The sequence below is a fragment of the Phocoena sinus genome, chromosome 11 (genome assembly GCF_008692025.1).
Source record: "Phocoena sinus isolate mPhoSin1 chromosome 11, mPhoSin1.pri, whole genome shotgun sequence".
In the NCBI taxonomy this organism is placed as follows: domain Eukaryota; kingdom Metazoa; phylum Chordata; class Mammalia; order Artiodactyla; family Phocoenidae; genus Phocoena; species Phocoena sinus.
Genome location: NC_045773.1, coordinates 126,850 through 404,894, shown reverse-complemented (window position 1 = coordinate 404,894; position 278,045 = coordinate 126,850). Strand labels below are relative to the sequence as shown.

Sequence of the window (278,045 nt, the reverse complement as noted above, 5' to 3'; positions counted from 1 at the left end):
TCCTTTGGTGTCATATGCAAAATACCACCAAATCCAATGCCATAGAGCTTTTGTCCTATGTTTTCTTCTAGGAGTTTTATAGTTTTAGCTCTTACATTTAAGTCTTTAATCCATTTTTAGTCGACTTTTATATATGGTGTTAGGTAAGGGTCCAGCTTCATTCTTTTGCATATGGATATCCAGTTTTCTCAGCTCCATTTATTGAAAAGATTGTATTTCCCCATTGAATGGTCTTGACACCATTGCCAAAAGTTATTTGACCTTATATGTGAGGCTTTATTTCTTGGCTGTGTATTTTCTTCTGCTGCTCTTCATGTCTGTCTTTATGCCAGTACCACACTGTTTTGGTTACTGTAGCTTTGCAGCAATTTTTGAAATCAGGTAGCATGAGACCTCCAACTTTGTTCTTCTTTATCAAGAATTTTTCAGCTATTCAGGGCTCTTTTGAGATTCTATATGAATTTTAGGATGGATTTTTCTATTTCTGCAAAAATCACTGTTGGGATTTTGATAGAGTTAGATCACTTTGGGTGGGTAGTATTGAAATCTTAACAATATTAAGTCTTCTAATCTGTGAACATAGGATTTCTTTCCAGTTATTGGTGTCTTCTTTAATTGTTTCAGCAGTGTGTTGTAGTTTTTAGTGCACAAGTCTTTGCCTCCTAGTTAAGTTATTCCTAAATGTTCTTCTTCATGATATTGTAAGTGGAATTATTTTTTAAATTTCTTTTTTTGGATTATTCATTATTAGTATATAGAAAAACAGCTGATTTTTGTGTGTTGATTTTATATCCTAAACTTTCCTAATTTTTTTTTATTAGTTATAACAGTATTTTGTACAATCTTTAGGAATTTATACATATAAGATCATTTTGTCAGTGAACAGAGATAATTTTACTTTTTTTTTCCAGTTTGGTTGCCCTTTATTACTTTTACTTTTTGCCTTATTTTTCTAGCTAGGACTTCCAGTACTATATTGAGTAGAAATGGCGGAAGTGGGCATCCTTGTCTTGTTTCTGATCTTAGTGGAAATGCTTTCAGTCTTTTTCCATCAAGTCTGACGTTAGCTGTAGTCTTTTTTATATGGCCTTTATTATGCTGAGGTAATTTCTTTCTATTCTTAGTCTTTTGAGTGTTTTTATCATGAAAGGGTGTTGAATTTTCTTAAATGCTTTTTCTGCATCCATTGAAATGATCATGTGGGGTTTTTTCTCTTCACTCTGTTAACGTGGTGTGTACTACATTAACCTGTGTTTGTATGTTGAACCATCCTTGCATTCTAGGAATAAATCCCACTTGATCATAGTGTATAATAGTTTTAATACTCTGTTGAATTCCTATTGCTAGTATTTATTTTGTCGAGGATTTTTCAGTCAATATTTATGAGGGATATTGGTCCATTGTTTTCTTGAGATGTTTTTGGCTTTGGTATCAGGGCAATGGCAGTCTCATAGAGTGAATTTGGAAGTGTTCCCTCTTCAAATCTTTGGGAGAGTTTGAGGAGGATTGGTGTTCACTCTTCTTTATATGTCAGTAGCACTCACCAGTGAAGCCGTCTGGTCCTGGGCTTTTCTTCATCGGGAGGCTTTTGATTACTGATTGAGTCTCCTTACTAGTTACAAGTGTATTCACCTTTTCTACTTATTCATGATTCAGTCTTAGTAGCTTCCGTGTTTCTAGGAATTTATCAGTTTTATCTAGGTTATCCAATTTGTTAGTGTTAGAGTGTTCAGAGTACTGTCTTGTAATATTTCTGTAGAAACAGTAGTAATGTTGCCTCTTTCGTTTCTGATCTTAGTTATTTGAGTCTTCTCTATTTTTTTCTTAGTCAATCTAGCTAAAGGTATGTCGATTTTGTAGATCTTTTCAAAGAACCAACTCCTGGTTTTGTTAGTTTTCTATATTGTTTTTCTATCCTCTGTTTTGTTTATCTCTGCTCTTATTTCCTCTCTTTTGCTAGCTTTGAGTTTAGTTTGTTCTTTTTCTAGTTAAGGTGTAAAGTTAGGTTGTTGATTTAAGGTCTTTCTTCTCTTTTAATGTAAACATCTATAGCTGTAAGTTTTTCTCTTATCACTACTTTCACTGCATCCCATAAGGTTTGGTATGTTGTGTTCTCATTTTCACTTGTCAAGATATTCTGTGATTTCCCTTGTGACTTCTTCTTTGACTTATTGTTTAAGAGTGTGACGTTTAATTTCCACATATTTGTGAATTTTCTAGTTTTCCTTGTGCTCTGATTTCTAGTTTCATTCTACTGTGATAAGAAAAGGTACTTTATATATTTTAATCTTTTTATTAAGACTTCTTTTGTGACCTTGGCTATGATGTATCATGGAGAATGTTCCATGTGTACTTGAGAAGAATGTGTATTCTCCGTTTTTTGGGTGGAGTGTTATGTAATGTGTCTGTTAGGTCCAATTGGTCTATTGTGTTCTTTCAGCCCTCTGTTTCCTAACTGGTCTTCTGTCTGGTTGTTCTATCCATTTTTGGAAGTGGAACATTAAAGTCTTCTACTATAATTTCGTTCTATCAGTTTCTTTCTTCAGTTTGGTTAGTGTTTGCTTCATATATTTAGAAGCTCTGAGGTTTGGTGGATATATTTTTATGATTGTTATGTCTTCTTGGTAAATTGACATACAATGTCCTTTTAACATATAATGTGCTTTTTGGACTTCCCTGGTGGTGCAGTGGTTAAGAATCTGCCTGCCAATGCAGGGGACATGGGTTTGATCCGTGGGCTGGGTAGATCCCACATGCTGTGGAGCAACTAAGCCCCTCTGCCACAACTCTCAAGCCTGTGCTCTAGAGCCCATGAGCCACAACTACTGAGCCCACGTGCCACGACTACTGAAGCCTGTGCAAGCTAGAGTTCGCATGCCTCAGCTACTCAGCCTTCATGCTCTAGGGCCCGTGTGCTACAACTACTGAGCCTGTGTGCTGCAGCTACTGAGGTCCATGTGCCTAGAGCCCATGCTCTGCAACAAGAGAAGCCACCACGATGAGAAGCCCACACACCACAATGAAGAGTAGCCCCTACTCGCCGCAACTAGAGAAAGCCTGTGCACAGCAACAAAGACCCAATGCAGCCCCCCCAAAAAATATATATATATATAATAATAATAATAATAAACTATATAATGTCCTTTTTAGTCTCTTATACCAGTTTTGGCATAAGGTCTATTTTGTTTTATATTAGTATAAACATTCCAGCTCTCTTTTGGTTACTATCTGCTTGGCAAGTGTTTTCCATCCTTTCAGTTTCAGCCTATGTGTGTCCTTAGCTCTAAAGTGAGTCTCTTCTAGACAGCATAATGTTGGATCCTGTCTTTTTGTCCATTCTGTCAGTCTATGTCTGTTGTTTGGGGAGTTTAATCCATTTACATTTAAAGTAATTATTGTTAGGGAAGGACTTGCTTTTGCCATTTTGGTATTTGTTTTCTGCATGGCTTGTAGTTTTGGGCCCTCATTTCCTCTCTTGCTGTCTTCGTTTATGTTCAGTTGATTTTTTGTAATGATACTTTTTGACTCTCTTCTTGTTTCCCTTGTGTATATTTTGTAAATATTTTTGTGGTTACCATTGGAATTACATATACCATCCTAAATATATAATCTATTTTAAACTGATAGCAGTTTAACTTCCATCACATACAAAAACTCTACTCCTTTACAGTTCTGACCCCTCCCCCTTCATCCCTTCATGTTATGTCACAGATTACATCTTTATGTATTGTGTATCCATAGACTTACAGTTGTTTTCTGACTTACGTCTTTTAAATCCAATAGAAGAGTAAAAAATGTAATTATAAGCTAAAATTACAGTAATACTGGTCTGTATGTTTGTATGTTTACCTTTATGTGAGAACTTTGTATTTTCATATGGCTTTGCATTCCTGTCTAGCATGCTTTCATTTCAACTTGAAGGGCTGCCTATAGCATTTCTTGTAAGACAGGTCTAGTATTAATGTACTCCCTCAACGTTTGTTTATCTGAGAAAATCTTAGCTTCTCCCTCATTTTTGAAGGAATCTTTTGTTTTTGTTTTTTGGCCGGATATAGAATTCTTGGTTGATAGTTGTTTTTTTTGTTTTTGGTTTTTTTCTTTCAGAACTTTAAATATATTATCCAGCTCTCTCTGGCCTATGAGGTTTCTACTGAGAAATCCACTTATAACCTTAATGAGGATCACTTGTAGGTGACGAGCTGCTGCTCTCTTGCTACTTTCAAGATTCTCTCTTTGTCTTTGGTTTTTGACGTTTTGATTGTAATGTGTCTTGGTGTGAGTCTTTTTGTGTTTATCCTTCTTGGGGCTTCTTAAAATTTATTTTATTTATTTATTTATTTTTGGCTGTGTTGGGTCTTTGTTTCTGCGCGCGGGCTTTCTCTAGTTGCGGCGAGCGGGGGCTACTCTTGTTGCGGTGCGCAGGCTTCTCATTGTGGTGGCTTCTCTTGTTGTGGAGCACGGGCTCTAGGCACTCGGGCTTCAGTAGTTGTGGGACGTGGGCTCAGTAGTTGTGGTTTGCAGGCTCAGTAGTTGTGACACGTGGGCTTAGTTGCTCCACGGCATGTGGGATCTTCCTGGACCAGGGATCAAACCTGCGTCCCTTGCATTGGCAGGTGGATTCTTAACCACGATGCCGCCAGGGAAGTCCCCTTCTTGGGTTTTTTTGAGCTTCTTGTATGTGTATATTCATGTCTTTCCTCAAATTTGGAGAGTTTTGGAGCATTATTTCTTCAAATAAGCTCTCTGCCCCATTTCTTCTTCTGTGGCTTCCATAACGTGTATATTGTGTAATGGTGTCCCTCAAGTCACTTCCTCCATGTTCATTTTTCTTCTTTCCTTTTCCTCCTCAGACCTAATCTTTTCAAATGGCCTGTCTTGAAGTTTGGTGATTCTTTCTTCTCTCTGGTTGAGCCTGCTCTTGAATTCATCTAGTGAATTTTATAATTCATTGATTGCCTTTTTCACCTTCAGAGTTTCTGTTTGGTTATTTTTATCTCTTTGCTGATATTTTCATTTTATTCATATATCATTTTCCTGATTTCCTTTAGCTCTTTGTGTTTTCCTCTTTGAGCATATTTAAGACAGTTGTTTTCAAGTCTTTGTCTAGTAAGAATGAAGTCTGTATGTGTTCAGGGACATTTTTGGAGATTCATTTTTTCCTTTGAGTGGGCCATTTTTTCCGTTTCTTTGTATGCATGTGATCTTTTCTTGAAAATTTGGCATTATAAATACGGCCACCTCTCCCAGTCTTCACAGACTGGCTCCAAGTTAGGGAAGACTTGCCCTAACCAGTGCAGCGTGGAGGCCTAAGCTCTTCGGAGGCCTTTTCTGGACATCTTCCCTGGGTCTGTATGGGTGCTTTTCACTCAGTCTCAGTTAGGCTTCACCGAGACCAGTCCTTCAGGCAGCCCTCTCATGGGGGCGAGGGCCTCTCTGCTCTCTGCACATTGTGAAAGAGACCGGGGGCCCAGGCTGCTGCTCCCCTCTTACTGTGCTGTGCAGCACTGGGGAGATGGAAAGCGCCACAGAATTCCCTGCCATTTAAATGTGGCTCTTTCTTCACTGAGCATTCCCTTGGTTGCTGTAGATCTCTGCCCAGTTCCCAGAGCTTCACTGAGTTATCTTACTTTGACATCGTTTAGCTCCTTGGATTTAGATTGCAATTTTCCGTCAAATTTGGGATATTTTTGTGTGTCTCTTCAAATGTTTCTTCTGCCCTTTTCTTTCTGTCTCTTACTGGTTTTCACACCACGCATACATTGTGCTTAATGCGGTCCCATATTTCTCTAAGGTTCTGTCCTTTTTCTGTATCTCTTCTCTCTGTGGCTTGAGGCTGCATAATCTCCACTGACCTGTCCTCAGCTTTGCTAATTCTGCCAGTTCAAGTCTGGTGTTGAGATACTATAGTGGAATTTTGATTTTAGTTACTGTACTTTCCCATAACTTCCAGTTGGTTCCTTTATATAATTTCTGTCTCCTTATTGATATTTTCTACTGGCTGAGACATTAGCATCATGCCTTCCTTCATGTCTCCTGAAGCGTGCTTTTCTCTCGGTCCCTGAACGTAGGTACAGTGGCCGCTCTGCTGGTTCATCACGCAATCTGGGACCTCTCAGGCAGGTTCTCTCGCCTGCTTTTCTTCCTGTGTACGGATCCACTTTCCTGTTTCTTTGTATGTGTGGTAATTTTTTTTGTTGAAACCAGGACCTTTTAGGTAATGCATGATAGCAGCTCCAGATACCGGACCCCTCCTTCTCTGTGGCTTGTTTTTGCTTGCTTGTTTATTTCTTTGTAGTGCGGTGGCTGGATTATTTGGGGGAAGTTTGTTTCCACCTGGAGGTGGAGCCGCCCGTGCTCCTCAGAGGCGCAGCCTTGGGTCTACGCAGCCACCCTGGGATAACGGGTTTAGCAGGGCTCTCGCTGGGCGTCTGTGTCATATTTTCTGACCCTGTCAGTGTCATGCCAGGTGTTAGGCTCCACTAATTGCAGGCTAGTTGCTCTGCTGTTTTTTGACAATGCCCTGGTGTGTAAATTGTTCCCTTTGCTGATCTAATTAAATCTGGGCCCCTTTGCAGCTGTAGTTTTTGAGACAAGTTTGCAGTTTGTTCTGACCCTAGGAGGGTTGTTGTTCGATATGTCCTTCCCTGGCTCTCTGGTAAACCAGCTGGCTACAGAGGATGGAGCTACCAGCCTACCCTTAACTGCTCACCACTGAAATCTCCATTTTTTCAGTTGCACCCTTAGACGTGAACTTCCCCACAGTGTGTTTCAAATGAAGTCCGTTCCTTTGGGTAGAGTTTCGGAGCTCCCTGATCGTGTGGTCTACCTCTTGCCCTGAGCAGAGTCTCTGAGACCTTGCTCCAGAGCTGGGGTGGGGACAGCGACCCCTTGTCTTGGAGGGAAAACCTGCTTTATGAGCAGCTCTGGTGAGGCGGTGGCCTCTCCCAGCCTGGAATCTTGCCCCACCAGTGGGCTGGGGCCAGGCGGATCAGGGCCCCGGCGTTTTTCCCTGGGATAGAAACTTGGATTTACTAGTGGGGGTGGTTGAAGGAAGGGAGCTTTTCCCGTGCTGCTGGCCATGCTCCCCGGGAATATAGCCTCTGCCACTCACAGCTGTGGGGAGATTGGGAAATGGTGGTGGCCCGACCCTTCTGGTGGCTGGGATCTCAGGGAACAGGCAGCCCCGTTCCCTTGGCCACGTTCACCTGAAGTGGAGCTTCCATCACACTGACGGGGGCAGAGGAGGGAAGGCGCAGGTCATGGCTCCGGTGCCTCAGACTCTCCCGTTCTTACTGACATCTAGTAGATTTTCTTCAATAAATGTTTCCTTGTTTGCTGTGTGCCCTCATTTTCGAGAGACTTAAAATGGCTCTTTTTAAACAAGTTCCACCAGTTGTGGACGTTTGCCAGGGAGCAGGTCTGCCAGGTTCCTCACGCCTCCATCCTGGAATTGGAGCCCCTGGGCTTTACCTTGAGGGCTGAGGGTGTTGAAGGGTTGGAGCCCTGCTGAAAGCTGACCTCATCAGCTGCAACTTAGAGAACCCCTAGGAGGGAGCTGAGAAGTCCCCGTGGTAGGTATCACTGGCTGAGGACAGCCACTGTGGGGAACTGGAAAGGTGACCTAGCTCCATGTAGAGGACTGTCGAGACTTAGTAATTAACTGGTGGATGAGGAGTTAGTGAGGGGAGGGAGGCACTGCAGGACAGGGAAGCACTGCAGGACAGGGAAGCACTGCAGTGACTCACAGTCCGCGCTCTGCAGAGTTCTCAGAACGCAGATCAGCAGCCAGGGCCTGCGTCTGCATGTCTGACGACTCCTAGCGATGCCCGCACTGCTGGTGCCCCGTTTGGGTAGCAAGGACCTAGGGTTTTGTGCTCAAGCAACTGGCGAATGGTGACAGGGTGGAATTGTCCATTTCCTTGTCTGTTTCCCCTGCTGGAGGGCAGGAATGGTGTCTTTCTCTTTGTTGTATCTTGAGTATGTAGAACAATGGGTGACCTCTATAGTAGGTGTGTGATGGTTGAGTATTTGTTGAATGGCTTAATGACCGTCGACAGAAAACGCAAAGAGGAACAGTGATGTGGGAACAGATGAATTTTATTTGGGGCGTGCTGCACGTGAGGTGCCTGTGGTCAGCCAGGTGCAGAAATATTTCTTGTCCTGAGTTCTGAAAGGGGATTTGGGCAAAAGTTAGTGATTTGGAAATTGAGAATGCAGATTGTAAAGGAAGGAAAGAGGTGGGGCAAGGTTTTCCTGGGAAGATGCATAGAGGAGAGGGGAGAACATAGACCAGAGCTTGTGTTGCTGAAGAACATCTGTGTGAACACCCCTTGTCACTGTGCCCATATTTCATAGCTCTGTTTAATCTTCGTGAGAGTAAACCTTAGGTGCATTTTTGTTGCAGGTTAAAGAACTCTTTTCTTCCCTGGGAGTTGACTGTAATATCTTGGAACTTGATCAAGTTGGTAAGTAGAATGATTAGTACACGTTGTTTGTAATAAAGGTCAAGGAGGTTGACTTCTTTCCGTTTGCCTCATTCAACTCCGTTTACTCCTGTCTCTTTCGGTTAGATGAGCTGATTTCATCTACCTTCAACCCCGCAGAGAATGAACCTGTATATGAAAATAATTTGTGTAGATTTTTTTTGTCTATGTTTTCTGCATTTGAGGGGAGGGACTAGAAGGAAGATGTATAAGCCGGTAAGCTGGAAGTCCTTCAGGCATCTCAGATGTGTCTGCCAACTTTCTAGCACAGTACATTAAGCTGTGATAAATGAAGTGAATCTGCCACTGCTTCCTGAGTGTATCACCCCTGAGGGGCAACACGTCAGCTTTATGCTTTTGAATTCCTGTCATCTGTGCACTTTACACGTGCATGTGTTTTGCAGGAGTGGGAGACGTCATGGTGAACAGAAACCTGATCTGAGCCCTCATGGACTTCACCCTCCTTTTAGCCAGGTCACTTTAATAAGTGAAGTGTTCTAGAGTCTGTGAAACTTTTCTAAAGCGTATCCCGAGTGGGGCGCCTGAAGTACTTATGGCCCAGTTCTGCTTTCAGGGACCATGATCATAAAGAGTTTTCAAAAGTAATTGCAGGAGATGTTTTCTGAGTTACCACTGTTAAGGCGGATTGTGTTTTACGTTTGCTCTTTAAAGTGGATTCTTATCTGTCTCTGCCTACTCATTGGATCATAAATCAAATTCTAATCTAGAAGTGTTTATTTTAAAAGGAGTCAGTAGACTGGTCTTTATTCTTTAAGGCTCCTTTTGGACACCTGAGTGTTTTCCCCTGTCGAGTCATCATTTATAAAGTTGTATGACGTGCTGACCTCTGTGGGTGTGCAAACGTGGGTGTCTGAGTACCCTAACACTGCAGCTCAGCTCACAAAGGCTTAGAACCTTTGCAGTGTTTTACATATTTAATCTTTTATTCCTTAGACGATGGGGCCAGTGTTCAAGAGGTGCTGTCGGAGATCACTAATCAGAGGACCGTGCCCAGTATCTTTGTGAATAAAGTGCACGTGGGCGGATGTGACCGAACTTTCCAGGTAATGATGGTGTCGTGTGTTCTGGAATGCTGTTTGTTCAAATTTTGTCTTAAAAAAATTGTTAAAAGGGGGAGGAGATGGTTTTTAGAAGTCTATTCATTTGTGTCTTTTGGAGCTTGTAAAATCAAAAGCCTGTAGGATGGTTATCAGAGAATCTTGATTGCTCTAATGGAAATTAGCTTTTCTACGAATTCAAACTTCAGAAGCTGAGGAGGAGGTTTTGAGTGAGGCTGCAGGACAGACAGGTCAGCGGCGCTGCTCTCTTCCTCCTGATGGGGCAGAAACAAGGCCCCTTCCCTCCTCAAGGTTTAGTGAAATGAGATCAGCACTAACGTTCTGGTCCAGGGTGCACAGGACTCCTACCAAGGCTGCTGACCCCGCGAGCTTCGCAAAGCTTTGCTTGTTTGATTCCTAGAACGCAGAAATGAACAGGAATCATTCAGTTAAGTAGAGATAGATCAAAATTGTTATTTATTAAATAAGGTCTGTATTTTAACTAGGTGTTTGCTTTTATTAAAATTCTGCTCTTGTATCCTTTATGTATTATGCAAATGGTAATAATCCGTGATTGATTAAATACTTATATTTAGATTTCAATTAAGAATTATATTTTTGTCGGGAGAAAAGATTGTCTACGTTGTATGTTAACCTGGGATTGGCATTGTTCTCTAGTAACAGCCTGCTCTGTGTGTCCTAGAAGCTATAACCCAACTCATGTGGTGGTAAGTACCATAGTTTACAGCCTCTAAACACCTTTGAAGTTGCTGATCTTGCCAGTCCTAGCTGGGAAGATGCTGTCAGAGCATGGTCTGGGGCTGTAGAGATGTCAGTTCTACTTCGAGACTGCAAGACTCTCCCTTGGACAGCAGCTGTTTAGGAGGGGGATTTCCCTACGGGCCCCTAGGAATCAGGAGGCCACCGGCTTTGGGACCATGCACGAGACATCTGCTGGGTCTGTGGTCGTGTGGCACTTCCGCTGCGCTCCCAGGATGAGCCCGTTCGAAAGCCAGTTTGTTGGGACTGAGCAGCCGACTTCGCGCAGACAGAACTATTGTTTAGTCACGTATGGAGCCTCTGACCTCATCTAAGCTTCTTCTGACCACCAGGAGGGCCAGGTGGACAAGAGAATGTGCTGCAGGGTCAGCCTCCTGACCAGAAAAAGCAAGTTGTTTGTGTTGTATAGGAAGTGGCGAGATTTAGGTCAGTTTACGAGAAACCAGGAAAAGCTTCGAAGTGCATGTCCTGCTGCCCACGCGTGAGCATTGTTCTCAAGGTGAAGACTAGCACAGGTGGACAAAACATAGAGGGTCTTGAACAATGGCGCTTGGCTATTTAACTGCACCTAGTTATTCTGTAACTCAGCTTTACCTGCTCGCCACTCGAAAGCCAATACCGAGAAGCAAGCGTTAGTAGAAAGGAAAGTTGCTTTAATCAGAAAAGCCAGCCATCTGGGGAGAAGGCGGACCCATGTCCCAAAACCAACTTGGAAGATTCTGCTTGGCCACGATCGTTTTTAAAGGGAAAAAGGGGAAATAATCTCAGTTAATCATTGAGACAGGAGGTCAGATTCTTCGTCATCTCTCCATCGTGTGCAGACCTGCCGGCTTCTCCTGAGCTTCCCTTGGGTGCCGTCTTGCCCACGTGGTCCGCCTGCAGATTTACTAAGGGGGACGATGGGCATAGAGAGTCAGTCATTCTTTACCTACTTAATCCTTCATTCTTACTCCTTTTAATCCAGGAAAGGAGTCGACAGGTCAGGCGAGGTATTGCGTGCATTCAGTAGAGAGAAATCAGGGGCTAGTTTAAATGTTACCTTTCAGTTTTACAACTAAGGTCTGAGGAAAGCAGAGACGAGCAAACGGAAAAGGGCAGAAGAGCTACTTACAAAATGACCTAGTCTGACATGGATGTAAGGCCATGACCTCCCCATCATTGGACACATGCCTCACTATCGGGTGATAACCAACAAAACATATGTGCTTTGGCATCCGTTCTAACTAGTTGGACCCAACTGAATGCCATCCAGGTAAACTGACAGTTCCAACTTACAAAGATCGTAGGTCAACTGTTTCCAAGATTTTTATAAAAGAAATGTATGCCGATTAAGCATAGGGTACAAAGAAAAAGTTTGAAAACAAGTCACACTGTGTCCTCTCCTTTGGTTACCCCTCAGGCACATCAGAGTGGTGTATTACAGAAGCTCCTGCAGGAAGATCCAACATATGATTACGACCTCATTGTCATTGGTGGTGGCTCTGGCGGCCTCTCGTGTGCTCAGGTATGAAGAAAGTGACCCCCGAAGATGAGTTTCCTGGTGATCGCCGTGAGCATTTCTTCTGCTGCTTAAAAAAAAGCCATTTATGATGTTCCAGTCTCCTCTGTGGTTGTAACAGCTGGTTTAATGAAGAGGAAAAACTGGGTTTCATCACAGACACAGTCATCGTTTAGGGGAGAGAGAAATCGGGGGAGTGTCAGGAAAATGACAAGGTCTCTATCTGTGGCTTTTTTCGTAGGAAGCTGCCGCTTTGGGGAGGAGAGTCATGGTGCTGGACCTCGTGGTCCCGTCGCCCCAGGGCACATCATGGGGTGAGCTGCTCTTCCCACCATCGTGCGGTGGTTGTTCTCTGTAGGCTCAGCCTCCCTCAGTCCTCACAACAGTCTCGAGTATAACCCAGCTGCTTCAGGGGTGAGGAAACTAAATCTCCAATCACACTGTTAACAAGAGGAGACACTGGAAGAATAATAGGAAAATAATTAGGAAGACTGTGGGAAAGGGGAAAATTCCGTGACCCCAGTATTCCAGAACTTCTGCCAGAATAATTTTTGTACACACGCATGGGTGTTTTCACACCATTGTGGTCACGCAGTGGTATGTGCACCCCGTGTGCTCGCCTGAGTTGGCCGTGATGCTTTTCTGTGTTTCTGCATTGATTTTATCATGGACCCCAGTGGCTGCAGGATGGTCAGTTGACTTAGCGTGTGTGGTCATCCCAGGTCCGTTTAATGCAACGCACAGCAAGCTCCCAGCCTGGGACTTTGTTGTAGACAAGAGTGCTCGCCTGTCCACGCTCTTTTCACTGTAGCGTAGAAGGCATAACTTTTGTGCTGGGTGTTTTCTGCCTATGCTTCGGTCCATCCCCGTTGTCTGTACCCTGCGCTCCCCACAAACTGGTGGATTGGCCGCATGCCCTCTGGCTTCTGCTGGGGCGTGGCCATCGGGGTAACGGGAAGAGCAGAGGAGGAAGCGTAGGGCGGGGTCTCCAGGCCCGCTGGGCACTGCAGGCTGGTTCTCCCCCGTGGTCCAGCTTTGGGTGGTGGCACTGGCCCCGTCGCTTACCCCTTCACGGGGCTGGTGGTGGCCCCCTTGCACCCACTGCTCTTCCTGCCACACCCTGTAATGATTTCTACCCTCTCCTCAGTTCCCCAGCTGGAGTGTCACCTGTTTCCTGCCGGAACCCTGACAAAATGGGAAAGTTGGTTTTTGTTTTTTGTAATAAATTCATTTACTTTATTGATTTTATTGATTTTATTTTTGGCTGTGTTGGGTCTTGATCGCCGCACGCGGGCTTTCTCTAGTTGCGGCGAGCGGGGGCTACTCTTCGTTGTGGTGTGCAGGCTTCTCATTGCAGTGGCTTCTCTTGTTGCGGAGCACGGGCTCTAGGCGCGCGGGCTTCAGTAGTTGTGGTGCGTGGGCTCAGTAGTTGTGGCTCGCGGGCTCTGGAGCGCAGGCTCAGTAGTTGTGGAGCACGGGCTGCGTTGCTCCGCGGCATGTGGGATCTTCCCAGACCAGGGCTTGAAGCCGTGTCTCCTGCGTTGGCAGGCGGATTCTTAACCACTGCACCACCAGGGAAGCCCCGGGAAAGTTGGTTTTTAAAGTTCAAGTTTACTCAAAAAAATTTAGCCTAGAATTTCATATATTAAAGGTAGTTCACCTCAACTTTGCTCGTATGGTTGGAACTCTTGTCTTTCTTCTTCCTTCCTCTGGCCCTGTCCCCTCCCCTGTCCAGAAAGAGCCCGCTTAACCTGGACACCAGGAGAGATGTGCTCTCAGAGGGCTCTTCTGTTTCTAGCCCCGTGTTGTTGAAGGATCCAGAGTAGATGTTACCTGGCAGCTGGCAGTGGACCTGTGCTGGCTCCGAGGAGGACTCAGGTTCGCAGAAGCAAAGGCTGGAGGCTGCAGTGTTGGCCTCAGTGCAGCGTGGGCCTAATTAACCTGACGCGGTTCTGACCACGTCAGACTCAAGTGGAAGTTTTAGACTCTGTCCCCAGAAAACCGTTCACGTGCACGTCCATGTTTTGCGCATCCCTGGGCCTCCTTCATGGACCCTCGGTCAACAGGTTTGGTGAATCATTTCGTGTCGTTGTGGGGTGTGATGGTGACCCCATGACCGTCAAGTTTGTCATTTCTACATTTTAATACCACCCACTCTGCACGTGCGCAAAACCACACGCACGCACACACACGCACACGCACGCACACACGCACGCGCACACGCACGCACACACACACACACACAACGTTACAACTGTGACTTTCTCTCTCAGGTGTCGCTGGCACTTGTGTGAATGTCGGCTGCGTCCCGAAGAAGTTGATGCACCAAGCCGCCCTTTTGGGCCAGGCGCTGACTGACTCCAGGAAGTTCGGCTGGGAGTGCAGTCAACAAGGTGGGTGATAGCGTGTAAAGAGAGACGTTGGGAGAAAAGAAGAAAGAGCGAGTTCCTTGGAAATCCGTGCTATTTACATTGCTGTAGTTTAGTTTTATGGGCTTTTTTGGCTGTGCCGTGCAGCTTGTGGGATCTTAGCTCCCCGACCAGGGATCGAACGTGGGCCCTCGGCAGTGAGAGCGTGGAGTCCTAACCCCTGGACCGCCAGGGAAGCCCCTGTAGTTCAGTTTTAAATTAGTTTAATAAACACTTGTGAAGAGCCCACCGTGTGCCAGCGAGGCCCAGAGAACTCAAAGGTGGTCAGTTGAAACCTGCTTTCGTGGGCCTTAGTGCTTAGGGAGGGAGTTGTTGCAGCCTCGGCCATTCCAAACCCTTAGCAGAGTGTGAGAGGGAATAGTTACTATTTTCAGATTTCTTTCAAGTATAAAGAAAACAGAATAGCAAGGGTCATTGTGTGGATTTTATCCATTACTGTGAGGACATTTTCTTTTATATCAGTGTTTATGTATGTCTTTGGTTAATGGATGTCTTTGGTTAATGGAAAACAAATTCACCAATAAAAATCTATTGGTGGCCGGAGATGGAAAGAACCTAAGCGCCCATCATCGGACGAATGGATAAAGAAGATGTGGCACATATACACAATGGAATATTACTCAGCCTTAAAAAGAAATGAAATTGAGATATTTGTAATGAGATGGATAGACCTAGAGTCTGTCATACAGAGTGAAGTAAGTCAGAAAGACAAAGACAAATACCGTATGCTAACACATATATATGGAATTTAAGGGGAAAAAATGTCATGAAGAACCTAGGGATAAGACAGGAATAGAGGCGCAGACCTACTGGAGAACGGACTTAAGGATATGGGGAGGGGGAAGGGTGAGTTTTGACAGGGCGAGAGAGAGTCATGAACATATACACACTAACAAACGTAGTAAGGTAGATAGCTAGGGGGAAGCAGCCGCAAGGCACAGGGATATTAGCTCGGGGCTTTGGGACAGCCTGGAGGGGTGGGAGGGGGAGAGTGGGAGGGAGGGAGACGCAAGGGGGAAGACACATGGGAGCACATGTATATGTATAGCTGATTCACTTTGTTATAAATCAGAAACTAACACATCATTGTAAAGCAATTATACCCCAATAAAGATGTTAAAAAAAAAAAAAAAAATCTATTGGTGGGACTTCCCTGGTGGTCCAGTGGTTAGGACGCTGCACTTCCACTGCAGGGGATGCGGGTTCGATCCCTGGTTGGGGAACTAGATTCCGCATGCCGTGCGGTGTGGCCAAGAAAAAAAAATCTGCAAAGCACCTATTGGTGAGGCTCTGAGGATGCAGAGATGAGGAAACTGTCACTCCTGCCCTTGGTGAGGCTCTGGGGATGCAGAGATGAGATGAGGAAGCTGTCACTCCTGCCCTTGGTGAGGCTCTGGGGATGCAGAGATGAGATGAGGAAACTGTCACTCCTGCCCTGGAGCAGCACAGCCTGCTGGGGGAGGGAGAGCGGAGGGGGAGGGGAGCGGCTTAGTGCCCGTAATTGGTGCTGAGGTTTCCAGCATCAACCTGAAGGGCACTTAGGAGCCTTGAGCCGTGGAGGTGGCGAAGGTGGCCCTTGAGGTAGGACACAGGGCAGGAAGCAGCTTGCCCCACACCATGTGAGCTGTGTAGACATGGTCATCATTGCTGGTCGAAACCCCCTGGGGCCGTGGGCATGGGGTCTGGGAACGCAGTAACCAGAATGGCCATCGGGACTGCAAAATCTCAGGAGACTTGTCCACGGAGGTCCTAGGAAGGGTGACATGATGTCTGGGCATCATAAAGGTTTCAGTTGCTGGTTATCTTCTGTTCACTTCTTGACTCTTGAAGCGATAGATAGGGTGGCTCGTGTGTACCTGTGACTTACCCGTGACAGTGCAGCCCCTTCACACCCCCTGGTGATTTCTCCTCAGTGAAGCACAACTGGGAGACCATGACCGAAGCCATTCAGAAGCACGTCGGCTCTCTGAACCGGAGCTACCAGCGGGCTCTGAGGGAGAAGGCGGTGGCCTACGTCAACTCCTACGGGGAATTTGTTGAACACCATAAAATCAAGGTCTGTTGGGGCGTTTTGTCCCGTTCGTTGCTTTCCTTGCTTCTGCCATGCCTGCCGTGAACCCATACTCCGTGTTGCGTGTTGAGGGCTGCAGCTGGTGTGCGTGTACACAGCCGTGCACGCGTGTGCTTTCCCCAGTGTTCGTTGACTCCACGTCTGGCTAAAGTGGAGACATTGCCTTTTAAAGAATTCTCAGTTTTAACTTATTTGCCTTTCGGTTTCATTGCCATCTTAAAAGAGAAAATGTTTAAACAGTTCAGAGTTCAAAATTCTAAAAAGATCAAAATTTTAGGAGTGCAATTCTTTTTTAAAATGAAACCTCAACTAGAACTCCGGTACGTATTATTCATAAAAGCACTAGTAGGGCTTCCCTGGTGGCGCAGTGGTTGAGAGTCCGCCTGCCGATGCAGGGGACGCGGGTTCGTGCCCCGGTCCGGGAAGATCCCACGTGCCGCGGAGCGGCTGGGCCCGTGAGCCATGGCCGCTGAGCCTGCGCGTCCGGAGCCTGTGCTCCGCAACGGGAGAGGCCACAACGGTGAGAGGCCCGCGTATCGCAAAAAAAAAAAAAGCACTAGTAAAAGTAGTATCAGAATTAGTGTATTTTATACATTTATATTTGTAATATTTGTGTGTTGTAAGATCAGTACTTACGGAGAATGAGACTGTCGGTGATCACAAACATTTAACTGGAGTGTGAGAGACGTTCCGATACCATCCTCAACACCTGCTCCACCTCTGTCCTCTGCTTTGGTGGCAGAGTACTCGATGGCCTGGACAGGACTTGAGGGCCTTTTGTGGTCACCTGTTGTCTCTAGAAAGGTGTCAGTGGTGTGTTGAGAGCTGAGAACCTCACATGGCCACAGGAGGCCGGGGCGGGAGCTCCAGTCGGGGGGCTTGTTTCTCAGGCCGTCACCTGCCTGCCTTCTCCCCGCTGCAGCCTGGCTGTTCTGTTCAGGACCCTCCTCCAGGCTGCCCTCCCTCCATCCCACTGTTTTTTAGTTTTCTAATGAAAATGGATTTATGATTTACTTGTGTAATTGAAAATAAACAAACAATGAACAGCTTTGTGGATTCCGCAGAGCCTGGATTTCGGGATGGCGCACAAGGGTCTTCAGAGTGGGCGCCCTCTTTCCCTGTTCCTTCCCGGCACTGGCTGCTCCCCAGATGCCAGCTGCTCTTCGGCCTGCGCACTTGGCCACGCTCTGTCCTCTCTCCAGTCACCCACGCGGCCGCCCTGACTGGCCTTCCAGTCCCCCACTGCCCCGCACCGCGGCCGTAGTGCCCGGGCTGTGAACACGCCTGTTTTCTGTGCAGGAGGTTATCACAGTGCGTTACTATCTTTGCATGTGTGTTCCCGCTGACAGGAAGATCTGTGGTAACTACTGCGTCCCGGGTGTCTGATATTCTGTGGTGTTTGATGAAAAGTGAAGTTTGCTTTGCTCTTTTCAAGGCAACCAATGGAAAAGGACAGGAAACGTATTATACTGCAGCAAAATTTGTCATAGCAACAGGCGAAAGGCCGCGCTATTTGGGAATCCAAGGAGATAAAGAATACTGTATTACCAGGTAAGATTAACTAGGCCATCTAACTGTAAGTTGTAAATAGTACGTTTCTGTGTCTCCAGTTTATTTACTCCCTGTCTTATTTCACAAAAGATTTGAACTAATGACAAATCAAAGTACATACAATGCAAAGCTAGGTAGTTAACATAATGGAGCACAGAGACCGTAGGCTCAGTAAATAATAAGGTCACAGATGCACACAGGTGTGCTGCAGGTCTCCTGGTAGGTGCTCTGGGAACGGGTCTGGGATTTGGCTCTACAATTTCTAGAGCTCACGGGGAAGCAGTGACTACTTCACTGCTTTAGGGTTTCGTGTCTGTATGGCAGTAATGAACCAGGTGACCAGGAGAAGCACAGCTGTCCTAATACTGGCACGTAATAGGAATTCTCATTGGACGGTTGCAGCAGGACATACGACCTCGACATATAAAGCTGGACAATGCATTTCAAACCTTTTTGAGCGGGCGCACTTTAACAAATACGTTTTTCACTGTGTGGTCGCTCAGGTGAACACACGCCAGACAAAGCCGTGTTTCTTCTTGTTACATAGAATGTGGTCTAATACCCTCTATTCCATTTTATTATTTACAAAATCTTGGCCTGTGACCCACTAGTTTGATTTTGAGACACTGGGCTGGACATCTCCCTCCACAGTGGACACGCATGCCACGGGCTGTCTGTCCCCTTCAGCGCCTGTTCGTTCCGGCCCCGCATGGCACCATCCCGCCCGGAAACCCCTTCTCTCTTTGCAGCGATGACCTCTTCTCTCTGCCCTACTGCCCGGGCGCGACCCTGGTGGTGGGCGCATCCTCCGTGGCACTGGAGTGCGCAGGCTTCCTGGCCGGCCTGGGCCTGGAGGTCACGGTCATGGTGAGCTCGCAGCTTCTGCGGGGCTTCGACCAGGAGATGGCCGAGAAGGTGGCTTCCTCCATGCAGCAGCTGGGCGTCCGATTCCTGCGCAAGTTCGTGCCCGTGGAGGTGAGTTCCCAGCACCTGCCAGCCTTCGCTGTCGCCTCGCCCTCCCCGCTCCTGCGCTTTCCTGTTGCCCTCGTTAACTCTGCTCGCCAGGGACCCTGAAGATGGGGCTCCCACCCCGGTCTCGGCGCCCGGCCGCCCCCTCCCCCTCCTCCCCTTCCCCCTCACCGTCCCTCCCCCGGCCGCACGTCCCGTCTCAGTGCTGAGGCCTCTGCTCAGGCATCCTCCCCAACTCCGCACCCATTTATGCAGCCGCCTGCTGGGCATCTCCACGTGAATTCCTCTCAAGCATTTTAAATTTAACAAGATGAAATAAAGCTCTTGATTTCCCCACCGAATGTACTCCCTGCTGTGTTTCCGGCCTGTCTCAGTGCTCGGGAAGTGGTCCCCTGGAACACGCCATCTGTTAAGTCAGTGCCTGGAAAGCATCCCTCTGTGGCTCCCCTTCTGTTGTCCCCAACTAACCCAGCAACTTATCTCTCTTCCACATTGTCCCTTGGGACGGCCCTCTTTTCTCTGTCCAAACACCTAAACATACACACACCCTGTGGTCCACCTATTTTCTGTCACCTGTAGAGATAATCCTTGCACTGTTCCTCCTCACCAGCTTCAGCAGTTGGAGAAGGGGTCACCCGGGAAGCTGAAGGTAGTGGCTAAATCTACGGAAGGAACAGAGATGATTGAGGGCCTTTACAACACGGTGAGTTTCTGTCGTGTGAGCAGTGGGTGGATGAACACGCTCATAAGTTAGTGCAGATGAAACTCAGGGGAAAATTATACCAGCATTGACTCTTTTCTTGATTCTTCGTGAGAGTCTGATACATATGGAAGCTGGTTGTGCTGTTGACATTTGATAGTTTTTAGTGGCACAGGAAGCATACGATGGTAATATACGTGTGTGTGTGACTATGCAGAGAACAAAATCTGGAAGCAGGTATACCTGCATTTAGTGCTTACTTCTGGGGAATTAGATGTCTTATACATTCCTGCATTTGAATATTTTGCAATAAACATTGAATATACTTTATAATCAAAACAACAGTAAAGATATTTTCAAAAACAATGTAAAATCTCCAGTGTGACTAGTCCCTGGACTTTTGGGTGGCAACAATTCTAATTTAAACTGATGCTATTTAGAGACCATTTCTTTTGTAAACTGTAGTTTATACCTTTAACATAAACTGTACACTTATGTTTTACACACTCTTATAACATGATTCTTTTCAATTAAAAGTAGATAACGTGGAGAGGCTCACCAACGCCAAAAATATGTAAAACAAAAACAAAAATAAAAATCAGCCTCTGTTCAGATTTCGATTAGGATTGCGGTGGATGCGTAACCAGTTGGAAACACTGGACTTCTTTGCAGTGTCCATTCTCCCAGTCCATGAACATGGTATATCTGTCCTTTGACTTAAGACGTCTGTCATAGTTCCCAGCAAATTTAGTACATTTCTCTGTAGACATCAAGAAGGTCTTCCGTTAGATTTATTGCTAGGTACTTACATATTTCTGTATAGTTACAAACGATGTTTTATGAAAACAATGTCATTGTCTTTCACTGTTTGTTGCTGATATATAGAAATGCAGCTGATTTGTGTGATTTGACGTAGTATTCAGTAAGCTTGCTAAAGTCATATTTGGTTATGTATCCTTAGACTTTGTGGGGTCTTCTTTGTACATGTTCATATCGAGGGTTTTGCTTCCTCCTTTCGACTGTTTCCCTTTCCTCCTTTTTCTTGCACAAGGGCACCAGCCACGGCCTCCAGTGCAGTGTTAACAAGAAATGCAGAGCCAGGTGCTCCTGTCTGTTCTCAGGGTCGGAAGGAAGGCTTTCACTGTTTCATGGTTATAGAGTAAGGTGTTCCATAGGGTTTGGGTAGATACTCTTAATCACGCTAAAGAAATCATTTTCTATTTCTCGTTTGCTAAGTGGTTTCATTTGTTATTTGGGTTTTGTTTGTTTGTTTGTTTTAAAAGATTGTTTCTTTTGTAGCTGTTAATGATTTTTTTTCTTTAACCTGTTAGTGTGTTGAATTACATTGGTTTTCTAATGTTCAGTCAACTTTGTATTCCTGATAAACCCAACTTGGTAATGGTCCTTTTTATATATTGTTGGATTTGGTTATTTAGAATTTTTGCATCTCTATTCAAGAATTGTATTGGCTTATAATTTTCCTTTCACGTACTGAACTTTTCAGATTTGGGTATCAAAGTTATTCTAGCTCATGAAAGATGTTTGGAATATGTTCCTTCTTTTTCTGTTCTCTGGAAGCATTTAGTAATACTAGAATTAGTTCTTTGTATGTTTGATAGAATTCACTGATGCAACCACCAGGGCCTAGAATGTTCAGTGAAGATATATTCAATTTTCTTTAACAGTCAATGGACCTTTTAAAGCTTTCTACTTTTTTCTATATCAACTTTTGATTTGTTATATTTTCTCAGAATTAGTCTGTTTCATCTAAGTTATCAAATGTATTGGTATAAAGTGCAAAATATTTAAAATTGTGAATTGTTTATTTTTGTAATGATGTATCATTTACATGTAGTGATATACACAGTTCAATTGGCTTTGACAAGTGTACATGTTTCTGTAATGCACACTCCTTTGAGAGTAACAGAGCATTTCTGTGGAGTCGGAAAGCTGTCTCGCACCCCTTCCCAGTACCTTACCCCAAGCAACCCTGATCTGGTCTGTCACCAGAGACCAGCTGTTCCTATTTAGATGTCACGATGTGGAGCCACGTGGTACGTGCTCCTCGGGGTCTGACTCGGGATCCATCCATGTGGCGTGTATCAGTGGCTGGCTCTTTTCACCATATGAATTGTCTGAATGTACCACAGGTCACTTTCCTGTGGAGGGATGCCAGGCTGTTTGCCCCTGGGTTCTTGTGACGAAAACTCTGTGAAGGTTCTTGCGTGAGGCCTTCTGTGGACACACGCTTTCCTTTCTTGTGGGTAAATACCTAGCAGTGAAATTGCTTGGTCATTGGGGACTTCCTGTGTTTAACTTTTGGGGAAGCTGCCAGACAGCTTCCAAATGATTGTCTCAATCTATATTCCCACCAAGGATGCATGAGTTGTGGTTGTCCTGTAGCCTCACCAACATTTGGGGTTGTCGACTTTTTTGTTTAAGCCGCTCCAGTGCATGTGTAGTGGAATCTTGTTATAGGTTTAGCTTGCATCTTCCTAGTGACTACAGTGATGTTTGGCAACTTCTCATGTGTTTTTTGGCCGTTTAAATATTTTCCCTTATCAAGTGTCTGTTTGAGTCTTTGGCGCATTTTTGGTTGGGTTATTGAATTTTATTTGGAATTGCAGGAGTTCTGTGTGTGTTGTGGGTACATTCCTTTTTCAGATGTGTGTGTGTGAATATTTCTTCCCACCTAGTTGCCCATTTAGTTTTTTATGGCATCTTTTGATGAGCAATAGTTTTAAATTTTTGCTGAAGTTCAATTCATCAGATTTTTGTTTTATGATTAAAGTTCTCTGCGTGCTCTACCCAGAGGTTGTGAAGATATTCTACATTTTCTTCCTGAAGCTTTATAGCTTTATCTTTTATGTTTAAGCCTGTAATTCATCTTGAACCAATTTTTGTTTACAGTGTGAGGTAGGAATTGAGGTTCTTTTTCTTCCGTGTTGATACCCAGAGCCATCTGTGAAGAGACTTCTCTTTGTCCATTGAGTTGCTTTGGTGCCTTTGTGATCATGTGATGTTTAACTGTGGGTCTGTTTCTGTCCTCTCTGACCTGTTTTGGTCATTGAAGCTTTATAGTAAGTACTAGACCAGGGAGGGTAGGCTCTCTAACTTTGCATAAGGCCTTTCCATATGAAATTTTTTTATTGAAGTATAACTGATTTACTTTACAACTAATGTTGTGTTAGTTTCAGGTGTACAGCAAAGTGATTCAGATATATGTGTGTGTGTGTTCTTTTTCAGATGTTTTTCCAATTATAGGTAATACAATATACTGAATACAGCTCCCTGTGCTCTACAGCAGGTCCTTGTTGATCATCTACTTTATACATAGTAGTGTGTGCCTGTTAATCCCAAGCCCCTAGTTTATCCTCCCCACCTTTTCCCCTTTGGTAACCATAAGTTTGTTTTCTACGTCTGTGAGTCTGCTTCTGTTTTGTGAATAAGTTCATTTGTATCATTTTTTTAGATTCCACATATAAGTGATATCATATACTTGTCTTTGACTTACTTCGCTTAGTATGAAAAGCTCTAGGTCCATCCATGTTTCCAATTCGTTAAAAAAAAAAAAAAGTCCTGCTGGGATTTTGATTGAGATGGTATTGCTTATGTAGATGAATTTGCGAGAACTGACATCTTAACAACATTGATTTTTCCAGTACACGAACCTCATACATGTTTCCATTTATTTGCGAGTTCTTTAGTTTCTCTCAGCAGCTTTTTGTCATTTTGCTCTAGAGGTCTTTCATGTATTTTGTCAAATTTATCTCTAAGTATCTCATATTTTTAAGCTACCGTAAATGGTATTTTAAACTTTAAATTTTCAGTGGTTAGTAGGTAGTACATAGAAATACAAATGATTTTTGTATATTGACCTCCTTAGGATTTGTCCTGCGTAAAACACCAGTTTTGTTTCTTCTTTCCAGTCTGTGTGCTTTTATTTCTTTTTCTTGCCTTGTTACACTGATTAAGACATCCACAACAGTGTTGAATGGAAATTGTGGGGGTTCCCCATCTCAGCGGTGAGGCCATCTTTCATCACAGCTGGGATGTGAGCTCTCGGGTTTTGCAGGTGCCTTTTATCAGGCTGGGGAAGTGCTCTTTTATTCTGCGTGTGCTGAGGACTTTATTAAAATCCTCAACGGGTGTTCAGTTTTGTCAAATGCTGTCCCCACATCTATTGGGATGACTAAGTTGTTTTCTCCTTTATTCTGTTAATGTGGTGAATTACACTGATTGATTTTTGTATGTTAAACCAGATTTGTATTTTGGGGACAAAGCCCACTTTTTTCACGTTGCTCTATTTTACTTGCTGACATCTGTTAAGGGTTTTGCATCTGTGTTCCCGAAGAGTGCTGGCTTCTCATTTTCTTTTCTTTTCCTGCCCTTGTTTGATGCTGTGTCAGGTGATTGTGCCGGCCTTCTACAAAGGACTTGGGACGTGGTCCCTCTTCTGTGTCCCGGAGAGTTTGTGTATCATTAATGTTATTTCTTTTTTTAAAAAAATTATTGATTTATTTTATTTATTTTTGGCTGCACTGGGTCTTCGTTGCGCACAGGTTTTCTCTAAGTTGTGGCGAGCGGGGGCTACTCTTCATTGCGGTGTGCGGGCTTCTCATTGTGGTGGCTTCTCTCGTTGCGGAGCACGGGCTCTAGACGCGCGGGCTTCAGTAGTTGTGTCACGTGGGCTCAGTATTTGTGGCTCATGGACTCTAGAGCTCAGGTTCAATAGTTGTGGCGCACGGGCTCAGTTGCTCTTGGGCATGTGGGATCTTCCTGAAGCAGGGCTCGAACCCGTGTCCCCTGCATTGGCAGGCGGCTTCTCAACCACTGCGCCACCAGGGAAGTCCTTAGTGTTATTTCTTAAGTGTTGCATAGACTCTACCAGTGAAGTCACCTGGGTCTGGAGTTAACTTATGGGAAGTTTATACATCGTGGATTCAGTTTCTGTAGTGAGTATAGAGTTCCTTAGTCTGCTAGGGCTGCCATAACAAAGTGCCACTAGGTGGGGTTTCTCTCGCCTCTGGAGACCAGACCCCTGAGATAGAAGTGTGAGTAGATTGCTCTCCTCTGAGGCCTGTCTCCTGGGCGTGTAGACGGCCGACTTCTCCGTGTGTCCTCATGTGATCACCACTCAGTTTTTGTTGTGTGTGTCCCAAAAACCTCTTCTTATATAAGGACACACGTCAGACTGGGTTTAGGCCACCCTAATGGCCTTGTTTTATCTTAATCACCTCTGCAGAGGCCCCATCTCCAAATACAGTCACATTCTGAGGTTCTGGGGGTTAGGGCTACAACATGAATTTGGGGAAGGGGCACAGTGCAGCTCATGACGTAGGGTTACTCAGACTTGTATGGGTGCAAGTTCGGTACATTCTGTCCTTCAAGGAATCTATTTTGTCGAAACTGTCAAATGTATTGGCATAGGGTGTTCATGATATTCTGTTACTGTCCTTTAATGTCTGAAGGGTCCACGGTGAGGTTCCCTCTGTCCTTCCTGTTACTGATCGTTTGTTTTTGCTCTCTCTCTAAATGTAGGTTTTGTTAGCAATTGGTCGTGACTCCTGTACGAAGAAAATCGGGCTGGAGAAGATTGGTGTCAAAGTCAATGAGAAGTGAGTCCCGGGCGTCACCACCCAGCGCTGCACGGGGCAAGACCCAACGCTGCACGGGGCAAGACCCAACGCTACACTGGGCAAGTCCCAGCGCTGCACGGGGAAAGCCCCAGCGCTGCACGGGGAAAGCCCCAGCGCTGCACGGGGCAAGCCCCAGCGCTGCACGGGGCAAGCCCCAGCGCTGCACGGGGAAAGCCCCAGCGCTGCACGGGGCAAGACCCAACGCTGCACGGGGCAAGACCCAACGCTGCACTGGGCAAGCCCCAGCGCTGCACGGGGAAAGCCCCAGCGCTGCACGGGGCAAGCCCCAGCGCTGCACGGGGCAAGCCCCAGCGCTGCACGGGGCAAGCCCCAGCGCTGCACGGGGAAAGTCCCAGCGCTGCACGGGAAAGTCCCAGCGCTGCACGGGGCAAGACCCAGCGCTGCACGGGTCACGACCCAGCACTGCACGGGGCAAGTCCTGCACTGCACGGGGAAAGTCCCAGCGCTGCACGGGTCATGACCCAGCGCTGCACGGGGCACGGTGTTTCTACACATCAGCTCATGGAGACTCTTATCTAATTACTAACATGCAAAGTTTCGATGCTTTAAATTTACTTTGTAAGTACTGTGGCAGCTCTGTATTATCAATTTTTTCATTAATTAATTGATAACTCTTCATGTTTTTCTTAAATATCTCATACATTAAACAGTTATTTAAAAAAAATTGTGGGAATGTATTCACCTACTTTCTGTGACTTAGAATGAATTTGTATGTCCTTGATCAGGCACAGAGAAAAATTTCAAAGCTATGGGTTTGAGTCTGGGGGACTCTAGAGATACTTCGGCACCCAGAAAGTGGGCCCGGGTTTTCAGACAGAAGGGTGTTTCTTCAGGAGCCGGAGGTGCCCCGGTTGTCTGAGCCTGCAGACGCTTCACGACACAGTTGCCTGAGCGCTTAGTGGGGTCTTTCTCTCTGAATCAGCCTTTCCCTGGACAGGCGTTCGTGTCCAGCAGTGCAGCGTCGTCGTAATGTCTTTTTTCTTTCCAAACGTAACAGGACTGGCAAAATCCCAGTGAACGACGTGGAGCAGAGCAGCGTGCCCTATGTGTACGCCGTCGGGGACGTCGTGGAGGGTCAGACTGAGCTCACGCCCGTCGCCGTGCAGGCGGGCAGGCTGCTGGCTCGAAGGCTTTTTGGGGGCCGTTTAGAAAAGGTAAGTTTCTTACTGCTGTTTCTGAGATAATGTCTAAAGCAAAATCATGATTTGAGGGCAATCAGTACAGCTGGCACCGTGCGCCTGTTTTGCCGGGGAAGCTTCCCCCTAAACCGTTTGCAGTTCTGTACCATTTACTGGTGGTTTAAATAAGTATCTTATGCGTATCTTAACGTGCAAGCCATTGTACTGGGTGACGTACGGGGGGCGCCCAGGTAGGGACATCCTGTCTCCTGACTGGAGGGGTCTGGAAACGCATCCTGGGCGGATGCTGCTCTGTCACCGGGTGGCAGGGCCCTGCGGCCCGGGGCGGACGGGGCCGGCCTCTGCGCCTGCCCAGCCCGTGGACCTGGCCTAGCCACCCTGCTCCTCCGGACTCCGGGCTCTGTTTCAGCCGACGCACGGCTGACGGTGCATGTGGCGCCCCCTGCAGTCTCCCCACCTCCCGCAGTCTCTGGTCACAGACGAGCCTCTTGCTCTGCGGGCTCTGTCTGCCGGGGCCGACGGCGGTCTCGGGAGCCCCCAGCCCTACGCGTCAGGAGAGCAGGGACCCGTGCCCTGCTGGCAGATGAGGGGCAGCGGGGGAGGTGGCCGGGCTGCGTGGTGGGGGGGGCTCAGGGGGCTTGCTGTGCTGCCCCAGCCTCAGTGCAGAGAGAGGCCTGGCATGTACTGGCAGAGCGAGGGGTCCCACAGCTGGGAGGGAGGAGTCTGGGAGCCAATCTGGTGTCAGATCATCAAGAATCTGGGAGGCTGCAGTGAGGAGCTTTTACGTCCCCCAGCGTTTCATTCAGAAAGGCGTCAGACTGCAGAAGGTCTAGTGACAGTCACCCTACGGGCCTCCCACCCGACTGTGCAGGTGTTAATGCCTCCCGCCTGCATTGCCCAGTATGTGGATGTTCAGCACAAAGACCGTTTTGCTGCGCTTCTGGAAGTGAGTGGCAGGCGCTTTGCCCCCAGAAAACGCCTTCAGCAAGCGTCTCCTAAGAGCAAGGGTGCTCGCCTCCATAACCACAGCTGCATCTCCGCACTGAGGAAGTGAGCAAAGTGCGTCACCCGCGGGCACACGTGCGCATCGCCCGGCACATCTGGCTTTTCAAGCTCTTAGGTCTCTTTTAATCTGCTAGAGCCCCTGCCTCTATTTACCTGTTTCTTTGCTTTATTTCTCAAGATGGGTTTTTTTTTTTTTTTGGCGGTACGCGGGCCTCTCACTGTTGTGGCCTCTCCCGCTGCAGAGTACAGGCTCCGGACGCGAAGGCTCAGCAGCCATGGCTCACGGGCCCAGCCGCTCCGCGGCACGTGGGATCTTCCCGGACCGGGGCACGAACCCGTGTCCCCTGCGTCGGCAGGCGGCCTCTCAACCACTGCGCCACCAGGGAAGCCCTCATGACGGGTTTTTTGACGGATCCAGGCTACTCTTCTTGCAGAGTGTCTCACGTCCTGGGTTTCTCTGATGCTTTGCCTGAGCGGGTTCAGGTGGGATGTTTGGGGCCCGGCTTCTTCATAAGGAGCTCCGTGTGCTGTGTTTCACCACCAGGTGCCCAGCGAGGTCGTGTGTGGAGACCTCGTGGGCACACGGAGGTGTGGGTGGGGCCGTGGCCCCGCTGGCCTCGGCGGGGGCAGGGTGTGAACGGATGGGGGCGGATGGGGAGCTGCCCCTCCCCGGGGCGTGAGCACCGGGCTCTAGGAAGCACAGCAGTTGCCTGAGGTCCTGAGAAGCGGATCCCAGGGGCGGTGGGCGGAGACGTGAGAAGACAGGGCAGCGTGTGTGCAGAGAGAAGTCAGAGGACCAGGGCGGGAGGAAGGCTGCAGGTGGGGTGAGGCGCGGGCCCGCTCAGGTGGAGGTCGGAGTTCAAGGTGTGGGACGTGCTTTAGGTGAAAGGGGAAGCTGGGGAGTTTCCTGTTGATTTCCCTCAATTGATGTGAAGCACGAGAAAAGCACCTGCTGAGAATGAGGCGTCCCCTGTAAGCCACGGGATGCGGGGTTGACGGCCAGAGTGATGAGCAGCCGAGGACCTAGGAGGGGTCAGGAGCTGCTGCGTGCAGCCGTCTGCGCTTCTGTGGCTTCCTGTAGCCGTGCTGGGAAAAGAACAAACGCTTGGCTGGTCCGCGATTTGCAGGTCGTGGAACACGACGTGTCGGGGCCGAAGGTGAGGGTCAGGCTGGCACGCGGTGTCCACATTGTCCACCGGGTGCAGGGACGCCCGGTGGTGCGTGATTGGCTTTCCTCTTGGGCCGCAAAGCAGCGCCTTGCTCAGGCCGTCACGTCGACGGGGTTTCTCGTGAGGATCCCACAGTAACCTGGAGGGAGAACCAGGCTGGGGTGGGGCTGGGCTCGAGGCTGCTCTGGGCCCCGAAAGGGTGGGGTTCCTGGTTGGCTCCCACTCTGGCTCAGCATTTCTTCCTGTCCAACCACCACCCAGGGGCTTCACCACTGGGGGCCTCTCCCTTCGCCTCTAGTTCATATCCTACAGAGGGAAGAATTTGATGGACGTGCAGTGCTGGGCCTTGCCCCTTGCCCCTTTTCCTCTTGCAACCTGGGCAGCCGGTCGGTCCCTTTGGGTTGGAGTCTCCCCTGAGCTAGTCACCTGTGAGCTGTTGGCGGGGTGGGGGAAGTTGTGCGGTGGGCACCGCTGCCCTTGTGGAGCTGTGGGCGGGAAGCACAGTGACCTTCCTCTCTGGCTCTGCCCGCCCCCTTTCTCGGCCCCGCACACGCTTTCTCTCCGTGCAGTCACAGTCTCCAGACAGGCGTGCGCCTGTGCTCACACTCGCGCCCCGGGATGCAGGGCTGCTGGGGACGGCGTGTGGGGCTCAGGGTCTGCAGCCTTCCCGTGATGTCCTCCTGTGCTCTGTCCCAGGCTGATAAGGGCCCTGAAGGGTCCCGTCTCCGGGCCCCGCGGTGTGGCGGCCCTCCATGCGCGTGGCCGTCTCCCCGGGGCGGGCTGGGCCGCTCGCCCTGCCCTGCGCAGTGAGCGGCTTCTCCGCTCATCCCTGCAGGGGCACGGTCATGTGCACGGCTGCGGTGGCCCAGGTCCCGGTGCAATGGCAGCGCGTGGTCCCTGCCCCGGAGTCGGGGCGCGCCCGTCTGCTCAGTGACTCAGTTGCCTGAAGCGCTGGCAGTGAGGGTCACCTGCACGGGGCCGTGCTTGTTGATCTTCCTTTTACAAACGTGCGTCGTATGGATTTTCCCTGTAAAAAGGACCACAAAATGAAAGACCGTGACTGGTTTGTCTTGCAGTGTGACTATATCAATGCCCCCACCGTGGTGTTCACGCCCCTGGAGTACGGCTGCTGCGGGTACGCGGAGGAGAAAGCCGTGGAAGTGTACCGGAAGGAGAATCTGGAAGTAAGGTGGTGTGACTGTGGCATGTTCAGACCTTCTCTTTTAATCCACGGTTTTTGTCTTCAGCCACGTTTTATTTTGTCGTTTTGCGAGTTGCTGTGCTGGTTGTGTTGTAGGAAATTGTATCCCTACTTCAGGAAAACTGGAAATTGGATAACGCGAGCCCTGTCTGTAGCGGACTGTAATAGTCACACAGCCGGGGAAAGAAGGGCGCTGCGCGCGGAGGCTGACGGGAGGCTCCGAGCTGCGCGCGGAGGCTGACGGGAGGGTCGCCGTGCGACCTTCGGGAGCGCCCGAGGCCTTGCGCAGGGGTGGGAGCCAGGAGCTGGGAGACGCGTCGGCTCCTCTCCCTGGTCGGGGTTCATGTGTGTGTGCGGGCAGTGCTGTCCCTGCAGGAACAGAAATGCACGGAGCGGCAGAACGTTGCCCTTCCCTGCTCCGAGTTCACCCGTAGTTCTGGCCTTTGGAGGAGCTGACTGACTCACTGTTGTTCGTCTCAGTTACAAATTATGAGGGACGTTCGCTGGTCCGGGCTGGGTCTGCCGTCCACCCCCGCCCGCTTGGCGTGACAGGAGCCAGACACAGGCAGGACCTGGTCCGGGACCCTCCGCCACCCGCGGGCTCAGGGGAGGGGCAGGTCCGGGGCTGTCGGCCTGCTGGGGGCTCCTCAGGCGCCCCGAAGGTGCTCTCGCCTCGCCTCCACCCCTGCCTGTCTGGTCCTAACTGCCTCGTAAGCAGGAGGGGCGGGGAGGTGAAAAGGGTCAGGGGTTTAGGACTACTCGAAGTTTGAAGCCGCAGGCCGTCCCCTGGCTGCGGGAATCCTCTGAAGCACGGCGCCGAGGCTCCCGCGCTAAATGGCCGAGTGACTTCCTGAGACTCTCCTTTACGTTTCCGGGCTGGGGGACCAGGATGATGACAGACGGTGCTATTTTAGGTGGTGTTTTCGATGGGAAATTTCCATTGTAGAGGACTTTATTTGATAAGTGTTTATAATTCACTTCTGGTAATAATGAAGCACCCATTTGCAGTGGTGAACTTTTACTTGGGTCTTGGAAAAGTGATGGTAACAATTATGGATTTAACACTTAGTTCTAAAACTTTCCGAAATCAATGAGCAATTAAGCTCGGCAGGCACGTGAGAGGAAGGATGCAGGAGGCTGTACCCCAGATAAAGGGATGTCTCTGTAGGAAGGGTTCCCAGGTTTGTGCGGTTACTTTAAGGTCTCTTTCCTAAGGCTCACTGCAGATCAACCCACCTAGTCTGTACATTTATTTATTGCATTTTACAGGACTGAAAATTTGATCTATTAGTATTTTTTTAATATTCCAACTATAAAGAGGAATGAGGAAGCCTCTCATAAATACACATATAATTCCTTTTAAATGAGGAAATTAAGGTGAAAAGAAGATGAGGGTAGAAACAATAAGACAGTGTAAGAAGAAAGATTAATTTGTTCACAAAATTCATGCCGTAACATCCGGTGGACTTTCATCTCTCTGATAATGCACTTGTATGCAGAGTATCTAAAGAACTCTTACAACTCAACAATAAAAACCCCAAATGACCCAGTTTTTTAAAGGGCAAAGAATCTGAATAGATGTTTCTCCAAAGAACATACACAAATGGCCAATAAGCACATGAAAAAGTTCTCAGTATCATTAATCGTCAGGGAAACGTACATCCAGACCTTAGTGAGATACCACAGGGATGATTTGTAAAAATGTTCACCATTTCTGTGGGTTGTCTTTTCACCTTCTTGATGGTGCCCTTTGAAGCACGAGAATCTTTCATTCTGATGAAGTCCAGTATGTCTTTTTTGTTTTCTGTTGCCAGCCACATGGACTTTTGATGTCACTTCTGATAAGTCAGTGCCTAATCCAAAGTCGTGAAGATTGATGCCTATGTTTTTTCTTCTAAGAGTTTTACAGTTTTCAGCTCTTCCATGTGGGTCTGTGGTCCATTCGGAGTTGTTTTCTGCACACGTGTGAGGTAGGGGTCCGACTTCCTTCTTCTGCATGTGGATGCCCATTTCTCTGGGAACAGCTCCTTCCTAGTAGAGGAAACACCGCCAGTGATCCAGCTGCAAATCTGAGCATAATTGGGAGGGTGGGGAAGAGGGTGCAGGGGCCGGGGAAGAACGGGTGAAATCCTCCTCAACAGGGCGAGTCAGTAAGTGAAGCCGAGTACGGAGTCGCGTGAGAGCAGCGCGAGCGTGTTGTGTAGAAGCCCGGGGGCGACCGGCCGCGCAGGACGTGCAGGCGGCTGTGCCGACTGGTTAAAGGGGCACCGGGGCGGCCCGGGCGGCTGTGCCGACTGGTTAAAGGGGCACCAGGGCGGCCCGGGCGGCTGTGCCGACTGGTTAAAGGGGGCACCGGGGCGGCCCGGGCGGCTGTGCCGACTGGTTAAAGGGGCACCGGGGCGGCCCGGGCGGCTGTGCCGACTGGTTAAAGGGGGCACCGGGGCGGCCCGGGCGGCTGTGCCGACTGGTTAAAGGGGCACCGGGGCGGCCCGGGCGGCTGGGTTCATCACAGAGCTTTGAAAATCCGCACATAGTGAGCATAATTTGATTAAGAGATTAAAACTTTTAAAAAAGACAATCATGGGAGATTCTTTGTTTGTTTTGGCCTCTTGCCACGTGGCGTGGGGGATCTCAGTTCCCCGACCACGATCGAATCTGCTCTCTCAGCAGTGAAAGCACCTGGTCCTAAGCACTGCACCGCCAGGGAATTCCCAGGGGTGATTCTGAATAAGGAGAGTACTGGGGGGAGACCAGTCCTGTCAGAGACTGAAATGTATCCTCTAACTACACTAATTAGACTTGCGCCGGAGTGGCACGCAGGTGGGCAGGAAGATTAGTGGGACAGAATCTGGAGCCCAGATTGATTCAAGCGCTTAGAAGAGTTAACGTGTGGTAAAGGTGGTATTTTAAATCTGTGGGAAAGGATATTCTAAGGGTGCTGGAGTCTAAGGGGACAGCCTTCAGGGAAAATATGAAGTTGGGTCCACGCTTCACACCCACTTTGAACCAGAAGGATCAGAAACTTAAAGTAAAATCTTCCAAGTACTAGGAGGAAAAACACAGCTCACACACACGAGGAAAGGAGTGGGAGGGTGTGGGAAGAGGTGTGGGTGCAGGGGCTCAGGGCACATCAAAGCCAGGAGCCTGCAGTTTCAGAAATCCTGTTTAAAACCTTGGAGTTTGCACCATTTCTTTTCTTAACCCTAGGGGTGTATTTTAGGAGTACTGCCTTGAGATGAAGAAGCATTTATCTTCTGTTCCTAATAGCCACAGAGATTGACAAGTTTGTATTAAAATATGAGGAAGAGTTTATTTCTCTTCTGTTAAATACACATTAAACCTAATGTTTTTTGTTAGAAGTAGCTGTGAACTATGATGTGTTTTAAATAAAATGTCATTTCAATTACGTATGCATTAACCACTGATGCTTCCTTAACTTTTAAAATGGTTATTTCTGGACAGTGGGATTTTTTTCCCCACTTTCTTTGTAATTCTCTGCACTGTGTTATTCTTTTAATAACTTTGTATCATTGTTATAAAAACAATGAAGACAGTATTCCAGCTGTAAAATACACAATCCTATTAAAGAACAAAGAGCCAGTACTTCAGTCCCTCCACTGCAGGGGAGAGCTGAGAACACATTCTCATCCTGGCAGCGCACACAGATCCACCGCCTTCTGCGTGGAGTGGTTAGACGGAGGGCCACCGGGACGTGTAGCTGCCCCGAGGGGATGAGGGGACGGACGCTGTGTGGTCTGTCCCTGAGGCCTGAGCAAGTTGGGAGCCTTCGAGGTACCCTGGGCTCTGGCAGAGGGGGGCCTTCAGGTGGCGGGGGCAGTGTTCCTCATACCGTGGGTGGCTGGACTGTCTTGTGGCTTCTGCTTCTCCTACATTTGGTTTGAATGTGAACCTCACAGGAGGCGTGTGAACCGATGGAGGGCAGGACCCAAGGCTTTCTTTACTGTCTCAGCCCCACAGGGCCTGGAGCGTTGGCTGCTTGGAGAGTAGCCCTCTAGGTGCTTGGGAAGCGAAGTTAGTTAATGGGAGATGTTTCGGGACGAACGGCAGAGCAAAGCAAAGGTCACACACTCTGCAGATGGCAGTTAGGAGCTCGCCCAGATGCTCCCGTCAGATTCATAAGCTGGGATCATGCAAGTTTAAACTTCTGAGAGCTGGTACAGAAATTGTCGTCTTTGTATAAGGAGGAGCCTGTCAAGCGGCGGTCTCCGTGGACACCAACCTTGGCCTCTCTCTTGCAGGTCTACCACACTTTGTTCTGGCCTCTCGAGTGGACAGTGGCCTGCAGAGACAGCAACACCTGTTACGCAAAGATTATCTGCAGTAAATTGGACAATGTACGTCATACGGTTGGAAGCAGGAATGTTCTAATTGTAAAACAAATCTTTTATTCTAGTATTTGGGTTTTTATAATCTCTTTAACGATAGCTCTAAGGGCCAGGTGGAAATCCTTGAAACTGTTACCCGGGCACTGTGTCTGAAGAGTGACAGCTGGGCACTGACTTACCTTTTCAGAGTCATCGGAATGTGTCAGTCCAGAGCTGTCTACCTTGGCAGTTTAGAACCACAGGATCTGTGAAAATTTGGGTCATCAGTGATGAAATTTAAGGAGTGTGTTTGTGTACATTTGGAAATACAGGCATACCTCGAAGGTATTGTGGTTAGGTTCCAGACCACTGCAATAAATCGAGTTTTGCAGTAACATGAGCCACAAAATTCTTTGGTTTCCCAGTGCTTATGAAGGTTATGTTTACACTATACGGCAGTCTGTTATGTGTGCAATCGCGTTACGTCTAAAAAGACAATGTACGACCTTAATTTAAAAATATGCTAAAAAACGCTGACCATCACCTGAGCGCCAGCCAGTTGTAGCCCTTCTGCTGGCACAGGGTCTCGCCTCCGGTGCTGGCGGCCGCTGACTGATCAGGATGGAGGCTGCTGAGGCTGGGATGGCTGCGGCCATTTCTGAGAACAAAGCCACCATGAAGTTCGCTGCACTGATGGCCTCTTCGTTTCATGAATGATTTCCCTGGAGCAGCAATGCTGTTTGGCAGCATTCTACCCACAGAACTTCCTTCAAAACTGGAGTCGATCCTCTCAAGCCCCGCAGCTCCTTTATCAATGAAGTCTGTGTCACATCCTAAGGCCTTTGCTGTCGTTTCAGCTATCTGCGCAGCCTCTTCACCAGGAGTAGCTCCGTGTTAAGAAAGCGCTCTCTTTGCTCATCCACGAGAAGCGGCCCCTCATCCGTTCCCAGGTTTCATCGCAAGATGGCAGCCATTCAGTCCCATCTTCAGGCTCCACTTCTAGTTCTGGCTCCCCTGCCGTTCCCACCACGTCTGCAGTCCTTCCTCCATGAAGTCTCGAACCCCTCAAAGTCATCCAGGAGGGCTGGAATCAGCTTCTTCCAAATTCCTCTTCATTTGGATATTCTGACCTCTTCCCATGAATCACAAGTGTTCTTTTTTTTTTTCTCTTAATTTTTATTGGCCACGCCATGCGCATGAGGCACGTGGGATCTTAGTCCCCCGACCAGGGATCGAACCCGCGCCCCCTGCACTGGAAGCACGCAGTCCTGACCACCGGACCGCCAGGGAAGTCCCACAAACGTTCTTAATGGCATCTAGAACGGTGAATCCTTTCCAGAAGGTTTTCAGTTTACTTTGCCCAAATCCATCAGAGGAATCACCGTCTATGGCAGCTACAACCTAACAAAGTGTATTTCTTTCATAATAAGACTTGAAAGTCCACATTACTTCTTGATCTACGGGCTGCAGAAAGGATGTTGTGTTGTCAGGCATGAAAACAACGTTAATCCCGTCGTCCATCTCCATCAGAGCTCTCGGGTGACCAGGTGCGTTGCCAGTGAGCAGTGACCTACTGCCCCTTTCTTGTACTTTTGTCCAAATTTCCATTTCTGGAGTGTCACGCCACCACTCACTGTCTTCCTGGAGCTATGCTGAAAACCACGGACAGGCTTCCATCTCTCAGAAGCTCCTCACTTTCATCAATAAGTGGCTTCCCCCTCTCTGGGCCACGCCTTCTCCCACTTTGCTGCACGTGCACCCCTCAGAGGTTCCCGTCCACGGCCCCCTGGGAGCGCAGCTCACGGGGTATCCGTTTGCCCACCTGCCGCGGGAGCCCGGAGAGTGGGGGGCACAGACTCCTGCCGCCTCTCATGCCCTCTCTCTTCACCTTGTGCACTTTAACCCTGAAGCTCTGGATGAAGAAAAGTGATGCGAAAACATGGAGAGAGGAAGCCTGAGTCCCGGGAGTGCACAGGGACGAACCCGCGTCCCTCGGGGCTGCATGCGCGCAGGGACGAGAGCCGTGCGTCCTTACGGCTCGCGGTCCCTGGGGTGGGGTGTCTGCTGAGCCGACTCGGAGCCGGGCAGCCTGCGTCCTGGGCTGGGAGTAGCGCCTGCTGCCTCCGAACTTAGCCTTATTCCAGCACCGGCTGTTAGTCGGGTTTTGTCGTGTTGTCATTTAGCGCTCTCTCAGTGTAATGCAGAAACGTCCATCGTACTGACAGACTCCTTCGCGCAGCAGGTAAATTGCCCGTTCCGGTAAAGCTGAGTGCATGTTCACACAGGATGTGCATCTACTGGCTCACCCAACAGATTCTCACAGGGCACGGTTTCGTGGTGCTGTTCTCTGCTCAGTTCAGCATTAGAGGTGCTTTTCTCTGGGAGTTGCTGTCAGTTTCAACGGTGAACTTGGGATGACAAGATCCCTCTTCAGATCCTTAACCTACTGGCTTCCCTTTGGAAGGATCGGGTGATAGGATTTCACGTCCTTGGACCGAAGGCCGGCGAGATCACCCAAGGATTTGCAGCCGCCATGAAATGTGGGCTCACGAAGCAGCTGCTGGACGACACCATTGGGATCCACCCCACGTGTGCACAGGTACGGACACGGGAGCTTGTAGATGTGGACTCGGTGTGGTTTGGAAAACTGTGATGAAGCATGTTGTCAATAGACAAATTTTATATTCATAACTGCTCTGTATGCCTTAAAGGATGATGTTGATGTCACGTTCAGGACGTGGTTTCTTAGAGCAGAGCTCCAGTACCGACAGCTAAGTGTGAATTCGTGTTGTTTCCTTCCCGTGGGCAGGTGTTCACCACCCTGGAGACCACGAAGTCATCGGGGCTGGACATCACGCAGAAGGGCTGCTGAGGCTAAGCCGCTGCTGTCGCTTTCCTTGTCCCGCTCCCGTTTCTGTGAAGACGGCATGCTCTCGGGTAAGCCCGGGGACAGCGTCGGGGCAAGGAGGCGGGACAGCAGCAGTGCCGTCCACCCGCCTGGCTGACGGGGAGGGGCAGCCACGCTGCGTCCTTGACGTCTTAGCTCGGAGCCGCCAGGTGAGCCAAGACTGACGTCTTCCCCATCAGCTCCCCCGACAGAGCTTTTAATCACACAACTCATCTAAGTCCATGTTCCCGGTTGCTACTGTTTTTATCCCCTTGCTTTCCTGAGTCCACGAGATATTTTCTTTTACGAAACTGACTATAAAGTGGGCATCTTCAGTGCATGGGCGTCTGGGACGCCCCCGTAGCTGCCGCAGAGCACTAGTGTGCCACCTTCTCCCGTGGGCGCGTGTGCAGCCGCCGGCAGGCCGCCTCGTCCTCTCCTGGTTCCCCACAGTGACCACCTGGCCGCTTTCCTCTTCGTGTCACTGGACTGAGCAGAATATCTCACGTCAGAGAGAGATGCTTGGACTTCGCATGTTGATCTTAAGAATAATATTAAAAAGTTCTCAATACTGTATTACGTGAAACGTAATTTAAAACTTTTTTATTTTTTTGAGGTACGCGGGCCTCTCACTGTCGTGGCCTCTCCCATTGCGGACCACAGGCTCCGGACGCGCAGGCTCAGCGGCCATGGCTCATGGGCCCAGCCGCTCCGCGGCATGTGGGATCTTCCCAGAGCGGGGCACGAACCCGTGTCCCCTGCATTGGCAGCAGACTCTCAACCACTGAGCCACCAGGGAAGCCCTAACTTTAAACTATTTAAGTGGTTGTTCTCAGTCTGTTTCCTTACAGTCGGGTTCAGTAAGTGAACAGGTCATGTTACGAGATTCCTTTTGAGTTTGCACCCCTGTCAGCATTTAAAAGGCCCTTGAGGTGGGAGGCCCACCTGGGGCCCTTTGGGAACCTTGTTTTCTTGGGAGCAGACCCCTCCAGCACCAGGTTGAGGGTTCCAGGCGGCAATGCCCTCCTGGGCCGTAAGCTGGCTGCCTGCTTCTGTGGTTAGAACATCTGGGCCTACGTTTTAAAAGACGCTCTAAGCCAGGAACCAATTGGGGCGCATCATCTGTGGGCGGGGCCGGGGCGGGGGTTGGGCACCCAGAGTAACGCACACAGGGTCCACTTACAGACCCATCTTTCCACTGGGGAGGCAGAAGCAAGAGAGGCGGTTGGAGTGATCGGGTCGTGTGTGCCCAGGGTGGCACGGTGAGTGGGGCAGGGGCCGGGCTCTCACCTGGCACGCCCACGGCCAGCCCAGCCCTTCACAGCCCCAACCCCCGTGTGAGCTCAGAGGGGCCGACGGGGCCCTGGGAGCGTGCCGACGCTCCCCCGCTGCTCCTTCTAAGCCGTGGTCCAAGACGCCGTGGCCCAGAGAAGAGTCAAGGGAACCTAAGTCAGGCTTAAGGCTGTGGACAGCCTGCTGGGAAGTCCAGCTCCTGCACAGCCCTGGAGGCCCGTGTGGACCCGTCCACCTCCCTCCCAGGCTCCTGGGAGTCTCCTGACAGCACAGCCGTCTCTGCAAACCTCCTCCTCCGTCTCACTCTCCCTTTCTTCTGTGACCGCGAGGTTGGGCCTGCGCGGACCTCTGGACCAGGCTGGCGTCCCCAGCACTGCTCGCCCGGGGACGGGACACCACAGGCCCCAGGTCAGGCGTGACCGCCTGGGCCCGAAAGGCTGCCCCCACCTCAGGGCACGAACAGCTCCGGGGAGGTCCCTGCAGGGCTCCCCTGGGACCAGTCGGCAGCTCAGACCTGCCCTGTCCTGCGTCCCTCCCTCGGCAGGTCCCTCGACTAGAACCCGCATCTCGGGGCTGCTCCGGGGACCCCAGCTGACACGCTCCCCACGTGTTCGCTCGCAGATAAAGGCCTAGGACATCAGGGCAGGAGGAGGCCTTGCTTTTTATACCATTTGCCTCTCCTCTTCTCCAGTCCCCACTTGGGACACAAGTGCCCTGGCCACGCTCGCTGTTGCTAGGCCGGTGGCGACCCTGACGGTTCTGAGCCTGGCGGGGCCTCCATGGGGAAGCAGGCCCCGGAGGTGCGCCCTAACCAACCGTACTCCCCTGCGTTGGCCCAGCCCGACGGTTCCGGGGCTGCAGCTAGGGCTCAGTCAAGGTCAGCCAGAAAAGGAGCTCTAACGCCACCAGGGCGAGTTGTTCGCTATTTCTTGGCCTTCTCTTGCACTTAGTCTGAAGGAGGGCTAGGGGGCTCTGCCACCAAACGTGTAGGTGTGGGTGCTCCCGTCCGGGGTCCTCGAAGCTGGAACGTCGCCAGCCCAGCCCTCACGCAGCTGCCCTCACGGCCATGCCCCGGCCAGCAGGGCTTCAGGCTGGATTCCAACCCACGTGGCTTAGTGGCTGCAGTGTCACTGATTGTGACCTCAGGGGCTTCTGATGCTGCAATGAGCCTGTGGGCCTGGCCCCTGGGGCCCTGGGGCCGGTGCTCCAGGTGCTCACCTGGTGCATGGCAGCCAGGACCGTAGCCAGCGTCTCCCCCCCCACCCCGCTCTGGCGTCATTCAGGTGGCCCGGTGAGTAGCTGGCCCCTTGGGGGGTTCGCTCACTCACTCCTTTCTGGCTGCAGGCTCCCTGCTGGGGGGGCTGGCTTGGGGGCGTGGGCAGTGGCCCTCACATCGGCATCTTCCTGGGCAGGGTCAGTGCCAGGCCCTGCGATCCATACCCTGACTGGGTCCCTGCTGGGAGCGGGGAGGCAGCCTGTGTGGCTGGGAAGGGCAGCCCCAAGTCGGCTTGGGGAGCAGCAGTGGGACGGAGGCCTGCCCCGGACCCGGCAGGGCCCTCCTGCCCCGCGGGAAGCAGGCTTGGCACAGTTTGCAGGGCCAGGCCCAGGGCTTGGAGGGTCTGCAGGTGGGGCCCAGTGGGCGTGGGGTGCTGTCGCCCAGCCCCTCCAGGACTGCGCCACGTGGCCCAGACACAGCCTGGACCCCACCTCTTCCCTACGTGCTGGGGGAGGGGGGATGCAGGCAGAGCAGTTAACATTTTTTTTTTTTTTTTTTTGTGGTACGCGGGCCTCTCACTGCTGTGGCCTCTCCCGTTGCGGAGCACAGGCTCCGGACGCGCAGGCTCAGCAGCCATGGCTCACGGGCCCAGCCGCTCCGCGGCATGTGGGATCCTCCCGGACCGGGGCACGAACCCGTGTCCCCTGCATCGGCAGGCGGACTCTCAACCACCGCGCCACCAGGAAAGCCCAGCAGTTCACCTTTTAGAGCCTCAGTTTCCTTACCTGAAAATGGGATGATGGTAATATGTCCTCCATCAGATGGAAACATTAAACAAGGTCCTGCACGGAGCTTAACAGGCACTTCATCTCCTGTGCGGACCCAGCCCCGTCCTGTACCAGGGCCCTCTCCTGGCTCCTCGGGGGAGGGGGACTGAAAGCTTTACCTGATAGCAAAGGGCTGGGGGCCAGGGCCACTGACAGGTCCCTGGTGTCCTCGTAACAACCCTGGTCCCACGTCAGAGGCCACAAAGGCCCCTAGCCTGCGCTGGTGTGGAGCTGCCCCGTCCACACGGCCCTTTGCCGGCGGCAAGTCAGGGTCAGGAGGACTCCTTGGTGGGGCCCGGCCTCCAGGACGCTCGGGGCTCACAGGCCAGGGCTTCCTGCGTGGCCTTGTCCAGGTGCTCTGTGCCCAGTGGGGCCATCCAGCCTCACGGCCAGCACGCTCTGTCACAATGCCGGGGCACCTGCCCCAGGCAGCCCTCGAAGCCCTCCGGGGGAGCAGCCTGGCCCATCTCTCCTCCTCTCCCCCAGGAGAGAAAACCCAATCCCCACTGGGACAGCGGCCTCCTGGGAACCCAGACCCCAGGCCTGGGAAGGGGCGCCTTGTTTTCTGGCGGCTTTGCTTCAGATTTCAGGAGATCCATTATCATGCAAAGTGTTGTCATGGAAACCCAGCTGCTGGGACTCCAGAGGGTTGGGTGGGCAGCCCCAGCCTGGGATGGGGGGTGGGCTTCAGGTCTGGCAGGGAAAGAGGAGCCAGCAGCCAGTGGCTGCCCCGCTCCAAAGGGGTGTGGCGGGGGGAGTGATGCCGGGGCCAGACGGCCTGTGTGTGTGTGCTCGCGCTTGTCTGTGGTCAGACGCAGTGCTGGGGGGACCTGACCAGCCTTCGCCTTCTCCGCCTGGTTCCTGGCGGCTCAGCCAGTCCCACGGCGGGGGACAGGTGCGTGCTGCTGTGAGATGCCTTACTTGGGAGCAGCTCCCGCGGCTCGGTAGGGGTGGGAGGTGAGAAGGGGGGAAAGAGGCACTCCATGTAGTGTCCCCACGGTGGGCAACTCCGCCCAGTCCTGCCAGGTCCTCCGCGGGCCGTGCTGTGGGGAGCGCGCCCCGGAGCTGTCCTGGTCAAGGGGCCGGGCAGCCCGGCTTTCCTTCCCCACCCTGTCCCTGCGTCGCCAGCGGGGCTGCTTCCAGGGCACTGGCTCCCGGGAACCTGTCTGGCCCGGGAACCTGTCTGGCCCGGCGCAGTCAGACCCGCCCGTCAGGCGTGTCCGTGGGTGGCTGACAGCATGCACCCGATCCCCACCTGGAACCAGGGCCTCGGCCGGCGCTTCGGGACCTCCCACGCTGGGAGCCTCCGCGCCTGTGGAGCACGGGGTGCCGGCAGGTGGCCGGCATCGGCCCACGAAGTTCACGCACGTGCGGAGGAGCTGGCTGTGGGGACCACGGTGTAGCCACATTAGGACAGCCGCTGGGGTCAAGGGGCACATGAAGCCCCAGTGGTCAGGGCTTAACCCCAGCCCTTCTCAGCCCTGACTTGGGTTACCCTTACTCTTGGGTGCCTTAAAAGAGAACCACTCGTAACTGCTGGGCAGGGAAAATGACCCAGCGACTCGAAAACCACGAGGCAGTTCCCTTTAAAACTAAAAATGGGCCTCCGTCAGCCTGGTGACTGCACTCCTAGGCGCCCACAACAGAGAAACAAAGTCTTGTCTTCGTGCAGAAACTTGTACGTGAACATCTGCAGCAGCTTTATTCGTAACACCTCCAGCCTGGGAACTGCCCCGGGGTCCCGTGGGTGACAGTGGGTCCAGCTCAGCCCTGGGCGGGAGCCCCCGCAAACCCAGCCCTGCGACGGCAGGAGGACGCCAGTCTCCAAAGGGCGCCGGCCGCGCGATCCCACCCGTACAACCCCGTGCACGTCCTCACACAGAGGGGGCAGATCCGTGGTGGCCGCGGCTGGGGTGCGGTGGAGGAGGATGTGGCTGCCGGCAGGGGAGCAGCTGGGAGCCTCCTGGGGCCGGTCAGCCGAGCGTCCCCTCGACCGTGGGGCGACACGGAGCCGCACACGGCATAGAACCGCATCGAGCTGCACGCTCACACACACACATACAAACATACATACACCCTAACACACACACACACACACACACACACACACACACACACACACACAGCAGAGCAAGCATCCTGGAGCGGGGTGCTGAGGCGGGGCCCCGGCTCACCGGCAGTTCACAGCCCTCCCCTCGGCCCCATCTCCCGGGCAGACAAGGGCGGGCGGTCAGTCAAAGGGAAGCCATGCCATCCAGGTCCCGACTGGCTCCTCCCGCCTGTCTTCCAGCTGTGGCTGAAGGGCGAACCCCAGCTTAGCCCCCTTCTGCGATGGACGTGAAGGCCCCCAAGGGGTCCCACCAGGGTAAGAAGAGTAAGAACAGGACCGAGGAGAAGTTTGCCAGGAAGTTTCCGTACAGGTACCAGACCCTGAGCGTGGACTCTGACCCCTGACCCCAGACCCTAACCCTGGACCCTGAGCCCAAGCCCTAACCCCGAGCCCTGAGCCCAGGCCCTGAGCGTGGACCCTGACCCCTGACCCCAGGCCAAGCCCTGCCTCCCCGCAGGCACCCCAGGAACGCACTCTGGGGCGCAGAGCTGGAGCGGGGCAGTCCTCTGTCCACAGGGAGCTCCCTGACCAGCTCTGCGCTCTGTGACGGGGTCCACCTTCGCCCCCATCCCACCCTGAGCCAAGGGCCTCCAGAGAGGGGCCCAGGGCCCCTGGTCCACCCCAGAGCCATAGCCAACCGCTTCCTTTGGGCCAGTGGCCCTGTCACCCGTTCACAGCACCTGCTCCTGTGAGGGTGTGATGGGATCCGGCTGCGGGAGGCTGGGGGGGGGAGGGGGGGCGGGGCGCCGGGGGAGGAGTTTGCAAAGCCCCAGGGCACTCAGGAGCCAGCAGAGACAGCTGTGTGCTGAGCAGGCAGGCGGGGCCTGGGAGGGAGTGGGAGGGCTGCCAGCTGCCCAGAGCGGAACCTTTGGGGCACACGGCTTCCTCTCCAGCGCCCGCAGCAGGCGGGGCTGGACACCTCACCTCCACCCTTGTTCTGTCGCCAGGCCCCAGACTCTGTCCTGTGAGGCCCAGTGTGGCAGACGCACGTGGCAGAGTGGCCCTTACGTGAAGCAAGGGGAGGCTTACACCTGGGGCCTGGGGCTCTCGGGGCCAGGCCGCTGCTGCGGGGCCGAGACACAACTCTGGGCCTGCTGCTGGCCCAGATCTCAGCTCCACTGCTTCCTAGCCGTGTGACCTTGGGCAAGTCACTTAACCTCTCTGTGCCTCAGTTTCCCCATCCATAAAGGGCAGAGCAATACCTACCTCCCGGCATGGTTATCAAGCACTCAGAGCAGCGCCTGGAACGTGGAAAGTTCCAGGCGAGCGAGAGCTATTCCACATGGCTGGGCTGTAGCCCCCAAAGATGCCAAGTGCTCCTGTAGGTTTTCCTGGCTGACGGAGACCAACGCGGAGCCCCTGCAGCCCTGGGAGGTCACGAAGACGAGCAGCTCGCTGCGGGAGCAGCTGCCCCTGCAGAAGACGTTGGTGCCCACGAGGTCCGTCCCGGTCAGAGGGTGAGTCTCAGGCCGGATGTCACCGGCGCTGCCTGCGGACCGTGCCGCCCGGCCTTCCACCTGGTCCACACACGAACACACTACGTCCAGGCTGAGGAAACTGGAGCCCCGGGGAGACACTAGAGCCCGCAGTCCCTCCCGCAGCCGGCAGGGCAGCTCGGGCGGGCCTGGCCTCACCTGGGGCCTCGTCCACGGGTGGGGAATCAGGGCTGAGCATAGAGTGGAGGAGAGCCAGCTCTGGGGGTTGGAGGGGTCGGCAGGGGACCCGCACTGGGCAGCGCGCACACACACACACACACACCGGGGATGGGGGGGACGACACGTAACGAAACACCTAGACACCTTGATAAGGACCCCGCACATGCAAACCTAAAGGCGCACAGACACATCCACCCGCCCTGAACCGGGACTGGCACTCAGGTGTTAGACACAGAAGGGCCTCCCCGCTGCCCCCCAGGACCCCAGCCCCAGGCCCACGGCCTGCGACTCCTCCAGCAAAGAGACGTGAGTGGGCACGCGGGTCCTCAGAGCTGAGGCCCCTGGCTCCACACTCCGTGTATAGCCCTGGCGAGTCACAAAGATGCACACCATACCCTGAACGGACACCCCGAGAGGCAGCGCACACGTGCACACCCGCACACGCACCCCTCCAGAAGCGCAGATGGTGCCCACCCCCACCCACGCTGGCCCAGGCTGCAGTCCTGCGTCTCAGCACCCCTCCCTCACTGACAGGCTGGGGGCTGGGGGCACAGGTGTCGCTGGGTCTCAGCTTCTCCCGTGAAGGGGTCAGGCAAGTCACGGTCCTGAGCTGGCAGTGAGGTTGTGCGTGGCCAGCTCCTTTGTGCTGGACGGAGTCTGAGGCCTGCCCCCCTGGACTGCCCTCCCTCACACCCTGAGCCCCTTGCAGTGGGTAGACCACCAGGTGCTAAAGGCCAGCGCTTATCTGAGAGGTAATGGGAGCCACTGAAGTCTGGGAAACAGGAGTGGGAGGGTGGTCTCACGTGGAGCTGGGGAGGGTGGTCCAATGGCGGAGTGGGGAGCCTGGTCCACGGGGAGCAGGGAGCTTGGTCCAATGGGGAGCTGGGGAGGGTGCTCCACTGGAGGAGGTGGGGTGCTTGGTCCAAGGGGAGGTGGGGGGTGTGGTCCAATGGGGAGCTGGGGAGGGTGGGCCAATGCAGGAGGTGGGGAGTTAGGTCCAATGGGGGAGGTGGGGAAGGAGGCCTAGAGGGGGAGGGGAGGGGGGAGGGGAGGGGAGGGTTGTCTCGGAAGGTGGCTGGGGGAGGTGGTCCCCGGAGGTAGGAGTCCGCACGATGTCGGTCCCTCCCAAGATGGGCAGGCATGGGGCAGAGCGCGGGAGGCGTCAGGCTGCTGGATGTCTAGGCGGGTGGCTGTTGGGAGGCGGCGTGTCCGCGCTGGGAGCAGAATCTTGGTTGCGCCCCGGCTGACTTCTCTGAGGGGGGTTGGGGAGGCTCCCGAGGGTCAGCGCGGCGCTCTGTGTGGCTTCTCTAGGCTGGGGGCCCCGGATTTCCCTCCACTGTCCAGCCTCCGGCCGCCACCGTCACCACCAAGCAACGTCTGGGAGCTGGTGCTGCTGAGCCGCCGCTTCCCCGGGTCCGCGCTTCCCCTCACCGGCCGATGCCGCCCGCCCCCGCGGGGGCCCCTCCTGAAGCCCAGCTCTGCGCCGCCTCTCTCTCGGCCACCCGCTCCCCGGGCGCTCAGGGCAGCGGCTCCGGGAGCTCTCTTCAGGCTAAGGTGACCTGTGGGGAGGCGGGCAGCCCTGAGGAGCCCAGGAAAGGTCGCCCCGCGAATACACGCTGCAGGTTCCCACCCCCTTGGAAGGTCGTCTGCATGTCCGGCTGTGTGTTCTCATCCATAAAATGGGGTGACGGTCAATTCTGCAGCGTGTGAATATCATTTCCAAGAATCTACCCCAAAGCTGTGCTCACACATGTAAGTAAAGATGTTTGGACAATGATATTCATTCCAGCGCCGCAGGAAATCGCAAGTGATTGGAGGCCACCTAAATATCTGTTAATGGCGGCTTTACATCGTGCCACAGCTGCACCGCGAAGCATTAGACAGGCATTAGAAAGAAGCAGCAGCCCTTTACATGCTGATCTGGAACAATCTACAGAGGACGTTCAGGTGTTTTTTTAGAGCACAGCAGGGAGTGTCTAAAATGCTGCCATCTGTGTATATTAGAAAGCGGTGTGTGTGTGTGTGTGTGTGTGCATGTATGAGCGTGCACGTGTGCGTGGGCATGTACACGTGGGTGCGAGTGTGGAGCAGGTAACTTTTGGGTAGAAAAGCTGGGGACTTGGAGACGGGCATACCGTTTTCTAAATGTTTACTGCGTGAACCTAACAACCTCGTTGTGGGTGTTTCACAACTCTAAAGAGAAGACTTGGGGAATGGAAGAGGGGCTCCCGGCGCGCTGCAATCCAGCCTGCGGAATCCCCTGGCATTCGTAGGAGCAGCATATGTGGGAGGGTGGCGGCTGAGGATGTAAAGGTTCCCCTCTGTTCTACTAAGACAGGGGCTAGGACGTCATCTTGGAGCCTTGGGAAAGCACTCAGACTGGGACCCTCACTGTAGCCCTCCCCCTGGGAGAGAGAAGGGGGTGGGGACCCTGGGGAGGCCCAGGGTGGCCGCCCTTAGCAATGTGGACAAGTGTCCATCTCTTCCCAATAGATGTTTGGTTGTTTCCACTCTGCTGTGGTGGGTGAGGCTGCTCTGAGCCTTCCTGTCCGGTCCTGTCCCCTGGCACGTTGTCTCCAGAGAAGACTTGCTGGCCAGAGTGCCCCTGAGCACCCACCCTCACCTGCAGGCACCACACTGTTTCCCGAGGGTCCCTCTGCACGTGGCCATGAGCAGCTGACAGACAGAGGCTCCTTCAGCCCCACCTCCAGGCTGCACTGGCTGTGGCTCCTGAGCGTTTAGGAAACGGAGCTGGAGGGCGCGTGGGGCAAAGCCGGTGGTTCTGTCGTAGAAAAAGCTCAGCCAGTCCCCTGAATCCAGTCCTAAAATGTGCTGCTCGTCAGGGGCTCCTCCTCTGCGAGTTCTCGCTAAAGAGAGAACGTTTAGGGAGTAAGGAACTCTCTGTTGGTCTCGATGTGTGCTGAGCGTTCGTACACGAGGTCCTCAGAGAAGAAAACGAGTTTTGGGAAGCACCTCACAGACAACGCGCGACACGCTGCATGTCTGACAGTAGGAGAGGCTGAGCAGGGTTCTCGGTGCAAAGTCACCCCACGGACCAGAGAAATGACCACGGTGGCCCGTGTGGCGCGTGGGGCGTGTTGCCAGAGTGCAGGGGCAGCCGCCCAGACCTCGATTGTCCTGGTGCCCTGAGTGCCAGCAGAGCCAAACGCACAGCACAGGGCTGAGGACTACTCCTAAGGAGGAGGTCGCGGGTGCCGGCCCGCCTTCTAGGAGTTTCTCCTACAGTCACATGCGTGCGTAGGACCGGGTGTGTGCAAGGACGCAGATGTGCCTAAATGCCTATCGCTGAGGGACCAGTGAAATAAAAGCAAGTCTGCAGTGGGCAGTGGCTCCTCCCCAGAGCGGGTCTGGAGACAGGGATGTGGATGCAACTGGTTCAGTTGGGGGGAGGTTCCAGGAAGCGCCACCGAACAGCAGGGAGAGCCTCACCGCAGGCACCTGGGGCTGAGTCCCGGGAGACCTCTGCAGTTTCCCACCTGAGGGGCAAAAGCTGCAGGGCCGGCCCCCTTGTTCCACCAGACGGGGCTGACGGCTTTTCCCTGGAAGCAGGCACTTCGAAGGGCGCTCCCTCTGCCTCCGCTGCGGCTGGAGAAGCTTCAAGGCGTGGTCCGGCGGGTGAGGGGTGGGGGTGGGGTGGGAAGTGGGGCTCTTCCTGGAGACGGAAAGTGCACCATCCCTCCAGGCCCAAAGAACCTGGGGGTTATTTTAGCAAACTTTTCAACCATGGAAATAGGCCTCCCAGGAAGCTGCTTGAATGACAAAAGCCACAAAATAAAACCGAAAACAAAACAAAAACAGAAACCAGCACCACAACTACGAAAATCTGGGAAACATTTTCCTGACAATGAAAGCCCTAAAAGGCGAAAGAACGCTGAAACTTCTTTTAAACAAGTCTTTGTAAACCAATCCGCCTACTTCCCTTCCATCCCTGGGAAGGTGCTGATCGGCACCACCCAGTTCTGGAGACTGAGGAACTGGGAAAACGAGACAGTGGTGAGCAAGGTAGACGCTTGGGACCTTCAGCTGGTGATCTCAATCCCTTTAGGAACTTACGTCTGGTTTTAGTAGAATCCCTGAGGGGGCTGCCTGATTGAGAGCCCCTGGGCGCCCTCACGACTTGTCCAGCTCTGCCCATGAGACCCTGCCTCTCTCGGATCGTCCAGTGACCCAGCCGGGACCCCAGCTCTGGGAGGCTGGCTGACAGCCTGTGCTCTGGGAGGACAGGTGTTCTGGCACCAGCGAGAGAGCTCCGGAGCAGGCAGATACCCCAGGCGAGGGCAGCGCACAGGGGAGGGCCGTGTGGCGGGCTGTGGAGAGTGTGACACGGAGACACGGGGCGCGCGCACTGCTGCCCCACCTGAGGGAGTGACAGCACGCAGTGTCACGGCAGATCAGGAGGGTGACTTGTAATTGTGATGCCCCTGGGGTGTGGCTTCTGGATGGAGGTAGCTCAGCAAACAGGTCACATCACAGGCTGCGTGGGTGCTGAGTGAGCTTGGAACAAAGCTGTGTGTCATCGGGGCATCGACGGCAAGATGTAACACAGTGTGTGTGTAGCTTCTGAGGGGGATCCTCGTTGCCAAGCAGCCCAACACACACTACACACACACACACCCCACAAACCCCAGGGCAGGAGGCAGCCCGAAGCGCAGGGCTCGGCTGAGCTGGTTTGGCTTTAAGCCTCGACCCAGGCAGAGTAAAAGGATAGGTTTCCCCCAAGTGTCATTGTCGCCCCTTGAGCCAGAATGTAGCACGCTCCCCATGGTGTACCCCCTCCCTATCCCGCTCCCCACATAACCTCTGGTACCTGTGGGCTGCTGTGAAGGTGACCCAGGCTCAAGGTCAGACAGCCTCATGCCCCCAGAACAAATGGCAAAATGAGACACAGAAACTCTAAAATGTCAGAAAGTAACAAAACACATTTACTTCAAAAACGTGAGCTCCCCAGCTCACCAAGGCCGTGTAAAGTCTGCCACGACGTTGCAACCTGGGCTCAGGAAGACCGAGTGGGACAGAGACCAACGGTGGGGCCGGAACAGGGCCCTCGGGGAGCTCCCGGCTCGGGACGCCCAGGTGGCCGGCAGCTCAAGATCGCCGCCTGGGCGGAGCTGGCGACAAGGCTGGTCTTGGCCTGGGTCCGGCCCGGGATGGGGGGTGGCCTTCTCTCCTTGTCCAGGGCCGTCCTCACCAGGGCAGGTGAGGTGGGGAGGGCCCCGGGATGGGCCACAGGCTGCGCCGAGCCAGCGTTCTAATCTTGCTTCACGGATAGGTTCCGGGACAGAGTGGACAAAAAACAGGCGCTCGTGGGCTTCCCTGGTGGCGCAGCGGTTGGGAGTCCGCCTGCCGATGCAGGGGACGCGGGTTCGTGCCCCGGTCCGGGAAGATCCCACATGCCGCGGAGCGGCTGGGCCCGTGAGCCATGGCCGCTGAGCCTGCGCGTCCGGAGCCTGTGCTCCGCAACGGGAGAGGCCACAACAGGGAGAGGCCGGCGTACCGCAAAAAAAAAAACAAAAACAAAAAACAGGCGGTCGCAACCTAAAAACCTATTAACCCATCCTCAGCCACTCAGGGGTCCTGGGGAAGCACCCGCCGGCTGGGGCGCTTCGAGGAAGCAGGCGGCAGGCACCCAGGGGTCCAGCCACCCCCCGCGGGGAGGTGGGCTGCACGTGGGCTGCACCAGGGCTGCACAGGGGATGCGGTTGGGCGGGGTGGGCGGGCCGAGGGTGAGAGAGCGCGGGGGCGGCGGCTCTCCGGGCGGAGTCAGGGCCCAGCAGCCTGCGCAGTCTCCGCGCCCCATCCCCCCGCCCGCAGGGCTAGCGCAGCCGCAGGTAGGAGGGAGCGGAGTAGTTGAAGAGCAGGAAGTCCATCCTGTAGAGGCCGTAGAGGCGCTGCTGGTAGAAAGGGCTGATGTCGTGGAAGAGGCGCGCGGCACGGTCGCGCGCGGCGGCCTGGGCCCAGGACGGCGGCTCGGGGAAGCGCAGGCCGGGCGCGCCCACCAGGCTCAGCACAAAGGCCGCGTCCTCCGCCAGCGTCTCGAACTTGCCCACGACGTCGTAGCGCAGGCGGCACGGGTGGCAGAGCGCGTGGGCGCGCTCCCAGTGCTCGTTGAAGGGCCCGTCGCGGCGCGTGCGCGGGTCCAGCAGGTAGGCCAGGAACTCGGCGAAGCGCACGTCGTGGCCGCGGACCAGCGCGTCGGGGCCCGGGCGCGGCCGCAGACGGCGCACGATGCCGGTGCCGAAGCGGCGCTGGAAGGTGGCGCCCCAGGGCCGCTGCAGCTTGTTGCGGTAGGCCGAGGCCAGGCGCTCGAAGGGCTCGCGCACAAACAGGAAGGCCAGGTAGGCGCGCAGGCGCCGGTTCACCTCGGCCGGACTGAAGTCGGCCAGCGAGGGCAGGCGGCCGGGCGCGTGCGCCTCGTGCGCGGGGATGGCGCGCGGGTCTCCTGGGCCGCGGCCGCTCAGCGCCAGCAGCACGCGCTTCCAGTTGGTGCAGGCCACCTTGGGCACGTAGCAGTAGAGCAGGCCGTGCGCGTCGTCCACCAGCACGTGCCGCAGGTCCTCCGGCCGCAGCAGGCGCTGCCGGCGCGTGTGGTGGCTGCAGGCGCGGCGCAGCAGGTCGCGCCGCTGCCGGTGCACCTCGGCCAGCGCGGAGCGCGGGCCCTGCGGGGACAGGACGGGGGTGGGTCAGGGCCGCGTGGGAGACAGGGGGCCTGGATGGGGGGAAATGAATCTACCCGGCCTGAGGCACGTGCAGGATGTGACTGATCGCGTGCACGGCACTCTGGACCCCGAGAGCCGGAGAACGGACGTGCGACGTCAGAGTCAGCCTGGTAAAGAAGTCTGACGTCAGAGCGCCAAGCGCCGGGGCAAACTGAGTATCTGCTCACCGTTCCCTAAAACCGGGGTGGGGTGTAAGACCAGTAGCTTACACAGTAGTAACGTCTGGAGGATGGTGATGAGACCTGTGCCGTACCAGGGGCTGCTGGTCTCAGAGCATCTTGAGACGTAAGCAGTGCGTGTCGCGATGGCTTAAATTGGCCTCAGCTAGCTTTTCTGTTGCTTGCAGCCCCATGAATACCAAGACAGGCACTGCTTTCTCCATTTTACAGAAGAGAAAACAGCTTCAGAGGAAGTGGGTTGCCTGCAGCTGTCAAGGAGAGAAGCTGGGACTCCACCTCGGGTCCCTCAGGATTCAGAAGCCGGGGCTGTGCCCACCGGTTCAGGACGGAGTCCTACAGCCACAGCCCTCATCCCTGCCAGCCTAGCTGACCCTCAGCCAGGGTCTAGTCCTTACGAGCTCTGTGCCCTTCTCAGGGTCCTTGGCCTTCCTGTGTCAAGGCACAGTGCCATAGGTAAACGGGGATAATGACGCCCCATCGTACAGGATTGCCGCGAGGCCTGCGTGGGCTCCCAGAACTCGAGTGCCCGGTGCACGGTCAGCACTTGTCGATCAGACCGTTTCTCTGCTGTTGTTTGTCCAGCTGCAGGATGCCTTGACATGTAACAGCCACTGGGCCCTCAGGCTGCGAGGGGGCCGAGCCAGCCCCACCAAGGCTTCATGTTCCCTCAGAAGCCTGCTGAGAGGCTGGCCTGCCCTCCGCTCGCCGTGTGGCCCGGGGCAAGCCTGTCACCCTCGCTGAACCAAGGCCTCCCATCTGCCCCCACCAAGGGCGTGGGTGCCGTGGGCTCAGCCCTCAGGGCTTCGTTGAGCAGCCGCCTTCCCCAGCCCAGTGTGGTCCTTGCCCCGCTATGGCCCTCGGCCACCGCCACGTACTTGGTGCCCCCATCTGCATCTGCAGTGTCCCTCTGCAGGCCCCGTGTCCTTGCTCAGAGAGGGTCGGTCTCCATCTACACTGCGGCCTCCCGCCAGAGCTCAGGGCAGGCCGGTGCGGGAAGCCATCAGATGCCATCCTCCCCCCGCGGGACCGTCAGCGCCTCAAGGGCAGGGACCCGGGTGACCCGCGGGCGCTCGGTAGTGCTGAGTGTGCCTGCTGGGGTGTGTGTGAGCCGGACGTGTGCTCCCAGTGGGCACAGTGTGTGGTCCCTGCAGGTCCCCCCGTTGGTGAGGGGGCGCCCGCCTGTCTCCCTCTGTCACAGCAGGACTGAGATCGGGGGTCCCTTGGCTGCCGCCTGTTGCCGCGGGTGGCACACAGCCCGCTGGTCGTTCTGTCCACCACGTGGAGCAGTGCTGCAGAGAGCGTGGCCTCAGTCCACGGCTGGAGACCCCCGGTCTCGGCCTGCCCCACGATTTGCCCTGCCGCAGCCCAGCATTCCCTCCCGGACAGAGGCTAGCTGTGGCTGCAGCCCCACGGCAGCAGGTCCACGTGGGAGCTCAGGGTTTCCTGTGGCTGGAGGCAGAGAGAGGGACGGGGCGTCCGTCCACCTACCTGGTCCAGGTCGTAGAGCATCTGCAGGGGACTCCTCCTCTTGCCACCAAGCCAGCTGGAGCCCACGGCCCTGTTTTCAAACGCTGGGGGTGTAAGGAGAGGGGCGTTCACTGCTGCACCAGACAGACTGGCCGTGTTCCTGGGGGCTTGGCCAACTCACCTCGGCACGTTGGATCCACCTCTGGGACTCAGTTTCCCGCCTGTGTCCCGCCTGCCTCTGGGGGCACTGACAGGGCCCGTCGTCCACCAGGGCGGGGTGCTTGGTGTCACTCCTGCCCCCACGTCCTGCCCTCCGGGAATGCCCTGAACCCCCAGGCTCTGCCACCTCCATCTGCCTTCATCTCACGCCCCACCTCTGCCAGCCACCTGCATGGAGCCCAGAGGGTTAGGGCTCAGCAGGCTGGCTGGGTCCAGCCTCCCCTGGCCCCGGGCACAGGCAGACAGAAATGGCTAGGCAGCAGCGGACACGGCACAGCCAAGCTGCCGGCTCTCTGGTGGTGAGCAGGTGACCAGCTCAGGTGACCCGCAGGGGACACCTGCAATGGCCTGTACGTTCCCTGCTGGTGTGTGTGTCGCCTCACGGTAAATGCAGGTTTTGCTCTCGCCCAGACTGGCAGCCTCCGAGGGCAGGGATGCTCTCTGTCTCATCGCTGCATTCCTCAATCTTCCCGAAACTACCAAACACTCATGTTTTTATTAAATGTGATTATAGTTATTAATAAACTAATAAATTATAATGCAGTCTTTAAAGAATCACCCAAATTGGCAAGTCTCTGGCTAGACTGACCAAGAAAAAATGAAGACGCAAATTACTAACAATGGGAATGAAAGAGGAGACATTTGTAGTGGACCTTACAGAAATAAAGGGTTGAAGAATACAATATAAGCACCTGTACAACGGCAGATTTAACCTATGAAACTGACAATCTAGAAAGACACAACTTTTGAAACTCAAGGAGAAATAGAAAACCTCAACAGACATATAACAAGTAAAGAGATGGAATTAGTAATTTTTAAAAATTTCCACAAAAGCCCAGGATCAGATTGCTTCACTGGTGAATTTTACCAAATATTTAAAGAAAAAGTAACACTAATCTCTACCAAACTCTTCAACAAACAAACAAGCAAACAAAACAGAAGAGGAGAGAACACTTCTCAATTCGTTATATGAACCTAGTTTTACCGATACCAAAACCAAACGTCACAAAAAAAAGAAAACTATATACCAGTATCTCTTATGAATATAGATGCAAAATCTTCAAGGAAGTACTAGCGAACTAGATCCATGAACATGTGAAAAGGGTTATACACCATGACCGATTGAGATTTACTCCAGAAATGCGAGGTTGGTTCAACATAAAAATATCAATCAAGGTAATACACCATGTTAATAGAATAAAGAAAAAACCCCACATGGTCATAAAGAGATGCAGAAAAAACACTGCACAAAATTCAGTACCGTTTCACGATGAAACCACTAAACAAACTAGGAATCGAAGGGAACTTCGTCAAACTGATAAAGGCCATCTGGGAAAACCCCACAGCTAACACACTTAATGGCCATAAAAAGGAGTGAAGCGCTGACACCTGCTACCTTGTGGATGCACCTTGTAACCTGACACTGAGCGAAACAAGCCTCACGGAAGGCGCCAGCCACATTGTTTGACTCCCTCTGTACAAAACGCCCAGGACAGGCAAATGCATAGAGGCAGGAAGTAGATGAGTGGTTTCCAGGGGCTCTGGGTGGGATGGGGGGAGGGGCAGGCAGGCAGGCACTGGGAACATGGGGCGCAGGGCTAGTGGCTAACGTTCTGGGTTTGTACAGCTGTGAGAGTGCACCGCTTTTGAATATGCTAAAAACCACTGTACACTTTAAAAAAGTGAATTTTATGGAATGAGAGTATTATCTCAATAAAAATAAATAGTATTGACCATAAAAAGTAATATATACAACGACGTGTAAGTCTGGTTTACAAATTTAAATACATTCAATGGATACTGAGAAATTAGTGAATTCATAATAATGTGGGGTATTCATAAGAGGAATATCTTTAAGAATTCAGGATCATATGAGAAGATAATATATTCATAAAAAGAACGAACGGTTCCAAGATCCTTGGCTTTCAACCAAATGAAGAGTCTTAAAATGCTGCCCGGATTCAAGGCTTTTCCTTAAGATAAGTCTTTGGCAAACAAGCAAACCTGGAAAATCTGATGCACTGATCTGTTGGCCAACTGACCACAAGCAGTGGTTCTCCAGCTTAAGCGTGCACGGGGCCTGTTGAAACACAGGTGGCCTGGGCCCGTACTCAGAGCTTGTGGCCCTCGCAGGTGTGGAGCGGGGCCCGTGAGTCTGTGTTTCTGGCAGTGCAGGTGTGCTGTTGCTGCTGGCACGGCAGTGCACGTTGAGAACCGCTGAGCCAGAGCAGTGTCTGGTGGAGGTGGTTGAATGAACCAGTAAATGACAGGCGGACAGGCCGTGCCCCGGCCTCCAGAGCCCTCTGTGTGTACCTGCAGCCCGCTGTCCAGGCCACCTGCCAGGCCTCTGGCCGCCTCAGGGCCCTTCCCCACTCCAGTGTCCCCAGAACAAGGACTGCGCTCTCCTGTAACCAGGGCACGTGGAGGGGTGAGGCCCTCAGGGTCTGCCCGGGTGTTGGGGGTCGTCGGTGGTCCCAAGACTTGAACCTCCGTTTCCTGGCTGCCGGCTGGCAGGGAGGCCCCAGGAGCTGCGGGCACCACACTAGCCCAGCACCACGCACAGCCCCGGGAGGCGGGGGTCCGCCTCACCACTTTGCCCGTGGGAAAGTGGAGCCTCTGAGGGGAGGAGCTTCCCTCAGGGTCACGGCTGGGGGTGGAGAAAAGGCTGGTGCCCATCGGGGGGCATGCAGAGGAGCAGACCTAGGCCACCTCCACCCCCAGAGCCCCACGACTCGGAAGCACGCAGCCTTCCGGAAACACCAAGCATTGTGTTGGAGCCTCTCGTGTCCTGGCCAGACCACAGCCTGCAGGAAAGTAGGTCCCATCCCAGACCCCCGGAGCCGGTGGGTGGAGGGCGAGAGGCCCAGAATAGCCGAGGCCAGTGATTACAGGGCTGGGCCGCCCCGCCCACCTCCGCCCCTGCCACTGCACAGAGCAGGAGAGCCAGCGGGCAGGCTGGCCGTAGAGGCGGGTGGAAGGGGAATGCGCCGGCGATCCCTGGCTCCAGCCCCGCCTCCGTGAAGCTGGAGGCCTGGGCTCCGAGGGTAGGGGCCGTCCCCAGAGGGCCGCACAGGGGCATCCTGCTACCCCCACTCCCGCCCCTCCACCAGCCTCCAGGTCTCAGGCCTCCCTGCCAAGGGCGCTGTGGAGCAGACGGCCCAGAGGGTTAGATGGGCAGGCCCAGCCTCGTGGCCGGGGAGTGGCCTGGGCCAGCCCAGAGCAGCCACAGGCAAAACCGCAGGCGGGTTCTCCTTTGGAAAAGGAAACAAAAATAGGTTATAGAGAGAGAAGGAGAGAGAAGGGGGAGAGGGTGGCGGAAGGGGGAGAGGGTGGCGGAAGGAGGGTGGGAGGGACTGAGAGGTGATAGAGACAGAGGCGGCTACACAGGAGGACAGGGACGGAGGCTGGGAGGAGGTGAAACAGACAACAGCAGGATGTCGGAAAGAGCTCAAAGCAAACTAGCTGGGTGTGAAGGGGCGGGAAGCAGAGGGGGTGAGCTGCCCGCAATCTGGGGGCGCCCAGGGCCCACGCCCACGGGGTCCAGGCCCGGGAGCCGTGCAGCCCCAGACTCACGAGCAGGCCTGGGTCCCGGCCCAGTGGGCCAGCGTGAGGCCCAGCCTGACAGCCCAGTGCCCGCTGCACGTGGGCTGGAGTGTCCTGGGCGGTACAGGAGCCTGCAGGGAGGCCGGGGAGCCGGGCAGGAGGTGCTGGGTGGGCGAGAGCCTGGCACCGTGCCCTTGCTTTGCTCACTGACACACGTACTCCTGGGGGTAGGAACTATTGTTATCCCCACTTGACAGATGGGGAAACTGAGGCTCAAAGACGTAAAGAAAACTGCTGAGGCCTCACAGCAAGTAAGGGCCTTAAGCAGGCCTGACCCCAGGCCACGGCGTGAGTCCCGTTCTTTACTGCCCTGCCCTCGAGGCCCACCCTGCCCTGCACACTACCCGCCCATCCTCACAGCACCGCAGGCCAGGGGGTGGCATGCCGCACAGGGAAGCCAACAAACGGTCCTTGACCCGCCCACCCTAAGGACAGGCCCTGCGCAGCCGTACCCGGGCCACTGAGGCTGCACCCGTGGGGGAAGCTGTGCTTGGTGACCCCCTGCCCAGGGAGTAGAGGTTATGACACAGCTTCTGGTTAATAAGTTCTAGCTGGGCCAGTGTTGCAAGAACAGATGGGTGGGAGTAGCTCTGTCTGGCCCATTCGGTCCCCTCCTGACCTGCAGGCCCGGGGCAGGGATATTCCCTCCAGAGATCAAGCCCTTCACAAGAAAAAAGCAATCCTGCCGCTTTTTTTTTTTTTTTTTTTTTAAGTAGCCGCCTCTCCACTTGTATTTAAGATTCAGACTCAACACTGAGCTCCACAGCGCCCAGAACGGAACCCTGCTTGGTCAGATCACTCCCAGTACAGTTGCGTCCCCTCTGCCCGGGACAATCACAGGGTTTATTCCCACCTCCGTGTGATGGTAAAGCCCACGTGGCTTCTCGCTGGCTGATGGCAAGTCCCAGTTCCTTCCAGGGCCTCTCCAGGTGCAGCCCCACCCTTCCCTGCTCACACACTCACTTAGCTCCAGCCACACTGCCCTCCTGCTGGTCAGTGGACACATTAGGTGCGTCCCCACCTCAGGAGAAACCTCTACACTTTAGGGTCAATCCTTCTCATTCAGATCTCAGCTCAAATGTCCCACCAGAAAGAGGGCCTCTCCAATGAACAGCCTCCCGTTAATTTATTCACAGCACTCATTACTGCTGAGATCGTCTGATTTGTGTGGGCTGATGTCTGGCTGCCCCTCTGGAAGGTCAGCTCTGCAAGGAGGGCACTGTCTTGTTTTCTTATAATCCCTGTACCTCAGCTAGTGTCTGCGAGTATTTATTTAAAGACTGATGGCCCCCTTCCTGGCCATGGGGCAGTCACCCCAATTCCTAGCCTGTCATTAAAGGCCACTCACCAACCTACAGTACCTTCCTGGCCTCCACTTCACTGCTCCCTCTCCTGAATCCTTGAGGGAACAGCGCATCAGGCCATTTCATTCCTCCATGCTTGTCTGTGCCACTCCCTCTGCCTGCAATTCTCTTTCGTTGTTTCCCACCTGGTAAACTCCTATGCAGCCTTCAAAGCCCAACCCAAATACCTCTGCCCTGTACAGTAGAAAGTGTAAGGATTGGGATTTAGACATGGATTTAAATCCTGGCACCCATACTTCCTAGTTGGGTGGCCTTGAGCAAGTCACTTCGTTTCTACTGATCTGAGCGTCTTCCTCTGCAAAAGGGGACGACCAGTCCCTACTCTGGAGCCTTCTGTTTTGCCAGCTTTTACTCTCTGGAGGCCTGGAAGGTGCCTTAGAGCTCTGAACCCTTCGGCAGTTCGGGAGAGTGGGCAGCAGTGTGGTGAGCGTCTACTGATTGGGCTCCCAGCAGCCACACCCCCTCCTTTTGGTCGCCCACCTGATTCCCCTCCAGACACAAACCTGCTTGTTCCCTCCATGTGGTTCTGATAGGCTCCCCACTCCCGTAGCTGCTGGGTTGGGCATGTGACCAGGTCTGGCCAATCAGAGCATTCCATCCCTTTCTGCCACAGCGATTGGCTCAGAGGTGGGCACCATGTGATCCAATCTAGGCCAATGAGATGCCTCCTTGGGACCCTGGCTGAAACCACGGGTGAAGGCGCTGCCCGCTGGCTGGGGAGCGGGGAGTGAGGCCACCACAGAGAAAAGCCAGACCTGGAGATGCAGACGTGGTTCGAGCCGCTGACGGCAGAGCATCTGGCCCAGTGAGTCTGAGACACGGCCCTCTGGGGGCGCCCCGTCTCTGACCCGTCACCTGCTGTGATTCCAGGGCCAGGACAGAAAGGAGTCGGGGGTCCAGTCGGGCACTGGGGCGCCACGGAGCAGGCGTTGAGAGACCTGGCGGGCTGGGGCCTGCGGGGCTCCGGGGGAGGCGGCGGATACAGGGCAGCCGGGGGCAAGCTCGGCCGCCTGCCCTGAGGAGCTGTTGCTGAGGCCTCAGGGACCCTGTCCTCACTGACCCCCCAGCCCTGGCACGTTGGCTCACCAGGAGTCACTGGGCATTTCTGCATTTATTCTGCATGGGACCAAATCCTGGTGTCTCATTAGAAACGGTGGCTGCCTACGGGGCCCCACACTGCACGACCGCAGGGGCTCCGAGACCGTCGTGGACCGTTGTCCCCTCGGCCTGGGTCCCCAGGTACTGCTGTGCCCGAGAAGGCAGTGGAGGGACAGCGGGGACAGAGCCGCCGTCCCCACCCGAGCCTCCTGGGTCCTTCCCCCTGGAGCCCCTCCAGGAAGGCTGTTGGGGGAGAAGGTCCCTGTTACCCCACATCACGCTCGGACCTCGGCCAGGAAGCGGGGCCCTAAGGGACGGGATATGCCCCAGAGGACAAGGAGGGCAGCAGTCCAGCCCAGAAGGGGGGAGCAGGCCCCCTGGGAACAAGCCCCCACACACACACCCAGGGTCCCCTGGAAGTGGGCAGAGCCCCAGCCTGACTCTGAGAGAAACACCCCTGATTGCCAACCTCAGGAAAGGTGCTCAACCCTGTGAACCCGGAAGGGGATGGAGGTCAGGACGGGGTGGGGTAGGGCGGGCTGCAGCACCTCCCAGCAAGGCCCCTGTGGACCAGCAGGGGTGGGGAGCTAAAGCAGCAGCATCACGGCTCCCCCTGGGTGTGCCTCTGGGGAGAGGGGACAGACTGCAGATCTGGGTTTTTGATGTTAAAACAAACCCTGGGAGGGCAGGTTGTCAGCAAGTTCTGTCCCCAGCCCAGATTGACGCCGGCACAAGCAAATACGTGGTCAAGGGCATCACACAGAAGCAGTCACCCCACCAGGTAAGCCACAGGGGAAGCCAAGGGTGGGCGGGCAGGGGGCACAGTGGGCCTGTCAGTGGGGCCGGGGCGAGGGTAGGGCGCTGAGGGCAGCAGTGCCCCAGGCAGCTGCCCCACCTCCTCTGGCATCTTGCTCATCCCCAGGACCCTGGCCACTAGGTCAGCATTGGCCTGACGGGCACCAGTTGGGCTGCTCCAGACCTCCCCACTAGAAAAGGGGCAGCGGAGCCCGCTTCGGGGGTCTCCGGCCCACCTTGCGGCAACTTCTGCCGCTTTGGAGACTCACCCGCCTGGAGGAGGGGGCTGCAGTCCCTCCTGGGCCCTGGAGCCCTATCCCCCTGCCACAGGCCACGTGTTCCAGCCCCTTCCAACTCGGGCTACGCTGCTGGGACACACTCGGAGATGCCGCAGGCCCACCTGGCTCCTGGGCTCAGGGGCTTCAGCTCAGGGCTTGGGGGCAGAAGAGCCAGCAGGGTAGGCTGGCTTGATTAGACCTTGCTTGTCCGGGCCACCCTCACAGCTCTGATGGCTGGCAGCAGGCCACGGGGAAAAGTCTGAGAGTGCAGACGGAACGGAGAGGGGCTCTGGGAAGGCCGCTCCCCGCCTGGGGGCGCTGGAAGCAGGGCTGCAGAAGGGTCTGCCAGGCCAGACACAGTGAGGCCCCCCTGCTGGGGGGAGGGTCATGGCCAAGGGTATTCATGAGGCAGGTTCGGCTGAGGTGGGGAACGGCCTGAGCAAAGGCTAGGAAGGGGCCACGGGAGGCACCCTCCTACCCTGCAGGAGAGGGAGGAGGTCAGAAGGAACAAAGTGCAGGCCCTCTCTCCCCCCACACCCGAGCCTGAGCCCTGGGGGCCAGGAGCCACTGTGCCCTGCCCGGCCCTAGGTCCTGGTAAACATTTGTCCAAGAAAGAGTGAGTGGCCAGTGTCATGACCGCAGACACTAGGACTACAGCCCACGCGGTGCAGGGGGACGCTCGGCTCAGCTAGGGCATGGGAACCCCCTCCCCAGGAGGCAGGAGCACCACCCCCATGGCCCCCCAGCTCTCAGAACTGGTCAGGGGACGGAAAGACTGACTGCAGCTCCCTCCCGCGGGCCTGGGGAGGCGGCCGGGTCTGGGCAGCTGTGTCCAGACATGGAGGGGACGGTGTGAAGAGCAGGGTGACTGGGCAGAGCCCTGGGGAGCACCGAGGAGGCCTCCCAAGCCCAGCTCTCCTGGACCCCAGCCCAGAGGCAGTCACAGAGGTTTGAGGTGAGCAGGAGAAGGGAGCCCCTCACCCCAGGATGCAGGGGGCACCAGGCCACCCATGTGACCTCTGGCTTGATGAAGAGGCTGGGAGCCACTTCGCTCCCATTTAACTGCACTTCCCCAGAGACCCTGTAAGGAGGAACTCGAGCAGCCCATTTTATAGATGGGAGTACTGAGGCCCTGGGCAGGGGGGTGGGGATAGGTCACCCAGACCCAGCCAGGTGGGTACATGCTGCCCCCAAAGTCTCCTGAGCCACCTTGACCCCACACTCCCATGGTCCCCTCCCACCCGGGGACACGGTTACTTCCTCCCTGGACCCCTCTGCAAGGCTCCAAAGGCGTGATTCCAAGGATTCTTGCAGAGCCCCCGGGGGATGGGGGAGGAGATACAGACTCCCCCAACACACACTCTCACAGTCACTCACACTCACACCAGGAAAAGGCAAACAGAGCAGAGGTCAGAACGGGCCTCTGACTGGGCACCTCCAGCCCCAGGCCGCCCACGGGCCCTTCGGCCTCTCCCGTGAGTGAAGGCTCAGCACATGCCCGGCTCGGAGCTGGAAATCCGCACGGCGGTCATGATTGGCTGCCTGTTTCCCCCACCGGACCGTGAGGTCGGTGCTCAGGACCTAGTCCTTCCCGGTGCGAACTTAAGGCGGAGCAGGCGCGCCAGCGCGCAGCGCGGTGCGCGGAGGGGCCACCTCCGGACCCGGCGTGTCAAACCCGCCGCCCTTGCGCGGCCGCGGACCCGGAGGGGTTTCCGGGCGCTAAGCGGAGTGAGCGCGAGGCAAAGGAGGCAAACTTCCCGGGTGGGCCTAATGCCCTCGGCCGCCCACCACTCACCCGGTCCCTGGGCCCCGGCTGGGAGGCCCGACTGTCACCTCTCACCTCTCCGGGCCTTGGGAGACCCACTCCCGAGGGGACAAGACCCTTGCGGGGAGCCGGGACAAGGGCGGGCGTTTAGAGCCTTTCTGAGCCCGCCCGCCCCAGTGCCCCCGCCCGGTGGGGCGGCCCTGGGGCCGGCGGGCACTCACCCGGGCACAGGAGCAGGAGCGCGGCGCCCAGACACGCGGCCACCAGCGCGCGCCGCCACCACAAGCGCCTCCCCATGCTTGCCCGGCGCGCGCTGCTGTCCGCGGGGTCCGGCCCGGCCCGCACCCGAAGCCGGCCTCCCGCCCCGCCCCGCCCCTGGACCCGCCCACGGACGAGTCCTCGGACCAGGACCCGAAGCCCGCCCCCGGGCAACTCGCCCCAGGCCCTCCCGCTGACCCGCCGACGGACGAGCCCTCGGACCGGACCCGAAACCCGACCCCCAACCCACCCCAGGGCCGCCCAGGGACTGGTCCTCGCTCCTGGATCCGGACCAGGGGCCGCTTCGGGACCCTCCCGACGGCGCGCACCACTGCTCTCGGCGCGGGGGCGGGGGCGAGGGCTCTGCTCGCCAGGGGCGGGGTGGGGGGGACGAGGCGGCGACTGCTGGGGACCAGGCAGGTGGGCGAGGCGGATCGGTGGGCCAGTCTGCCCGGCCCCCACCCAGTTCAGCGGGGCAGCCGAGCAGTGGTCCAGGGCGCGAAGGGTGGAGACTGGGTGGAGGGAGCCCTGTCGCCGGCGCGGCTCCGTCCTCTTCCGCTCGTCTGGGGGCGCCATCCTCTACCTGAGGACGAGAAGCCTTGTCACATTGGCGGATGAGCGGGCCGGGGGAGCACGGTGTCCCGTTGCCTTTTTGCTGCGTTACGTACCAGGGGTCCAGGGGCTGGCTTGGGGCACTAGCCGCCTATACGTGACTCCCCCGGAACCCCCCTTCCCGGAATCAGGCCCAAGGGTGTCTCTTTCTCCTCCCAAGCCCACCCTGTAGCCTTGTTTTTACACGGTGGTGTGTGTGCTTGAGCCAACACTGAGCAGTGTGAGCGTGTGGGAAAGGCTGCGTTTCTGAACTGCTTTTGAAGAATCTGGTGATTCCAACCCTGGTGGTGCCACTTACGTGCTGTGTGAGATCAAGAAAGTGGCCTAACCTCCCTGTGCCCCAGTTCCCTTTGCAGTGGGATAGTACTAGGACACACCTCATCATGTTGTGGGAACTAAATGAGACACAGGAGATGTTTGGCACGGCGTCTGGCACTCAATGAGTGCCATCTAAGTACTTGACGTTGATGATTATTTTATTTTTACAGTTAACTGTCTGTTTCTGGCAGGTGACTCTGGTTTCTGTTAAGGTGCTGATATAAAAATTCGTTCCCGTCATGTGTAAGTTTTAAAGGTCTATTTAAAGGAGAATATTAAATAAATAATAGTTCTGCTGTCTTAAAGATATGGCTCCGAATGCTATGATAGGTCTCAAATGGCAGAGAGTCAGAGCACGCCTCGCCAGAGGCCCAGGGCCTTGGCAGCTCCCCTGAGAAGACGCCAGCTGCGGCCTCTGCCCTCTCACGGGAGTTCGCATGCATTCAATCCCTCGTTCAACAGGCACTGGGTACCCACTGGGTGCTGAGGCCCTAGGGGAGAACAGGACAGGGCGCTCTCTGCTCTCGTGGGCTACAGTATGGATGGGGGAGGGCATAGGAAAAGGGGCGAACATGTGCGATCACGGCAGGTGGTAAACGTGCTATGAAGAAAATAAGGGTGGGGCAGAGGGAGGTGTGCGGGGCCAGCCTCGGGGGTGCTAGCAGCAGAGGTGAGTAGGTGGCAAGCTGCAGAAGGAACAGCCCTTGCGGAGGCCCTGAGGCGCCCAGCTAGTAGCTGTTGCCCTCAAACTTAGGCGTTAAACATTTCAATTTCGCTCACAATTTAGTGGGTGAGGAATTGGGGAAGGGGCTCCGGTGGGTGCTGTTCACTGGGGATCTCACGCTACCGCGTCAGACGGCAGCTGGGACTGGTCGTCCGGAGGCCGGCCCAGGCTGGCCAACCCGACAGCTCCAGCACAGCTGGGCGGACACCGCAGCACTCGCACTCCTCACGCCCCAAGTGGGGTCTGGCTCCGGGGGTTGCTTCCACAGAGCCTCAGGCTGCCTCCTGTTGCTTCCCCGGGAACCGCTAGGGCCGCCCCAGCCTCACTCAGAGAAGCACCCAAGCAGGGATCTGCCGGCATGTTTAAAACCACCAAGCGCGTAAAGATGCACATGCTCCTTGAACGGGAAGCAGCAAGGGGGCTCTGAGGTGGACAAGGCGGAGCAGATAGGGTGTCCACGTCCCCAGCCCGTCGTGGGCCACGGTGTGGGCTGTTCTAACTGCCCCGCTGCCGACGGACTACAGGTTGGCGGGAGGAGGGGGGAAGGCGGGAGGCTGGGCCGACTCTGGGAGAGGTGAGGGGTGTGGACCAGGCTGCGGTGGTCTCAGGGCCCCGGCTATACTTTGAAAGTAGAGGGGTCAGAGGTCAGGGTGCCTCAGAGAAGCCACCCAGGGCGGCAGAGTGGCTGGAGGGGAAGCAGGCACTAGGTTGATGGGCCAAGGGACAGAGGTCCTGCCTGGCTTGAGAAGGCCTGATGGGCCTGCTGGTGACACGGCAGAGATTGGGGCCCGGTGTGGCCTGTGTAGTGGTACCAGGCGGGCAGGGCTGGGCTTTCGGTGCTGGTCGCCAGGTGCTAGGAAGAGAGGCTGGCCAGGACAGGAGTAGCAGCTGGGAGTGACGGGAGGGGAGACTGAGGCAGGCACTCGACGCTGAAGAGGACAGGCCACGGCCAGCACCAGGAGCCCGAGGCCTGAGGCCCAGGGAGGCACATGCTGAGGGCCTGCCTGCCTTTCTTTACTCCTTGTTCTACATTTTATTTATTTGGTTTGTCCATGGACCAAAATTCAAAAACTCCACAGTTCTCTTGAATTGAAGTGAAATTCAGGTACCATAAAATTACTCATTGAAAAGTGTACAATTTAGTGCCCTGACAATGTGGAAAGCACCAGTCTTACAGGGAAGGGTCTCCTTTCCTCCTGTTCTCTCCCAGTTCCTTGTGGATACTGCAGAGACAGTTCACGCCCACGTGTATACGTTTTCTTCGCTTTCTGTGCTATTACATTGCTCTGTTCCTTGCTTTTTTGATAGTGGCAACAATTAGAAAAATAACATCTTACCCGGTGCTGATTCTGTGCAGGTGCTGTTCGAAGACCTTCACGTGTGTTACCTCGTTTAATACTCAGACAGATCGCATGAGGTAGCTACTGTTACTGGTTTCATTTTACAGACCGGGAAGCTGAGGCACAGAGAGGCTAAGGAACTGACCCAAGGACCTACAGCTCATGAGTGGTGTAGCCAGATTCCACGTACCTGTCTGCCATATTTAACATCTGTGAGATCCCAGTGCTTTTAAATAGCTTTTAGGGTGTCTAAAAATTAAACTGTTTATTTGGGGATCCTTGTAGATTCACGTGCAGTTGTAAGAAATAATAAGAGAGACCCGGGTGCCCTGTTCCCCCGTGGTAGCGTCCTGCTGTCTGTAGCCCGAGGTCACAACCAGGACATGGACACAGTCCCCCCCTTCGGTTCAGGACAGCGGAAAATGTTTTTAATTGGTTGCAAACATTTAAAAATGAGATTTCACAAAAAGTGTTGGATTTTGTGGCTTCTCTTGAGGCCTCGCCCAGAAGCAAATCCTGAGTGGAGGTCTCGGTACAGCCTGTCTGTTGGGGGCATGGGATGGGGATACCCGCAGGGCAGCTCAGCCCACTCCTGCCAGGGGCTCCCCAGAGCTGCTGCCTCCACCCATGCCCTGCCGGGGCGAGGACGCTGGGGTATTGGCCCACTGCTGTTGCTGGCGGAGAGCTGCTCCCCAGCAGATGGGGAGGGGGCTGGCGATTCTCCAGCCCTTCCAGCCCCCCTCTGAGCGGGAGGTGCAGGTACCGGCTGCTGGCGGTCACAGCTGCGTGACCTGCAGGCCCAGGCAGGGGCCTGTCCCCAGTGCCCGTAGTGGTGCCGGGCCAGGACCCTGCCCGGTCCCTGGTGTTGGAGGGAGCGTTGGATGGACGGCTGCGAGCCTGCGTGCACCCGCCGAGGCAGCCTCCCCGCCACCTGGACGCGAGAGTACGCTCGCTGCCCGGCCGGAGATCTGGGAGGCCGAGGGGCGGCTGGAGCCAGACCCCTCGGCTCCAGGGGCCCAGATCCCAGCTCCACCAGGACTAGCTGTGTGGCCTTGGGCAGCTTCCACACCTATGAAACGGGACAGGGTGGCCCGGATGACGTGCGGTGCTCCGAGGAGTAAACACCCGGAGGCGTCAGCCGTCCTGCTCTCGTGCCAAGTGCAGGCCCCACGCCGGGCACTCACCTGGTGGCTGCGCGCCTCCCACCCCTTGCGTTGGGCCGCAGGGCTGGCCCGCAGCTGAGCTGGGTCCACAGCCAGGTGTGCTGCCTCCCCGGGCCCCCGAGATTCTAGCGGCCCCTGGGCCTCAGCCACCCCACCCGGAGTGCGGGGCGAAGACGCAGCACCTTCCCACAGGGCGCTCGTGGGATGGGGCTCGCTGAGAGCCTGGGAAGGAGTGGGGCGGCCCGCACCTCAGTGGGGGCTGAGGAGGGTGTGGCTCCCGCTGGCCGGGCTCCCGCCACCCCTGTCACCCAGGGGGCAGGGAGGAGGGATACGAGGGCCACCACACTCTGTGCCGGGCCGGTGTCACGGGCCCCCCATCATCACGTCGCCTGCCTGGTGTAACTCCCCCACGAGACAAACCCGAACACGAGAGCACTCCCCGTGCTGTGTCCTAGAAGACACACCCCTCAGGGCCAGCACCCCACTAAAAGGACAAAGGAACCCTCACCCAGGCGTCCCTGGCACGGAGCCTGCCTCTCCCAGGACACCGCCCCCAGGTCGACACTGCGGGCCGCCAGCCTGGGGCCGTGACCCTACGACCTCCGACCTACGCACGGCTCCTTCCGGAGGCCCGGGGGCCAATGAGGGGCTGGAGGGGGTGGGCCTGGAGCCAGAGGACCCCGCCCAGCCGGACCTCGACTGCCCAGTCCCTCCGCGGCCCACGCAGAGTGCGCCTCCGCCTCGCGTCTGCCAGACATGTCCCGCCTCCAGGCGCTGTGCTCCGGCCTGCCCTTGCGGCCTCTCCCGGAGAACCGGGGACGCCGGGCCGGGGTGCCCCACGCCCCGGTCAGGACCCCCGGCCTCAGCCCCGCTGAGGAGCAGGTAAGAGGCTGGGCCCCCTCCTGCAGGGCCGTTTGCCCTCTGGGTGGACCGGCTGGGCAGTGCCCACGTCCTGCTCTGAGCCGTGTGTGCCAGACTGCTTCACACCCAATGTCCCTCATTCTTTGCCCAGCGGCCGCCCTGGGGTGTAGGACTCCGGCCCCCATTTACTGATGGGGAGGGACCCTGGGGCTCACGATCACCCAGCCAGCAAGCGGGGGGCCTGTGGCCGCCTCCAGCCCAGGAAGGCGAAGTGAGCGCAGGAGCCGGACTGCAAGTCCCGCCCCGGCTTCCGGAGCCTGAGCCACCAGGTGCCCCCGCTCCTGGCCATGACACACAGGTGTGCGCAGGTGGCCGGAATGAGGCCGAAAAAGAGCTTTCTCCTGTTTTCCTTTACTGAGGATGGCTTGACAACTTCAGGAACCCTGGGGGAAAGTAGCGAATACAAGTGAGCGCAGAGATTAAAAGAGGGGTCCCGCCACCCGGACAGAGGCTGCCGCCCTCCCGGGGCGGCCGCGGGAGGGGAGGCACAGGGCGTGCAAACTGGAGGGGCTGCCGGGGGATCAGGCGGACTTTAGAGTTTCCACCCTTGTCACCTTCCTGCTGGGCGCCTATGCCTCGACCTTTGGCGTGGGGACCCAGAGGGCTGTGCCGCCTACGCATGCCAGGGGACGCCCTGATGGGCGGTGATGGGATCAGCTGAAGGGCGCGGGCCCTTGGAGCGGGGTGGCATGCGGTCTGGGGAGTCTGAGCTGTGGAAGGGGCTGAATCTTCGGTGTGGGCGCCCGGGGCGTGGGGAGCCTGCAGCCTGCTGGTCCTGGGGGACAAGGAGAAAGAGGCGTATGGCTCTGTGCCCCTCCCCCTTCCTGCTGCTGTTTGGTCTTTGACCCGGGTTCTGCTGCAATTCCCTGGGCGGTAGGAGGCCACTCCAGGGGCTCCTGGTCGGGGCTGGTCACCAGAGAGACCAAGCCGTGGTTGCACGTTGGAACTTTCACCGTGAGGGGCCAGGAATGGAGTTAATGATCCATCATGCCTACACCTACCAATCCCCCAGCTACAGGGTTGGCAGTGTCTGGGTTTGTGAACACGTGGAGATGCGGGGGCGGGGGGGGGGGGGGGCGCCTTCCCCCGCCCCCGCCGAGGGTTGCTGCTCACCTGTACCCTTCATCACATCCTCTGTTATGTAATAAACCGGCGAACATGTTCCCCTGAGTTCTGTGAGCCATTCTGGCGAATTATTAAACCTGAGGTGGGGCGTGGGCTCCCCATTTCTAGCTGGTTGGTCAGGAGCACAGGCGACAATGGGGCGTGTAATTGGCGTCTGAAGCGGGGCCATCTCGTGGGGCTGAGCCCTTAGCCTGTGGGTGGGCTCTGGGCGGACTGTGGTCCACAGTGTCCCGGCTGGACTGAAGTGTAGGACGCCAGCCGGGTCGGAGGAGCGGTGGGTGTTGGAGGGCCCATGCGTCCACTCCCCGCCGGGACCTGCGAGAGGACACGAGAGCTCCTCCTGGACAGGCCCAGACCCAGGGACGGCTTCCTCAGCGGCCGGCTTTATGCTTTCCTGCGGCTGGTTTTCTGTTTTATTTAAACGTCCCTTTGAATTTTGACATAAGCTTTTAAAGGTAATTTTAAGAGATAAGTCAAATATTATAACGTTTCCTAATCTTTTGGTGTCTCCTTCCAGACACTTTCTATGTGCGCACAAGGTGTGTGTGTCCATCCTTCTTAAAAGCATAAGTGGAAGTTTTCCATACAGGCTGGTTTCTTTTGAGGCTGTTCCTTGTTGGTGCGTTTGGAGCTGCCCCATTGTTTGAACTGTTGTTGTTTTTCGTGGTTTGGACGAACGAAAACATCTTCCACTCTTTGTTCTTCTTTAAGTGGATTTCTGTTGAAACGCAGAGGATGGTCTGGCTGTCGGGTTTCAGTCACTGGGACTGTAGTGCAGAGGGAGGGTCTCGTCACATCCTGTTAGAAACGTCCTCGGCATCCCCGCTCCCCCACGTGCAGCTTCTCTTACCGATATTTCCCCAAAGCGTGCCCCACCCTCAGGGGCTGTGCTGGACCTGAGATCCCAGGTCTGAAGACCTCCCACCACTGCTGACCATAATCCTCAGCTTCTTGAGGGTGGGGTTCTGTGGGGCTCACTTCTGGGTCTTCAGCGATGCCAGAGCTGTTTGTTGAATGAGTGAACAAGACCATGTGCTAAGCGCCCGAACCAAGACCCTCCAAGAGTTCAGCGGGCAGGAGAAACCTAGGAAAGCTTCTTGGAGGAGGTGGTCTTGGCACCAGGGGCAACGTTCCCAGACTTGGACATCTGAGAGGCGAGGCATCTGGGACAGAAGGAGGCAGTGAGCGGAGATGCAGAGACGGGCCTGTGCAAGGCAGGCTGGGGTGGACGAGGCCCCGCGTAGGCCCAGGCTGGGTGCCGACCTCAAGAGCCAGGCCCAGCCTGACTACTGGGGGTCCTGGATGCCCACCAGTGTGCGCTGTGTCAGAAGCCCATGAAGGTCTCGGAGCAGCAGTGCGAGTTGCTGCTTGGCATGCCGCCCACAGAGAGCGAGGGCTGGTGCAGAGCTCCTAGGGGGGCAGGTGGACAGGGGCCCCGCGTGGAGGCCATGAGTGTGCAGACGGTCGTCCGGGCAGCTGGGCCCCCAGTGGCCCATGTGTGCCAGATGCCGGGTGAGCAGCCCTGTGAGGTGGGGGCCGTCTGCTCCTTTTACAGAAGAGGAGGCTGAAGTTGAGAGGTGAGGTGTGCCGGCTGGAAAAGACAGGGCAGGGATTCTCCCCTCAGAGCTTCCTGAAGTGCCAGCCCTGCTGCATCATTTTCCAGCCTCCAGAGGCGCCTGCGTTCCTGGGCTCCTGGGCCCATCCTCCGTCTTCAAAGCTGACAGCACAGCACATTGAAATCCTTCTTTCTTACTCTGAGCCTCCCCTCTCCTCTCAGAAGGACGCTCGTAATTACTAGGGCTGACCTGGATGGGCAGGATCATCTCACATCTCAAAATCCTTCTGTCATCACATCTGCAAAGTCTCTTTTGCCATGTAACGTGACATATTCCCGGGGAATAGGGTGTGGACATCGTTGGGGCCCATAATTCTGTCCCCCATCCTATCAGGCACCCAGAATTCTCCAGCCCAATGGCTGAACACGGGACTTTTATGAAATAATCCCATGATCCTAAGGGTACAGGCCACTGAGCTTGTCCGCTTCTTATGCCTTTGAGGTCAAGGTCGGGGAGATGGAGGTCTCTGGAATTCTGTCCAGTTTATGTGCCTTAGATGCTTCTGATTTTGCCAGTAAGAGCCCACTGGTAAGTGCATTCTCTGATTAACAGGCCACAATCTCACCTGTGAGAATCCACGTGCTACACAGCAGACCCTCCGGGGCAGACTTGCCGTGGAGCTGAGGCGGTAGCACTGCGGCATGAGTGCCAGCTGACCCCGGGGGTGAATCCCCAAGTATGGCCCCCACGGGCTCTTCCTGGCAGCATTTGAAGTAAACTGAAGACCTTTTAACAAGGAAGCTGCAAAGCTGGGGAGGCGGGGAAGCAAGAAATGGCCCAGGCTCTGGCTTGGGTGTCTTTACAGGGACAGGAGGGCGCAGCTCTGCGCGGTGTGCCGGGCCGTGCGTGTTGTCTCGTTAGTCCTTCCAGCGACACGGCCAAGCTGGCACCCCGAGAGATGCAGAAGCAGGCGGGCGGCCTCCCGGGCTGGTCCAGCCGGTGCTTAGCAGGGCCCGGTAGGCAGCTGTGCCTGCCTTTCCGAGCTCATCGGGAAACCGTCCCACCTCTCCACCTGGCCTGTCCTCATGGGGCCTCCTCTGCTGAGACTGCCTCTCATCCCCCCGGGGGGAAGGTCACACGCCTGTCCGAATTGCATTTTCTCGTCCTGACCCCAAGAACTGCCCCCATTCAGAGCTTGGGGTATTGAATCCAGGCCAGCAGAGCTGCTGCTTTAAGTTTTTCACTCAAGGAATAGTCACTGCAGGCCTGTTACGTAAATTCAGACACAGAAGATAAAACTATTCAACAAAAGTGTCACAGAAGACAACTTTGCTGAACTAGTAGAAATGTGAAATTTCAGATACAAAGACAGTTTGTCGTTGAAAGAACCAAAAGAAACCCCAACGTACAATAGTCCACGTGAAGACATATCCAGGCTAGTTTTCTGAATTTCAGGGATAAAGAGAAATTCAGCAAATCCTGAGATGGAAATTGTCCACAGGGAGCAATAGCCCAGCAGCTGGGAAGTGGGCTTAGGGGGTCGGAACCAGTATTCGTTAGAAAATGAAATAAAAGAAGCTCCAGTTGGGTAGGATGTATTAGGGCCCGTGTAGTAAGGTCACGCCTCCCGTGGAGTGTGTGTGTGTGACACGTTGCTTTTGAAACTTTTCTGTAAATGTTCAGTTTCTCTTGGCAAGCTCTGATTAGAAGCTGTACACTGATAGAAAAAACCACCCAACCGCTGCGTCGAGGTGTAACATGGACCCCAGAGGCCCAGGCCGAGGTGACGGGCACGACCCTGAAGGGCCCAGCCCTCCTGAGCTCTGGCGCACGCCTAGCCCTGCCTGCCCTTGAAGCCGTGTCCCTGGCCTTCTGCAGCATGCCCTCCCCACGCCGGCCTCTTCCCCTCCCACCCTGCTGCTGTGCGTGGCTCTCTCGTGCCTCCCCGGGGGTCCCGGACCAGCGGCAGCAGCTGGGATCCCATCAGAAACGTGAGTCAGAGACGCTGCGGGCGGGCCCAGCCCTCCGATGCAGCTGACCCTCTGCGCGATTCTCGAGTCCGCTGGAGTCTGAGCACCGCCTGTGGACGTATTTCTAGCCGCCTTTCGATTTTTCCAAGAGAGCAGGGATTACGTGCTTTATTCCATGTGGACCTTAGAGAGGGACTCGCTGTGCAAACCTTGTCAAGTCCCCGTCACTCCTGAGCTGGAGTTTCCCTCGTTGCCCTTCTTGCCCTCGGCTTCCTCCTGCGCCGCCCTCCCCCTCCTCTCTCCTCCCACCCCATGTGCCCCCAGGTACCCAGTGACACCCTTGTCGCGCGGTGCTGGACCTCAGGGCACGCGGGGCAGGCTGTCCTCCTGGCCGGGTCCCGGCTCTCTGTCTCCCGGGCTGGCCCTGCGCCCTGCCTGCCCACGCGCTGGTGCCCTCAGGGCCCAGGCCGGGGCCACAGACTCTTCTCCCGTCACCTCTGCCCACCCATCTTCTCTGAGGCTCACACTGCCTCCCCGTCAGTGGCCGTGTGTCGAATGAAAGTGTTCACACCGGCCCCTCATCACGCCCCCAAAGCAGTTCGTTCTCCAGGGTCAGCTGGTTGAAGGCGTGGCCTCGACGTCCGCCCCGACACAGGGTCGTCACCCCGCGCCCCCAGCCGCACGCTCCTGCCGGGTGGTGGGAGGGGGAGCGCTGTGAAGGGTCCGCCGGGACCCTGGCCCTGCTTGAGCTCAGCGAGACTGATGGGAGGCAAGGAGCCAATGGTGAAGCATCCGAAGACGCAGAGCCTGTGGGAGAGAAGCATGGGGGTGCTGAGAGTCAAGACCGCACGGTCAAGGCGGGCCCCAAGGACGGGCGTCTGGACTGGGGCTTCGAGGAGGGGGCTCCCAGGGAGGCAGCTGGCACGGGGGCTGGGGCAGCGGGAAGGGAAGGGGCCGGACAGGAGCACGAGGGCCGCCTGGAGAAGGCTGACGGGGGCAGGAGTCGGGCCGCTCTCCACGGTGTGCGATGAGAAGCCTTAGACACTTCTTCCTGCTCTTGGGCGCCTGAGCCCGGCTCCAGGCACTGCCCCGGGCCTCCCGGAGCTGTGTGCCGCCCGAGGCCACCGGCCACGCTGGGTGCTGCTCCGCACTTGCACAAGGAGCCTCCGGCCCTGGCTTGTCAGCCTGCCCTCCCCCCGAGTCTGCGCGTGCCGCTGTAGCCACGGGCCTCGGGGCAGCCCCTCTCTGGTCCCTGCCTTGGGTCGAGCAGCCTGGTCCCCTGGTGAGCAAGAAGACGGAGGGACTCGAGGGCTGCCAAGGGAAGCAGGAAGGGCAGTCAGGGAAGGCTTCCTGCAGGAGGCATCACGGTAGGCTGGCCCAGGGTGAGAACCAGGCAGTCTCTGGACGGGGCCCTGGGTTTCTGAGTGGTGCAGAGGCAAATCCAGGTGGGGAGATCTTGGCCTGGAGCCCACACCCCCGCCATCCTCACCCCTCTCCCCTTCCCCCACCCCCAGCTGGCGCTGAGGAATGCCCTTCGGTACTTCCCCCCGGACACCCAGGAGCTGCTGGCCCCCGAGTTCGCCCAGGAGCTGCGACTGTATGGGCACATCTACATGTACCGCTTCTGCCCCGACATTGAAATGAAGTGAGTGCTGCGGCCACAGATTCACAGGGGCCCAGAGTGGGAGGCTCCCTGGAGGGACCCTGCTGGCGGTCAGAACACAATGAGGGGGAGGTCCAGGCTGTTCCCACTAGGAGGCCCAGGGATGCGTCTGCCCTGGGCCAGGCTTGGGGCTGCTGCCAGGTCCTGGCGGGAGGATCTGCCTTCCTCACCGTCCCCAGGAGATGCTGCCCCTGCCCAGGCATCGCACTCTGAGCACCATTGTTCTTGGAAATGCCGGAAGCGCAGACTGTCTGGAATGACCCCGCAAAGCGGGAGCCACCTGCCCTCTGCTCCTGTCTGGGGCTGCTGGCCAGGCGCCCCCTGCAGAATGGGTGCCCAGGAGCACCGATGGCCCAAAGGAAAGGACGGATGAATCGAGTCCACCTGCAGGAGAGGCCTCAGCTTTGCTTTGCAGTCCGCTTTATCCCAGTCGGAGCCTGCCCACTGGGGAGGGAGGACGGCCTGGGTGGGAGGGGCCGGGCACAAAGCAGGAGGGCGTTTGGAAACACCTCCTGCTGGGAGTTCCGAGGCGCCTTCTGCGGGATGCCAGGGCTGGCTGTCCACCTCTGCGCCCGGCCCAGGCTGGGCCCAAGCTTTAGCGGGAAGGAAGCCTGTGCCCGCCCGTCGTCAGGCCTGGCAGCTGCGCCCCCTTTGCAGGGCCTACCCAGTGGAGCAGTACCCCTGCCGGACGAGAGCGGCTGCAGCTATCATGCATATGATCATGAACAACCTGGACCCTGCCGTGGCCCAGGTAAAGGCCAGGAAACGGGGGCCAGGGGCCAGCAGTGGAAACGGAATGGGAGAAACGCATGAAACGCTCTCAAGCTTTTTATTTAGAAATAATGATAGATTTGAGGGAAATTGCAAAGACCGTGCAGAGAGGACATCATCCGCTTCTCCAGGGCGCCCCTAGCAGCTGCGTCTTCGGTAACTGCGGTGCAGCATCGGCACCACTACACCAGCGTTGGCACAGCAGACACACGTGTAATTTTACATTTTCTGATAGCCACGTGCAGACTGAAAAGAAACAGATCTAACACTGTGGTTTGTCCTAGTATATCCAAAATATTATCATTTAACGTGTGATCATCAGTAGAAATGTTCTTAGTGTTTTTCTCCTACTAAAAATATTATCATTTAACATGTGACCATCAATATAAATATTCTGTGGTGTTTTTTTCCTACTGAGTGTTTGAAACCAGGGGTGTATTTTACCCCCAGAGCTTGTCAGACGGGCTGTGGCTCAAGTGCTCAGTGGCTACACGTGCCCTTCCCGGCGTCCTTGAGCGCCAGTCTGTACCTCTGACACCCGTATTCAAGGAAGGTTAGGCTTCGGGGGTCCCTGAGTATTTTACTTGAGGGTGAAAGGGTCCTAGGATGTGACCACTCCAGGTAGTGGCGGGAGCTTCCTCAGACCCAGCTCTGACGCTCATCCCAGGCTGGACACTAACCCGGTCACGGGTGGGCCACTGTCCCCGGGCCTTGCCCCTTCTGGCTCCTCCCCTGCCCCCCACTCGTCCTTCGGGGGTCATCGGCCACCTGGCCCCTGAGCCTGGCGCAGGCAGGGGCCTCCCTTCCAGGCCCCCATCTCAGACAGCATCGTGTCCTCCCCAGTTTCCCCAGGAGCTCGTGACCTACGGAGGAAACGGGCAGGTGTTCAGCAACTGGGCTCAGGTACGCTGGACTGTGTGGCTTGGCCCCGCCCTGACCCCAGGCCTTTCTTCCCCCACGTCCTCTGGCCTGGAAGCACCTTACAGACCAGGCTCAGGACTCGGGCTCTGCCTCCCCGATGCCTGAGATCCCAGCCCCGGAGGCTACTTGGGGACGTCGGAGGTCCTGAGGGAGAGCCACTGGAGGGTAGAGGGCTCCGGGCAGGACGGCTAGGGCCTGGGGGGGGGGGGGGGCTTGGGGCTGGTGCAGGGCCCCTGCTCACAGAGCCCCCGTGTTTCGCTCTCCCCGCAGTTCTGGCTGACCATGTCCTACCTGTCCCAGATGACAGAGGAGCAGACGCTGGTCATGTATAGCGGACACCCCCTGGGCCTCTTCCCCAGCAGCCCTGGGGCCCCGAGGCTGGTCATCACCAATGGGATGGTGGGTCCCAGGGCAGCGGGGAGGGCCAGGTGCCCGCACACCCGCCGAGCCATCGTCCCCAAGGGCACGGTGCCGCCCGCAGCCCTCAGCCCAGCCCTCTTGTGCAGGTCATTCCCAACTACTCCTCCAGGATGGAGTACGAGAAGCTCTTTGCCATGGGGGTTACCATGTAAGTACTGTTTCGGCTTATGTTCCGCCTTCGCCAGGCTTCATTATGAAGCAACGCAGCAGCAGTACCTGCAACTTTGCAAAGCCCTCACAGTCGAAGCTCTACAGCACGGTTTCGCATTTATGTGTTTTCTGCTAGTTTTCATAGATATGCCTACAGTTTTCATATAGGTGTGAGCAAGTGAACCTACAGTTTGAATCCTACTTTTGCAACAATTTACTATCGGTTTCAAACGTACAGAAAATTGACAGAATTAATAGGGAGCACCAAGATTCTGTGATTAACATGCTACTAAACTCACGTGAGCTCCTACCTGTCTGTCTACCCATCCCTATATCCACGATCATTTTTTGGATGCGTCTCAAAGTAAGCTGCAAATATTGTTGCCTGGAATTCAGTATTTGTCCATAGTTCTTTTTCTTTTTTAAATGTTTATTTATTTATTTAGCCGTGTTGGGTCTTAGCTGCAACGTGCGGGATCTTTTGTTGCAGTACGAAGACTTTCTTAGTGGCAGCACGCGGGCTTCTTAGTTGCGGCATGCGTGTGGGATCTAGTTCCCTGACGAGGGATCCAACTGGGACCCCTGCGTTGGGAGCACGGAGTCTTAGCCACTGGACCGCCAGGGAAGTCCCCACAGTTTTCTTGGTCTTGAAGTGAAATTTACATGTAACGAATGCGCAAACGCACACGTCACGTGCTCCGTTCCGTGAGCTCGGACGGCGCGTCTGTCTGTGCAGCCCCTGAGCGCGCTGTCACATTAACGCTCCAACGGGAGGTGTTCCCTCAGACGTTGTAGAAGGAGCCACAGCGAGAAGGGAACCTCCTCCCGCCCGGACGCCCTCATTCACAGCGTCTCCTGTGTCCTGCCCGACTTCCCGTGTGTGTGCGCGGGCGCTCGGCGGGGGTGACTCGACAGCCAGGGACCACGCCCTCCGCACCTGGCCCCTCCTCGGGATTCGGGCTGACTTGCTGGGTTTCACCGGCAGTGCTCAGTTGCGCTGTTATTTATTTAGCTCACTTGCCACCCGGTTTGGGTTGTTCCCAGTGTTCTGGGGATGTAAAGAATGCAACAGGACAGCCCTGATCTGCACGTGTTTGTGGGTCTCTGGGAGCGGTGCGCTGGCGTCCTAACCACCCCGCTGGGCCTCAGGCTGAGACCCTATGAATGATTGTAACCATGGTCGCCGCCACTTGTTCTAGGATTTACAGAAGCCTCTGAGCTAGGGGCCCTTATTAACCCATTTTGTGGAGGAAGAAACTGAGGCTCAGAAACCCAATTACCTTTTTCCTTCGTCATAAGTAGTTACTGTTATTATATAATAAGTTGCTGTTACTATTATTTGTTATGAGGCCTGACCTCTTCTGTACCAGTGGGAGCAGAGGGATGGTCGGTGTCCGGTCGGCGTCCTGAGTGTGGCCATGGACCAGCCCCCGTGCTGCTGTCCTGCAGGCTCAGGAGAGAAGTTTAAAGGGGGCAGAGCTGCAGAGTCAGACCCGGTCTGGCTGCCCGTGAGTGCTGACCCCAGGCGCTGTGAGCAGTTGACCAAAGAGAAGATGCACATCACCATAGAGGTGGGAAGGGGTTACCTGGAAAAGGAATCTGAGAACCGCTGACCAGGGCAAAGCCTTTTCACCATCAGGCTGACAAAAGTGGAACTGGCCCCCTCCGTGGTGGGGGGTACGTGGGGGAACAGGCAGCCACCGGCTGGGGTGTCAAGGTCTATACGGCACGGCTGGGGGCACGGGAGGGCCACATCCAGTGACTGCGGTCAAAGCCGCAGATGGAGACAACTCTGACCCCATGATTTTACCCCCAAGAGTGAATTGCAGGAGTGGCAGCAGTGGATCAGGTGAGACGAGGGATGGACTCGGAAGGCCTCCGAATCGCTTCCCAGCCCCGCCGCGTGTCCCCGGGCCACCTGGGAACTCGGATCCCATCTGTAAAGGCGCCACGGGTGGCGGCCACCAGGGAGCACGCCCTGCGGCGGGGTCTGATGCTTTCACCCGCCTCCCTGGTAGATGTCTATCATATCAGCACGATTCTCTTACCTCCTGTCGTGTTCACACAAACACGCAAGGCACGGGTCATGACTGCCCATTTTCTGGAGGAGGAAGCAGAGGTTCGACATGGTCCAGTGCTTTGTCCCAGTTATGGGACGGGCTTGGCGTTCAGATCTGCGAGAATTAGGATGCACCCTGATCCAGAGCAGAGAAGGTACGGAAAGTGGCCGGGGGACAGCAGCCTCGAGGGTCTCCTGACCTCAATGGTCCTCGGGGAAGAGTAAATCTAAGGCAACAGCAAAATTTCCCATCACATTGCCAGAAACTCAGCTGTTGGACAAGTATCATTGGATGCAAACAGGAGTGCCTGTGCCCTGCTGGTGACAGTCACTCTGGAATGGGATGCTGTCTATTAGTATTTTAAATGTTTGCACTGGTGCCCTGGCACCGCGTTCCTGGATTCTACCCTGGAGGGCATGGCAGGGCCAGGGAGGTCGCTTACTGCGGCCTTGTCCTGTGGCCCAGCCGAGCTCCCCGGCTGACCGACAGGGAGAGGGGACACCCTGTGCCCTCTGACGGGGTTGACTGTGGAGCCGCGAAAGGTCTGCGGGTGCTGACGTGGAAAGGCCCCTACAGGCCTTGTGTCTGGGGGAATACAGATCCAGAAACAGTGCTTACAGAACAAGGCCATTTATGTAAATAGCAATGATCACCCACACAAAACTAACGCCGTTCGCTGGACTCTGCCCTGCGTGCCGCACACGAGTCCCAGGTGTCCCCTGACGGGTGGCAGAGCTCCCCTCCCCGGCCCCGGTGAAGGTGTCTGGACGTCCCGGGACCAGGATCCCGCACTGTCCGGATTCGGGGTGTTGCCGGGAGGCCGCGGCCTTTTCCGCTCTGTGTTCCCCCGGCCCCGGGTCTCCTCCTGCAGGAGCGGCTCAGCTCCCCCAGGTTTGGCCACCACGGGAAGGCGTGGTGACTCACCCTCACCTGGAGGTGCTGGGTCATGTCAGCTCTTGTCCACGTGGCTAAATGTTCCCCGGTGATTTTACTACAGTTTTTAAGAGAATGAAACCTGTCTGTGAAAGGTCCCAGGGGGACCAGAAATGGGGGAGCGGGGCCTTTTCTGTAGCTTTCTTTCGTCTCTGAAGGAGAAGGTAATGCTGCACTTGGGGTGACGACAGTGCGTTTCTGGCCCTGTGAAGTGGGGCGCCAGGCCCCGGCTCACCCCGCTTCCCCCTCTGTGGGCAGGTACGGCCAGATGACGGCGGGTAGTTACTGCTACATTGGTCCCCAAGGCATCGTCCACGGCACGGTGGTGAGAGACGGGCCACGCCTGCCCACGGGCCTGGGGGTGGACAAGCTGGCGTGGATCGTGAACCCGAGTCCTCGCCCTGCAGCTCACCGTGCTGAATGCCGGGCGGCGGTACCTGGGCGTCCAGGACCTCGCCGGGAAGGTCTTTGTCACCTCCGGGCTCGGCGGGATGAGCGGGGCTCAGGCCAAAGCCGCCGTCATCGTGGGGTGCATCGGCGTGATTGCAGAGGTGAGCTGGCGGGAGCGTCTCCCCGCCCCCCTCCAGAGCCCCCCATCCCCACCTGCCCCCTCTTCTCTCGCCCTCACCCCGCAGGCCTCCCAGCCTGGGTCCCCAGGACAGCGAATGCCCCTGCCTTCCAAGTGCCCGTCACCTGCCAGGGCCAGTGCCTGCCTACACTCGGCCGTGAAGCCGCCACCCTGAGGCCTGGCTTCCCTTGCCCTGGGGCCCTGGAGTGCAGCCTGTGAATAACTGAGCCAGGCTCCCCCATATCAGACAGAGCGGTCGGCCGGTCGGTGGGGGGAGAGCCGGGGAGAGCGCAGGAACCTTCCCTCTGGCTCTGAGTTCCTCCGGCAGGAAGAGGGGAAGGGAGCGGAAGAGGAGGGGCGGCCGGGAGGAAAGCATGGGGGCACGCAGCTGTGGGATCACGCACAGGTGTACTTGTTAGGAGCCCACTTGGCTGAGGTGACAGAAAACCCAACGAGAGCAGCTTACACAAAGAGGGTTTTATTTTTCTCACGTAACCAGCAGGGCTGGCATTGGCTCAGCAGCTCAATGTCAGGGTCAACATCTCTATAGATTCTCTTGGGCTTCCCTTGTGCACACACAAGTGGCTGCCCCAGCCCCAGCCATCCCATCTACATCCAAGGCAGGGCAAAGGAGAAGTGCCAGCTATGGCTGACTCTTTTTTAGCAGGAAAATAATGCCTTAGAAACTCCTTCTTTACTTCATCAGTCAGTATGGGATCAAACGGACGTTCTGATCCGCAAGGGAGGCTGGAAGCGGTGGGAGGGCAGTTGCGATTAGGTAGCATGTGATTCATGCCCTGGGGCCGAGCGAAATCCGGGTTTGCTGATGCGAGGCAGGAGGGGGAGTCAGTACTGACAGCAGCTCGTAGGGTCTGCCTGGCCCTGTTGGGAAAGGGGGTGATCTACACCCGTGCCTCGTGGTCCCAGGTGGATGGAGCGGCCCTCATGAAACGCCACAAGCAAGGCTGGCTGATGGAAGTGACCGACAGCTTGGACTGCTGCATTGAAAGACTCAGGTACGGTGTCCGGCTCGGGGGGAGACCGGGCCGGGACCTTCTCAATTTCTGCTTCTCGCTGGTCCCTTCCGCGCGCGTGGGGGAAGCCCGTGTGCATCCGTGGTGCCCATACACGTGGTCTAACAGACTTCAGTAGTTTTCTCGGTGACCCCGACGCTCGGCCACAGTTTTGCAAAGAGCATGTCTTGCGTTTCTCCCCGTGGCGCCTCAGTGCCCAGCCCAGAACCTGGCCCACAGTAGGTGCTGCTTGGATCTGCTCGACCCCTGGGAGGTGGAGCTTCTCCTCAACAGGACCCCGTCAGGTTCTGCAAGGCCCGTCCTCCTCCCCAAGGGGGCCACGGCTGGTCCTGTGGCACTGGGCCCCTCCCCGCTGCGTGCCGTCTCCTCAGCTATCTCAGTGGGGACGGGGCAGGGCTGCCCTGGAGGCCGCTGATCAGGTGCCCTTTTTGAAGCATCCTCTCAACGAATTTGCTCTGCAGAACTGAGCCCCATGTGCAGAGTTCGCCTCTGCATGGGGGGCTCCACCTGCTGCAATTAGACTCGCCCAAGGTCTCCAGGGGGCTTATGTAAAAATGTTCAAAGACACACAGAGTGTGAGAAATATTCCCATTACCAAGGCTGGATACTTTTTGGACATAGATCTTTGAAAACTGGCAGAAAACTCTCCATTAATCACAGGAGAAGTTCCAACCTCCTAGTGTGGCATGAAGGGTCTCACCTGATCTGGCTCTGATCCTGTGGGCGCACCTGGAACACACGTGCCCACTCGCACACCCACACATACACACTCGCACGCTCACACACACTTTCAACCACTGGGACATTTCTGTCATCTCTAAATATCCCTCTTCCACATGCCGGCTCCCTCTTGTCACACACAGTTTGGGTCCTTAATTCTGCGGTCACACGCATGAACACACACACAGTCCAAGTCAGTGTAACAAATGCCTTAAGCCGCCGTCTGGTCACATTTCTGCTCCCTGAGCTGCGGAGATGCAGAGATGGGAATGGCGACCCTCCCATGTCTGTGGGGTTTTCATGTATTCAAATCTGTTTCCCCCAAATATATTTTCATTTTTTGTCCTTTTATTTTTCCAAATAATGTTTGTCTATTTACTTATTATTATTTTGGCTGCATCGGGCCTTTGTTACTGTGTGCGGGCTTTCTCTAGTTGCAGCGAGTGGGGGCTACTCTTCGTTGCGGTGCGTGGGCTTCTCATTGCAGTGGCTTTTCTCGTCGCGGAGCATGGGCTCTAGGCGCGCAGGCTCAGTAGTTGTGGCTCGCGGGCTCTAGAGCACAGGCTCCAGTAGTTGTGGCTCACGGGCTCAGTAGTTGTGGCTCACGGGCTCAGTAGTTGTGGCTCGCGGGCTCAGTAGTTGTGGCTCGTGGGCTCTAGAGCACAGGCTCAGTAGTTGTGGCTCACGGGCTCAGTAGTTGTGGCTCGCGGGCTCAGTAGTTGTGGCTCGTGGGCTCTAGAGCACAGGCTCAGTAGTTGTGGCTCGCGGGCTCTAGAGCACAGGCTCCAGTAGTTGTGGCTCACGGGCTCAGTAGTTGTGGCTCACGGGCTCAGTAGTTGTGGCTCGCGGGCTCAGTAGTTGTGGCTCGTGGGCTCTAGAGCACAGGCTCAGTAGTTGTGGCTCACGGGCTCAGTAGTTGTGGCTCGCGGGCTCAGTAGTTGTGGCTCGTGGGCTCTAGAGCACAGGCTCAGTAGTTGTGGCTCACGGGCTCAGTAGTTGTGGCTCGCGGGCTCATTAGTTGTGGCTCACGGGCTCAGTAGTTGTGGCTCGCGGGCTCAGTAGTTGTGGCTCGTGGGCTCTAGAGCACAGGCTCAGTAGTTGTGGCTCACGGGCTCAGTAGTTGTGGCTCGCAGGCTCAGTAGTTGTGGCTCACGGGCTCAGTAGTTGTGGCTCGTGGGCTCAGTAGTTGTGGCTCGTGGGCTCTAGAGCACAGGCTCAGTAGTTGTGGTGCACGGGCTTAGCGGCTTCGCGGCATGTAGGATCTTCCTGGCCAGGGCTCGAACCCCTGTCACCCACATTGGCAGGCAGATTCTTAACCACCGTGCCACCAGGGAAGTCCCGCAAATAAGGTTTAGAGTCATCTTTAGTGACATCTGCAACTTAAGGATTGCCTTGAGTGAGTTCTGCAAAGATCCCTTTTAGAGTCCTCGCAGCAACAGCCCTAATTCTACTAATCGAATTCTACACTTTGGGGCGGGGAGGGATTGTCACCTTTGCCAGCCAGTCCTCCCGAGGGCATTCAAGTCTGCTGTTCCCCTCAGGCCTGGGTCCTCAAAAGACACACCTCATGGGTCCCTGCATCTCAGGCCTGCGCTCACACGTGGTGCTTTGGGTGCCTCCTGGGCCTTCTGCATCCCCACCAGCTTGGGGCTTGTGTGTTGGGGGTGGGTAGCCGTGGGCAGGTGCGATGGGGCCATCTGTCCTGCCCTTGCCCCTTCCAGGGAAGCGAGGAAGAGGAAGGAGGCCCTCAGCCTTGGTTACCATGGCAACGTGGTGGATCTTTGGTAAGTGGGGGGAGTTGGCAGCCTTGGGGACACCGGGTGAGCCCCCCCCCAGCCAAGGTCCTGGGCCAGGTGCTCCCGGGACACAAGGCTTCCAGTGTCAGCTTGAGGCTCTGCTCCCAACCTTCGTGGCCCGGATCCTGGCCGAGCTCACGGCAGCCTTTGCCCAGCCAGGCAGCCCTCCCGCCAGGGATCTTTCCAGAGGGAAAGCAGGATGAGCCTCCATGCCTGGCGACTGGGCGTGTGGGCTGGGAAACGCTGCATGCCCCTCTGGCTGGACCCTGAGCTCGGGCCCCGGCACTGCCTGCCCTGACCACCTGAGTCTCCCCAGGGAGCGCCTGGTCCGTGAACTGGACACGACGGGGGAGCTTTTGGTGGACCTGGGGTCAGACCAGACGTCCTGCCACAACCCGTTCAACGGTGGCTACTACCCCGTGCAGCTGGGCTTCGCAGAGGCCCAGAGCCTCATGGCCTCCGACCCTGCTGCCTTCAAAGCCCTGGTCCAGGAAAGGTGATGCAGGTCCCAGGGCTGCTCGGGGGAGGGACGGGGGCACACATGGCCTGCAGGAACTTTGGACTGGGAGGCTCTGGCCTCTGCCCAGTTCTCCTGGGGCAGCTGTGTGGCCTCGGGCAAGACCCTTAACCTCTCTGGGCCTCTGTCTCTTCCTCTGTCACACGGGGTCATGGGCTCCCTGGCCTGTGGGTATGCTGGGAACAGACTGGGGTGACACTTGCAAAACACTGGGGGCAGCTTCCAGCACGTGTGAGTGCTGGGCAGGCGCTGGGGGAGGGCAGCCTGAGGCGCGTCTGCAGGAGGCAGCTGCTTGTTCAGCACTGAGGCTGGTCCCGGCGCGACCCAACCCATAGGCGCTAGCTTAGGGGCTGCCTGCAGGGTCCTGAAGGTTAGGGGGACCTGAGGAGCCGGCAGGGACCGGGGCTTCCAGGAAGGAGGTGCTGGGGGAGGAGCCAGCAAGGGGTGGAGCCAGGAGGGGTGGGGTCATCAGGGGTGGAGCCAGGAGGGTGGAGCCAGTCAGGGGTGGGGTCAGCAGGGGGTGGAGCCAGGAGGGGTGGGGCCAGCTGGGGGAAGAGTCAGCAGGGAGGTGGGGCTCGTGGGGTTCGGCTGTGCTTACAGCCCTGGCGGGCGGTGCTGAGCTGACCACTGACCGCACCTCTCGCAGCCTGAGGAGGCACGTCTCGGCCATCAACAGGCTGGCCCAGGAGAACTTCTTCTTTTGGGACTATGGCAACGCCTTCCTCCTGGAGGCCCAGAGAGCAGGTGAGAGAGAAGGGAGGGGGGTCCCCTCTCTGCAGGCCTCGTGGGCGGGGCAGTGTGGCCCGCGGGTTGGCTCCACGTGTCCCTTCTGGAAGCTGGCCCTGCCAGGGCCTTGGTCTCGCTGGGCCTCGCTTTCTCCAGGTGATGCTGGGTCTCCGCACACAGGGGCTGACGTGGGGAAGACGGGCGCCAACAGGACGGAGTTCCGCTACCCCTCGTACGTCCAGCACATTATGGGGTGAGTGGTGGGCCCTTCCAGCGTCTGTCGTAGACGTGCAGGTCTGAAGATCTCCTCCTCTCCCCACTGCTCAGGCCACGTGCTGAGGCCTACATTCGGCCACAAGTGGTCATGGCACCGGGTCACGGGCTTTCCACCCCAAAATGCAGGGGGAAAGGAGCTGACAACGAGAGACCCTGTGCAGGGCCTCAGGGAGAGAACAGGATTGGCCACGCCCGAGCTACGAGTGGGCGGCGGAGGGCCTGATCCCTGCAGCCCGTGTGCTTTCCTGGCCACGTGGGCCGGAACAAGCAGGGACCAGGGAGCGGCCGGAGGGAGAGGACAGGGTGGAGTTCGGGCCTGAGCCGCTGGGGTCGGGTGGGGTGGGCAGCAGCCCCGGATCTGCACCGGAGGGGACCCCCGGGGGGCGAGAGAGGCCCGCGTCCTTCTGAGGTTCACTGTGGGAGGGGAAGGGCCAGAGTTGGGCCAGGGCCACTGGGGTGTCCCCAGGGGGCAGTGGGAGGGAGCCCAGGGAGGCCCCTGCATTCCTCTGCCTGGAGTCCCCTCGGAAGGTCAGCCCACTTAAAGCAGATTTGGCTTTAAGTTTACTGTTTGTCCCAATATTTAGTTTCAGTTGCCTGGTTTTCAGGTTGTCTCCAACAGCAATTTAAGGAATTTCTGCTTGTCTGTGTCCCAGCTCCCTGCTCCTGCAGCCAGAGATGGTACAGCTCTGAGAGGGGAGCTGGGGGAAAGGACACCGAGGGGACAGAGGGGGGTGGGGGAAGTTACCGTCCAGTTCGTGGCTTGGGGGCTTCCGGCAGCAATTGTGGACACCGACGCCCACTCACCACACAGGCCCCCACGAACCACCCGCCTGGCGCACAGCCCTCACCTCCTCAGTTCTGGAGCACCTGCGGCCTCGCCGACCATGGACCGTGGTGACCCCAGCCAGGGGGTGCAGCCAGCCTGGAAGCCCCCAGCTGACGAGCCTTTTGCCCTCGCAGGGACATATTCTCCCAGGGATTTGGGCCTTTCCGCTGGGTGTGCACATCCGGGGACCCGCAGGACCTGGTGGTCACGGATCAGCTGGCCACGTCAGTGCTGGAGGAGGCCATTGCTGGTGGAGGTGAGGCTGTTGGTTGGAGATGCTGGCGCACGGGTGACCCCCAGAGGCTCCGACAGACACCTGCCTGGCGGTGCTGGGCAGCCTGGACACGAGGTCCCCTGCCTGGCCCCGTGGGCACAGGGCACATCCTCGGCTGGTGCCCGTGGATGGTGTTCTGCCTCCCCGTAGCTGCCCCTGTGTCCATCTGCTCCGCTCCCCCGTGTCCAGGCCCCTCTGCGTCTCCGTGTCACAGCCGCTCCAGGCCATCTGTGGGTCCGTCTGTGGACACAGACAGGTGCCTCTGCACTGCAGCCTTGGCGAGGGAGGGTCTGTGCCGCCCCCCACCGTGGGGCAGGGGCTGCCGGTGCCTGTGACACCCTTTCCCCTCTCCCTGCAGTGAATCCGGCTGTGGAGCAGCAGTACGTGGACAACATCCGCTGGATCCGGGAGGCCTCCCAGCACCGGCTGGTGAGGGCTCAGCCTGGCGGGGGCAGGGTGGGCAGCTGGACCGCGCCCGGGGTGAGGTGCTGCTTGCCACCTGGGCCAATTAGGTGATGTCCCCACTGGCCACCTCACCCAGGGGCCGCTGGGCAGAGAAGCCCAGGACCTTTCAGAAGGGGACCTGGGCTCCGGGGCAGCAACCAGGGTCAGGCAGGTCTTTCCTCCCCTCACTCCCCTGCTGGGCCCTGGAGCCAGGTCTCCCGGCTTCTCCGCTGTGTGACCTGGGGTGAGTGGCTTGGCCTCTCTGAGCCTCCCGTCCTATCTGCGCGGTGGAGATGCTGGAGGCGGCGCGTGCCCCCTAGCTGTGGTGTGGGGCTTGGAGCAGGCCCTCTGACGCTCTGCGGGGCCGGGGCTGGGGGGACGGGCGTTTCTGTGACTGAGCGTGACCGCGAGTCGGATGACTCGGACCCGTCAGAAGGGTGTCTCTGAGGAGCTGACTTGTGGGTTCAGGTCTAAGTGGGGTTGGGGGCTGGGTGGGGGGAGTGACAGTGGGGGAAGCAGAGGGGTCAGCCAGTGCACAGGCCTGAGGAGACAGACAACTGGATGCACCAGGGCAAACTGAGAAATGAGCGTGTGGGTCACAGGCCTTTGACCACAGACCCTGATGGCCGAATGCCGCCACCACGTCTGGACCAGTGGGTCCTTGACCTGGGCTTCAGCCAGGCCTCCCCTGAGCTCTGAGGCCCCTCTCCTGGGCTTCCTGGTCCAGCCCTGTCTACCCAGGCTGCCGCCGCCTCCTGGCCCAGCGGTCACAAATGCGTTTCTCCACAAAACCCTTCATGCCAACTACCTGGAGCCTGAGATGCCCACGGCCGTCGCTGTTGGACTTGAGGGCCTGGGCCTGGGAGGGTGGGGCAAGAGGTGGAGATGGGGGGCCAGTCCAGGGAGGCCCGGAGAGGAGGGGCACGACCACCGAGAAGGGGCCGGCAGGGTTGCGGGGCTGAGGGCGTGTGGGCGGCCAGCTGGACGCCACCCCAAGCCTGCGAGCAAGACCCTCTCTTTGTGTTTGAGTTAAAGTTACTTGGACGTTGTGTCTTTCCCCCTTGTTTCAGGCTGCCCTCCCCCCTCCCTCCCTCCCTCCCTCCCCCCCCACTCCCTCCCTCCCTCCCTCCCCCCTCCCTCCCTCCCTCCTTCCCCCCCCACTCCCTCCCTCCCTCGTCTCTCATGAAAGTTGGTGATCACAGAAGGTTGTCCTTTTAACATTTTAATTGTTCCTTTTAACGTACACTCTTGACAAAGCTGGCAGTCCTGGGTCAGTTCCTCCCATTTTCTGTTTCTGGATCCGGGAAATCTGAAAGGCTGCCATGCTGGTTTACGGTACAGTTTTTCCAAAAAGGATTTGAGGCAGCTGGCGCAAATAAACCAAGGCCTTTGGGTGGAAAGCGGGAGGCTGAGGAAGCCACAGGCTGACTGAAAGGCTGGCGTGCGCGGGCCTCCTGTGGACGCCCCCCGCCCCGCCGTGCTTCACCCCATCCCTGGGCGGCTGAGGGAAACACCTGCACCCCCTTTGGAGAGTCCAGGGTTTCTCAGTCTCGGCACTGCTGACATTTGGGGCCAGGTGAATTTTTTTGATTGTGGTAAATATACATAACATAAAATTTACCATTTGACCCATTTTGAAGGTACAACTCAGGGGCATTAAGCACATACACTGTTGTACAACCATCACCACCGTCATCTCCAGAACTTTCTCATCTTCCCCAGCTGAAGCTCTGTCCCCGTCAGACGCTAGCTCCCTCTCCCCTCCCCTCTCCTTTTGTGTCTGGCTTATTTCAGTGAGCACGACGTCCTCAAGGTTCATCCACGTTGTCACATGTCAGGATTTCCTTCCTTTTTAAGCTGCATGTTCCCTGTGTGTATGGACCACACCTTGTCTACCCATCACCGGCCATGGACACTGGGTTGCTTCCCCCTCTTGGCTACTGGTGAATGGTGCTGCTGTGAACATGGGCGCTACTACCTCTTCGAGCGCCTGGGGGCTGGATATTCTTGGTCACGGGGACCACAGTCTAGCAGCGTCCCTACCCGTGCCAGCAGCACCCAAATGTCCACAGTCGTCCCCAGAGGTCGCCCGGCTGAGAGCCACTGTGCTAACGGTGACTGCTGTGCTGGCAGTAACAACGCCAACACGAGCAACGGTTCCTTTTCGGGAGCCTTTGGTGCCCGCAGTGAGTGCCCCCCAGCTCCAAAGGGGCTGCATTCTGGTGGCGGTGCGCAGGGGCTCAGCCTCCCCGGCCTGTTTCCTCACCTGTGGCGCGGGGCCTGTGATGAGCACAGACTCGCTAAGGAGATTCTGGGTGCCAAGCCGGGGCAAGGCAGACACGTCAGAACCGCCTCGTGGGGTGCTGAGGTTACTCTGGTGGGAAGGGTCGAGCGGGGTGATATCCCCGGAGACAGGCGAGTCAGGGTCCCGGAGGCCCCTGGGGTTAACCCTGTGGGGTTGGGTCAGGAGGGACATCTGGGGGCCCAGACTGCACGTGGACACGCGGGGCAGGACGTGAGTGCTGGACTCTAGAGCCGCCTCTTTCCTCCCTGGAGGTGGCCGTCTGACTGCTGGTGGCCATGTCTCCCGAGCATCCCCCGCGTCAGTCAGCTCTCACCCTTCTCTCCGCAGGTGGTGGGCTCCCAGGCCAGGATCCTGTACTCGGACCAGAAAGGCCGTGTGGCCATCGCCGTGGCCTTCAACCAAGCCATCGCCCGTGGGAAGATCAAGGTGGGCCGTCCTGTGCTTGGGTGGGGCTCCCCTGCCTCCCCACCGGGCCAGCCCAGGCCCGGGAGGGAGGAGGCCCGTCCTCAAACCCAGGCTCTGACGACCCGGTCCCTGCTGTGTGACTTTGGGCAGTCAGGGGCCCTCTCTGAACCTCTTATCAGAAAAGAGGGCTCCCGTACCTCAAAACGTGGCTTTCCCACGCGTGTTTCATGTGGCTTTGTTAAATTGTCCCTTTCAAACCACGACAGCCTTCCCTGCTTTTCCCCATTTCCGTCCTGGTCAGCCCTGCCCACCTCGCTCGGTGCGTGCATGCTTCCTGCTATGGTGCTGCAGTGCTGGCAGGGCAGAGACAGCCTGAGTCCTTCCTCCCTCCGCCTTCCCTCCCCCTTCCCTCCCTCCCCCTTCCCTCCCTCCCTCCTTCCCTCCCTCCCTCCTTCTCTCCCTCCTTCCCTCCCCTCCCTCCTTCCCTCCCCTCCCTCCTTCTCTCCCTCCTTCCCTCCCCTCCCTCCTTCCCTCCCTCCCTCCTTCCCTCCCTCCCCCTTCCCTCCCTCCCTCCCTCCCTCCCTCCTTCCCTCCCTCCCTCCTTCCCTCCCTCCCTCCCTCCCTCCCTCCCTCCCTCCCTCCCTCCCTCCCTCCGTCCCTCCCTCCCTCCTTCCCTCCCTCCCTCCTTCCCTCCCTCCCTCCTTCCCTCCCTCCCTCCTTCCCTCCCTCCCCCTTCCCTCCCCTCCCCCTTCCCTCCCTCCCTCCTTCCCTCCCTCCCTCCTTCCCTCCCTCCCTCCTTCCCTCCCTCCCCCTTCCCTCCCTCCCTCCTTCCCTCCCCTCCCTCCTTCCCTCCCCTCCCTCCTTCCCTCCCTCCCTCCTTCTCTCCCTCCCTCCCTCCCTCCCTCCTTCCCTCCCTCCCTCCTTCTCTCCCTCCTTCCCTCCCTCCCTCCTTCCCTCCCTCCCTCCTTCCCTCCCCTCCCTCCTTCCCTCCCCTCCCTCCTTCCCTCCCTCCTTCCCTCCCCTTCCCTCCCCTCCCCCATTCCCTCCCTCCCCCTTCCCCCTTCCCTCCCCCTCCCTCCTCCCACCTCCCTCCCTCCTCCCCCATCTCTCCTTCCCTCCCCCCCCAACTCCTTACTAAGCGTCCCCTGGTGCCAGCCTTGCTGCAACACTGCCGTGCAGAGGACAAGGTAGACAGGGTCCTGCCTGGTGCTGGGGGTAGGGACACTTGGACATGCAGGCAAAGGTATCAGTTCAGGGGATCTCAGTGGTACCGAGCTCTGTGAATAAAGTGAATGAGGTGACATGTGGGGCGACGGGTCAGGATGGCCTGCTGCCTTGCAGACGCAGAGTGGAGGCCTGAGTATCCAGAAGGTGCCAGAATACTGCACAGGTGGTTCATGGCAGAGGTGAAGAGGGGGAGCATACTTGGCCTGTTCAAGGGCAGGGCAGCTCCTCGGACGCTGAAGCCGTGAAATCCCGGTACCTCTAGTGCCGTCGAACACCAGGCTGTCCCTTACAGCCCTGTGGCATCGGGGAGTGTCCTGTCCTCTCCGGGCCTCAGTCTTCCTCTATCAAGTGGGTGTGGTGACAGTGTGGGTGGGGTTGAGGAGACTCGGACCCGCCCTGGAGAGCACACGGGGCTCCAGGTGGCCGGAAAGTGCGTCTCTGAGCAGCCATGGGGGCAACAGAAGCCCTGTGCTTCCTCCCGCCGAAGGTCTGCTTTTCAGGGGAATCCGAAGGGCATCGGGTGTGCCCTGTCCCTTGATCTCTGCCCTGTGCTGGGCAGTTGGACACTGGTAGCTGACCTCTTGTGTCCTCCCACACTGCAGGCACCGGTGGTCCTGAGCCGAGACCACCACGACGTAAGCGGCACAGACAGCCCATTTAGGGAGACCTCCAACATTTGTGACGGCTCTGCCTTCTGTGCGGGTGAGGAGCACAACACAACTTAAACTTCTTCTCTGTTGGATTTTATTTAACGATCAAGTGATTCATTCAGTCGGTTGTGGTGTCGCAAGAAAGGTGCTGGCCTCTGAGAGGCGTGGCACGGGGTGACCAGCCCAGGACGGAGGGAGGGGTCCTGGGATGCGGGCTCAGTTGTAAACCAGGGCGGGTGCCAGGTGGCCCAGCTAGGTGGATGCCCGAGACCCGGGTGCACCTGGGCCGCGTTCAGGGAAGGGCTGCTGCTGCTGCAGCCACCGTGATTGTCACTGTCGCCCCAGAGCTTTTGCGTTCCGGTCCTGGGGGGCCTTCTGGTTCCCAGCACCTGCAGCTCCTCCCATTATGGACGGGATCCCAAGGGAAGGAGGTGGACGGTCAGGAACACCACCCACATCACTTTGTTCTGAGGGATTTGGTCCACTTCGTCTAAGTTATGGAATTTATGCGTATAGAATCGTATTCCTTCATTATCTTTTTCACATCTGTGGGGTCCACTGTGTTATTCCTGCTGTTGGTCATTTGTGGCTTCTTTCTTTCTTTTCTTTGGCTGCTGTGGGGCTTGAGGGATCTTAGTTCCCCGACCAGGGATTGAACCCATGCCCCCTGCAGTGGATGCATGGAGCCCCAACCACTGGACCGCTAGGGAAGTCCCTGTGTCTTCTTTCTTTTTCCTTTATGAGTCTGGCTAGAAGTTTATCATTTTTATTGAGATTCTCAAGAAGCTTTTAGTTTAAATGATTTTTTAAATTGCTTTTCTGCTTCCAAATTCATTGATTTCTACTCTATCTTTAGTATGACCTTCTTCCTATTTACTTTGGGTTTAATTTGGTTTTCTTTCTCTGGTTTCATGAGGTGGAAGCTGAGGTTACTGATTTTAAACTTTTTTCTTTTCTAATAAAAGTGAATTTGAATTTCCCTCTAAACGCTGCTTTAGCTGCATCCCACAAATTTTTACATAATATATTTTTATTATCATTCAGTTCAAAATATTTTAAATTTCCTTTGAGACATTCTCTTGGACCCATGAGTGATTGAGAAGTATCTTTTTAAATTTTCAAGTTGGGGGAGATTTTTCTGATATCTTTCTGTTACTGACTTTTGATTTAATTCCATTATAGTCTGAGAGCTCACTGTGTATTCATTCTGTTCTTTTAAATTTGTTAAGGGTTGGATTGGTCCATCTTGGGGCACGTGGGAAGAAGGTGTCTTCTGCGGTTACTTGGGGGCTTGTTCTTTAAATGTCAATTAGGTCACGTCAGTTGGTGGTGCTGTTCCTGTTGTCTAGGTCCTTACTGACTTTCTGCTGACTTGTTCCATAAATTACTGACAGACGGGTGATGAAGTTCCTGACTGTGTTTGTGGATTTGTCTGTTCTCTTTTCAGTTCTCATCCACTTTGCCATGTGTTTTCTTTTTTTTTTTTTATTTTGCGGTACGTGGGCCTCTCACTGTTGTGGCCTCTCCCGCTGTGGAGCACAGGCTCCGGACGCTCAGGCTCCGCGGCCATGGCTCACGGGCCCAGCCGCTCCGCGGCATGTGGGATCTTCCCGGACCGGGGCACGAACCCGTGTCCCCTGCGTCGGCAGGCGGACTCTCTCTCAACCACTGCGCCACCAGGGAAGCCCTGCCACGTGTGTTTTAGAGTTGTGTTGTTAGGTGTGTCCTTGTTTAGGTTTACTGTCTCTTCTTGGAGAATTGACCTCTATCATCGTGTGATGTCCCTGTTTATCCCTGATAATACTGCTGGCTCTGAAGTTCTCTGATATTAATGGGGTTTACATTCGTATCCTTTGGCCACGGTAACAACATACCACAAACTTGGAGGCTGGAAACAGCACAAATGTGTTCCCTCACAGTTCTGAAGGTCTAAAGTCTGAAGTCAGTTTCTCGGGGCTTAAGTCGAGGTGCAGGCAGGGCTGTGATGTCTCAGGACGCTGCAGGGGAGAATCTGCTCCCTGGCCTTTTCCAGGTCCTAGAGCTGCTTTTCTTGCATCTCATAGCCCTGCACTAGGACGAAAGTATTCCCAGGACCCCCTCCTCTTCTCTGTGGGCACAAGTGGGGGTTTGGAGGAAGAGCCCGCCGGAAGGTGCCGACCCTTCCGTCCGTGTCCCCAGGGGCCTCGGTCTCGGGCAAGCTGAGGCTTGTCATTCAGTGAGTCCTGAGACACGAGCGAGGCACGGGTTCCATTTCTGGGCAGGTGCCTGCCTCCCCACAGAGTTCCGGGTAGTTGGCCGCCCTGGGACCTCGGCCTCTGATGGGCCGACGACAGTTGGTAATTTGCAGTTTGCCCCCCAATTTAGCGTGTTCGCTCTAAGGGTGGGACTGACGCTCTTTGTCATCTGAGCTAACACTGCCACCGCATCCCTTTGAATTCCTTTGTCCTCCGTGCCTCTGGGGCGCTGTACCTGCCACTTGGCACCGGAGAGAAGACAGCAGGGGGCGACAGTGCTCGTCGGGCACTTGTTCATTGTCCTGCTTTGCTTGGCTCTGAAAATACAAATTTCCGCCGTTCCTGCAGTTGCCCTGCCTTGTTCCCATCCGTCCCTCAGACCCTGGCCCGGGCTGGCTGCCTTCCTCGGGCGCTGACGGGGCTCTGTTTCCACAGACATGGCCGTGCAGAACTTCGTGGGAGGTGCATTCCGGGGAGCCACCTGGGTTGCCCTGCACAACGGCGGGGGTGTCGGCTGGTAAGGAGGTTTCTGGGCGCCGGTGGTGCAGCTGGGGCTCCTTTGGAAGGCTCGGGGGTCTCCTCCAGGGTCCTGGGCCTGCTTCCCGGAGCTCCCGCTACCGAGGGCTCCTCGTGTGAGCTGGAAATGGGGGCCTTGCCCAACACCCCACCTTTGGGGTCTCACCCGTCGCGTGGGACACCAAGGCCTGCCGTGGACGCCGTAAATCACCCTTTCCTGTCGTTTTCATGCTGCTTTCACAGATGTTTTCCAGGGAATGCGTCCTTTCACTCCGTCAGGGGCTGGGCTGGGAGGTGGGGACCTGGGTTCTGGGCTCCCTGGGTCCTGGCCCCTCTCTGCCCAGCCAGGCCTGTTTCCAGCCCATGCTGCGAGGGAGCTAGGGTTTCTGGGAGGCTCCCTTCTGGGCGACAGATGCAGTTCCCTCGTGGGGACGTCCCTATAATTCTGCACCCAGTTCCAACCCGAGGGGGTTTCCTGACACCAGCTGCGTGTCCTGCAGTTCCACTCAGTTCCAACACTGTCAGCACAGAGATAACGTCAGATCCCACGGCTGAGGGCTCAGTCCCACAGGGCTGTCCCCCACCCCACCCCCTGACTCCAGTCACATGTCTACAGTATTACCAATGCTTCCGACCCACCAGCTGCAGATCAGAGGTCCCTGCAGCCACCTCCTCGGGTTCCACTGGTTTGCTAGAGCAGCTCACAGAATGCAGGGAGCCCATTTATTCCCTGGATTTCTGATTTATTACAAAAGATATCAAAGGATGCGAATCCATAGCCAGATGAAGAGATACACGAGTTGAGGACCCAAAGGGTCCCTGTGGGGCTGGGGCTGGGCACGGCAGCACGTGGAAGTGTTCCGGCTCCCCAGCCTGGGCGCTCTCTGAACCCGCTCCTTTGGGGTTTCTGTGGAGGGTTCCTTACGCGTCCGTGATTGACTACATCACGACCACTGGTGACTGATTCCGCCTCCAGCCCCCCTGCCCTCCCGGCAGGTCAGGGGCTGGGACCCACAGTCCAGGCCTCTGATCACACGGTGGCTCCACTGGCATCCAGCCCCATCCTTGGGTGGTTTCCCAGAGTCAGCTCATTAACATAAGGAACGACACCTTCATCCCTCTCAGCAGAGGAAATTCCAAGGGTTTTGGGAGCTCCGTGCCAGGAACAGTGGGCAAAGACCAAATACGTCTTTGTTATAAACCGTGATGTCGTATTTGCTGCTGAGAACGACGAATAACTAATGTTTGTTGCAAGTGGACCGCATGGCAAGCATCTGAGTCCCCTCTCTCACCTACTCTTGGAAAAGAAATGCATCTATAGATGCGGAAACTGAGGCAGCAGGCAGCTGGGGCTACGCCTGTGCGCGTGGCCTCTGGGCGGGGGTCGCCTGGGGAGCTCTGGTTGCGCGGTATTCCTGGCTCCTCAGAGCAGCAGGGGGCGCTGTGGCCCCACAGAGGAAGACAGCTGCCCAGGCCCGGCCACCTCTGAGCTCATCTCTGAGCCCGTTTTGGCCGGATCAAGCCTGGACTTGCCCTCCAGAGCCAAGTCCTTCACGCTGCAGCTTCCAGGGCGTCCCTGGGGGCTGGCTTGGCCTTGGGCCCTTCGAGGCCGGAATGCCAAACTGCAGCCCAGTCAGGTGGCTCTCGTGAATGGAAAATGTGATCCGATCGCGTGTCCTTTCAGAGACACAGGCCGGAGAAAACCAGGACGCGAGGGAGCGCCTGGCATTTTGGCGCTGGGTTTGCCGAGTCACGCTGCAGGTACAAGAGCAGCTCTGAAGGGGGCCGGAGGTGCTGGTGGAGCCAGATCTGGACCCAGATCTGTTGTCCCTGGATTCGCGACATCGGTGACAGGACCGCAGAAGGCAGGACGGAGCCCCCGAGAAAGCGTCCAGGACACGAGGCCTCGGGACAATGCTCGCCGCTGACCCTGCACGGGGCTCCCAGAGCGGGGTCCCCTCTCACCGCCAGGCTGGCCCCTAGGCTCTGACAGGGCGCGACCGGAGAGGCGCTGGCACCGAGGCCCTCGGTTGTGGCCGCCCTCGAGGGCTCCTTTGGAAAGTGCCTCAGATTCACGGGGAATCCGTCGGACACAGACGTGCGTGATTCAATCCACCAGATACCGCTGCAAACCTTCCTGTGAAAGTCAGCGGGAGAAATCTGTCCCACGCCTGTTCTTCCTTCCGTCTCCAGCTATAGTTTTTGCTTTCTTGTATGGAAAAGCAAGTGTCTAAGTCACAAGCCACCCTGCTACCTCTCAGTTTGCTTTTCCGTTTCTGAGCTGGTCTGTCGGCACTGGGTCGCTCTGCGGGCCCTGCTCTGCCCCGTCCGCTCTGACTGTGTGCTGGGGTCTGTCCTGTGCTGGCTGCCCGCGGTCCCCTGCCGTCTGCTCCTTTTAGACAGGGCGCAGAGCGGGAGAGGCGGCAGTCAGTCCCTGGTCTCGGCAGGTTGGACGGCTGCGTAGAGCCTGTGTGGTTCCATCCCTCCAGGGAGGGTCTGGGCCTTCCCCTCAGTCCTTGTGTCCCCGCCTTCTGTCCTCACACCCGGTCCAGCCCCGGGGCCATCACACGTTTGAGGAATAAATGCACCGTCTTTATCTGGGTGATGATGCTGTTTCCTCACTAGAGCATATCTCGAACCCGGCTGTGCATGGGGATCCCCAAGGAGCTTGTTTCTCCTGGACAAATGGTCACGGTAGCAGCATGCTTTGCGGGCTAGCGGTGGAGGTTAGTCGCGGCAGCTAAGGCTCCTATGGTGTGCGACCTGTGCACGGGTGTCTCCAGAGACACTCGTCGAATCATCTCGATGGTCCCACCTATGAGGCAGCTGCACCTAGAATGTGACCCTGCCTGGGGTTCCCAGCAAAGCCAACCCGCAGTCACTGTGAAGGAGCCAGGACAGGCCCCGCCCTGCCGAGGCACCCCTCCTGTGAGCATGAACCGTTACTGTGTGTGCGCTGTGGGCGCCAGAGTTCCCGGCATGAAGATTCCTGTTTGCATAACGTCTTCAGCCCTGGCCGGTATCACTGCCTGAAACCCAGGGCTGCCGGGCTGCTGGGCCAGAATTACAGACTCTGCTGTTTTGCTTTGAGTCGCTCTCCCAGGGTCCTGTTCCTGAGCTGCGTGCTCTTGTTCATCGTATAATGTTGAGTACTTCCTTCCTTAGTACATCTGGCACTGACTCTTGGTACATGTGACATAGGGTTCTGCTTTTATGTCCTTCTCAACGGGACCGTTCTCTGTGCAGCAACTGCTCCGGGATACAGGTCCTCCTTTCTTGCTGTCTTCCTGGGCCCTGGACTGCGCCAGGCAGGGTTTGCAGAGGTCCCCTGGAGCTGAGCACCTTTGCTCTCTGACCATCTGGGCTTCGGGCTACCAAAACGAAAGATGTCGTTCTAATCTCCAAAAGTCCTCTCTGGTCAAAGGACTGTGGCTGCCGCCTGCTTTGTCCTCTGATCCCCGGCACCAGCCTGTGACAAGCGAGTGGTGATGACCTTGAATCCGTGCAGAGCCCCCTCCACCGCAGGGGCCACGGGAAGTGCTGGGAGCCCGCCCGCGGGCACAGGGCTGCCGGCTGCTGGGACGCGGGCCCGGGCGCAGGAGTTGCGCTTCCGCTCCCTGGGTGGGATGGGGCAGAGGGTCCTCACCCTCCTGGTGGGAACCGGCTGAGGTTGTCGGCAGGGTCCAGCTGGGCAGAGAAGGGGGTGAGGCCGGAGGGGCCAGAGGATCTGAGACCTGAGCCTGGCAGTAAAACCTGGCAGGAGCTGACAAGATTGAGGGTGTTTCCTGTTTGTGTAACCGAAAGGGGCTGGAGTGTCAGGGATGTGAGCTGGGCAGGAGCCTTGGAGAAAGACCTGGAGGGTGAGGATGGATCCAGGGGCTTCAGGAAGGACGCAGTCTCCGTGGCTGATGGGGAGAAACTGCGGGGCAAACAGCGGGAGAGGACGGGCACTGGCACACATGGATGATGAGATTGGAATGACAGCTCTCAAGTCATGAGGGACCCCAGAGCACATCAGACCCGGGAGAGGAGGTGGTGCAGCAAATGCTGGGCATCAAGGAACTCGGCCCTCAAATCAAGTACTCAGGACCCCGAATGCGAGTACAGGAGGACGAGCGTGAAGGACGGCAGGAAGAGAGCCACGTGGAAACACGGGAGAGGGGGCCCCGCCCCCCACGGAGGCCACACGTGGGGGCCCGGAAGGGGGCCTGGGTCTGCGGGTGGAGCGCGGAAGCACGAGCTGGGCAGCCTGCATCCCTCGGCCGTTAGGCACAGCAGGCTCCGGGCTGCGGGGCCGTTTCCCCAGACAGCGCTTCCGAAGCGGGCCTGCCCCTCGCAGGGTCGGACCCAGCGTGACCTGGGGACCTTCTGCCTCTCGCAGGGGTGAGGTGATCAACGGGGGATTTGGCCTTGTGCTGGACGGGACCCAGGAGGCTGAGCAGAAGGCCAAGATGATGCTCAGCTGGGACGTCTCTAACGGGGTGAGTGACCCCCTTGCCCCTCCCCCCGTCAGTGGCCCTGCCCGACCTCCCAGAAAACAGTCCGGAGCCCCCGCTGCTCCTGTGTCTCCCCTGCAGCCACCGCCAGGGTTTCCCGCCTCTTCAGACGGGCCTCTTTCCCGCCCAGCCTGTGTCCGCAGCGGGCCCGGGCGTGTCGCTCGCGTGCCTGCTTGCGCCGTGCGCGTGCGGTGCGGGGCTCCATCCGTCTCTATGGCTACGCGGGCCTGACGGGGGAAGCAGCACAAATGCGCGGTCAGGGGCTGATGGGGGGTATTTGCAGATGGGAGTGGAATGGGGAGGGCCTTGGGAGCCCTGCACTAGGGTTAGACTTGGGTGGCCCAGGAGACTGGAGGGGCGAAGCCCCAGCAGAGGGGGCTGGTCCTCGTCCGGAAGGCCGGTGCGGCAGTGAGGGAATGGCTGGGGGAGGTGGGGAGTGGCAGGAAGGCAGCCAGAGGTGGGGGGAGGGCCGAGGCCACCGTCCAGGGGGCCCTGAGAATGCTGGGCCTGGCCTGGGGTGGTGGTGGGGAGTTCGGGCAGAAGGATGGCCAGTGTCACGTCGTCACAGGCGGGTGGGTCAGTTTTCTGGCCAAGAGAGGAGGAGGTGTGACCTGGGAACGCCTGGTGGGAACCCACTGACCCTCCAACGACGTGGCACCGACGCTGCACGCCCTCTCCCCGCCCTGCCGGCAGGTGGCCCGCCGCTGCTGGTCCGGGAACCCGAAGGCGTACGAGATCATCTGCCAGACGATGCAGGAGGACAGGGGCTTGGTGGTGACGCTGCCCCATGAGGTGGCGGATGAGCGTGTGCTCCAGCGGGCCCTGCGGCTGTGAGCGGGACCGAGAGCCCTGTGGTCCCCTCACCACCTCGGCCCCACCCTCACCTCACAGCCACCCGGCTCCCTCCGCTACCCCCCCGTGCTCTCCTGGGTCAGGAGCTGTGCTCACGGCCTCTTGGGGCTCACCACCCGGAGGGAGTGTCACTGCGCCCCCAGCTTACAGCTGAGGCCAGAGGGCGGGGACCTCTGCTGTCCCCACGCGGCTCCCTGGGTACCGGGAAGGCGGTGGGGGTCTTCTTCAGGGCTGGGTGCTCAGGCCTGGTGCCGAGTGGCTCGGGGGGCTGGTGCCGTGAGAACTGGCCGAGCGGGGCACTGACCAGCCCTTGGAGCTGCCTGCTGTCCCTCTTCCCGCCGAGGGCCAGGTGCTCCTTTGGCCAGGCTCTCGCCCACCGCCCCGCCTTCCCCCGACCGACCGACCGGACCGACTGGCGTGGGACCACCAGGTGACCAGGCAGAGACGGCCTGGCCCCGGGCCGGCGGTCCACGCCCGAGACCTGCGACCCTCGCTGCACAGAGAGGCCAGCTTTGAGCATGTCCTCATTCTCCTTGGTTCCCACGACAGGCTCAAATTGAGAAAGAGATTGGGGGCGGTCTCCAAGGAGCCGCAGAAAACTTGACACCCGCCCCCCCACATACTAGCCGAGGGGCCGAGTCCTCCCCAAGGGCCATTCCACCTTTGCCTGAGCTAACAAAACCCCATTGTTGTCTGGGCAGCAATGTGCACGTCAAAAGTAGCTGATTTTCCAAGCCTCCCTTGTAATTAGGAGTGACCATTGGCCTGGTTCCGGCCCATGAGACGACGTGCAAGTCTGCTGGGTGGGTCTTTCCGGGAAAGCTGTAATAAAACGGACAGGTGCGGCTGCATCGCTCTTTGCTTTTGCCCCTTCTTCGTGCCAGAACCTCAGGTGTGATGCCTGGGAGCACAGCAGCCCTGCTGTGAAGTGACCATGAGGCTCACCGTGGCACTTGGAGGCACGTGGAAAGGCAGAGGCGCCTGGGCTCCCGGCAGTGCTGGGCGCTGCTGTACCAGGCCCGGATGGCCTCCCCTTCTCCTTGGTCCTCACCTGCTAAAGCCATCCTGGGAGGGCTTCTCTTCCACACGGCGAGCACGGGGTCCAAATGATCGTATCGCCACCAACAAGTCTCCACGGAGGGCACCCTGCTGCGTGTATCTGTGCGAACATTCCCTGTTCCTAGGGAGAGACAAAGAGGATATGTCCAGTTTGAAGACCGGGCCCTCCCGTCATCCTTTCCCATCCGGCACCCTCGCTTATTCAGGACAGCCAGGGCTCGGCCAGCCTCAGGGCAGGGTCTCAGGAGGCTTTCCGGCCACGTGTGAGGGCTCCACACCCGCCCTGGGCGCCCTACTGAGGCCGCCAGTGAGCTGTCTCCTCCCGTGCCTCAGCTGCCAGCAGGGAGAAGGGACAGCTGACACCCAGAGTGGAGCCACCACCGGGCCCGGGGGGAGTCAGGGCAGTGACCGCAGCCTCGGTAGCCAGGGAGGTGCCAAGTTAAGATGGTCACTCGCCACCTGGCTCTGCAGGGATTGAGCCACCAGCCACCGCAGCCGCTGACTTTTCAGCGCACCCGGAAAGTTCAGGGCGAAGAGCAGGGTGAGACTCTGTGTGTTCTGGGAAAACGGGCAGCACAGGCCCTCAGAGGGTCAGGTATTTTCTGGAGAAGTCGTTTATGAACCTGGATTCTCACCTCTTCCCACAATTAGAAAAGCACTAAAACCATTAACCCCACCAGCAGCAACCTTCTGCCAGCCTTCTTGAAGAAAGGAGAGGTGTGCAGTCCGCTCAGAAATGTTTTCATCAAAACAGTGAAGGTAGAAAACATTCGGCCCTGATGGGCGTGAGTTCGGCTGCCTTCGAAACTGGGGCTTGTGAAAGTCTCCGGGCCCCTCCCGGGGCCCCCTCTGCTCCCGGGGAACCTGCACCCCCCCCCCCCGCCCCCCGGGAACAGAGGCTCTCCCTGCCGGCCAGAGCAGGCTGGTGCAGGAGGCTCGGCTCTCTCGCCCTGGGCTTTCCAGAGGGGGCTCCTACCCTGGGGGCTGGCGCTGGACTTGACCTGCACTCGCGTTCTATTTGGCCTGCCCTCTGCAAAAATTTTTTGCAATCGTCACCGATTTTTAGAAATTGGGAAATTTCACTTAAAAAATCCAGATTTTGAGTTACTTGAAGATGTCAAGAGATTAGGTGACGCCACGCGCTCACCACTGCTGTGGTGGTAATTAGCCAGAGGCCCCTTGGGCCTGGGCTTGTTTCACCCAAGTTACCGCAGCCCTGCAGCCTCTGCTGTCCAGTGGCGAGGCCAAGCGTGTTTGTTGTTTATTCTTGGACGGGAGCTGCTGATTTCTTACCCCTGCCTGTTCCCCACGTTTGTGTCACCTGCGTGGCCTCTGTTGGGATTTGAATCTGTGTCTGTATTAGGGCTCTCTAGAGAACCAGCAGGAGGTATACCCGTACGTATATCCATATGTGCCATAGATAGATGTCCATGTATAGAGGTAGATGCCGTCTATGTCACGTGCGCCCGGAGGCCCAGGGAATTCGGGGGCGCAGTTCAGCCCCAGCACCAGGGCCAGGGAGCCCAGGGCGCCGATGGTGTGAGTCCCCGCCCAAGGGCAGGAGATGAGAGGAGGGGTCCCAGCTCCAGAGGGAGGCAGAAAAAGGCAAGCTGCGCCTCCTCCCACCTTCTGTTTTGTTCGCGGCCTCGACTGCTTGCGTGACGCCTATCACTTTCTCTGGGGAACTCCCCCCCATTCAAATCCTAATCTCACCTGCAAAACACCCTCACGGACACACCCAGAAGCAAGGTGTTAAAACGGCCTGGTCCACACGACGTGTAAAATTTACCGTCACGGCGATCTTTGATGGAGAAGTTTCCTTTAACTCTGTGGTACGACGATTTACAATGAGAAATGTGTGTTTGGTCTTCAGCCCTGTTTCTGGCCCAGAGCTCCTAAAACCCGTGGAATTTCCTAAGTGATGAGAGAGATGAGGTGTTTTGCTATTCGTAACGAGCCCCTTTCTGCCACACCTGAATTTATGTTTCCGAATTTGGGGCCTCACCTGAGATGGGGCTGGTCGCCCGGGGACCCAACCTTGTGACTGGAGAGTTGAACTTTCAGTTTCCCACCCGCGACCTCCAGGGAGGGGAGAGGGGCTGGAGGTTGAATCAATCACTGATGGCCAATGATTTCATCCATCTCGCCTGTGTAAGGAAGGCTCCAGAAAAAAACAAAAGGAAGGGGATGGGGAGAGCTTCTGGGCTGGTGAAGCCCTGCAGATCCGGGGTGAGCGGCACACTCGCAGAGGGAGCCCGAGTCCTTCCCCAGGCCTGGCCCTGCGCGCCTCTTCCATCGGGCTGTTCTTGAGTTATGTCATTTCGTGGTAAGCCAGTGATTTAAGTAAAATGTTTCTCCGAGTTCTCTGAGCTGCTCTAGCAAGTTAATTGAACCCGAGGAGGGGGTCATGGGAACCCTCCATAGGTAGCCGGTGGGTCAGAAGCACAGGTGCCAACCTGACTAGCAATGGGCATCTGACGGCACTCTGTCAGGCCTGAGCACTTGAGCTGCGGGATCTCCTGGTAGATGGTGTCAGATGTGTCAACTGCCTGGTGGTGTTGGGGAAAAAAGCACATTGGAACGCCCGGCCCAGCCCAGCCCCACTCCTGCCACAGCTCCGGAAGGACTGCATGCTACCATCGACCGTTCAGAGTCCACAGTGAGGCCTTTCAGCCTATCAGGTGCTGGGAGAGCAGCATCTAGGCTGGTGGGGTTTCCCCCAAAATGCAAATATGACAAGTGCACGTGTGTCCTCCGCTTCTCCTCCCCCGGCTGCCCCAAGCCCTTTCTACACCCACCTGCTCGGAGGGCAGGGCCTGGGTTACTGAGGGTGAACGCGCAGTGTCTGCGGTGCCCCTAATGCCCGGAATCCCTCTAGAATGTGCCTTTCTGTCTGTGCCTGAGACATCACCGAACCGTCACCAGCAGTCAAGCCCAGGGAATGAGCTGCCCCCCTGCTCCTCCCTGCTTGTTGCAGGGTGGTTGGGAGGGCAAGGAGAGTCCTTGGCAAACGTTTAACAGGGCTCATTTCACCCATTTAAAAATGTTTTTAAAAATACTGTCAGTCTGGGCTTCCCTGGTGGCACAGTGGTTGAGAGTCCGCCTGCCGATGCAGGAGACGTGGGTTCGTGCCCCGGTCCGGGGGGATCCCACGTGCCGCAGAGCGGCTGGGCCCGTGAGCCGTGGCCGCTGAGCCCGTGCGTCCGGAGCCTGTGGTCTGCAGCGGGAGGGGCCGCAACGGTGAGAGGCCCGCCTACCGCAAAAAGAAAAAAAAAAATATTGTCAGTCACTCTTGAAAGGTGAAAAATCAAGCAGTGGAAACATCCATATCGCCACCAAAGGTTTTTCATGAAAACATTTTTTCTTTATTGTGGTAAAAAACATATAGCATTTACCATCTTAACCACGTTTAGGTGTGCAGTCAGTTGCTGTGTGGCCATCACCACCCGTCGTCTCCAGAACTTTCTCATCTTCTCAGACTGCATCTGTGCCCTCATTACACAGACCTGCCCACACCGGCCCTTCCGCCTCCCCAGCCCCTGGCGCCGACCATCCCACTTGCTGTCTGTCTCTAGGGACTCACGTGAGCGGACTCACGTACTGCAGTGTTTGTTCTTTTCATGACTGACGTACTTCACTTCGCATAATGTCCTCAGTGTTCATCCGTGTTGTCCCATGTGTCAGCATTTCCTTCTTTTTTTTTAAGACTGAATAATATTCTGTTGGGTCCATAAATCACGTTTTAATTTATCCATTCAACCACCAGCGGGCAGCGAGGATGCCGCCACCTGTGCTGAGCAGTGCTGCTGTGAACACGGGCGTGCAAATATCTGTTCCCGTCTCCGCTTTCAATTCCTTTGGGTTCACACCCAGAGGCGGGGTTGCTGGGTCATACTGAAACCACACAACTGAGACGGGATTCGAACCCGGCCAAAACCCAGACTGGGACTCAAACCCATGGTCTTTTAAGTAAGATCACACACCTGGTCTCAGGACTTGGTGAAGCTCAGGTTCTTTATGTCTCAGTGGAGAAGGAGTTCAGTGAGAGCCAAAGTGATAGGTAAGAAGTGGATTTATTTAGAGAGCTACACATTCCGTAGACAGAATGCAGACTGTCTCAAAAGGTGAGAGCGGCCCTGGGAGAAACGCTCCACAGACAGACGGTGGGCCAGCTCCGAAGGCGAGAGGCCCCGAAATATTGGGTGGTTAGTTTCTATGGGCTGGGTAATTTCATAGGCTAATGAGTGGGAGGGTTATTCCAACTACCTTGGAGAAGGGGGAGGGATTTCCAGGAATTCGACCCCTGCCTGCTTCTTGGCCTTTTATGGTCAGCCTCGGAATTGTCCTGGCCCCTGTGGGTGTGTCATTTAACCGATGCATTTACAGTGAGCACGTAATGAGGCTCAACGTCCGCTGGAAGTTAGATCTTCTGTCATCTTGGACCTAATGTCGTATCCACAGCCTTTTAAAGGTTGTGCCCTGCGCTCTTCCCTCCTGTTTCAAGATGGTAATTCTACGTTTAGGTTTTTCAGGAACTGCTACACTGTTTTCCACAGTGGGGAAAACATATTTAATTATAAAAATTAAAGACACTCATGATCTAAAACAAAATGAAAAAGTATCAAAGGGAGTGAAGTGTAGAGTGAAAGAGCCCTTTCCCACCCCGGTTCAGAGCAGTCAGGGTGCTAGCAGTGTCTGTGTCTTTCCAGAAACTTCCCCAGGATATGCAGGCACGTGAACACGCCTACAGTTTCCCCCCTAAATAAATGGGGTTCTCCCCAACAATGTTCTGCATGGACTTCTAACAATATACGTTTCGTGGAGACACACAGAACATAAAAGTCACCATTTTAAAGTATAAACGTTGGTGTTTTTCGTAGCCTCACGGTGTTGTGTACTCATCACCACTGTCTAATTCCAGTACGTTCCATCACCCCGAAAAGAATCCCTTGGCTCTTAGCAGTTAGTCCTAATTTCCTGTCCTCTATCCCCTGGCAACCACTAATCTACTTTCTGCCTCTACGGATTTACCTATTATGGACATTTCACATGAATGGTATCACACAATATGTGATCTGTTGGGTCTGGCTTCTTTCCCTTAGCATGTTTTCAACGTTCATCCGTATTTTAGCGTGTATCAGTACTTCATTCCTTTTTATGGCTAAATAATATTCCTTTCTATGGAAAGGCCATATTTTGTTCACCCCTTTGTCTGTTGATGGACACTTGACTGTTTCCGTTTTTTTTTTTTTAATGTAGCATTATGCTACTGTAAACATTCACATACAAGTTTTTGTGTGGATGGGTTTTCATTTCTCTTGGATATATGCCTAGGAGTGGAATTGCTGGGTCATAAGGAAATTCTATCCTTGACTTTTTGAGGAGCTGCCAAGCTTTTTTCCACAGTGGCCTCACCATTTTACATTCCCATCAGAAATAGATGAGGGTTCCAATTTTTCCACACCCTCACCAACACTTGTTATTGTCCATTTAAAAAATTATAGCCATCCTAGTAAGTGTGAGTGGTATCTCATTGTGGTTCTGAATTGCATTTCCCTGATGAGTAATGAATGATATTTTTTTTTCATGGGCATACTGGCTAATTGTATTTCTTCTTTGGAAAAACGTCTATTAAGATCCCTTGTGTATTTTTAAATTGGATTGTCTGTTTGTGATTAAGTTACAAGTTGTAAAAAGGATATTCTGGATAGTAGATCCCCATCAGATACATGACTTGAAAATTTCCTCCCATTTTGTGGGTTATCTTTTCACCTTCTTGTTTGTGTTCTTTGACTCAAAAGAGTATTTAATTTTGTTGAAGCCCAACTGGTTTCTTTTCATTAGTTGTGCTTTCAGTTTCACAGCTAAGAAACCACTGCGTAATCCAAGGTCACAGATGTAGTAGTTTTATAGTTATAGCTCTTACATTAGGCTTCGGATCCATTTTGAGTTCGTTTCTGTGTCTGGTACGAGGCGGAGGTCCAAACCCATTCTGGTGTATGTGGATAACCAGTTGTCCCAGGACCATTTATTGAAAAGATTGTTTCCTTCATTGAATGGTCTTGGAGCAATTTATTTTTGGCACAAATTCTTACATATAAATGTTTCCTGTTCTTTTCAATATTATTGATGTACCTTATTTTATTTATTTATTGGCCGTGTGGAGAGACCTAAGTTCCCCAACCGGCATTGCAAGCACGGAGTCCTAACCTCTGGACCACCAGGGAACTCCTGAAGTACCTTATTTCTTCTTTTTTAAAAATAAGTTTATTTATGGCTGCATTGGGTCTTCGTTGCTGCACGCGGGCTTTTCTCTAATTGCGGCGAGCGGGGGCTACTCTTTGTTGTGGTGCGCGGGCCTCTCATTGCCGTGGCTTCTCGTTGGGGAGCGCCGGCTCTAGGTGTGCGGCCTCCAGTAGTTGCGACGTGCGGGCTTAGTTGCGGCAGGTGCGATCTTCCTGGACCAGGGATCGAATCCGTGACCCCCTCATTGGCAGGCGGATTCTTAACCACTGCTCCAGGGAAGTCCCCCGAAGTACCGTATTTCTGAAGAACTTTTAATAATACATCATTCCTCAATTTAATACACATTTACTGAGCGTCTCCACTGCTAGCATCTGGGCACACAGCTGTGAATGACTCGACAGGGTCACCGTCCTCACGGAGGCTTCACTGGAACAGGGACGAACGGAACAACTGTAGTTGAGACTTGTCTGAGGGGCGGGGGGAGGGCACTCGGAGAGAGGCCCCCCTCCCTGGCTGGAACCCGCTCGTCCTGCGGGAGGAGGGGGAGCGGGGCGGGGGTCCGGTGTGGGGAGCAAGGACAAAGCGGGGCCGCTCGGGGAGGGGGCGCAGCCGGACCTGCGCTTTGTTAGATCACGGGCGCGGCCGGCGGAGGACTGACCGGGGGCGGGGGCACGGCAGCCGCGGGGTCATCGTCCCGGAACGCGCGGGTGAGGCGCGGTCGGTCCGGGCGGGGACGAGATGCGAGGCAGCGCTCACTGAGGCGGCAGGACCGCTCGGAGCTACAAGCCGCCGGACCGTCCCCGACCCACGGTTCCGCCGGTTCCGCCGGTTCCGCCGCGCGACCCGGCCGGGGGCGTAACCCCAGCCTCTGGCGACCCACCCTGCACCGCCCACCGCGCGGAGCCCTGACGTCACGCGGCCCGGCAAGCCCCGCGCCCCGCCCGCCGCTCCGCGAACGCGCGCCTCGGGCCGGCTCCGGCGCGCGCCGGGCCGCACTCCGCGCCGGGCTTTGGCGCCGACTCGTGTGCGTAGCGCACGGCGTCGCGCTCCTCGTGCGTGCGTATGGGGTGGCGTTTCCGGCGAGGCGGTGGCTGGACGCGCAGCGGCCCAAGATGGACGCGCCGGCGCTGCTCGCCGCTGCGGCCCCGGCCCCACGCGGACCCCAGCCCGGCGGCGGCCCCGGCCGGACCCTCAGAACCCCGGGCTCAGCGCACCGCCGGCTGCTGCTGCTGCGGGACCCAGAGGACGGCGCGCAGGGGCCGCGGCGCGGGGAGGCCCGGCCGGCGGGCCCCGGCGGCGGCGGCGACTCCTTCGTGGTGCTGCTGGAAGTGGCGCGCGGCGCGGCCGAAGCCCCGGGGCGGCGGGAGACCGAGCCCCAGCCCGGCGCCGCCGCGAGCCCGGCCGGCCGCCCTGCGCAGGTCCCCGGCGCCGCGCCTCTCGTGGGCCCCCGGGCCGCCGGCGGCCAGGACCTGCTGGTGCACCTGGAGCGTGGCGTCCTCGCGCTGGCCGCGCCGTCCCGGCGTCCGCCGCCCGGCCAGGAGGCCGCCAGCCCGGCAGGGGCCCGCCGCGCGTCCGCCGGCCCCGGCTACCGCTGCCCCGAGCCGCAGTGCGCGCTCGCCTTCGCCAAGAAGCACCAGCTCCAGGTGCACCTGCTGACGCACGGCGGCGGCCAGGGCCGGCGGCCCTTCAAGTGCCCGCTGGACGGCTGCGGCTGGGCCTTCACCACGTCGTACAAGCTCAAGCGGCACTTGCAGTCGCACGACAAGCTGCGGCCTTTCGGCTGCCCGGTGGGCGGCTGCGGCAAGAAGTTCACCACCGTGTACAACCTCAGGGCGCACATGAAGGGCCACGAGCAGGAGAGCCTGTTTAAGTGCGAGGTGTGCGCCGAGCGCTTCCCCACGCACGCCAAGCTCAGCTCGCACCAGCGCAGCCACTTCGAGCCCGAGCGGCCCTACAAGTGCGACTTTCCCGGTGAGCGGCGCCGGCGGGGCCCGGAGACGGGAGTTTGAGGCAGGTCTCGTCACTTAGAAAAAGCTCCGTCCGGCGTGTAGGCGCGTGCCCCGGGCTGCAGGGGCGCAGGGCCCCGCGGCCCAGGCGAGGCCTTAAGGCGCCGAGGGGATGATCGCGGAGGTGCGGTGCATCCACTATTGTGACGTTGAAAGCGTTGTTTCCTTCGGGCTTCACAGTTGCGTAAAGTTCTGAAAGTCGTCCTTATCTTCAGACGGAGAGACTCTGGGCAGGTGGATGCTGTGGGCGGAGGGGTCTTTCTCCGCTGTGAGTGCCCTGAACTCTGTAGCTGCTCTCGCGGGGAGTGTGTGTCTGCACGAGAGAAGGTTCCCGCCTGGGAAGGAGGGGCTGCGGTGCGGGGGCCACGCTGCAGAGCCAAGGCAGGGAATGGGGGCAGTGGGGCGGGCTGGGGGCAGGGTGCCCGAGGGCCTCCCAGGTGCCCTTCCTTAAAAGAGAAGCGCGAGTGTGTGCCCGGCGACCCTGTTGATGCGTCATGGACGCGGAGTGCGCTCCTTAGAATGTATGTTATGAAGCGCACTCACATGTGGGATTTTGAAAGGGCGGAAGAAAATTCACGTTACCAGGTTCCCGTGTTTTCTTCCCACGTGCTCTGGCCTGTCCTGTGCACCCCGTCTCCGTGGAGAGCATGGCTGTAGGCCACTGATTCCGAACGCTTGGTCCCGCATTCGGAATCTGGCGGCGGTCTGCGGGCCGCTCTCTAGTAAAAAGCTCAGGGTCATCCTTCTGAGCACGATACCAGGAGGACCAGGGGTCCAGCCTGCTTCTGGGCACGAGGTCACCCTGGGGGTTTTGAGGTGAATGGTCCGCGGGGTGTTGGTTTGAGGTGGGCGGGAGCAGGAGAGGGAGCAGTGAAGCTGCGTGAATGTTCCAGACCGGAGGGTCTCGAGGGGTGACCCAGGCAGACGCAGTGGGGCGCTGAGGAGGCTCCAGTGGGAAGGATTGCAGAACTGGGTCAGGAGGCCTCACTGTCGGTTGGGGGAGGGTGCTTCTTGCTGGGCCAGAGACTGACTCAGCCTGTTCAGACCTCCCTGACGGAGTGTGAGAAGACACCAAGGCCCGAAGTAAGGAATGGCTGGGGCTGCTGGGCACAGACACGTTTGTGCCCGAGAGGAGGCTTGTAAGGCATTTAGGAAGATCGGCGTTTCCCAGTTAAGTGTCGCTGTGAAAAGTGGGGTTCCCTGGGCTGTCCTGCAGAGTGCTGAGCGCACCTGGCAGCACCATAAAGGCTCTGAGAAGCGCTGCAGCGGACTCCTGGTCAGCATCTCGTAGCCTCGTGTTTTCTGCCCTGTTTGAGCACTGAACCTTTGTGTCGAAGGAGAACTAGTGATGTGCAAAGTCTGGTGGCTCAGCTGGGGTTGACGATGCAGGTGGTGGAAAAAGGCCACGTGAGCGAAGAGGACCCCGGTGACCCTTGACAGAGCAGGGAACCCCGAAGAAATGGACCAAAGGGAGAGAGAAGCGCGCTGCCAGAGGCCGGGCTGCCAGCCGCCAAGGACGTCCGGGGGACGTTTACGAGGGTGGGGGATGCGGCCTCACTCCCACAGGTGAAAAAGTCCCAGGTGTTACTGCAGTCGTTTGCAGCCCTTCCACGCTCAGCCCGACCAGGCGGAATCTTGTTCCTTAGTCTCTGATTTCTCTCGTTGGGTTTCTGGTCTCACATGGGCGACCTGGGCAGTTGAGTTCCCACCGTGTCCACAGGGTCGGAGCTACAGAACCGGGGGCACGGCTGTGCTGGAGGACTTTCTCTTGATCTGGTGCTGTGTCTCCCGGTCACGTGGGGACAGGTGGCCTGTGTGCACCCCTACTTTCGCTGCGAAGGTTTTCACTGTCTGGAGATGCTCCCCAGTCGTCGTCCTCCGCGTCTGCCCCAGTGCACGCAGCGCCCTGGGGTGGTGACTGGGTGAGCCGTGTTGTGTGATTCTCGTCACGCCAGTGAGCCGGGTTTGTGTTTTCTCTGTCCAGGCTGTGAGAAGACGTTCATCACAGTGAGCGCTCTGTTCTCCCATAACCGGGCCCACTTCAGGGAACAGGAACTCTTTTCTTGCTCCTTCCCTGGGTGCAGCAAACAGTATGACAAAGCCTGTCGTCTGAAGATCCACCTGAGAAGCCATACAGGTAAGAAGCCGGGGGCGCCTGGACCCCATCTGCCGCCGGCGCAGCTCACGTTTGTAATCGCGTGGTGTGATTCTTTTTCCTTTCTAAGGCGAAAGACCTTTCATCTGTGACTCTGACAGCTGCGGCTGGACCTTCACCAGCATGTCTAAACTCCTGAGGCATAAAAGGTAATCTCTACATTTTGGTTGAACTGTCAGTTTTGGAAACAGGTGAGTCGTTTGTTAGTAGAAGCCAGTGGGTGGAATAATCTTTGGATTTCTTTAAGCTATAAAAAACAAACCAACGTGAATAACTTGGAAAATTCAGAAACCTTTTAAGAAGAAAACCACACAGAATCTGATCCCCCAAAGTCAGTGTTTTCTGTGTGTACTTGTTTTTAAGTTTAACTGGTATACTTAATATGCAGTTTGATATTTAAAAAAAATTAAGGTTATGGAGTAAGCCTTCGTCGTGTCTTTACAAACTTCCCGCGGCGGTGATGACGCCTTGGAGGACTGGGCGTCTGTGCAGGTGGCACTCGGCGCCTGGCCTGTGTCCCTTGTTCGGCCTCTCAGCAGCTGTGACGCTGAAGCTCTTGTTCTCCTGTTTTTGTTTTGTTTTGTTTTATACATTTATTTATTTTTAATCTTCGGCTGCATTGGGTCTTCATTGCTGCGTGCAGGCTTTCTCTAGTTGCGACGAGCGGGGGCTTCTCACTGTGGTGCGTGGCCTTCTCTTTGTGGTGGCTTCTCTTGTTGCCAAGCACGGGCTCTAGGTGCGCAGGCTTCAGTAGTTGAAGCCCGTGGGCTCAGAAGTTGTGGCTCGCGGGCTCTAGAGCGCAGGCTCAGTAGTTGTGGCGCGTGGGCTTAGTTGCTCCGCGGCCTGTGGGATCTTCCCAGACCAGGGATTGAACCCATGTCCCCTGCATCGGCAGGCAGATTCTTAACCGCTGTACCACCAGGGAAGCCCCTTGTTCTCCTGTTTTGCGTTGGGAGCCAGAGAGGTTGGGTGGTTTGTCTGTACTTGCACAGTTGGGGTCTGAGGTGTCTACTTAGAGAAAGACTGTGTGTACGTGAGGTGATGTCCCCTGCAGTGTGGACAGCCTGTGTAGCAGCGGGGTTGCTGAGCGGGGGAGGTGGCTTCGTCAGGGTCTCTGGGAGGCTGCTCTCTGGTTGTGAGTGGTCACTGCCCGTTGCTCTCTGTCCCACAGGAAGCACGACGAGGACCGCCGCTTCCCCTGCCCCGTCGAGGGCTGCGGGAAGTCGTTCACCAGGGCCGAGCACCTCAAGGGCCACAGCGTCACCCACCTGGGCACCAAGCCCTTCGCGTGTCCCGTGGAAGGTAGGTGTGAGCCGGCCCCACGGCCGCCTGGACGCTGTGCGTGGAAGGTGCTTCGGGGTGCGTCGTGTCGGCTGCGCTGTGAGGTGGGCTCGGCTGGTTTTAACCGGTGGCCGGGTCTCGGGAGCAGTGTGTCGGAAAGAGCAGATTCAGAGTGAGGCCGCGGGACTGGGCCCTGCGGGGGGCGCTCTGCTGAGTCCCCTCTGGGCTTGACGGTTGTGAGGGTCCACTGAAGGAACACATGAAGAAAGCCCATTTCGGCACGTGGCGCGTGTCTCGGACTCGGCCGTGGCTCCTCACGCTGTGACTGGACAGCTGTGAGGTCAGGCTGGCGTTTTAGAGGCACGATTCTGGGACGGCGGGCCGGGTCCCTTGGGGTGTGAAGTTGAACACTGGCTCCACCCCCCCACCCCCCACCCCCACCCCCGAATCAGTGACGGCAGGCAAGGCTCTCTGGGCTTCAGTTTCCTCACCTGGAGAAGGGGATACCAAAGACCGGCTTCCAGCTGAGCAGTTTCTGGAATGTAGCCCAGGTGGTCTAATCAGACACAGGCCCGCCTCTCCCCAGGGCTCCGGTTGGGGCCGCAGGTACACAGCTAACGTGCAGGGTGCTTGGCGCACAGAGGAGGTCACCCAGAGCGTTCTTGGGGTGGGGGAGTGGCTCCCAGTAGGCAGGGGCGGTGGAGGCAGAAGGGCCGGTGTGGGCAGCAGGCTGAGGGCTCTAGGCGGGGTGATGGGGCCACGGTGGAGGTTTAGGCTGAGTCTGGGGTCCTGGGCAGATGGGCCGGTGCCTGGGCAGGCGCTGGGAAGGGAGGGGCGGCGTAGACGGCAGAGGCGGGTGTTAGAGTGCATGGTGCCTGGCGAGGGTTCAGGAGCCGGTGCTGTGGAGGGCGTGGCGGCTGGGTCAGCGTCTCAGTTGAGACGGGGACGCGGGGCACGGGCAGGAGGTGGGTGCGGACGTTGCTGACATGCTCGGGAGGCGGGGCAGGTGCTGCTGGGGCCTGAGAAGCGGGCTGGGGGCGGGACAGGTGCCGCGAAGGCGCCTGCGTGCGGCTCCCAGCCCTCTGCTTCTGTCCAGGGGGGCTGGTGGGGGCCCAGCTGGTCAGGGAGTTTAATTAAGGGCCGAGAGGACATCAGTAACCTGCCGCTGCCGGCAGGTCGAGCCCTGGGAACTGCCCCGCGTGCGGGTGGGCAACAGAGGGCGCCCCGGGAGGGGCCTGAGGAGGACGCGAGGGGCCAGGTGGGCACTGGGCCGGGAGAACACCGGGTTTGGGAAAGGAGGCCAGGGGGCCGGGGCGAGGAGCTGAGGGGCCGCGGGCGGCTGGCGAGACCTTGGGGGGGGAGACCTTGGGGGGGCGCCCTAACCCCTGCGGCGATGGCGGCGGCGGGTGGGCGGGGCGAGGCTTCCCTCCTTGAGGGGATTGAGGCAAAGAGGAAGGGGCAGGGCTGGGGACGGAGGAGGGAGGAGTTTCCTTTTGGTACGTGCATCCTTGAGAGCTCTGCGCTGGTCTGACACAGAGGGTGACCGGCAGCGCTTGGTCAGGGGTGTGGCGGTGAAGGCGGGCTGGCGGAGGCACCCCAGGACCCTTTGCCACACTTGCCGAGAGCTGACAGTTCTGGGGTCTGGGTGATTGCACCATTTTCTCTGGTTTTGTAGGCGTTCGGAACATTCTTAATAAAAAGTTAAGAGGCCGCCACTCCCCGCCGTTCCCATAGTAGTAGCCGGAGGAGGAGAGGACGGGGAGTGCAGCACGGCAGCGAGTGTGGACGGGGGCGGGCTGAGGGCGGCGCGTGCCTGGTGGGGCTTCTCTGGGCCCACGGAATGTGGGTGCGAGCTGGGCAGACTCCTGACGAGCTGGGGTTTGGAGGGAAGTCTGTCTTTGACACGTTGCTTCTGCCCTTCCCCTGGCGGGGTGGTAGCGTGGTAGAAATGCGTGGGGCTGTGTGTGAGTATCCTTAATTTGTAGAGCAGTGACACAAGTCTCAATAGATTATGTCGTAATTAGGAAGACGTAGTCGTTGACGCACATGAAAAAATGGTCCTACTTCTGATCGTCAAAGGAAATACAAATTAAAATGGTACCTGCGTTGTTCCCTGTCGAATTCGCAAGTATCTCTACAAGTAGAAACTCTGCTGGCAGCAGCACGGTGACGTCCCTGTGGTGGTCGACCCCACCCTCGGGAAGGCCGTGCGATACGCCTGGAAGTCTCTGCGAGGGTCCCAGCTGGGGGGGGGGTGTGGAGCACGCGTGGCGACAGGGCCCCCGGGGGCAAGACCAGAGATGTCTCTTCTCTCTCGTGTTTCCCAAGTGCCCCGTCCTGAGCCTGACCTGAGCCTGACCTGGCAAACGGGTGTGAAGTTTTGTTTGAAAATGAAATCAGTTCAGAACTGCTCTCAGGGGTAGCAGAGCCCTTACTGCCGTGGCCGTATCCTCTCTGCGTAGCCTCTTTTCCCGCAGTAGCCCTCCTCCAGCCCCCAGCGACCCCGGCTCCTTCCCTGTGGCGTCCTTCCTGGGCGTCGTGAGTACCGTGGAGGCCCCGCTTTACAGAGGGGGTCGAGACGGCCGTACACGGGTGGGGCCGGTCCTGCAGCTCCCCACAGCCTGGCTTGGCAGCCCCTTGGCCGCACCTCCTTGCTGTGGTGGCCACGCCGCCCGGCACCTCAGACGTGACCTATCTCCTGAGACCTTCCCTCCTCGGGGGGGGGGGGGGGGCGCTCTCCTCTGCTCCTGGAACGCTGGGTGGCCTGACCCCGGGCTTTATTCCGCCTGTGTTAGGACAGCTGGCTGCTTTTGTGTCCCTACGAGGTGACGAGCTTGTGGCCGTCAGGAACCCCTCTTCCCTCCCGTGACCCCGCCATGCCGAGCTCCAGCAGTGGGGCGTCGGGGCGTGAAGGAGGGTGGCTGTATCTCCGGGTCTGCCTGTTTCCCTCTGCCCCGGGGGTGTGTCTGCTCTGCGGACTTGGGCAGGGCCAACTCCGGGCTCCCCTCCTGCCTCTGATTCCCGGCCATCTGCTCGGCCCGTCTGGGCAACAGCTTCTCAGGGGCGTAATGAGAGGAAGTGGCGGGTCTCTGGGGTGGTCTCCAGCCCCAGCTGTCACGGAGTCGCAGGTTTTCTTCCAGTAGCAGCTTAGTAGAGGCGGTCAGCCTGCTTGTGCAGGTCACGTGTCCTGTGCGGCCGATGCAGGACTGCAGGCTTCCTCGTGGTGCTGCCTGAGGGCGCTTGCCGGGGGCCGAGCGGGGACGTGCCCCGTCTGGGTGCTGCCGGGACGGGGACCCTCAGGCTAACACGCGTCCCTCTCTCTGCCCAGGGTGCTGTGCCAGGTTCTCCGCACGGAGCAGCCTCTACATTCACTCCAAGAAGCACCTGCAGGACGCGGCCGCTGCGAAGAGCAGGTGCCCGGCGTCCAGCTGCCACAGGCTCTTTGCCTCCAAGCACAGCGTGAAGGCCCACGCGATCAGGCAGCACCACCGGCACCCAGGTCGGCCCCGCGCACGGCCCTGAGGGCGCCCGGAGTCCACGGGACGCGTGGCAGGGACCGCAGCTGCCACGCTGCGTGGCCCCGTGGCCTCTTCTGCCGCTTCCCGCCTCTGACCCTGTCACCTGCCCTCTCGTCTCTGAGCGGCTTCCACGGGGTTGGCCCTCGTAGCCTGGCCTTCTGAGTCTCTCCCTGTGACCTCGTCCTGTATTCCAAGCCTGCCCCCCATTGCGTCCGACTCCTTCAGCTCCTCCTGTCCACCCCAGTGCCCGGGAGAGTCCTTGGAGACAGGACAGACCTGTTCCTGGACGTTCTCGGGGCAGAGCGCGAACCACGACGAGCCCAGAGGGGCGACTCTGGGCACATGGACCTGGCCGTCCTGCTACCCGGGGGCCTGGGACTGAGAATCCCGCCCCGTGCACCGCCCCTGGGCGGGCCTGAGGGTCTGGGTGGCCCGGCGGCTGCCTCTCCCTAGAGCCGTCCCAGCGCCATGCTCTGTGGCCCGGCAGGCCTGCTGCTCCTGGCAGGGCCTGGAGGGTGAAGTCCTAGCTGTAGCTACCTGAGCAGCTGCTGCCAGGCCCTGCTCGGTGCCACCTTTGTGACAGGCCTGCCCGGCCTCAGGCATGGCCACTTCCCCGCTGTGATCCTGGGAGGGGCACCGGTATGTGAAGCACGTGTGGGGTAGGTGACTGGGGGGTGGCCCAGGCCCTGCATTTATGCTGTGACGTGGTCTCGTGTCAGGTAGGTGATCAGGGGCGTGTGTCCCAGGCCTGGCGTTTACGATGTGACGCGGTCTCGTGTCAGGTGTGTGACGGGGCCCCAGGCTTGCCTCCTGATAAATAGGTACCTGGGAGCATCTGTTTATTGTGGACGGACTGTGCCAGGCCCTGAACTGGCTGCGCGGGTCCCCCTCACGTTGGTCCCAGGTGGGGCTCACGTTGGCAAGGAAGTGCCTGAGTGAGGTCGTGGTGTGGCCTGATGCTGGATGCTCTGTATAATGTTTGTTTAATGATTTTTGAATGTGGGCCCTTGCACGGTGGCAGGTCTCCAGTGAATATTTGTGGAATCAGCAGAATGCTGATAGGAAATTTATGAGCGCACTGGTGTCTGTTTGCCTAGATTATTATTGATTTTCTCATAGGGAGCTGAATCATCAAGGTTATCAAGGAAACTTCTGAAAAAGAGACGTGTTTCCAGCTTTAATTACTTCAGAGTCACTGCCCTTTCAGAGCGTTTCCTTGGTACTAGGTGATGATTTAAGCAGTGACAGGTTGATCCGGTTCTTAAACTTTGAAGCAATGTGACAGCTGCAGGTGAGAGATTCTGCATTTGGGTGTCGTTTATTTCCTTTTGGGGGGATGGCGTCCAGAGTAGATTCTTCATAGGTTCACAGCAGAAGCATCGTAGGCGCTTTGACGTGGGGTCCACGGCTGGACAGGGTGAGCTTGGGATCAGCTCAGGGCTGGGAGGGAGGGATGGTGCCGGGCCTGGGTGTCGGAAGCCGCAGGAGGGGGGCAGTCAAGGCCTCGTTTGGCAGCTGTGCCCGAGTTCTTTGTGCTTCCGTTGCCTGTTTGCTTGGTGCCTGGTGAGCCCTAGGATTGGGGTGATTGGGTGTTCTTGTGTGTGAACCCTCAACTTGAACATCCACTGAAGCTTCTTTACAGTATGTTAGTGTTCCGTGTTCTCGCAGCGGTCATCTGATTCCTTACAATCTTAATTGAATAACAAATAATCAAGTATTGGGAGAGCGCTGCCCTGCGGCAGCAGTGAGGTGAACGAGGGTGGCTTGTTGAGGGCCAGGCCCTGTGTCTGCCGCTGAGGAGCACAGGCGCCGGGACCCGCGGCAGTGGGGGCAGTGGGGCCTGGAAACGGAGCAGCTCCATCCAGGAGGCCGCGGCCGGGCCTGCAGAGTGCGGTGTCTGCCGTGCGCTCTCCGCAGCTCCCTGGGGGCGCCCTGCTCCAGCCCAGAGGCAGGCGGGCCGGCAGGCCAGGTTTTCCCCGCTGTCCGTCCCTGCCCTTGCGCCCTCTCGTTCTGGAGGAGCTGCTTGTCGCGAAGTGGGCAGAGAGCTGGATGGGACGTGGACCCACGTAGCTGACGCCAGGAATGGCAGGGAGCCAGGGTTCAGCGTGGCCCGAGGCCTGCAGGTGCCCGCTCCGCGAGGGTGCTTGGTCTCCTGGGGTGGCTGCTCGTGGTAGAGTGAGCTCAGGGTGTGAAGCCAGTAGGACTGGGGTTTGAGTCTTGCCTCTTCCGTCTCTGGGCGGTGTGACTTTGGGGAGCGTCGTTGACCCAGGTCTCGCCCGTCGTCTGGGAGCTGCCTGTGGGCTCGAGGCTCCGGGCGGCGTGGACAGGGTGCCGGGCGTGTCCCCCACAGTGCCTCGCTGCAGAGTGTGGTCGCCTGCGGGCCAGGCACCGGCGGCGGGAAGAGCCATCCTTGTCCCCTCGGTGGCCGCCTGCTCACGTCTTGAGCACATACAGAGCTCCCTGGTCTCTGAGGGCCTGAGGTCACCAGAGCGTTCCTTCCTTTTCAGACCTCTTCCCTCCGCTGGGAGCTCCAAGTGCGCTCGCGCCCAGCAGTGACCTCAGCAGCCCCGGCCAGAGCGAGTTCAGCAGCGTGGACCTGGCGGTCCTCTTCTCCGACACGCCTGGCGACAGCGGTGGTGCCCCCAGGACCTCCGACGAGGCGCTCCGCACTGGAATCCTGACTGTCGACGTGACTTCTGTGAGCGCCTCTCTCGGGGGGGGCCTCCCTGCCAGTCAGGCTGCCTCAGGGCCCATGGGCCCCCTGGTCTTGGTGGCCCACAGTGACGTCCCGCTGGGCCCGGACAGGCCCCTCGTCCTCGGGACGGCAGCCACGGTTCTCCAGCAGGGCAGCCTCGCTGCAGGTGACGTGCAGGCCGTGGACCCAGGGGCGCTGGGCTGTCTGGTGGCTCTGCCCATGAAGAGCTTGAGTCGGGACCCCCAGGCTTTGACCTCTGCGAGCGGCCCCCAGGGAGACAGCAGTGCCCCAGAGCTGCTGGTTCCCATCAAAGTGGAGCCAGACTCGGCCCCCGACCCCAACGCCGTCAGACAGCAGGCGTGGAGCGGAGGGGCCCCGCGGCCTGTGGAGTCCAGCCCTGCAGAGGAGCTCGGGCCTCGGAAAGACGCGGGACTTGGTGCGGGGACCGGCGGCTTCTACTTGGTATGAAGCGCTCTGTTCGGTCACGTCTCACACCCGTCGTGCGGTGTTCTGGATTAATCTGCGTGCAGACGTTTCTTAGGGGTTTGCGAAAGGATGGAGCTCCCGCCTGCAAGTCTGGAAATCTGAGCTCCAGTCTCGAGTCTGGAACGGACTGGTTTTTATGGCCTTGAGCAAATCGCTTAACGTGTCTGAGCCTTAAATTCTCGCTTATTTCTAAAATGAGGGGCTTTGGCTACATGGTTTCTAAGGTCTTTTTGAGTTCTGTGATTTGGTGATAACGTGTCTTTTCTTGAAAAAAGCTGAGGTATTTCATAATGATGAAACGTTCTGCATTTGAGCTTATCACGTAATAGCAGATCCTCGGAGTCGTAGCCAAGAGGAATTGGGACATCAAACGTTTCTTAAGGCTTAACGGAAACTAAAACCATGCAAAAAATTTTAATTTGAATTAACAACAACAAAAGAAGGGAGTGGTCTGGGAGCCTTTGTCTCTGGAGGGTTATAAGAGCACTTCTCCAGTTGCGAGCCTTGGCAGTTAATATATTTTAACTATATTTATGTCAGTTATACATTTAATATAATTTAAAGTAATCTAATCAGAGATTCTTAAGAGAACGTCTTACCTCAGCCTCAGGTGGGAGTGATCGAGTAGGTTTTTCTTTGTGGTGCAGGTTAAATGTGACGGCGCTGTTTATATTCAGAAAGTTAAATCTTATTTTACTGCGATATAAAGAAAAGTTACTCCTTTGAATCGGCGCTCTCTGTGAGGGATGCGGCAGTGGCCGAGGGCCGGCGGAGCACGAGACTGACCCTGACCCTGACCCTGTCCGTTCTCTCACTAGCTGTGTGACGTGGGCCAGCCTGGCGTCTGTGAGCCCAGAAGGCGCGTGGCGAAGGGGCCGCAGGTACGCCCGAGCCTCTCTCTGTGGGGATGGGGGTTCCACCGTGTCCTCGCAGGGCGTCCGCAGGGCTGCGGCGCTCCCAGTCCCGTGCGCGTACGTCAGGTCCCTCGGAAGACGCCCCGGTTCGGTGATGCACTTACCGCTCTGCTTGGCCGGGTGGGACCCCGAGTGGAGCAGCTGCCCTGAGCAGCCGCCGTGGCGCACAGGGCCCGGCCGCCCGGGGTGGCCCAGCGGGCGTGGCGTGACACGTCCTGCAACCCGGGGAGGGGCCGCAGTCGGTGAGTCCTGGTCACTGAGGACACACTGGTTCCGTGTGTCAGACAGCAGAGTGGCCTGCAGTTCACTTTCTGTGTGAAATATTTTAGTATGTTTTAGACTTTGAAGGAATAAACTTTGCTTCTCGGGATAGTAAAATCACGTATATGGTTCCAACTCAAAAGTCCGTGCAGCTGTCGCTGTCACTGGATGTGGTATTTGATTCTCTGAGCCTTTGCTGGGGTCTGTTCAGGAAGCAGACCGCGCGCTCAGTAGGTCCCCCGCTCCCCTCCCTCTACTGTTTGGGTCCCGTGACTGATACGCTTTTCTTTGGTCTCAGGAAGGCGGGGGCTCAGCGAGAACTGATTCCCGAGCCATTCAACTAGCCAAGGAAAAAAAGCAGAGAGGAGCTGGGAGCCACACAGGTGAGGCTGTGTGCGGGGAGGGGGCCGGGCGCGTCTCGTGGAGCCCCCCAGGGGGCGTGTGGCGCCGTGGATCCCCAGTGCAGGAACGCTTCTGATTTTAAAGTGTCGGCATCTTGTTTGAATTTAAAGAAAAAACACTAGACAGGACCTGCTAGTTTGTGACCTCCTCCGTCCATCCTGAAAATGGGGTAGTGGGCACAGTGCTTAAGGGAAACTGAGTCAGTCCTTTTGTGAAGGTGACGCTGAATTCTTCAAATAACGTTATTTTGTAGATTTCATTGTATAAAAAACGTTTATCTAAAGTATATTTTAAAACATCGAAAGGTATGTAGGATTCGCAGTATACTAGTTTACATTTTCTTTTTCTTCATGTGACAGTGTCTTATTTCACGTAATGGTAGCGCTCTCCTCTCTGGGGCGGTAAATAGTGCCCCCTGGTGAGCGTGGGCCCCGTCGGCTTTCGTGCCGAGGAGGGCCAGCCCTGCGGTTCCCGAAGGCCGGGGCGGGGAGGGGGGTTATTGTCGGGGGGGGGGGGGGGGGGGGGGGCGGGGCGGGCTTCAGAGATGGCGGTGGCAGGTGGTGGTGGCGTCCATGAGGGCACAGTTGGTGAGGGGCCGGGGCCTCAGCTCCGTGGAAGTGGAGCTGCTCTGGGGCGGCATCTGTAGAGACAGTTTTGTTTTCATTGTTTTTGTAATATTTCAGCGTTATCTTTTTAAATACAAGGACACTTAAGAACATTCCAGGCACTGTCATCACCTCTTTAGGAGTTAGCAGTACGTGTTCGCTTAAAGTCAGTATCCAGCCAGCGTTCCCGTTTTCAGTCGTTTCAGATGCCATGAATGCTTTTATGCCTGTTTATTCTAAATCACCCAAGTAAGGCCCGTATTTCCTGTTGGTTGTTGCATGTCTGGGGTCTCTTTCACACTCGGAGCCCCGCCCGTGTGCGTGTGCGTGTGTGTGCGTGCGTGCGCTGGAGGCTGGACAGTTTGCCCCGTCAGGTTGGCGGGTCTCACGCTTCAGGGTAACAGGTCACCGTCTCCGTGTTTCCTGTAAACCAGGCGCTCCGGCTGGAGGCTTTGCTCTGACTCGACTTAGAGTCTGTGGGGCCCTGACGGCCAGCCCAGCCGCGGACGCCCCGGGTCTGGACTGCTCATCGTCAGGCTGCAGGAGGACGCTGATGTGTTTCCCATTTCAAGCTAGAACAAAGTCAGCAGAAATGTCTACATTTTTCTCTGAATCAGTTTTCAAAATAACGAGCTAGCTGGTTTCTTTGCATCCTCCAGGGGTGGTCAGGGTACTTTATACGCTCATTGACTATCGACTTTCCAGGGAGATAGAAATCTGGAACCTGTCCAGTGTGCAGCCTGCACACGTGACGGCGGGGGAAGAGCTTCTTCTTGGGGTGTGCAGGCTCACCTTCGCTCACCTTTGCCCCGCGTGACCTGGAAAGCCCTCTTGTGTCCCGTAACAGCCAGGAGGTAGGGGAAGATAAATAGAGACCCGCAGCCCCTTTCCAGAACCCTCGGGGCCTAGCTGTGTGTTTCCCTGACCCTTTACTTTGGAGGCATTTTAGACTTGCAGAAACACGCTTCCACGTGTGTTGTCCCCAGTCGCGGTGCCCTTCACCCACCCTCCCTCGTGGGGACGTGGTCCGAGATCACGTGTGTCCACAAAGCTGGGGAAGGACCGGGGCCACGGGCCACTGATGGGCTTGGACCTCACGTGCACGTGACGGTCCCCTAGGGCCCTCTTCTGCCCAGGGTCCTGGGTCAGCCCCTCGGCCTCTTCCTCTGTGTCTGCTCCTCGACCTTCCAGAGGCTCCTGTCGAGATGCTGGCCCTTCAGTGCAGGGCGTCGCTCCCTTCGGGTCTGTCTGGTGCTTTCTCTTGATTGGACCAAGGTTGTGTGTTTTGGGGGGCCCAAAGTGAGGTGCCCTTGTCCCTGCATCTTGTCGGGGTCCATGCAGTAGACTTATTGGGGCAAAGCTGACATTGGCCCCTTGGTTGAAGTGGGGTCCTCTGTGTCCTCCATGGTGCAGTCCCTGCTTTTCCCTCTGTAGTGATAAATGTCTGTTTCGAGGTGGCTGCTTTGGGCTGGAGTGCAGCCCTGCAGGATTACCGCACTCTCACACCTCCAGCAAGTGTAAGGGTCCCTGTGACTCTCTGGGTTCACGAATTCTCTAGGAGGGCTCAGAACCCATGGTTGTGGATTATATCGCAGCAAAGGGACACACAGTACAGTGGGCTGCAGGCAGAGGACACTCCCAGCGAAGCCACCAGCCGCCCTGTCCCTGGCGCTGTGGTCAGTGCTGACGGCGCCACCCCCTCCGGAGGCCGAGCTGCCCCTGTGGCCCGAGGCTGCCACCCCGAGTCACATTGTCAGACTGTCTGAAGGGGCCTGTCTGCCAGATGGCGCGCTCCAGAGGCCTCGAGACTCCTTCCCGGGGGCTGGGCCACGGGGCGAGGTAAGCCCGGTCCCACGCTGCGCCGGGTCCGTTCTCCTCACCCGCCCGCTTGTTCCGCATGTGAGGACGGCTTGGCCTGTGCTGTCATCGCTGTGGCGGTCTGACGGTGATTTTCCATTCCCTCCGCCTGTGCGTGTATTACTTGGAATCTTCTGGAAGGGAGGGTTGTCCCTTCTCTCCCCTTATCAGCGCAGTCACATCAGTACGGGCTCGAAGACACTGACGTCCTTTGGCGTAACGTCACTGGCGCTGGGTCGTAATCGATACTATCCGTGTCGATTTGGCCACTGGCAGCTCTTCTGGCTGGATTCCTGTGCCCTCCTGCCAGGCACTCCCCTCACTTGTTGGCACCACCAGGCCCAGCCCTGGAGCAGCCGCTTCTCAGGGCGCCCGTTCCCACGCTGGGTGCGGGTCGTGCCACTGCCTGTTGCCCCAGGGCGCTGCGGCCTCGGGACGCCCGGTGGGCGCGCTGGGAAGCAGATTCACGCACGTGAGCCCACGCTGCTGTGCTTCGGAGTCAGAGCGTGTTGCGTTTTAGGGTGGGGGTGTGGCACACACATTCCGTATTTCTCACCACGCCTAGTTCTGGTGTTGGCTTTTTAGTGAAACGCACTCACTTAAGTGAGTCAGTAAGACTGTGAACTGTCTTCACGTGCTTTTGGGTCGCGTGTCGCTGCTACGTTCTCTTTGGCACCAAACTTGGGCGAAAGCTGGGTTTGGGGACTTCCTGGGTTTCGGGGTGTGGTGTAATAGGTCCGAGAGTAGAGAAGCTGCAGCAGCAGGACTGCTGGTGGAGTCGAGTCGTGTAAGCACTGTGGCTTCGCGGTGTCGCCGCGGTTCGGTGCAGCGCGCCCGTTGGTTCTTAGGGAACGCGTAGTCTGAACGATTTGAAAAGTGGACGTGGGGTCTAAAATCCAACACTGTTGCCGTTGGGCTGCTACTGAGTGCTGAGGTTCCCCCCCCTCAAACCGAGAATATTTTCTCAACGTCAAAGAGAAACTTTTATTCTTGAAGCTGACAGTTAGCAAAATAAGCTTAAAAAAAAAACGTACCCGACTTCAGAACTGTGAACGGATGTGCCCTTTCTGCTCTTTAAGGGCAGGGAAGGGAGGAAAGCATGGTGCCCGCTGGAGGAGCTGTAACCAGCAGAACACACACGTCTGTGTGACAGTGAAAACGTAAATGAGCGGGACTCCCCCACTGTTTTGACGGAGACAGAAAGCAAAGCCCCGGCCACACGATGTCCAGAAGAGACGTATTGTGGACGGGAGTACGTCCCAGAAGAGACGTCTCAGAAGGACGGGAGTACTTAGAAGGTTAAAGTTAAGACAAGATAGAGCAAAACAAAAAACAAAAGTTACAAAGTAGGGGTTAATACTACTATCAGAAGCATAGAATTCAAAGAAAAACAATTGGGACAGAGAAGGCTTTTCCTATTTTCAGTTGCTGCTCACACATAATCGACAGTCTTACCGTGACTTGTGACCGTCTGTGTGAATGTTTATATGAAAACGTACAGTAGCGAACAGTACGAAGTAAGCACAGATGGAACTCCAGGAGAACTGGGTAAACCTAGCAGTACTGGGATTTGTTCATTTAATTATCTGCAGAACAAGCAGAACAAATAAAGATGTAAGATATGTTTACAGTGGGATTAGTAAAGTTGTAACAGGTGCTACTCCACGACAGTGGAATATTTATATAAGTTGAACCGAACAAATTAGGCGTCAGGAAAACCATAGCAAAGTCTAGGAAAAAACAGCTTGGCACTACACGTTTTTGACCGTAATGTGGTAAAACACAGTAATAATCACTTGGGAAACAAAATGAAACTTAGTAAGAACTCTTGGGTGAAAGGGGAAATAGGAGCTGGTTAGAGACTTCCGGGAGGAGCGGGTCGCCGTGTGCTGGCGCGAGCTTGAGCAGGTAGTCTCTCGGGCCCCAGCCTTCCCTATGAAACAGGCGGAAGAGCACCTGCTGGGGGTCCCGACGGGCCGGGGGTTCCCGTGGGGCTGTGCTGGGCTGAGGCGGGTGCAGTGCCTGCGGCCCTGGAAGGTTGGCGGTGGTGGTTCCGTGTGGGAGGGGCGGGTGCGCCGAGCAGGGCGCCTTCTTGATCAAGGAGGAGGGGCTGAGTCTTTCAAGACGGAAACAGAACAGACTAAGATGAGTCAGAAATCCTGATTTTGACACTTAAGTGTGAAAACCTACTCAGATTTAAAAAAAAATCTGTGTGGGCCAAACAGAGCAGCCTTAAGTGGGTACAGCTCCTGGGCTGCCATTTGCTACATCTGTCTGAGCAGTTTTACAAAGCACAGGGGGAAGCGTAAGTGAATTCCACAGATTCAGCGGGAAGTAAATAGAAATCCTCTGTACTACGTGATTGTTAAGTTTGGAGTCCTTGCAACAAGATGCGTGGTTTTCCAAGAAGACAGATCATCGTTACTCAGAAACCAGGGGTTGGACGCCGTGGATGGAGTGGAGTGAGTGTTTCTGGGGCTGAGCTGTGGGCGGGTCTGCCCCTGGTGGAGGCACGGTCGGTGCCCTGCCAAGGGGCCGTGGGAACGGGAATCGCCCATGGCCTGGGTGTCTCCAGGATGGTGACTTCTGAAAATAGAGCACCGCTCCCCAGAAAACACACTTGGGGTTCGGCAGCGCGTTTGGTCTGCTGTCCCACAGCGGGTTAGGGAGCCTGAGGTGATTGCAGTAGGAAGTCGGCTACTCAGGTCTCACGGGGCAGGGTCCCTGAGGAACGGTACTGTCTTCTCAACAGATCCTCTCTTTATTCTAAAAATTGGTTTCTGTTCCTGATGGAAATAGGAATGGAAGGAAGGTTCTGTAGCCAGAAGCCAACCCCACCCTAACGGTGGGTCACCTGCTTGGACTCACCGCCGTCGTCCCCTTGTGTCAGCGTCATCCCGGAGCTTCTGGCCCTTGAAATAAACAGAGAGGAATGAGCGAGACCTGCAGGGAGGGGATAGACGGTGACTCAGAAGAGAACCCGAAGGACCCCCGGAAAGTGATGGGGCTGAGGTGTTACCCAAGTGCCCCGTTTCAGCTGCAGGAGTGCCCTTTGTGGCCGCAGCTTGGAGGAAGGACAGTGGAGAAGGCGCCCTTCGCAAGGAGGACATTTCCCAAGTGGGCGGGACCTGAAAGGGGGGGACAGAACTGGCCTGAGGTGCGGCGGGGAGGAGGCTCCTGTGATCACAGTAATCAAGGAAGACAGTAAGTTGGGAGGGGCGTGGGCATCTCGAGGAGCCAGCCCACGAGGCTTCGTGGGCTCGCGTGGGGCAGAGGCCCCGTGTGGGCTTGCGCGGGGGAAGGGCCGTTCTGGCGAGGCCCGGGTCCGGAGGGTGTGCTCAGCACGGGCCCTTTGTCCAGAGCAGCTGGCTGGGAGCGTTTTGGGAACGAGCTCGGAGCCAGCGGGAGGCCAGGCCGCTGGGGCCTCTGGGTCACTGTCGGAACTGGGCTCCCGTGAGAGCGTGATTAGAAGAGGGACGTGGTATTTTCTAAAGGATTCTTCCACCTGTCCTTGTGAAAGTAAGCCATAGGGACACGGCGCAGGCAAGGAGAGCAGGGGCTTCTTGGGGTCCTCCACCGAGGTCAGCGTGGTGCTGGTGTGGGTGCCCCGGGCCGGCGGGGCCGGGCCGCTGAGCACACCCTCTGACTAGCGGCGAGGGCAGCTCTGCCCGTTCTGTGAGTGCGTGAGGGCCTCGGGGGACCCTGCGACCCAGGCAGGACGCAGACCCGGGCCGGGGGTGGGCGCGGGACTGGACAGCGTGCAGGGAAGGCTGTGGGTCTCGCCGGGCGCTCACGGTTCATGCTCACAGACCGTCCGTACGGCCGTGGGAGCAGATTAAGGAGAGCAGCGGGCAGGGCCGTGTGTGCTTCAGGCCCCGGGTTTGTGTTTGGGCGGAGGACTCCCGGCCGCGTAGACCGCCCCCTCCACCGGCCCTGGGCCTGGCTGGCTGTGCGCCCGGCAGGCCTGCCTGCGCGGCGCACGGCCCTGGCTCGCTCTGCGGGTCCGTCCGCCTTTCTGGGTGGGTCCTCACCTTGCCCTTCCCAGCGGGCCCAGCTTGGCCTTTCCGTCCTGGGAGCGGGGCAGGAGGAGGGGACCAGGACCTCGCTCGCGCTGCGTTCCCTGGCCCGTTCCGGCGGGGCGGCCCTGCCGTGGTTCCGGCCCCGTGTGCTGTCCCCCTCCTGGACTCTGGGGCGGCAGTGCCCGCCTGAGGGGCTGCTGTGCTTTAGTGCGCCGTCACCCACGTCCCTGTTGCCTGCACGGAGCCCCTCTGGGTGCCCCCGGGCCCCAACCGACCCCCGGCGAGAAGCACCTCTGAGGGGCGGTGACGTTGCAGCTGCTTCTGTGACCACAGACCTCGCTGAGGGCCCCTCGGCCCCTTGGTGTTGGCAGGGTGCCCCTGCTCCCTCGTCAGCGCGTGTGGGTGTGGGCTCGTCTGTACGTCCCTGGAAACACACACGCCTGTACTTGGTGCACGGCTAGCAGCGTGAGCTTCGGCACACGGGTGCCCCGTCCCGCCCGGTGTCCCACAGAGTTCCTCGTAGGGCTGGTCCTATGCCCTGTGTCCTGGGCTCCCCCACACCCCGTTCCCTCTCCACGTCCTCACGGCAGCCTGAGGCGTGGCTACTGATGCCCCATTTTCTGGGTAGGAACTTGAAGGGGACGGACCCCACGGTGCAGGGCTGCAAAGTCTTCAGGGGCCTGGCGGCACCACGTCGCACGCAGAAAGGCTGTGTCTCACCAACCGCGAGGGTGGCGGATGCGGTGCTCCTGGGGAGCCAGCACGCGGCCCGGATGACGGCCTCTCTCGGGTTGGGGTCGGGGTGGGCACTGTTGTGTACTCACCGTTGCCGAACAAGGCAGTTGACAGAAGTCCTTATGGCTGATTTTTAAAAATCATGAAACCTTCATCCTTAGGAACCAGAAAGATTTCCCTAGTAAGCAAGTCAGACTGGCAGCGTCGTTTCCCATCACGGTGGGGAAGAGGCAGCCGGGCAACAGCACAGGGGCGTTAGGCACGTCTGCGGAAGTCGGGAGGAGGGTGGGTACGTAGGGAGAAGTGGTGACTGCTTTCCGATGACGGTTACAAACCCAAGGGAACTGACTCCAGTCATTAGAAATAAGAGGGAAGGATAGGTAGCTCATTGCACAATGAACTTGCAAATATCAGATTCGTAGCTTTTCTATTAGAATAAACCGAAAAAAAGTAACGAAAGACGGATCTCACTCATAATGGCATTAACAGTAACAAGGTGTCTTGGGACCCCCAGTGACAAGGACGCCGGGCCTGGATGAGGCCTGCTCAGGGCCTCCCCATACCTGGCTTGAAACGCCTGCCTCTAGTGTTGATGTACATCTTTTATTCAGTTCCTTGAAAATCCCAAAGGAACTTGAAGCCCCCCGTCAGGCTTCAGTTCCTGTGGAAGATGAACTTGGTGAGACTCTTGGTGCGTCTTCAGGAAAGAGGAATGGTGGGAGGGCCCTGGGGGCTGAGGCGGGCTGGCCCGTGGGACACTGGGCGCAGAGCAGAGCGTGGGGTCCGGTGAGTGGCTCTGGTGACGCTGGCTTAGTCGGGGAGAGAGGAAGTGGCTTCTTAGTTGGCCTGTGCTCCACCGCCCCGGGAGACCACGTCCTTCGTTTTGATGGTGGTCGTTTTCCGTGTGTATAAAGTGCACGTATATCCTTATCTGGAAGAAGTGATACAGTACTCTGCTCTTTCCTGTTAATAACGTGAAGTCTCTCCTTGTGAATGACCTGTCTCTATAGCGCGTCTTCTCGACAGCTGTGTAGGACTGAACACGTCAGTGAATTCCGCCCCAGTGCCTCTGCGTCCACGCTGTGTCCTGTCGGGTCTCCTTCCTTGCAGGAATGGAGGGAGCGGTCCCTTGCTGTGTTCTGTGGCTCCGACGAGGAACCCCAGTGGGGAGTGACCACGTGGTCCCCCCGCCCACTGGGCGTGGAGGGCAGGTTCTGTGGCGCAGGGGTGTGCTCGCGAGGGCCTCGCGGTGGGCGCACACGTGGTCCGAGCTGGGTCTGTGCTGCCGGCCTCACCTGGTCTCGCTGGGCCCTGGGAGGGCAGCTGGGGGTCCCGTAGTTCACGGATGGGCCAGGGGTCCGGCATGCAGTGTGGAGTCCAGCTCACCCTGCCGTTTGAGGCCCGAAGAGGGTGGCCTTTTGAGGTCTGCTTAGTGGAAGCGTGTCTGCTGGCTGGATTTACTCTCCTCTCCCTTCAAGTCACCCAGCCCAGATCAGCATTTTGGATAAATGTGGAGAATACTCAGTTCGGTGTGAAGCTTACCTGCCTGGTAAGAGTTTGTGGATTTCCACCGTGGAAAAGGAAGTTTGAGTTTTCTTCTGCTCGGCTTATTAATTAGATGCGTCACGTCCCGTTTAGCGCCACAGCGTCTTTTACTGGTGAGGACTCGGGCTGCACGGTCGTCGTGGGCTCCGTGTGGCGACCCTCGGTTTGCGGCCGCGTGCCTTCAGGCATCCGCAGAGACGGACTTCTCCATCACGCTCGGGCGTGGGGTTAATTTGTGGTCGTCTTGAGTGCCGACGCGCTGCCCGATGGCACCGTCTGTCATCTGGGGTCGTGTAACAGAACACCCAACGCCCGCTCCGTGGGGGTCAGGGTCCCCTCCTCGTGGTGCCGACAGCGGTGCTCTGCCTGGGTCTCGGGCGTGAGAGGGGCCTGGGGGGCCGCAGCCTCCACGCGTTCTCTCCTAGCGTCACGTCGGGGGCCACTGCAGGCTCTCCTGCCCCTTTCCCCCCACAGACGCCCGCTGTGTCTACACCAGCCTCACCACGCCCCTCACGAGAGTGCGGAACAGGCCAGGGTCTTCCCGAGCCCCTCGGCCAGGCCCCGTGGGTTGGTCCGGGGATGAGCCCTGTACAGGTGGATGTGGCCAGTTCGCCCGCCCACCCTCCGGCAGGCCTCCCAGGGGCGCGTCGAGGTGCTTGGAGTTGGGGCGTGTGGTGGGCCCGTGGGGGGCGCTCTTCCCCGGAGACCCTCAGCTTCCCAGCCCCCGCTGCTGCCGCGAGTCGAGCTGCTGGGGAAGAGGGTCCAGGAAGGCCGGGCGGCACAGGCACCCGCACGAGGGCCGCTTTCGGCTGCGGGCCTCCTGTCCCGGGCCCGGTCGTTAATCTGGATGGGGGCGGGGAGCCCCGGGCGAGAGCCCTTCACGCCAGCGATTCCTGTAAATGTAGCCATGGGGTCTGTGGGGGTCACCAGATTCCCAGACACTGGATTGAAGGTACACGGTGAAAAGAGGACTTCTGTGGTTTCTTCCCGGTTAGGTGTGTGCTGATACAGTAGTTAAAACTGACTTCGCTTGGTCTTAAGAACAGTGATACTCTAGTTACTCGCTTTTCAGCAGTGTGGACCCGTCTTCCGTTAAGTGTGAAGGAAATGCGGAATCGTGATGTGTAGAAACAATTCGTGGGGTTTATTTCTGATTTGTACATGTGATTTTTACTCAGTTTCCCCCTAGGTGAGCAGCACACGTGCCCACATTCATGAATGAAAGCAGAGCTTTGATCATAGCTCTCGTTTCACAGATAACTTAGAGCGCGACCCACACAGCTGGCACTGAGTCACTGCAGCGTAAGTAAGGAGAAATGGCCCAGGTTCATCTCATCTTTATGCTGTATGACTACCTGATGAATATTAGATATACATCATTTAAATCTTGTCTGCTTTTAAAACCGACTTCAGAAGATGCATTATTTGGCGCCTTCCTTAATTTAACTGCATAGTGGTTTGTGATATTCCTTGAAGCGTGTCTTGATATGTTCATTTGGATTAAAAAATGGAGGCGGACCGTTCAGCAGAGTAAGGCTGACCATGCATGTCACATGGGCTTCGTCCAACATCAGTGAGCTGAACTTTCAGCTGAACAGCTGGGATGGAACTAAAGCACACAAGCGTTTTATTAAGACATTTTTTTAATTGGCAGAAATGTGTGTTTACCAGTCTCGGCGCTCACGCGGACACGAGCCACCTGGGAGCAGGCCGGCAGTGCACTCCTCTGGATGCGTTTTTCAGCGTAATTTTCCTTTTAATATTTTATAATTATCAAAGTTTAGTGTCTTACTTTGACGGGGTTTGCGTTTCTGATAATTGCAATGGTAACTCACTCTTTCAGATGAAGAATGTTCACTTCTAGAAAGTATATTTAAGAAAACTTTAAAAATAAGCAAGATTTCAATTTACGTACAGATTTGTATTGCGGGGAAATATCTGAGGGTGATAAAAGGCTTCAAAGCATAACGATGACTCAGGTAAAATTCCAGAGGTGGCTGGAACAGCACAGGCCCCGGGGTGGGGGGGGGGGGGGGGGATCACGTCGAATTCCTCCCTGTCGAAGGGGAGGGAGTGAGTCCTGCTGGGAGCAGCAGGGGCGTCAGGCTCCTGGGGCGGGCGGAGAACGGGGGCTGGAGGCAGAGGACACACACGGAGGGGCGTCGGCGGTGAGACCCCGGGGGTGGGGCCCGCAGGCTGGCTCGTCGGGCCGCAGAGCCAGCCGTGCCCGGCAGGAGGGAGACAGAACCTAAATAGCCAGCCAGCGGCTCGTGGTTTTCATCTTTGACTTGAGGTCAGTCAGATGTTTTCCTGAAGACGTGTTTTCTGGAAGTAGCAAGTCGTTCAGCCTCGCTTGTTCTTTTGGCGTCGCTGAATTCAACAACGTTGAATTGGGTGCTTCTGTTAAGTGAGCTTGGATGCCGTAAGGTTGTCTTTGTGAAGCCGTTCCACGCCTGTGTCCGCCCAGCAGTGGCAGCGCCTCCACCCCTGGGTGCTCGCTCTGCGCTGGGCTCGGTCCTGCACCCTGAGCACATCCACGTGGTCCATCCTCCCCACCCTGCAGTGGGAGCCCCAGGCCGGAGCTCAGCTCACCTGTCCAGGGTCAGGGGGAGTTGGTGGTGGAACCAGGCTTGAATCCAGGGTTCCTGTGTCAGAAAAACCCTTCCTGGGTGTTAGGATGTTTTCTTTCTTCTTTGTGCTTAATTTTTTTAAAAAGCACGTTGTCATGAAACCAGGAAAGTGATGATTTTTGCGAAGGAAGCTGGACAGAAAGAGCCATTTAGCAGGTGCTGAGGTGCCGGCAGGGGGGCGCGGGGGGGATGCAGCCGACTTCCCTCCCTTCTTTTTCCGTGAGCTTGGTCATGCTCTGTGTGTCAGGGACCCTGCGTGCCCCAGGCTTCGAGGGTGAGGAGGAATCCACCCTTGAGGGTCTGTGCGGAAGACACGAGAGCCTTGCTCAGCTTCTAAGCGGAGGCCTGGTCTTGGCCTCTTCCCTCTGGCTGAGCGGCCGTGAGTCTGGGGGCCTTGTGTGTTTCAGGAGCCGCGGGGCCCGCACCGAGCACAGGGGAAGGTGACGTCCATGCCGGCCCGGGAGCCTGGCTGTGGGGCAACCTTGCAGTGCCCGGCGTGGCTCTGCCATGCGTCCAGGTCCAGCTGCTGCAGGTAAGAGCCCGTGAGCTGTCCTGCCCCTCCTGTCCGTCACTCCACTGTGTCCGCACTTCACCACGCATTCCCCGCGTCCAGCTCCCCTGCAGCCTGCCCTCTGCACTCCATCCCGCTCCTGCCTGAGGTCCCGTGGCCGCACCCGCAGACAACTGGCAGTGCGTCTGGCTCCTTGTGCTGCCGGGTCCCCGGACTTGGCTTCTGTCCTCACGGGGCCGGGTGAAGGCGGCGTGCCCATGCTGTGCCAGGATGCGCCCGGAGGAGGTGGCCTGTGTGGAAATGGTGCCGAGCTTGTTTCTCTCTTACTTTCTCTGCTGCACTGAGGCCCTCAGGGCAGGGCTGGCCACCTCTTGGGCTGCGCCCGGGCCATTGCGGACCTGCAGCTGCGGCTGCTCCCACCTCTGTGGCTCTGGGGACACTGTCACCTTCAGCCTCGCTTTCCAGGGGCTGGAAGATGATTTGGAAGGGTTTTGGGAGAGAAGAGGTTTAAACGCTGAGGATGTATAGCTCTGACCCAGCCTCCTTGAGCACCTCTGTGTACTCGGCTCTCGGGCCGCGGGGCCATGCAGCTGGGCCTCGAGCTGGGCTTGGGGGAGGGCTCCGGTCACTGCTGGGCCTCAGGCCGCCCCTGGAAGGCGGGTGCGCTGGGTCTGCTGCGTCTCAAGGTAGCGGGACTCCTCGGGCCAAGGTGACTGAGCCGTGTGCGGTTGCCTTCCCAGGATGACCCCTCAGGGCACGTGGTCTTCCCGTTGGCGCCCGGCCCACAGCCTCCTGTCTCCCAACCCCTGCTTGCTGTCATGCCCGTCTACGTCCTCCAGGTCTGGATGCCTCTTTGCTCTTTGGGTTTGTTGACACTCGTGAAGCTTCCGGCTTCCTGAGGTGTCTCCCTGAGGCGGCCTCGCACGGGACTCGCTGGGTGGGTTGCCAGGGTGTTTTTCCACTTTGTGGAAGAGGTGGCTAGGAATCGAGACATAAAAGGTGGAGCGTACAGCTGGGATTCACTCATCACGGTAGATGGGGTGGAATTTGATACGGTCTTCAAGGGTCATACGTTTAGAATCGTGGAAGTTGGGCGGGCCAGATTTTAGCCTGTGGGGAAATGGGCTAAGCTGAGTATGGGTGGCAGTGGATGATTGAGATTCGGGTATAAAATAACGATGTAGCTTACCCAATTTCAAACGTTTATGTGAGAAACAAACGGTAATTTTGGTTTTCTTATATTCGAATTGGGCCGTTCGACATTTTCCGTAACGTTAGAAGTGAATGTTGAACGGAGCGCGGGGTGGGGGTGAACTGGAGGGCGTGCGGTCACGGCGTCTGGACGGCCTCACGGCCATCCCCTCGGTCCGTCGGGTGTTCCTCATCTCAGGGTCGTGTACGAGTGAGCAGGGGGTCGCTGTTCCCTGGTGGCAGGCTGGGTGGTGGTGGTGGTGCGGCCACGTGGCTGGAGCCCGTCTGCGCTGATGCCGCGGACGGCAGCTTGTGACCGTGACTGGGAGTGGGGAGGGTCACTGGGAGTGGGGAGGGTCAGAGGTCAGGGAGGACAGTCCCGTCTCTGAGGAAACCCAGAGCAGAGGACTGAGTTCACCTTTGCTTAGTTTTGTTGATACTAAAATCCTTCAAGGAATATATGCTTAAAATAGGGGGAAGACAAGCGTTTGCAACTACGGGAGGCCAGGGGCGCGTGGGTCTGCGCTGTGCCGCGGTCGCCGGGCTCACCACTCTGCTTGGTTTCGCAGGAGGTGCTCCCTGCAGCTGGAGGGGCCGCTGGGCCCGAGGACGTGTGGAGCTCGGGCAGCACGGTCGGCCTGTGGGCCCTGCAGTGAAACCAGCTCTGCCCGGGCCGAGGGCGCCACTTGGAAGGCTGGCCTCGTTCTTCAGAGACTTCGGGTACATTTTCGCAAGTGTTTTTCTTATGTTCATCAGGGACCTGTCTGGGGCCGTACCATCCTCTCAGGGCAGAGCGTGCCTTTCCCCCGCTCGGCTGTGCACGCAGCCTGCACCGCCGAGCTTGCTGCGCGCCTAGGGACGAGGACGGAGCCTCCGCGGTGGCCCGACGGGGCTTCAGCACTCGGCGCAGCGTCTGGCTGAGAGCGAACAGGCTGTCCCCGCCCTCGGTGGGGGTTTGCGGTTGAGCTGGGGTGGCACCGGGTCTAGTGGCCCAGGTGGCCTGGTGTCAGGGGAACGTGACGGGTGACGAGGCCCCCGGGCCCTGTCGCAGCCCCTGCACAGACCAAATATAGAGTTAAACCTTTGAAGTGATGATTTTGAGTTCTGTATTTGGGTAGTAACGTCTAACGGCAATCGGACGGCGGTCTGTACAGCCGTGTTCTGAGCACTGAGGTGTGTGCATTGTTGAGGGTGGCTGTGTGTTTTCATGGAGTGCGGTCTGTCCTGCAGGAGGAGACAGGTCAGTGGGCCGGACACGGGCTCTCAGGACGGTGTTTTGCTTGTGCCTTTCGAAGTGTTTTTGTTCAGATGCTGTTTGTTTTGATTCTCAGGCTTGGGAATCAGCCCAACTCTGCCCGTTCTGTTTGTCTCTCTTGAGTTTTTGGGCTTCTGGTTCTGATTTCTGCTGTGTCCTGCATGGGGGAGGGGTTGTTTCCATCTCTAGACGGTGCTTCCCGAAGCCCCGGGTCATCCAGCGGCCCCTCCACGAGGAGCCGGGCCCGGTGGCCTCCTGTTCTGCGGGAGGAGAGTCCGGGCCGTGCGGCTGGACCTCTGTCCCGCACACCCGCAGTGGGTGTCCCCCTGAGGTGCTCAGGACTTCCGTTTCCTGGGCACTGAGGTCCCTGCTGGCATTGGGCCCAGCTCCTCATCTGAGTGAATTAAAAGTTTTTGTACAGCTGCACGTGCACAGTTGACATTTTTCCTTTGATCCGTAGCAATAACCCACCGTCCAGCTTGCTGAGTCCCCGTCCCGTCTTTCTTTGTATTGGGGCTGACCCCACACTCACCTCGGGGTGCAGCTGGGGTTCCAGTTTTATTTTTACACTCCTCTGACCGTTAAAATAAGCAGAGAGAGAGAGACTCGTTCTAATTAAAGAGAAAAAAAAGCAAGCACTGACTGACAGGAATGCTGGGAGCAGAAGAGGGGGTGGGCACGGCCCGGCCCTGTCCTGGGGAAGGGCTGAGCGACGACAGCCCTGAAGCCAGGCTCAGCGTCCCGAGCTCGGGGACAGAGGGTGTCCTTCCTGCTGCACTACAGCCAGGCTGCGTGGGCTCCAGACAGTGCCCCGCCCTGCAAAGCGCACGGGCGCCTCTCGGTTCAGCGTCTTCAGGCCGCGGCGCCCTGCCCTCCCCCCCACACGGGCACGCACGCGCGCCGCCAAGCGCTCCCGGGCTCAGGCAGCAGCGGCCCCAGAGTGTGTGCGCGTCCTCGGCTGACTGGCAGAGGCCGGGGTCAGCCTCTCTGGGGGTCCAGCTGGGAAGAAACCACACCCTGTTTCCATGGGCACGAGGGAAGGTTCTCCTGAGCGACAGGGATGCCTGGGCTCCTTAGGAAGGTCCAGATGCTGGTTCTGAGGTGCCGTCCAGCGCCGTCTCACTCCTCAGTAGCCAGTGGGCGAGGAAGCAGAGTGCCAGGAGGCCGGTCCCGAGGAGGTCCCCCAGCCCCGTGAGGTAGGGGATGCAGTGGTCATCTGGGTCCAGGGCCCGGTTCCATGTCAGCCGAACCATCGCTTCCGCCAGGTACAGCAGGATCGCCACCTGTCACGAGGTGAGCGGACACAAGGTGATGATGGCCGAGGAGAAAGCCCGTGTCACCAAGAAACCAGCAGATCTCAAGAGCGGACACCACGGTGGACACATCCACCCCAGGCCCTCCCTGGGCTCCTCTCGGGTGTGCCGCGCAGCTTGGCGGCCGCGCACCGCCCAGCTCCACCCACCGCCTCGGAGACTCGGACAGGGGTCTGGCTGGAAGTGCAGCTCCGGACAGCCGGTCCTTCGTGGAGGCACCTCAAGCCCTGGCCAGGTCCCAGGTTCCCGCAGCCACTTCCCTGCCGCTGCTCTGGACAGTCTCCCAGGCTCCCCAGCCTGTCCTTCAGGGTCACGGACACGCTGACGCCGCCCTCATGGGAGTGCCCACCGGAGCCCACCGTTACCCTGCAGAGGCCCCAGCCCTCCCAGCTAGAGTCTCGGAAAACGGCCTGACTGAAGTCCACACGTGCCTGTAGCAGTGCGTCTTGATCACGCCCTTGGGCTTGGATGGACTGACTGGACTTCCAGAAGGTGGGGACTGTGTCCTGCGTGTCCAGGGACCTCTCCCAGGATGGGACCCCAGGGGCCATCGTTACCTGGACCAGGCCCGCCAGCAGGTAGAGCCCCACGAAGGTTGTGTCGTTTGGGACTGACTGGCCTTCCACCAGGTAGATGATGGAGAAGAAGATCAGGTGGCCTGGAACCACCAGGAAGAGCAGGACGCGGGCCGACGTGGAGTTGATTTCTGGAAGAAACGGAGCAGGGGAGGCAGCATGAGATGCTGGCAGGGAGGCGCCCGCGGCCCCTCTTCCTGCTGCCTGTGTTTCCGGAGCAGCCGCGTGTGCAGCTTTTCTAGCGACAGGGATGCGGCCTCTCATTCCCTTGGGAGCTGACGTCGTAGGGAAGAGAGAAGAACCAGCATCAAGTAGCAGAAACAAAAGTCATTTCAAACCTGACGGGTACTAGGCGGAAGGCTGACCGGGCTCAAGTGGTGGGGAGTGGGGGTGGGAAGCCGAGGCCCCGGGCGGAGGAAGGAGGACGTGTAGGGCTTCGGGGGGTGCCGAAGGCTCCGGCGTGGGCAGCCCCTCCCTCGCGCAGGACCTGGGGACGCCCATCGGCACACTCTCCTCAGTGTCTGTGCTCATGGGTTTGAGACGCTGCGCGAAATGGGATTTCACAGTTTACAACCGCCATGAAACCACCCGTGGGGACACGACAGCTTCTCAGGCAGAAATGGGAACTGCAGTAAGTCCGTCTCCGTTTCCTTCTGAGTTAACCATAAAGCGTTTCATCAGCTGAAGAAAGAAAAGGAGGACAAATCAAACGTAACTAGGAAGTCTACCGGAAGATAACTTGTAGCGAGAGGGTGAGGACGCACAAGAGCTCCAGAACGATCATGGTGAAAATTCAGATGAGGGCTAACTTGAAAAAGAGGATTTTTTAAAAACTTACAGAGGCAAAAGCAAAATAATGATTACTATTTGGCAGCTGGCATTAAAACTCAAGAAAATCTACAGAAAGACTAAACAGCGAGAATTCGGTAAATATGTGCTGCTACAGACCGAATATTTGCTTTCCCCCCAAATCCGTAAGTTGTGACCTGACCCGCAATGATGGTGTTTGTTAGGAGGTGGTCAGGTGCCCCCGTGAGTGAAGGGCCCCCGAAGACCTCCCTCGCCCCCTTCTTCCCTGTCTGTGGGCCAGGAGGCCGGGCGTCACCAGTGCTGGTGCCCTGACCTTGGATGTCCAGCCTCCAGAGCTGTGAGAAACGCGTGTTGTTTATAAGCCCCCAGCCTGTGATCCTAAGACAGGTGCCCGCTGAAGTGCATGCAGTACAGGGTAAAGAGCCTTTCCATATACAGACGACAAGTCAGAAGATACACGGGGACTCCCCACTTCAGACAAGGTGAGGCAGACACACTTCCTGTCCCTCTCACCACTCATCCAACAGCCCTGAACGTCGCATGAAACGAACGTAAGATTCTGGAAGGTGGAGGGATGAGGCGGGCTGGCCGGGGCTCCGCGGCCCGGGGAGCAGCACAAGCTGAAGTCCCTGAGCTGCTGCCTTGCATCCCAGACCAGACGCTGGTGAGTCAGAACGCGAACGGTCAGCGGCCACGGAAGACAACTCGGCACGAGCACCCCCGTCCCGTCCTGGCCCCGGAGGTGAGAGGCTGGGGTTTGGGGGGGTAGCCAGGCCCCCTCCCTCCCGGCCAGGCGGGGGCAGAGGAATAGGACTTGAAAAGTAACAAAAGACACGACACGGCGTTGGGTCCCCGGTTCTCAGAACAGACTCCGTGGTCCTTCCTCAAGCTTCAGGCCCTGCAGGACCAGCGCCTGCCCCTCGGGGCCTCGCCCCAGCCCCCCGCCCCTGCTCGTCCTCAGCGGGGATGCCTCCCGCCAGCCTTTCCGAGGCCCTTCTGCGCACAGCACGACTTGGAATCCCGTGTGCGTCTGCTCTGCTGGAGCGTGTCTGTCCCCAGGGGTAGGATCGGCTCCTCCATCTCTCACAGTACCTGGAGATGGTCGGTGTGCCTCCGGCTGCGAACGGACCGGTGAAGGCCACGTTGGCACGTCGGGGCTGGGCTGAGGGGTCTACTGCCACAGACACCAGATTCTTAAAAGAAACGGCCACGTGGCCTCTGGAAGACCCCAGACCCACCTGAGCTGCAGAACGTGGAGCGGGGGTTAGGCCAGCGTTTTTTCATCCAGAGGGGCAGGACCCCAGGCGTGCTCCACAGGTGCAGGTACGTGGAGATCCGGCTGGTCTGAATGGCCACCAGGTTGCCACCAACACCTGCAAAGAGAAGGAATCTCTCCTTCTTTATGCCAGTCTCTGACTTCTATCCCTTAAGTCCAGCTCCTCCAGGAAGCCTTCCTTGACTGGTTCAGCCCTTGACTTCTTTTCTTTCCCTCCCACTTGCCCACAGATCTCGTGTCTGGCACCAGACAAGTGTGGCCTGGGCCTCGTGAATGAGGTATCGAGGTAGTAGCTGCATCACCTTGACAGGGGGCAGCTCTTAAGGAGAAGGAGGTGTGATGGGGGAGGGAGGGAGGGAAGTGGGTGGGGAGGTCTCAGGAAGCCACTCAAGGAAGGAACTTTTCACCTCAAGGCGGGAAGGAGAGGAAAGAGGGCCGAGAGTGAGGGGAGGGAGGGTTGTGTGGCAGCCGAGCTGGGGCTGAGGGGGGGGCTCTTGGCACCGTGGCCAGCTCTGCTGGGGCCCCAGGCCCCAGTGACAAAGGCCCCTCAGAGCCCCTCCAGGCAGAGAGCGGGGCCCGCCCCTGGCAACTGTCCCCTTTAGAGGGCGGTTGGGTTGCCCACTGCCTCATCCCTATGGAGGATGACCCCTAACCGGGCCAGATGTGCCCCAGCTGCTCCAGAGGATGCAAAGAATGGCCATGGGCAGAGGGTGACTGCAGATCTATTTTGCTTAGCCCACGATGATTTATTTAAAAAAAAGATAAAAGAAAAAAATAAATTGGCGGCCTTTCCACATTGGGCCCTTAATCTAGGCTCCTGTCTCCCTGGGGCTCCGTTCCCGCCAGCCCGCAACCAGCCAGCTGCCACGCGGGTCGCCCAGGAGCCCGCCCTGCACTGCTCCCCACCGCCCACCTCGCCTCCCTGCGAAGGTCATCCGCGGTGCTCACTCAGCCCCTACAGACACCGAGCAGAGGACCCCAGAGGACTCTCTAGGCCTGTGGCCTCTGGGCCAGCTGCTGCTGTCCTCCTCGTCAGTGGCCGGCCTGGCACTGGGAGAGGCCCTGTGGACTCGGCTGGGTGCAGGCCGGCCTGGCACGTACAGGACACTGCAGACGGCCTGGGCAGTGGGTTGTCACACGCGTTCCTCTCCGACCAGCCGGCCCCACTTACAGAGCCTTACCAGAAACTAGACACAAGCTGAGCTTGGGCTAAATGCCCAGAGTTAAGCCTGGAAGGTGAACCAGTGGAGTGTCTGGAGGAGACCCAGGGGATGGAAGAGATTGAGGCAAGCTGATTCCTCCCCCCCCACCCACCCACCCACCCACCGACCCACCGTGAACCAGTGTTGTCACAGCCTTGTGTTTTAAGGAGAAGACAGGAATCCTGGTTTCTCTGTGTAAATGCCTGAGTTTTAAGTGTCATCAGTGAGTCTAAGTTAAAAGGAAAGCCACGAGAGGCCACCACCCCGGTTCTGAAGCCACACTTGGCCCCAGGTGCCAGCAGATCCCGGGTTAAAGCCTTCAAGGCTCTGGGATCAGCTCTGGTCCTGGGGGCCCGTGAGGGCAGGTGTGACCTGCAGGAGCGGGGGCTACAGCAGCCTCCTGGGGCGGGGCCCGGACCTCTGAGATAGCCGCTCTTCTTGCCCCACCACCCAGAAGCCAGGTGACGGGACCCAGTACCTACCACAAATGATGGGGGCAAATACGGCCATGCCTCGGAACTGCTGCTTGGAGATGGTCTTGTTCAAGATAAGCCCCCCGAAACTGTGGGGGGTGGGGGGGGAGATGGCAAACGATTAGAGTGGACGCTGGCCAGCCCTCACCACGCAGACCGCCGTGTCAGCCTGTCACCCGCCCAAAACATCCGGGGTGGCCGAGCTGGTCTCCGTGTCCCGATGCCACCTCTGCTCTGAGTCTCGGCTGTTGCAGAAGGCCCCACCAGACCCTTTCCGAGGCCGCTTAGCTGGCTGGGCCCTGCCACGTGACAGCCCTGAGGTGCGCTCAGCAGGAAGAGGGGCCCATGTGACGTCTCCCACCCCCACTCCCCGAAGCTGCTCAGCACCTGGCCCCACCAACCCTGGGGTTCAGCGAAGGCTTGGAGTCCACGAGCTTCTGGAAGCAAAGACACCTCGGCCACAGCCTCCGCTCCCCGAGTCACTCAGGAGAGCACATGGGAAAGGGCTGGGGTGGCCCCCGTCAGGGTCCACAAGCAGAAAGGGCCCCCAAGGATGGGGCTGGAGGGCCCAGGGCCCCGGGGCACTGATCCTTCAGCCCTGTAGGTCTCACCAGTGGCTGGGCTGCGGGAACGGCCTTCACAGAGCTGTGGCCGTGAGGCCAGCTCGGTGGGGGAGCGGGGCTGTGGCTGGTGCTCGTCTCCTGTGAACAGGGCTGCCCCTCACAATACACCAGGCCCAGGGTTCTTGGGGGAAATGAGGAGCGAAGAGCGTGGTGGAGGCGCCCGTGGCCACGGCTCACCCCACCCGGATCCCAAGGCGTCGCCACCCACGCACCTGCTGACGAGCATCGCCAAGATGATGGGGAACCACCCGAACTTCAAGATCTTCACGACTGGCGGGTTCTGCTTGGCGATGAGGACGCACAGGGGGGTCAGGGCCGTGAAGCCGATGCAGACCAGCGGCGTCAGATACCGACTGTCTGGGGGGAAGAGAGGGGGCGTGTGGGCCGTGGGGCTGGAGCTCAGGGTGGGGTCCAGGCTGTGGCCTGGGTGGCGGAGGTGACAGGTGTGTGGGGACTCAGGGCCCCAGAGGCCCGAGGAACAGCTCCTGTCCCCACCAGTCTGGATGAACCGTCCCCTGCACCTCCTGTCACGTGGCTGACGGGCTCCTGTCCACCTCGATCCCCGCCGCACCTGCCTTTGCTTCGCTGACACCCCTGCGGCTCTCCGACACACGTGCCCTCCTCGGCCTGCTCTCAGCCCGGCCTCGCTACTCACGGCTCCGTTTACGGGGTCGTGACCGTGGCCAGTGCCGCGCTCGGCACTTCGTGTACCCAACTCTCCTGCTCTCACCGACCTGCTCGGACGGCCTGGGAGGAGGTGGCCGAGCAGGACACACCCGTGGGCAGCAGTGCTGGCTCTGCTCTTGCTGAGGTCACCCCAGGGGGGGGACCCTTCGGCACCCACGTTCTCACAGGGGCTCGTGTCCCTGTGTCACCCGCTCCAGGCGGCAGGAGCCACGAGGACGGACCTCAGCCTGGATCAGCCTCAGGAACCTGGGCGCCTGCCGGAGCCCAACGCACGGGGCACGTGTGGCCACTCACCCGCCCGCCTCTTACCCGCACACATGGTGACTCACCAGCCTTGTGGAGAAGCGCCCGCCAACCCCGGCCACGCCCAGAGCGCAGGCCCCCCGCCCAGCGCGCAGGCCTGGCCTGGGGCCCCTGCCCTTTTCCGCAGGAAACAGCTGTGGCCATCCTTGTGCCCTGAGCGTCCTGGGCAAGAGATGGGCCCAGGGCCTCGGCAGGTATCGCTGGCCTGGACGTGGCAGCTGGGAGCGTCACCGCTCAGGGCCGTAGCCTCCCAGCCGCCGTGGCCGTCTCCCTGGTGACAGCACAGGCGCAGTGGCCGCAGGCTCGCCCTCGTCAGCGAGGACCCACCTGACTGCTGCCCAGCCGGGACCCCCGAGATAACCCAGTGTCTCACCGCAGGGATGGGTGACCCAACGGGACTTGACATCCAGGGTGTGTGTGGAGGCATGGGGCTGGGTGCAAAAGGGAGGAGGACCCGGGGAGGCCGGTAACTCAAAATTACTTCGCAAATCAGACTCCATAACTAGTCGGTGCACAAATCTTTGAAATTCAGAGTGTTTGAAGAATAAGATTAAGGCGTCTGCTAGATCTTCACCTCCACTTCGTGAACTTCCAGCATCTTCCCAAACCATCCCTTCCTGTTGCTGCAGGCCTTTCCTGGATGGCTGGAGCTCGTGGAGCCATGCCACCCTCACTGGGAGCGTTTCCTGGGCCACTTCTGTCGCCCACATGTAAAAACCGGCAATTCCTTAAACCTCTGGGTCCACGGGCCCACCATGCCCCACGTTGAAGCTTCGTTGCTGTCCACTCCACGCATGGAAGCCGGGACCGCACTTGGAACTGACATCTGCTAGATCCGGACAGGCGTGCAGCCATCCTGGGGGGGCCACACCAGGTGGGAGGCCACAGACGGGACACTCGGAGCGGGTGCTCAGCGGTGCAAGTGCAGCGAGGGAGCCGCCGGCAAGGCGCTGCCGTGTGTCCACAGCGTCCAGGGTGTGAGCCAAGCTGTGCCCCGGGCGGACCTGGGCGACGTCGGGGGGGGGTGGGGGGGGCGGCGGTGGCCACAAGGTCTTGTTCCCAGAACGTGTGCAAACGCCCCGTCGGTGGCTGACCACGTCACAGGCCGCCTTCTGAGGAGCCTGGCTTCTGCCTCCTTGGCTGTGACACTCCGGCCTGCAGTCACCTCTCGGGCAGCTGGCGTGCATCCGGCGTGAACTGTGCCTCCCGCGAGGAGGTGCTGAAGCACCCAGGCCAGCCTCTGTCAGAGGTGGGCACTGACAACCTGTACGTCTGCTGCCCGGAGACACCTGTCCCCGTGGTGCGCTGGAAGAGCCAGCGGCACCTGGGGGGCGACCCCCATCTGCCCAGTGACCCCAGGCCTCACCGACGAAAGGACAGACCCCAGCCTCGGGCCCTACCTCTGTGCTTGTGGAAGAAGCTGCTGACGAGAGCCAGAGTGGACAAGGTGATGAGGTCTCCCAGGCTGGCCGCGATGGGCGTCGCAATGTTGTCCGGGTTGAGCCCGAGCTTTCGAGCGCCGATCACTATGCAGACCATCAACATCCCTGCAGGGGGAGGGGACAGGTGGCCGGTGAGCGGGTGGCAGGGCCGCCCAGGAGCTCGCTGCACCCACGGAGCCGCCCACTCTCGGGGTCCCTCCCTGCACTGGGGCGCGAGGCTTGGACTCTGCCCTGTGTCTCGCGGGCTTGACGCTGTGGAGCAGCCCAAGCATCCTGATGACTCCCTGAACCGTCGGGGAGACACAGGCAGGTGGTGCCCGGGCTCCCAACCTCGGGAACTACAGGTGTGATGCTCACAGCCCTCCTGGCAGCAAGATGGACCCCAAACCGCTCTGAGCAGCGGGAGCCCCGGGGCGGGCAGGGCAACTGGCCCGTGAGTGGTTTCCAAGGGGCAGAGCCTGCGGGGAAGATGGCAGGGTGGGGTCTGGGACAGTGTGGGGCAGCAGTGCAGGTGGTCCCTGGAGGGCGGGAGGGAGGGAGGGAGGGAAGGGGCGGCACACAGAAGGCAGTATGGCACTGGGGGCCTGAGGGGCTACCAGGGCCCAGCACGTGGCCGCGAGTGCAGGGCGACGTCCCTGCTGGACCCGAGAGGCCCTTCCTCATGGCTGCTACGCCTCCCAGGACCTGCTTCTGTTCTGACTCGGTTCTGAGGCCACTGTGACGTGCTTCCTCCCCCCACGCCACGCTGCCTGGGACAAAATCCAACAGCATCTTGCGTGGCCTTTAAGAAGACACTTTCCATCTTGGCCACTGCTGTTTTAACGCTGGACTCAGCGTTCTGTAACTCTAAAAGTAATCACAGTTACCACGTTGGTGCCATCGAACGCCGCTGGCCACAGTCTGTGCTGTGTTGTGACCAGGTCCCAGCAACTTTATTCTTTTGTAATGTCATTTGTAAGTGAATTGACACTGCCTGGCTGAGCCGGTGGTCTGGTGACAATCCCACAGGCATGTGTAGAGGACACCACCCGTTTGAGATCACTTATTACAAACCACCAGCACCACCGCCCGGCCTTATGGCTCAGACAGGCCAAGGTCATGCTGTGACCCACCAGCCACACTTCCTGAGTCCCCCTCATCTTGGGACAATCCCGGCTATGTCCTTGCTACTGAGGTGCACCCCATCTGAGGCCTCAGTCTTCTCCTCTGTAAAACAGGAGCCAGGATGGCCCCCGGGAGCGGCACCGCCTGCTGGAGCCTTGGTGTCTCCTAGGCTCCGTTCTCTCAGAAGGTTCAGCCCCTCCCTGGCCCAGATGTGCAGGCGTGCAGCAGGTCTGTGAATCTGTTCCTGGGCTTCCGCGCTCCGGCCCTGCCCCGACCTGGGCTCCTACACGGGGATGCAGCCGCCTGGTAGGAACCACAGCCACCGAATAACCAGCTGCATCCTTCTGGGGGTCAGGCGAGTGAACAGTCGGCTCGATAAGGCTACCCCTCTTCCTGGACCTGCGTGCGCTTTGCGGGATACACACAGACACGGCCCAGAGAGAACCAGTGTGACCGCTGTCCATTCAGAAAACCTGGGAGCTGACCGGTGCCTGGGTTAAGTGTGGAAAGAACCACGGGCCCTGCACTCACACTACTTGCTTGTTGGTGGAGGAGCGGACAGTGCACAAGTGAACAAGCGTGTGAAGCAAACAGCGTGACTGTGAGCGAGTCAGGGGAGGCTGCGAGACTGGAGTCACGCGTGTGCTCGCGCACTGAGGGATCAGCCCGAACTGGGATGAGCCCCGCAGCGTGGGGCCCCAGCGCGTCCCGGGCTCTGGGACAGAAGCTGGCACACAGGCTCGGGGAGTGCTGCGTGGTGAACAGATGCGCAGCCACTGGGCTCCCTGCTGATGCGCGGGAGCTCCCCCCGGGGCCTGAGGCAGCGTGGCACGAGCAGGGTGGGGACAGCACATGGTAGAAGAGGACACGCAGGCCCCTCTCAGAGGAGCTGCCGTCGTGCAGGGAGCTGAGACAAAGTAAGGGACAAGAGAGCTTCAGATATTCGCAAGGGCTCCAAAAGGAGCGTGAAGCGTGGTGGCCTCCGGCGGGGGAGGGGGTGCAGGACCTGCCTTGCCCCAGGCCCCGCCCAGGCCCTCCCGGTGGCCAGTCACAGACAGACGTGTCTCCGCCCCAGCAGAGGGCAGGGACCCCCTCGCCGCCCTCCAGGTCAAGGTGGGTGTGAAGACTCAGCGGTGCCCCGACCCGCGCAGGACCCCGAGGGCTGCTCACCCAGGGCGCAGGCCGCCAGGAAGGCAGTGATGACGCTGCTGGCGCACAGCACCTCCGCCTCCGCCGCGTCCAGCTCCTGCCCCGACGCCGCGCCCAGGAGCAGGGCCGCCACGGCGGCCAGGAGCCCCACGACGGCGGCCTGCACCTGCCGGCAGGAACCAGACGTTAGGCAGGTCTGCTGACCTCGCCCGAGCGCAACAAAGCCAACACCCCCTTCAGCCCGATCCCTGCGGGAACCGCTGCCCTGCCCCGTCCTTCCCCGTCATCTTGCGTAGGGTCCTCGGTCAAGGGCCCCCCGTGTTTCCTCACAGCCCCTCTAACCGGTTTGGACAAAAGTGCTGTGATCTCCAGCGGCACGGACAGTGCCCCTGCCCCCCCGGAAACGCCCAGGACCCCCGGGAGACACCAGAGCTGTCGGAGCTGAGGCCCCAGCGCACACGCGAGGCCAGTCAGCCTCCGCAGACGAGAACACGCCCCAGCTCACACACGGAATTCCACTCAGGGTCCCAGGATTTTTCCCGGTACCTGACAACTCATTTTAAATTTAACTCACAAAAATGAGCAGATGTGCAAAAACAGCCATAACAACTTTGAGAAAGAAAATGGGAATTTTGGCATTTTCATTATGAATACGTATTTTAAAGCTATAGTATTAAAACTGGGGGGCTTGGCAGAGAAATAGACAAATAGGTCAGCAGGACAGAACGGGGTCCAGGAATTGAACCGTGAATATGTGAAAATTTTAAATTTAATATATGAAAATTTAATCATGAATATATGAAAGTTTACTATGATAAAGGTGGCATTTCAAATCAGGATGGAATACGTAAGGTAAGAGAAACCGGATATTTGCTTGGAAAAATAAAATAGATTCTGACTTTACACCGTTCACACACATATACCTAAACATAAGAACATAAAGTGTGAAATGGATGAAAGTATTGAATAATGTGTTTCAGATTTTGGATTAGGGAAGGCCTCCTACTAAAGATGAAACATATAAAATCCATAAAGAAAAATACAGGTAAGATTTACAAAGTCCAAGCATGACTTGTGTGTGATAAAAGACACCACTAAACAAAGGCAGGGATAGACTCGGAGAAAGTATTTCCGTCTTACATAACTAATAAAAGATTAGTATCCAGAATAATGAGTCCATTTTACCAAATCAACAATAACCATCATGATAATAGAAAGATAACGTGATGGAACGATGCATAAGGGATATGACAGGTAATCCACAGAAAGGAGATACAAACGGCCAAGAAACACACAAGAGATGATCAAATCCCTAGTAATCAGGAAAACTGAATCCCCAGTGGAAGGTTAGGATTAGGGTTATTTGTAACCAGGGCTGGTCCTCCTCTATTAAAAAGTAAGTGCTGTTTGATTTTCTTGGCACTGGGGTCCTCTGCTCATCAGGTAAATGGATGGATGGGGTATACTTCTTACCTGTCGGATGGAGTAAAGTTAAAACTCAAAGGTCGACAGTACAAAGTACACACGGACAAACAGGTGGGACGATGGTTGTCTTACACACTGATGGTGGTAAAACTGATACAGGAATTCTGGGAGGAAATTTGTTTAAGTTATCTAAATACCTGATGATCTAGCATTTTCCCAGGGAAACGTGCACATGTGGACAAAGAAGCACATAATCACCATGGTGATTGGAGCTGCTCTGTACAGAGTGACGTCCGTTCGTTAAGTCACTATTAAGAGAAAAGTGCTATTTACAAAGTTACACGTACAGTATAGCATGTTTTATGCATAGAAACATGGGAACTCGTGTGGTCTGTGTCTGTGGGCACATCCATGTGTCTGCAAACACAGAAAGGGTTTAGAAGAGTCCTTCCCATGCTGGTGAGCTTATGAGGAACTAATAATTGAAGTTTTGTGTTTTTTTTTTAAATAAATAAATCTATTTATTTATCTTTGGCTGAGTCTGGTCTTCGTTGCTGCGCCCTAGAGCACAGGCTCAGTAGTTGTGACACACGGGCTTAGCTGCTCCGCGGCGTGTGGGATCTTCCCGGACCAGGGCTCGAACCCGTGTCCCCTGCCCTGGCAAGCAGATTCTTTAACCACTGCGCCACCAGGGAAGTCCCATTTCAATTATTAATACTAGTGCTGGTGCACCAAGAGATCAGATGTTTTGTAATCCTTTCGGAAAACATCTAGAGCCTTAAACTGTTCATACCTTGTGAACTTGTAGGAAGTTCTCTTAAGAAACCTATGCAAAAGGAGAGCGCTCTCACTGCAGTATAACTTACCGAGTAGGAGCCTGTAACTGCAGGTGCCCCGCAGGGTGACGGGTCTGTGAGTGGACGGGCCAAGCTCGGCAGGTCTGCACAGGCCCCACAGAGCCAGCCCCTGGCTGCCCTTCCCTCTTACCCGTGAGGTCCTGGCTCACGTATCACTCTTGGGTACATTGTCGTGATAGAATACGCTGAAGTTATTTTAAAAGTTTAAGTATGGAACTTACTGCACCCTTTATGCTTTGATGTTAAGCTTTTTAAAAAATGAAGGAGACCAATTGCATCCACGCTGTGACAGGACCACGTGCCAGGCCAGGGCCTGCCCACAGCAGGACCTGATCAACACTGGTTGAGGAGGATTCGGTAGGAAAAGAAACGCAAAACCAGTGACTGTTGCCAAGGCGTTTACCACCCGCCCCTGCAGACCCTCTGCCGGGGCCTCATGAGAGCTTTAACCTCCAGGGGCTTCAGCCACAGGCTGTAGTCCCGGCCCCTGTGAAGCACCTCCGTGGACGAGGCAGACGTCTAAACACAAAACTGCATCCAGGACGGCCTGACAGCGCCCGCAAGGCCCGGAGAGGCAGCCAGTGCCAGGCTGGAGCCGGGTCTGAGGAGAGACCCCACCGGGTGACGGGGAGGGGAAAGGACATCCCAGCAGGGGAGGGGGCCGGGCCCACCCCTGGACAAGGGGGCCGGCAAAGGGGCTCCAGGGGGAGGAGGCCCCATGAGCTCGAGGGTTAGAAAAGGCCAGGCAGGGGCCGTGCAGAAGCGCAGTGGAGCCCAGGTGCCTGGACGGGGAGGCCAGGGCAGCGGGGCTGGGCTCCAGGCGGCCCAGGGGAGGGTCCTCAGAGTGGCCGGATGTAAGGGTGAGGGACACAGGCAGGCTGAGGGCTGTTGGGTCTCTAGCCGGGTCAGACGGGAGTGTCGCTCACTGGGCACGCGAATCCCACCCGATGAGCCACACAGCAGCCCGTCTTACGGATGAGGCCCCTGAGCTGGGCCACCCCAGAGAGAGCTTCCAGCCCAAAGCGGACGGAGTCTGGGACTTCAAAGAGGGGTGTGAGGAGGGCAGGCGACGGGGCCGGATCTGGGGACACTGCTCTGGAGATGCCCAGCGGAGAGGTGCAAACGGACTCTGGAGCCCCGGTGAGAAGTCAAGGCCCCTCCTGAGTCTGTGTGTCCTGCCCAGGGCAGCCTGCTGGCCAGTGATGGTCTCGCCTGCACGCCAGTGTGACCTGGGCCCAGTTCTCGGTGTGGCCACAGCCTGCCCCGGCCAGAGGAGCCCAGGAGGCTCTGGATACAAACGCTTCCGTCCAGATCCAGGCCCAGCCTACTGCTGCCTCGGGCTTCCTGGCTCCGTGAGACACCCCCCTCCGCCCCGCGGCCCCACAGTTAGGAGGAGACACAAGTTTGCGACGCGCATGAAGCATGAGGGACAGAGGCGAGGGTCACCTGGATGAGGGCGAGGTTACTGCTGATGACTCGGTGCCTCTCCCGGGGGCCATCGATCTGCCCAGTGTTGGCCTAGGATGGAAAGAAGGGCAAAGGGTGAGTCGGGCGGCAGCGCCGAAGCCAGGCCCACCCTTCTTGGAGAGGGCCTCAGGACAGGCCAACAAATGCCCCCTCACTGCTGCCAGAGCCAACTGTCCTGCCAGCTTCCAAAACGGTGACTCGGGGCTGGAGAGGTGGGGACACAGGCCCAGCTCTTCCCCTCGCAGGTGTGCGATCACACATACACGTGCACACGCGGGCACGCGTGTCACCAAGAACCTGAGCCGTTGACCATCCGGCCGGTCCATGAGGGGTGCCGGGCTCCCCCCACCCTGCCATCCCTCCTCCCCGCCCACGAGTCGCAGCTCACGTGACCAGCAGCCACTCACCCACCTTGGCCAAGTATCCCGCTTAAGAAACGTATGTAAGGCCCTCTTGTCTTGGGATAAAAAGGCGAGATCGGAAATGCAGCTTTCTCCTTTAAAAGGGGTAGCTGCTCCTAACGTCACAGCCTTTGCCAGCAAAATTCAGGATGCAGATAAGAAAAGGTTTCAAAGCAAATGTCTTTTCCTCGCTCCTATCGCACTGAGTTCACTACGTTACTGAACTCTGAGGAAAACACATAATTCTCTTTTTTACTTTATTTTTTGGCTGCGCCGTGCGGCTTGCAGGACCTTCGTTTCCTGACCAGGGATCGAACCCAGGCTCCCTGCAGTGGAAGCATGGAGTCCCAACCACTGGACGGCCAGGGAAGCCCCCAGAATTACTTTTCTTTGTACAAGTAAGGGGAGGCTTCTTGTCTTTGGGCGCCTGGGACACATCAGGTCACCACTGTGGAGCCCCAGTCAGCTCTGGCTTCATCCAGATGGCCTGACACCTGCCTCGGGTGTCCTCCCAGGAACTGGGGCGCAGGTGGAGCAGAGCCGCGAGGGACCCACCGAGGCCACACCCGCTCCGCCCGCCCCCCCGCCCCCCGCCCCGGGCCCCCTGCGGCCCAGAGATGCCGGTGCCCCTGTGTTGGTTCCTGTCAGTCAACCAATTGCAATGTATCAAGGTAGTCAGAGGGCTGGTCAACCAACTGCAACGTACCAAGGTAGTCAGAGGGCTGGTGCTGGCCCACGACCCCCAGTACAAATCAGAAAGGGAGTCCTTCCTCAAGAAGCCTCATTTCCACCGGCTGGGAAGCGTGTAAAACACGTGCACAAGTCTAGAACCCGTACAACCCACGAAGCGGCATGGAGGTGCCTCCTGGCGCCAGAGGCCCGAGACCAAGTCCAGGCTGAGCAGCAGAGGGAGCGGAGGAGAGGGTGCCTGGAGATCCCACAGGGACAAAGGCGGGGAGAGCCGGGGGGAAGCAGCTGCGGGTGTCAGGGAATTAGGCCAGGGGACGGCAGCGGGGCTGACGGGCACTGGATTCCCGTCCAGACACCGGGAGCGTGGGTTTCGGATGAGTTATCCCCGTGGAGGCTGAAATCGGCCAGGATGGTGGCGGGAACTGGTGTGCAGAAGACCCTCAGAGGGTCCAGTATCCAGGGCCGTGGGGGACGGAGCCGTGAAGGAGGGAAGGAACAGGGCCGGCCAGGAGGGTGAACCTCGGGCAGGGGCCCTCAGGCATGGGGGGTCAGGTCTCCATCAAGATACAGGGACATTTCTTTCCCCTAGAATGACGGTCCTGGAGAGGTCAGGCTAGGAGCTAGAGGCACAAGGCCAGCCCTGGCACAGGCTGGGGCCTTTCAAGACTCCAAGGCAAAGGAGTGGGAAGCTGGAGCGTCTCTAGACCAACCGAGATTCATCTCAGCAGAAGCAGCCCGCAGGCCCTTCCTAAGCGTGTGTTTGGATCACACTCAAACATCTTCAGCCTCTCTTAATCTCACGAGCCCTTACAGCTGCATCAACACACCTCCCTGCCCTGCGGTTCTGGCTGCAGCTCGGCCACTCGGCCTCTCCTTCAGCGACAGGCCCAGCTGTGGGAACCACCCCTCCTCCCGTCCCTCAGGTGAGGACGACTTCCTGCCGCTACCCGGCCTGGGGAGCTTTGCCACCCACAAGCTTGCCGGTGGACCCCTCCTTAATTCTGCTCAGCTCCTGTCCCTGCACCTCCTGTTTGCTGCCAGGTCCTGACTTGCCCAGCGAGTTAGAGCTTCACAAGGTCATCTGGCCCATTCACAACCAAAAATACTTACTGGATTAACAAAGAGGACTGACCCTTGCTGTCCTCCTCCTTCCTCAAACTGGAGGGTAGGGAAAGACAACCTTCTAACTTTTTATTTCTAAATAAACGTAGACTTTTTTTTGCAAGAGTTCCAAAGTCAGCGCAGAGAGTTTCCCATATACCTGTCGCCCAGTTTCTACTGACCGTAACACCTTATAGCAGGGGTCCCCAGCCCCTGGGCCGCACAGCACGAGGTGAGCGGCGGGCCACGGAGCAAAGCTTCATCTGCCACTCCCCGTCGCTCACACTACCACCTGAGCCATCCCTCCCCACCTCCGGCCGTGGAAAAATCGTCTTCCGCGAAACCGGTCCCTGGTGCCAGAAAGGCTGGGGAGCGCTGTGTTCTAGAACCATAGGACAGTCATCAAACTAAGACGTTACCACTGGCCCAACACCACCAACTAGGTGACAGGGTGTATTCGCACATCCCGGCTTTCCCACCACTGTCCTTTCTCTGTTCCAGGAAGTAAGTTCGGACCCCCCACTGGCTCCTTGGTCTCCTCCAGGCAGTGACGGGTTCTCACCCTCCCTCGTCTTTCTCACCTTGACATTCTGCAGAAGGTCCCTCAACGTGGGCTTGTCTGGTGCCTCCACATGACTAAACTGAGGGTGCAGGTCCGGAGGGAAGAGGCCGCCGAGGGGAGGCGCCTTCTCCGTGTGTGGAGTCCGAGGCGAGTGACACCACGTGGCCGACCACAGGCGCCCTGACCTCGGCTGGGGTGCGTCTGCCGGGATTCCGCCCTGCAGACTCGCTGTTTTCCCTTCCCCGCACGCTGTCAGCTAGAAGCCCCTCATCAGGTCGGCCCTGCGCTCCAGGGGAGGGGATGAAGCGGCTGCTCCTCCGTGGAAGCAGATCGAAGCTTTGGGGACACTTTCTGCAACTACCAGAGCGATTCACAATTCCTGGGGGAGATATCTGAAGCTCTGCACACATCCTGTTTCTCCTGCAAGTTCCACCTGGTGCTACTGCAGTGTCAGCACCTCTAGGTCCTCTTACGGATGGAGCCAGGAAACGTACGTGTATGCACCCTAACCCCGCCATGCACACACGTAAATTTAGTTTCGTCTCCCTCTGTACGTCCTAAACAAACGTGAGTTTACAAGGATATCTCTGGCTCCGGTCCAGCATCACAGGGCTCATCGTGGCAGTGAGCAGACAGCCTTCAGACACACAATGGAAACAAGAAGAGGCTTCTACAGTATCACACAAATTCAGAGGAAATCCTCGGGCAGGGAGAGCAGGGGAGTTAGGTGGACAGAGGACCCACGCCCAGAAATGACGGCAGGACATGTTTCCCGCCCAGGAAGGAGGCCCCGGGGACGACGGGCTCCTCGGACAGGTGGCGACTTGGCTTCAACAAGAGGCGCCTCTCCTCTCGCCTGACCGGCTTGTGCCGACGATGGGGTGCGTGGCTGAGCAGAAGCAGCGAGGGTGTGTGCTGGGGTCACAAGCAGGCAAGTGTCCAGAGTGGCCACAGTAAGAGGGACACAGACCAGTGAGACCAGTGAGCGGCTTGTACCTCCAGGGAGCACACTGTGACGCCCCCCAGCCATCAGGGGGTCACCTGCTCTACAGAAGAGATCCACCGACTAGGAGGAAACCCAAATAGAGGATGCTCGAGTGACCAAGAATCCCTGTCTCCTGAAGGCCACAGTCATGCCAGACTCAGCAGACTCCACAAATGGAGGCAAAAGCCTAAGGAAACAATCAAACAGAAGCCCAGTAAGACGCTAGGACAGCTAAACCAGGGGGTGGCAGAGTCCGGTGCCTTCGCACAGGGAGACACCGTCCGGGGTTCTAGAAAGCACAGACTCGGTCTCTGAATGTAAAGTAAAACACGGAGACAAGCAGGACTCCTCACAACGACCTCAGGAGCACAGAGCTTGAGAGCAAGATTAAGAGGAAACGAGTGAAATGAAAAATCAAGCGCAGGTGTTTTCCCAGAATGAAGCACAGCCAGACAGAGACGGAAAAAGGCAGATCCAGAAGCCGCGTGTGGATACAATGAAGCACAGCCAGACAGAGACGGAAAAAGGCAGATCCAGAAGCCGCGTGTGGATACAATGAAGCACAGCCAGACAGAGCTGGAAAAAGGCAGATCCAGAAGCCGCGTGGGGATGCGTTAAAGTTGGAGAGACGGTGGGAATGTGAATGCGTATCAGAATATAAGAAATCACAAAAAATGGGATTTTCATAGAGCTGAAGACAGACATACGTCTTTAGACTGAAAAATCTAACATGTATATAAGGTAAGGAAAAACAGTCCATGCCAGAAATACCGCGGTGATAAAAAAGAAAACGCAAAAGAAGTTCAGATGGGGGACTTCCCTGGCCGTCCAGTGGTCAGGACTCTGCATGTGCACTGCAGGGGGCACGGGTTCGATCCCTGGTTGGGGAACTAAGATCCCGCAAGCCACACGACACGCAGCCCCCGCCAAAAAAAAGTTCAGATAGGAAGATAAAATCAACAGACACCCTAGAAGAAATGAGACTCAAAGAGACATGAGGCCACCATTAGCAACACTGGGTACAGAGGACACGGCAAGCCTGTCTCAGTTGAGGAAACATACCTGTGAACACTGCCTCGCTATCCGGACAGGCTGGGGTCAGCTGTGAGGATAAAGGCCCCGTCACACTTGGGAGTCCAGACAGTTCACCTGCCAGGACCCTCCCCTGAAGCAGGTCCTGGACAACACATGCAAACCAAACGAAAGATACATTTAAAAGGAAGCTGGTGGGGAGTGACAGCAGCCAGAGGGCGGACAGGGAAGCCCAGCCCGCGCTCCTTGGAGGAAACACAGGATGAACCACACAGACTGAGCACAGCAGCTCTGTGGGACGGTTAGAAGCCAGGCCAGGCCCTGCAGCAGCCAAGGAGAAGCCTCACCCACGATGGGAGGAAAGGTCGTTGTTGCCCTTGCCCCTCCCCCGGCACAGCCCCGAGGAGACAGGAGGCAGCCGTCCAGCCCCCGGGCCTCCCTTGGGACAGAGGGAAAGAATGGACTTGTCTGTGACCTTCTGGCTGGTCTAAGGGCTCCCAAGAGACGGGCTTCTGGCTCACCCGACTCACAGATCAGACCAGAAGCTAGCATAGTTTATGTATCAGGTCAGGACAACAGATTTAAAGTCCGGAAAGAAAAAAAAAACGTGTCAACAAGTAATTCTGGCAAAAACTGTCCTTTGAAAATGAGGGGGGATTTAAGACATTTCTAGATAAATAAAAGCTGACAGAGTTCATTACCACTAGGCCTGCCCTATGGTCAATGTTAAAGGGAGTTGATGAAAGGATGATCAGAAGTCAAGTATATATATTGAAAAATATAAAGTTCTCCAGTAAAAGCAAACACACAGCCAAATATAAAAACCTGTGCATTGTAATTTCGGTTCATAACTCCACTTTTATGCCTTTGTAGGATTTAAAAAACAAAAGCATAAAAATAATTAAAATCTATATTACTGAGTACAAAGTATATAAAATGTAATTCATGATTAATTAAAATCTATATTACTGGGCTTCCCTGGTGGCACAGTGGTTGAGAGTCCACCTGCCGATGCAGGGGACACGGGTTCGTGCCCCGGTCCGGGAAGACCCCACATGCCGCGGAGCGGCTGGGCCCGTGAGCTGTGGCCGCTGAGCCTGTGCGTCCGGAGCCTGTGCTCCGCAACGGGAGAGGCCACAACAGTGAGAGGCCCGCGTACCGCAAAAAAAACAAAAAACAAACAAACAAACAACTATATTACTGAGTACACAGTATATAAAATGTAATTCATGATATCAATAATATAAACGGGGTAGAGCTTTAAAGGAATAGAATTTTTGACTAATTTAAGTTGGTAGCAGTTCAAAATAGATTATAACATTAGGATCTTATACGGATTCCCCAAGGTACCCACAAAGAAAACATCTACAGGACATACACAAGAAAAATGAGTCAAGACCTATCACTACAAAAAATTAACTCCTCAAAAAAAAAAAAAAAAAGAACTCATCAAAAAGACAGAAAGGGAGAAAATGAGAGGGAGAAAAGCTATGAGACATACAGAAAACAAATACCAAAACGGCAATAATTAGTCCTTGCCTATCACTAATTACTTTAAATGTAAATAAACTTCCCAATCGAAAAACATAAATGGGTAGAGTAAATTTTTAAATATACAAGATCCAACTACCTGCTGTCTACAGGAGGGTAACTTTAGATCTAACGACACACATGGATTGAAAGAGAAAAGGTGGAAAAAAGATATTCCTTACAAATAGCAACCAAACAAGAGGAAGGATGACTGTACTAGTATCAGACAAAATAGATACTAAGTAAAAAACTGATCCAAGAAACAAAGAAGGACATTATATACTGATAAGAAGACTGTGTATATTGATAAAATATATATTGATTATACACTGACAAAACCACCAGGAACACGTAACAGTTATAAACATACATAGACCAACCATCAGAACTCCTAAATATAGGACGCAAATGTTGACAGAATTGAAAGGAGAAGTAGACAGCTCTGCAATAACAGGAGAAGACTTCAATTCTCCACTTTCAATAATGGATAGGACAACCAGACAGAAGATTATGAAGGAAACAGAGGACTTGAACATCTCTACAGACGAACTGAACCTAACAAACAGATACATGATCCTCTACCCAACAACAGCAGAATACATAGTTTCTTAAGGGCACCTGGGACATTCGTTGAAAAAGAAGAAAAATCTCAAATCAACAACCTAATTTTACAACTAGAAAAGAACAAACTAAACCCAAAAGCTATGAGAATAAAAGAAATAATAAATATTAGGCCATCACCAAAAAAATCTACAAACAATAAATGGTTGAGAGGGTGTATAGAGAAGGGAGCCCTCCTGCGCTGTTGGTGGAAATGTAAATTGGTGCAGCCACTGTGGAGAACAATATGGAGATTCCTTAAAAAACTAAAAATAGAACTACCGTACGATCCAGCAATCCTACTCCTGGGCATATATCCAGAGAAAACCATAATTCAAAAAGACATGTACCCCAGTGTTCATTGCAGCACAATTTACAATAGCCAAGACACGGAAGCAATCTCAGTGTCCATCAACAGAGGAATGGATAAAGAAGATGTGGTACATATAAACAATGGAATATCAGCCATGAAAAATAACGAAATAATGCCATGTGTAGCAACACGGATGGACCTAGAGACTGTCATACTAAGTGAAGTAAGTCACACAGAGAAAGACAAATATCATATGACATCGCTTATATGTAGAATCTAAAGGAATGGTACAAGTGAACCTATTTATAAAACAGAACTTCAGTCACAGATGTAGAAAACAAACTTGTGGTTACCAGGTGAGAAAAGGGAGGGGAGGGATCAATTGGGACATTGGGATTGACATATACACACTACTGTATATAGAACAGATAACTAATAAGACTACTGAACAGCACAGGGAGCTCTATTCTGTGCTCTGTAATGACCTATATAGGAAGAGAATCTAAAAAAGAGTGGATAACGTGTATGAATCACTGACTCCCTTTGCTGTACAGCAGAAACTAACTGTAAGTCACCTACACGCCAATAAAAAATAGAGGAAAAAATAAATATTAGGGATAAATAGAAAACAGAAAAACAATGGAGAAAATCAACAAATGCTGTTTCTTCAAAAAGATCAACAAAATGATTAAACCTTAAGCTAGACTGATTAAGGGAAAAAAGAAAAGACTCACGTAACTAAAAGAACTGAGAAGACATTATTACTCAATTTACAGAAATAAGAAGTATTATCAGAGAGTACTTTAATGATTATATGCCAACAAATTGGACAACCTAGATGAAAAGGATAAATTCCTAGAAATGCACAATTGACCAAGTCTAAATCATGAAGAAATAGAAGCTCTGAACACACCCATAACTAGTAAGGAGATTGAACTGATAATCAAAAACCTCTCAATGAAGAAAAGCCGAGGACCAGATGGCTCTGCTGGTGAATTTTACCAAACATTTAAAGAAGAATTAACATCAATCCTCCTCAAACTCTTCCAAAGCGATTGCAGAGGAGGCAACATTTCCAAACTCATTCTATGAGGACAGATTTACACTGATACCAAAGTCACACAAAGACACTACAAGAAAACCACTGAGTAATATCCCTTATGAATATTGACACAAAAATCCTCAATAAAATACTAGCAATACTAGAATTCAAGAGCACATTAAAATTACTGTACACCATGACCAAAAGAGATTTATTCCTGGAATGCAAGGCTAGTTCATATGAAAACGGATCAATGCAGTATACTCTATTAACAAAATGAAGGAAAATAAACCATGCCATCATGTCAACTGATGCAGAAAAAGCATCTGACACAATTCAACTTTCCATAATAAAAACATTCAACAAACTAGGAATAGAAGGAAACTACCCCAATATAATAAAAGCTATATATCAAAAGCCCACAACTAACATAACACTCATGGTGAAATACTGAAATTTTTCCTCTAAGATCAAGTAAAACAAGGATACCCACTTTCACTTTTATTCAACACAGTCCTGGAAGTCTTAACCGGAGAAATTAGGCAAGAAAAAGAAATAAAAGACATTCAAATTGGAGAGAAAAGAAGTAAGAGTATCTCTACTCACAGATGACAGGACCTTATATGTAGAAAACCCTAAAGACTGCACAAAAACTGAACTAATAAAGCAATCCATCAGTCACAGAATATAAAATCAACAACAGAAACAAAAAACACCCACTTATGTGTCTCTTTACTAACAATGAACAATCTGAAGAAAAAAACAATTTAACTTTCATTTACTGTAACATCAAAAAGAAAAAAACACTTGGGAATTAACTTGACAAAGAAGGTGAAAGACTTGTATGCTCAAAATGTCACTGAAAGAAATTTTGAAAGACACCAATAAATGGAAAGATATCCTATGTTCATGGATTGGAAAACAATATTGTTAAGGTGTCAGTATTACCAAAAGCAATCTACAGGTTTAACGCAATCCCTATCAAAAACCCAATGGCAAAAATAGAAAAAATTCATTTAAAAATTCATATGGAGTCTCAAGAGACCCCCCCAAAGCCAAAACAATCTTAAAAAAACAAACCAGGAAAAGACAAGATGGTGGAGTAGAAGACCTTGAGCTCCCCTCCTCCCATGAGCACACCAAAAGCACAACTAACTGTTGAACAACCGTCAATAAAAAAGACTGAAACATTACCAAAAAAGATATTCTACATCCAAAGACAAAGAAAAACATCACAGTGAGACAGTAGGAGGGGCATACTTGCAATCTAATCAAATCGCATACCCCCCAGGGTGGGTGACCCACTGACTGGAGAATAATTACATCACAGAAGTTCTCCCATGGGAGTGAGACCTCTGAGCCCCACATCAGGCTCCCCAGCGTGGGGATCTGGCATGGGGAGGAGGAGCCCCAGAGCATTTGGCTGTGAAGGCCAGCAGGTCTGAATCTCAAGAACTCCACAGGACTTGGTGAAACAAAGACTCCATGCTTGGAGGGTGCACACAAAGTCCCTTGAGCACCAGGTCACAGCACAAAAGCAGTGACTCCAAAGGAGCCTGGGCTAGGCCTACCTGCTGGTCTTGGAGGGTCTCTTGGGCAGCTGTGGCTCTCTCCTGGGACATAAAAGCTGGTGGTTAACATATCCAGGAGTATGCATCTGGAGGCTGATATCTTGCTTGGGACGTTAGCACCAAGACCTGGCCCCACCCAACAGCCTGTAGGCCCCAGTGCTGGGACGCCTCAGGCCAAACAACCAACAGGCAGAACACAGCCCCACCCATCAGCAGACAGGCTGCCTAAACACTTTCTGAACCCACAGCCACCTCTAGGCATGCCCCTTGACATGGCCCTGCCCACCAGAAAGCCTGTACCAGCCTCTAGACCAGGCTTACCAACTAGGGGGCAGACACCAGAAGGAAGGAAACTACGATCCTGAAGCCCACAGAAGTGAGTCTGAAAATACAGGTCAGAACCTACCCTGGGACCAGCTTGTCCCTGGCCCTTGGGTGACGAGAGGGGAGAGCACTGCTGGGACACAGAGAACATCCCCTACAGAGGCCACTTCTCCAAGGATGAGGAATGTAACTAAGCTACTACGTACATAAAAATACAAATAGAAATTTAAACAAAATGACATGGCGAAGCAATATGTTTCAGACGAAGGAACAAGATAAAACCCCAGAAGAACTACGAAGTGAAGTGGAGATGGGCAATCTACTCAAGAAAGAGTTCTGAGTAACGGTCACAAAGATGATACAAGAGCACAGGGAAAGAATGGAGGCACGACTGAGAAGTGACAAGACGTTTTCAAGAAAGAATTAGAAAAAATAAAGAACCACCAGAGTTGAAGAGTACAATAAACGAAATGAAAAATACACCAGAAGGAACCAAGAGCAGAATAAATGAGGCAGAAGAATGGTTAAGTGAGCTGGAAGACAGAGTGGAAATCACTGTCTCAGAACGTAATAAAGAAAAAAGAATGAAAAGAAACAGGGACAGTTTAAGAGGCCTCGGGAACGTCAAATGCACCAACATTCGAGTTATGGGGTTCCAGCAGAAGATGAGAGAGAGAAAGGGCCTGAGGAGATATTTGAAGAGATAATAGCTTAAAATTTCTCTAACATGGGAAAGGAAACAGTCACCCAAGTCCAGGAAGCACAGAGTACCATACAGGATCAACCCAAGTAAGAACATGCCAAGACATATAGTAATCAAACTGACGAAAATTAAAGAGGAAGAGAAAATATTAAAGGCAATAAGGGAAAAGCAACAAATAACAAAGGAACCCCCAAAAGGTTATCAGCAGATTTTCAGCAGAAACTCCGCAGGCCAGAAAGGAGTTGCACGATATCTTTAAAGTGATGAAAGGGAAAAACCTACAACCAAGAATACTCCATCCAGCAAGGGTCTTATTCAGATTCAATGTAGAAATAAAAGCTTTACAGACAAGCAAAAGCTAAAAGAATTCAGCACCACCAAACCAGCTTTACAACAAATGCTGAAGGAACTTCTTTAAGCAGAAAAGAAAAGGCCACAACTAGAAACAAGAAAATCGCGAATGGAAAAGCTCACTGGTAAAGGGAAACAGAGAGTGAAAGTAGGAAATCATCCACACACAAGTATATATCTAAACCAAAATCATGAGAGGAGAAAAGTATAAATGCAGGATATCAGAAATGCATTGGAAATGAACATATCAGCAACTTAAAAACAATCATGTATATATATAGACTGCTATAGTAAAATCTCATGGTAACCGCAAACCAAAAATCTACAACAGATATACACACAAATAAGAATGACTCCAAGACAGACTGGTGATCTCTTAGAATAATAGGCGTCAGTGGCCCCTTGTTCCAAAGGTGCCAACTCACCTATGCAGGACATATTAAGAGTTTGTTTGGGAGATTAGTTCAAGATGGCGGAGTAGAAGGACGTCAGCTCACCCCATTCTTATGAAAACACCAAAATCACAACTAATTGTTGAACAACCAATGACAAAAAAATGCTGGAACCTAAAAAAACAAAAAAAAAGATACCCTACATCCAAAGACAAAGAAGAAGCCACAACGAGACGGTAGGAGGGGTACAATCATGGTAAAATCAAATCCCATACCTGCTGGGTGGGTGACTCACAGACTGGAGAATAATTACATCACAGAAGTTCTCCCATGGGAGTGAGAGTTCTGAGCCCCACATCAGGCTTCCCAGCCTGGGGATCTGGTAACAGGAGTAGTAGTCCCCAAAGAATCTGGCTTCGAAGGCCAGCAGGGCTTGAATGCAGGACTTCCACAGGACAGGGTGAAACAGAAACTCCATTCTTGGAGGGCACACACAAAGTCCTGTGCGCACCAGGACCCAGGGGTAAAAAGCCCATAGGAGACTGGACCAGACCTACCTGCTAGTACTGGAGGGTCTCCTGCAGAGGTGATGGGGAGGGCAGCCGACAGGGACAAAGACACTGGCAACAGCAGTTCTGGGAAGTACTCACTGACCTGAGCCCTCCTGGAGGCCACCACTAGCCCCACCGTATAGCCCGTAGGCTCCAGTGCTGGGTCACCTCAGGCCAAACAACTAACAGGGAGGGAAAATAGCCCCACCCATCAGCAGATTAAAGTTTTACTGAGCATGGCCCTGCCTACCAGAGGGACAAGACCCAGCTCCAACCACCACCAGTCCTTCCCATCAGGAAACTTGCAAAAGCCTCTCTGATAGCCTCATCTACCAGAGGGCAGACAGCAGAAGCAGAAAGAACCCTAATCCTGCAGCCTGCAGAACAGAAACCACATTCACAGAAAGTTGGACAAAATGAAACGGCAGAGGAATATGTTCCAGATGAAGGAACAAGATAAAACCCCAGAAAGTCAACTAAGTGGAGATAGGCAACCTTCTGGAAAAAGAATTCAGAATAATGATAGTGAAGATGATCCAGGATCTCAGAAAAAGAATGGAGGCAAGGACCGAGAAGATGCTAGAAATGTTTAACAAAACCCCAGAAGAACTAAAGAACAAACAAACAGAGATGAACAATACAATAACTGAAATGAAAAATACACTAGAAGGAATCAATAGCAGAATAACTGAGGCAGAAGAACAGATAAGTGAACTGGAAGACAGAACGGTGGAAATAACTGCCGAGGAGCAGAATAAAGAATGAAAAGAAACGAAGAGAGTCTAAGAGACCTCTGGGACGAGATTAAATGCACCATCCTTTGCATTATAGGGGCCCCAGAAGCAGAAGAGAGAAAGGACCTGAGAAAAGGTTTGAAGAGATAATAACTGAAAACTTCCGTAACATGGAAAAGGAAACAGTCACCCAAGTCCAGGAAGCGCAGAGTCCCAAGAAGGATAAACCCAAGGAGGAGGAACATGCCGCCAAGACACACGGTAATCAAACTGACAAAAATTAAAGGCAAAGAAAAAAACTTTAAAAGCAACAAGTGAAAAACAACAAATAACATACAAGGGAACGCCCATAAGGTTATCAGCTGATTTCTCAGCAGAAACTCTGCAGGTGAGAAGGGAGTGACTTAATATATATATAAAGTGATAAAGGGAAGAACCTACAACCAAGAATACTCTATCCAGCAAGGCTCTCATTCAGATTTGACAGAGAAATCAAAAGCTTTATGGACAAGCAAAAGCTAAGAGAATTCAGCACCCCCAGGCCAACTTTCCAACAGATGCTAAAATAACTTCTCTAGGCAGGAAAGCAACCAGCAGCTTAAAATAACCACGTACATATATAGACTGCTATAACAAAACCTCATGGGAACAGCAAACCCAAAATCTATAATAGGTACAAACACAAAGAAGGAAACACAACCCAAACAGAACACTAAAGATGGTCATCAAACCACAAGAGAAGAGAAAAAGAGAGGAAAGGAAGAAAAAAGACCTACAAGAACAAACCAAAAGGATTAAGAAAATGGCAATAGGAACATACATATTGATAATCACCTTAAATGGATTAAATGCTCCAACCAAAAGCCACAGAATGGCTGAATGGATACAAAAACAAGACCCATATATATGCTGTTTACAAGAGACCCACTTCAGACCTAGGGACACATACAGACTGAAAGTGAGGTGATGGAATAACATATTCCATGCAAATGAAAATCAAAAGAAAGCTGGAATAGCAATACTCATATCAGACAAAATAGACTTTAAAATAAAGACTATTATAAGAGACAAAGAAGGACACTACATAACGATCAAGGGATCAATCCAAGGAGAACACATAACAATTGTAAACAGATACGCACCCAACAGAGGAGCACCTCAATATGTAAGGCAAACACTAAGAGCCATAAAGGGAGAAATCGACAGGCACACAATAATAGTGGGGGCTTTAACACCCCACTTTCTTTTTTTTTTATAGCATGCTTTCTTTTTTTTTAGTACCTATTGCTTTTTAAAAATTAATTAATTAATTAATTAAGTTGTGCCAGGTCTTAGTTGCAGCCAGCGGGATCCTTAGTTGAGGTTCGCCGGCTCCTTAGTTGTGGCATGTGGACTCCTTAGTTGTGGCAGGCGGGCTCCTTAGTTGTGGCTCACAGGCTACTTAGTTGCAGCATGCGAACACTTAGTTGCGACACGCGTGAGGGATCTGGTTCCCAGACCAGGGATCGAATCTGGGCCCCCTGTATTGGGAGTGTGGAGTCTTAACCACTGGGCCACTAGGGAAGTCCCAACACCCCACTTTCATCAATGGATAGATCATTCAGAAAGAAAATCAAAAAGGAAACACAGGCCTTAAATCACCCATTAGACCATATGGACTTAATTGATATTTATAGAGCATTCCATCCAAAAGCAGCAGAATACACATTCTTCTCATGTGCATGCAGAAGAGTCTTCAGGATCTAGTACATGCTGGGCCACAAAGCAAGCCTTGGTAAATTTAAGAAAACTGAAATCATATCAAGCATCTTTTCCAACCACAATGCTATGAGATTAGAAATAAACAACCAGGAAAAAACTGTAAAAAACAAACACGTGGAGGCTAAACAGTGTGCTACTAAACAACCAATGGATCACTGAAGAAATCAAAGGGGAAACAAAAAAATACCTAGAGACAAATGAAAAATATCAAACAAAATACCTAACTTTACACCTAAAGCAACTAGAGAAAGAAGAACGAACAAAACCCAAAGTTAGTAGAAGGAAAGAAATCATAAAGATCAGAGCAGAAATAAATGGACTACAAACGAATAAAACAATACCAAAGATGAAAGAAACTAAAAGCTGGTTCTTTGAAAAGATAAACAAAACTGATAAGCCATTAGCCAGCCTCATCAATAAAAAAAGGGAGAGGGCCCAAATCAATAAACTTAGAAATGAAAAAGGAGAAGTTACAACAGACACCACAGAAATACAAAGGGGCATAAGAGACTACTACAAGCAACCACATGCCAATAAAATGAACAACCTGGAAGAAATGGACAAATTCTTAAAAAGGTACAATCTCCCAAAGCTGAACCAGGAAGAAATAGAAAATGTGAACAGACCAATCACATATACTGAAGTTGAATCTGTGATTTAAAAACTCCCAACAAAGGGACTTCCCTGGTGGTCCAGTGGTTAAGAATTGGTCCTGCAATGCAGGGAACGCCAGTTCGATCTCTTGTCAGGGAACTAACATCCCACATGCTGCAGGGCAACTAAACCTGTGCGCCACAACTACTGAGCCCGTGCACTCCCGAGCCTGTGTGCTACAACTAAAGAGAAGCCTGTGCACCGCAACAAAGAGCCCACGTGCTATGAGGCCACTATTACCCTGATACCAAAACCAGACAAAGATACCACAAAAAAAGAAAATTACCAGTCAATGTCATTGATGAACACAGACGCAAAAATCCTCAACAAAATACTAGCAATCTGAATTCAACAATACATTAAAAGGATCATACACCATGATCAAGTGGGATATATCCCAGGGATGCAAGGATTTTTCAATTCTGCAAATCAATCATGTGCTACACCACATCAACATACTGAAGAAAACCATATGATCATCTCAATAGATGCAGAAAAGCTTTTGCCAAAATTCAACACCCATTTATGATAAAAACTCTCCAGAAAGTGGGCACAGAGGGAACCTACCTAAATATAATAAAGTCCACAAAAAAATAAATAAATTCCACATACGACAAACCCACAGCTAACATCATACTCAACAGTGAAAAGCAGAAAGCATTTCCTCTAAGATCAGGAACAAGACAAGGATGTCCACTCTCACCACTTTTATTCAACATAGTTTTGGAAGTCCTAGCCATGGCAATCAGAGAAGAAGAAGAAATAAAAGGGATCCAAATTGGAAAAGAAAAAGTAAAACTGTCGCTGTTTACAGATGACATGATACTATACACAGATAATCCTAAAGGTGCTACCAGAAAACTATTACAGCTCATCAATGAATTTGGTAAAATTGCAGTACATGAAATTGATACACAAAAATCTGTTGCATTTCTATACACTAACAATGAAAGGTCAGAAAGAGAAATTAAGGAAACTATCTCATTTACCACTGCTTCAAAAAGAATAAAATACCTAGGAATAAAGCTACCTAAGGAGGCAAAGACTTGTACTCCAAAAGGTGTAAGACACTGATGTAAGAAATCGAAAATGACACAAACGGAATGATACACCGTGTTCTTGGATTGGAAGAATCAATATTGTCAAAATGACTAGAGTATCCTAGGCAACGTACAGATTCAATGCAACTCCTATCAAATTACCAACTGCATTTTTCACAGAACTAGAACAAAAAAATTTTTAATTTCTATGGAAACACAAAAGACCCCAAAGAGTCAAAGCAATCTTGAGAAAGAAAAACGGAGCTGGAGGAATCAGGCTCCCTGACTTGAGACTATACTACAAAGCTACAGTAATCAAAACAGTGTGATTCTGGCACAAAAACAGACATATAGATCAATGGAACAGGATAGAAAGCCCAGAAATAAACCCACACACCTATGGTCAATTAATCTATGACAAAGGAGGCAAGACTATGCAGTGGAGAAAAGAAAGTCTCTTCAATATGTTGTGCTGGGAAACTGAACAGCTACAAAATGAAATTAGAACATTCCCTAACACCAAACACAAAAATAAACTCAAAATGGATTAAATGTAAGACCGGATACTATAAAACTCCTAGAGGAAGGTATAGGCAGAACACTTTTTGACATAAATCACAGCACTATCTTTTTGGATCCACCTCCTAGAGTAATGGAAATAAAAACAAAAATAAACAAATGGGACCTAATTAAACTTAAAAGCTTTTGCACAGCAAAGGAAACCATAAACAACACAAAAAGCTCATCTACAGACTGGGAGAAAATATTTGCAAATGATGCAACTGAGAAGAGATTAATCTCTTAAATACACAAACAGGGCTTCTCTGGTGGCGCAGTGGTGGAGTCCGCCTGCTGATGCAGGGCACACGGGTTCCTGCCGCAGAGCGGCTGGGCCCCTGAGCCACGGCTGCTGAGCCTGTGCATCCAGAGCCTGTGCTCCGCAACGGGAGAGGCCACAACAGTGAGAGGCCCGCGTACCACAAAAATAAATAAATAAATAAAATATACAAATAGCTTATACAGCTCAATATCAAAAAAACGAACAACCCAATCAAAACATGGGCAGAAGATCTAAAAAGACATTTTTTCAAAAGAAGACATGCAGATGGCTAACAAACACATGAAAAGATGCTCAACATCACTAATTATGAGAGAAGTGCAAATCGAAACTACAATGAGGTATCACCTCACACCAGTCAGAATGGCCACCGTTAAAAAGTCTACAAATAATAAATACTGGAGAGCGTGTGGAGAAAAGGGAATGCTTCTACACTGTTGGTGGGAAGGTAAATTGGTACAACCACTATGAAGAACAGAATGGAGGTTCCTTTAAAAACTAAAAATAGAGCTACCATATGATCCAGTAATCCCACTCCTGGGCATGTATCTGGAGAAAGCCATAACTAGAAAAGATACATGGACCCCAATGTTCATGGCAGCACTATTTACAATAGCCAAGACACGGAAGCAACCTAAATGTCCATCAACAGAGGAATGGATAAAGAAGATGTTGTACATATATACAGTGAAATACTACTCAACCATAAGAAAAGAATGAAATAAGCCATTTGCAGCAACATGGATGGAGCCAGAGACGATCATACTAAGTAAGACAAAGACAAACATCACATGGTATCACTCATATGTGGAATCTAACTAAAAAAAATGATACATGAACTAATTTACAGAACAGAAACTGACTCAAAAACATAGAAAACTTATGGTTACCAAAGGGGAGGGGGAGAGAGGGATAAATTAGGAGTTTGTGCTTAAAATATACATACTACTATATAGATAACCAACAAGGACCTACTGTATAGCACAGGGAACTATACTCAATATCTTGTAATAACCTATAATGGTAGAGAGTATAAAAATAAATAAATAAATAAATTATATATATATATATATATATATATATATATATATATATATATAAAACTGAATCACTTTACTGTACACCTCAAACTAACACAATATTGTAAATCAACTATATTTCAATAAAAATTTTAAAAAAAGAACAAATTTGGAGGCCTCATACTTCCTGATTTTAAAACCTATTTCAAAGCTACAGGCTTTGAAGGCACATAGACCAACAGACTAGAACAGAGACACCAGAAATAAACCCTGGCATATATAATCAAATAATTTTTGACAAGCATGCCAAGACAGTTCAATGGGGAGAGGACAGTCTTTTCAACAAATGGTGCTGGGAAATCTGGACAGCCACGTACAAAAAGGATGAAGTTGAACCTTTACCTAATACCATATACAAAAATTAACTCAAAATGGATCAAAGATTAAACATTAGAGTGAAATCTATAAACTTCTCAGAAGAAAACATAGGGGAAAATCTTATGACATTGTATTTGGTTATGATTTCTTGGATACGACTCAAAAGGCACAGGTAAGAAAATAAAAATAGATAAACTGGACTAAATCAAAATTTAAAACTTTTGTGCATCAAAGGACACAATCAACAGAGTGAAAAGAAAACCAACAGAAAGGGAGAAACTATTGGCAAATCATATATCTGATAAGGGTTAAGTTCCAGAATATATAAAGAACTCCTACAGCTCAACAACCAATAAATAAACCCCATTAAAAAATGTATATAGGACTTGAATAGACATTTCTCCAAGAAAATTAAAAATGGCAAAGAGCACATGAAAAGATGTTCAACATTACTAATTATTAGGGAAATACAAATCAATATCACAGCCATTAGGATGGCTACTACTTAAAAAACAAACAACGCCCCCCCAAAACAAAACAAAAACCCAGGAAATAACAAGTGCTGAGGAGGACGTGGAGAAATGCACACTTAACGACAGTTAAGATGGTAAAATTTATGTGTATTTTACTAAAATTAAAATAAAATATTTTAAAAGACCCTTTCGGGGGGTGAAAAGTCAAGCCAGAGAATGGGAGAAAATTTTTGCAAACCACATATATGACAAAAGACTCATACACAGAATTTATAAAGAGCTCTCAAAACTCAAGAGTAAAAACAGTAATGTAATTTGATATGAAAAGATGCTTCACTCAAAGAGCTATGTGATGGCAAAGAAGCACATGAGAAAAGACGACCGTTATTAGTCATTAGGGAAATGCAAATTAAGACCAAGATTGAGATATCACTACGTAATTATTAAAACAGCTAAAATAAAAACTAGACGATACCAAATACTGGTGAGGATGCAGAAAAACTGAATATCTCAAAAACTGCTGGTGAGATTTCATAAAATTTTCTGGCAGTTTTTAAAATATATTTTTAAAATTTTTATTTCTTTTATTACTTATTTTGGCTGTGCCAGGTCTTAGTTGTGGCATGCGGGATTTTTTTTTTTTTTTTTTTTTTTTGCAGCATGTGGACTCTCAGTTGCGGCACTGCAGACTTATTAGTTGTGGCATGCGCATGGCATCGAGTTCTCCAACCAGAGATCAAACCCGGGCCCCATGCATTGGGAGCATGGAGACTGACCCTGAACGTGAAATTCTGATACATACCCTTTGTTCACGTTGCTATTGAAGGGTCTGTCTTCGGGCTGATGTAAAAGAGCTGCTTAGATACTTGAGGATACAGATGCTCTGTTAATTTTGTATAACTCTTCCCCTTGTGGGTTATTCCCCTTTTAATTTGTGCAAGGAAACTGTACGGGTAGAATTGTGTCCCCGCAACAGAACTTGAAGTCCGAACCCCCAGAACCTCGTAACTGACTTGATTTGGAAATAGGGTGGTTGGAGATGAACTTAGTTTATACGAGGTCACACTGGGGTAGGGTGGGCACCTAATCCAACGTGGCTGCTGTCCTTATAGAAAGGGGACATTTGGAGATATGTGCACACAGGCAGAGCCACGAGAATACAAAGACAGAGGTTGGGGCAGTGCATCTACAGGCCAGGGAACAGTGGAGATCACAGCAGACCCAGAGCTGGGGAAAGGCCTGGAGCAGAGCCTCCTATAGCCTCAGGGGGAGCCAGCCCATCCCAGCCTCCATCTCTTGACTTTTAACCAGAGCTTGGAGACCATACATTGCTGTTGTTTAAGCCACTCGGTCTGTGGTGCTTTGTTATGACAGCCCCAGGGAACTAAAATTATTACGTAGCTCGCAGTTGAACTGAGACAAGGCATCGTCTTTCCTTTATGAGTTCTGCACTTGGTCTGCTACTTAAAAAGCATTTCTTGTCACCAACTCTAAAAATACTGATGTGTTTTTCTGGTATCATGCTTTTCTTTAAATTACTCCATGTATTCAAAATATACATTTAGGTATGACATAAAATAAAAATTACTTCTGAAGAATTAGCCGATTATCTCAGAACCATTTATTAATAATTCGCCCTCTTTTCACTGATTTAAAATGTCATATTATTATACAGTAGATTGTATTTGTAAAGTCTGAGTTTATTTCTGGATGTTCTGTTTTGTTCTCTGATATATCAATTGAGACTGGCTGCAAAATATTTTTCTTACTATAACTTTATATTATGTTGTAAAATCTGGAAATCAAATTTCACTATTATTCTTTCTCTTTTTCCTACCAATATTTTCATGGTTATTCTGACTCATTCCTCCAGATAAACTTTAAAATAATACTGTCAAGGGCTTCCCTGGTGGCGCAGTGGTTGAGAGTCCGCCTGCCGATGCAGGGAACACGGGTTCGTGCCCCAGTCCGGGAAGATCCCACATGCCGCGGAGCGGCTAGGCCCGTGAGCCATGGCCGCTGAGCCTGCGCGTCTGGAGCCTGTGCTCCGCAACGGGAGAGGCCACAACAGTAAGAGGCCTGCGTACCACACACACACACACACACACACACACACACACAAAGAAATAATAATAATAAAAATAATACTGTCAAATGTTCCCCCAAATCTCTCTGGCATTAACTGCATTAATTTTATAAACAAAAACAGGGAGAACTGGTAACTTTACAACATTGATTTTTCCCATCAGAAACTCCGTCTCTCCCTCCAAATTTCTATTTCCCTTTATGGAGTTTCGTCACTTTATTTGAATGGGTCCCACACATTTCTTTTTGAGGCTTCAGGATGAAAAAGTTTTAAAATTGGTTCACAGTTTGAAATGGTACCTAATCAAACTTACAAGCTTTTGCACAGCAAAGGAAACCATAAACAAAACGAAAAGACAACCTACAGAATGGGAGAAAATATTTGCAAATGATGCAACCAACAAGGGCTTAATTTCCAAAATATACAAACAGCTCATACAACTCAACAACAACAAAAAACAAACAACCCAATCAAAAAATGGGCAGAAGACCTAAATAGACATTTCTCCAAAGAAGACATACAGATGGCCAATAGGCACATGAAAAGATGCTCAACATGGCTAATCATTTGAGAAATGCAAATCAAATCTACAATGAGGTACCACCTCACACAGGTCAGAATGGCCATCATCAAAAAATCCGCAAACAGTAAATGCTGGAGAGGGTGTGGAGAAAAGGGAACCCTCTTGCACTGTTGGTGGGAATGTAAATCATTTACACAGTGTAGCCACTGTGAAGAACAGTATGGAAGTTCCTCAGAAAACTAAAAATAGAGCTACCATATGATCCAGCAATCCCACTCCTGGGCACATATCGGACAAAACTATAATTCAAAAAGATACATGCACCCCAATGTTCATGGCTGCACTATTTACAATAGCCAAGACATGGAAGCAACCTAAGTTTCCACTGATAGAGGAATAGATAAAGAAGATGTGGTACACATATATAGTGGAATATCACTCAGTCATAATGAAGAACGAAATAATGCCATTCTCAGCAACACGATGCAACTAGAGATCCAGTGAAGTCAGTCAGAAAGACAAATACCATGTGATATCACTTATACGTGGAATCTAAAATATGACACGTGAGTCTATGAAACAGAAAGGTTCACAGGGAACAGACTGCTGGTTGCCAAGGGGGAAGGGGTTGGGGGAGGGGTGGAGTGGGAGGTTGGGGTTAGCGGATGTAAGTTTTTATATATAGGATGGATAAAGAACAAGGTCCTACTGTACAGCACAGGGTACTATATTCAATATCCTATGATAAACCATAATGGAAAAGAATATACAAATAAAAAAAGAATGTATGTGTATGTACAACTAAAAAATATTTGTTCATTGTTTGAAAGATATCTGCAATTTTTTCAATTCAATTTTACGATTCAGTTGTATTTTTAATGACCAATTTTGGTGTGTGCAGAAGTATCTAGTTACACACGTTAATGTCTATTATAAATTTCACCTATTTTGAAACCAGATCACTTTACTGAGATTATTAGTTTTAAAACTTTTCTAGTTGATTTGCTTAGTTTTCCAAGAAGATAAGCATATCAATAGCAAATAGTAAGTTTTTCTCCCTCTTTTTTATTTAAGGGTCTTATTTCCTTTTCTTGGCATATTACGCTAGCTAAAACAACCAGAACAGTATCAATAAAATATTCTTCTATTTCAAGTTGCACTAAGAATATTTTTTACATCATGAGTGGGTCTTGAAGGCAGAACTAATCTACAGAGATTGGAAGTGGATCAGGGGTTTCTGGGATGGACTGTGGGTGGCAGGCTCTGTATCTTGATTGGGACAGTGGTTATGTCAGTGTGTATATTTGTCAAAAGTCACTGACCCGTACACTTAAAATTTTGAGTTTTTGTTGTATTGATTTACACATTAATACAATGTTGGGTGTTGAAAGGTTCTTTTTTTTGTTTTTTATAAATTTATTTATTTAATTTATTCATTTTTGGCTGAGTTGGGTCTTCATTGCTGCGCAGGCTTTCTCCAGTTGCGACGAGCAGGGGCTTCTCTTCGTTGCAGTGCGTGGGCTTCTCATTGCAGTGGCTTCTCTTTGCTGTGGAGCATGGGCTCTAGGCGCGTGGACTTCAGTAGTTGTGGCTCGCGGGCTCTAGAGCGCAGGCTCAGTAGTTGTGGCGCACGGGCTTAGTCACTCTGCGGCATGTGGGATCTTCCCGGACCAGGGCTCGAACCCATGTCCCCTGCATTGGCAGGCGGACTCTTAACCACTGCACCACCAGGGAAGCCCCTGAATGCTTTTATAAAGGTTCTATTGCACTGATAATGGGGCTGTTCTCCTCAAACAGGCTGTGATGATGAATTGTTCCGATCATTCTTTTCTCCCCCCCACATTTTACGCATTTAAAAAACATTATAACAGTAAGAAACAATCACAGCACAGAAGTGTTCAATATGCATTAAGCACCATGGAATAAAAACGTAACTCAAAGCACAGGGCTTACGAAGCCGCCTGCCAATGCAGGGGACACGAGTTCAAGCCCTGGTTTGGGAAGATCCCACATGCTGCGGAGCAGCTAAGCCCGTGCGCCACAACTACTGAGCCTGTGCTCTAGAGCCCGCGAGCCACAACTACTGAGCCCGCGTGCCACAACTACTGGAGCCCACGAGCCTAGAGCCCGTGCTCTGCAACAAGAGAAGCCACGGCAATGAGAAGCCCGTGCACCGCAATGAAGACCCAACGCAGCCTAAATAAATAAATAAAATTAATTTATACTAAAAAAAAATGTAACCTGAAACGCCACCATGGCAGGGATTACCATCAACATTTCTTCCCTCTCACCAACACATTTAATCACACTTACGTGTGTGCACAGGTGTATGTGCACACACACGGGCACCATGTCACCTGCCACTTAAAACATTTCAATGGCCTACAAGACTGCACGGTCCGGCCTCTGCTGTGACAAATTACCACAAACTCAGTGGTTGAAAATGATGCAAACGTCTTCTCTTTCAGTTCTGGAGGCCAGGGGTCTACAGAGGGTCTATGCAGGGGGGCAGCTGTTTCTTTCCATTTCCAGCAGGTAGAGCTACACCTGGCTCACGGCCCTTCCTTCATCTCTGCAGGTGGTGGCGAGCATCTGCTCCCCCAACTCTGCTTCCTTCTTGTGTCTGACGTTTCCCCCCAACCCCGCCTCCCCTTGGTAAGGACCCTTGTGACAACACCGGGCCCCCTGGACAATCTAGGATTATCTCCTACCACAAGGGCCTTAACTTAATCGTGTGCAAACACCTCCACGTAAGGGAGCGTTCAGTCTCCACGGGTCAGGACGTGGACATCTTTGCGGGCTGCTGTTCAGCTGGCCACCCCTCACCTCTCTCTCCAGCCTCGGGCTCCAGGGACCCCCCCCCCAGCACCCCAGCTGCATCGCCCACCTCTCGGTGTCTAGAACACAGCGCATCAGGACGTTTCCACAGAGAAAGGAGACCATCCCCATAACAGAAGGAAAGGGATTTCCATGCCCTGGGAAGGTGAGGAGAGTAGCAAAGCTGGGAACTGTGACAGAGTGCCCAGAGGAGGACACCCTGGTGACGAGGATTCTAGGACATTCGCCACTGCTTCTGGGTCATGTGTGGAACCAGCCTCAGGCTCCAGCATGAACAGGGGACACAAGGACACAGCGCCCCTGACACCTGGGCCTCGTCTGCAGCCCAGCCTCCGGCCGAAAGGCAGGGTGATGGCTGGGAGGAGGGACCAGGTAGAGCCACACGACAGGAAAACTCCCAACGACATCAGATTTTCAGAGTCCAACCCACCCACCCACAAGCTCCACGGGGAGACATGGAGGTCAGATGTGCAGACGTCCACTCACTGCGGTGGAGAGGCGTGAGGCCAGTGTCATCTCCAGGTTGCCCTTCAGGCCCACCAGGGGCGGCACCAAGGTCAGCAGGTCCTTCACCTCCGTGAACACGGGCCAGTGCTGCGGGGAAAGAACTGGGGGTCAGTCCAAGCACACGTACCGCGCCTCTCAGGAACTACTCGAGAGATACTTCGACAAGTCCTCGCTCCCTGTAAAATGAAAAAAACTACCCAGTTTTTAAAATGGCTTTAAACTAAACAGAGTAATGACCAACCGTGAACAGTGGCCCAGGGAACCCCTTCCTTCCCTGGCTGCCGGGAGACTGGGCCTGGGCCCGTGCCCGTGGACGGGGAACTGCTTTGTCCTGCGTGCACGTCTGTAGAAACAGGAATGAGCCCCCAGCTTCAAAGCTGGGGATTTCTTGTGGGATTTCTCACGGGCGAGCTGGCAGGACGATCTGGGCTGGGCAGGGACTCCCTGGCCCCAAGGCCGATGGGTGGGGCCCAAGGTCACGTGGGGGCCCTGGATTTGTGAAAACTGACAGAATGTGTCTCTATCACTTGTAAATAAATAAAAATGTAAAAAGAAGGAACAGGAAGCACAGGCACGCTTCAAGAGAACGTGAAGACGTTTCTTTGTGAAGGGAAACTGGTCCTACCTGTTTAACGTGCAGTTAGACTGCCCCTACCCCAACTGATTGTTCACACCCCAACTGATCCGACTAGCTGCTTTCGCCTCCCTGGGCCTGAGCTATCCGTGACCCTCCACAGAAGCTGGTCCTAGAAACGCTGCTGCTCTGTGAGCTGGGAGGCAGGTGGCGTGGGGTCTGGTTCCCCGTCCCCAAGACAAGAGTCCCCCTACCCCAGGGGCCCAGAGGGTCATCAAAAGAGCCACCCCACAATGCATCTTACAGGACCTGGAAGCAAAGGGGCGGGCCAGGCCCTCTGAAGACCCCTTTGTGTCCTGAGATCTGGGAAGTTTCGCAGACTCACAGTTACGGTTCCCTCTCCTTTACCTTTTCTGCAAAGCTGGGAGGTTGAGAACCCAGTCCCAGCTCTGGTGGAGTTACAAGCCTTCCTCTCCGAAAAGTGCGGAAGGAATGTGTCACCAGCCAGGGGGGTGCTGCGTCCTGTCCAGCAGAGGCCCCTCCCGCCTGGGAATCCCCCTCCCAGGGGCTGGCGCTCTCACCCTCCTCCCACCAACACACAAGACCGAGCACCCACCCCCCGAGTAAACCCCCTTCTCTCCGCCCCCTTCTTCCCCGGCACCACTGAACTTGGCAGCCGCACCTGAGACCGATGTGTGCGGGGTGACTCCCCGTGGGAACCCCTCCCCCGCTACGTGACGGGCACACCCATGTCTCCACATGGCTGACGGGGCCTCGTCCTGTCCTGTGCTGACCTCTGATTGTCCCATCTTGGCCTCCACTGAGGGCTACTCATCTCCCTCCTGATCTTTTACATTTTTCAAACGTAAGGGACTGGAGGCATCCCTGGTGGCGCAGTGGTTAAGAATCCGCCTGCTAATGCAGGGGACACGGGTTTGAGCCCTGGTCTGGGAAGATCCCACATGCCGCGGAGCGGCTAAGCCCGTGCGCCACAACTACTAAGCCTGCACTCTAGAGCCCACAAGCCACAACTACTGAGCCTGCGCTCTAGAGCCCGCGAGCCACAACTGCTGAGCCTGCGCTCTAGAGCCCGCGAGCCACAACTGCTGAGCCCGCACGCCCAGAGCCCGTGCTCCGCAACAAGAGAAGCCACCGCAATGAGAAGCCCGCTCAACACAACCAAGAGTAGCCCCTGCTCGCTGCAACTAGAGAAACCCCGCGCACAGCAACAAGGACCCGACACAGCCAAAAGAAACCAAAAAACAAAACACAAAAATGTAAGGGACTTATTTTCTTTCTCCAGACAGGAAGGCTGCAAAGGTCTGATAACCATCTCTGCTTCTTCAACATGGGCACAGACATCTCAGCGCCCACAGTAACCTTGAATCTGTGGGACCGACTCACCCATGGCTGTTACGTTTTCAAAGGAAAACCCAGGGTCAGCCGTTGCCAAGATCCCGTGTCCGCGGCCGAGAAAGTCCCTGTTCCAGGATATACGGAGACAGGCCGGGGGAGGTCAGGCTGCCCGCAAGGAACCTGAGGCCCTGGTACACGCTCCTGCCCACACTTCCCTGGACTCACCCCGTCCACTCGGATCTGATTCCGCCAGCAGTACAGCAAGGTTGTGACCCCCTGCCCTCTAACCCTGACTCCCCCTCCTGCTTCGGTTCTCCCTTCTCTCCAAGTCCTCTCCCTTCCAAGGCCCAGGCCCCTCCCCACCCCACACAGGGGCGGCAGGAGGTGAGCCTGCGAGCGGTGGTCCTGTCCTCCTGCAAGGGGTCGCCTGGGCTGGGCCACAGGCACGGCCGAGGAGGGCTGGGAAGGGGCTTTAGACACATCAGGTCTGACGACCATGAGGGGCTACTCAGGGACAAAGCCAGCAAAGGTGGACGGTGCCAGGAGAACAGAAGGCCAGGGCCCCAGGGACACCAAGTCCAAGGGAGGAACAGGGCCGGAGCTGCCTGACCTGCAGACCTCTTCAGGGAGACCCTGAATGGGTCGGGATTTTGGTCACCCACTCCCAGAGCACCCTGACGGCGGCTGGCTCCACAACCCAGCTCACGCCTGCCCCCAGCCGCGGACAGCCCTGGACGCCCCACAGGTCCCCCGCCCAAGGCTCCACGCTGACCCTGCTGCACGGGCCCCAGGGGCTGGCTCTTGCACTTGGGTCTCTCAATCACGCCTACAGTCCCCAGCTCTCCCCTGCAGCCTTGAGCAGCACCTCTGGGTCACTCAGACCCCAGCAGCCAGGGAGGACGTGTCACTCCGTCCCTTACGACCCTTCACTAATTCCAGTTCTGGGCACACAGGTCCTCATGTTCCGCAAACACAAAGGCAGTGCAGATCGGGGCATGAGGAGTGGGCAGGGCCGCGAGCCCTCCATCTGGCAGGTTAACGCGCCCCTTTATCCCGAGATGGCTCACCAAACTGCGTGCTCACCGGCTGTGCGATTTTCTCCACGCCTGCGCTGGACCCCAGTGAAGCAAGACGTGATGTTTGTTTTAGAACAAAGAACGAGGACAAAGTGAACAATGCTTCACCCTCGGCGGCTGCCCCCCTGCCCACACGCTCGCCTGCTCCGTGGTCTGCGCACAAGGGCCCCCTCGCCGGGACGTTCACCGTTGCTCACGCACCCAGGAGACGCCACCTCTGAGGCCCGGCAAAGCGTCTGCAGAGTCTCCGACCTGCCCCTCCTCCCTTGCTGCCTCCGCCCCCTGCCCGTTGTCTGCAGGGGGGCCCAACGGCCACCAGACACGCCAGCCAGGAAGATCAGCTTCCGCTCGGGATTCAACCAAATTCGCTCAACAAAGGATGAACTGGATGACAAGTGGCTCTGTCCACCTGCCCGGCGCTTGGCTCTCGGCTGCTTCGAGCAGCCAGCCTGTCCGGTTCAGCCCTGATCTGGGAAGAACAATCACACGCGCTTCCACGGTCCCTGGTGCCCACGTGTGCACGTAAACCCCCAAAGGTCTGGAATGACACCACGACTCAATAGTAAGGGACCTTCGGCGACTGAGGCTGTGGTCAAAGAGGGCTTAACCTCGCTGCGATGCTTGTTCCATAAAAAGAAATACTTACACTTACTTGTGTAACCGAAAAAAAAGTTTTTGAAGACACGAAACTGATACTCTGGCCACTTACTGGGCCTCAATCCCCAGGCCCAGAATCAGAGACTCCCGGCCCCAAAGAGCATAGGTGAAACCTGCACCCAGCCAGGCACAGAGCTGCACCGGGGACTGTCCACGAGGTACGGCTGTCGGGCCAGGTGGTCTACCTCACTGCGGGCTCGGAAGCCCCGAGGCCCGGTGTGAATGGCTCTGGTCAGGCACCAGCCTGGGTACTGCTGGAGCCAGGAGCCCCCTGTGATGTGGGCTTCCCTCTGGGAGCCCCAAGGCTGCTTCCTGCACTGCCGGGAGGGGTGAGCAGGGAGGTGGTGAGCGCCGGAAGCCAGTAAACAGAGGGCCCTTGACCCTCACGCACCCCGTCTGCAAAGTGGGGACGAGGAAAGGGCTGTGACGTACAGAGCTGTTCCATCCTCCCAGTCGCTGGCCCTCCCGAAGCTGACGGCTCAAGGCCAAGCCTGCAGACAGCCTGCCCCACGTCTGCTCCGGGCCCACCTCCCAGACGGAACCCGCACGCGGTCAGGAAGGGCGCTGCACTCTCCAGCTGGACCCCCTCCAGACCCGGCCCCGGGGCGCCTCCGCTGATGGTCAGGCATGACCCCCTCCCCCCAGGGCCCCACCAAACCTCCTGGACTCCGTCGAACTCTCGGCCGCCTGTTCTCGGCCCCGAGGCCCCACAGAAAGGGTCATGGGCGGGCAGGTTGGGGACACGAGGCCATGCTCCACGCGAGGTGCTGGGGAAGGTCAAGGAGGGAGATTCAGGGTGGACTCTCCCGGTGTCCGCAAGGCCCAGGGAGGGTGACAGACCCCGGGGCAACTCCAGGGGAAGCAGCAGACAGGAATCCGGGCCTCCAGCCGGCAGCACGTGAAGAAGTGCCCTGTCCACTGGGCAGGGTGGCCAGACGCCGCCCCAAGAACCTCGTTCAGAGCCGGGTACCCGGGTAGGTGTCGGCCGCCCCCTCCAGCTCAGAGGCAGGGGCACGGCGGGATGTGAGAGGTGACGGCCCCTCCCCCCACATGCTCACGTACAGGCCCCAGCGGATCGAGAACACACTAACTCCGTAAGTGACCCAAACACGGCTCCCAGAACTGACCCAGGGCATAAAGAGACCCCCTGGGTCTCCCAGCAAACACCTCTCCTGATAGATACCCCCGCATCTGCATCCCCCCGTGCGCCTGGACCCCCACCATGCTCAGGACCCCGTCCTCCCGCTGAGACCCCCCTCCAGAGATTCTGGGGCTGGAGAAGCGGTGCCCGGCACCCTCACTCGGGCCAGCACACCAACCTCACAACGCTGCCTGGCTTGCAGGTGGAGAGGCTGAGGCAGGATGCCTGAGCCCCTCGGGTGGGGAGAGACCGTAGGAGCAGGACTCAAGGCCCCCCAGGCCCTGCCTAACGGGTCTGCGTCTGCTGGAAGGAGAACAGTTCGAGCTCCCAGGCTGAGGAGTCTCACGCAGGCTGACGGTAGAGGGTCGTCAGAAGCCTCTGTGACTCTCAGACACTGAGGTCCCAGGAGGACACTCCTGCCAGCCCCCCGAGCCCAGTCCCCTGCCCGACCCAGGGGCCTGTCCTGCGTGTGATGCCTGGTCCCCCACCCCGGGGCCCACGCTGCCCCCCGCCTCGCCATACGCACTTGGACGGCGTTCATCAGCAGGCCAGCCGTCACCATGCCGAGGCCAGACAGCAGGACGGGCACCACCACCTGGCCCACGATGGCGAAGGCGGTCTCGGGGAGGACGCCGCGGGGGCAGCGGGTGAACTCACAGCGGAAGCCTCGCAGCTTCGTGCCCTGAAAGCAGAGCTCCAGGTCCAGCTGGGTGACCACCATGGCCAGGCCGGTGACGCATTCCCTGGATGTCCAAGCCTGGGCGCCCCCAACACCGGCCTCCACCCACACCAGGATGCGTTTCCTAAGGAGTCCACCCGGGCAGAGCTGCCAGGTGCCCCGTGCTGTAGACGGTCCCCACTGCCCCTCAGCCAAGGGCCAGAGCCAACGGTGAGGAACAAAGGCCGGGTGACTCAGCCTCGCTCAGGGCTCGGCCACTCCTGCTGTCCACTCCCCGAAGATCAGGTTCTCCTCCAAGAGTGGCTGCCGTGTCCGGTGGGACCTCCCTCGGCTGGCCTCCCACGAGGAGGCTCCCTGTCCCCTGGAGCGACCTTGACGGCGTCCAGCTGTCCGGCCCACGCTGGCTCGGGCTGGACCGGAGAGCCGGAGCCACGTGAGGCCCGGCCTTGGTGAGGCCGCACGGGGCCTGGGGACATCCCAGCCTGAAGCACCTGCTCCTCGGGCCAGGTCTGAGCCCCTGAGGACTGTCACCCCTCAAGGTCGAGAGGCCTGCAGGCCCCCAAGAAAGAAGCCGTGCCCTGCGGCCACTCGACCTAGGTGTCGAGGGGCTCACGGCCACAGGAAGAGGCTGTGTTCACAGAAGGAATGCAGCCCCGCTGTCTCTCAAAGGACAGAGACTTGTAAGGTGCTTCTTAGGGGCCCGGGCTCGCGCCGACAGAGGTTAGACCAGCCTTGAGCTGCCGTCCCGACCCCGAGGAGGAGGGGGTCTCTACGGGGAATGAGTGTGTCCACTGCACATCCCACAGGTGCCGGGGACAGCGTCCAGGCCTGAGGGCGGGCTGAGCAGAGTCAAGGCCAGAGCCAGCAGGAGCCCGAAGCTGCGGGCTGGGTGCTCGCTCACGCCTCCTGTGCACCTCGGTCGGTTCCGCTCCTTCGGAAAGTCCACCCACGCTCAAGCCCAGCCCTCAGCCTGGAGTCCAGCCCTCACCGGATCCCACTGAGCTGGCCAAGCCCGATTCCCTCCTCGCCAACTCCAGCCAGACCCTGACGGCCGTTTCCCTCGCGCCCCCGATGTTGCACTGCATCCTTCCTCGCCCCCTTTCTCACGAAGCCCCTCCCAGGAGCCAGACAGAAGGAGCCCCACTTCCCAGCGACGGCTGGGGTCCGTCGGCCCCTTGTGTGTGAGCGCCGGAGACGCTGCCCCCGTCCAGTTCTGGGCCCCGATCCTGGGGTCCTGACGGCTTCCACTGCCCACCTCCGGAGAGGCTGGCGCTCGGGACGCCGCCACCCCGCAGAGGAGAATCGCGGGTGTGTTCTGGCTGCGGCCCCGTGGGCAGCCTCCCCCACCCCTCACAGGAGGGGATGGTCCTGGACTGTGTGTCCCACCAGCTGCTCGCTGAGTGGCGTCCAAATGAAAGACCTGAGATCATAATGACAGCGGGCTTCCCGCCAGCCACAGTCAGGCGCGGTTTGCTGCAGAGCAGGAGCAAAGGGGACCTTCTCAGACAATGCAGCAACTCCTAACCTCCCTGCGCAGCCCAGACTCTCCCTGAGCTTTCGGGCCACAGCTGACCACCCGTGCCCTTTCACGTGCACACACGTCACATTCCATCCATCACCAGACTCTCAAGGCACCCCCGAGCCACGCATCAGGAAGCAAAGGTCCCGGTTTTGCAACTAAGAAGCTGACGGCCGCGCCAGGGTTTGCCCATGACCATCCCCCAGTCAGCCTCACAGGCGGGGCCGGGACCTCGACCCCCAACTCCAGTGCCCACTGCCCCCGCTGCTGCCCGCCTCTGAGATGAGGGTCCGTTTGTTCACACAGGAGTCTGAACCAGCAGGAGGCTAAGAGAAACGGCACATTTCTAAGGAAAGCGTAGCAGAAGTTGACGCGTCTAAGGCCGCTAGCTCGTTTAAGACAGACCCCTCTCGGCGGGCCCACTCTGAACACTGGCTGCCCCAGTCCCCAGGCCCACATCTGGACAGGCCCCCCAACTAGCGATTTCCTTCTCCTGGCTTCAGCACCTCCCGTGATCTCTTTATAGTTTTAAATGCGATTGAACGTCATAATACAACATAAAATCATACACGGTGGGTCCCTGAACCACTCTCATCAGGACAGAAGACGTGGAAATAAACAACCACTTGCATGATTACACATGGGAAAGATCCCTAATTAAGCAGGCTATAAATCATTACAAAAAGGTTTCTCTTTTTTTTTTTTTTTTGCGGTACGCGGGCCTCTCACCATCGTGGCCTCTCCCGTCGCGGAGCACAGGCTCCGGACGCGCAGGCTCAGCGGCCATGGCTCACGGGCCCAGCCGCTCCGCGGCACGTGGGATCCTCCCGGACCGGGGCACGAACCCGCATCCCCCGCATCGGCAGGCGGACTCTCAACCACCGCGCCACCAGGGAAGCCCCCGTTTCTCATTTTTGTTTAAAAAATAATGAGAAATAAGTACACACGCACACAAATAGTGAACCATTTAGTAGGTTATATACCAAAATGCTAAAAGTGGGTACTTTTAGGTGGTGGGATCCTAAGTGACCTTTATTTCATAACTTTCTGTATATCTATTGTGATTATTTGCTTTTATAACCATCAAAAAATAAACTGTCACCAAAAACAAATAAAAGATGCCATCGTGTGTGGAAGATTACTTTCCCATGCAACTTGAGAACAAAATATGTCAGCACAGCTCACTGGCTCACAGTCGAGGAGATCGGGAATGTGACTTTCACAGGAGCTCAGTAGCACAGTGGAAAGTCTCCAAGGGCCTGAGCTGGACTCAGGGGCCGTGCTGGGCCTCGGGAGGAATCTGGGTCAGGTGCCAGATGGCTCTGGGTGACCTCCTCCCGCCGCCCCACCAAAAGGGTCTCAGCTCACGCGGCTCAGAACCACCAGGCGCTCCGGAAACGGGAGCCCAGACCCCGCGCAGCGAGAGCTGCGGCGTCAGAACCTCCCCAACCCCTCAACTTACGGAACAGTTAGGAAGGGCCGCGGAGGGCGGGCGCACGGCCGGGCCTCATGTCCGTCTCAGGGTCCTGGGTGGGAACAGCTTTTTTCCCAGGAGCACACCTTCCCAACGGCTTCCCGCCCTCTCGCAGGTCACCTTGAGCCTGGGCCGGTTCTGAGTGAAACGGTCACCCTTAAAGACCTGAATCCCCCCATCCTGTTGAGGTCCCAGAGGTCAAGGCAGTTACGTTCTCAGCAACAGGAAAGGTCGTCTTCATTTTTGCTTCCGACTCGGCCGGCAGAACGCACCTGCCGGTGACCATGTGGGACCGAGTGCCCCCGCCCCGGCCGGCCAGCCCCCTCCTCAGGGACACCTTCCCGGCATCCCCCTCAAGGCTGCTCCAGCCGTCACCCAGCTCTGCCCCTTCGTTTCCGTGTAGCCCTTGCCGCTGCCTAACCCCGACTCATGCCCGTCGCTCCCTGCTCGGCTGTGACGGCCAAGAGCAGGCCCGGCACCCCAACCACCGCGGCGTTCGGCACAGCGCCGGCCCGTGGCCCACGCGTGTGCTGTGTGGACAGACAGACAAGCAGCGCTGTAGAGGCAGACAGAAAGAGACCCATCAGCCTTCCACGAGTTGAGCCGTGTAGGGCCCACGTTATTCCTATGACGTGCTGCCTGGACACCCGGTAAAGCCAGCAGGGCCTGGGGCAGCCCCAGTGCCGCCGCCCCGACCCCCGAGGAGCCCGCGGAACGCAAACAAGTCAGTCACAGCCCCACGGGAACCGCCCGCCAGCACAGCCTCTGGCAGCTGGCGCTCCCGAGCGCAGCCCTGAGGGCCCCACGCGGGAGGCACATCCTCCCCCGGGCCTGGGGCGTGGGGCTGATGAGCTCTGAGCTCACCTGTCCAGGTGCAGGTCCCTCAAGAGAAGGCCGTCACTGCAGCTGGCGTCACAAACAGGACGGCCCGCCCCTGACCGCGCACGCCCGGCAGCCTGACCGGCTCCCGACGCGGTGAAGGCCGCCACGGACGGAGCCCCGCCGGCTGGCTTGTGCGTGAGCCGCCCCGGGGTCACCACCTCCCCGAGGCCGGAACGACTGTGAACGGACCGAATCAGGCACCCCTGCTGCCAGCCTGACTTACAAATTGGCTGACGTACGGGGACCCCGTGGCACCCCCCTCCCCGGTTAAAACTGTTAATGCGGCCCAACGCAGGCCACCACGTTGAAACCGGCCCTCGGAGTCGAACCTGGTCTCGCGAGGCCTCCTGAGTGAAGGGGGTGCCCGCTGCTGTCCACTTGACCGACCGCCCAGCTCCGTTCTTAAACCTGGCAGAGACAAACTGCCTCGCAGTGGTGACCGCAGCTGTAAAGCTGGGGTCCCGTGCTGTGGGCCCCACGCCCAGCATCTAGTCTGGTCGGGACACTGACCGCACCCAGGCAGCAGCCGGTAAGCGCTGTGCCCTGCGGATCTGGCCAGCACGCACTTCAACACTCCAGGCGTGTCGACCTTCGCTTCTCCCAGGCGGGCCGCAGCCGCAGGCTCCCTGCAGGTCGGGCCTTTGCCGCACCTTCCGCGGGGCTGACGCTACACGATGGCCGCCCCTCTACAGACTCATGGGACACCTTCCCTGAGACACCCGAACACTCACAGAGGAGACCCCCCGGAGAGGATGGGCTGCCACCGTCCTCGCAGAACAAGCCGCCCCTTGCTCAGACCCCTAAGACCCTCTGCTCACCGGGAGCAGCTCACCCTGACGTGCGAACACAGCCCAGCACCTGTGCGGATTCTGGAGGTGACCGTCTTCACGTGCAAAGTTTACTCCTGCCCATTTAGGCCATACTTGTCGAGCAGCCTGCCTCGAAGGGGCCCCTCCAACAAGAGGCTCCATTAGAGCCGGCAGGCACCCCCGTCGGGCCCCAGAGACACCTCCACTGAAGAGAACCCTCAAGAGCCTCCGGGGTCCCTGGACCACTGAGAGCTTTAAGCTGACGCCAGAAACTTCCCCCGGACTGCGCCGTCCACCAGCTGAGCCACGACGCAGGTACACACCCTGCTCTCCTGGGAAGGGGGCCCTCGCAGACCTGCTGGGACCCTCGCAGCCCGGCTGCCCGTGGGCCTTGGGAGGCACAGTGACCAAGGAGGGCAGCCTCAATACGGGACGGGGAGCCAACCCTGGGCCTCTGGCACATCCCACCCACAGGGGGCGGCCTCCCTGTCCTGAGTCAGATGCCACAGACCAGAGGAGGTGACCCCCAAACCTGGGCTCCTGGGAGCCCCCGAGATCAACTGGGTGGGCCCAGTGGGGTCTGTGCACTTCGTGGGTGTCACGGTGGCGCTCGGCGGAGGTCACCACCCTCCCGTCCTGACCGGATGTCCCTGGTGCAGGACCTGAGCCACCCAGCGGTCGGCACAGGTGCCTAACCTCCACGCAGCGCCTCAGCACCGGCTGCCCGGCTCTGTGCCTTTTAGACGCCTGGGCCACGGCCGAAGGGCCGTCTCGTTTAGGGAGGGAACTCTGGGAACCCCGCCTTCCGGACACTCCAAACACACAGGGCGACAGATGCGTCTGCCTGCACTAAGGCCACAGGCCTGCCGGGACCCTCGTCCTTCCACTTCTCAGGGGGACAGCCACCCCCCCAACCCCCCTCGCCCGAGGCCAGCGCTGGGCCGAGCGGCCCTCCCGCAGCTCCGGCTCAGTTCCAAGGCAGCAAGAGGAGCCCCTGGCGTCAGCACTGCCGCAGGTACCGGCGAACATGGACTCGCCCCCGGGGGGAGGCACACCCACACCGGCCCCTCAATCGCCTTTACTGGCCACCAAGGGGTCCCTGTAAGTTCTGCGTCCCGTCAAGAGCCCACTCCCTGGAGGTCCCGGTCAGCACCGGGCGTCCAGGGTCAATGGGGCGCAAGGCCGTGCGCGGCTGTGGCATGGGGGGAGCAGAGGCCCCGAGTGGCCTCCACTCCGCGCCTGAGGGTAAGCAGCCCTTCATATCCAGGGGGCAGCGGGCAGCAGGCTTGGGCGCCCACCCCAGCCGGCTCATCCTGCGCCCAGCGCTGCCCTGAAGGCCCTCCCTGGCTGTGAGTGCACGTGAGTGCTCAACGCGGCCAGTGCCGTGTGCTCAGCTGCCCCCCACCCCGGGGCAGGAGGTGATGCACAGGCTGACCTCACCCACGTGTCACCCAGTGCAGCCTCAGCTTCTTCCCTCAGCTCTCACCCCTCGCCTCTGCCCTCTAGCCGCCCGCCTGCCCTCCCAGCCTCTCAGGCCACCCTGCATCTTTGCTAAGGCGTGACCCCTGCAGGACCCGCCCTCCCTCCCCTTACGCCCACCCACACTCGGGGCCCGGGGCTTCTGACCCCTCTGCAGACCAGCTCAGCGTCCGCGGATGGCCAGCCTGAACTCTCACGGCGCGCGACGCAGAGCGCAGACGCACGACACAGTGGGGCTTCCTCCCGCCTGAGAGGCGCCCTCTGACCTGTGGCCTGTGTGGCCTGCAGGGGCCTGGGGGGCAGGGCAGCCGCATGAGGGGCAGCCGCTGTCGCTGAGGAGGACGCAGGCTCGGAGACTCGAAAGACAGTGTGTTAATCTAACTACAGAAAAAAGTACACGCACAGCAAAAAACCACCAAAACCAACGTCAAAAGATAAATGGAAAAACGGGAAACATATTTACAACCCGTATCACAATGGAAAGGCCAATTTCCTTAACATGTAAAGAGCCCCGAAGTATCGATACAAAAACAAAAACCACTCCTCAGACATGCGGACAAAGGCCATATCCAAAGATACTCAACCTCACTCACTCCTGATGAGAAATGCAAATCCCACTACAGCGAACACCGCTGGCGGTCCCAGTGACGGCCTCCGGGGATCCCGGCCTCTGAATCACGACCCCCAGGGTGAGCTGACCTCAGGGGCTCGACGCGTCCAGTAGCCGGCAAAGATGCTGCTCCGGGGACCCACCTTGCTAGCAGATGGTCTCCTTCTCCGACCCCACACCTGGATGAAGCTGCCGTGCTGGACACGCCCAAGGGGAAGGGATGAAGGCCTCAGCACGCTGACCCTCGGCTGCAGCATCACGACACCTGAAGCCGAAACCCAGCTCTGCCGACTGCTGTCCCACAGCAGCCGTGGGGCACAGAGGCTTAAGCTCTGAGCCCCGCAACGGCTAACTCCCTGGGGCAGAGACCACAGCGTACAGTGCATGATCCATTGCCAGGTGGTGAAAGACCACAGAGGCTGAAGGTACACCCTTAAGGGAGGTGGGAGCAGCCCCACATCTAGCATGCTTGCGGACGCCTATGCCCTCTGACCCAGCAGCTCTGCCTGCAGCAATCCGTCTCACTCCTTCACCCAGACGTGTAAAGAACGTGGCGCTGTCAGCAGTGCTGCTCTAAGTTGTTACGGGCTGACTTGTGTGCCCCTCCCCAATCCCCAGCATCTCAGAATGGGACTGTATTTGGAGACAGGAAGCTGGAAGTGGGGGGGTGGCCCACATCCAATAGGCCCTTATAGTCAGAGGAGACTCAGACAGACAGAGGAACGACCACGTGAGGACACGGGGAGGAGACGGCCGTCTACACGCCAAGGAGAGAGGCCCTGCTGACGCCTGGATCTCAGACATCCAGCCTCCAGGACAGGAGAATAAACGTCTGTTGTTTAAAGCACCCCACCTGTGGTACTTTGTTACAGGAGCCCGAGCAAACTAACATAGTTGTGAAACTTAAACAAACATCAGAGGAAAAAAGGTGAATAAACTCTGGTGTGTCTGCCTGAAGGGATACTGAACGACCATTAAAAAAAAGGAAGCTCTTGGTACTTCCCTGGTGGTCCAGTGGTAAAGAATCCGCTTTCCATTGCAGGGGACGCAGGTTCCATCCCTGGTCAGGGAACTAAGAAGCCACATGCCGCAGAGCTTGTGAGCCTCAACTAGAGAGCCCACGCCCTCTGGAGCCCGCGTGCCACAACTAGAGAAAACCCGCACGCCACAGCTAGACAGAAGCCCGTGTGCTGCAACTGAGACCCAACACAGCCAAAAAGAAAGAAAATTAAAAAATAAATCTTTTTTAAAAAAGGAAGCTCTTAACATATCTACAAAGAATAGCCTCTGAGATACACTGTAAAGTGAAAAAAGCAAAACACACAACAGTTTGTATGTGCCGTCACATGCGTAGAAGGGTGAGAGGAATGCAGAGGCAGACGAGAAGGTGCAGGTCCTGGCTGCCCTGGAGAAGCGAGAGCCTGGGGACAGGCAAGGAGCACGTCCTGTCCCTGTGCACATGCTGACCTTTCGGGCACGTGAATGCTTTACTTTTCCAGAAAAACAAATGTATTAAAAAAAAAAAGTGCAGCCTCTGGGCTCCCGGAGTCTCACTCAACCGAGGAGGTAGAGGCAACGCCCCAGGAAGTGATGTTGGGGGCGGCGTCCCAGGAAAGGCTCCGAGGGACACGGGAGGGGGAAGAGGAGGCCCAGGTGAGGCCGCGGAGCAGTAGGACCCACCCCTCGGACCATGACTTAAGCCAGCTGATCACGCTGTTCCATCCCCTCTGCCCACATGTGGCTTTCACCTGGGATGTGCCTCCCATCTGGCCGGGGAGAGGCTGGGGAGTTAGTCCCCAGGTAAGTTTCCTTGCACTTAAGGAGGAACGAGAACACGGTCTGCTTTTCTCCCTCTGGACACGACACGCCTCTAGGACAAAGCTGACCTGTGGAGGCTGACTAGCAGGATTTGGGAAGATGCCGGGTCCCCGGACACATCGTTGGCCGGTGGTGACACCACTTTCCAACCCCAGAATCGCCCTATCCTGGAAACCTCGTTTTGGGAGATGACATAGTTTCTTCCTACTTACCCCACTGTAAGTCGGGTTTTCTGGTACCTGTGGCTGCAACCATCCTGATACAGCCAGGTGAGTTCAGGAGGTTCAGATGCATTTTAGGAGGTTGGGTTTTATCCCAGAGGCAGTAGGCAAGTGCACAGAGATTTAAAACTTGGGGAGAGATGCATCGTGGGGGCTGCTTGGCCGGGCCCTGCCCCCAGGCATGGGAAAGAAACACTAGAACAGGTATCTCTAATTCTTATCTGAGTTGCAGCTTTTGTGTAAGTTCTTAAACATCAGCACAGAACTACCTGTGATGGAGTATCGATGAGAATAAGAACGTCGGCCACAAACCCTCGTGGGCGAGACCCAAGTCCAAGGCCCCGGCACCGCATGTCACAGCCCTCCTGGGAGCCCAACCTGGGCAGTTCTCCCTCAGCTCTGGTTTAAGAGGAGAAAACCAGGAACACAGGGCGGCCTGTGCCAGTGACAAAGGTCAGACGCAAACCCAGCTGGTTCTGCTCTGGAGTCTGGGCTCCAAGCCAGACAGTATTCTGTTACCTGCCGCTCGAAGCGCAACCTATAAACCAGCATGTGCAGGGGACTTATATGTCTGTATATCTACAGACAAGTACGTATATGTATCAATCAATGTGTGTATAAATACGCACATGTACGTGACCTACACACGTGTGTCCGTATGTATCAGTGAGCACATGTGCGTGTGCAGGGGATACATGCTCAGGGGTGTTATACTGAACACACAATGAAATAGGCTTTTTGAAAATCGCGGCACAGAGAACAGACTTCAGGGAGACAGAGTCAGGAGGGTGGCGAGGAGGCTGGCGGCCTTCAGGTGGAAGAGGGAATTCCTGGGGGAGGTCTGCGGCATGTGAACTTCTGGCACGCGGAAGCCAGGCCCCAAGGTGCTCTGGAGGCTACAGCGGTGTGACTCCCCACGGGGTAAAGAAGGATATGGGGCCGCAGGGCACCAGGTCACTGGAGGAAGGAGAGGGCTGAGGGGGTCTGGGGATCACAGAGACCAAACGGGGGCCTGGGGCTGGGTCACACCAGGGCAGGGACTCTGGCGTGACACATAGCCACGCTGGGGTCTGAGCAGGTCTGGGAGTAACCTGGAAAGGCAGCTGGCCGTCACCAGTGCTGTGACGCTACGAGGAACTGGACTGCATGGGCTGGAAGGGTCACTGAGGACCCCAGGTGGCAAGGGAGGGGCAGGCAGGTAGTGGAGTGAAGTGGGTGCAGACCGAGGGACGGTGGGGACCGTGGACACCGAGACGGCAGTGACCACTAACTGTGGCTGTGAGGGAATGTGGGTCCAATGTTGGAAGAGTTGCCAGATTTTCAAGGGAAAAGAGGAACTTGAATTTTTATGTGACATCTCTTGATTTTTAAGTGCTGGTCTTAAAAATTTTAAAGCACCAGCCTTACAGCTAAGTGGCAGACTGGGACTCAAACCCTGACTGGTTCCAAATCAGTGAGGGGCAGGCCTAAGTTCCCTGGGCACCGAGTGCCCGCAGCAAGAGGGGCAGAGGCTGCCGTTCCTCCCGGCTCACCATTCCAGACAGTCCGTGTTCTCAGCTCCTTGCCAACCAGCAGCGACGACCTGGCCGCTAACGGCTTCAAGTATTCTCAGGTACCATGCTCTTCCAGGGAGGACTTCTATCGATCGTGCTGATGAAGGAATGGGGCTTTTGATACTCAAAGAACAAGAAAGGGATGCTGGGCTTCCCTGGTGGCGCAGTGGTTGAGAGTCCGCCTGCCGATGCAGGGAACACGGGTTCGTGCCCCGGTCCGGGAAGATCCCACATGCCGCGGAGCGGCTGGGCCCGTGAGCCATGGCCGCTGAGCCTGCGCGTCCGGAGCCTGTGCTCCGCAACGGGAGAGGCCACAGCAGTGAAAGGCCCGCGTACCACAAAAAAACAAACAAAAAAAAGGGATGGTACACTGGTAGCTTTGTTGTCTGATGGGTTACTCCCAGTTCCTCACGCTATGGGGCTCTGTTAGGGTGTAAATCAAGGGGCCTGCCTCCTTCACAGGGCGACGACGAGAGAAGCCAAGCTACCGAGCAGAGAACGTCGTCCCTCGGGAAGCACTAACTGGGACAGGAGTGGACCCTCGACAGCAGGGTCAATACTTGGAGACTGACGTGGATATTGACCAAGAAGTCTCTCTCCTCTTCTTTTTTGTTTAGAAAAGATTTTAAAAATATTTTCTAACTGAGATGATTATGCTGACACTTGTTTCTCATTCCACATCATCTTCGGCCAAGCTCTGAGCACTTAACAATTCTCCAGCTGTTGGGAGCTTAGTCAGAAGCATCTGGAACACTGGGGGTGGAAGAGTTTACCGCAGCACTTGCAGTAACTGCTGTGGCCGTCCACACACAGCAACTGCGTTAGTCAGATGGTCCGCACCCTTCTCATATTCACCTTGAGCTAGTAACTCTTTACTAAGCTGTATTTCTTTGAGGAAGAATTTCTGAATGGCTTCAGCATCTTTAAGGTCAGGTAACTTGGAAAGTGCAGCTCTCTCCTTGGCAAGCTTCTGTTTCTTTCTTTGTTCTCGCAGCCTGTTCCTGAAGTTGGGGTCACTCTGCCTCTTGCAGTCGAAGCAAATGCGGGACCCGCACAGGCGGGCGGCAATGGCGCTGTTCTGGCCCTCCATCTCCTCTTCAATGAGGAGTGGGGTCGGCGGCGGTGGGGTCCGTGATGAAGCAGCTGGCCCAGAACCCTCTGAGCGGACTGCGCCGCTCTGTCCCGACGCCCACAGTGAGGGACGCGGAAAGCTTTTTTTTTTTAAGAGCACACTTACAAAGGATTGACTGCCAAGGGCCACCCTCCCCTCTAAGTACAGAATCTTGCGTGAAAATGAAACGGAGCTGACAGATGAAGAGCCAGTAACCTGATACCATTTAAGCACCTGGATCACGCCAGGCCTGAAATCCAGCCCCTCAGATATTTCAATTATATGAGCTAATAATTGTCTCTTAAAGCTTAACCTGGGTTAAAGTTAGTCTCTGATGTCAGTAACTAAAAGAATCTTGCCCAAATTTTAGAAAAATGGTATTTGAGAAGGTCCTGCCCCTTGCCCCCAAGCTGGACACAATGTGTACCTGCCTACTCCCTAGGCTGACACTAGACAGTACCCCACCCCCACCACCCCCATTTAGTCCCCTCTTACCTGGAAATAGTTCAAAAGGATGCCTGCCCCAGACAGTCCCAGGCCTGCAAACAGGAAGGGCACTGTCACCTGGAGGCCAATGGACAAGGTGGTCTCCCTGCTGAGCTCAGGCCCCAGGGGTTTAGGGGCCACCCTTTGGCTCTCAGGGACACTCAGCAGTCCATCTTCCGAGGCTTCAGGGAGTCTTCCTGTGCTGAGGCCGTGCAGCAGGCCCAGCTCCTCTGGCCTCCGCTGTCGGGTCTCCGTCCCGTCCATCTGAGTACAGCTGAGCCCCTGGCAGCCTTAACCTGGGAGACATAAAGCAACAAGGGTTGTAGGGCAGAGTTCCTGACCCCCATGGGGCTGACAGCCTGCAGGTTTTCACGCTCTTCTGTCCAGCAGAGGCTGCATCATTCTGTCTAATCCACAGCCCTTCCCTTGGAGCCTGCTCCACACGGCCTCCTGGAACCCGGATTTACAACAGTTTTTAATTTAATACGGGGAAAGTACATACAGAAGTGAACATTAAATATATATGAAGTGGAGTCAGCAAAACTGGAGGTATTAGGACTTCTGAAAATTCTTTCCTCCATAAAAGCAACAAGAAAACTAAAACTGTCAGAATCTTCTTTTTCAGAACTATGGATATTAATCAAAGGCTTGCAGCAACATATTTCTTCAAGAAAAGATGCTGAATCTCAGCATAAACGGCCACAGAATGATGCCCACGACGTCTGTAATGTTTGAACTTGCCTTCGTCCCATCTCCTGCTCTCCAGCTCTGCAGCAGCCTTAAACACCAACTGCCTGGGAAGATGAGAATGGGCCAGAGCTTTCTCAAAGCCTCGTTCCCAAAGAACTGTCACTATTGGACATCAGGAAGCTCACCAGAAGACGCCAGCTGCAGACTCTGTATTTCACCTGACTTGTGGTTTGCTTCGTATAAAAAGCCTTTTCCCTTTTTGGCTGCCTGAGGCAGTGGATAATAGTTGGGGTTAACAACACACTAGCCAAAAAGCCTAAAAGGAAAAGCCGTGGAATGAGATGCCTACTTGGGTTTTGAAAAGGTCCCATACGATCCCAGGACACTAGAAGGCCACTGGCATTGGGCTGTGCATATGCTCAGGAAATACCCGAGGAGACCCAAGCTCTCACCTCTGACTGATCTGGAGGCTCAGTACGAGCAGGAAGTGAAGGCTAAGGTAGGGCTACCAACTACCCGAGTGAGGGTTGAAGGGATGCCCTGACATGCACACTGGGCCCCTTTGGCAAGGACTGGGAGACCCGTCGGCACCAGGCATGGCGTTCAAGGAAACCTCCATCAATCACTAAGCAGAGGCTTCGGTGGCACATACAAGAGAGAAAACAGACTGAAGAATTAGTTCGGACAAGTCATGAAACAAACAACATCTACAGTAAGCAGCAATAACAAACAACCCTGAGAAGAAGAGGGGAGAAACTGATTTCCAGAGGTGCCACATTATTTTATTTTAAATGTCCAGACTAACTAGACAAAAGCTTTAAATCAGCTATTTAAAATATGTTCAGCCTTTCTGCTCGCGGACGCCGCCGAGTAAGCATCGTTGACGTCTCCTCCCCCCTCCACTGCCGTCATGTCTAAGTCAGAGTCACCCAAAGAGCCCGAACAGCTGCGGAAGCTCTTCATCGGAGGTTTGAGCTTTGAAATGACCGACGAGAGTCTGAGGAGCCACTGTGAGCAGCGGGGAGCGCTCACAGACTGTGTGGTAACGAGGGATCCAAACACCAAGCGCTCCAGGGGCTTCGGGTTTGTCACATACGCCACTGTGGAGGAGGCGGGTGCGGCCACGAATGCAAGGCCACACGAGGTGGATGGAAGAGTTGTGGAACCAAAGAGGGCCGTCTCAAGAGAAGATTCTCAAAGACCTGGTGCCCACTTAACTGTGAAAAAGATTTTTGTCGGTGGCATTGAAGAAGACACTGACGAACATCACCTAAGAGATTATTTTGAACAGTATGGGAAAACTGAAGTGATTGAAATCATGACTGATTGAGGCAATGGCAAAAAGAGAGGCTTTGCTTTCGTAACCTTTGATGACCATGACTCTGTACACAAGACAGTCATTCGGAAATACCACACTGTGAAGGGCCACAACCGTGAAGTAAGGAAAGCCCTATCTAAGCAAGAGATGGCTAGTGCCTCATCCAGCCAAAGAGGTGGAAGTGGTTCTGGAAACTTTGGTGGCGGTCATGGAGGGGGGTTTGGTGGGAATGACAACTTTGGTCATGGAGGAGACTTCAGCGGCCGAGGTGGCTTTGGTGGCAGCCGTGGTGGTGGTGGATATGGTGGCAGTGGGGATGGCTATAATGGATTTGGTAATGATGGAAGCAATTCTGGAGGTGGTGGAAGCCACAATGATTTCGGCAGTTACAACAATCAATCTTAAAACTTTGGACCCGTGAAAGGAGGAAACTTCGGAGGCAGAAGTTCTGGCCCCTAGGGCGGTGGAGGCCAATAGTTTGCCAAACCCCGAAACCAAGGTGGCTGTGGTGGTTCCAGCAGCAGCAGTAGCTATGGCAGTGGCAGAAGGTTCTGATTACTGCCAGGAAACAAAGCTTAGCAGGAGACGAGAGCCAGAGAAGTGACAGGGAAGCTACGGGTTACAACAGATCTGTGAACTCAGCCAAGCACAGTGGTGGCAGGGCCTAGCTGCTACAAAGAAGACATGTTTTACACAATACTCATGTGTATGGGCAAAAAAGCTCGAGGACTGTATTTGTGACTAACTGTATAACAGGTTATTTTAGTTTCTGTTCCGTGGAAAGTGTAAAGCATTCCAACACAGGGTTTTAACGTAGATTTTTTTTTTTGCGCCCATGCTGTTATTGCTATAAGTGTAATAGTCTGATCGTGACGCTGAATAAATGTGTCTTTTAAAAATAAAGAAAAAAATAAATAAAATACATAAAATATGTTCAAAGAACTTAAGGAACCATGTCTAAAGAAGGAAAGCATGACCCATCGTGTACAGGCATCCTCGGTAAGATTAACAGCTCTTTCTCATCAGACATCATGGAGCCAGAAGAACTCGAGAAGCCACACCATGTTGAGAGTTCTATGGGCAGCAAAATTATCCTTCAAAAATGAAGGTGAAAATGATTTCCTGATAAACCAAAAGAGAGAATTTGTCACTAGCACATCTGCCCTAGGGGAAATACCAAAGGGAGACTTTGAGGCTAAAATGAAAGGACCCAGACAGCTGGTTGTCCACATGAAGAAATAAAGAGCATTAGCAAGGGTAACTAATAGGCATGTTTTACAAAATAGTGTAAGCGTTATTTTTTTGTTAGTAACTCTTTTCTTGTATCTGATTTAAAGACAATTGCATAATGCAGTAGTTATAAATCAGTGTTGATGGGCACACAATGTAGAAGGATGCAACTTGTATGACAGTAAGGCCACAAAAGGGTGGGCACAGAGCTATATACGAACAAAGTTTGTATATACTAGTAAATTAAGTTGCTATTGAGTTAAAAATAACTATATATATTATATATATATCTTATAAATATCTCATATATATAAATACAATGATAAAGGTTAGGGCACACTAGAAAATACATGAGATCTAGTGCAAAAGAAGGCAGTAATGGAGAATAAACGAACAGAAAGAACCGTAAGACATAGAAAACAAAGCACTCCAACCCAGCAACGGCTTGTATTATCAAGTACACATGGAACATTCTCCAGAATGGACCACACATCTGGGAGAAAACAAGTCTCAAATTTAAAAGGACTGAAATCATACAAAGTATGTTCTCCAACCACAATGGAATGAAATTAGAAACAAATAACAGAAGAAAATTTGGGAAATTACAAATACGTGCAAATTAAAAAACATGCTCAAATAACTGATGGGTCAAAGAAGAACACACAAAAGAAATCAGAAAATTATTTGAGAGAAATAAAAATACAACATACCAAAACTTATGGAATGCTGGGAAGACAGTGTTTAGAGGGAAATTTGTATATGTAAGTACCAAGGTTAAAAAAGAAGAGCTCAAATAAATAATCTTTCACCTTGAGAAAAATAATGAAGAAGAGCAGAATCACCACCATCCCCCTGAAAAAATAGTAGGAAGTAATAAAGATTAGAGTGATAATAAGTGGAACAAAGAATAGAAAAACAATAGGGAAAACCAACAAATACAAAGGTTGGGTCTCTGGAGAGATTGAAAAAATTGACAAACCTTTAGCTGACCAAGAAAAAAAGAGAAAAGACTCAAATACTTAAGAGGGGACATTACTTCCAAACTTATAAATTTGAAAATAATTATGAGGGAATACTATGAACGACTGTATGCCAACAAATTAGAAAACCTAGATGAAATGGACAAATTCCTCGCAACGCCCAAACTAACTCAAGAAAAAAACATTCTTTTTAACTAAAAGACCTACAACAAGAGATTGAATTAGTAATAAAAATATTCTTATAAAGAAAAGTCCAAGGTCAGACGACTTCAGTAGTGAATATAAAGCATGCAGGTTGGAAAGGAAGTAAAACTACCTCCATTTAGAGATGGCATGATCTTGTACATAGAAAATCCTAAAGGATACAGACACACACACACACACACACACACACACACACAACTATTACAGCTAATCAGCAAGTACAGCAAGGTTGTAGGATACAAAATTGATACAAAAAAGTTAAGTTTTATTTCTATACACTAGCGATGAACAATCCCCAAATTAAGAAGACAGTAGTACCTGCAATAATATCAAAAAGCATAAAATACTTAAGAACACATTTCACAAAAGGAGTTTAAAACTTTTACCTTGAAAACTGCAAAACATTGTTGAAAGAAAGTTTGACAAAGCTAACAAATGGAAAGAGATTCCATGCTGTTCACGTGTTGAACCCATGGCGGCACTCTTCAAACCGATGTACAGATTCAGTGCAATCCCTGTCCAAACTCCAGTGGCCTACTTTGGAGAAAATGACATGGTGATCCTGAAATTCATATGGAAACGCAAGGGACCCAGAATCCTAAACAAACTTGGGGGAAAGAACGAAGTTGGAGAACACGCACTTTAGCATTTCAAAACTTAACTATGAAGGTAGAGTAATCAAGACCATGTAGTCCTGGGGTAAGACTAGAAATACCGATCAATGAAACAGAACTGGGAGTCCGTAGACAAACCCGTGCATCTACAGTCAACTGATTTTCAACAAGGATGCCCACACTATTGAAGGTGCAAAGAACAGTCCTTTCAACAAATGGTGCTGAGATGACAGGACATCCACATGCACAGGAACGAATTTGGTTCCTTACCTCAAATCATATACAAAAACTAACTCAGAACGGGTCAGAGACCTAACCTAAGAGCTAAAACTATAAAACACATAGAAAAAAACATAGGTGAAAACACAGTGACCTTGGATTAGGCTTCAGTTCCTTAGATGTGACATCTAAAGTACAAGCAACCAAAGAAAAATTAGGTAAAAGTGACCTCATCAAAACTTCAAAGTTTTATATTTCAGAGAACACTATCAAGAAAGTAAAAAGACAACCCGCAAAATGAGAGAGGATATGTGCCAATCGTATATCTGATTAGGATCTAGTTTCCAGAATATAAAAAGAACACTTACAACTCAACAATAAACCCAATTTAAACATTGGCAAGGGAGCTGGACATTTCTCCAAAGAAGATACACAAGGGCCAATAAGCAAGCACATTAAAAGATGCTCAACGTTAGTTATTTGGAAAATGCAAATCAAAACCACATTAAGATACCACTTAGCATAATGTTTTCAAGGTTCTTCCATGTGGCTGCACGAATCAGTACTGCACTCCTTTCTACAGCTAAGTAACATTCCATCATGGGGCTGGACCACGTATTCTTTATCTTCTCCTCCAGGTGATGGACATCTGGGCTGTTAGGAATAATGCTGCTCTGAACATTCTTATGCAAGTCTCTGTGGACACAGGTTTTCTGTTCTACTGAACTGTACATTTTAAAGGGTGAATTTTGGGTATGTGATTTATATCTCAATAAAAAGTATGAATCATTTGTGGAGGTCAAGAAGCAGAACACGCCCAGCCTCCGCAGACTCTCTAACTACTCCCCGCCAGAATAGTGCTAACTCGAGACACGATCACACCTCAGCTTGTTCTATTTCTCCTTCACTTTTACCAACTATGACTACAGCGCTAAACAAGAGATGGCCCCCTCCCTTTACTCTTTTTTTTTTGGGGGGGCGGGGGCTGCGCCACGCATGGCTTGTGGGATCTTAATTCCCCGACCAGGGATTGATCCCACGCCCTCGGCAGTGAAAGCGCAGAGTCCTAACCACTGCACGCCAGGGAATTCCTGACAGTCACCTCCCGTACCCACGACTTGTTACCTGAGGTCAACCATGGTCCAAAAGTAACGGAAAATTCCAGAAATAAGTTCTAAATTGCGTGCTGTTCTAAGCAGTGGGACGAAAGCTCGCACTGTTCAGCTCTGTTCTGCTGGGGACACGAATCATCCCTTTGTCTGGCATATCCACCCGCAGGTTACTCATTTAGCAGCCTTGTAGGTTACCAGATCCACTGTCATGGTATTCAAGTCACCCTTATTTTACTTAATAATGGCCCCAAAGCACAAGCGTAGTCATGCTGTGTCTAATTTATAAATTAAACTTCATCACAGGTATGTATGTACAGGAAGAAGCAGAGTATATGCAGGGTTCAGCACAACCATGGTTTCAGGCATCCACACGGGGTCTTGGGACGTATCCCCCATGGGTAAGGGGGGGATCGCACAGTAGTGTTTTGCTCACTTTGCAATTCAGATCAATAAGATCACACTCCACTTATTCTTTTCATGTCTTGTTTCTTTCACTGGACATTATACTTCTGAGATTCAGCCGCACTGCTGAATCTGTTTCATTTTATTGTTACATAGAAAGCAACCGCGTGAATATACCACAATCCATTCACCTGCTCTACGCCTGAGGGACCATCCAACTTACTTTCCTTTCCAAAACAAAAACCTGATTGCTTTTATTACACAAGTAACGTGTTCATGAGAAATAAGATTTACACAATACAAAAAGGTATAAATAAGTTTAAGTCCTCAACGTTACTGCTCCAAGATCACTAATGCTGTCTAGTGTATATCCTTCCAATGCACACATACACATATATATATACACAATGTACACATACGCATATCCTTCCAATGCACACATACACATATATATACACACAGTGTACACATACACATATCCTTCTAATGTACACACACACACACATACACACCGTGTACACAAACACATATATACACACCATGTACACATACATATACACACCATGTACACATACGCATATCCTTCCAATGCACACATACACATATATATATATACACAGTGTACACATACACATATCCTTCGAATGTACACACACATACACACCGTGTACACAAACACATATATACACACCATGTACACATACATATACACAATGTACACATACGCATATCCTTCCAATGTACACATGTACACATATATATATACACAATGTACACATAAACACACTCTCACACTCATATTGTATTTTTTTTTAAATCAGTGTTCTAGATCCGGGGTGTTTTTAACTATAAAATGTATACACCTTTCCACCTCTCTCTTCAGTAGAGATGCCTTTATGCCTTCTCTTGTCATCCTCGATAGCTGACCCCAGACAGTTTCAGGTGAGGAATGGGGTGGTGGGCTTACTGCACCCAGCTGCTGGTAAACTTTTTTCCCAGAGGATTTATAGTTTCAGGAAGTGCAGGGGCACGTGGCTACCTGTTTAACACGCAGCCCCTCCCCAGGGGCAGGGGCACACTGGGCAGCAGAGGAGGTGCTGGGCAGAAGAGGGGTGCCCTGGGCACAATGAATGGAGGCAAAGGGGAGCCCCTCGTCTCCAGCCTGCAGAACTGCGGCCGGGGCAGGCTTTGCTTGGCTCAAAAGTCTGGGAGTTACTTACTCCCACCTGCCCTGCGCTTCCTGCCAAGCAGCCCAGGGACGCCCGCTGGTCGGCCCACCCGCAGGGACTGCCCTCACTGGGGACCCAAGCCCTGGTCCTTCATAAGGGCTGGAACCCACTTCCACCCCACCTCCCCCCACCGTGGCCTTCTGGCCCTCGACCCTCTAAGCCCGACCCCTTCCTTTCAATTCCTGCCACACTCTTGGGGATGCTGGTGATCTGAGCCAGGATGCCTGGTCAGGCCATGGCGCAGAGGCGGTAGCGGAGGGGGAGGAGGGGTCCAGGCCTGCCCCACGGAGCACCGCCCGTGCTCAAACCCGCCGGCGGGATCCCGGGTCCCCACTCTGCATTCTACGTGGAACCCACAGGAGGGAGGACACTGGGCAGAACAGGGTTATGGGCCCAGGGCTTCAGGGCCGTATCCCTCATCTCTTCAAAAATAACGACCCCACTCCCATGACTCGTGGGGCGATTCTTTACCTCCTTAATCTTCACCAGACCCCAGGACGGCCCGACCAGTACTGCCCCGCTGAGCCCGACCACGGCGGACAGGGCCAGAGTGGCGGCCCCCTGTCCCAGGCCCACCTCAGCTGCTCAAGGACGCCCACCTGCAAGGTGTCCTCACTCAGTTTCCCCCCTCAACCTCTGCAGGGTCGTCGGCTGGGAAAGGAACCTGCTCTAGGATGTGCCTCAAAAACAAGCTCCCTTGACCTCAAGTTACCCGCTAGCTCTCAGCCCACTTCTCTCCCACCCTTCAGGACACAACCACAGACACACGTCCCTCTGCGCTCAGCACCAACGGCCCCTCCCTGCAAGCGCCTGAGCCAGGCCGGCGGTGACCAGCCTCGCTCCAGCAGGACCCCTAAGCCCAGCACCCACTCCGCCCAGCCCCCACGCGCCTCACCCCACGCGCGCCTCACCCCACGCGCGCCTCACCCCCACACAGCTCCTCCCCTCCTATACGTGTGTCCTTGGAAAAGTTAAACTTCTGTGCCTCCTTAGGGTGGTGAAGACACAGGGGACTAATGCATCTGCATCCCAGGACTCGTGGCCTGGCCCCACCCCCAGCACAAACCCTCAGCGGCTCTGCCGTTTGAACTCAGCGGTTTTAACTCCCCCGCAGCAGAATCACCTGGAAGGGCCGTTAAAGGCAGGCCGGGCTGGACCCACCTGGTGCTTTCCCATCACTGGTGGGGGTGGGGAGCGGGCCCGTCGGCGCCGGCCCCAGAGCTACCTGAGCGACAGGCCGCCACGCTCCGGGCCGAGGGGTGTCCCCATCCCGCTCTCCAGACCCCGGCCGCGCGGACCACCCCCTGCTCCCCCAGTCCTGCCTCCTCTTCCGCGTACGTTCTGCTCCACCCGGCTCCCGGGCCCTCGGAGCCCCGGGCCGCCCTCTCCGCGAACCCCACCCCGGGCTCATCGGGCGCAGAGCCGCACTCACCGGATAACCCCGGGCGGCGGCGAGAAGCGACTCGACTGGAAGAGCAGCGAGGCCGCCGGGGCCACGGAGGAGGCGGGACTGCGGCCTTCTCCCAAAGCCCGCCCTAAAACCCGGAGTCCCCGCCCCCCAAAACCGGAATCCCCGCCCCCGGGCCCGGAGTCCCCGCCCCAAACCCGGAGTCCGCGCTCCCCGGCCCCCTCCGCCGGGCCGCGCGGACCGGGACTCTGGGCGGGGTCTCGGGGGCGGGACAGGCCCTGGGGCGGGGCTGGGGGGACCGGCGTGGGAAGGGACGGTTGGGCCGCGCAGATCGCCTTTCCCCCTCCCCGGGCTGCAGGGCTGGCTCCCCAGGATTCTTGCGACAAGACCCGCCCTGGGACGGTTCTCTGCCTTGGCGGCTGCAGGGCCGCGGGTAGGCCCGGAGGAGGGGCGTGAGGGCCCGTCTTCCCCCGCCGGTGTCGTCCCGGAAACGCTCGGGCGGCCCGGGGCAGTAAAATGGCCCCACGCCCCTCGGGCCGGCCGCGGGCATGCGCTGCATCGTGCTTTTTTTTCATCTAAATCCTGGGCCCCGCACACACCTTTTTTTCTCCCGCAGTAATTTTAAAGCATCCAGCAGACATATTTCACCTGTAAATACTTGAATCTTTATCTAATCGATAAGGCCTGTTTTCTGAAACATTTCCATAATACCAGCATCACACCCGACAAAGTTAATAATACCCAGCGGTTCAGCTTTCCTCGATGGACTCAAAACTATCTTTTGACCGTTGGCCTGCTCTAGCCAAGGTGGGAGGAGGGATGAGATTTTGGAGGGAGTCTCAGGCAAAGCTCACCTGCAGGGTTTGCTAGGAGCCTGCTCAGGGTCACAGCCAGGACGTGGTCCCACGGAGGGAAGTCCCAGGCAGGGGAGGAACCATCAAGTGCAGATGAAAGCCAGATATTTAGCAAGACTCAGTAAATACTGCACTATATTATTTCTACAAAAGACAACTTTGCGTGTGAAACAGAGTTCTCCAGAGTCACAGACACACGTGCACTCTGTTTTTCAGGACATGTGGCCTTCTTGATCCATGTCTGGTTTTGGAGCTCCCCAGGCGCCTGGACTTTAGAGGGCCAGCCATCCTTTGGCCCCTCCTGCCCTCCCCATGGAACAGGGTTCATGTCACCTGTAGCCAGGAGTCCTGCTCTCAACTTTGTAGACCTGCTCCAGCTACCTGGGACCCAAGAATTCCCACTGGCTCCAAGCCCCTTCCACTGATGTGCCCAGGTCATCAATCCAAAGAAGAAACGGGTCCAGGAACACGGGCTTTCCCTTCCCACAGGGCCACTGGGAAGTCCAGTGGCCTCCCAAGTTGCTATGGAGGTACATTTGTCAAGGCCAGAAATTAGAATGACCCCCTTTTACAACTTGTTTATTTGCAATTCCTATGAATGCAAATATGCCTTGTGGGCCCCCATTTGTACTCTTGCCCTGGGTTCTGTAAATTTTGGGGCTGTCTTGGTTCAGTATAATTATGGGCACAAGAAACATTTCATTTTATTTTTAGCTTTACTACAAGAAAAATAAACCATTAAAAGCATAATGATCAATGGCAACTTACAGTTGACCTCCGTAGTAGAGAAAGCATGAGAGAATGTAGCCGTCTTGCAAAGGGGCAGCTGCAACCAAGCTCCAAAGGATGGCTGCCATGCCAGGGTGTGGAGCCCGTTCTCTAAGGCCTCGACAGGTGGCAGGCAGCGTGCGCACCAGTCCTGCAAGCTGGCTCGTGCCCAGTTTGCCCCTTCGCTTCCCCTCTCACTGGTGTTTATAGGTGCCCAGAGCCCTGGTCAGATTCCAAGCAGTGAGTAGCTTTTGCGAAGAGCTGCTCTGCCCAAACTGTAGTTTTTGGATGGAAATGTAAGATATGCAGACACAAAAGACGTTTGCAAATAATACAGTTCCATACAGTGTTAGGGGATATTATGGGCTCAGCTGTGGCTTCAATATTCACATGTTGAAGCCCTAACCTCCAGCATGCCTGTACTTGGAAATGGGGCCTATAAGGAGGCAATAAAGGTTAACTAAGGTCATGGAGGGGGCCCGGCTAGGAATGGTGTCCTAACGAGGAGCTGCGGCCCTGTGATGACCCAGCGAGCAGGTGGCCGTCTACAAGCCGGGAAGAAGAGCCTCGCCAGAAACCAACCCTGCAGGCACCTTGATCTGGGAACTTCCAGCCTCCAGAACCGTGAGAAAATAAACTTCTGTGGTTTAAGCTGCCCAGTCCGTGGCGTTTTGTTATGGCACCCTAATCTGACTAAGGCAGGGGATTAATATTTCACAGCAAGCTGACTTTAGGAAAGCTAGGAACCTCAGTTTTCTCATCTGTAACGTGGGGATAGTATTAGTGCTGCCTCACAGGTCGGAGGACGACAGGAAGGTCCTTGTGAAGCCCTCAGCACACGAAAGGGGAGCCCAGTAGGTGTTTGCTGCTACTAAGTTTATTGTTATCATTAAAGTTCTGACGGATGAGTCCAGGCACCCGGATGGCCCACTGGGGGATGTTTGGGGCACAAGGAAGGCCTGACCCTGCCTGCACCTTTCCTCATGTCTGTCCCAGATTCCTGCTGTCACTCTGCCACCACGGCATCCACCCTTGTTCCCAGCCAGCCCTTGTCTTCCCCAAATGGCCTTCAGTTTGGTGCCAGCAGCCCTGGCGCCAGTAGACCTGGCACCATCCCCTTCCCTCCTGCCCTCCACGCCCACCCAGTGTCAGGGCCGGTGGGCAGACCTGCTGAGCAGGGGCCCTTGTGACGGGTTGGCCAAGCCCTGCCCTCCCCCCCGAGACTGACCCCACAAAGTGACGGGAGTTTAGGGCCCTCAGCCTCTTCCCACAATGAGCCCACCTGCCCTGCAGGGCTGCTCAGCTGTGCCTTCATCGCCCCCGGCCTCCTGCCCACCCCGTCCCACGCAGGCTCCCTCTGCACGGCCTCTGCTTGGGAACTGTTGCCCCCGGGGGGTGTCAGGCACGTGTCCTCAGCCTCCTTCCTGTGATCTCCCGACGCCTCTTAGCCACTTCACTGTGCTATGCTAGGGAGGGTATTTTTGCCTCTCACACCCCAAATTCCTCAGGGGACCATTGGTTCGTCCTTGGATTCCCGCCAGGAAGAGACCTGGAGATGAGCTTGTCTGGGAGGTGGTCCCAGGAAACCCGCTGGGAGAGTAGGCGGCGGGGGGTGGGGGTGGGGGGGGGTTGCGGGGGGGTTGCGGGAGTCAGCCGAGGCGCCTGGAGCTCAGTCCTGTCCTGCCGGGGCCTCGGAGATCCCACCCCAACGCCCTGCCAACTCCTATCCCACCAGGCCTCAAGTGAGGGCTGCTTCCAGGACCACAGAGCCCTGGACCTTCAGGCCAGGTGGGCAGGTGGCTCACGAGGGCAGAGAGACGTCCCAGGAGTCCCTGCAGGTCCCACAGCCAGGCCGCAGGACATAAGATTTCCAGGCATGCGCTCTGGGCCCCTGCGCTTTCTGTATGGCCCGCGGACCCCCTTTCACGGATGAGGAAACTCCCACAGGTCAAGGCCACGCCTCGAGAGGCAGAGCCGGGCTTCAGACTCTGTTCTAAGGCTGGTCTCTCCATTCCATCGGTCTGTCTCTTTCAAGCACATGACGGTGAGTGGATGAAGGGCCGCACTCTGATTAACCCAAGGCTCCAGGTAAGAGTTCACCGCTCTATGGATGGTCTGGTGTTCGGTACTAAAGTCATAATATCACATTTCCAGGTGAAACAGTAAAATTCCAAGGAATGCAATTTGGTCTCTAATGACTCTGAAGCCTTGTCTAGGGCCCTCAGGGATCCCCCCGCGGCTCTCAGATAATCCAGGGCCGGTGCTGTGTCCCCAGCCCAGCCTGCTCTGCTCGGCAGAGGCCAGCCCTGCGCTTCACTCACACGACCCTCGTGGGCTTCTGTGGGGACATCATGGAGACCCAGGAGTGGAAGGGGCTGCGAGGCCGGGGGCTCGGGCCTTTGTGTGCCCAGCTCAGCGCCCTCCTGCCAGGTGCTCGGGAGCTGGGCCTGGGGGGCAGCAGGGAGGCAGAAACGGGCCTGCCCTCCAGGGTGCCCAGCAGGGCTGGGTCAGGGGCGTGGGACCTCTCGCCCTGCTGGACGGCCTCCCCACGGCAGGCAGCCTGGGGGTCTTCTCCACCCCACACTGCCGAGGCCCGAGCAGGCGGCAGTGGGACTCACCTGCCTAAAAGGCGGGCACTCGGGTACACCTTGGAGAAGTTGCTGGTTCTCCCTCCAGGTGGGGCATCAGGAGCGATGGTCCAGCTCCCAGGACCCGGCCGGGCGGGGCCGCCGGAGGGAGCAGCCACCGAGAAGGCGCCTCGGGGCCCCGGACCTGCAGGGCCCGAAGTGATGGAGCCACGGCTAAAAATAGTCCTGCACTTTGAAGAGAAGCTGGCAAAGAAAGGCAAGAGATCTGGGGTCAGTGAGAGTCTGTCCCCCGACCCGTGAGATGCGGATGTCCCCTCCCCAGCGTCTCCCAAAGGCCGTGCCCTGACTTGGAGTCTGGCCCATAAGAAAGACGTATCTGGTCTTTGCCCACTGTTCCTGGCACGGAGCTCCCAAAACCCTTGGAATTTCCTCCGCTGAGAGGGATGAAGGTGTCGTTCCTTATGTTAATGAGCTGACTCTGGGAAACCACCCAAGGATGGGGCTGGATGCCAGTGGAGCCACCGTGTGATCAGAGGCCTGGAATGTGGGTCCCAGCCCCTGACCTTCCGGGAGGGCAGGGGGGCTGGAGGCGGAATCAGTCACCAGTGGCCGTGATGTAGTCAATCACGGCCGCGTAAGGAACCCTCCATAGAAACCCGGAAGGAGCGGGTTCAGAGAGCGCCCAGGCTGGGAAGGTGTGGAGGCTGGTGGGGGGGGGTGTGGGGAGGGGCGTGGAAGCTCGGGGCCCTTCCCCACACCCTCCCCGGAGCGTCTCTTCCATCTGGCTGCTCCTGAGCCACGCCTCTTATCAGAAGCCTACGATCTAGTAAGTCAAGTGTTGCTCTGAGTTCTCTGAGCTGCTCTAGCAAGTTAATCCAACCTGAGGAGGGGGCCGTGGGAACCTCTCATCTAAAGCCGGTGGGTCAGAAGCACACGTGACAACCTGGCTTCAACTGGCATCTGAAGCTGGGGGGCGGGCAGGCTTGCGGGACTGAGCCCATCACCTGGGGGATCTGATGCCCTCACGGCTCTAAAGTGGTGTGTACCGTGCAGAGACTAGGCACAGATTTACAGGTGAAGAGTGCGCATCTTCTTCCTGGCGGTGAGCGACAGCTCAGCTCTGTGAATCGCCTCGCTTGCCGTTCACATTAAAGTCTCTGCTGGGAGAGTTTCCGTTTTGCAAGATGAACAAGTTCTGAAGGTGATGCTGGTGACGGTTGCCTGGCAACATGAGCATACTTAACGCCACTGACCTGTACACTTGCAAGGGGTTAAGATGGTTACGTTGTATGTTAGGTGTACTCTACCACAATTTTATAATTTTGGAGCCTTTCGTAAACGCACAGGCCCTGATCAGGCCTCACCCACTTTGCAGCTGAGCCCCCTGGTTCTACCACGAGAGCAATCCGAATTCAGGTCAGGCGAGGATTTCCTCGATGGGCCACTCAATGCGCTGTTACTGGACTAGGCCCTGTTAACGGTAGCCCAAGGCCTCTGGGCCGCCTGTCCTACTAGTCTGTTATGGTCCTGGAAACGGTTCCCTCTTGTACCTTCTTCCCGTATCTAGAGTTACGCTGTTACAATCACTGATCTTCCAGAACCATGAATTTGACAATTGTTTTAGGTCACCTAGTCGTCATTATTTTTATCGGGTTTGGTAATGCAAGAAACAATGATCTTGTAAAATAGGCAGCATACAAGTAATACAGCTAGTGACATTAACACGGTCCTAAGTAAGTATTTGAGCTAAGAACTTCTTTTAGGTGCAGCCCAGTATCTCCCCAGGTCGTCTGACCAGTCTGTTCTGCACCAATCACTACCTTTAAGGGAAATGATATAGTGGCCTTGCCCATAAAGTCCACCAAAGATGTCTGCACGTACAAGGTGAGTGGTGGGTCATCGTGACCTCTTAGAGGATAAGGAAAGGAATGTTACCTTCTAAGGAGTTCCATGGCTGTCGCCAGATGTTTCTGCCATTGGGGAGGTCAGGTTACACCCAATGCAGACGCCCATGCACACTAGTGGGGAGGGAGGAGGCCAAAGGGCAGAGAAGAAGTTTAATTTATTCTTGTCTTGCCTTAAAATACGAATTTAATTTCATAACCACCCTGTGTAAAATCGTGTAAGACAGCGGTCATCACATTGTAAAATGTGTTTTAGGAGGACTCATGAGATGAATTCCGTTCTCTTCTCCAGAAACACAAGCTTGTTTCTGTCGCACAGACACCACGAATTAGGTCACTGATCAGGTTTCCTCGCACTCTCGGCAGCTGGAAAGCCCTGACTCAACTGCGCTCCAGCTTTAGAAGCGGATAGGGTTTCCCTGCAGGCAGTGTGGGTGCCACCGCGTTCCTGCTCACCTTCCTAGCGCCCTTCTCTGCCCCGATTCACCCACGCATATGTTAACTGTATTATTTTTCTAAGTTGCCTTGAACTCGTCTGTCAACTCGGTGAGGACAAATGCATTTAAACATTATAAAAAGGGAGGGGCAAGTTCACTGTCTCCATGTAACGGGCTGCTGGCGGGTCCCCTCCGGGCGCCGCCCTGCCGTATCTGCCTGTTGGGAAAACGCCCACCATCAGGCCGCTTGCAGCCCGCCCCAGGGGAGGAGGGAGGGAGTGACGGCCTGAGCCCCGACTCCCCTTGCAGGCCGAGCCCCAGGAGGGGCAGCTACCACGTCCACTGGAGCTCTGTCCACTTGACTGGGCTCTGTGGCCACTGCCCGGCTGCAAAGGACGCTGGGAACTCTGCATCCTTCACGCAGCCATGTGCCCGGGTACAATTTGAGAGTTCTATGACTTAGGAAAGAAGGGAAAGAAATGGCAGATAACTCACAGTCTTATTCTCCTTACTGTGAGATACTAGAAAATACATGTTTTCTCTGCCCCAGCTCCTGGCACAGAGCCCCTGAACCCTTGTAATTTCCCAAATGATAAGAACACTGGGAACATCTTTTGTTTGCTGAGGCGACTCTCGGGGGCTCCTGGTGGGGTTGGTCACCGGAAAGACGAGGCCAGGATGAGAAGCTTCCGATTCTCAGCTCCTCTCCCGCCCCCCACCATCCTCCAGAGAGGGGAGAGGGGCCGCGAATGGACTTAATGATGGATCACGCTTACACGAAGAAGGCACAAAATACCCCAACAGGACAGGGTCCGGGGGCTGAGCACATCCACACCGGGAGGGTGGCACCCCCAAGTCCGTGGGACAGAAGCTCCCGTGCTCAGACCCTCGCAGGCCTCGCCCTACGTACTCCGGCTGTTCATCTCTTTCCTTTATCACATCCTTTAATAAACTGGTAAGTGTGGCTGAGTGTTTCCCTGAGTTCCGTGAGCTGCTCTAGCAAACGGACTGAGCCCAAGGAGGGGGTCATGGGAGGCCCTGCCGTGTAGCCACGTCAGACAGAAGTTGTAGGTAACCTGGGGGCCAGTGTTGTGGGGCTGAGCCCTCAGTCTGTGGGGTCTGACTCCAGCTCCGGGCAGCGGTGGCAGAGTTTGGTTAAATTGCAGGACACTCAGCTGGTGTCATGGAGAATCGCTTGGTGTGGGGACCAGCCCCCCGACATCTAGTGACCAGAAGTGACCTGTTCTGTGTGGAAGTGAAGGAGCCTCACTGGAGAGACAGGCCCAGGTGGGAGAGCTGGGTGCTTCTCTTACGCACTTGCCTGTGGCTTCTGGAGGGTTCCTGAATCCCTTCTGGAGACAGGACTCCGGGCAAAGCCGGGCGCTGCCTCTCGCACCTGAACCAGAATTCTCGAGTGCAGCTTAGTCCCCCGGCCAGCCAAGCCCTGGGCCACGGGGAGGAAGGTGTCTCCTAACTCGACCTGGGCGAGGATGGGCTGTGCTCCAGGCCCTGCCTGCTCTTCTGCCTGCGGGGCTGTTTCCAGGGAAGCCAGGCTGACCCCTGGGGACCCTGCAGGATCCCACCTAGCAAGGGGGCAGGAGAGCAGCCGCTGAGGGCCAAGCCGGCTGCAGAGCCCGGACTCTGCCGTGGACGCCCTGGCCCTGGGGTCGGGGGGTTGGAGGCGAAGCAACGGGGACCCAGCAAAGGGGCAGGAGTGGGAGTGTCCCTCCAGTTAGGAGATAATAAGGCAGGTCCATGTCCCCTCAGACAGGGCCGGTCCCCACCACCGTGGGTCCTCACGAATGGCCCCAGGCAGGGGACAGAGTCCAGAGACGAAACACACTTCTCCCCTCTGTGGGCCATGAGACTGGAGAGCCGGCACCAGGCTGGGGCGCCGGCCCTGCCTCGGGCAGGCAGGTGGGCATGGGGCGGGGTCTGGCTCCGGGGCTGCGTCGCCCCTCGAGGCGGGGTTGCTGGTTCTTCCTGACCCCTAAGAAGGTCAGGGGAGAAGAGAGGACACAGGGAGAGAGGCCGCCCCAAGGCGGAGCGGGGCCCGGGGGCAGCCTGCTGCCCAGACCAGCCCCGGAGCGAGTCTGGGACCCCTGCCGGCTCGGAGTTGCTGGGCCGTTCTGCAGGCAGGCGTGTCCGAGGTCCTCGCTCCTGGGATCTGAGAACGACGACGTCCACTCAGCCCCCTGGTTTATAAACGGGTGAAACCGTGGGCCAGGGGAAGGGCTCAGTGACCCACACGCAGGGCGGGGGCAGGGAGAGTGTGTGCAGGTAGCATCTAGGGAGCAAGGAACCCTCTCCTCATGGCTCTTCTGCCACTTCCCAGGGAGGTCGGGACGCTGAGGGCCGGACGGACGGAGAGGAAGGCCGCATGGTGGGGGCCAGGAGAAGTGGGGAGGCCGCCGGGCCCCGGAAGACACAGGCAGGGCGAAGGGGGAGCACGCCCATCGGGGGGGCCCTGGACGGGTCTGCTCGGCATGGGGGGAGGGTCCAGCCACTTGCTGGGGAGGCATCCGCGGCCCAGCCTGCTTCCTCCCTGGTGTCTCCCGGGGTCACCCCAACAGACGTGCGTCCTAACTTCATCTCAGCACCCCGTTTCTGAGGCGGGAGCCGACACCCTGCCCAGGAGGGCGCCTGGCTCTCCCGAGTCCGGCCAGCTGGCCCGAGAGCAGGACTCGCACGGAGGGCCTGGGCACACAGACGCGCCGGGACGCAGGGTGCCCGCCAGAACCTTTATTCGCACGGGGCCACTTTCTGCCCAAGACAATGGCTGCGCTGACGGGCCAGGATGGGGGTCCCAGATGGGGACAGGGGTGCAGGCAGGAGGGCTCCACCACGTTCAGGGAGGGGCTGTGCACTGCGGGGGGTGAGCCCACAGCCGGGGACACATCCTGAGGCCCTCCTCAGTACTCGAAGGTAACCGTCTTGACCCGCAGGTACTCGTTCAGGGCCGCCTCTCCTGCAAGACACCGCGAGCCCGGGAGCAACGTCACGGGCCCGGCAGCGCTGTGGTCTCATGACCCCGTTGGCCCCGTAGCTGAGAAGACCATTGTGCTCTCCTGCACCTTCGCACCCCCCTGCCCCGCTGCAAATCTGACGTCAGAGTTGATCCCCGACTGGACCTAACCCCCAGCTTCTGGCTTCCGCAGTGGCGGGATGCGGGGAGTGGGACCCAGCCTACATTACAGAGCAGCCAGGGAAAGAGGGGTGCCGGGCAGAAGTCCTCCTCCCTGGGCAGGCAGGCCCGGTGACACCATCTCTACACTGGGCCTCACGTCACCATGTTGGGCATGCTCGGCCCCTACGGGTTCCCCTCTCTGAAGCCTCAGCCCTGACCGTGGTCCCAGGTCCTGCAATCCGGCCGTTGCCTGCCTCCCTGGCCTCCTGCCCGCCCCTGGGCCCACTCCAGCACTCGGCCTCTCTCTGCAGCTCCAAGACCAAAGCTGGTTCCCTCAGGACCCGCCGTCCCCTCTGGCAGGAATGCACGAACCTGGGCCTTCACGGCAGCTCCTCCAGCCACTCAGGTCTCAGCCCAGAGGACACCTCCTCAGGGAGGCCCACCTGGCTCCCAGCTAAAGCCACCCTCCAGCTTCCTGTTCAGATCGCTCTGTCTGGACGGCTTCCAGCAGGATCTGGCTTCCAGCCCCATTTATCACCGACCCCCTCCCAGCAAGAAGTCAGCAGCCATCTCATCAGCTCCACCCCTCGCCCCTGGGACTGAGCGGGCTCTAACCGATGTTTGTTGAATGGATAAATGAAAGCGGGCACGATTAGGTTACCCAGGTCTTTGCCAAATCCTGACTGCTTGAAGCCTCCGAAGGGAGCAGCCACGTCGGTCTTGTTGTACGTGTTGACGAACACGGTGCCCGCCTCTAGCTTGTCGCTGACGTACAGGGCCTTGCTGATGTCCCTGGTGAAGACGCCAGAGGCCAGGCCGAACTCTGTGGCGTTGGCCCGAGACAGCACCGCATCCACATCGCTGCAGGGAAAAGCCAGGAGGACCTCCGTGAGGGGGGCAAGGGTCCAGCCCTGTACGTGGGACCCAGAGAGACCTGCGCCCCCCGCCCCAGGGGGGAGCCCGACACGGCTGGCACAGGGCACAGACCGGTCAGCCCCCCTGACCAAACTGCAGATTCACAAGCGAAAAAAACAATGGTTGCTATTCCGGCCACTGAGGTTTGGCTGGCTCATGACGCAGCCGTGGGTGCTCAGGGCTGAACCCAGCACGCCGTGGAGACGCCCAGAGAGACGCAGAGGACACTCCTGGTGGGCCCAGCCGCCCTGCGGTCCCCTGGGGTCCCCACGCCCGCGGCTGCGAGGAGTCTGTGGGGTCCGGGCTGCGTCCACAGCCCCCACCCATCTGGGCTCCCCTCCCGGCCCCGCAGCTCATGCGAAGACCCCAGTAACAAGGGCAAGAGTCAGGCTGTCATGAGCCATAAGCGGGCTCCCTACCCACTGGCAAACCGAGAGATGATCATGACAGGCCCGAAGGACTCCTCCCGGGCTATGAACATGTGGTCCTCCACGTCCGTGAAGACGGTCGGCTCGAAGAAGAAACCTTTGGTGGAGACAGAGGAGTTCATGACACTGTGGGTGGCTTTCCTGCCCCAGGCGCACGAGTCCTGACGCTCACAGCCTTTCAACTAAGTGCTCTAAGCACAGTGAGGTGATGCTAGGAGCTGGTCTGTCCACCGCCAGGGCTGCAGCTCGCAGCCGGACGAAACCTGGGTTTTTCTAGTGACCTTTAGTCTGAAAGCACATCTGGATCCTTCGGCCAGTGCAGCCTCCAGAAGGCCCTCCATCGGCCCTGTGGAAGGGGCCTTGGACAGAGGTCCTGGTGGACAGGGCCTCCCAGGACAGCCTCCCCATCCTTCCTGACCCTGCGGGGTGGGCACTGCCTGCCCGGGGGTAGGGGCTGGTGCTCTCGGCCGGACACACCTTCTCCCATCCCAACTGCCGCCCCACAGGCCCTGGCTGCCCCACAAAACCATTTCTGGCGGCAGAAAGGCGTTCTCTGACTACTTCTCCTCTGGACATACAGCTGCGGGCCCTGAGACCTGCTGGACTAAACTTTAGTTTGGCCTGATTTCGGGAAAACCAAGAGACTTGAAATCTTCTACCTCCAGTGTTCAGAAGAACAAAAAAAATTTTATCTTTAATAAAATATTCCATATTTTTATAAATTATATTTTAACAGTAATTACAGTTTCTAAAACATGAGTCGTGTATGAACACGTTGACCCCTGGGGTGTGGCTTGTATTCACCCTGCCTGCAAAGGAAATGTGCCCCCAGGACCCGGTGCTCCGGGGTGGCCAGTCTCCGCCCACACCCCCGTCCCCGCTGCGTGCCGGGCCCCGGGAAGGAGGGCTGCACGCCCGTGATCCCTCATCCTCTGGCCTCCAGGTGGGTGGGCCTGTATTCACAGCACTGTCCCCCATGGGGGCCCTCAGGCCAGGGGGTGGTGGGGAGCAGGCCCCATGGTTCCTGGGTGCTGCAGCCCTAGCTGCTCTGCAAAGGTGCCTTCACGTCATGTCAGCCCCAGACTCTGGCTTCGTGGAAGCCCAAGTCTGTGGGGGCAGGGAAGAGGGCAAGCAGACAGCAGTGGCACAGTGGCTACATAAGCTCTGTGCAGGTACGAGGTGCCCAGGAACGCCCGAGACCTGCGGGAGCACCACAGCCTGAGCCCGACGTCACCTGAGTGATGAGGTCACCAGGTGGGGACGCTCAGGAGGCACCTGTAAGTGGAGGAGCAGCCAGCACACAAGCAGGAAGACGCCGGGCGTACTCGGAGGGACAGTTAAGGGCCGCAGGTTGGACACAGGTGGGGAGACACGCCGGGGTGAGCTTGCCCCTGTGGAGGCGCTCACCGTGGGAGGGTTTCGGCACGGAGGACACACAGCCAGACGCGGCAGCTGCGTAAGTGCATGACTGGGGGCTCAGGAGGCCCCCAGGACCCCTGTTCCAGTCCAGACTCAGGGGAGAGTCGGCACGATGGTGGCAGGGAAGATCTCCAGGTTTGAGAGAATCGGGCAGTTAATTAAGAGCTGGGGTCAAGAAAGGGAGGAGCCTGGAATCTGTTCCCTCCTTCCCGCCATCTGGCGGACAGGCTGGCGTGAGGCTCGGTGCCGGCACCAAGGGTTGGATGGTGAGGGTGTAGGAAACAGACGTGTGCCTGACACGGGGAGCAGGCGGTCCGAGGGGAAGCAGCCCAGATTGTCTGAACCTGCTGCTCCGGCTTCTCGGGCTCGGTGACTGGACTGGACCGAAGATTCTAGAGGGGCAGGTGTGTGTCTGGGGTCAGGTCGGGGCTGGGGATGCTGTGACGAGGTGGACTTGGCACCACTGAGACTCAGGGGCCTGGGTGACGTGCAAGCAGAGGGGTCCAGGGCTCAGGAGTCTGGGTGAGGAGACAAGTCCTGGGCAAGTCTGAGCCGCTGCAGGGCGAGAGACCCTCCAGGGAAAGTGTCCAAGTTCAGGACAGACCTGGGGCTCTCCCTACATTTAAGGGACAGGCGGAGAGGGGGTTTCCAGCCAAGAGTGGCCATGGAGGAGTGATGGCCAAAGATAGGCAAACCATGAAATCCAGTATCACAGATCCATGGGAGGAAAGAGTTTCAAGGATGCGGAGATGCTTGGGCAACCAGGGCCGCATCTTACCAGCCCCACACCTGACCTGGCAGGTGTCCAAATAGCCAAGGTGCCCCCCATCCCCGAGGTCCCGGATTGGGGGCTGGAGCCTAGGAGCCTGGCTCTGCGATGCCTGCCCCGGAGGCCATGCCACCCGCTGTCTTGGCTGGCCCACGTGGCCAGGAGGCCTGACTGACCTGGCCGGGGGACTTGGTTCCCACCACAGACCAGCGTGGCCCCTTCCTTCACGCCGCGCTGGCAATACTCCACCAGCTTCTGGAGGTGGGCCTGGTGGTTCTGTGGCCCGTGGCTGGTGTCCCGGTCGAGGGGGCTCCCGATCTTCATCTTCCCCACCTCCTCCACCTGCAAAGGTCCTCCCCGTCAGGGTCGCCTGGTGCCATGGTTCCTGACCAGTTGCCCCGCCTCCCACGTATGCCTTTTCAGCGACCAACCGCTGGCCCCTGAAGAAAGTGCACACGCAGGGCTCTGACTCCTGGGACCGTATTCTGGTTCCAAACCTGCCTTCCAGGCTGAAGCCCCCAGTGCACCCTCCGTGCAAGGAGACCTGGGCCTGGTGCTGGGGGCTGGGATGGCGCCGATGTGCAGAGGTGGGAGAGGGGTGTGGTGCAGGGGCAGTACAGGGGGGTCCTGCACCCGACCTCCCAGACGGAGGAGCTGCAGGCCACAGGGTGGGGAAACTAGACAATGACGCCCCGTGACAAGGTGGGCAGACGGAGCACTGTGCAGGGGCTGCACCTGGACTCCCCCTGGCCCGGCCCCACGTCTGTTCGCCCGGGTTGCACCAGGAGGGCCCCGCCCCAACACGGGCCCTGCTGCTCACGTCAGGGGAGCCGCGGGGTTGCCGTTTCCCGCCGAAATAATAAAAACCAGGAAGACTTGTCACAGCGGCCCCGACCAGGTGGACAGCGCCTGGCCCGGCCCTGGCTCTGCCCGCCAAGGCCCTGTACCCGGTGAGTGGGCAGTTCCCAGGCCCTGTGGCACAACTTACCACCCTCTGCACAAACTGGTCGTGAATCGAGTCCTCTACAAAGAGCCGGCCGGCGGCGATGCAGTTCTCGCCTTTGTTGAAGAAGACAGAGCTCATTCCCTTCGCAGAAGAGGTGACAGGGCTGGGTTACAACCCCCAGGCACCAGCCCCCAGCCCCCACTGGGCCCCAGCGCCCCCTCGTCAGGAAGGGGAAGGAGGCAGGTGTCCTGAGCTCCTGCGGCCGTCCAGGCTCACCGGCACTGGGCACCATCCCTGGAGACGAGCGGCCACAGGGGAACAAGCGGGAAGTGAGGCCGCAGGGGGACCAGGCCAGCGGGGGGAGCAGTGGGGCGTGCAGTGGGGGAGCCTGGACACCCCGCAGGCTGGGTGGGCTCCGGGCATGACAGGGCTCGGGACCGCGCTCCTGGAGCTGAGCCCGGAGATGGGGTCTGCGCCCTGAAGCAGGCGGTAGGGGTGGGACTCTCGGGAGGGATGGTGCCTGCCCAGGCCCGAGTCCGAATAAACGTCCTAAGAGGCCCCAGGGAGCCTGCTCTTTGGACCTGGGGAGCCGGGGGTCGGAGGAGGGAGGGAGGGAGAGCCAGTCAGGCTCAACTCTCCTGGAAGAAGCTGCGACTGCACTGCCCAGAGACACACACAGGCCTCCGGCCTGGCAGCATCGGCCTCTGCTCGGCCGCCAAGACCCTTGGGCCGACAGTCTCCCTCGGTCTCCCCTCTAATGAGGCTGAAGCCCCTCCACGCGGTGCCGGGCTCACTCCTCCGGGGCACAGCAGCACTTGGACGGGGTGGGGGGTGTCTGGGCACCTGGCTGAGCGTGGCTTGACCGGTGCTCCCACTGGTGTGCACAGGTGTGATGGCAACAGTGACAATGTCAGGACAGCTGACTCACCGCACCTGCCACGTGGTCCACGCCCTTCAGACATGACAGCTGAATCCCGTACGCCCATCCTCCCCCATCGTCCCGGTGAGAGCGCAAGGCCCAGAAAGGCTAAGTGACTTGCCCGACGCTGCCCAGCGAGTCCATGGCGGCGCTGGGCAAGTGTGGGCAAGCCACAGCAGGGGTGGCCGCTGCCAGCAGGGTCCCGCCCAAGTGCCCAGGGCTCTGCTTGCTTCTCTGTGGGACAGGAAACTTGGCCGCGCTGATTTCACAACAGACGGAACCCTGGCTCACGTTTCCCCATCTTTGAAGCTGACTGCAGTTATCCCTGCAGTTGTGAAACTTCTTGGGTGTCTGTCCTGTAAGGTACATGCCACTCCCTGGCCCCAAGGCCTCTTCCTTCCTCCTCTGCGGTCCAGGATGCCTGTGCATCTGCCCGTGGACCCTGAGCCCCGGCCCCCGCCCTCCACGGCCCTCACCATCTGCACGGCCTTGCGGAGGTCGCAGTCAGCAAAGATGATGAGGGGAGACTTCCCGCCCAGCTCCAGGGAGACCTTCTTCACGTTGCTCAGGGCACAGCTGAAGGGAACAGAGAGTTGGCTAGCTGGGTCCCCGGAGCCCGGGACGCAGGGTGGCGGGGGGAGAGCCAGGGGAGGGATGAGGGCAGCTCCAGAGCACGCTTCACTCAAAAGGACGGCGCAGGGTCCGGGCTGGGGGAAGCCCTGTGTGACCCAGGCCGCGCCTTCCCCCGTCACTCTCCCCTCGTCCCCCCGCTTCCCCCAGCTCCCTGCCGCCTTCCTAGCCCAGCACCCCAGCCCAGCCCTGCCCCAGGCCTTGCTCCCACGGGCACCCCTGCACCCCTCCCCTTGCAGACGATCCTCCAGGTCAGCCTTGCTGTCTTCAGGCCTGACCCCAAGAGGAGGCCACGCAGAGCCACTCTGATGGGCACCCGTGTGGTGCCCATTCAAGAAGGGGCACATGGCCCCCACCTCAGGGCTGAGGGGTACAGAGAGGCCTGTGGGAGCCAGGGCAGGGGCAGGGCTGCAGCTTTAATCCCCATGGAGATGCCCCGCCACAGCTGGACCATCCCGGGAGGTCCCATGCGTGACCCTCGGAGCACAGCAGTCACAGCTGTCAGGTGTCCTCAGAGAAAGGGCTTGGAGACCCCGCAGGTCAGACTGCTCAGCAGCCCCAGCTCCTCTCCCTTTGCACCTGTCACTCAAAGTGCAGACGTGTGCCCAGACCTCACCCCAGAAATTCAGCTGCACTGGCGGGGGCGTTCAGGCACCCTGCGAGGCCTGGGGCAGCCAGAGCTGCAGCTGCTGCCCTGGGGTCCGGCCCCATCGACCTCTCCAAGCTCGTCAGCAGCCTGGACCAGAGCCACTGACACGGCAACTTCCTTCACGGGACCGGGGGAAACAGGCCACGTCGTGTCATAAATCAGCGACACGACCCAGCGGGTTTGAGGCTGACGTCCAGGCACTAAGCCAGGAGCGGGCCCTCGGCCAGCGCTGGTCAGCAGGAGGGCAAACGCCCCCCATACCAGCTGCAGGACACGGTAATTTTTGTTTACTGGCCACGTTGAAAGCAAGCTCAAAAGAATCCAGTGAAATTACTTCTATTTAAGCCCACTAACAATAATATCATTCCAACTGGTAACCTGTACAGAAACTGTCGCGATGCTCTACTCTGCACTAAGTCTCCGAGATCCGTGTCCCCCGCGCTCACGGCTCCGCCCCCAGCAGCCACGCTTGCTCGGGGCCCTGGATCGCAGCGAAGCCCCAGCCCCTCGCTGGTCCCACCCTGCTGCACCGGCCTGACCGAGGGCTCGTCTCTCACGGAACCAGGGTCTGCAGCGGCCCCACCCTGTGACGGCCACAGGCTCGGGCTCACGCACAGCACTGTCCGCCTCACACGCGGGACCAGAGGCCATCGGCCCCGCAGTGCCAGCCCCTCCACTCACTCCAACCGCCTACCTTTTCATGATACGCTTTCCCACCTCGGTGGAGCCCGTGAACGCGATTTTCCGCACGTCGGGGTGGTCCGAGAGTCTCTGGCCGACCACTGAGCCTGGGGGACGAGTGGGCGGGGGATAAGGATGGCCACGGTGCCAGGGCGAGGCAGGGGTCCGGCCACCCTCCTCCAGCCCGTCCTCCCATGGCCAGAGCTCGGGGCCCACGTGCCAGGGCCTCGGCACCCCCGGGCTCACCGCGCCTTGGTCCCTGGTGTGGGCAGAACTGTGTCTCCCCAAATTCACAGGCTGTAGTCCTGACCCCTGACCTGAGATGTGACTGTACTGGACGCAGAGTCTTTAAAGGGGTGACTGAATTAAATGAGGCCATTAGGGTGGCCTTAAACCAATACGAGCCGTGTCCTTATGAGAAGAGGAGACAAGGACACACAGAGACACAGATGACCATGTGGGGACGCAGAGAGAAGGGTGAAAGCCCCCAGCCAGTACACATTACCCCTCCTGTGGGGATGCCTGGACTCCTGGCCGCCCCACACTCCACGACCCCCCACGCCATGCCAGGCCTGCAGGGACCCTCCCCAACGTGGCCAGCGCCTACTGACCCTCCTGGACCTGCAGGGACCCTCCCCAACGTGGCCAGCACCTACTGACCCTCCTGGACCTGCAGGGACCCTCCCCAACGTGGCCAGCGCCTGCTGACCCTCCTGGGCCTGCAGGGACCCTCCCCAACGTGGCCAGCGCCTACTGACCCTCCTGGACCTGCAGGGACCCTCCCCAACGTGGCCAGCGCCTACTGAGCCTCCCGGGCTGCTGTGCAATGAGACCTCAGGGTCACCTCTGCGCAGACTTGACGCAAGGCCCCTGCTGACGTCTCCTCCTCTGCTACTCCACTCTCGCTTCCCTGACTGCCCTTCCTCCACCTCCTTGCGCCCCACTTCCCTCCACTCTTACAACACCCAGTGCCTCTGGCTGCACTCTGGGCCCCCTTCTCTTCTCCATTCACGGTCTCCTCAGTCATCTCACCCCAGCTCACCTCTTCAAATGCCATCTGCAGGCTCACCATCCTCTAAATCTCTATCTCATGCCCAGCTTCCCTGCATCCAGACCCATCTATCACTCCTCGGCCTGCTCGGCACCTCCACTTGGATGCCTTACAGCCTCTCAAACTCAGCATGTTTGAAACTGAACTCCTCCGCTTCCCCAGACCTGCTTCTCCCCCATGTTCTCCATTTCAGTCAGCAACCTCTCTGTGCAGCCAGCCATTCAAGCCAACAGTCAGTCCCCACACCTGCCCTCCCCCAACCCTCCACTAATCAGCCGGTCCTGGGGCTCCTCCACCCCACCCAGTCCCCCCATCGCCATTGTGCACCTGTCTCCACGCCTGCAGAACTGCCTGTGCCCAGCGGCACCAGTGAAGGTCTGGTTTGGAAGGTTTGGAGTAGGACACTTGCATTCTCTCTAAACAGTTAAGGCTCCATAAGTGATTTTTTTTTTTTTTTTTTGCGGAACGCGGGCCTCTCACTGTTGGGGCCTCTCACTGTTGGGGCCTCTCCCGTTGCGGAGCACAGGCTCTGGACGTGCAGGCTCAGCGGTCATGGCTCACGGGCCCAGCTGCTCCGCGGCATGTGGGATCCTCCCAGACCGGGGCACGAACCCGTGTCCCCTGCATCGGCAGGCGGACTCTCAACCACTGTGCCACCCGGGAAGCCCCTCCAAAAGTGATTCTGATGCTAATTTCATTCCCCCACCAATGTTTTGAAAAATCACTGCCTTGGGGGGAAAATATTTGCAAAAGATGTATCTGATAATGGATTATTACCCAAGACATGCAAATAACTCAACAATAAGGAAACAACCTAATTAAAAAACGGGCAAAATATCTGAAAAGACACCTCACCAAAGAAGATATTCATATGGCAAATGAGCACATGGGAAGATGCTCAACATCATATGTTATCAGGAAAATTTAAATTAAAACAACAACGAGACTCCCCTACCCATCCAGAGAACAGCCAAAACCCAGAACCTTAACAAAATGCCGGCAGCGATGTGGAGCCATGGGAACTCTCGTCATCGCGAGAACGGGGTAGCCATTTTGGGCGGTTCCTTACAAAACTAAACACACTATTACCATATGATCCGGCAATCGTGCTCCTTGGTGTTTACCCGCAGGAGTAAAAAACTTACGTCTACATAAAACCCTGCATAGGGGGTTGGATACAGACATGCACAGGAAAAATGCCATGGAAGGTCAGTTTATTCATAACTGCCAAAACTTGGAAGCAACCAAGACGTCCTTCAGTAGCTGATGGATAAACTGTGGTGCTTCCAGACAGTGGAATGTTATTCAGCTCTAAAAAGGAATGAGCCATCAAGCCAGCGAAAGACACGAAGGAAGCTTAAATGCATGTTACTAAGTGAAAGAAGCCAATCTGAAAAAGCTACACACTGTACGATGATGACCAAATGATATTCTGGACAAGCCAAAACTCTAGAGGCGCTTAATAGCTCAGTGGTTGCCAGGGGTTGCAGGGGAGGGAGAAATGAATGGGATTTTTCCTGGTCCACAGAGGATTCTTAGGGCAGTGAATCCATTCCATCTGATACCACAATGTTGGGTAAATGTTGTTTTACACTCGTCACAGAATGTACAACAGCAAGAGTGAATTTTCATGTCAACTATGGACTTTGGGTGATGAAGACATGCCAGTGTAGGTTTGTCAACTGTAACACATGTGGGACATTATGAGGGAGACAGGGCATGTATGGGAATCTCTATACTTTCCATTCGATTCCTCTGTGAACCTAAAACTGCTCTGAAAAATAAAGTCTATTGAATAATAATAATATCACTGTTTTAGGCTATCCAAGAAATATTTATAAGAAGGTATCATATACTAGGTCACAAAGAAATTCTCCACTTTAGAAAGTAGAATTTTTACAGGCTATTATGGGTTGGATTGTGTCCCACCCAATTTCATATGTTGACATCCTAATACCCAGTACCACAGAATGTAATTTTATTCGGGAATAAGGTAGGTTGTTGTTGGGACAATGGTGTCCTTATAAAAGGGGAAACTTGGATACAGACATGCACAGGAAAAATGCCATGTAAAGGTCAAGTCCCAGGTCAGGGTGATGCTCTACAAGCTGGAAGAGGCAAGGAAAGGTCGTCCCCCAGAGGCGTTAGAGGGGGCACAGAACTGCCAACACCTGGATCTCGGATTTCTAGCCTCCAGAACTGTGAGACGATACATCCCTGTTGTTTAAGCCCCCTGGCTTGGGGTACTTTGTTATGGCAGCCCTAGAAAACTAATATACAGGCTGAATTCTCTAATTATGACACAGTAAAGCTAGAAATATCAGAACAGAATTTTAGGGGGAAAAAGCTGAAAAAAAATCTCTTTTTACTTAGCGGGTCAGAGAGGATACCAAAATTACAATGACATATTTTTTAAGAATAATAAAAACATAAACACAATGTATTCAAAAGGTATGAGGTGAGGGGCTTCCCTGGTGGCGCAGTGGTTGAGAGTCCGCCTGCCGACGCAGGGGACACGGGTTCGTGCCCCGGTCCGGGAAGATCCCACATCCCGCGGAGCGGCTGGGCCCGTGAGCCATGGACGCTGAGCCTGTGCGTCCGGAGCCTGTGCTCCGCAACGGGAGAGGCCACAACAGGGAGAGGCCCGCGTACCGCAAAAAAAAAAAAAAGGTATGAGGTGAGAGTCACCACCAAAGGCCAGTATGAGGAGCCCTATCGACAACTTCTCAGGCAAACAACCAAAACTGGTGAAAATCATTAAAAAACAACAATTTAAAGTCTCTGTAAATTTTCCTAAGGGCAGAGAGCAAGTGAAGAGACATTTATTCAGGAGAGTCTGTGGCACCTGAGCCGTGAACCACTCTCCCCTCTCCTCCAGCCTAAGCAGGTGTGGTCAGGAATGCAGTCCAGGGATGCGGCACCTCTCCAGGAGGGGAGGCCGGCAGTGGTTCTCATCTCCTCCAACCCTGAGTTTCAGAGGCCAAATTCTTTGTGAGTATGGCTCCCACCTGCCCTTCTTGTAAGGTGACAGCTCTTTCCCAGGTGTGGCAGGCTGAGTCTCCCAGGACCTCTTCCACCTGCCCCCAGCTCCTGCAGGGGGCCCAGCGCCTGAGGCCGTGGCTCAGAGATTTTGGCCGGGGAAGAGGTTTTCTATAAAAACAGAGAGCTCCAAACCACTCCCCAGAGGAACTGACTTTATTTGAAACTGTATGAGGAAGTTCAATCCTAAGGACATTCTCAAAAACACTGGAGATTTTGGAGGTGAACAATTAAGAGGAGGCTGGTAGCTCTATGGCAGCAATAAGATAGACCACAGGTCATTTAGTTTACCAGAGAGAACCAGGGAAGAGCCCTCTGAGTAAGAACAAACCTCAAGGGCTGAGCAAAGAGACAGGAATTTAACCAGATGAGACCAGTGGAGCAGTTTATGCCCCAGGGTACTGTTGAAAACAATAGAGCAGCCAGCTTGCAGTGAGTGGAGCTGAGCAGCTGGTGTGATAACGACTGAGGCAGTCAGAGGAGCAGACGGGGAGAGGGAGAGGCCCCTGTACACCAGCTGCCACTGGGCGACTGCACAGCCCACAGCTGTGCTCTCTGGGGGGGCGACCTCACTGGCTGCACGCTGCAGGGCAAGGAAACTTCTCTGAAACTGTCCAGCAAGTCACTAAACAAACAAGAAAATGGTGAACACAAGCTCTGGAGAGGGGACAGGGGACAAGTACCCAGAGTTGGTATAATGTGTTACCTAAAATATCTACGTTTTAACAAAAAAATTATGAGGCATGCAAAGAAACTACAGAATGTGACCCATCACAGGCAAAAAGAGCAGGCAAAATAAACTGACATTGAGAGGACCCAGATGTCACACTTAACAAAGACTTCAGGGCAGCGGTTATAAAGACGTTCAGGGCTTCCCTGGTGGCGCAGTGGTTGAGAGTCCACCTGCCGATGCAGGGCACACGGGTTCGTGCCCCGGTCTGGGAGGATCCCACGTGCCACGGAGCGGCTGGGCCCGTGAGCCATGGCCACTGAGCCTGTGCGTCTGGAGCCTGTGCTCCGCAACGGGAGAGGCCACAACAGTGAGAGGCCCGTGTACCGCAAAAAAAAACCAAAAAACAAAAAAGACGTTCAAAGAACTGAACAAAACCACATCTAAAGGCAGCTGCAATACGATGTCTCATCAAACAGAGAGTATCAAGAAAGAACAAATAAAAAAAGAACCAGGAGCTAAAAAGTACAACCGAAATAAAAACTCAGTAAAGGAGCTCAACAGTAGGTTTGAACTGGCAGAAGAAAGAGTCAGTAAACTTGAAGACTAATGGAGATAATGCAATCTAAAGAATAGCGAGAAGGGACTTCCCTGGTGGCGCAGTGGTTGAGAGTCCGCCTGCCGATGCAGGGGACACGGGTTCGAGCCCCGGTCCGGGAAGATCCCACATGCCGCAGAGCAACTAAGCCCATGCGCCACAACTACTGGGCCTGCGCTCTAGAGCCGGCGAAGCCACAACTACTGAAGTCTGTGCGCCTAGAGCCTGTACTCTGCAACAAGAGAAGCCACCACAATGAGAAGCCCACGCACCGCAACGAAGAGTAGCCCCCACTTACAGCAACTAGAGAAAGCCCGTGGGCAGCAACGAAGACCCAATGCAGCCAAAAATATATAAATAAATAAATTTATTTAAAAAAAAAGAATAGCGAGAAAAAGAATGAAGAAGAGTTAAGAGAGCCTCATAGAAAAGTGGTACAGCAGTAACAACATCAATATACTCATAATGGAAGTGCCAGAAGGCATGCAGAAAGAGAAAACCACAGAAAAAAGCATTAGAATGAATAATGGCTAGAAACTTCCCAAATCTGATGAAAGACATTACTCTATGCATCCATGAAGCGGAATGAATTCCACATCCAATAACCACAAAGAGAACCACACCCAGATGTATCATAGTAAAAATGCTGGAAAACAAGGACAGGGGAAACTTTGAAAGCAGCAAGAGAAAACTGACTTGTACATAAGAGAACTATAAGACCCACAGCTGACTCATCAGAGCAGCAGAGGCCAGAGGGCAGTGGGATGATACAAGCAAAGTGCTGACAGCACAGCTACCTTTCAAAAAATCAAGGCAAAATAAAACATGTCCAGATAAACAAAATAGTAGAAAATTTGTTGCTAGTAGACCCACCTATGAAAAATAAGGAAGACAAGTGACCTAGATGGTCATTCACATCCGTAGAAAAAAACAAAGGACACCGGTAAACGTGATTATATAATTATAGAAGACAGGGTAAATGCATATTTTCTTTCCTTTCTTAACTGATAATTCCCAAGTTGTGTAGTTTATTCCAGAGCACACACACATGTACAGAAAATGGAAAACATCTGGGGAGGCGTTTGAACGGTAAACCATTCCAGGTGCAGCTCTTCCCCTGCCCCCCCAGGGCAGCATCCTCCACCTCCAGGCAGGCCTCCCCACCGCTGCCCCGCCCACCAGGGCACACCACATAGCAGGCCCTGTTTTGACCAAATGCACCTCATGCCCCCCGACCACGGCCCTTACCAGATCCTGGCAGGACGTTGATCACGCCCTTGGGAATGCCAGCCTTCAAGGTCAGCTCTGCAAACTTCAAGGCTGTGAGTGGGGTCACCTGAGGAGGCAGGACAGGAGGGAAGTGGGCTCCGCTGTCCCCTGCTGGCGGCCGTCCCCTGCTCTCGACACCCCACAAGCCAGCAGCCGCTCCTCTTCTGGAGGAAAAGGGGTAACTTTTCCTCCCCTGGTTCGGTGGTCCACACCCCACCCACTGCTGGGCCTCAGGCTGAGAGGTGCATCTGTGGGTGCTCAGAGCTTGTGGGGGCTGGGTGAGTGGGGCCTTCCAGGGACAATTGCTGTGACCTCTCAGCATCCCCCCACGCTAAAGGGGGAGGTTAAGGGTCACCTCAGGGATTAGTAAGCAGATGTACGCAAATTACTGGGAAATTTGTTATGTTAGAATGCCTGAGGAGTGCCTAACTCAGGGTGAATACTATGCTGGGAAATTTGTTATGCATGTTAAAATGCCTGAGGAGTGCCTAACTCAGGGTCAATACTATAAGCCAGTATCATTTTGCTAGTTTTTACTATGTTAATACCCTTGAGACCAAATCGCCCCAGAGGAGCTGAGAGACCCCCTGGGCCCACCACCCCAGCATCTGACCTTCAGCTCCTAACTAAACCCTCCAAAGTGCAGATGAGGGTTCGAGGCTCGTGGGGTGACCTCACCGCAGGGCATCCTGCTCGGGCCCCTCAGCCTGCATGAGGGACCCCGTCACATGGCTTCTCTGAGAGGGGCCTGGGCGGCGGACACACAGAAGCTTCCCCAGGATGTCTGGGCCCTGAAGCACCAGCTTTAACAGCAGACACCCAGGGCTTGGAGCCCGGATCCTGGTTCCCGGGGCCACACAAGGGGGCTGAGCCGGCGTCTGTGAAAGACCGCCGGCCACTCATCAAGCAGCTACACGCGCAGCCCGGCTAGCCTGACTCGGCCCCGTGGCCCAAACAACACCAGATCCGCCCAAGGCCGCCTCTGTCCCGTGCGCCAGCCCACGAAGGCCACCCTCACCCGCAGAGCCCTCCTCCTTGCCCGTCACCCCTCAGAGGTGCCACCCGCCCTCCAAGGCCTCAGGCCCCGCCAGGACGTGCCCGCACCCACCTGGGCAGGCTTGATCACCACTGTGTTCCCCGCAGCCAGGCAGGCGGCCATCTTCCAGGACAGCATCATCAAGGGGTAGTTCCAGGGGATGACAATGCCACAGACCCTGTTGGACAAGGGAAGCAGGCCTTCATCTCTCCACTCGGCCTGGGTCCCGCGTGGACCTGCCGCTGCCGCCGCTCCACTCCAGGGCCAGGCTCCTGATGCAGCACCAATGGCCCTGCAGAGGGACTGCTGACACCTGCCTTCCCAGGCCCTGATGGGGCAGTATGTCCAGTCTGGCAGTAGCCCCTCTTCCCAGCAGGGTGTGATGGCAGGGGACACTGCACAGCTTCTGATGGGATGCAGTCTAGGGACACAGTTGGGTACAGGCAGCACCAGGAGAAGGGGAGGTGACAGCAGGCAGCAGGCACAGGTGGAAACAGGCAGGGGATGGGACACAGGGGTCACAGGGGTGGCTGGGGGGACGCGGGAGAGAGTCAGGGGTCATATGTGTGGACCAGGAGGATGTGAGAGAGGGTCAAGGGTCCCACAGGTGGTTGTGGATGAGGGTCCTCCTGGGCATTAGGCCAGGGTCAGTGCCAAGGAGACAAGAAGGACGCAGTCAGTCCGGGGACCTGACCAAGCCTGCCTGCTATGCACTGAGAGATTGTGTCCAGGGTCAGTGCTTCCCCTTTGTCCCAGAGAAGCCTCTGGCTGGGCAGTGTCTCCATGGAGGGAGCCCCTACGTCCTAGGAGACCTACTGATGACACCTGTGCTCCCAGGAGGCATGTGGCCCTGCCTCCTCTTGAGCCTGTAGAACCCGGTGATGGCAGCTCCTCCCTGTGGGTCAGACAGTTAGATGAGCTTGTCCACACGGAGCCCCGTGCAGACCAAGTGACTGCTGTTTCATCATCGTCACTGCCATCGTCTTCATCACCATCATCACCATCTTCACCGTCATCTTCTTCACCATCATCACCATGCTCTTCATCACCATCTTCTTCACCATCGTCACCAGCATCTTCACCATCGTCTTCATCACCATCGTCTTCATCACCATCACCATCTTCACCATCGTCTTCATCACCATCGTCTTCATCACCTCCACCATCTTCACCATCGTCTTCATCACCATCATCACCATCGTCTTCATCACCATCGTCTTCATCACCTCCACCATCTTCACCATCGTCTTCATCACCATCGTCTTCATCACCTCCACCATCTTCACCATCGTCTTCATCACCATCATCACCATCTTCACTGTCATCTTCTTCACCATCATCACCACGCTCTTCATCGCCATCTTCTTCACCATCGTCACATTCATCACCATCTTCTTCATTGTCATCGTCTTCACCGCCATTACCACCATCCTCTTCATCGTCATCACCTCCATCATCATCAGAGAATGTTTCCCCAAACAATGACGGCTCAGCTGACCCGGCAGTGGGAAGAGCACACGCAGAGGCCGAGGGCATGACGGGTCGCTGACGAGCCACAGGGTTCGTGGGCCGGGAGAGCGGGAGTGCAGTGGGGCCCCACACACCTTCCTGGGAGTGGTGGGGTGTGCTGAGGGGTTAGGAGAGCCGGTCCTCACCCCACATACACCCAGCACACCCAGAGGGACAAGGCAGCGGAGGGAGCAGGGTGAGAGCCCCCAGGGAAGCGGGAGAGGTCACCGAGGAGGAGGAGGCTGAGGCTCCAGAGAAGAAAACGCAGCACAGACTTCCTGCCCTTGACTGAATCATGCCCTCACATCCCGGTGCTGAGGACTTAACTCCAGTGCCCCAGGTGTCACCTGATTTGGAAACAGGGTCATCCCAGGTGTAATTAGTTAAGATGGAGTCTCACCGGATTAGGGTGGGCGCCTAACCCCACGTGACCGCCGTCCTTATGAACGGACAGCCCTGCGAAAACAGAGCCACAGAGGGAGAGGGCCGTGTGGGCGCGAGGGCAGAGCCCAGGAGCACCAAGGTGGCCTCCATCACCAGAAGCCAGTGAGGCAGCCTCAGAAGGAGCCAACTCTACCGACACATAGCTTGGGACCCCAGGGCCCCAGACCGTGAGATGACCGAAGTCCGCGGCGTGAGCCTTACAGGCTGTGGTGCTTGGTTACGAAGCTCCGACAAAGCCCCCCACTCACCAGTACAGGGAAGGCCTCCCCACTGACTCGCCCGGCCAGCCAGGCACCCGGGCAGGGTCAGCGTCCTGTTCAGTCCGACGGGATGGGCAACCTGTGCGGGGGCTGAGGCTCAGGGACCTTGCAGACTCACGTGACTGGCCCCTGCACCTAAGGGGTCTCTGAGCAGGGTCCTGGCTCCACACTCCTGACACCTCGGCTGGGTAGCTCTTTGCTGGGGGGGTGGTTTCTGCGGCCCCCGTGTCCTGACCCCACGCTCTCCCCCGGCGCTGAGCCCCTCCCGGCGGCGTCTGCACCCACGTGCTGAGCCCTTAGCTCTGCCACATGCCGTCTCCTAGGGTGCCCGTCCCCGTCCTGCGTTAGCGAGTCCCCACACTGAGCCTCGCGGGCGAGACGCCAGGTCTCAGCGGTCACTGCCGGGTGGCCTCGGCCGAGGCAGGCCTGCTGCCCCCACGGGCCTTTGGACATCGGATGGTAAGATGGGGCCCCTCGCTGCGAGTTTAAAATCCCTCCCACACCTAGTCTTTCCATGTTGACTGGACGTCTGTCCTCCTTGTGCCGCGGGCTGGTCTCGCTGAGGGTTCCTGTCCCCGCTGCTGTGTAGGGATTCCTTGTCCTTAAGTACACCGGTATTACACTCTTCAGATAAAATTTAGGGGCGTGCCCTCTCTTCCCCCCATGACCCTGACTGACGGGGAGTTACTATAGGGATTAAACACAATTATGGTCTCAAAGTTGTTAAATAGTGCCTGGCAGGGAACAGGGGCCGTGGAGGCGAAAGCTGTTTTCACCCTGAGGACAGGAATTTTCACTGGTTTTTCTTTGTTGCATCTCCCGCCCTTGCCGTGTCTGGGAGGTAGTGGCTGGCAAATAAACGGCTGTCTGATAAATACACAGAGAGGGGACGTCTGAGCCCCCCGCGCAGTCCTAAAAAGTGCCCGGCGCGTGACTCACCCGATGGGCTCCTTCCGGGTCATGGTCAGGTTCCGGTTGGGTCTGGCCTGGTTGATGGGGATGGTGGCACCCTGGAAGAAGCAGCAGCATCACCGGGAGGGCCTCTGGCCCCTCCCCCCTTCCCCTGTGGGCAGCCAGCCTGCGCCTGGGACCCAGGGACGGACAGGGGCTGTGTCCCGATGCCCCCGCTTGTGCAGGACAGGACAGCTGAGGGGTCCAGAGCCGGGCGGAGCGGGCAGCCACAGGGGGTGAGGTGCTGGGCCTGGTCTCAGACGGGAAGCAGGTCCTGCACGGGGACGGCCTCTGGGGCAGGGAAGGGCCAAGGTGGGGGCCCGTTGCCTCTGGGGGCCTGTGATGCAGGGGCTACCGGGGAGCAGGCACCGGGCAGACCCCCTCCCTCGAGCTCACGCCTGCACTCGGACGGGGCGAGCGCCCAGACTCAGCAGAGACACCGAGAACCCCACGGCCGTGGGTCTCCCTGGAAGGGCTCAGCCACCACTGCCTGCGGCAGGAAAACCTCCACTAATGGCCCCCAAGTGAGGCCCTGACCCCTGGAACCTGGTGAGCTGCCCGTACGATGACACAGTATGACAGAGTTGGCCTTAGGATGGGGAGGTGGTGCAGGTGGGCCAAGCATAAGCACAGGAACCTCGGGGAGGGCAGGTGGCTCTCCTCTAGCCTCTGCTGAGTGGCAGCAGAGTCAGAGGGGTGGGGTGTGGAGGGCTGGGCGAGGACCAGGGAGAGGCCTGCAGGAGCCCCGGCCGCAGCCCTGCCCCCGGGCGCCGCTAACGCCCGGTCCTCCCCGGAGGCGCCGGCAAGGCCCAGCCCAGTGACACCCCGACACCGACCCTCGAGACCCTGGCACAGAACCCAGCCCAGCCCGACCCGCTTCCCACCTGCAGAACCGGGAGCGAATAACCGGCGTTTTCTTAAGGCCACAAAGCTGTGGCGGGTTGTGGAGTGGCCGTGAGAGCGCTGTGCCGCCCTCGGGGGCCCTGCCGGCCCGGACGCCCGTGGGAGCCCCACCTGGATCTTGTCGCACCAGCCGGCGAAGTAGCGGAAGGTCTGGATGGACATGCCCACGTGGGTCTTCAGCGCCAGCGTGTAGACGGCCCCCGCGTCCAGGGCCTCGATGGTGGCCAGCTCCTCCTGCTGCTGCTCCAAGAGGTCGGCCAGCCTGCGCGGGGCGGGCAGGGCGCGGGGCTCAGGCCTGGCACGGCCTCGCCTGCCCTTCCGGGGCCCCTCCTCAGGAGCCGGGCGCCCCGCCAGCACCACCTCACTCAGGTGCCGGTCTCAGCGTCCTCATCTGTGAGATGGGACAGCGGCGTGTCCTCGGCTGGAGGGGCGTGCGCATGGTGCCCCGTCCCCCTCCTCTCCTCTCTCTCTTCCTTCCTGGGATATCAATGGATCCACTGCTTCCTAATTACACCTCCTGCCTCTGCGAGAAGACGCCTTGTCTGGGGACAGCACGCCGGTGTCGAGCAGCAACCACTCCCCGCGGCTGTACCGGGGATGAGGGACGGAGCATCTGCACAGCCTCCTCCAGGCTGAGCCCACGTCCAGCCGCCCTCAGTGGTCCCTGTGCCCCCGCCGTCACACCCCACAGCGTCCTGCCAGCACCCTCCCGCTCCCGCCGCCCTTCAAACTCTCCGGCCTGCACAGACATGTGCTGGGACAGGCGTTCCAGACTGCCTGCCTCTCCCGCGAGCACAGAGACAGCTGGCCTCCCTGACCTCCCGCTCCTGCTGGGTGCACGGCCCGCACACAGCGTGGGGCTGGCGAGTGGGACTGGGGACTGAGCAGAAGGGCCCATCGTCACCGCACAAACAGGGACGCACCAGGTCACTCTCCGGGTACGAGAGCAAAGGTAAGTCACATTTTGAGAAAAATTATAGACCAAACAGTGGAGATACCGTGTTGTTGGCGTTACAAAGACAAGGGTTCCATCAGCTACGAGGACAGAAGGCCAAAGACATAAATCCGTGTTAAAGTCAGCATGAGGTGGCCTGTGTGTGTCGGCCCCTAGGTTGTCGTGTCTCCCGTCTTTTAAGGTGTTCGCAGCCTGAGACACCTTAGCTCAAAAGCCCGCCAGCGCCAACTTTTACACAGCCGGCTATTTTACACATAGCCCAATGTGCACATTTTTAGCCATTGGTCAGTGGATGCGTCCCCCAGGAACCGCACACGACAGCTGTCACCACTGGTGAGACGGGCTGTGCAGTTACAGCCACGGGCCTTCCCAATCCTCTGACGCAGAGACCCTGGCGTGCGTGCTGCTGGGCAACTTTGCCCGGACACGGGAGCCCCCCTCAGGTCCCTCTCCCCCCCGGAGCGCCCCTGTTCCGCCACTACAGCCTCGGGGGACCTCCCGCTGCGGGGTGCCGCCCGATGAAGCCTGCGGTGTGTTGCTGGCTCTCGTGGCCGCGTCTTCTTCCTTGGTCAGCCCCCAATCCCTCCATCCGCCACACCTGTGCAAAATGCCACGTGCGTATGATGTGGCCGTGTCACGAGTCCCTCAGTCATTGTCACCTGAGCTGCTTGGGAGGCTGGGGGGCAGCTTGGGTGAGGGTGCCTTCTACCTGCCAGAGCCTGCTCCCTGCACAGCACCAGCTCGGGGAAGAATGGGCAGGCAGCACTGGCCTCCTGAAGGTCTGTGGGGTGGGCACCGGGAGGGGCAGATGCTGAGGTGCCAGGCGGCTCAGACCCCCTTCCCTGGCCCCTGACCACGGCAGCCCGGGCCACCACCAGACTCTGGGCCATGGACCCAAGGAAGTGTGCGAGCACAGGGGAGCAGCTTTCCACGGACGCCCACCCGCTCGGCAGGGTCCATTCCGGCAGCTGGGTACACGGCTCCCCGGCTCCTGGGGGCATCTGGTGGCTTTCTCTGACTCTCCCCCTGGACCCTTCTGCCCAGCTTCTCCCGTAACTGCATGGTGTCTTGCTCCTGTGATGCATCCATGGGGGTCCCAGTTCCCTCCATGGACCAGGGAAACCCTGTCTCTTCCCTCTGCCGGGACTGGGAGAGGACTGGGTCACCAGGAGCTGTAGAGCCCTGAGGGGTCTGTCTACGCAGCTGCTCGGGGCACCTCCTCCAAGGTCCTTGTGGCCAGTAGGGCTATTGCAACACGTACCACCACAGGGCAGCAGAGGGTCTCGGGGGAGGGACGTGGCCTAGCTCAGGGCAGTCCACCAGGGTCCCTGCTCTGCCAGGGTTCACAGCTCTGCCAGATCCCTGGGGCCTCAGATCTCCAGCCAATGCCTTCCTATAACCGATGGCTCCTGAGATACGGCAGGCTGGGCACGCCCTTGCCCGCCCCAAAGCCACCATCTCCATTCTGTTTTGCAAACCACTCTGGCCCCTCTCTCTGGCTGCCTGTGTGGCAGCTGCCCCGGCATTTCTGGCCTTCGGAGTGGACACAAAAGGTCTTTGGACAGCAAGGCTACAGCGGGGGCCCTCCCGCCCCGCGACAACGTGGGAGCTGCAGCGCAAACTGGCCCCAGCTCGGCTCTGCAGGACCCAGAGAGAAAAACGGGTTCCTGAGGCCGGCTCAGCAGGCTCCCCGACACGGCTCGGTGCACCCGCCAGCAGCCCCCTTCTGGAAACACCACCCCGCCTCCTGGGGCACCTGATCCTCCCCAGTGGGGCCGCCTGGCTCGAGGAGGGCGGGCAGCAGCTCTCCTCCGCGCCTCACCCCCACCCGGGTCATGAGCCGGAGCATCCCGACCATTCCCTGGACTTCCGACCGGGCCGAGGGTTTAACAGAAGGGGAACGCGAGACAGAAGATTCTGGCAGCGGGAGCCAGGCCCGGCCCGGCCCGCCCCCCAGCTCCTAGGAGCCCCGCCCCACCCCGCCCCCCACCACCCCGGGCTCCTGGGAGACCCGCCCCCCCTCCCCCGACCGGCTCCTGGGAGCCCCGCCCAGCAAGGAAGCAGTGCCCTGTGGGCCGGCCCAGGAGCAGCTATTAGCCTCACTCGGTGCCCCGTCTCCGCCCACACTGTTCCCTCCACCCGGGCACCTCCCCCAGGCCCCCGCCTGGGACAGTGCCTCTTGCCTCTCAAGCTACTTCCTCTGAGAAGCCTCCCCTGGGCCTCAGGCCGTGGTCACACTGCCCTTCCGGGACCGCGTCCTCACGGGAGGACGTGAGCGCCAGCCGCGGCCTGAGAGGAAGGCCCGGGACAGGAAGGTGGGTGCGGGCGAGGTCCCACCTGTACAGGAGGCGGCCCCGGTCCCGCGCGCTGATCTTCCCCCACAGCCCGTGCTCAAAGGCGTCCTTCGCAGCAGCCACGGCCTTGTCCACGTCGCTGACCTGGGCCAGGGACACCTGGCAGATGACCTGTGGTGGAGTGGAGCCCTGAAGCACTGCCTGGCCACCTGGGCGGCCGCGGAGGCGAAGGTCGGCAGACAGGAGGGCATGGGCAGGGTCTGCACGACGAGGGGAGATGGGGCCTGCAGAAGGGGCCGTGTTCCTACGTCCCGAGGGCCTTCCCTCTACTCTCCCACTGACCCGAAACAGGGTGGCGGACTCAGGCTGCAGCCATAAGGCCGAGGGTCAGCCCAGCGTTTGCAAACCGAGAGCAGAGACCCATAAATTTAGTGAGGCGCAGGCGGGAGGTTTGCTCCTGAAGTGACATAAGCCAGCCCAACGCCCCTGCATTCCATGTCCCGAGGGTGCCCACCTCCCGACAGCACAGGCCCCCATACCTCCCGCCACGTGGATGGGGTGGGAGGGCGGAGGCCAGCGCCTCCTCGCTGGTCACCGCAGGTAGGCTGTGCCCTCCCTGCCCACGGCCCCGGCGCCAGGCATCCACACAGCCTCCTGCCCGGGCTTCCCAAAACTGGCCCCGAGGCTGTGGTGGCAGCACCTGACTTTCCTGCCTGAGGGCACCTGTCCGGGTCCACACAACCTGCCCATCACTTTCTTAAACTCCCCTCAGAGGACCATTCTGAGGCCCTGTCTTCTGCGGTGCGTGTCTGTAGGAAGGTGTGTGTGAGCGTGCACGAAAGTGACAGCGCCATACGTGTGCACCGAGCAGGACAGCTACAGCCAGGGCGTCTTGACAAACCCGGGATGCGAGGCGGCCCTCCCGACGCTGGGGTTATTCTTGAGGTGTGGAGGGGAGGGAATGGCCTCCGTTTCCTCCTTGGGAGGGCTTAACTCTGCTGCAGACCCTCCAGAGTCCTCCCGCGTCCCCATCACCCTCCCCACCGCATCTCCCTCTACGCTGTTCCTGTAGGAAGGGCTGGAGGCTGACTGCAGCGTTTTCTCTCCCCAGCAGAGGCCCCCAGTCGGGTCCCAGAGGCCCCCAGACTGGGGAGGGGGAGTAGATGGGAGAGGGGGCATCGGGGGCCTGTGCGGGGCAAGGGGGTGCTGGGCCTGCACTCACACTTCCGTCTGTCGGGTTGATGGTCTCATAGGTCTTGGCGCCCTCGGCGTCCACAAACGCGCCTCCGATGAAGAGCTGGTGGGGCATTCGGAGGGTCAGCTTGTTCACGGTCTTTTCCACCTGGGGACGAAGGGCCACAGGCCGGAGCTGCAGTGTGGATTCTTCGCGAAGGGGCATCCTTGATGGGCACGACCCCACCAGAGACACAGGGACCACTCACCCTGCCCCCCCCCCCCCCCAGTACACAAGCAAGGGCCCGGGCTACTCGGTCTCCTCATCGGATCCAGCCCTGCTGCCCAGGGAGCGGTCGTGTGGGCAGAGGTGGCAGCTGAGTGGTAAGCAGAGATGGAGGGCCAGACTCCGCAGCTAGACTGCCTGGCTGGAGCCCCGGCTCTGCCGCTGACCTTGGGCTGGTTGCGTGGCCTCCACACACAGGAAGCTCCAGCGGGCAGACAGCACTTGCGGCCCCCAGACGTGATGCGGCCCCCGCTCACTGCCCCTCGGGCCTGCAATCCCACGATGAACGCGGAGCCTCCGGGATGCCGCCCCTCCTTCCGCAGTCATTTGTCCACAGCCCTAAGGCCAGCCTGGTGTCCACCCCGGTCACCCATACTTTCTTCATCAGCCCTTGTTCCAAAGCACCAGCCAGACAAACTATCACAAAGCTAATTCCCATAGGAGTTGGTAGTCTACCGAGATACCCCAGGGATGGTTTTTCCACAGTTCTTTAAAAATTACATCTGCACTTAGTTACTTCCTCATACTTCATATATACAAGTTGAATGTAGAGGATCATTTGTTTTCCTTATTGGGAGAACATTCCCAATCCCTTTCTCTCTCTCTCTCTCTCTCTCTCTCTCTCTCTCGTTTCAACCAACGGAATTTCACATAGGTGACTGGTTGCACAGGTGGTAGAAGAGCTGAGAAGCCACGAGTCAAGCCAGAGGTCGACACCAGCAGGAAGCCGCTGCCATTGCTGGGAGGTGGTGGAGCCAGGACCAGGGGTGAGGGTCACCCGGGGGCACAGGGTGAGCTGGCAGGGCTGGAAGCCACGCCAGGAAACCCACCAAAGGAGAAAGGGGGTGGAGAGAGAAGAACACTGTCAAAGTCTCTCCTTAATACCCTGTCTCCTGTCTTGGGACCGAACCTGTCCCCTATGCTGAGTCTTGGACAACAATTTCCTCTGTTGAGTTTGTCCTGCCGCCTGGCATCTTTAGGCTATTTGGAATTACCAAGGGAAGCTCGGGTCACTAAAGCTTCTGGACATCCAGGCTTCCCCCAAGTGTCACTGTGGATCCACAGGTATGGGTGCCTGAGGGGTGTGCAGGCCGGGCCCACGTGGTGGGCCCAGGACTCACGTGGTCGATGACACCCAGGCCGGGCCCGCATGGGGGGCCCAGGACTCACGTGGTCGATGACGCACTGGCTCTCCTTGTTGTCCCCTCGCATCTTTCTCACTAGCAGCTGCATGAAGTCCCCGAAGGTGGTTGCCATGTAGATGTCTTCATTTTCTAACTCCAGGCCGTCACACAGCTCCTTCACTTCCTCAACCAGTCTGGAGGGAAGATGGAAAAGCGAGGGCCTGGAGGAGGCCTGGCAGACCTGCCTGGTTCTAGCGGCAGAGGTGGTGGCTCATCTCAGCCCCCGAGGCGTGGGTGTCAGTCTACAGTTAGGGTTAAAAGCCCAGTCCGTGGATTCAGAGGCTCTGGTTTCAAGTTCTGGCTCCAGCACTTATGAATTTGTGACCTCGGGCAAGTGACCAATTGCTCTGAGCCTAGTTTCTTTGCCTGTAAAATTGGACCAATCATGGCTCCTCTACTATTTCCTGATGAGTAAATGAGACAATCCACGTGGTAATAATTAACAGAAGATTAATAATAATCATTGAAAGACAGTGTGAAAAGAATGAAAAGACAAGCCACAGATTGGGAGAAAATATTTCCAACTCACATACCTGATCAAAGACTCGGCTTCAGAATACGTAAATAATTCTTAAAATCAATTCTAAGAAAAAAACCCAAGTGAAAATAGGCAAAAGACTGACCAGATGCTTCACCAAGGCAGAAATATGGATGGCAAACAAGCATATGAAAAGATGCTCCACGTCGCTCGTCCACAGGAAATGCGAACCAACCACAACGAGACGGCTCCCTACTTACCAGCATCTCTGAACTTAAAGCCACTGGTTAACACCAACCAGTGGTGAGGCTGCACAGCACCCGAACCCCCGCCCCCTGCTGGTGGGATTGTAAAACGGTACTTTGGCAGCCACGTTGCAAGCACTTTGGCAGTCCCCTAAAAATTAAACATATACTTCCCAACGCTTTTAGGTATTTACCGAAGAGGAATAAAAGCCCCTTTATAGACACAAAATGGCAGAGCAAGAAGCTCCAAAAACCCGTCCCTCCACCTAAGCAACTATTGAACAGACAGGAATTGTCTGAACCAAATGCTTTGGAATTCTCGAGTCTCGGCAACACTTGCAGCTTCCAGGGAAGAACGTGGCGAAGAGCTGGGGTGTGGCAGGAACTTCCAGACTTTCCACCCCCGGGGCAGGAGGCAGCAGTGGCAGCAGGTCACTCCTGCAGTGGCCTCCTGGAGGCGGGGGTTGGGGGGGCAATGAGGTCCTCGTCCTCCACACATCTGGGTCGTGGGTTCCAAGTGCTGGGGCTGCTTTTGATCGCTGAGGGGCTGGCCCAAAGGACGGCCAATCTCATACACGCTTTGCATAGTGTGTAGGACCCCAGGGATAACAAGAGAAGCTTCAATGATTACACACAACAAGGTATACACACCATGCAAAGAAAAGTTTGGAAAAGTCACAAATGGATGGCTCCAACCCTCAACAAGCAAGATTTAACAACCTCCCCGGAGTGAGAGAATCAGATTCTCAGAACTGACACAGCAGCACTACACGCAAAATGTCCAGTTTGAGCAAAACGTCGCAAAACATACGAAGAAACAGGCCCATTTACAGGAAAAAAGAAACCATCCCTAGGGATTATTACCAAAGACATTAAATCAACCATCTTAAATGTGTTCAGTGACTTAAAGGAAACTAGGAAAATGATTATGAAAAAAATGAGAATATCAAGAAAGAGATAGAAATTATAATAATAAGCCAAACAAATTCTCAAGCTGACACATACAATAACTGAAATGAAACACTCACTAGAGGCTTCAAGAGCACATCTGAACAAGCAGAAGAAAAGGTCGTGAACCTGAAATTATCCAGTATGAGGAGTAGAAGGAAAAACGAATGAATACGAATGAAAATGAAAATGAGCCTCAGGGACCAGTGGAACATCACCAGGTCACACTCATCATACCAGGTCCAGAGAAGAGAGAGAACAGGACAGAAAAAACATTTGAAGAAATAATGCCCCCAAAGTTCCCAGATCTGAGGAAACACATGAATATACACGTTCGAGAAGCTCAATGAACTCCAAGCGGGATAAACTCAAAGAGAAGCACACCAAAACACGTGACAGTCAGCCCACTGAGACCCAAAGACAAGGATGGAATTTGGAAAGCAGCAAGAGAGAAGCTAATCACACACAAAGGATCCTCAATAAAATGAAAACCTGATTCCCCCCCAAAACCCATGAAAGCCAGAAGGCAGTGGGATGGCATATTTAAAGTCCTGAAAGGAAAAAAGTGTCAACCAAGAGTTCCATATGCATCAAAACTATCTTTCAAGAATGAAGGAGAAATTAAGACGTTTCCAGATAAACAAAAGCTGAGGGAGTTCATTGCTAGTAAACGTGCCCTAAAGGGAGTCTTTCAGGCTGAGGTGAAAGGACATTAAACAGTAACTCAAAGCCATAAGGAAAAGTAAAGAGCACTAGCAAAGGGAACTACGTAGGTAAATAGGAACGCCAGTATTACTGTACTTTTGGTATGGTTCACAGCTTCTCCCCTTTCACTACGTTACGTAATAGGCAAATACATAAAACAAACATTTAACACCTATATTAATGGGTATTCAATGTATAAAGATGTAATCTAGGATAACAACAATATAAAGGGGTGGGGTGACTATATATAAGATATGAGTGTTTATATTTTATTGAAATTAAGTTGGTATTATTCAAACTACATTGTTATAAGTTAAAGATGTGAACTGTTATCTCCAAGGTAATTAAGAAATAGCAAAAAAAAAAAAAAAAAAGGGAATCCAAGTGGTATAGTACCAGAAAAAGGCAGTGATAGAAACACTGAGGAACAAAAAGCATAAAAGACATACAGAAAACAGCCAGCCAGCAGAAGTAAACCCTTTATCAGTAATCTGGTTACATGGAAATGGACTGAACTCTCCTCTTAAAAACACAGGTTATGAGACTGGATAGAAACAGCATCCATCCATATACCACCAGAGATTCACTTAGATGAAAATATGCAAAAAGGCTGAAAGAAAAAGGATAGTAATGGTATTCCATGCAAATATAATCAAAAGAGAGCTGGGGTAGCCATACTCTTATCAGACAAGATAGATTTTAAATCAAAAACCGTCAAGAAACAAAGGACACCGTACAATGGTTAAAGGCCAATTGACCAGGAAGATATAACAATTATAAGCATATGCGCACCCGACATCGGGCCACCTAAATGTACGAAACAAATATTGAGATAACTGAAGGGAGAAGTAGCATCGCAAAGATCCATGAGATTTCAACACCTCACTTTCAATAGCGCACAGAATATCCAAGCAGAAGATCAAGAGGCAGACAGGGGACTGAACTCTGGGGGTGAGACGGACCTCACACACATACGCAGGGTACTCCACCCAGCGGCACGGTACCAATTCCTCTCAAGGACAGGTCGCAGGTGAGGTCACAAAACAAGTCTTAACAAATGTAAGAAGACTGAAATCATACCAAGCATCTTTTCTATCCACGATGGTGGAAACTAGACATCAAAAGCTGGAGGAAGGGCTTCCCTGGTGGCGCAGTGGTTGGGAGTCCGCCTGCCGATGCAGGGGACGCGGGTTCGTGCCCTGGTCCGGGAGGATCCCACATGCTGCGGGGCGGCTGGGCCCATGGGCCATGGCCGCTGAGCCTGTGCATCCGGAGCCTGTAGCTCTGCGGCGGGAGAGGCCACAGCGGTGAGAGGCCCGCGTGCCGCAAAAAAAAAAAAAAAAAAAAAAAAAAAAAAGCTGGAGGAAAACTAAATTCAAAAAAATGCGGCTACTAAACAATACACACCTGAACAACCAATGGGCCAAAGAAATCAGACGGGAAACCAAAAACTACCTTTGAGACAAATGAAAGAGGAAACACAACATACCAAAACTTATAGGACCCAGAGAAAGAGTTCTTAAAGGGAAGCGTGTGGTGATCGATGTCCGTATTAAGAAAAAAAGTCTCAAATAAACAACCTAATTTTACACCTCAAGGAATCAGAACAAGAAGAACAAACTAAGTCAAAAGGTAACAGAAGAAAGGAAATGGCAAAGATCACAGTGGAAATAAATAAAATAGAAACCGGGGGGGGGGGGGGGGGAACAATAGAAAAGATCAACAAAACTAAGAGTCGGCTTTTTGAAAAGATAAAAAAAGGAGACAAATCTTTAGGTAGACTAAGGAAAAAGAGAAGACTAAAACAAAAAAATTAGATGAAAGAGGAGACGATACAACAGATACCACACGGATAAAAAGCATCATAAGAGACTCCTGTGAACAATTACACATCAACAAATTGCATGACCCAGAAGAAATGGATACATTCCCAGAAACACACAACCCACCAACACTGAATCATAAAGAAACAGATAATCTGAACAGACCAATAACAAGTAAGGAGACTGAATTGGTGATGGAAAACCTCCCAACAAAGAAAAGCCCAGGACTTTGGGTGGGATTCACCAGGGAAAACCTGGTGAATTCCACCCAACATTTAAAAAGAATTAATACCAATCCTTCTCAAACTCTTCCAAAAAAACGGAAGAGGAGGAAACACTCCCAAACTCACGTTTCGAGGTCAGCGTTACCCTGATACCTGAGCCAGATAGGGACAGCAGAAGAAACAAAACTACAAGCTAATATCCCTGATGAATACAGATACAAAATTATCCTTCTCTTTATACAAATTAGAACTTATTACCACTGTGGAAGGGCAAGAGAGACAGTTCACATGAAGTTGAAGACTGGGTGACCTGATCTGTGGTGACGGATCATCCCTGGGGGCTGCCGACTGGGGAGGGGCAGGAGGGATGCCCTGGAGTGAGGCTGGGGCCCATGTCTTCATCAACGTGTAGCTTGTGAGATACAATATACATCACGTAATATATATATTATACATGTGCTATAACGTGTGTGTTACACACGTTAAATCAAAGCTACCACACTGTCCTCTCAAGAGCCGTGCACCTCACTGCACGTAAAGTCATTCCTAAAATTTAAAAAGACTTGTGGGACTCCCCTGCCGGTCCAGTGGTTAAGACTTGGCCTTAAAATGTAGGGGGTGTGGGTTGGATCCCTGGTTGGGGAGCTAAGATCCCACATGCCTCGCGGCCAGAAAACCAGAATGTAAAACAGAAGCGATATTGTAACAAATTCAATAAAGACTTAAAAAAAAATAAGTAAACAACTATCCGTTTCAAAAAATAAAATGAAATAGAAAGAGTCGCAATCACGACTCCCTGACTGCCCGCGCTCCAGCCCAACGGGCCCACCTGTGCCAGGCCCTACCTGCCTGGTCCCTCCCCACACATGCTGGCTTTCACCACGGTGCTGGGCTTGTGGCAGTTTTAAAAGAGCCGTGCAGGGCTTCCCTGGTGGCGCACTGCTTTAGAATCTGCCAGCCAATGCAGGCAACGTGGGTTCGAGCCCTGGTCCGGGAAGATCCCACATGCCGCGGAGCAACTAAGCCCGTGAGCCACAAATACTGAGCCTGCGCTCTAGAGCTCGCGAGCCACAACTACTGAGCCCGTGAGCCACAACTACTGAAGCCCGCAAGCCTAGAGCCCGTGCTCCACAACAAGAGAAACCACGACAATGAGAAGCCCGCGCACCGCGACGAAGAGCCGCGCCCGCTCGCCGCAACTAGAGAAAGCCTGCGTGCAGCAACAAAGACCCAACACAGCCAAAAATAAATAAATAAATTTACTTTAAAAACGTAAATAAAATAAATAAAAAAATAAAAGAGCCGCACATTGTTTGATCTTCCTCCCATGAGGGGTGAGTCTCAGTCCCACCCCTACCCTTGAATCTGGGTGGGCTTGTGGCCACTGAGACCAGTCAGGGCAGTGGTCCGCACCTGTCTGCTTGCTGGCCTCACGTCTGTAGAGCCGGGAGCCGCCAGCTAGACGTCCAAGTCCCAGAGTGGCCGCTCTGGGGCCACGACACAGCCTGGGGGAGGACATGCCTGCCCAGCTGTCCCAGCTCCCGCTGGTCCACTCCTGGTGGGCCCGAGGCCTGCACTCGTGAGTCCTTTCTGGATCCCTGACCCGCATGGTTTCCTGCCACTCCGTTTTAGGGTGACTCCTGACCTAGAGACACCTGGGACACCACCCCCACTCCAGGCCTTACCTGACGACGTCCAGCGACGCGGCCCCCGACTTGAAGAAGTCAGTGGAGTCTTCCACCTCCACGACGTTGGGGAGAATCCGTTTCCAGGCACCCTGGAAAGCAGGAGTGGTGAACACGCGGCTCCCAGGGCCCGGACGCGAGCGGCGGGGGTGGGAACAGCCCCGGGTGCGTGCGCACTGCCCGGCGCCAGGCTAGCCCGTCCACTCCACTCTCTGATGCTCCCGGGTGCCTCATGGTACTGGGGTGATAGCCTCCCTGGGGAAGCAGGAGCCCAGGCTGCCGTCCGCACACCCACCTCATCTTGACCACAGCTTCGCGGGGGTCCCCACACTGGTCCGGGGGGGCGGGAGGACAGATGTGCCAGAGCTCCTCCCGAGACCCGCCCCCCGCCGGCCCCACCTGGAGGGTTGCCCAGTGTGGGTGTCCCCGCCTGACACTGTGTGGGGGTGCTGCCACGTGGAAGGGAGAGCAAAGCGGGGGGTGCTGGCGCTGTGCCCCTCTGTGCCGGGCCTGTGGAGGGCAGTGGTTCCTGCCCCAGGCCTCGTGGACGAGCGTGGACAGGGCAGTGAGAGCCGAGTGGGCAGCACAGGAGGGCCATCCTATGGGTCACGACAGGACACAACGGGACGACTGCTCTCTGGGCAGCTCCCAGCCGGGTGTTTCAGGGCAGGCGCCGGGAGGCCCATACTCAGGCCGGGCTCCAGGCTGTGGCCCAACCAGGACCAGCCCGTGGCGACCCCTAGGCTGACCCTGCCTGGCCTCTCTCAGGAGGCTGCCCTGGATTTGCTCCCACCCCCCATCCTCCTGGAGACCATCAGAAGCCGTCCTGAGCCATCCCTTCTCCCCGGGCCTCCACCCAGGCTCTCACCCTCTGGTGACAGGCTTCCTTGAACCCCCAGCCCACACTTAATCCTGGGCATCCTTCAAGGTCAACTGCTAAGTCACCTCTTCCTCCAAACCTTCACTGACTGCAACGCTCGCTCAGCCTGGGGCCAGCAGTCACTGTCGCTGTGTGGGTGCTGCACGCCGACCCTCCTGGGCGTGTGGAACCCGAGCGGCCGCGTGGCCTCGTCCAGACCCCAGCTCGGCGCCTGACAAGCCGTCAGATGCAGGCAGCCTCCCCTGCCTCGGTCTCCTCGTCTGGGCAAGGGGCTGGGGGCAGCCCTGGGAGCATCCCTGGAACGAGGCTGGCAGAGCTCGGGGTGCAGGAGCCCATGCTGCCTCAGAGCCCGTGAGGCCTCTGCTGCACGTCTGGAACTCAGTTTAGAGTAACCCGGACACTCTAGAAGCATCTGCTTTTCTTATGACCGTTGGGCTCACGGCCAGCGGTACTGAGGTCCTAACAGGTGCCACTAAGCTGTTACCTCTCCTGCCACGAGCCTCAGCCATCCCGGTACCACTCGGCCACCAGCTCCAAAAGGCAGTCTGTCCAGCTGGCCCCGTAACCCCAGGGCAGGCTCAGGCCCAGGGCCAGAGCAATTGCTCCAAGAATACTTTTTGAATGAACAGGCTTTTTTTTTAATAGACATTCAGAATGTTCAGCCTCCGCCTGAGGAGGTGCTCGGTGCCCCCCGGACCGGCAGGCTCCCCCGTCCCCCCTTGCTGGGTCCTGCGTCTGCACTGGTCACGAGCACGCAGTGGCCCCGCGGCCGCCGCCTGGCCCTCCGCGGCTCCCCGGCTCTCAGCATTTGCTGTGCCTGCCGTCTCTCTGCACTTGGGTCTCAGCATAGACCACGCCCGTACCCAGGGTGGCCTTCCCCGAACTCCCTTCTGCAGCATCCCCGGCCTCCAGGCACCTCGTTCCCGTCACCGTTACCGCCCTCCGAGCACATCTCCCGTCGGAAATTATTTTATCCCTTGCCTGGTCGCTCGCCAGCTCTCTTTCCTGTGAGAAGGGACACGCGTGACAGCAGAGACACTGCTGACCATCACACCCCTAGTGTCTCACGCGTATCTCAAATAAGCGAAGCCACGACCGAACGAGTGAACAGCTGAAAATCCATCCAGCCCCCTCTGAGCAACACAGCTAAACACCCTCCAAACCACGCCTTCCAGGGAGAGGGGGGTGGAGCAGAGAGCAGGAGGGCGGTTCTGGGAAGTGGCCGATGCCTGGACTCCAGGTCGGGGGGACACCGGGCCTCCGAGAGGGCAGTGGTGTCCAGCGGCACACGGGAGGGGTGGCCCGGAGTCCAGGGCGGCCGACTGTGACACCTGTGCTGGTGACCACGTGGGGGTCTCCCTCTCGGGAGGCCTTTCCGGAAGGTTCCGGCGCACATGCTCTACGGCAGGACAACCGGGTCCTCCAGCTATTCTATTTGCCCACTGTTGACAGTGTGTCCCCAGAGGAGTCGGACCCAGCAGCCGAGTCCTAGGTCCCGGTGGCACAGGAAGGAAGGGCGGGGGCATCAGGAAGCCCTGTGACAGGACAGGACCAACACTGTGCCCGGGGCCAGGACATACGTCCTTAGACGGTGTGCACGGCCCGACCCCAGGGGGTGCGATTTGCGAAACGCGCCTGCTGTGCACGACCTGCCCCACCAGACGGCGGCCTCGCAGGTGTCTCTTACCCGCACAGCCTCCGCAGTGACCAGGTCCTCCTCCGTCAGCTCGAGGCCAGTGCTGTCTGCCCCCCTGAAGAGCTGCGAGGCTGGGATCATCTTGCCATCCTCCAGCTGGATGCTCTTCACCAGCAGCTGCCAAAGGAAGGCTGTCGGGACCCGAGGCTGCCCGAGCGGCGGGCACACGCTCGTCTCCATCCTCCCCGGAGGCAGGCCCGGGAGCCCAGACCCGGCGAGGAGGCTGCTGCCATAGGGACCCGCTCGAGCTCCTTCCCTGCCGTCCACCCCACCATGCTCTCAAGCTCGAAAACCAGTAATGGCTGGGTTACCCTATAAAACTGATGCCTACTCGTTAGACTAAAGTAATTCAAGCACTACCTTGAAAGTCAATGGAGAAAACAACTAATCACCCAAGAGCCCAGCTTCCAGAAACTCCCTAGAAACCTGGCACAGGTCAGCAGGTGCCCCTCGGGGCAGAGAAGCAGGTGAGCTCACGGCAGGGACCGCGTCTGTCGGGTAACAGTGGTCTATGAAAACGGCACCTTCTGTACACACCGGACGGAACCACAGCCGGGCTCCCGGCTGACTGCGCACCCCTGCTGTCTTCCCAAGATGCTCTGGAGATTTCTGGAGCTAAAGCCTAGCCAGGCCCCAGCTGGAAGTTCCTGAAAGACGCTCAACCAAGGGTCTCCACGAAGGCTGCTCCTTTACTTTGCCGGCCTCACGGATTCACGGAGGACTTAGCCCAACCCCCTACTCCCTCCGCCTGCTGCTAGTGGTCTACACGTGCACCCTTCTCACTGACCGCTGTTGGTGGGTAAGCACGGTCATGGTCATGCAGAGAAGCCCAGGGGCTACGCCTCGCTGCCCCTCACCCACCCCCAGTGGGGGTGGAAACCCAGGCCTGAGTGCCGTGAGGATGCGGGGGCGTAGTGGGCAGAGGCAATTCACAGCGCAGAGCCTGCCCGGGGGGCGGAAGGAGGCTGTACGGCTCCAGAACCTGTATCTTTGCTGAGCATTTTCCTCTGCCCTAGCCGCTTCCCTCGATAACTCACAAGCACTAGAACTCTTGTTTCAGATCTGCTTTGGGAACGTGATCGGAGACAGATACGTAGCGTCTGAAGGCATCAACCACGAATACCTGAAACTCCCAGTCACTGCAGATTGCAGGCAGCCTCAGGCCAGCGGGGGGGCACCCAGCGTGAGCTCACGCCAGTCCGACGAAAGCTGCCCCACACCCACCTGGCCTGTGCGTGCCACCGCTACCAAGCGTTCAGCATCCCAGCGTTTGCTGAAATTCCCCAAAGTGCTCAGAGACCCCTGCCTGTCCTGCTTCTTCTCTGCCCCTGGTACCTTAAGGCCCAGATCTGCCCACCGCTGCGTGGGGGGAGCACTAAGGCAGAGTATCACGGCTGAGCGGTGGGCCTCAGAGCCAGAGCTAGGGCTGGACTCCCAGCTCTGCCACAGGCTAGCCTGGGTGAAGATGGGCAGCTGATTTAACCTCTTTGCTTTAGTTTTCTACTCGGTAAAATGGGTATAGTACTGATACATGTCTCATACGGTTGTTAGGAAAACTAAATTAAACCATCCAGCTGTTTTTGAACAGTGCCTGGCACGCAGAGATGCTATAAATATTTAGTTGCATAAATCGTAGCTGTCACTCTGAGCTGCACTTCTCTAAGTTGAGTCAGAGCATGTTATGTGCCCGGTGCGGCTTCCTTGTTCAAAGAGAAGGAAACTGAGGCACAGAGGTCCAATGACCGTGCCCTGGGCACCCGGACTCCAGGTCCGGGCTCCCCGGAGAGGGCCTTCCCAACTCTGACACCCACCCAGGGCACCCAGCTTGGGTGGGGGCACCTGGGCAGGAAGAGCCCAGGGCCAGCCTTCCCGGGACAGGGAAGAAGCCGGCCGACCCAGCAGTCGAGGGTCTTCCCTCCCGGTGCCTGTGGTCTCCTTTTTCCGTTTCCTCCAGAAAAGCCTGGAGCCTCCCTGTGGGGCCCGAGCCCCTGGACAGGCGTGTGTGGCCTTCAGCCTACAGTACGGACAGAGGACCCACAGCAGCAACGTTACCATTCGGTCGTCATTCCCGAAGAGGATGAGTCCCGCTCCGGTGACCACCCCTGGCCGATGGGCTCCTGGGATGGGCAGAGTTTCTCCCTCGGGCACCAGGCCTTCAGTGCTCAGCGTCGAGCTGAAAAACGTCAGCTTCTGTTGAGGACAGGAAAAGCAGAAGGTGCTGGATGAGAGAGGCCCACTTGGGGGGGCCAGGAGGGGCCGTGGGGGCTGGGAAATCACGGGGTCGGGGTGAGAGTCAGGGCACAAATGCGGGCACGGACGAGACCTGGAGAAGGCACTGAGGGCTCGGAGGGGCCCTACGTCACCGCGCGCTGGCCCGTGACCTCCGACCCGGGGGGACAGTCACCGGCAGGTCTGCTGCAGTACCGCCAAGGGAGGGTGCTGCCTGGGGACGCCACCAAGCCCCGGCTACCGTGCAGGGGGTCTGGTGGCGGCGCAGGCAGCAGAGACCCTGGACGGTCTGGCAGCCAGCCTGCGAGCAGGGGCTGGGACAGCCGGGGGCTCCGTGGAGGACAGGGCTGCCCTCGACGGAGCTCGGCCAAAGGGCCCCAGCCCCGGGGCAAAGACAAGTGAGGGCCGGGCCCGGGGTCTCTGGGAGCTGCTCAGATCAAACACAAATGCAGACCAGCCTTGTAGAGTTCCTGAGCAGACAAAACCAGTTCAGTCCCAGGGGCAGAGCTCAATGTAGCTTATTTTGCAAGTTGGTCAAGGCCAACTTGACCTCAGTCACGTCTTGCTTGTGTCTCTGGAAATCGTAAGCAAAATTCGCACTGCTCCTCAAAATGGGTATGAAGTAACCGTTAGCCAAATCCCTATCATTGGAGGCAATTCTTGTTATAACCAGTCACTGCCTCCTCAGTTCACAGCTCATCGACAGACCGCGTGTGGTCTGAGGGCTCCCGAGCCTGGAAGCGTCTTTTCCGTGTGCGCACAATGAACTTCCTTAGCAGTACTTCGCCGACTCGTCAGTTTCACGTCTGCTATTTCGGGACTTCTGACAGCCCGGGGCTGAGAGTCGGACAACCAGCACAGCTCGACCCCAGAGCTGCCGCCGGGCCTGGCGGCCTCACTCTGCGCCGGCCCCTCTCCTTCAGCCGCGCGGGTCCTGAGGGAGAGGCTGAGGGGGCCGGGGGCACCTGGCTGGGGTTGGGGGTCTGGGCAATGGCTGTGTACCGCTTACTTCAGCCACATTCTGATAGCTGTGCAGCCAGGGGACACACACAGAGCACAGCCCGTCCCGGCCACGCAGGGACACACCTGCCCACAGGCCTCCGTCCAGGCGCCCGGCACCTTGTCGTTCCCGCGGATCCAGTTATGAATGGCCTCTGCTGGCTGATCCCAGTTGATCTGCGGGGCAGGACGTGTGTGCTCAGCGGTCTCTCCCCTCTCCCTGACCATCTGGGCAACACCTCTGGCCTCCCCTCCTGCCCTGATGACCCTGACACTGGGTGGAGCCCTGGGCACGGGCTGGGAAGTCTGGCTTCCTCTCGACTCCAGTCGGAGGCCCAGAGCTGGGCTGGGCCTCCCCCTGGCAACCCGGATCTGGGTGCGCGTGGACCCTCAGTCTTTCACGGGATGTGAACTCCGGGATGGCCTGGGGGAGATAATGTTCTGTGCTCAAGATGGCCAAGGCCCTACACAAAGTGCAGGCCTGTCCCATCCCATCCCTCCCCCCCAGCGGCTTCTCCTCACTTACAGGGCTCACACAGATCCCGACAGAGCACCCCGCGAGCTCTGAGCACAGCTACAGCCCAGGGGCCCACCTGGGCTCCCGACCGGTGACGGTCCCGAGGAACCGAATTCCCTCTGGTGTCTCATCGCAGGTGTGAGGAGCCAGCAGCACGGCGGATTCTTACACCCTCCCCCCGCACCAGCTCTTCTCCCTGAGGGCCCACTTGCCTCTTCCTTGGGGAAGAGCCGAGAGCCAAGAGCTTCCTTGGGGAAGCACCCAAACAGACCCTGTTCCCTGCCTGTCCAGGTGCCACTCGAGCCTAGCGCGTGCTTCCTGCACTGGGGCCGTTCTTTCTTCTGGCCTTGAACAGGTACGTCCTGGCTGCCCATCTTCCCCAGCCCGGGTACAGGCAGGCTTTGGGTGGGCAGGGCCTTGGCACTCACCTGGGCTGTTTCCTTCTTCTGAATCCCCTCGTAGGTGGCGCCGTCCTCAGGCTGAGGGAGCCTGGGGGCTCTGCCCTCAGCGATCAGCTTCACGGCCTGAACCTGGGGAGACGAGGGTTTGTTGGTGTCCCCAACATTAGGGCCCCCCCAACTCTCAGACCCTGGATTCACACTGAGTCTGGACCAGGCCACTCACTGAACAGACCCACCTGGCACCACGTGGGCACGTGACGGGCACCCACGGAATGGGTGCTGTAGGGACAGGTAAAATTAGTTCGAATCTACTTCCAGTCTGATCAATGACTGCAAGACCCCGCCCTCTCTCCCACACAAGGCCCTAGAAGATCATGTAAGCTAAAGCCCTCTACGGTGTAACACACACCAACGTCCACGTTTCTAAAACCTTCCTTGTCTCTTAGGCAGAATGGCTCCTGGACTGCGTGATGGGTTTGGAGGTCCCTAATAAGTTCAGCAGGAAGCAGTTTCTCTGCTCCAGGAAAGAGGAAGGTTGTGGAGAAGAAGTCAGGGACGTTGGGGAGGAGAGCCAAGGCACTGGGCCCGGAGGGAGGGAAGGTGGTGGTGGGAGCCCCCGGAGACCCGAGGCTGAGAAGCCGGGAGAACTCAGAAGCGTCTAAGGCAGGACTGCCCAGGGGGAACTTCCCTGGTAACGGACGTGTTCCACGTCAGCCCCGTGTGGTTTCTGGGGACCTGAAACGTAGCCAGTGAGCCTGATGACCTTGATCTTTAACTACAAGTCATTTAAATTAATTTAATAACCACCAGTGACTAGCGGCTGCCCACTGGACGCCGCCCTGAAGGATGCTCTCGGTTGTTTTCTGTAGGATGAACAAGATGACCCCTTCCTGCCTCTCACGTCAAACCTCCAGCAGGTCTCCCTGCTCACTCCTGTGAACAGGTGGATCCAAGGCCACATAATGGGGCCCAGGGCTGGGGGCGCAGCCACTGCTGTGCTATAAAGATGTCCCCATCTGACTCCTGTCCTGGCTGGCCTCCCCGGCTAGACACACCACCTCTACGGGGCCTGCACAACCAGCTCTGACATCAGCCTTTGGGTCGGCCCTCCTCCTCCTGCGCGAGTTCAGTGCAGTGACCACACCTGGGCCAGCCTTGGCCAGAAGCCCTCAAGACCGGAACGTGTGACAGAGGCTGCCAATCAGAGTGCTCCCCCATGCCAGCCAGTGATTGGCTCGGGGTCATCACATGACCTGAATCAGCCAATCAGAGTCTCCTCTGGTTTTTTATTCATATCTAGAGGCAAGAGAGCTTCTCTTCCCCTAGAACCAAGAGGTGTAAAACTTGAGCCACAAGTGACTACTTTTCCTCCCATTTAAGGGCAACCTGAGGATGAAGCTAATCAAACGGAGGAAAGTAGAATCAGGGTGAAGAAATAGAAAGATAGAATCCCGTGACAGGCCTTAAGCTTCTGGATTCAGCCAGGCTTGATGGCATCCTGCCTGGAGTCTTCTATCTTAAATGAGCCAAAAATGTCCCTTTTTGGCTAAAGCTTGTTGAGTTGTTCTGACAGTTGTAAGCAAGAGTCCCACGTATACAATATTATATGTCCTAATCCTGCCTCTAAAACCCTGAAATGAGCGTTCTCCCCCTCCAGAATCCTGGCCAGCTCAGGGCAGCAGGCTGGAGCTGGGCGGGGTGGGGGTGCCAGCAGGGGAGGCCCTGGGGGCAGCCTTACCATCCCTTTAACGCCTTCGGGGAAGAGGAAGCGGCTGTACAGCGTGCTCACAGTGTCGTCAGGGAAGATCTCACACTCTTTCTGGAGCAGAAGGTCCCCGGTGTCCAGACCATCGTCTGCCCAAAAGATGGTAAACCCACCCTTCTTGTCTCCATGGATGAGGGTCCTAGGGAGCAGATGAGTGGAACCTGAGTCCGGAAGGAAGAAGGAGGAGGAGGCCCTGGGGGCTGCCCCTGTGACCGACGCCACCCTGCAGCACACCCCCATCTCCCCGGGGGAGGACTGAAGAAGGAAAATGGTGTTTACTGACGCTGACTGTGTGCCAGGTATTGTGCTAAAAGCCTTAACGCCTCGTGTAACTTTTCCTCCCCACTGGTGTAAGAGCATCGTATGCCCCTTTTACAGATAAGGAGACTAAGGCCCAGAGAAGCGAGGAGACGTGACTGGAGGCCAGGGAGCCTGAATCCTAATCAGACCAGTCTGACTGCAAACCCGCTCTCTTTTCCAGCTCAGAGGTCTCCCCTTCCTGACTGCTCCTCTGAACGGCTCCACCCTCCAGATACATACATCACCTCTTGTCTCAGACTATGTTGTTCAGGTGATTCTTTCCTCCATCTCTATCTCTTTCCAAGCGGGGGGCTGCTGAGAGCACCGGTAGCTGGAGAGGGTCAGAGCAGGCCTCAGGGAGCCCCTCAGCCCACTCTGCCCCGGCAACCCCGCTGCAGGACGGGAACACTTTGCGGTTCACTGTGAGAATGCAGGGTGCACGGCGCTGCCTGACCCCAGTTCTTCCTCAGGGATCGTGCTGTGATCTACCGCATGGACGCCGTCCAGCAGCGCGCACAGGCACCGCGTGACACCTGCTCCTCAGGCGCAGAGAAGAGCTCCGGGCCGAGGGACGGGGACGATTCGGGCAGGTGGGGTGTCTGGGCCCTGTCTCACCAGTTGATGGCCGAGGCCCCCCGGTGCCGGGGGAGCAGACTCGGGTGGTAGATGATGGAGCCGTGGCGGGGGGCGCTGATGATCTCCATGGGGATGAACTGGCTACAGAAGGGCAGCACATTGAGCTCGGCTCCCAGGGCCTGGTACGTCGCCACCACGTCGGGCAGAGCCTGTCCCCTTGCCCGCCAGCGGGGAAACTTGAACACTGGCACTCCATCCTTGTCGGCCTTCAGGCCTGCGGGACAGCGGGTGAGAAACTGCTCCCCACTGCTGCACCCACTCCGACTCGGCACCTCTGCCTGCCCCGCAGGGTGGCTCCCGCACCCCCTCCCCAAGCCTGTCCCCCCAACTTCCCCCCCTGCCCAGCCGGGCTGCTCCGGACAGCCCAGAGGGGACGGCGCTGGCCAAGGCCCAGGTCTCAGGAGCTGCTGTGCCAGGACTGACCTCTGCTGACCGCCTCCCTCTCCCAGGCGCCTGCCTGACCCCTGGCCTCTTTAGCTGCCCGGAGCAGGGCGCCCTCCCACGGGTCTGACGTGCAGTCCGCAAGTCCCCAAGTTCTAGAATGCAGCTTCCTGCCTCTGCCCACCCCACTGCCCCTCGGAGGTGGCGCTGCCCCTGCAGACACTAGCCGCTTCCTCCGAGCTCCCCTCTGCCTGCCCCTCAGCCCCTGTCCAGCACTTCCCAGCCCTCGGTTCTCTGGTACACACCTGGCTGGTGTGTGGCCCTGGCTGACCTGACCCGCTCTGTGCCCTGGGTTCAGGGACATGGGTCAATGTGAGCAGACCAGACCACGCTTGCAAAAGTTGTCCCCACTGTGACCAGGGACATCTGCTGGACATCTGAGGTCAGGTCAAGAAGCAGCCCCAGCCAGGCTCAGAGCTGCTGTCAGGGGTCCCTGAGTGGCTACGGGCAGGACTCAGGCTATGCTATGGGTTGTGGTGGGCTCTGATCTGGAGCCGAGGTCTGGCTGGCATGGGGGCAGCCGGCACTCTCCATCTGGGGAGACTCTCTATTCCTAATGCACCAAGCCCTGGGGCCTGGCAGCCCCGCGAGGCCCCTTTCCTCGTCCGGACCCATATTCTGAATCCATCAGGCCTGAGAAGGACCCGGGAGGGGCCTGAAGGTCTGTTCATCGAGCGGAGGGCCCTGCTTCCTGCTGCGCTGCTGAGATGCCCTCGGGAACTTGTTAGAAATGTGACTCTCAAGTCCCTCCCATCCCTCTGAGCAGAAACTCCAGGGGGTCCGCCGGGGGCCCGCGTCGGGGCCTCGGCACCCTGCCCAACAGGTGCCCACCGAGATGCAGTGCAGGGCACGCTCACGTCTGAGAACACTGGCCGCAGTGACTCCCGCCTAGGGGCCTTTTCAGAGCGTGGGTGCTGCGGTCGGGGGGAGCCCAGAGTGGTCAGACTGAAGGGTCCTGGGAGCAGGCCAGGCTTCTCCACGTGCCTTCTCCAGGACACAGGCCCCACCCTGCAGTCCACTTGGTTCCAGAAAAGCCCAGCGGCCAGCTGGCACCTGAGCAGGATCCGGGGCGGACCATGAGTGGCCGCTTCTGTCCGGGGAAGCCCACAGCCCCACACAAGACCCCGCAGGCTCTGCTCCCACCACCGCCCACGGGGCACCGCCTCTCCGTGCTCCTGGGCCACCCACTCACCTAGGGGGTCCGCCTTCCCATCCTTGTCCGGCACAGTGAACACGCCCACGACCTCGTGACCCTCCTCCCTCAGGTGGCAGTAAACTTCCTGGCCGAACAGGCTCTGTCCGATCACTGCGATCTTCATGGCAGCGGGGCCGGGGCGGGAGGACCTGGGAAAGGAATACGGCCTCGGCGTCAGACAGGGCTCGCTGGGCCAAGGGGGCGGCCCAGCCGCCCCCGCCGCAACCCCTCGGCCCAGCTCCGGGCTCCCTGGGCCGCCGGCCACTGTGGGGAGGCGGCCGCATGAGAAACGAAGGAAGAGGTCCTGAACGGTGGGCCTGCAGATACTGCAGCGTGAGTCGCGTGCAAGCACAGCCTCGGGGACTCCTCCCTGGAACCTCCAACACGGCATGGGGCGCTGCGTGCGGTGTCTTCCCAGGCGTATCTGAGCATGTTTCTGTAACTAAGCAGTCCTGTGGCCTCGGTCAAGTCACGTCAGCTTCAGTTTCCTCACTGTTGATGAGAAAGATGCTCTTCAAATGCTGCCAGGCTCTCCCTGGGCAGGAAGCAGCAGTGGGCCTGGACTTTGGCTGCACAGAGACAGATGCCCAGCGGACGGGCCGAGGACGGAAGGTGGGGTGGGAGGGGCGACAGGGGCCACTGGGCTGCATGGGAAGACGCACGGCTGGACCAAAGTTTGCTCATTCATTCACCGTGCTCATATCCGTAAAACCTATTATCTACTTGATACGTTTCTTTAGATTATCTATCCACAAAAATATACATTTTTGGAGAAAATTTTATTGAAGTACTACATGCTTCGGACATACAGAAAAGTGTACAAACTGTAAGTATGTAGCTCAATGAATTTTCACAAACTGAACACACCAGTATAATCAGCGCTCAGATAAAGAAACACTCCAGAAGCCCATTTAGATAACAGAGAGGCAGGACACGGGTGGACTCCATTTACATAAATGGAATCACACTGCGTGATGTTCTGTGCATCGTTTCCCCTTAGCGCTGTCCATGTAGCTGTGCTGTGTCCATTCTCATTGCTCCACAGCGTTCCCCTGTGAGCGTAAATAAATACGCTCACGTATCCATCCTACGGTGGGTGGACATCTGGGTAGTTTCCAGCTTGAAGCCATTACCAAGACGGATGTGATACAGATTCTGGCACACGGTTCATACTGAACACAAGAATACACTTCCGTTGGGTGTGTACCTGGGAGCGGAATTCCTGTGTCCCAGGTGTGAAAATGTTCAGCCTACCAGCCTCTGCCAGTTTTCCAAAGTGGTTTTACCAATTTCCATGTGCTTTGCGTTGCAGCCTCCTACCTGTTCATTTTACTGTCCTGCTGACAGGGACTGGAGCTGTGCTGCTGGGGTTTCACTGGCCATTCCCTGATGGCTGATGAAGGTGAGCACCTTTTCCTACCTTTATTAGCCACTTGGATTTCTTCTTGTCTGTTTTTTCCACTGGGCGACCTTTTCCCGACTGATTTTGTAGGAGGTTTTTGTGTGCTTGGTATTGTTTCATTTTGTTTTTAAATAATCTAGACTATGAGTCCTTTGTCAGATATATTTAGGAGAAACACCTTCTGCAGTTCTGTGGCTGGACTCTTTACTCTGTGGTGCCTTTTGATGAGCACAATTTCTTAAACTCTATATAGTGCACTGCATCAAAGTCACCCTTTATGCTTAGTGGGCTTTCTATTCTGGTTAAGAAATCTTTGCTTCCTCCAAGTTCCTAGAGATGTTCTCTTCGCCTTCTAAAACATTTATTGTTTGACAGAGGAGCAAAGGCAACACAATGGAGCAAAGATGGTCTTTTCAGCAAATGACGCTGGAACAACTGGACGTCCACACGCAAAAGATGAATCTAGACACACATCTTACACACTTCACAAAAATTAACTCAGAATGCATCATAGATGTAAGTGTAAGATGCAAAAGTATAAAACTCCTAGAAGACAGCACAGGACAAAACCTGATGACTGAGTATCCGGTGACTTTTTAGATACAACACCAAAGGCACGATTCAAGAAAGAAAAAAATAAGCTGGACGTCATCAAGATTAAAAAGTCTGCAAAAGACACTGTCAAATGAATGAGGATGGTGGTCCTGTGTGTGTGTGTGTGGTATGTGTGTGTGGTGCATGTGTGTGGTGTGTGTGTGGTGTGTGTGATATGTGTGTGAGGGTGGTGTGTATGTGTATGTATGCGTGTGTGGTGTGTGTGTGGCGTGTGTGTGTATGGTACGTGTGTGTGTGGTGTGTATGGTGTGTGTACGGTGTGTGTGTGGTGTGTGTGGCGTGTGTGTGTATGGTGTGCATGGTACGTGTGTGTGTGGTGTGTGTGGTGTGTGTGTGGTGTGTGTGATATGTGTGTGAGGGTGGTGTGTATGTGTATGTGGTATGTGTGTGTGGCGTGTGTGTGTATGGTGTGTATGGTATGTGTGGTGTGTATGGTATGTGTGTGGTGTGTATGGTATGTGTGTGGGGTGTGTGTGGTATGTATGTGTGTGTGTGGTATGTATGTACGTGCACGTGTGTACTGGCAGAGAAAAAGCCTGGAAGAACTCACACGGAAATATTAAAAGTCACCAGCTAGGGTTTTGGGGTTTGGAAGTCTTTCGATGATGGTAATTCTCTTTTTCTTTCCAGAATGTTTTCTTTTAATTTTTTATTTTTTATTGAGCGTACATTACTTGTGGAAAAATAAAGGGGACAAAGAAGATCCCTTTGGAAGCAGGGAGGCAGGGTCAGGGAAGACACCTGTGGAGCGGGCGGGGCAGGAGCCCTGGGCAGGGACAGCCCACCTTGGGCTTTGGCGCCCGTTAAGTCAGATGGGGGAGGCGCAGAGCCCACGACGGCCTCCCGCCCGGTTGGCGCCCTCGGTGCCCTCCTCCCGGGGACGCTGTGGGGCTGAGGTGGCACTAGAGGGACCGTCGGGCTCCCCAGGCCCCCCGCCCCAGCCCAGCGGCCAGACCCTGCCCGGGGGGGTGGTCCCCTGCTCCGAGCACACTGAATTCCGACTCCGGTACCTGAGGGAGATTCCGTCTCCCCTAGGCAGGTGGCAGGTGAGGGGCCTGGACAAATGCGCCAAGGGCCCGGGCTCTGAATACACGCAGCTAGTGCAATCCCCAAACCAGGTCGTGGGGCGGGGCTGGGGCTCTGGGGTCCCAGCTCCCCACCCCCGCCCCCTCCCCCGGCGCAAGAAGGACGGCGGCGCGGGCGGGGGCGTGGGGAGGGCTGGAGCTCTCCAATCACAAGAGGTCCTCGTTCCCGGCCCCCAGATCTGGCCAATCAGAGGGGACCATTCCTCATCCCCCAAATGGGGTGAGGGTCTTGGGGGGGGCAGGCGGCGCAGCGGGCCAGGACCATCTAGTCACCTTCGGTTCGTCTCTTTCCCTCTCCGGCCTCAGTTTCCTTTTCTGTAAGCGGGACTGATAACGCCCACCCAGGCCGCCCCGCCCTCCCCCACGCCACCGCTGCGCGATCCTGCGATCCTCCACAGGCCCTGCCCCGCACCGCGGTCCTGTAGCCAGGGGACCCCCCCCACCGCCAGGCTGGAGCCTCGGCTGCCCCCAGGGGAACCCTGACTCGCGTCCCCGGCCAGGCTCGCGCGCCCCCAGGCGCCTCCGCCGGGGTACCTGAGCCCAGAGCCCCCGGAGCCCCCGGAGCTCCCGGAGTCGCGAGCGGGGGCGGCCTCCCTCCCTGGGGCGCCGGGGACCGGGACTCACCACGCACGGGAGGAGCGCAGGCGTCTCTGGCCAGAGCGGACCTCTGAGTCCGGGTCCGGGCAGGGGACAGCGCTGGCGCTGGGCCGGCCTGGGCGGTGGGGAGGTGGGGCCGGCCTCTGCCAGTCCCGGGAGGGGAGGGGCCGGGGCGGGCGGAAAGTCCCGCCGGGTCGGGTGGGGAGGGCGCTCCCGGGCTGCCACCCCTCCCGGCTCCACAGGGCTTTGCAAAGGCCCCGTGGTTGTGAGCACCCGCAAGGCTGCCGGGATAAGGGGAAAGTGGCCAGGCGGGTAACTTCACTCACTGGCTCAGCAACTCTCCACGTGCTGTCAAGGTCTTGCTCCGGGAAACCCACCCGTACTTCAGGAGGCTCCTACTTCAAGGTCACATCTTACGGGAAGCTTTCCCTAACCACAGCCCCGCTAGGAAAGACCCCCTCGTCACATGACCACAGAAGGGCTTCAGTGTTCCTTCAGGCACCCGCTCAGCCGCAGGTTTATCACTGCTTTCGGGATTATCTGACCGGCTCCCCCACTGGAGCACGAGGTCAAAGACGATCTCAGTCGCAGGAATTCCCCAGCACCTGGTGCAGTGCCTTGTGTTTAGCAGGTGTTCAATAAAACCTGTGGAGTAAATGGATGAATGTGAGGAGCCTGGGGTGGGAAAGTTGTGTGAGAGCGCTGAAGCTGGAATAGAGAACGAAGAGTGACAGGTGACACTGGAAGAATGGCTGGGGGATCGGACACCCCAAAAAGGTGTTAGGAAATCAGAGAACCCATAGTCTTAGGGGGTGTACAGAGAGGAGGGGAGTTTAAGCGGCAAGTCTGGCAGCACTGCCACCTGCAGTAACATGGAAAGCAGAAAATGTGCCAAGGGACCTGGGCTGTCCAGCTAGGGCAATTTCCAGGCAGAAGGTTGAAGGTGCCTCCTGACTTCCGGCTGCTTATACTAAAACGTGAGAGAAGACAGATAAGCCGAAGGAGGACTGGTAAATAAAAAGGAACCAGAACTTGCTGGTTTTCAAATTTCCTAGCTTCTCTGGATGTCAAGTGATGCTAAAATTAACACACAACTCCCAGGCGAAGGGAAACATGAGGCATGGCCATGGCAGGAAAAGAGGGTCTAAAGATGAAGCCCAGTGTATGCTGTAAGATCCTTTGTTAAGTTCTCAAAAAGGTCAAAAGTGGCACCTCAGGGTATTCGGTTCAACAGTAGGACTTCCGGGAAGCTTAACAGTTGTCATTCAGGGCTTCCCTGGTGGCGCAGTGGTTAAGAATCTGCCTGCCAATGCAGGGCACGCGGGTTCAAGCCCTGGTCTGGGAAGATCCCACATGCCGCGGAGCAGCTAAGCCCGTGCGCCACAACTACTGAGCCTGCGCTCTAGAGCCCACGAGCCACAACTACTGAGCCTGTGCACCGCAACTACTGAAGCCCGAGTGCCTAGAACCCGTGCTCCGCAACAAGAGAAGCCACTGCAACAAGAAGCCCACGCACCTCAATGAAGAGTAGCCCCCGCTCGACACAACTGGAGAAAGTCCGCACGCGGCAACAAAGACCCAACGCAGACAAAAAATAAATAAATAAATGAATTTAAAAAAAGAAAAAGCTGTCATTCAGCAGAAGCCCAAGGTAGAGAAGGGTGTATCTCAAAGAGGTTGAGTGGGTTTGCCAGCTGATCAAAGGACTGAACCTCAATAAGATTCACAGAAGACACACTTGGTTTTTAAAAGAATTATATTGGCAAAAGCTTGGACTGAAAGTATCAGAGACAGTGCAAAATAAAGAGAGACCTCTGGAACTCCCCTCCCCCACCCCCAAATTCTTCTGGCAGGAAGCAGCCTGAGAGACCACACAGGTGCAAACATAGGGTACCTTTTATGGAAATGAAAGGATGGCTTGCAGAGCAGAATGAAGAGTCCAAAGGTGGAACCAAGAGCCCAAGGACACATTTTCAGGCCAGAATCACACCGAGCCCTAATGAAGGAGCTTCCAGTCTCTGCCCAGGGGATTTCAGGACTATGGATGAGTGACACCCGTGCGCCTCCCAGCCCTGTCCCCTTCGAATGCCTGTGGTGGTCACGCTGTGCCTGTCCCACTGTTGTGTGCTGGGTGTGGGCAGGGCTTGGGAGTGCGACAACTGGTCCTTGAATTCACAGGTGTTCAGATTGAGAGCCACTGTACCCCAGGAGCCTCCTCCACATCAGAACCTGGTTTAGACGCAGACTCTGGACTTTGAGCCCATCTGCTGTGGCTGGGATTTGGGGAGTGCGTATGTTTTGCGTGTGGAACTGTGAGTAATTTGTGGGCTCTCGGAGGACTGTGGCGGTTTAGAGGTCTTTAACACGCCCCTTCAGGAGAGGAGTGCAGTTCCTCGAGCCCTCGAGTGTGGCCTGAACTCCGCGGCTCACTTCTCACACGTGCGACGTGGTGGAGGTGACAGTGTGTGACTCTGAGTCCATCCTTTCAGGCCCAGATCGAGGAATGGGGCCTGAGGTCAGAGTGGCCGAAGGCAGCTCTCCTGCATCCTAGAACTACGTGGTGCTGAGTACGTCCCACCGCACCCACCTCTGCCAGCTCAGCTTGCTCTGCGGAATGCCCCTGCACTTGGTCTATCTGAGCCTTGCTTCGGCTCAGGGATGGGCTCCTGCAGCCCCAGCCCTCCTCCCTGGGGGTCCCACGTTCATAGCACAACTCACACCCTAATCTACTTTGCCATATGCTTGTCTGTCTTTCCACAATGGCGGGACTCCTGAGGAGGGGGAAGGGTCTCCGTCAGCTGCCTCTAAAGAGGCCCCAGCGGGCAAGTGTGGACGGAGGATGCCCCCAACAGACAGAGTCTCTGCTAGCATTCCGCAGGCCGCTCAGTGGCCGGGAGCACAGTGGGGGCTTGCTCGGCCCGAGGTTGAGGGTGAGAGGCGGTCTAGGGGTAGCCCAGGGGGTGAGTGTGGCTCAAGCCAGGTGGATGCGTGACCAGATGGAATCTCTTTCTGTTGTGTAAGGATGAGTCAGCTGTCCTTCAGGAGCTGGGTGCTGTGCGTATGCTGGAAGGGAAACATTAACTTGGGAGGTCTGTGGCCTTTGGGAAAGCAAAGGCAGTGGCCGCATGACCCAGGCTTTCTTTCCCAACTTGGGGCCAGTGTTTCCTCTGCCCAAGCCCTAAGGTCTCCTGTTCAGGTGCAAAGCGAGACCCGCCCCCTCAACCCCTGCGTCTACCCACCTTGTGAATTATTCATGGTGTCACCTGATGCCCAGCCCCCACGGGGACTGAGAATTCAGGATGGTTTTCCTCGATATTCCCCCTTGAAACGGGCAACATGGGATTTCACATATTGTCTTAATTCAGGCTGGTAACACGATACCACGGGCTGGGTGGCTTATAACAACAGACATTCATCACTTGGCGTTCTGGAGGATGAAGGTCTGAGGTCAGGGTGCCAGCATGGTCGAGTGAGGGCCCTTCTCCGGGTCACAGACTTCTCGCTGTGTCCTCATGTGGCAGAAGCAGCGAGGGAGCTCTGGGGTCCCTTTTCTAAGGGCACAAATCCCCTTCACGAGGGCTCCACCCTCATGACCCGATCACCTCCCAAAGCCCCCACCTCCTTATACCAGCATCTTTGGGGGTTAGGATTCAACATACAAATTCAGGGAAACGGACATTCAGACCACAGCACAGACAGAGGTAAAGTAAGAGTGAACCTTCATACAGCTCCAGGCCTTGAACCGGGACCCATGCAAGGACCTGGAAATAAAAACAAGGGTTTCTGGAGAGCTGGGCTGACAGTCACAGAGTGCACAGCTGTGCTCCTGCAAAGGCCTCGCACAAGGGCCTGTTGACCCCTATGTAAAATCAAACCTTGGTGGGGGGTGGTTGGGTTTGTATCCCCAGCGCCTGCGACAGTGCCTGGGCTGCAGGTGGCCCCCCAGGAGCTCGATGCAGGGGAGCAAGTGAGAATGGCAGAGGGTCAGGCACAGTGTCCCTCCTGGAGGTGCCTGTAGCCCAGCGGGGGAGCAGAAACCAAAGACGGGGAAGTGCTGTGATCAGTGAGAGGGGAGACATAAGGAGTGGGGCCTGGGCTGCGTTAGGCCCCCCCTGGGAGGATAAGGCCTGGCAGGACCGGGATGCGTTTAATCAGGAACCCCAGGTCAGGAGCTAGGAAGCACGTGCAAAGACAGACTTTATCACAAGTTCATAATGAAACTTTCAGCTCAAATTCAGCTGCAACATCTCATTGAACCCTCTGGTCTGCCCTCTGTGCTGCTCTCCTCCTGGGATGCTTGCTGATGGTCACAGTGGCTCCTGCATCCCCCAGCCCCGCACACTGGCTGGGAGGAGCCGCGGTTCCTCTCGCATCTGTGCGCTCTGCCCGGTGGCACCGTCCTGCACACACGTGCAAGGCAGCGGGCGTGGGCTCACGTGTGGCCGCTGGGACAGCTTTCTGGTGCACGTCGCAGAGTTTCACACCCCCCTGCCCCCCAACCGACAAAACTGTAGCAAACGTCGTTACGTGCTGGAACTTTTCTGAAGGCTAGTTTTCCAAATGTTGAACTGCTGAGTTATAGGTATGGACACTTTTGATATTAGCAGATATTACCCAAATTTGCTTTTCGAAGATGTTACAATACGTCACGCTTCCCCCTCACACTGCAGGGTAAGAGAGCCCTGGAAGTTGTCTGGCTTTTTCATTTCTGCCAACCAGAACCTCAGGACCAGAATCTTACTGTCCTTTTAAAATTGCAACTTTGTGACACCAGAGGAACTATCACCTTTACTATGCTTATCAATGCTGTGGATTCTGCTTCTAGAATTTGCCTGCGTTTTCCCTTTTTTCTCTTTGTCTTTCTGTCAATTTATAGAAGCCCTCTGTATACTGGAAGTTAGAAAAGCTTTTATGTTCTGAAACAAGTTCGTATGAAAAGTGAATAATTTGAGACAGTCTTGAACAATGGTGCTTCATGCCCTTCAGGAATCGAAGGACCAGGACGTCCAGATGGAAAGGACTCGCCTGGCACCACTTCCATGAACGGAAAAGCAGGTGTCCACACAATTTCAGAACAGGGCAAAGGGAGGGCACTGAGCACCAAATAAAGAAGGAGGCTTTCTCAGAAGCAAGAACCACTGCTCTCAAAATTATGAGGGAAAATTACTTTCAAATATTTTATTCCCAACTCCAAGTGAGACACAGAGGGAGTGTAAGAACACTTTGAAGACAAGCTAGTACTGAAAGTTACACACACACACACAGCATTCTTTCTGAGCACGTGATCCAGAAAAAGAACAAAATAAACCCAGAGACAGCAGGATTTGGATCAAGGAAACAGGGTTCAGCATAGGAAGTAAAAAAGGACAATCTCAGGATGGCCGGCCAGGCCGGACAAGCGTCCGCAGAGAGGGCCTGGGACGGAAGCCCACAGATTCTACATTAGGAGAAGCACGAAAGAAAGAACATGGCTGTGCATGTGACAGGCCTGATGGGGCATTTCAGAAAAATAAAAAATAAAGACCCATACATTGAAATTGAGCACATTTAAAAAACTGACTCTAAGAATAACGAAGAACTGGACCAGGAAGGAAAATCACAATGTCCGACTGTGTCTCTACAGTGCCTAGTGATGCACGGCCATGATAGGTTCTTCAGTTTATGACCGATTACTAGTTTTACCAAAATTTTGCTCTTCCTGTATTGGAAGGTCGGGGGTGAGGGAGAGGGGGAGTCACCGGCGAGGACCAGACCCTCGCCTGCTGTGACGGACCTTCTCCCCGAGCCGCAGTCCTGGACGCCTGCTGTTTGGAAACACTGACCAAGTCAGAGTCCACCGCACGGTCCTGGCAGGCCCACTGCCCGGCAGGCACTGTTCTAGGCACAGGGACAGGGGAGCAAAGTCAGCGGCTGAAGGAGCGCACGTGCTGTGGATGCGGCGCCCGCGTGAGGCAGAGGGGCAGGAGTGGACGGGGTCTGGAGGCCTTCTCGTCCTGTGCTCTTAGCGCTGTTCAAGTGTGTGACTGCATGCACGTGCCGTTTTCATAAAAACAAACGTTAACAACCGGGTCGTTCCGACTCTTCTCCCTCACTCTCCCCTACAGGGACTAGAAAAGCACGATGCAGGGGACATGGTCTGATGGGTCGCGTCCCACGCCCTCGGGAGGGCCGCCCCCCCATCCCTTCCCAGACCCAGCCTCTGTCCACGGGGGAACAGAGCCACCTGCTGGGTGTCAGGCAGACCCCAGAGCACGCCGGCAGGCACCAGGCTGGGGAGAAAACCTGTGGGCTTGGCGCCGCTGCAGCGTCTTCAGTTACTTGTCACCGAGTGCAGGTGAAGAGGCAGGGAGGCCGGGATAGGGCCCAAGCAGGAGCTGAGGTGAGGCCACCAGGCGGAGGCCACCGCTGTCCGCTGCGTGCCAGCTCTCGGGGATGGGGTGCTGAGAGGGGCGGTGGGCAGGGGGCAGCCAGGCACTGGGCCCTGCTGTTTGTGGACGACCCGACGAACCTCTGCAAGGGTCAGGATCACGCACCGCAGAGGCCGGCAGACTTAGGGGCCTCCTTACACCACGCAGGGAGGGGGGGCCTCGGGCCTTGAGCCCCCCTTTCCCGGAGTCCAGATAAGTCCCCACTGCTCCGTCCCCCCCGCCCCTTCCAGCAGGACACGTGCACACAGCGCTTCCTACACCAAAACTCCTTTGTGGTGACACACGCTCCTGAAACGGACTTTCTGTTTCTGCAAAGCAGAACGGGCACATACATGGCAAGGGGTTGTGTTTCCTTATCTCGATAGACATTCGACACCCGTCCTGTGAAAGCGCTGAGAGGCCTGGACCTCCCTTGGATCCACCTGGACTGGCCACGGCCATCCCGGCTGGCCTGGGGGGCCGGCCCAGCCGGAGTCTGTGACCCCACGCCACCCAAGGTGGGGCTGGAGGGTGGGCAGGACTCCGCAGGCTCACTGGGCCCTACACAGACGATGGCTGGAATGTGGCGACCAGAACATCCCAATTCAATGTGCGATCAGGGCAGAGTCGAGTGCTGCTTGATAATTAAGCATAGGATAAGCAGAGCGCCATTAAAAACAGTTAACGCAGCCACACAAGCTGGTGTGCTTGTCAAATGTAAAAAGGCAAATTCCGTTCAAGGAGCAGTAGAAGCAGAACGCAATCGCCAGGTCGGAGCCCAGGACACTGAAGGGAGGGTCTAAAGTGAGGACGGTGGATCGGAACGGTGTCTTTTAACCAGGTTTCTGTAACTTCTTTTAAAAGTTAAAATGAAAGAAAAAAAATAATAAAGGTCCACACAACCATCCCGGCTCCCTGCAGATGCAACTCCACACTTGTCCCAAGGGCCCGTGAAAGCCAGGCCCTCCCTGGAGGCCTGGGCGCCTAAGACCTGCACCAAACGCGGCCTACAGGTCACCCCGGAAGCGCATCTGTCAAGGTGCAGCTGGGGGATGCTGGTTTGGTTGCTGTGGGAATGCCTGCCCATCTGGACTCGTCTCTGCCGGGTGTTGGCAGCCACAGCTCAGGGACCTCCACCCCACGAGGCAGGCCTGGACCCGAGGGAGGTGGGGTGGACGGCTAAGAGCTTCCCCTTCCCGGTGAGATGCCTTTCCGAAGGCTCCTCGGAAGGCTCGTGGCTTGAACTAGCAGAGGCCACCCTGCCAGGAGGCTGTATGGCTCTCCCCTCCCCGTCCCCTCCTCCGGGGCCGCCTTCCCAGCACACTCGCTCTGGTCACCACGCCGACCACAGCCCCTGGAACGTCGCGCACACACTGAGCTCTCCTGGCGCCCCACCCACTCCTACTCATCCTGCAGGTCGCATTTGTGTCCCCTCCCTGGGCAGTACTGCTCTCTAGGCACCGTCCACGCAGCAGGGCTGTCTGCACCAGTGCCCGGGCTGGGCAGAGAAGCTCGCCATACTCAGGTGCAGAGGGCTCCCCACCAGACACACACATACACTGCTCCATGCATGGGGTCCTGGGAAGCTGAAAGGGCCCAACAGTTATGCGGGGTCAGTTGGGGGCTTACTCGGCTGGAATGTCTACGGACAGTATGCTGGTCGTGGCCAGCAGATGGCCCCCAGATGACCCAGAAGGCCAGCGACAATCTCTCCATGGCCTCTTCCTCAGGGGAGCCCGGGGCTGATGACTCGGGTGCTGTCTGGGGGAGCTCGTTGTCACCTCTGAGACCCTCTCTGGTGGGGCCCTACTGCAAACGGGACCGTGGCACCCTGTCCGTGGGCTGATGCACCCTCGAGCGAGCCGCCCGCCGAGGCAGGTCTGGCTAGCCTCACAGGCAGCGCTCCGCTCTCCGTTTTGAGGGTTGCTCTGGTGAACGTGATCCCAGCGACTGGTTCCCCGAGCAGTGAGTCTGGACAGGGAAGGGCTGCCCCAGCTCTCCTGTGTTCCGAGGTTCCCCACAGGAGTGACACCGGGCTTGTGAAATTTCTCTGTTGATCAGATGGAGTAAGCCCCACTGAGGTCACTGCTGGGACAGGAGTTGGTAACTGGGGAGGGAGCCGTCCCCACCAGGGCATGGGAGAACCTTTCCCGTAAGGGTTTTCTGAGCTTCCTGGAAATTACTGGTGTCTCTAGTGGCAGATGGGCCACTGAGTTTAACCAACATTTGAACAAACACCCACTGTGTGTTGGCCCTGATGAAAAGGACGAGGTTCCTGTGCTTCTGAGGTTCAAAGTCAAAGACCATTCTTTCTCTTGCTAAAGGTGCGCTGAGCACCTGCTGTGCTGCAGACGCTGTTCTGGACGCCAGGGGTACAAAAGGAACACATCTCAAAACACACCTCGCCCGCCTGGCACTTAACGTCTGATGGCTGGCGGTGGACAATAAACAGAATAAACACGGCAGTTATGGAGTGTGTGAGATGCAGAAAAATAAATTGGGGAAGAGGAAGAGGAGGGCTGGGCACGCTGCCTTTTAAACAGGGTGTGAGAGACGCCTCATGAGACAGTGATGGCTGAGCACAGGCCTAGAGAAGGCGAGGGAGCCATGTGGGCCCTGGGGAAGGGCACACCTGGGGGGAGATACGTCTGGAGAAGGGCACACCTGGGGGGAGATACATCTGGGGGAAGATACACCTGGTGAGAGAGACACCTGGGGAAGGGCACACCTGGGGGAGATACGTCTGGGGAAGGGCACACCTGGGGGGAGATACATCTGGGGGAATATACACCTGGGGAGAGAGACACCTGGGGAAGGGCACACCTGGGGGGAGATACACCTGGGGAAGGGCACACCTGGGGGGAGATACACCTGGGGAAGGGCACACCTGGGGGAAGATACACCTGCGGAAGGGCACACCTGGGGGAAGATACACCTGGGGAAGGGCACACCTGGGGGAAGATACACCTGCGGAAGGGCACACCTGGGGAGAGAGACACCTGGGGAAGGGCACACCTGGGGGGAGATACACCTGGGGAAGGGCACACCTGGGGGAAGATACACCTGGGGAAGGGCACACCTGGGGGAAGATACACCTGGGGAAGGGCACACCTGGGGGAAGATCCACCTGGGGAAGGGCACACCTGGGGGAAGATACACCTGCGGAAGGGCATACCTGGGGGAAGATACACCTGCAGAAGGGCACACCTGGAAGAAAGGGACACTTGGGGGAAGGGCACGCTGAGCACAGGCTCTGGGGCAGGGCTGTGCCTGGCGAGCTCCTGGATGAAGGGGAATCAGGGTGCATCCAGCACCTAGGTCGTGGGGGGCCATGGACCACACATCCACCTTTCCTCACTCCTCATTCACTCAGGGCTGTGAGCACCCGCTGTGGGCAGTGAGAGTTCCATGGGGAGGGAGAAGCTGACGGCTGGGCGTGGGAGCAGAGCCAGCTCCCCCAGGCCCTTGCAGTCGCTGGCCCCCACTGATGCTCTCCTCAGCCAGCTGCCTGGCCTCGAGGACCCTACTGTCCCCTTTCCCATCCCCTGATATACTTCCTTCCAGTACCAAGCAATGCCTGAAATTGTCCAGTTTATTAACGAAATTCTACTCACTTATTTCAAGCCCCATGAGAGCAGGGACGGTGCCCTAGAGCAGCCCCAGCCCAGCGATGCTCAGTAAATTCCTGTGGGAAGGGTCCAGGACCCCGTGCCTGGGAGGGTCCTGCACCTGTGAGGCTGGTCCCGGGCCCTGCCCCCTCCTCTCCCTCCCTTCGTTCGTTCCAGAGGAGAGGTGCCCTTCGCCTCCCGGGCCGCCCAGGCCCCAGGGCTCTGGACCCCATCCTCTGAGACACCCCAGGACCTCTTCCCTCACTGTTCATTCTCTCCTCACCGCTCTCTGCTGATCATTGCCCAGCACTATGGTGTGTGCTCAGGTGTGCTCCGTGCAGCAAACCCTCTTCACCTGTCTCCCTGCCGACCTCCCCCTCCCCTGGTCACGCAGACCTCTAAAACCCAGGCTCTGCTCACCTGGGGGTTGGGACAAGATTCCGAGTTAGCAGCCATCAGAAGTGTCACGCAGGAATGTGTGTGCTGTGCAGGTGGGGTTCTCCCCGGGAGAGGATCTGTAGCCTTGGTCAGAGTCTCACTCCCAAAGGGTAGGAGCCCTGGGACGCCCGCTGCGTTCTTCCTGCATGCAAAGCTTTATTAGAAACTATATTTCTAGAGGAGGGGCACCTGCCTTCTTCTCGGGGGCCATCCGCCCAGGCCTGGGCTGGGCGCCCACGGAGGTAGAGGGCTCAGTGGCGTCGGTTGTGCTTGTGGAACCAATGCCCAGGCCTGGGGGCTCCGTCTTGCAGGTGATTTTATGCTTTTTCACGTTGGCACATACTTAAAAGAATTTCCCAGTTATGGTCCAATCAGACCAGCTACCCTACTTTATACCACGTTTTCCAACCTCAGCACGTACACAGTAACATTTTAACAGTTCAGAAGAACATTTTCAGTCATCTGGAAGATGCAGGAAGCCCGTGTGCAACTTGGCTGGAAATTTCCCAGCATGCAACCCTGCTGACGCACTCACTGCAAAACCTCTCCCGCCTCCCTGGGGCCATGTACCAGGAACCAGATGTATTCAAGGTGCGAACGCTGTTTGCAGATACTTTATTTTTGTTATTGGGGCTGTAAATGGGATCCTCACTCACTGTATTCTGTAAGGGGCTATGGCCAGTGTGTACTAATGCACCTTACCCCTGCGTTTATCTTGTATCCAGCCACTTTCCTCCGCTCTCCACTCTTGTCCTGAGCACTTGCAGCCCCTTTGAGGGAGGATGATACTTCTCTGCCCCGTGGACACCAATTCTTGGCCATTGACTTGGGGGTTCGGTGCTGGATCCTGAGAGGGTAAGTGGTGTGTGCCCCTCTAAGCAGAAGCTCTGGGCATCGACTCCAGCTTTAAGACCACCCCCCCACACACACGCAGCGGCCTGAAACACAGTGTGCCATCATGCAATGATGCTGGGGTCAGGGGCGCTGACGGGCTCAGGAGTTCTTCCTCGGGGTTTCTCAGGTCTTTGCTGGGGCTGCAAGTCCTCTGAAGGCTCAGCTGGGCTGGAAGCCCAGGATGGCTCAGTCACATCGCTGGCAGGGAATGCTGACCGTCACCTGGGGCCCGTGACCGGAGCACTCATACTCGGCATCTCTGTGGGCCTAGGGCTGCTCTCAGTGACAGTTCGGTTCCATGAGGGAGCGTTCAAGAACAAGTGTTCCCAGAGTGAGCACAGCGAGAGTCCAGGTGGAGGAGTGATGAGGCCCATCACTGGCCTGCAAGTCCCAGAATGTTGCTTCCACCACTGTCTACCCGTCAGGCCAGTCACTGAGACAGTCCAGATTCCGGGGTGAGGGCAGAGTCCGGCTCTCGGTGTGAGGAGCCTGGCTGCAGGCGGGGGGAAGGACGGTGTCCGACTCCACCTTGAGCTGTAAGGACCATCACACGGTCCCACCACTGTCCCCTCCACTGCGAGGCCGGCGCATCCCGGATGGAGCTGCTGGAACTCCCTCACTGTCCACCAGGCATGCACTTTAAGCCAGTAAACACGCGCCGAGCCCCTACTATGTGCCTGAGCCTCTGGCCTCACGACCCAAGGCCCCTTCAGCTCCACCCAAGCCCAGGTGTGGAAGGGGTGAGGGGGCTTGGCTCTGTGACGCGGAGTGATGATAGTTACTCTCGAACACTTATGTAACACCCACTGTAGACCAGACGCTGTTGTAAGCACATCAACCAGCATCGCGTTTCCAGGCAGAACTTGAGGGGCAAACGCACTGAGATCAGGAAGCGAACAGGGGCATTGGCTGTTGTTTTTACTGTAAATTTCTGGGGTAGTGTAATAAAAGAAAAACGAAGTAGAATATATAATAATTAGAAGAGACAAAGTACTACCACTTTAAGTTATGATTTTGATCCACAAAATCCCAAGAGAGTAAACAGAAAAACTACTAAAATTAGTAAGTACCATCCTGTGAGCTCTGTGACCGGACAGCGGCCACTTCCACTCACTTCTCCCATCCGAGTCTCTGTGGAGCCTCCTGAACATGCGGGATCCCCTGCCTGCCAGCTCGAAGGTGTACGAGAGAGAGTGGGTGTGAAAAAAGGCTGAGATCACACTTGGGGAACATGAAGGTTCGTGCCCACGTGGGGTGTTAATGTACCTCCGAGGCTGTGATCGCCATGGAGCAGGTGCCCTGTTATCCTGAAGGCTCCTTAGAGAGCCCCGGGCCCGGGGGACGCGGGAGGCGGAGAGGCTCTCAGGAGAGAAGACACTCAGTGGAGGGGCTGATGGACGCTTGCCCTCTTCCTTCCTGCAACCCCCAGACCCAGTCCCACTTCCAAGTGCTCGCTGGTTTTGCTCTGGGGCCTGCAGATCCGTAGTGCACGCAGTTGTGGTGAGAAGTCGATCAAGACACCTCCTGGGCAACAGGCTGTGACACAAGCCGAGACTCTGGGTCCCTGGGGACCTGGGTCCTGAGCAGAGTACTGCAAACGTGGATGGCAGGAGACCCACCATCACCCCCGAGAGGAGTGTTCTCCAGCTTTTCAGCGGGAGCTGCCCTTGGCTCTGGTTCTTAGGAATTGGTTTTCCACCTCCTCTTCGATTCTGTGAGCTGCCCCATTGCTATGTGATTCTTGCTCCAGTTGACCAGACACAGGTCCTGCTGCCTGCGATCCAGGCACTGCCAAGGGCAGCAGAGAGCCGAGGCTCCTGGGAAGATGGGGAGTGGCACGTGCCCGGCCCCGCGGCCCGCAGACCAAACAATCCCATGAAGCAAAACACCCATTTTGCAGGTGAGAAAACTGAGGCTCAGGGAAGAATTTGATGGACCAACATCACAGCGAGTGAACGACAGAGGGAAGTCTGCAATCCACCCAGCCCAGGATCGGTTCTCAGTGCGCAGACTGGTTCTTCCAGATCCTGCACTGTCTCCTGCAAAACCTCCAGCCCAGTAGGGTCCTGGCTGCCTGCAGAGGGCGAGTGCTTTTTCACCACCTGGAATTTCTCTGCTGGTCCAGGCGCCGCCATCCCCCACCCTGCCCCCAGGCCCGTGCAGGGCCTGAGCTGGACAGAGATCTGGGGAGGCCCGTGGGCCTTCACAAAACCTCGGCCACATCTTTCTCCTGAAACAATGCCATCGGTCGGCATTTTGACAAAGGAGCCATTTGAACACTTTGGCTGTGGTTTCCTTTCCAGACATCTCCTTTCTGATCACGATCTCTCCCAAACTGCCTGTCAAAATTCCCACCACGTTTTCCTACCTGGAAGCCCCATTTTTAAGCCCCGAAGACTCAAGCCCACAGTGTGGCTCTTTGTTCATAATTAAAGTCAGTCAGGCTGAGACACTTCCAAGATGGGCCAAGGCTCTTGTTGGAAATGACTCGCTACATACAGACTGGGGGACTGTCCTGCCCAGGAGGGTGCCAGCTGGGAGGGGCCCACAGAGCCCGCCATGGGGGAGCCCTGCGTGGGGCCCAGGTCCTCCCCTCCTGGCCTCAGAGGGGGTCGTTCCAGACTTGGCCTGGTAGCGAGACTCCACTGCGCCCCCCTTGCTCACCCGTCACATGATTTACCTTCAGGGCACTGTGTCTCCAACCTGAGTCCCTTGGTTTTTACGGCATATTTGGATACCACAGGCACAATTATTAAAATTTTCTTTAAATCAAGTTATGTCTTTGTTTAATATCCTTTGAAAAATATGTGTATGTCATCACTGAAAATGAAAAACCAGCCTCTTACGTGGACTACGGATCCTGATCTCACACGTGGACGAGGGGTCCTGGCCCAACACGGGCCCAGGACGAAGTTCTCAGTCCTAGGTTTAAGCCAAGGCACAGTGAAGAGACGGGTGTCCCCCTTTCCCTGGTCATCACCAACCTGAGGTAAGTGTCCCCTAATTCCTGGCACGTCTTGTGGGCACGAGTTCCCCTGCCTCAGCCTGAGCTCCGCAGGAGGGGCTCGGGGCGAGCGCTGGGCTTCTCCAATGCTCTGCCTGAGCCGTGTCCATCCCTCCCGATCCAGGCGCCTGTCCCGGGACCAAGACGGAAAGCCCACCGCCATGTCCCCGGCTGGCCTGGGAGCCGCCAGTCCCTCCCGACTGCATCCTCACTCAGGCTCCCTGCTGCACTGCCCCGCCTCTCCGTGGGGCCCAGAGCCCACAGGTGGGCCGACGCCTCGGACGGGCTGACACCTCTCTCCACGCTGGCCTAGGGCGCACATCAGATCCCCCTCCATGGGGTCTCAGGGCCAACCTCCCGGCTGGGAGCTCACCATGTCCTGTGGACCTCGCTGCCCAAGGGTCCCTGAACGCTCGCAGCCCAGGGGGTGACCAGGACTGGAGGGGTCACTCTGAGCCTTCTGTGCTTGGTCCAGGAGACCCAAAGACCCTCTAAGGGGCTTCCCGGGATGTGGGTCAGGCCACGTCGAATCTTCTCTGAGCCGGGTCTCCTGCAGGGGAGGCTGACAGGGCGGGGGGCCGATAAGTCAGGCCCACGTGATGTGCAGCCCTGGCCACCGAGGGCCTCGAGGTCAGTGAGGGGGACAAACAGGGGAGCTCCCACAGATACGTCTGCAGGACTGCAAAATGGCACACGCACACCGGGCCTGGCTAAGTAGACACCACAGCTCTGTGCGCCGTCAGAAAGAGCAGGAAACCCTCTGCATGTGTGGGGAGAGAGAAAGAAAGCGGGCCAGGCAGAGAACGTGGAGAGCCGTGCGGCGCGGAATGTGTATTTCACCTTGGCGTGAACCTGTCACATGCGTGCAGAGCTGATAAACGTGCCAGCAGGGGGCGCAGAAGAGCAGGTAGACAGGGAGGGACAGTGAGGTTTTGGAAGTGAACATTTTTATCATTTTGTTAAAAATCATTTTGATTTTGAACCAGGTAAACGTATGACCGGCTGCAAAAAATGAACTGAAGAGAGAGAGAGAGCATGAAGTCAGCCCCCGCCACAGACCCAGCGGCACCGCCATGCCCTCCCCCCAGCTCCCCGCCACCCTGGACCTCTGGGCCTGCAGGACACCCCCCGTACCTGGGAAACCCAGCCTGGAACCACACTAGGGTCTGAGATCAGCAGGCTTAGCGCAGGACTCCGCGGAGCTGCCTCAGCTTATCTGCATGGCAAGAGCGTCCTGCCGTCCTGGCCGCAGTCCTCCGTGGCTGCCCTCCCAGAGGAGGTGAGGACAGCCAGCTCTGTCCTGCTGCAAATGGGAACGCGGGCCCGGAAACCTGGGGTTGGCCCCAGGGAGGGGACCAGCCGGTGCCCCGCTGCCTCGGCCTGCCCACCAGAGCCCAGGGAGCCACGGAGGGCCAGGGCCACCCGCTCTCCCCAGCCCAGCAGACCCAAGGGCCTGGGGTCCCGCCTGCTCCTCCTGGCTGCACTTCCGAGCCCACGGCCTCCTCTCTGCCCCTCACTCTCCGCCATCCCATGTGCCTGCAGACCATGCGGCTGAGGTTCCAGAGACGCCTCCAGGATGGCAGCCAAAGTCATTGTGCCCAGAATTCCAAAGGGCTGTCTCCCAGGATGTGGGGCTTCCTGCCCAGGAGCTCCAGGGTCTAAAGCCACAGGGGGAAATGCCTCTGTGGTTCCTGGAAAGACTCCATCCCTCTTGGCCCCCACCGACACTTGCGCCAGTGGCAGCTAGGGCGCTTATCTTTGTGGGTACCACCTCCCACCCTGATGGGTTCCCCAGGCCAGAGTCTTTTCCTTTCTCACTTCTGGACACTCAGTGTGCATGCAGGGAACAGGCATCCCCTCAGTGTGCAGCTGGTTGAGTTTTACACGAACACACTCATGTCAGCATCACCCAGATCCAGAAAGCAAACATTACAAGCTGCCAGGAGCCGCCCTGCTCCCCCCATCTCCTGCCACCAGGGGAAAACCCTTTCCTGATTTCTGCAACCATACGTTCGTTTTGCCTGCTTTGGGGCCTTTATGTGCGTGAATCTCGTGGCAGATGTTCCCTCGCGCGTCGGGTTCCTCCTCGCCACCGCCTGGCTTCCCGCCACGTGATGAACTGCAAGCTACGCCCCCTCCTGCAGGGGGCCCTGTCAGGACTGTGAGGAACGGCCCTGGACCAGCTCTCCAGCGCATGCTTCCTGCTGAACGTGCACACACGTTTTGAGTGACACCCCGGAGTGGAGCTGCTGCTGTCCAGCGCCTTGGGGCAGAGCCTTGCCGTGAGTTTGCAGCTGGAGGGAGCCGGTGCACCGTCCAGTTACCGCCCCAGTCACGTAGTCACGTACCCGGGGGAGGGCCCCAGGGAGCAGCGGCACGAGGGAGGCCAGACGCGTGACACACTACTGCCTCCCGGCTTGTTGACCGCAGGTGTGGCCGCGAGGTCCTTGGGTCTGGAAGGAGGACGAGGCCCAGGCGGATCCTCCCAGCTCCTCCCTGCAGGGTTGAGTGTGAGGCACGGGTCAGCCCTCGACACCCTTGGGAGGTACGGCCCCCGTGACCTGCCATCTCCCATCCACATCCTGCTTCCTACCACACAGGGCCCTCGGGCGAGGGGCTCAGTCCTCTTCCCTCCACCAAGAGGACACACACCCTGCCGGGTGACGCCACTTGCTCCGCTTTGAGTCAGGGAGGGGGTGGTGCCCTGGAGGCTGTGGTTATTTATGTTTGCCTGGTTAGAACAGGATCAAAACCGCCCAACACGAAACAGAAAAGAAACTGCTGAAAAGTCAGACCTCATTAAATGGATTTCTACTCAACAGAAGACACTGTTAAGAATGAAACAAACAACTAACAAAAGTCACCTTTTATCCATCATGACCAGAAAATGGGAAGAAGAACAGACCAGTAAGAAAACAACATAACTCAGTAAAGACCGGCTGGTGAAAGGCTGGAGTAGATACTTCACCAAGGGCGATGTCCAGATGGTCAGTCTACACCTGAGAAGGTACTTAACATCGCCACTCACCAGGAGACGCAAATAAATGTCACCGCAAGATACCACGCCCCACCCCCCAGATTGGCTACATTCCCCACATCAGGTGTGGCCGAGAGTGTGGACCCGTGCACTGCTGATGGAGCACGGCTGGTGCAGCCACGTGGCAAACTATGGGGAAGCATGTGATGAAGCAAACTGACCGTGTGAACCGGCACCTCCACTCCTGGTATAGAATCTACAGAAATGAAGGCTCACATCCCCCAAAAGCTACCGTCAGGAATACTCTCGACAACTCTGTTTTTTTAGCCCCAAATGTAAAACAACACAAATGTCTCTAAACAGTAGAAAGACCAATTAAGTGCTGGTGTTTAAGAATGTAACGGAACACCACACAGTAACAAAAACAACACGAATCCTTGCAGCAACATGGGTGGATCTCACAGGCATAATCTTGAATTCTCATTCATACAAAACAGCACACAACTGCGGATTTCATTTTAAAAATACAAAACCAAGCAAAACTGATCTACAGCGTGAGAGGTCAGAGAAGAGGTTTGGGGCCAGTTCCCTTGGAGCAGGCACCAGGATGCCTCCTGGGGACCTGGGTGTCTTGATCTGGGCGCTGTCTCACACAATGTCCATCACATAGCTGTCCTTCCACGTGTAAAACTTCGTCACACTGCCTCACGAGATTTGTGCATTCTGCTGGACCGGCTGCCCTTCAAGAGAGAGGAGAGAAAAATGCCAAGCCCCACCCTGCATCTTTTCTCCTCAAAACCACCAGGCGTCAGGGTCATGGCAGAAGCCCCTGCCGCTGAGCACAGCCAGTCGCTGCTGCTTTGGCCATCAGCGGAGGCCCTGTGACCAGCCCTGGCCCGCGAACAGAAACAGTGAACATCGATTCCAAGCTGAAGCTCTTCGTTGCCAGTGTTGGACCCTCCAGTCCCTGGTGCCTGGCTGCAGCTCCCCCAACAGAGTCCCAAGGTCATCATGGCCTAGACCACGTGGTCCTGCATCGAGAACACTGCCTGGACATGCACTGGACTCTGGGTGAGGGACAATACAGCTTTACCGTGCGAAGCCACTGCTGTTTCAGCGTTGTTTGCTACCATGCTGCAACCTAGCCTCTATCTGATACAAGCGTGTTTAGGAGCCTGACAGAGGAACAACAGACTCAGGTCTCCCAAGCCTGTTCTCACTCTTCAGGATCACTCCTAGCGTCCGGGCACCAAAAGCCCAATGTCTATATTCGATGGAACCCACTGTGGTGGTTCTGGGTGACGTTACAGCGCTTCACAGAGGTGAAGTGCTGGCCTCTGACACTCTCAGACCATCCTCGGCGTGCTGTTCCCTCTCCGGCTGCCCTGAGGTGCCCACACTTGATGCAGGTCCTTGCCCACTGCCCAGGGCAGAGAGCCTCCACTGGTCGTAGTCAGAACTAGCAAGTTTTCTTCCTGGGCTGCTTCCTTCACTGCTTTCAACTCTTGTTTCTTGGCGACACGATCGGTCCAGCATTTTGGGTTAACAGAAAACAGGAGGTGGCAAAATGATCCAACAACTTTGAACCCAGCCATACATTGAGATGTACAACCAGACACAGCGTGGTGGGGAGGTGAAGAGTGGCCAGTACCTCAGCAGCCAGGTGTGCTCGCCCCAGGTGTGCATGTGAGGGCTATGAACAACTAACATTAGCTCAGCTCAGGGTTTGTTTCCCAGGGAGTCCGCCACAAACCTATGAAAGGGCTTTGAGACTTCAGACCTTTCGGCGCTTAGAAACCGCACTGCTGATTGAAAACCTAAGCTGTCAACCAACATTGCCCACAAGATTCTAGATGACGCAACAAGACCGAGAAATGAGGCAAAAACTTTGGAAAGGAAGGAGACAAGTGTCATTATATTAACTGTCCGTTTCAAAACAGTAAGGCAGCTGGATTTCAGACTTATACTTTTTAAATGTGGCGTTGGCATATACGACTGTAACACGTGTGTGCACGCGGGCGTGTATCTGTGCATGCGTGTGGGAGTGCGTAGCCTCCTTTCTCTTCTCCCAGATGGAGACCGAGGACAGTAACACTCCTTGGCTAATCATTTCATCCAGGCTTTTCTGGACTGTCCATTCCTAAGGCTTTCGTTGTGCTGCCAGGGAGCAGCCTGTAAGGGAAGGGGGTCTGTGGGCACCTTCTCTCCTGGCGAAGCCCGAAAGGGAAGCAGGAAAAGACCAAACTTCAGATAATGGTGCTTTACTGAGTCCACGGAAGGGGGGACCCTTTGCTAATTAAGAGGCAGTAAGGAGACGTGTCCTTCCTCAGCGTGGGGAGAACTAACACTGGTCATTAAGTACACGTTTATGTTTAATTCAAGAGATACTTCTGTATCACGCACAGATTCATTTCTAGAAGGAATAAATACTTAAACATGAAAAATCAATAAAATTATTTCAATAAGATATACAAGAGTAATTCTAAAAACTTGGAGTAAAAAGTATTTTGTGGGCTTCCCTGGTGGCGCAGTGGTTGAGAGTCCGCCTGCCGATGCAGGGGACATGGGTTCGTGCCCCGGTCCGGGAAGATCCCACATGCCGCGGAGCGGCTGGGCCCGTGAGCCATGGCTGCTGAGCCTGCACGTCCGGAGCCTGTGCTCCGCAACTGGAGAGGCCACAACAGCGAGAGGCCCACATACCGCAAAAAAGAAAAAAAAAAAAGTATTTTGTTTTTCAGAAGTCAGAAAGGAAAAACATAACTGATTTAATCATGTAAAAATGTGAATTTTTATGCTAAAAATTACGGCAAATATTAAAAGAGGAAGAAGTCACTGGTAAAAAAAAAACCTCACAACCAAAATGAACATCGCAGAGGGTTATGGGCTGAATTGCGTCCCCTCCCACAAAGACGTATGTTGAAGTCCTAACCCGCAGCACCTCGTAATGTGACTTTGTTTGGAAACAGGATCTTTACAGAGGTAATCTAGTTAAAATGAAGTCATTAGGGTGGGCCCCAATCTAATACCTTCCATCCTCATAAAAAAGAAATCTGGACACAGAGACAGACACACACAGGGAAGAAGGCCGTGTGTAGAGAGAGGGTCAGAGTGATGCATCTTCAAGCCACGGAACGCCAAAGATCACCAGCAATCCAGCCGAAGCAGGAAGAGGCGAGGAATGATTCCCCTGCAGGTTTCAGCGGGAGTGTGACCCGACCAGCACCCTGATCTCAGATTTCTAGGCTCCAGAACAGAGACAATTCACTTCTGTTGCTCTAAGATACCCAGTCTGTGGGACTGAGTTACCCTAGGAAACTAACACAGAGAGTTAATAGCATTTAGGTATAAAAAATTCTTAAATATCAGTAATAAAAAAAAGATGAAAATGAAATGTAAAGGTGACCACAGGATATAAACAAAGAAGATAGCAAAAATCAAGTAAGACAGGAATCACGAAAAATAAATATAAGAGGTCTGGAGCAGTGCATACCCAGGGCAGGGCAGTGGGGGTCCTGCCTCCAGTTCAGACAATCACAGGAGGCTTCTCCGGAGACAACTTACAAAACCAACTAAAATAGAGTCAGCTTTTTATTATCACAACGCACTGGGAATTCTCAACATTAGTTATACAATATAATCGTCCTTAAAAAAGTCTTGTGTTGTTCTAAGACTTACATACTTGCTGCAGTTACTGATTTTTTAAAAAAATAGAATTTCTTTTTTAGAACAGTTTCGATTTACAGAAAGATTGAGAGAATTTTAGAGAGTTTCCATCGACTCCCTCATCCAATTCTTCCTAAAAATTAACATCTTATATTAGTATGGTCTGTGTGTTGCAATTAACGAGCTACTATTGAGACATGATTATTGACTAAAGTCCAAGTTTATTTAGTCTCCCTACTTTTTAGCTAACATCTTTTTCTGTCCCAGGGGTACCCATCATATTTACTTATGTCTCCTTGGCCTTGGCTGTGATATTTTCTCATATTGTCCTTGTTTTTGATGATCTTAACAGCTCTGAGGAATGAGTTTTGTAAGATGCCCCTTTCTTGAAATTTATCTGATGTTTTTCTCATGATTAGACTGAGGTTATGGGAAGACCACAGAGGCAGAGAGCCATTTTCATCACATCATATCAAGGTTACATGCCATAAACATGACTTGTCACTACTGATTCTGACCTTTTTGTCAAAGAAAGGTTGACTCTATTTATGTGGGTCTCCTTCTGGTTTCTCTACTCTGTTCCATTGACCTTAGTCTATTCTTTAGCCAATACTAGACTATCTTGATTTCTGTAACTTCATATCAAGCCTTGAAGTCGGGTGGTATCGGTCCTCTGACTTTGTTCTTCTTCAATATCGTGGTGGCTCTAGGCCTTTGCCTCTCCATGTATACTTTAATATTTATGTATGTATGTATATATGTATTTATTTATTTGGCTGCATCGGGCCTTAGTTGCGGCACGCGGGATCTTCACTTTGACATGTGGGCTCTTTGTCTGCAGTGCGCGGGCTTCTCTAGTTGCGGCACGTGGGCTCCAGAGTGTGGGCTCCGTAGTTGCAGCACGTGGGCTTAGATGCCCCGAGCCACGTGGGATCTTAGTTCCCCAACCAGGGATTGAACGCATGTCCCCTGCATTGGAAGGCAGATTTCCAACCACTGGACCACCAGGGAAGTCCCTATATACACTCTAGGCTCAGTTTGCTGATATTTGAAAGGTAACTTACTGGAATTTTGATGTGAATTGCACTGAATATGTAAGATCAGGTTTGGAAAGACCAATTTATTGACGATATTGAGTCTTCCTTCCATGGTTGCAAAATATCTTTCTATTTATTTAGATCTTTGATTTTTTTTTTTTTTTAAAGAATAACTACAAAACTCTACATTCTTGTTCTGGACCCTAGATCTTGTTCTAGGGATCCTGTACATAGTTTGTTAGATTTACACCTAAAATTTTATGAAT

General features: G+C 55.8%; 7 protein-coding genes and 2 pseudogenes across 35 annotated transcripts; 5 read left to right on the top strand and 4 right to left on the bottom strand.

The window, feature by feature from the left end:
• The first annotated feature begins 5,394 nt into the window (after nt 1-5,394).
• TXNRD3 (thioredoxin reductase 3) lies at nt 5,395-42,681 on the top strand. Of its 12 annotated transcripts, none has more exons than XR_004352117.1 (15): nt 5,500-8,465; nt 9,438-11,825; nt 12,061-12,133; nt 14,093-14,212; nt 16,162-16,304; nt 17,755-17,870; nt 18,620-18,845; nt 19,450-19,542; nt 25,081-25,157; nt 26,197-26,353; nt 29,589-29,696; nt 33,973-34,068; nt 36,503-36,637; nt 36,848-36,975; nt 42,552-42,681. XR_004352117.1 is itself a non-coding variant. In XM_032648113.1 (14 exons), exons 2-14 carry the CDS (start codon nt 11,643-11,645, stop codon nt 35,209-35,211), a joined length of 1,779 nt encoding a protein of 592 aa, XP_032504004.1. In that variant the 5' UTR covers nt 5,395-8,465; nt 9,438-11,642; the 3' UTR covers nt 35,212-35,256. The 12 variants fall into 12 exon arrangements, 8 of the variants coding, with proteins under 8 accessions (XP_032504004.1, XP_032504009.1, XP_032504010.1 ...); XR_004352118.1 differs by lacking the exon at nt 42,552-42,681 and adding an exon at nt 37,542-37,573; XM_032648113.1 differs by lacking the exons at nt 36,503-36,637; nt 36,848-36,975; nt 42,552-42,681 and adding exons at nt 31,613-31,683; nt 34,896-35,256 and having other exon boundaries at nt 5,395-8,465.
• C11H3orf22 (chromosome 11 C3orf22 homolog) lies at nt 42,553-45,771 on the top strand. The gene is made up of 3 exons (XM_032648122.1): nt 42,553-42,681; nt 43,697-43,828; nt 45,338-45,771. Exons 1-3 carry the CDS (start codon nt 42,593-42,595, stop codon nt 45,582-45,584), a joined length of 468 nt encoding a protein of 155 aa, XP_032504013.1. The 5' UTR covers nt 42,553-42,592; the 3' UTR covers nt 45,585-45,771.
• Nucleotides 45,772-49,500: 3,729 nt separating this feature from the next.
• Nucleotides 49,501-61,834, bottom strand: CHST13 (carbohydrate sulfotransferase 13). Of its 3 annotated transcripts, none has more exons than XM_032650089.1 (3): nt 61,753-61,834; nt 52,431-52,513; nt 49,501-50,703 (listed from the first exon to the last, which is right to left on the bottom strand). In XM_032650089.1, the coding sequence occupies exons 1-3, from the start codon at nt 61,826-61,828 to the stop codon at nt 49,861-49,863; spliced, it is 1,002 nt and encodes a 333-aa protein (XP_032505980.1). In that variant the 5' UTR covers nt 61,829-61,834; the 3' UTR covers nt 49,501-49,860. The 3 variants fall into 3 exon arrangements, with proteins under 3 accessions (XP_032505980.1, XP_032505982.1, XP_032505981.1); XM_032650091.1 differs by having other exon boundaries at nt 52,431-52,540; nt 61,753-61,828; XM_032650090.1 differs by lacking the exon at nt 61,753-61,834 and adding an exon at nt 61,562-61,651.
• On the top strand, nt 58,317-99,153 carry UROC1 (urocanate hydratase 1). 3 transcript variants are annotated; one of them, XM_032650087.1, is made up of 21 exons: nt 58,317-58,400; nt 59,407-59,474; nt 73,033-73,163; nt 73,839-73,932; nt 74,796-74,855; nt 75,144-75,272; nt 75,380-75,441; nt 78,695-78,761; nt 78,844-78,987; nt 79,932-80,020; nt 82,480-82,542; nt 82,871-83,050; nt 83,718-83,815; nt 83,978-84,050; nt 85,034-85,155; nt 85,532-85,602; nt 88,250-88,348; nt 90,157-90,256; nt 92,874-92,955; nt 97,336-97,435; nt 98,144-99,153. In XM_032650087.1, exons 3-21 carry the CDS (start codon nt 73,132-73,134, stop codon nt 98,282-98,284), a joined length of 1,806 nt encoding a protein of 601 aa, XP_032505978.1. In that variant the 5' UTR covers nt 58,317-58,400; nt 59,407-59,474; nt 73,033-73,131; the 3' UTR covers nt 98,285-99,153. The 3 variants fall into 3 exon arrangements, with proteins under 3 accessions (XP_032505978.1, XP_032505977.1, XP_032505979.1); XM_032650086.1 differs by lacking the exons at nt 58,317-58,400; nt 59,407-59,474 and adding an exon at nt 66,640-66,828; XM_032650088.1 differs by lacking the exons at nt 58,317-58,400; nt 59,407-59,474; nt 97,336-97,435; nt 98,144-99,153 and adding exons at nt 66,687-66,828; nt 94,639-97,321.
• Nucleotides 99,154-106,648: 7,495 nt separating this feature from the next.
• Nucleotides 106,649-134,099, top strand: ZXDC (ZXD family zinc finger C). 8 transcript variants are annotated; one of them, XM_032649132.1, is made up of 12 exons: nt 106,649-107,578; nt 109,598-109,750; nt 109,839-109,917; nt 110,940-111,070; nt 114,378-114,548; nt 117,075-117,265; nt 118,567-118,629; nt 119,222-119,306; nt 129,741-129,830; nt 131,124-131,248; nt 131,968-132,066; nt 132,988-134,099. In XM_032649132.1, the coding sequence occupies exons 1-12, from the start codon at nt 106,720-106,722 to the stop codon at nt 133,072-133,074; spliced, it is 2,133 nt and encodes a 710-aa protein (XP_032505023.1). In that variant the 5' UTR covers nt 106,649-106,719; the 3' UTR covers nt 133,075-134,099. The 8 variants fall into 8 exon arrangements, 7 of the variants coding, with proteins under 7 accessions (XP_032505023.1, XP_032505018.1, XP_032505024.1 ...); XM_032649127.1 differs by having other exon boundaries at nt 106,652-107,578; nt 117,075-117,724; XM_032649128.1 differs by lacking the exon at nt 129,741-129,830 and having other exon boundaries at nt 106,654-107,578; nt 117,075-117,724.
• Nucleotides 133,504-200,327, bottom strand: SLC41A3 (solute carrier family 41 member 3). 4 transcript variants are annotated; one of them, XM_032649134.1, is made up of 11 exons: nt 200,254-200,327; nt 190,833-191,119; nt 173,358-173,465; nt 148,359-148,430; nt 144,652-144,796; nt 142,336-142,482; nt 140,158-140,302; nt 139,332-139,411; nt 137,610-137,744; nt 135,544-135,692; nt 133,504-134,956 (listed from the first exon to the last, which is right to left on the bottom strand). In XM_032649134.1, exons 2-11 carry the CDS (start codon nt 191,085-191,087, stop codon nt 134,747-134,749), a joined length of 1,446 nt encoding a protein of 481 aa, XP_032505025.1. In that variant the 5' UTR covers nt 191,088-191,119; nt 200,254-200,327; the 3' UTR covers nt 133,504-134,746. The 4 variants fall into 4 exon arrangements, with proteins under 4 accessions (XP_032505025.1, XP_032505027.1, XP_032505029.1 ...); XM_032649136.1 differs by lacking the exon at nt 148,359-148,430 and having other exon boundaries at nt 134,247-134,956; XM_032649138.1 differs by lacking the exons at nt 190,833-191,119; nt 200,254-200,327 and adding an exon at nt 178,709-178,934 and having other exon boundaries at nt 134,247-134,956.
• On the bottom strand, nt 189,639-190,316 carry LOC116762308 (annotated as a pseudogene).
• LOC116762307 lies at nt 192,412-193,762 on the top strand (annotated as a pseudogene).
• A 9,187-nt stretch (nt 200,328-209,514) lies between the features above and the next one.
• On the bottom strand, nt 209,515-255,860 carry ALDH1L1 (aldehyde dehydrogenase 1 family member L1). Of its 4 annotated transcripts, none has more exons than XM_032649718.1 (23): nt 255,779-255,860; nt 252,050-252,621; nt 250,396-250,630; nt 249,454-249,619; nt 247,743-247,844; nt 246,885-246,974; nt 245,622-245,759; nt 243,561-243,686; nt 240,994-241,085; nt 234,872-235,019; nt 233,465-233,584; nt 232,286-232,413; nt 229,105-229,255; nt 228,079-228,149; nt 224,999-225,104; nt 223,870-223,957; nt 217,277-217,370; nt 215,780-215,879; nt 214,427-214,525; nt 213,615-213,780; nt 211,242-211,347; nt 210,569-210,768; nt 209,515-209,748 (listed from the first exon to the last, which is right to left on the bottom strand). In XM_032649718.1, the coding sequence occupies exons 2-23, from the start codon at nt 252,441-252,443 to the stop codon at nt 209,693-209,695; spliced, it is 2,976 nt and encodes a 991-aa protein (XP_032505609.1). In that variant the 5' UTR covers nt 252,444-252,621; nt 255,779-255,860; the 3' UTR covers nt 209,515-209,692. The 4 variants fall into 4 exon arrangements, with proteins under 4 accessions (XP_032505609.1, XP_032505610.1, XP_032505612.1 ...); XM_032649719.1 differs by having other exon boundaries at nt 252,050-252,201; nt 255,779-255,838; XM_032649721.1 differs by lacking the exons at nt 250,396-250,630; nt 252,050-252,621; nt 255,779-255,860 and adding an exon at nt 250,021-250,373.
• Between the last annotated feature and the right edge of the window lie 22,185 nt (nt 255,861-278,045).

Excerpts from the sequence above, each read along its gene's own strand:
- CHST13 (XM_032650091.1), bottom strand. The coding sequence starts at position 61,828 with ATGGGGAGGCGCTTGTGGTGGCGGCGCGCGCTGGTGGCCGCGTGTCTG. Across the intron at positions 52,541-61,752 it reads GCTCCTGCTCCTGTGCCCGG|TGAACGCCCCTCTCCTTACA; the intron begins GTGAGTGCCCGC and ends CTGGTGCAGCAG. Across the intron at positions 50,704-52,430 it reads TGCTCTACGACCTGGACCAG|GGCCCGCGCTCCGCGCTGGC; the intron begins GTAGGTGGACGG and ends CTGTCCCCGCAG.
- UROC1 (XM_032650086.1), top strand. The coding sequence starts at position 66,703 with ATGTCCCGCCTCCAGGCGCTGTGCTCCGGCCTGCCCTTGCGGCCTCTC. Across the intron at positions 66,829-73,032 it reads TCAGCCCCGCTGAGGAGCAG|CTGGCGCTGAGGAATGCCCT; the intron begins GTAAGAGGCTGG and ends CCCCACCCCCAG. Across the intron at positions 74,856-75,143 it reads TGTTCAGCAACTGGGCTCAG|TTCTGGCTGACCATGTCCTA; the intron begins GTACGCTGGACT and ends CTCTCCCCGCAG.
- ALDH1L1 (XM_032649718.1), bottom strand. The coding sequence starts at position 252,443 with ATGCCGTGTTGGAGGTTCCAGGGAGGAGTCCCCGAGGCTGTGCTTGCA. Across the intron at positions 250,631-252,049 it reads TGGGAAGGCGGACCCCCTAG|GCCTGAAGGCCGACAAGGAT; the intron begins GTGAGTGGGTGG and ends GCTGTCCCGCAG. Across the intron at positions 210,769-211,241 it reads ATCTCTCGGTTTGCCAGTGG|CGATGTGGATGCGGTGCTGT; the intron begins GTAGGGAGCCCG and ends TTTTCCCTGCAG.
- TXNRD3 (XM_032648113.1), top strand. The coding sequence starts at position 11,643 with ATGCCGATTAAGCATAGGGTACAAAGAAAAAGTTTGAAAACAAGTCAC. Across the intron at positions 12,134-14,092 it reads GCCCCAGGGCACATCATGGG|GTGTCGCTGGCACTTGTGTG; the intron begins GTGAGCTGCTCT and ends TTTCTCTCTCAG. Across the intron at positions 29,697-31,612 it reads ACCGGAAGGAGAATCTGGAA|AGTTTTACAGTTTTCAGCTC; the intron begins GTAAGGTGGTGT and ends TTTTCTTCTAAG.
- SLC41A3 (XM_032649134.1), bottom strand. The coding sequence starts at position 191,087 with ATGGACGGGACGGAGACCCGACAGCGGAGGCCAGAGGAGCTGGGCCTG. Across the intron at positions 144,797-148,358 it reads GTAACCTCGCCCTCATCCAG|GTGCAGGCCGCCGTCGTGGG; the intron begins GTGACCCTCGCC and ends TCCTGCCGGCAG. Across the intron at positions 137,745-139,331 it reads ATTTGCCCCCATCATTTGTG|GTGTTGGTGGCAACCTGGTG; the intron begins GTAGGTACTGGG and ends TTCTCTTTGCAG.
- C11H3orf22 (XM_032648122.1), top strand. The coding sequence starts at position 42,593 with ATGGACGTGAAGGCCCCCAAGGGGTCCCACCAGGGTAAGAAGAGTAAG. Across the intron at positions 42,682-43,696 it reads GCCAGGAAGTTTCCGTACAG|GTTTTCCTGGCTGACGGAGA; the intron begins GTACCAGACCCT and ends GTGCTCCTGTAG. Across the intron at positions 43,829-45,337 it reads AGGTCCGTCCCGGTCAGAGG|GCTGGGGGCCCCGGATTTCC; the intron begins GTGAGTCTCAGG and ends TGGCTTCTCTAG.
- ZXDC (XM_032649127.1), top strand. The coding sequence starts at position 106,720 with ATGGACGCGCCGGCGCTGCTCGCCGCTGCGGCCCCGGCCCCACGCGGA. Across the intron at positions 114,549-117,074 it reads GCAGCACCACCGGCACCCAG|ACCTCTTCCCTCCGCTGGGA; the intron begins GTCGGCCCCGCG and ends CTTCCTTTTCAG. Across the intron at positions 131,249-131,967 it reads TCCAGGTCCAGCTGCTGCAG|GATGACCCCTCAGGGCACGT; the intron begins GTAAGAGCCCGT and ends TTGCCTTCCCAG.